The 288,358-nt window shown below is 46.7% G+C and overlaps 3 protein-coding genes, 1 long non-coding RNA gene and 1 pseudogene across 10 annotated transcripts; 2 read left to right on the top strand and 3 right to left on the bottom strand.

Annotated features, from left to right (window-relative positions):
* Positions 1–25,570: 25,570 nt before the first annotated feature.
* Positions 25,571–27,631, bottom strand: LOC118570083. Its single transcript, XR_004943119.1, has 3 exons — positions 27,460–27,631; positions 26,638–26,752; positions 25,571–26,148 (listed from the first exon to the last, which is right to left on the bottom strand). It is a non-coding gene; the product is annotated as an uncharacterized LOC118570083 (long non-coding RNA).
* A 257-nt stretch (positions 27,632–27,888) lies between these two features.
* Ddit4 (DNA damage inducible transcript 4) lies at positions 27,889–30,049 on the top strand. The gene is made up of 3 exons (XM_036168458.1): positions 27,889–28,023; positions 28,150–28,423; positions 28,704–30,049. Exons 2-3 carry the CDS (start codon positions 28,210–28,212, stop codon positions 29,195–29,197), a joined length of 708 nt encoding a protein of 235 aa, XP_036024351.1. The 5' UTR covers positions 27,889–28,023; positions 28,150–28,209; the 3' UTR covers positions 29,198–30,049.
* Positions 30,050–73,798: 43,749 nt separating this feature from the next.
* Positions 73,799–95,010, bottom strand: Dnajb12 (DnaJ heat shock protein family (Hsp40) member B12). Of its 3 annotated transcripts, none has more exons than XM_036168323.1 (9): positions 94,768–95,010; positions 83,566–83,752; positions 82,417–82,562; positions 80,646–80,831; positions 80,485–80,564; positions 78,770–78,879; positions 77,387–77,559; positions 76,568–76,719; positions 73,799–75,576 (listed from the first exon to the last, which is right to left on the bottom strand). In XM_036168323.1, exons 1-8 carry the CDS (start codon positions 94,898–94,900, stop codon positions 76,598–76,600), a joined length of 1,137 nt encoding a protein of 378 aa, XP_036024216.1. In that variant the 5' UTR covers positions 94,901–95,010; the 3' UTR covers positions 73,799–75,576; positions 76,568–76,597. The 3 variants fall into 3 exon arrangements, with proteins under 3 accessions (XP_036024216.1, XP_036024215.1, XP_036024213.1); XM_036168322.1 differs by having other exon boundaries at positions 76,574–76,719; XM_036168320.1 differs by having other exon boundaries at positions 76,622–76,719.
* Positions 95,011–105,816: 10,806 nt separating this feature from the next.
* On the bottom strand, positions 105,817–266,758 carry Micu1 (mitochondrial calcium uptake 1). Of its 5 annotated transcripts, XM_036167618.1 has the most exons (15): positions 266,621–266,758; positions 265,966–265,974; positions 236,205–236,366; positions 227,783–227,957; positions 221,191–221,353; positions 211,663–211,706; positions 203,599–203,610; positions 194,156–194,161; positions 192,961–193,075; positions 174,022–174,104; positions 172,803–173,000; positions 138,513–138,650; positions 126,409–126,517; positions 108,002–108,091; positions 105,817–106,765 (listed from the first exon to the last, which is right to left on the bottom strand). In XM_036167618.1, exons 3-15 carry the CDS (start codon positions 236,363–236,365, stop codon positions 106,608–106,610), a joined length of 1,452 nt encoding a protein of 483 aa, XP_036023511.1. In that variant the 5' UTR covers position 236,366; positions 265,966–265,974; positions 266,621–266,758; the 3' UTR covers positions 105,817–106,607. The 5 variants fall into 5 exon arrangements, with proteins under 5 accessions (XP_036023511.1, XP_036023510.1, XP_036023512.1 ...); XM_036167617.1 differs by lacking the exon at positions 265,966–265,974; XM_036167619.1 differs by lacking the exons at positions 194,156–194,161; positions 265,966–265,974.
* Positions 176,461–176,881, top strand: LOC118569778 (annotated as a pseudogene).
* Positions 266,759–288,358: the final 21,600 nt, after the last annotated feature.

The raw sequence follows: 288,358 nt of genomic DNA, 5'->3' as shown, positions 1-288,358 counted from the left end.
ATCGAACCAGCTGGAGCGCTGCACATCTGTCCAGCACTAAAGACTTGGAAGTAGGAGGAACAGAAGCTCAAGGTCCCTCCCTGCTGGAGAGATGACTCTGGTTAAGAGCACTGGCTACTCTTCCTAGGGGATCCAGGCTCAATCCCCAGCACCCACATGGCAGTTCACAAACATCTGCAACTCCAGTCTCAGGGGAATCTGATGCCCTCTTCTGGCTTCTTCAGACATACATGCAGACAGTGCACTCATAAATTTTCTTAAAAATTTAAGTATACGGTCATCCTCAGCTACATAGCAAGGTTTGATGATAACCTGGGCTATGTAACACCCTGCTTAAAAATAAAGTAAGGGGGTTGGGGATTTAGCTCAGTGGTAGAGCGCTTGCCTAGCAAGGACAAGGCCCTGGGTTTGGTCCTCAGCTCCTAAATAAATAACTAAATAAATAGGTCCTCAGCTCCAAAATAAAGTAAGTAAGTAAGGCCAGGTGGTGGTGGTCCCCACCTTTAATCCCAGCACTTGGGAGGCAGAGCCAGGCAGATCTCTGTGAGTTCGAGGCCGGCCTGGTCTACAGAGCGAGATCCAGGACAGGCACCAAAACTACACTGTCTCAAAAAAAAAAAAAAAAAAAAAAAAAAAAAGGGCAATAAATAATAAAGCTGGGAAGATGGCTCACTGGGTAAAGCCCTTGCCATGTAAACCTAAGGAGCTGATCCCTAGAACCCATGTAGATACAAATGTCAGGTAGGCATGGTGATCTGTTTGTAATTCCATACTCAAGACAGGGACAGGTCACTGGAGCAAGGTGGCTAGCAAGATCAGCAAGTTCTAGCTTCAGTTGAAGGATGCTGCCTCAATGAATAAAGGAAAACATCCAATGTCACTTTTGGACTTCCATGTGCATGTGCACACACATGAACATACATACATAGATGAAACACACACACACACACACACACACACACACACACACACACAAATACAAAAACTACAGCCTTCTCTCCTTTTTCCTGGTGCTCAGTAGCCTTCAGGCTCAAGTGTGACTCTTTGTGGTGAGATTTGGAAACCATTTTGAACAAAGGAGCAGCAAACCCAGAGGGTATTCAGTGTAATAGCTGTGGGCTTGGCCTAGTCCAAAAGGCTGCAGAAGTCAAGAGGACCAGGAGGTGGGAACAAGGAGGGTGGGAAAGACAGTTTCCTAGTGATGATAAGCCCAGGCTGAGAAAGATGTACCAGTTAACCCAGCAGAGGGGAAGGTGCCAAACCAGTGTTCCAAGTCCAGGGAACAGCGTGTGCAAAGACAGGGCCACATCTGTGGGACTCCCAGTCACTTGGTGTAGCTGGAACACACACCATGTAAACAGGGGAGTGGTGCGGGAGAAGGAAGCAAGCAGCACATTGCTCGGAGCCTCCTTCCCTGTGCTCTACTTTCCATCAGAAGAGCCAGGGGATGCAAGCAAGAGAGTCCACAGAAAGGCTGGGAGATCGGCTCCGGGGCTGGGGGCAGAGCCACTGGCTGGCCCAGTATGTCAGGTGTAATCTGTGCAGAACACTAGGAGCAGAGCAGGCCTTTTGCCCACACTGGAAACTACACCACAGCTTTGCAGTTATTTATTTGCTTTAGGGGAAAGGCGTATGTCCTAAGCTGGGAGAGAATTACTGAAGGACCCTCCCTTCTGGGCTCCCGGCCAAGAGTCAGGATAAGAGGCAGCCTAGAGTGATCACATTCAGAGGAGTGTGCCGACTTTGTGGGGAGTTGTTTTTCCCCCAGATTGCTTCTCCTCCTCCCTTCCTGGGGCCCTGAAAGCCTCAATCGACTCCCAGGCCATCTCTCCCTAATTCTCAGAAGTCTCTGGACATGCACCGGAAGGTAAGCCACACAAACATAAACATTGAATTTGCTCAGCAGACCCCAAGGTCACACCGGGGCTGACTGAGTCTCATAATACCCATTCAGCTCTCTACTCGGCCTTCAAAAACAGAGTCCATCTGGAACATCCCACAAAGTCAGGGTGCTCAAACAAAGAGCAGCTGAAAGGCAGCCAAGGACACTACACTCCTATCCCAGTCCTGTGTCATTGTCTAGAGAGGACTCCAGGCCACTTGACCCTGTGGCCTCGTTCTCAGGACACATCTTGACAGCATACCTGGAGATGGGAAGTCAGACCCCAGGGGAGTACCAGGGCTATGGCAGGAATTCAAGGGATATGGCCTCCAGAACCCCCACACTCAAAGGAAACAGGACAGTCTCCATGCCATCTCTCCACATTGGGGACAACTCCTAGGGGCGTTCCACCTTGCAGTCTGAAATTATAAACTGACACCCCAGGTCCCATCAAGACCCTGCCAGCGACAGGTGCTGTCACTAGACTAATAGGAACACCAGGCTGTAACCCCAGAGCTCGGCAGTTCTGACATACTCCTCTGGAAAGTCAAATCAACCACAGGCGCAAGTGTTTCTTACCCAAGGACATGGAATCATGTAAGTTTTTCTAAACCTGCTGACTCGGTGGCCAAAATGAGCTTCCATTAAAGAGTTCTGCTCTGGCAAGTGCTAACTGGGTGCTTTTAGATTTAAAAGCTGCTGAGGTGGGAAGGAAGAAAGGACCTTCTATAACAAAGATAGGAGAGGCCTGGGCTCAAGGCCATGCCTCTATTTTAGCATAGAGTATGGGGTACTAGCAATATTCGGGCTCTGAGAACACTAAGGACTCTTACCCTGGTTAATATAGAAAGGCGTGGCTGCATGTGGGGCATTGTGCCAGGGACTTCCCACACATGTCATTTACTCCCTGAGAAGGGTAAAAGACAGGCCATGTGGTTGGGAGGAAGCCACCATAGCATGGCAGGGATAGCCAGGGAGAGTTATGGCCTAGGAACTAAAGGGGACCTAGGGACATTGTTAGTTGGGGCTACTGTGAAGTGTCCCAGACTGACCCCACTCACAGCAGAAATTTACGTCTCAATTCTGGAGGCCCAAAGTTCACAACTTTGTGTGTGTGTCAGTAAGGACCCTTGTGAGGATGAGGTAAGGCTCTGTTCTAGAATGTTCCATGTGGCTTGTAGATGCCTCCATGCACCTCCAGAATCTCAAATTCAATTTGTAATTGATAATGACTTTGTGGTCTTCCTGCCACCAACCTCCTGAGCCACGCCCAGCTTATGCAATGCTCAGGACTTCGAGCATGCTAGGCTAGCACTCTACTATCTGAGCTGCATCCCAGCCTTCCCAGTGCACCTCTAGTCTTCCCTCTGGGGGTCTTTCCCCCCCACACACACACTTCTCTTTTTGTTTAGATAGTTGGATTAGGAACCTACAGGCTTTATTTGCATTTGATTACCTCTGTCAAGATCTCCCTGCCAAGTTGATCAGTCCTGAAGTACTGAGACTAGAACGTCCAAGTGTGAATTTTGGAAAGATGCAATTCAACACCTTTTAGTAGCATCCTGCCCAACTCTCTTTAACTCAAAACAATTATTCCACTTACTTGCCTATGTGTGTGTATAAGCATGTATGTGCATACATGTGACGGTCCAAAGACAACTTGGAGGAAGGAGTTAGTTTTCTCTTTCCTCCATGTGTATGCAAGGGACTGATCCCAAATCATCAGGCTTGGCCACATGCACCCTTACCTGCTAAGATACCTTGCCGGCCCTCAACTGTCCTTAAATGAGGGCATGGGAGCCTTGGATGAGAAAGTGACAGACATGAATCACCCAGCAAGGTGGAAAAAACTAAGAACCTGGGTCTGTTATTGTGCTGGGCCTTGGGTGGATTTCTCCAGGAGCGGCAGCCACTTGCCTGCTTCGTTCCTTCCCCAAGGCAAGCATCTGTTGTGCAGGACTATCCTCCGAACTGGACAGCCCTCCTCTTCAGGGGTTCAGCTGGGCCCACTGCCGATTTGTTGACCTTTGTTGACCGCTGACCTCCCCAGGAGAGGTGGGGATGATCATGGGAGCCTCACCTGAGTATCCTCCCTGTGACTTGTGTGCAATTCTGTCTTAATTGCTTGTGACTCTGGATGTCTCAGGAGGGCCTAGGGTATACAGGCTGGGAGGACTCCAGGGAGAGGGTGTCATCTGTACTGCCATGAAAAGCCATCACGCATGCTGTATGCAGACCTTCTGGTGTTGATGCTTTGGGGTCACCCAAGAACATGCCAGTAACTCCTCTCTCCCATGCTAAGTAACCCTAAGAAACACATTGGTTCACAGGGTGAACCTGAGTGAAATCGAACTCTCTGTTATTGAGACTTCATGAAGAGGGGGGAAAGACTTAGTAGTGTTCGTGTGTGTGTGTGTGTGTGTGTGTGTGTGTGTGTGTGTCCCCGTGTCCGTCTATCCCTCTTTCCCCCAGGAGGAAATTCTCACAAGAGCATCCTAAAACCTAGGCAAGGTTGGAGATGGCTTGTTAGATCTCTTTACTGGACTGGAGTGAGGCCCCACAGAGACTCACTTGCCAGCCGGTAGTTGGGTAGACTAAAAGGCCAGAGCAGGACACTATGAAGGGAGCTTCCAGGAAGAGCCACATCTTCTTTTCAATGGCTGAGCCCCTATTTAAGAAGCCAGATGATGTTTGGGAGTCTCGGAGGCTGGAGAGATGGCTCGGCAGTTAGGAGCACTTACTGTTCTTACAGAGGACCTGGTTTTGGTTCCCAGCACCCATGTGGTGGCTCACAACCATCTGTAACTCCAATCTTAGAGGATCTGATGTTGTCTTCTGACCTCCACTTGCACCAGGCCTGCACTGGATATACAAACAGACATGCAGGTAAAATAACATATGCATAAAATAAAAAAATTACGCCAGGCAGTGGTGGCGCACGCCTGTAATCCCAGCACTCAGGAGGCAGAAGCAGGTGGATCTCTGTGAGTTCGAAGCCAGCCTGGTCTACAAAGCGAGTTCCAAGACAGCCTCCAAAGCTACAGAGAAACCCTGTCTCGAAAAAACCAAAATAAAATAAAATAAAAATAAAGAAATAAAAATATTATATTTAAAAGAAGCCAAGCTGGGTGATGGAGGAGGGCACATGCCTTTAATCCCACCATTCAGGAGGCAGAGGTAGGGGGATCTCTGTGAGTTTGAGGTCAGCCTTGTCTACAGAGCAAGTTCTAGGACAGCCAAGTCTATACATCGAAAACCTGTCTCGAAAAACCAAGGAGGAGGAGGGGGAGGGGGAGAAAGCCACAAAGAGGAGGGGGGGGAGGAGGAGAAGGAGGAGAAGGAGGAGAAGGAGGAGAAGGAGGAGAAGGAGGAGGAGGAGGAGGAGGAGGAGGAGGAGGAGGAGGAGGAGGAGGAGAAGGAGAAGAAGAAGGAGAAGAAGAAGAAGAAAAGAAGCCACCATCACCAGAAGTAAGACTTTGGATGTGGCTCAGTTGGTAGCGTGTTTGCCTAACCTGCACAAGGCCTTGGGTTACAGCACTGAGTAAAACTGGGTATGGCAGCATCTACATGTAACCCCAGCACTCAGAAGGTAAAGGTAGGAAGATCAAGTTTCCAAGGTCATCTTCAGCTACATGGCAAGGTCAAGGCCAGCCACTGAGTAGCCCTGTGTTTGGAGAAGTCACTAAGAAAACACTGGAACCAGTGGCAAGGGTTTTAAAGCCATGCCTTGGTGGCCAAAACCGTACATATAGGCAGGTGTGGTGGCTCACAGCTGTAAACACAGGACTCAGGGGAAGCTGAGACAGGAGCATTACCATGGTGGGGCCAGCACATCCAGGCCCTCTAGAGATCTCAAAAAGCTGAACACACACTGACACAGAGTCAAAAATTAAAACTGAATATATTGGGTTGGGGATTTAGCTCAGTGGTAGAGTGCTTGCCTAGCAAGCATAAGGCCCTGGGTTCGGTCCTCAGCTCCAAGAAAAAAAAAAAAGAAAAGAAAAGAAAAGACTGAATATAGCACCCTCGGTGTGAGGGACACCAGACCACAAACCGAGTTAGCAGGCTGCAGGGGAGAAAAAAAAAAAAAAAAGGAAGAAGTTCACCTTGTTCTTCTCTGTACCAGGCCCGCTGGTTTTGCAGACGTTTGCTTTTTTTTTTTCATTCAATAAAAATAGCTCTATGGGACAACATATTATAGCACTGGTGGAAATAAAAACTAGGAACCACATCACAGGGTGTTCTGCTGCAAGCATGGCCCCAGCTCCCCAGGCTGACCGCCTTCACTGGTCCCAGGTGGGGCCTGGCCTTGGGGAGGAAGGGAGGAGGGGGTACCGAGGCATCAGCTGTTTCCCCTCACCAAGGCTAAAAGCGCAGCTTTGTCTGAACCTGCCTCCTGCACTATAAAAGTTTCCGCCACAAAGCGTCCATTCAGGAAACCAAGGTTAGAGACCCTGGGCTTCCTGACTTGATTGGTCTCCTGAGGGCCTGGGGCCTAGGGCCTGGGACCAGCCCAGCAGGGTGGGGTGGGTCGGCTCTGCAGGTTACAGGATGTGAAAGTGAGGACTGAGGTTAGGAGAAAGAATAAAAGGCCAAGAGGAGAACACGCCCAGCAGAGGCTGTGTGCACTTCTCTTCATGGTTTCCTGTGGGTGAGCTGAGAACATTGTGTTCTGGCTCTGAACTTACCCCGTGGGGGCTGCACCCCTCTCAGCCTCTGGGTCCTAGTGCTGTGCCTCAGTCTTGGCTGCCCTGCAGAGGTGTTTCTCCTGTCTCCCATTATGGAGTGTGGTCCCAGCCATCTCCATGACATGTTCCAGGTTATGATACTGTCACATAGGAACACTTCATGTCCCTCATAGCAAGACATTCAGGAAATGGGGAGAACTCACCAGCATCAATATGTATACCTGCCTCCTGGATGCTAGAAATTAATACTGAACCATTATTCTTTATTTATTTTGGGTTTTAGCTTTTTGTTTGGTTTGGGGTTTTTTTTGTTTTAGTTAGTTTGTTTTCTTTTTGAGATAGGATTTCTCTATGTAGCCCTAACTGTCCTGGAACTCACTCTTTAGCCCAGGCTGGCCTCAAACTCAGAGATCTGCCTGCCTCTGCCTCTGCCTCTGCTTCCCGACTGCTGGGATGAAAGGCGTGCACCACTGCCCACCTTGGCCCATTATTTTAATGAGCCTTTGCCTTCAAAGTTTTCCAAAGATACTTGAGAATACAAGCCTTTTAACTATGTTTTTGGTTTGTTTTTCCTCTCTTGGCAATGCTTACAGATAGAATGCCAGGCCTTATGCATGCTAAACACAGAGTCAACCACTGAGCTCTACCCCCTGCCTCAATAGACGTTTGATTCATTGGTGACAGTTTCATCTAGCCCAGGCTGACCTAGGACTCCAGACAACCCTCTGGTCTAAGTTTCCCAAGTGCTAGAAGCACAGATGTGAGCCACCAGGCAATCAGTGCTTTCTCTTCTCTGTTGCATTTATTGTGGATTTGTGTACACCATGATGTGGGTGTAGAGGACAACTTTTGGGACCCTCTTCTCTCTTTCCACTGGGTTCTAAGGATCAACCTCCGGTCCTCAGGCTTGTCCTAAAGTGCTTTTGCCCACAATGCCACCTTGCTGGCCCTTTTTATTTTTTAATTCTTCTGTATGGCATATTCATGTGTTATGCACTTGTGTGTGTGTGTGTGTGTGTGTGTGTGTGTGTGTGTGTAGGTATTTATGTGATATGTGTATGCATATGTGTGTACATGTCTGTGTACAGGTATGTGCAACTATGTGTGAATATGCAGAGGCCAAGGGGTCATATCAGGTTGTCCTCTCCTGTCACTCTCTATACCAGGCTTTTTCTTTGGGGCCATCAACCAGCTTCCAAATCATGACCCGGAGACCTATTATTAGTTTTGAATGCTCAGCCTAGCTTAAGCATGTTTCCAGCAAGTTCTTTTCACTTAAATTAACCTGTTTCTCTCCTCCACCTTCTGCCTTGGGGCTCATTATCCTTCCTTTCTTCTGTATCTCTTCCTTTCACTGCTTCTCCTGTCTGGCTAGCATCTCCCTCATTCTCTCCTTCTTCTCTTTTAAGCCTAGAGTTCTCCTTTTATTTATTCTGCCTGCCAGCCCTGCCTATCCTCTCTCTGCCTAGCTATTGGCCGTTCAGCTCTTTATTAGACCAATCAGGTGCCTTAGGCAGGCAAGATGAAACAGCTGCAGCATATCTTTACATAATTAAACACACACCCTTACATCCTTAAACAAATGCAGCATAAACAAAAGTAACACACCTTTACACAGTCAAAGTGATAGTCCACAGCATCAACAAGTGCAACACATCTTTGCCTAGTTAAAGTAATATTCCACAACAACTCTCCTTATTCCTTTGAGAGAGAGTCTCTCTTTGAAGCTGCTGGTGGTGTGTTCAACCCTCCACACTAGGCTGGTGGCCAGCATCTCCCAGTGATCCCCTTGTTTCTGTCCCACCCCACAAGCACTGGGGTGCACAGGGCCACACTCAGCACACACACTCTCCGTGGGTGCTGGGATCTGAACTCAGGTCCTCATACTTGCGCAGCGAGTGCTCTTATCCACTGAGCCATCTCCGCAGCCCTAGTTAGCTGTAGGGCTTCATTTGTTTATTTTATTTGTGTGAATGGTTTACTTGTGTACATATAGACACCACATCTTGTGCCCGTAGAACTCAGAAGAAGGTGGCGTATCCCCTGGAACTGTACATTTAGAGACGGCTCTAGCCCCCATGTGGGTGCTGTGAACTGAACTTGTGTCCTCTGCCAGGGTCACAAGTGCTCTTACCCACTGAGCCATCTCCGCAGCCTCTACTTCGTTATTTTTTTTTTTTTTTTTACATACAATCTCATGGATCCCTTTTTGACCATGAATTGGGTATGTAGATGAAGGTGACCTTGAACTTCTGATCTTCCTGCCTTCACTTCCCAAGTGCTGGGATTGCAGGTATGTGCCAGCACGCCTGGCTTGTGTGCTACTAGGGATTGAACCGAAGGCCTCCTACCTATAAGGCAAACACTACCAACTGAGCCCAAGGCCCTCCCCAGGCCCTTAAAGGCCTTACCACCCTACCACTTTAGGGACCAAACTTCCAGGACAGGGGATTTTAGGAGACACACCACATCCAAACCACAGCAGAGGCTCTCTGGTTCAGAGAGGATTTTTGATACTTTTACAGCCTCGGTTCTGGATTACAGATTGCTCTGTTAAGATTGCACACCTCTCTTTCAAATCATTACCTTCTGTCCGTTCACACCCTCTGCCTTCTGTGTGCAGTCATTGAATGCCTCTCACTGGAAGCCCTTTCCTCCAGCTAAGGGGCCAGCCAGCCCAGGACCAACTGCACATTGAACACCTGCTCAGCACAATAGGCATGCAACTGCCAAAGTCAAGTACACAACAAAGGAAAACAGCCCTGGACTCTGCCCTTCTGAGACAACACAGTCTGCTGGAAACACTGACATGCCATAAGGAAGAAGAGCTCCCTGGGTTCCTGTTTTTCCTAGGAGCCCAGAGGCCTGGGGGCATGCACAGAGCAGAGACCTAACTCCTCAAGGAAAGGTCTGTAAACTGAAATTTAAAGAGGAAGTGAGAACTAGTCAAAGAGGTGAAGAGGGATAGACAGAGCATGGCCAAGGGGTCCAGGGGCGCAGTTGGGTACAGGGAATGAAGCCAATGTCCTAAGATAAGTAGGGTAAGGATGGGTGGCCAAACCTAATTGCATGTTTCAAAGTAACTAATTAACATATGGGTGTGGCAGCCCGTGTCTATAATCCTAGCACTACACCTGGGAGGCTGAGGCAGGACCTCAAGTTCAAGGCAGGCCTGGTTATGTAATGAAATCCATCTCAAACGAAGAGAAGAACAACAATCTCACAGAGGGCTTCAAATGCAGCTCAGCAGGGGGAGTGCTGGCCCAGCATGCATGAGACCCCAGCACTTCAGAAACTTGAGTGTGGTGACTGGATGCCTGTAATCCCAGAACGCAGGAGGTGAAGGCAGAGGAGGGACTAAAGTTCAAAACCATCCTCAGCTACATAGCAGGTCCAAGACTAGCCTGAGCTATGTAAGAGCCTGGGATATGTAAGACCCTGTCTTTGTTTGTTTGTTTGTTTGTTTGTTTTTGAGACAGAGTCTTTTTTTTTTTTTCCCCGAGACAGGGTTTCTATGTGTAGCTTTGCACCTTTCCTAGAACTCTGTAGCTCAAGCTGGCCTTGAACTCACAGAGATCCTCCTGCCTCTGCCTCCCAAGTGCTGGGATTAAGGCATGAGCCACTGCCACCTGGTGAGACAGGGTATTTCTATACAGCTCTGGCTGTCATGGAACTCACTAGGTAGACCAGGCTGGCTCCGAAGTCACAGAAATCCACTGCCTCTGTTTCCTGGGTGCTGGGATTACTGACCCTATCTTTATTGAAGAAAAAAAAAGTCTAGTAGAAAGGATATTAACTGTTCTTGTCACAAAGAAATGGTAAATATTTAAGGAAACAGATACCCAATTACTCTGATTAAATCATCACACTGTACACAAGTATTGAAATACAACACTGTATCCATAAATTATGTACCAATTAAACTTTTTAAAGCTTAGGTTGCATACTTTGAAAATGAAGTTTACTGTGTCAATTATTTTCCCAATTAAATTGCTTAAAAATGCATTTTAGAAAAGAGAATGACGTGTCCGTCGTCTAGCACTTGAGAGGTAGCGGCAGGAAGATCTGGAGTTCAAGGTTAGCCTGGACTACAGGAGACCCTGCCAAATAAATAAAACAAGAAGAGCCAGATGGAGGAGGCCGGGAAAGAGGTCAAGCAGAGCTGGCAGTGGAGAGCCCAGAGCAGGTGAGAACTGCGCATGCCCGCGCACACCAAGTCTGCAGCCCTTCGGAACTCCAGCCAGGCCAGGAAGGCCTAACCTCATTCCAGGGGGCACCCGGGGCATTGTTACTGCCAGCAAGAAAGGAAGCCAATGCCCTTCCCCAACCCCACTCCAGTCCAGGGGAGTAAGAAACCCCTACGGGATGGCTGAGGTGCATTGAAAAGCAGGAGAGCTGGGAGCAGTAGGTTCTAGCTAGACATTGAGACCCTGCACTGAGGTAGATACTTGGCAAACTCTCCCCTCCCTCTGTTAGGCCTCAGGCTTCATACTTATGACCACTCAGAGTTTAGCCTGGCTCCTGCTTCTTGAACCCAGAAATGACGTCTCCAGCTGTAAAAGGACTCATTTTTTCTTTACTTTTGGGGGAGGTTTTGTTTGGGTTGGGGGGGGGGCATTGTTTGGTTGGTTAGTTGGTTGGCTTTGGTTTTTAAAGACAGGGTTTCTCTATGTAACCCTGGCTGTCCTGGAACTCACTCTGTCGCCCTGGCTGGCCTAGAACTTACAGAGATCCTCCTGCCTCTGCCTCTGCCTCTGCCTCTGCCTCTGCCTCTGCCTCTGCCTCTGCCTCTGCCTCTGCCTCTGCCTCTGCCTCTGCCTCTGCCTCTGCCTCTGCCTCCCGAGTGCTGGGGTTAAAGGCCTGGGTTACCGCCACTGGGCAGATTCATTCTTTCTAGGGGCTAGAGAGATGGCTCAGTGGTTAAGAATACTTGTGCTGTTCCAGAGGACCCAAGTTCCGTTCTCAGCATCCACAGAGGGCAGCTCACAACCACTCCAGCCCCAGGGGATGTGATGCTCTCTTCTGGCCTCCATGAGCACACACACACACACTCCCTCCTCGCCTCGTACTTCTAAAATTCAGAGACCTGTAATCGCTCTTGCCTAGGATTCTGTGAAGCTCCATGGAAAGAATGAGGAGAGTGGAGGATGGAGAGATGATTCTATAGTTTAGAGCACCTGTTGCTCTTACAGTCAAGTTTAATTCCCAGCACCCCACGTGGCGGCTCACAACTATCTGAAACTCCAGATCCAGGGCTCTGGTGTGCATATGTACATGCAGGCAAGATATTCACACACATAAAATAAATCTTAAAGAAGGAGGAGGAAGAGGAGAAGCTGCCGCCGCCGCCGGGCAGTGTGGCCCACACCTATAATCCCAGCACTCGGGAGGCAGAGGCAGGCAGATCTCTGTGAGTTCGAGGCCAGCCTGATCTACAGAGTGAGAATCAGGAAAGGCTCCAAAGCTACAGAGAAACCCTGTCTCAAAAAACATAAAGAAGAAGAGGAGGAGGAGGAGGAGGAGGAGGAGGAGGAGGAAGGAAGGAAGGAAGGAAGGAAGGACAGTGGCGAGCACACACCAGGCCAATGCTCACTGAACTAACAGTTGCATGAAGTCTCTCTAAAAGCGAGGCTTCTTCTTGCAGCTTCCCACCCTCACCTCTCCTAACATGCTCAGCTACTCACACCCTGCATTGCCTCCGGTTAGTGGTGGGAATGCATCCTGGATCCTGTTGGAAGATGATTGGATGCAGTGGAGAGGTAGGAGAGAGACAGGGTGGCACACACCTGTGGTCTCAGCACTAGGGAGGTAGAGGCAGGCCGGTCGGGAATTCTAGCTCATCCTTGGCTACAGAGAGTTTGAGGCCAGCCTAGACTACATGAAACTCTCTATCCAAAAAGATGAAAACAAAAGAGAGAGAGAGAGAGAGAGAGAGAGAGAGAGAGAGAGAGAGGACAAAGATTTCCTCAATGAAAACTAACACATGTTCTCATGAAGCACTCAGGAGAAACGATTAGCCCGACGGGCTACCCCCCAGACCACTAGAACCCACAGAGGTTGAAAACTGCCCTCCTGATTCCCTGCTTGCCCTGAGTCAGGCATCTCTGCTGAGGGCAAGAGTTCCCAGCCGGGCACACCCTCCAATACATTTGCACTCTCCTGTGGCTTTCCAGGCTGGCCCACAGAAGCCTGATTCATCCCCAACCGCACTGAAACATAGAATTAATTCGGCTACAGCCTGGATGAACTTGGCCACTGTGGTAGCCACACCACTCCTTACAGCCCTGTTTCCATGGGAAAAATGTGTCCTGAGCTCCAAGAAGCCAAATTATAACAGGATGAAGGCACACCCAGGTTCATATCCAAGTTTCTACACTTCCTAACAGGCAATCATGGGCAAGGCACCATGTTCCCCAGCCTCAGCTTTTTTGCTTTGTAAGAACACCTCTTTACAAGGTTCTGGTGCAGACTGGACACCTGCAAGCATGCCTCGGCTGCTCCCCAGAAGCTCTGAGACCTTGGAGATAAGGCTGCAAGAACAGTCCTTATCCAGCTCCTCCTAGGCAGTGTCAGCCCTGGGCTCTGAGCAAGTGTTTATAAGATAAATGCTCTGCTGTCTTCAAAATCACAGAACATTCCCCTATCTTTGACCTTCTTCGGGCTCTTACTAGCTTATCTGAGCCAAAACCTTTCTCCACCCCCAGTCAGCCTCCCCCGCTCCCCCCCCCCCCCAGCTCTCCAGGCACTGCATTGTTCTGGCTTCCTTTGCTCCGGGTCCTGGGAAGGGGCTGAACCTCCAGAAGCGGTGGCCTTTCGCCCCGGGCCTGGATGAGAGCCGAGCTTGCCCTAGCGGGCAAGAGGCGGGCTGCACCACCAAGGGTAAAAGAAGGTAGACCTCCACTCCAGGCTTGGCTTCTGGCCCTTCCTAGATGTTTGTTTCCCCGGAACAGTGGGAACGCTCTGTACCCAAGGACGTGCTGACAGCCAGGGAATCCGTAGGGTCCTAAAGGTCGACCTGCTTCCTTTCCTTGCCTGTCTTCCCCAAATGTCAAAGTTGCCTAACTTTGGCCACGAGCATGAAGGCTTCAGCCCAGGGTAACTAGCTCCGTGGAGGTCAAACACCTCAAATGAGCCTCCTCTACATCCCCCAAAATGCCACTGTCCCCACAGTCTATCTGTCTTCAGTGTCCCCGTCTCTGCAATACGTCTTACTGGGCCTCTGTTTCACCAACTTCTGCCCACCTCTCAGCCCCTTGCCCTCAATTCTGCAATAGTAGGAATGTTCTGGTAAGGTGGATATGCAGCTCAGTGGTAAGAGCACTTCCCCAAGGAGCTGAAGACCCCAGCACAAAAAAAGGAGAGAGAGAGAGAGAGAGAGAGAGAGAGAGAACTGTAAGGTAATATGGGTTTGATCCATGCCTGTGGTCTCAACTTTCAGGAGGCTGAGATAGGAGAATCATGGTGAATCCAAGGACATCCTAGGCTACAGAGTGAAATCCCATCTCAAACAAAGAAGAATAAAACAAGAGAGATGGGTTGGTGGGTAGGAGAGATGGGTAGGTGGGTAGGAGAGATGGGTCAATGGTTAAGAGCATGCTCTTCTAGAAGACCTGAGTTTGGTTCCCAGCCTGTACATTGGGTGGCTCTCCATTGCCTATAACTCCAGCTTCAGGAGATCCAACACCTTCTTCTGGTCCTTAAGGTGCCTACATACACATATGGTCTATACTCACATACGTACACATAAGTGAAAATAAACATAAACCTTTAAAAATAAGCAGAAGGAAGGAGGAAAGGGGAGGGAAAGAAAGGAAGAAAAAAGTACGTGCTCCTGGTTGAAAATCCAGCACTGAAAAGGATAAGCCAGGATCAGTAGAAGCCCCTCCCTCGGAGATAACTGTGAACAGTTTCTCCTACATCCTTCATGTTTGCTCTATGTGTGTAAGAGTATGTGGGTAGCCAGGCAGTGGTGGCACACGCCTTTAATCCCAGCACTTGGGAGGCAGAGGCAGGTGGATCTCTGTGAGTTCAGGGCTAGCTTGGTCTACAAAACAAGATCCAGGAGAGCCAGGAATGTTACACAGAGAAACTCTGTCTCCAAAAAAAAAAAAAAGAAAGAAAGAAAGAAAGAAAGAAAAGAAATGTGTGTGGTTATGAGTTTCAGGCCAACCTAAGCTGCATACAGTGTACCAGGCTAGCCTGGGCTATGAGACCCATTTTTTTTAAGTGTGTGTGTGTGTGTGTGTGTGTGTGTGTGTGTGTGTGTGTGTGTAAGGGAGTGTTCTCTCTCTTCCCTCTGGGAGGGCATTATAGTATCTGTTTGTCTTGCAACTTGTCCTTTTCCTCTGTATGCCATGGACATCTTTCCTAAGCAGACCTCCCCTTCTTGTTAGGAGTGTGGTGCTGAGGATGCACCCTTGACCATGTTAGGTCGGCCCTCTAGCGCTGAGCTGCATCCTTGCTACCTCCCCTTTTTCAACATCCTCTAGGGTTTCCATCATTTGGACACACTGTACTTTATTGAACAGCTTCTCTGCAACAGACACTGAAGTGAATTTTCCTTTCTGTAACCACTGTCCGATTAGAACTACCTGGGTCTCAAATACCCGGTCCGCCATTCACACCAAACTAAAGCCCGTCTTTAGTTTGTCGGGTGTGTCCTTCCAAGAGGAAACATCTTCCCTGCTTCAAGGTCTTCTCTCCCCTTGTACCTTAAGCTCCTCTGGCCAGGGTGTGGCCTTGGAGCTCCTGGCAAGTTGTCCTGCAGGCTTGTCAACTCAGCAGGTTTGGTTTGGTTTTGTTTGGAACCAGCCTTCGTGTGCCTTAGAGAACTGCTCTCAGGCCAGCAGCGGATGCTCATGTATTCTTTTCTTTTCCTGCTTAGTGCTTGGGAACTCTGGGCACTGGGCGATCCAGAACAAAACAGACGCAGATCCTAGCCTCCTGGAGACTGCAGTTTGACCAGAAAAGTATGCATCAGGCACTGACCAAGAAATGCATTTGTGATTAAGATGGGAGCGAGTGTTTTGAGAAAAAAAACAACCAAAGAGGTTGAGGGCCACCAGGGAAGGTCTGTCTGAAGAGGGGGCAGCTGCAACAGAGAGACCATGGGATCTGGTTCCCTGTTCTGTGTTCTTGGGACACTTCCCCTTTAGTGTCTAGAGTGTAGAAGGAAAAGCCCCCTTCCAGTTTGAACTTTCTGGGACTGTAACCAATGCTATCCAAGTTCAGAGGAGGCAAGATTTCCAACCACTGGGGAGAGGCCAGGGAAGATTTCTTGCTGATCCCACATTGACCTTGATCCAGTTCTGGTTCAAATACTGACTGCATGAATGAATATATACTGCATATATCTAACCCGGAGACTGGGTATTGAAGAGAACTGTGGAGCTGTGGAGGTGTTCAATATTTCAAATCTGTGAGTCCAGGCTGGAGACATAGCTCAGGAGAGTCCTTGATAACATTCCAGCTCCTGTGCCACAAATATAAATAAATAAAACGCATGAGATCTGGGGGGACTGGAGAGATGGCTAAGTGGTTAAGAGCACTTGTTGCTCTTCCAGGGGACCCAGGTTTGGTCCCCCACACTCATGTCAGGCAGCTCATAACCACCCATAATTCCAGCTTCAGGGAATCTAACGCCCTCTTCTGGCCTTCACAGGCACCTGCACACATGCGCACATACACAAACACACGCACGCACGTAAGTTTTATATATATTTGCTCTGAAGAAGTTAAAACTGGCTCAGACCTAGGACAGGGCCATTTCAATGTAAGCTGTGGACTAAGCTCTGGCTTCCAAGGCAAATAGGCCTGCCCCAGACTGTCTGCCCTGTACTCCCCAGTGCTGGAGTATGAAGGAACGTGAATCTGTCTAAGAAAGCCTTCCTGCAAGTCCCCCTGGTTCAAGACAAGCTGGGTAGCAGTTATTCCATAGAAAGGACCTCTGGAAAGAACAAAATCATTCCTTGATACCCATGGGGGAAAGGTTGTAGGTTCCTCACTTCCCTTACACCAAAATCCCCTGATGCTCAACTCTCCTACATAAAATTATTCTTGCATGTATCATGCCGGTCCTCCAACACACTTCATCTCTCGATTACATCTTCAAATGCATGGCTGCTAGATCCGGTTGACTCTAACTGATGGGGAAGGAAGAGCAGGCTGGGAAGAATTGAGATCAAGAGGAATGAACACTAATCCCCAAGGCACGGGTCCTGACCAAGTCAATTATAACACTATTGAACAACAACAAAAAAAATCCAACTGGAGGAAGGGCCAGCAGGATGGCCCAATGGGTAAAGGTGCAGGCTGTGCAAACCCGAAGACCTGAGTTTGATCCCCAGAATTCACATAAAGGTGGACAGGAGAGAATCAGCTCCACAAGTTGTCACCCGACCTCCACAAGATGTACTGTGTATGTAACACACACACACACACACACACACACACACACACACACACACTTTAAAAGAGAGAGAAAGAGAACTCCGATTGAAAAAAAGAACAATGCTTGCAAAATCATCCCCCTTCCCCCCCCCCACTCTTCTCAGGGACCAAAGATTTTGGGGGGAGGAGGAGCAACAGATTCCTAGAGAGGCAGCAGATGACAGCTGACAGGAGCCTGTTTTGTCTCTGCCCACCTCAGCCTCAGGTCTGTTTAGTGCAATTAAAAACACTGGAAATTATATCCTTACCCTTTATGATCCACCTTAGTGGCTGTACATATTTTGAGCATCTATGTTACTGTGCAAAGCTGAGTGCACGAAGCCTACCGTACTGTACTTTATGGAAAATTTAAGAGCTTTTCAGAGGTAATTGGAACCATATGTGCCTTCCCCCCTCCTGGGCTGTGGGAGGGAGATGAATCTCAAGATAGGCAAGGGTTTGCCCTGGAGGTTTGCTAGGCTGAGGTAAGGAGCCAGACTTGCTCTCAAGACCAGCAGGAACTATTAAAAGGCTTGGAGAGGGAGGCTTTAGTGAGGCCTGAACAAAGGTAAAATAAACAGTGGGGTGGGTGGGTGGGGTCCATCTACTCTTAAAGCAGTAAATCCTAAACCAGTTCTACCCACAACTCATCTCTGGGCCTCCTCGCTTCCTCATCTGTAAAGGAAAGCCACAGTTCAGGGCTGCAGAACCATAGGGTCACCCAGGCAAGGAACCTGACCCACCACTTTAGGCTGGCAGAGGGAATACTACTGTCCAGTCTGAGTCTGGTTCTCTGCCTGCAGGGCTGGTACACCAAGGTCGGGGAAGAGCTTGGGGAAGCTTCTTCAGGCCTACTGATGCCCTTCTTTCCAGCCCCAGACACTCTTAAAACTTCCTGGGCCAGTGAGACAGTGCCTCATTGCCTCATTGTGCAGCCGCACGGTGTCCTACAGAAAAGCGCCCATAATAACTGTGCAATAATAAAAAAGATAAAGAGGCAAATAGGTATGTAGGTCAGCTCAAAAATAGCCACCCACCCACTTAGCCTGGTAGCCATTGGTGCCAGGTGGGGACAAAGAGTTGGCTTACTGGTTCTGCCCAGCTGATATGCCCTGCCCTCCTCAAGGTCGCCTGTAAATTTTTAAAGTCCCTGTCTGCGCTACTGGGGGTGTAAGTGGATGGTAGACTGCAGGCCCAGCTCCCTCCGTGCGCCCCATCCCCCACCACCACCCCAGCGCCAAGTAAATTCTGGGTCAGAGAACACAGAGGTTGGCCTCTCTGACTTAGTAGGTTACTGGGGCTAAGTGAGGGCTTAAGGTGATGACTCACACAAACCCCCACCCTACCCCCACCATGTTTTAGGTTGTGTGTGCATGCAAGGCACCCCCCAACCCCAACCCTAACCCCCCCTGCCCTCCACCCCTACAGAATCCGCTTTGTTAGCACGACCCCACCCTCACAGCCTCAGGGCTGTGAGGGCCTCCTTGGCTTGTCCCTCCTTGGCGATCTTTCCCAGACCCTCTCCAGAGAAGAGCCCGCCGTGGCGGCCCGCCCCCACCCCCTGCCGCAGCCAAAGTGCTGAGCTCAGCACCTTAGCAGCCGGCCGCCTGGGCGGTGGGCGGAGCCTGGCAAGCCCCTCCCTTCTTCCCCTCTCCATCCACTCGCCCCCTCTCCGGTTCCCCCAGAGGCACGTTCTCTGAGTCACGTCCTCGCTTTCCCCTCTGCAGGGGGTCCGTGGGAAGGAGCCCCCACTCCCAGTCAGCTGCTTGGCATCTGTCACCTCGATAGCCCTCTAGAGCACCTCAGCTGTGGGAGGAGGGGAAAGGGACTGAGCAGCCCTGTGTCGTGTGTGTGTGTGTGTGTGTGTGTGTGTGTGTGTGTGTGTGTGTGTGTGTGTACACCAATTTACAGAGCAAAGTCTGTAAGTTTTTGTGTCTCTCTGCGTTTGTTACTTATTTTTTTACTTTTTGAGACAGGGTCTCCAGTAGCTCACGCTAGCCTTGAACTCACTCCGTAGCACTCTGCAAGCGGAGATGATCTGTCATCTGCCAGTTGCTGAGATTATAGACATGTGCCACCTTGCCTGATTTATATAATGTTGAGTCTTGAACCCAGGGCTTCCTACATGCCGGGCGAGCACTCTATTAAGTGAGCTACAGCCCCAGCCTTGAGATGGCTTGAGATTGAGATCAAAATTCAACCGTGGTTCCTGGAGGTCTGTTCCAAAGTCTGTCCCTTTGTGGGTTACAGGTAGGATAACTGGAGCTGGGAAGGCACACCCCCCACCTTCTCACACACCACCCTGCTGAATTCTGAAGAAGGAAGAACCTGGTCGGAGGGCACTAAGGCCAACACCAGAGGTGTCTTATGTCAACAGCTCCCTGGGATTACAAGTGCTCACTCCAGCTGTTCTGGGCCCAGTGATGCCCCCCTCCCCCAGTCTTTACATTGTCTCATGGCTCACAGCTAAGAGTATTTAGGGTCCAGCATCCAGGATGTGCCTAGAATCATGGTTCCAGTCTGCTACTGTGCAACCTTAGACAAGTCACCCATTGCTGCACTCCCATTTTCTTACCTGTAAAGTGGCAGTGATAAACCCAAACCCTGCTTACATATGGTACACAAATATTGGTGTGTGTGTGTGTGTGTGTGTGTGTGTGTGTGTGTGTGTGTTTTGTTTTCAACCTATGGTGTCATTCCTCAGAATCTGTCCACCTTGTCTTTTTGGGAAGGAGTCTCCTGCTAATCTGGAGCTTGCCAGTTAGTCTAGACTCGCTGGTCAGAGCCCTAGGGGTCTACCTGCCTCTACCTCCCCAGCACTGGGATTACAAGCCCATGCCACTGTGCCTGGCTTTTTATGTAGGTCTGGAGGTTGAACTCAGGTTGTCTTGCTTGTGGGCCAAGAACTCTCTTGACCAAGGCATCTTCCCAGCCACATATTAATTATTTTAATTGACAGATATATAAACACCTACTGCTGGCTGCTAAAGCCAATGGAGATAAAGACAGACTTTTGAGCTGGGCCTGGTGTCACACGCTGTAACTCAGCCCTTGGGAAGCAGAGGCAGGAGGATTGTCTAGAGTTTGAGGCCAGCCTGATCTATATGGATAGCAAATTCCAGACTAGCCAAGCATACAATAATAGCAAGATCTGTCTCAAAAATAATAATAAAAGAAGGAGGTGCTGGAGAGATGGATCAGAAGTTAGGAAGACTTGCTCTTCCTCTGGGGATTTGAGTTCAGTTCCTGGCACCCATGAGGTAGAATCCAACATTTCAGGCAATCCAACACCAATGTTGGCTTCCAAGACTTCTCAAGTATCTGCGCTGACATGTATGCAAATATATGTACACACATGATGTTTTTCCCTCTTTTGTTTTTGTTTTTGTTTTTGTTTTTTTCCCAAGACAGGGGTTCTCTGTGTAGCCCTAGCTGTCCTGAAACTCATTCTGTAGACCAGGCTGGCCTAGAACTCAGAGATCCACCTGTCTCTGCCTCCCGAGTGCTGGGATTAAAGGCGTGCGCCACCACTGCCTGGCCAAGAAACTTTTTTTTTGGTTTTTCGAGACAGGGTTTCTCTGTGTAGCTTTGCACTATGTTGTCTGGGCTGGTGATGATTTTAATTCTGGCTGCCAGTATAGTCCCATCTCTGAGGACTTGGTATTTCCCACTCACATCTCCAGTGTGAGGAACAAAGCCCACCCAGTCCCTGCTCCTCGCTTTGAGTTCAAGGCCAGCCTGAGCTATATGAGAAAAATAAGTTAAAAAAAAAAAAGGGGTGAGGGGGGGCCAGCGAGATGGCTTAGCAGGTAAAGTTGCTTACCAACAAATCTGCTGACCTGAGTTTAATTCTAGGGGTGTACATGGTGGAAAAAGAGAACCAACTCCAGAAAGCTGTCCTTTGACCTGTACATGCACACACACACACACACACACACACACGATTTAAACAGAGCTTAAATAACGTAGTCACTTGATTTTTATATTAACATAGACCAACTATATACCAGAGTGCAATGTTGTATCATTTATAACAAAGTCATATTATGCCTCCTGGGATCTGTACCAGGGATATACCCAAAACAACTCCCATCATCCTTAGCAGCCAAACAGCCTTGAAATCAGGGTAGCTGCACTCCTGGTCCATTACTCCATCGGCCCTCCACTGACTGCAGGAAATGGAGAGCTATTTAGCCTGTCTTTTGGGACTAACTAGGGAAGGGGCTGCCTAGCCCTCCCAACTCCATCGTTTTCTTTCTTTGTAAGTGTTTCAGACGCAGGATGGCAGAGGAGTCCTTCAAAGCCAGCAGAAAGTTGGATAATGAGAGCCACTGGGGGGGATGGGTGCAGGAGAAAAGAGACACTGTCCTGAAGTTGCAAGCCTCGCTGGGTCCCTAGGGTGGGAGACGAAAAGATGGGCGGGCGGTCAGGCTGTCTGGGTCTTTGCTTTTGTTGGAATAAATAGTCTGGCAGAATCCTGCATCTACCCTCCCAGCTCTCAGGATCTCTCTGGCCCTCAACAGGGGCAGTTTATCAAGCCAGCCCTTTGTGGGGTTCGCCTCGCCTCTGCCCTGTCCCCAGAGGAAATGACATCTTGTGAAACTCAGGACCCTAGCAGAATTGGCCATCTGTGAGCTCACTGCTGTCACGTGTAGGCCTTGTCTTTGCAGCTGTATGCCCTCACCCACCCCTGGCACAGTACCCTGCCCCCACAGACAGGCTTGGATTGGCTGAGGAGCCAGCCTAGCCTCCATCCCAGGCCTTCCCTGCCCCTTCTTCCCCAGAGGTCAGCAGAGATGTAGAGATGAGCATAAAATGGCCTGGAGTCACTTGTACAAAAGGACCCCAACTGGACCCACCCCATCTAAATAGAGTTTGGAGGGAGGAGCAACTATATGTTACAAGCTCCCCCCCACACCCGAAAAAAAAATCCCTTTTGTTATTGTTCTTGTGTGTGGTGCTGGGATTGAGCCCAGAACTTCATGCATGCTAAGCACATGCTGTATTTCTGAGCTGCACCCCCAGCCCCTAATTCCAATATTTAATCAGATTCAAAAGCCCCTTGGGGATGGAAGGATTAATGGGCTCTCTGGGCATGGGGTGTAGAAGGGCACTGTGTCTTTTCCTTGGGGTGTCCTTTCTAGATAAGATTTTAAAAGCTGCTTTCAAAAGCTGTACTATATTGTATTGTCAGTATTTCCATTTCAAAAAGCAGCTTCATTTGCAAAAAAAGCCTCCCACTGGGTTTTTAACACTCCCTTAGAACAATCAAAATCCCACTTCAAGGCTTGTGTTGAGAGCTGTCAACAGCTTTTCCCAACTCTCCAGTGGGCCAGGTGCATCTACAGTCTTGCTATTCTGACCAAGCTGTTTGTTGTTGTTTTAAGTAAACGAGCCAGAGAAGTCTTTGGGTACACATTTGCAGGCTTATTGTCTCCACCTCCTGTTAACCACCCCACCCTCTCCCTCACCACCGGGATACGTTCTGTTCTCTAGCCAGCTCCATTTAGATTATCCCCGAAGTTTCCAGAGAGCCAAGGAAGCCATGACCAGCGCCGGAGCAGAAACAACCCTATGGGTCTTCAGGATTTTCATCTTGAATTCTAGGGTTCCCAGACTCACACTCCCACCCCCAAGATCTGGTTTAACTTCCCAAACCCTACCGGGGCAGCTTGCCAGACTGAGGCTCTGGGAACTGGTGTTCAGGACAGGCACCGCCTACAGAGGGAGGGGCAGATGACCAGGAGTGAGCGCTCGCGGACTTTAAATTGCAGGCTCTGGTGGGTCCCACGGGAACAGGGCACAGGCGAGGGTGAGGCATCTGTTCTACGTGGTCATGATTCTGGCCACAGAGACTGGGGTGTGGGGCCTGATTGCCAACTCCGGAGGTGCAAGTCACCAAAATGTGACACTAACCACCTCCCGGTTGGAAGTCAGCCACCTCTCCACTAGGGCCATCTCCCAGCAGGGTGCAGGGTGCACATTGTGTGCATATGAGAATTGTCTCCTGGAGCAGGACTCCTTAAAGACACACGCAAATGGGAGACTCTGATGGGAATGACATTTCTGGGGCTGAACAAAGAGGTCCCCCTGTTTGCCCTCACCTGACAGGGATCATAAGCTTCGGAGGTGTTTTGAAGATAGTGATGGATTGATACCTGTCTTCTTTGGAGCCATAGAGATGTTTGAAAACAAGTGGAGGAGGTAGTTGCACAACATTTTGAATGTACTACTTGTTCACCTTGAAACAATTAATTTTAGATAAGACTCTCGCCTCAATTTTTAAAAAAGCGCTCCACTTTGGAGGTGTATGTTAGTGGTAAGAGCGCCTGCCTAGCATATGTGAGGCCGTGGGATCCATTCCCAGCTCCAACATAAAGAAATAAAATACTGTCAAGTATTTTGAGGCACTTAAAGGGAAAACACTGCTTTTCCAGAGTCCCTAGATCGGCTCTGTGAATTTGGGTGATTGGTTGCCTGTTGCCTAGGGATGCTGCACTCCAGCGGGGAGAGCTGACTGCGCTGTCCTCGAGTGGCGCTCCCATCCCCCACCCGAAGAAGGGAAATGTTCTGCTTTGGGCCCAGCTTGAGTTGCAAAGGGGCTAGAGAGGTAGCGTGGAAGTCCTCTGAAGAGTCCCTCTGCACGCCCAGCCTGATCCTGGGACTCCAGTTACACATCTGTGTAATTCTGGGAGTGCTGTCTTTATGTTTCATAAGCTGTCCACTGGTCCATACCAACATTTGTTCAGGTGGGGGACGTCCTGGGACTCTCCTGTGGACCCAGCACAGTGCTGGCTAAAGGGTATTAAAATGGGTAGAACACAGTTCGCAAGCTTTTAGGTGGGAAGATGATAGGAAGGGAGAAACCTATGAGTTGGGCTGGGGGTGCAGGGGAGGCATGCCCGGGCAAGCCCATCTTGTCGCAGTCAGGACACTGGGGGAGGGAGGGGTGGATATTGAATGATGGGTCCTGAGTCAGAAGCTAGCAGATAAAGCTGTCCCTTCACATGGGGGGAAGAGGTCACCCCAGTTCCCCAGGATCCCCCCCCCCATTCTAGGTTCAAACGTTCTCTTAGCAGTGATAGGTCTTGTCCCCGGTCATATCAAGTAGGTGTCCAGTCCAGGCCTCTGTCAGGCCCTCCTTGTAGAGGAGTCTGTTTATCCATCCTCTCCTAGTCTGAAAAACATCACCAGGCTAGGTTCCTAGTTCTTTTCTTCATCACTTTCTAAAAAATGAGACTTATGATTGGTATTATGGTTCAATGCAAGAGCACTTTTCCAACATGTGCCCTGGGTTCAACCCCTGGAGTAAAACAAAAACCAAATGCTGAACAAAATCCCCAATAAAAACCAAGGGTGGATTTCTTGGGGCTGTTGAGATGGCTGGGTGGGCAAAAATGCTTGTTGCCAAGCCGGCAAACTGGAACACACAGAGTGGAGGAAGAAGAGAACCGATTCCCATATGACCTCCATACACAGGCTCGCATGCGCGCGCTCTCTCTCTCTCTCTCTCTCTCACACACACACACACACACACACACACACACACACACTCACATCATTAATAAATACGTGTAAAAAGACATGTACTTTTATTATTTTAGAATATGTTTATAAATTATCAGATTTCCTTGGAGCTGGAGTTACGGGTAGTTGTGAGCCACCCAACATGGGTACTGGGGACAGAACTGGGGTCCTCTGTAAGCCAGTTAAGTACTCTTCACAGCTGAGTTATCGCTCCAGCCCAAATTCTTTATTATTATTAGTGTTGTTGTTGTTTTTCAAGACAGGGTTGCTCTGTAGCTTTGGAACCTATTCTGGACTAGCTATGTAGACCAGGACCAGGCTGGCCTCGAACTCAGAGATCCACCTGCCTCTGCCTTCTGTGCTGGGATTACAGGCGTGTGCCACCACTGCCCGGCTACTATTTCTTTTTAAGACAAGGATTTTATGGGGCTGTGGTGGTACACACCTTTAATTTAACCTCAGCACCCTAGAAGCAAAGGCAGGTGGATTTCTGTGAGTTCAAGTCCAGTCCAGTTTACAGAGCTAGTTCCAGGACAGCCAAGGCTACACAAAGAAACTCTGTCTTGAAAAACAAAACAAAACAAAAAAGACAAGCTCTTGAATTCTCTGTGTAACCTAGTATGAGCTTGAATTTCTGATACTCTGGCTTCTACCTCCTGAGGTACATCACACACCTGACTTGTGTGGGTTTTTTCCTTGTGGGGATGGAACCCAGGGCTTCCCGTGTGTGTGTTCAGCTGCCACTCTATCAACCAATATCCCAGCCCCTGGATAGAGTGCTTTTGGGAAAAACAACAACAAAAACCCACAGAATTATCCAGTGCCTCTGAATACAACCCTTTCCCATTTGAGGGAAGCTCTTTCAGGAACAGAAAGATTCACTGATGGAGGCTGGATGTGGCTTAGTCACAAAACACTGGGTTCAATCTGCCCCCCAGTGTTGCTCAGACCAGGCTTCATGTGCATGCCTGAAATCCCGGCACTTGGGGAAACCCAAGGGGTCAAGTTCTAGGCCAGCCTGGGGTACATGAGACCCTGCTTCAAAAAATAATCACCAAAGGCGGGGGGGGGGGGGGGGGGGGGGAGGCTTACATAGCCCTTGATGGTTTTCTGTTGGATGAATGATTGAATTCTAATAAACCCCTTCCCAAACTGGCCAGGGATTCTTTTGTTTATTAATATTCACTTCAAAGGAAAACTGTTTTTCCTGGGCCAATGCGTCATATTTTTCTGAAGTATTTTTTTTTCCTACAAAAAAAAAAAAAATGTAAAAAGAGGAGAGGGAAGAGTGGGGAGGGGAGGCTGGAGATGCAGCCTAGAGCCAGGGCTGTGCCTAGCATGCCTGAAGCACCGGATTCATCCCCAGCACAGACAAAAAAACAAAATGGTGAAGAAAAAAGCGTCCATAGTCTATCTCCAATGGGCTCAGCCTCGTAGGAGGAATGGGTGCCCTGCTGGTCAATTGATTTCTTTCTCCTTTCTTCCTGGCAGCGGGAAGATTCACTCACACAGGCCCTCAACTCTCTCCCACTCCGTGAAAGACACCACACGATGATGTCACCTTCTCCTGCAGAAGCATTTCATCTCACCGCCCCATCCGATGTCTCCTCGCAAGCGGCAGATCTAAATGTCAGGAAAGAAAGCCATCGGTTAGGCCTGGGAGTCCTAGGGGCAAACACAGTACTTTTTCCTGCAGCTGTCTTTCAAACTGTGACTCCTAATCTGAGTATATCCCACCCCCTGGGGGGGGTGTCCATAAATGTGTTCTAAAGCAGGGGTTCTCCCACCTGGAAAATGAGAGTGAGTGTGGGAGACTCTGGATTCCCTTCCTTTTGCAGTTATAAGACCCGGCTGTTCTAAAAGTCAGTCTTTTTTAATTTTTAAAATATCGGCGGTAAGGCGCTATGGGACGTGGTTCATGCCTTTAATTCCAGCACTTGGGAGGCAAAGGCAGATCAATCTCTGTGACTTCAAGGCCAGCCTGGTCAATATAGTGAGTTCCAGGCTGGCCAGCTGTGAGACTGTCAAAAGATAAAACTGGGGAGTGGGAGGTGGGGCTGGAAAGAACTGTGGCCTGACTTCCCGGGCAAGTGTCATGTGTCACAAACAAACCTGCCCTGCAGCGATCTGATACTCGCCAGTCTGATCTGGTTTGGTTCCTGCCCTCCGGGCCAAAGTGTCTGATGTAAGTTTGGTTTTTCTTCCATCAGGGTCCAGGTGTTCTACTCTGAAAAAAATTAAAAAAAAAAAAAAAAAGTCTAGTCGGTCTGAATCTCCTCCCGCCCTGAGCAATCACTATTAGCCCTCAGGCATCACTGCCAGGCCAGATTTCCTGTTGCCTCTCCTGAATGATGAAACCCCAGATGGCTGTTGCACTCGGGCTTTCCCGAAGATCTGCGTCCTGGGTTCCATTGAACTGAGTCTTTTTTTTTTTTTTTTTTAACATTAAGCGCGAGAGGGATTCTAGGACCCGGCGGACGCCAGGGGCTCTGCCGCAGCGGGCTAGGGAGGCACAGGCCCCGCAGTGGTCTGTCCCTAAGGCCTGCGGGTGGGTCAGTGTGTCGGTTTGACGGGAGTCCTTGTCCCCTGGCCGTGGATCAGGCGCTATGAATCCGAGTCCGTGAACTCTAACCCCCACCCAGACCCTCTGCTTGGGGGACAACCTCGCACGGGGTGGGGGGGGATGGGGAGCACTGATGTCCTCATGAGCACATCCCCGGGGGGCTGTGCAGGAACAGGAAGACTGATGGGGTACGTGGAGGCCGCCAGGCCCTGAGCTGCCCTGTCTTTGGACCTATCACCAAAATGTACACCGCGTTGTTGATGCTCGCGGGACAGCGGGGTGACGTCTGTCGCCGCGCCACGGTCCCACGGGCATCCACTTGTGTGCCCGGTACTGCCCTTGGCCCTCGGGCTCCTAGACAGTGGGGGTACCTGTCTCCCCTTGTTCATCGCCGCTCCGGGTCCCCTAACTCTTCGTCCCAGGGCAGCCAAGGGCTGTCCCCTCCCCCCAGCAACGCGACCCTATAATAAACAAGCCTTTCCTTGATCCTCCCCTGCCGCGAGCGCCCTCAGGGACCTTGGCAGCTGCTGAAAGCCGCCTCCATTCCCTTCCAGAAAGGGGGTGTGGCCGCGGCTAAGGGGGTGGGGGGAGGTTCGGCCGGGAGCGTTCCGGGGCTCCGCGGGGGCGGGGCCAGGCCGCTGTCACCAGGCAGGAGAGAACGTTGCGAACGTGCGCCCGGAGCCCATTGGCTGAGGTGGGCCACACTCCCGGGTCCCGATTGGGCGGCGCCCCGGAGGGGGCGTGGCCTCTCCGCGAGAGCCCTTATAGGCTGCTGCGCGCTGGTGCTAGGGGATCGCAGCGGGCAGGGGGAGGTGCGAGAGGGTTCGAAGGGACAGGCCCGGGCAGTGATCGGGGAGGTTGGCACCAGTTCGTTCACCCTTCGAGAGGCAGGGCAGGGCGCGTTTGTCCACAGCCCTCACTGACCGCGCTAGCAGGTGAGTGTCCCTCCCGGGTGTGCACACCTCGTCGCGGGGGCGACCTCGGCTGTGGCGGCCCCAGCGCCCTGGGTCCTGTGCAACGCCGACACTGACGCGGGGTCCTTGTCCCTCTTGTCTTTTCAGAGTCTTCTGCGCTCCCTCACCCGAAGCTCAGCAGCCAGCGTCCTGGTGTCTGACCTCGCCATGCCTAGCCTTTGGGATCGTTTCTCCTCGTCCTCGTCCTCCTCCTCCTCCTCCTCTTCGTCCTCGTCCGGAACTCCTGCCGCTGATCGGCCGCCGCGCTCCGCCTGGGGGTCTGCGGCCCGAGAAGAGGGCCTTGACCGCTGCGCGAGCCTGGAGAGCTCGGACTGTGAGTCCCTGGACAGCAGCAGCAACAGTGGCTTCGGGCCGGAGGAAGGTGAGCAGCGAGCGGGTGCGGTACACGACTCCAGGGGCCCGGGAGGTGGGAACGAACCGAGCTGTACCCCCGATCAAAGCCACCCTGGCTTCCCATCCATCCCCCCACGAGAACCAGATTACTCCGGGGTTAGAAGGCACGAGTGTGGGGCGGAGAAACTGAGGCACGGAGTGGGAAGGAACGCTGTTTTCTTAGCAAAACTACACCTCCCTCCCCGCCCCCCCGCCCCCCGCGCCGGTGGAAGCCGCTCTAAAACCGTTCCCTGTGTTCTCTCTTCCAGACTCCTCATACCTGGATGGGGTGTCTCTGCCCGACTTTGAGCTCCTCAGCGACCCCGAGGATGAGCATCTGTGTGCCAACCTGATGCAGCTGCTGCAGGAGAGCCTGTCCCAGGCGCGATTGGGCTCGCGGCGCCCTGCACGCCTGCTGATGCCAGGCCAGCTGGTGAGCCAGGTGGGCAAGGAACTCCTGCGCCTGGCTTACAGCGAGCCGTGCGGCCTGCGGGGGGCACTGCTGGACGTCTGTGTGGAGCAAGGCAAGAGCTGCCACAGCGTGGCTCAGCTGGCCCTCGACCCCAGCCTAGTGCCCACCTTCCAGTTGACCCTGGTGCTGCGCCTGGACTCTCGCCTCTGGCCCAAGATTCAGGGGCTGTTGAGTTCTGCCAACTCTTCCTTGGTCCCTGGCTACAGCCAGTCGCTGACGCTCAGCACCGGCTTCAGAGTCATCAAGAAGAAGCTTTACAGCTCCGAGCAGCTGCTCATTGAAGAGTGTTGAGCTTCGTCCTGGGGGGCCCGCACTGCCCCCATAGCGGAGACAGGAAACTTGTGGTGAGGACTTCAGGCAAGGACTGATGCCCGCGTTAGAAAACGGAGAAGAGCCACCTGATGAGGGGCGCGGGGCCAAGGTGGGAGAAGGAAGTGTGAAGGAAGGTCGCTAGGTTGTGTGCAGGTGGCTCCTTGTTGTTGGGGCACATGCCCCTTAGTACTGTAGCATGAAACAAAGGCTTAGGGGCCGCACAGGCGTCTGGCTGGATGTGTATGTAGCATGTACCTTTTTTTTTTTTAATTGTTATTATTATTACTGACAGTTACAACAACAGTAGTAAGACAGAGCCGGGAGGGCAGCTGGTCTGCACTGGCCTCTGCCGGGGGTGTGTGCTGAGGGAGGGGGGGAGGTCTCGGAGATACGGAGGAGATAGTTCGCGTATCTCACCGGTCTGTTCAGATCGAGTGTTTGTCGTTGGTTTTTTATCTTTTGTTGGGGGGGGGGGGAGGGGAGCTTCACTACTGACCTGTTGGAGGCAGCTATCTTACAGACGCATGAATGTAAGAGTAGGAAAGGGTGGGTGTTAGGATCATCCGGGATCTTTGACACTTGAAAAAATAACACCCGGGAGCTTCTTCGTCCAGCCTGTCCCCTGCCACGGACTGGAGGATGGAACTGTGAGGGGATGGGGGGGGGGGGTGGGGGCTGGAACCCCTCCCCCAGAGGAATGCCGCCTGGGTCTTCCATCTAGAACTGTTTACATGAAGATACTCACGGTTCATGAATACACTTGATGTTCAAGTATTAAGACCTATGCAATATTTTTACTTTTCTAATAAACATGTTTGTTAAAACACTTGAGTCTCATCAGTGCCATGAATGAAGTATTAGAGGGCTGGGTGGGTGTGGGTGGTGCTGGTGAAGACAAGTTCCATCAGATTCTAGGGGCCCCTTGTGAGGTCCCTGACCCCTTCCTGGACGACCTGGCAACCTGGTAACAGGTATGTGGACTACCCGGTGAGGGCCGAGAACCCGGGGTCCCTCAGCTCTGCTGGCTGGAGCTGCTAGTGGAGTGTGCTGGAATGTACCTGAAAGTGCAGGGTGAGTCAGGCCTCCCTGGAAGACAGAGTCTCCATCAGGAGGGTTACCTGGCTCTCCCGATGAGAAGCCGGTCACAGCCTGCTGAGCCTCAGGCCCTTACCTACGCGGCAAGTCTAGGTTGATCTGGTGCACAGTATACGACTATCTAGGGGTAGAAAAAGGTTGAGAGAAGTTAGTTAAGGACAGACAGTTCAGCTCAAAGCTCTCACTAGACAAGAAACCTAAGCTCAGGGGATGTGGCTTGGGCAGGAGCAGAGTCTCCCAACACTACAATGACAGAGGGGTGACCGGGGTGACCCCTGATTTTCTTACCAGAGAAAGGGCCCAATCAGACAATGGGCTGGATTGGAGTTCCTTATCAGAAATGCTGGACTGCAGCCAGGGAGGCCAAGGCCTTTCCCACCTCTCCTGACTCCAGGGTCCACCCACTCCAACTGCTTTTGGAGAACTATTGCTTCCTTTGTTCCTCTTCCCTCAGACAGGCTTTGTGGGCCCAAGACTGGAAAGTGGTTCTTTACTTAGCAACCTTTTGGAGGGCTTAGTTAAAACAGATCTCTCAGGTTGGCCATGGAGCTCAGTGTGGAGTACTTGCCTAGCTTGTAAAAGGCCCTAGATTTGATCTCTACCTCTCCCACAAACCACAAAGGAAAACCAGATCTCTCCAGTGAGTTGAAGGAAGAGACTAAAAAAAAAAAAAAAATCTGTGTTTTCCTCTGGGATTCCATCCAGGGCCTGACCTTTGGGGTAGCCAAGGAGAACCACATCTCTTTCATAGAGCCTGCAGGGCTTATTTTCCGAAATGAATGAACCTGGTTAGAAGCCATTTGTGACAGTCAGTGTACACCTGGAATCCCAGCACTTAGGGAAGCAAAGGCAAGAGGATTGCCTTGAATCCAAGGCTGATCTGATCTACATAGTGAGTTTGAGGCTAGCCTGGGCTATATGGTGAGAACTAGACTTGCCTGGACTACGTAATGAGTTTGAGACCAGCTAAAGCAACATAGATTCTACTGAAATAAAGCAAAGGGAAGAGAGAGAGAGAATGGTACACAGCTTCAGGAAAGTCATTACCTATCTTACTGGGAGGGGTGGGTAGGGCAGGGGTTCTCTGGAATATCTTACACATGAAGAATGGCCATCTGCTTGGGCAAAGGCTGACCCATGCTCAGCCTGAGGGTACAGCCCAGCACTCCCTCTTAGGGGACAGGCACTGTTCAAGAAACAGACTGGGCCATGACTTGCTCTTCTGTGTTCCTGGTCCCCAAGCAGGAGCAAGGAAAACTATGGCCAGCCCCTGCCCTGCCTTGGTATCTCCAGGCCTGAGTGGGATGGTTCAGTAGGCCCTTCCTTTCTGAAGCTGGTCCAATGGAGGCAAGAGGAAGGACTGGTTCTTTAGAACCAATGCGACCAAGATGCCTTATTCTAAACCTTGGCTAAGCCCCCAGGCTCTGATCTTCCTAGTGGCCTTTGCTAGGGATGTGGCCCCTCTGCCTTTCCTTTAAAGCCCAGAGAAAAGTACAGCCCTTTCAAGGTTCTCCTCTGCCTCCCCCACCTCCATCTTTCACAATGACCATGTTGAAATCTTGGCAGTCCTAGATGTCATTTATCAGCTTGTTCTGTATCCCTCCGGCCCTGATGGGGGTTCTTAGGTTCCTCTGGTGTATAGTGTCAGAGTCAGCTACCCACTCTCCTTAAGCCTGAGGAACACTATATCCTCCCAGCCTCAGCCTTGTGAGGAGAAAGAGGAGAAACATAGGTTGTTCAGTATGCCTACTACCTAGTGTAGGGAAACTCTACAGACTTTTGGGCAGGTGATTGACCCAGGGCCTTACAGTGTTAGACAACTGCTCTACTAGCTGAGCCTAATTCCAGCCCCTTAAAGGCTTGAGGTCTTGGAGGAAGTCTTGTCCTTTGTGGCCAGGGCCACATGATTTAGAATTGATGAGATCTGGGTTCAGACTCTGACTCAGTCATTTTGTAGCAGATAACCTAGAACAAGTCACTAGATCTTTGCGATTTGTAAAGTGGTGATGCTCTTGGGAAACGACTCTAAAGAGGATGTCACTGGGGTCCACCATGGGCAGAGGAAAAGCCGGTCCTGGGTTTGAGCAGTGGGGGGGGGGGGGGGGCTAGCTGTAGAACAAGTATCCTTTCACAGGGACTCCTTGGCTCTCTTTGCTCTTGTCTTCTTCCGACATCTTTCCAAATGTCAAGGTTTCAAAACAGTCTTAAATAATACTGTGTTTGAAGCTGGGTGGTAGTGGCCCAGGCCTTTAATGGGAGGCAGAGGTGAGCCATCCTGGTCTACAGAGTGAATTCCAGGACAGCCAGGGCTACACAGAGAAACCCTGTCTTGAGAAACTAAAAGTATAATTAATAATAATTAGGAATGGTGATAATGTGTTGGCTTTTGTGGTCTTTTGGTGTTGGGTATCTTATTTACTTGTTTATTCCTGTGATAAGACACCATGACCAAGGCAAGTTAGAAAACATTTAATTTGAGACTCACAGTTGCTGTGGGATGTCTTTCTGCATGCTGTGAATATGTGTTGTTCCCCTTGGTTAATAAATAAAGCTGCATTGGCCTATGGCAGGGCAGGATAAAGCCAGGAGGGAAAACCCAAGGGAGACAGAGAGGGAAGAAAGGAAGAGTGGGGTAGACACCTTGAGCCACTGCCAGGGGAAGCAAGATTCGAGAGAACAGGTAACGCCACGAAGCCACGTGGCAATGCACAGATTAATAGAAATGGGTTGACTTGAGTTGTAAGAGCCAGCGAGCAAGAAGTGAGTTCTAGGCCTGCCGGGGCTACACAGTGAGACCCTGTTTTAAAATAACAATATCAGCAACAAAAGGGCAGCTATTAAGAAGGCTGAGGCAGGAGTATCGCTTGAGCCCAGGGGATTGAGGTCAGCCTGGGCAGCACATGTTTCAAAACAATTCCTCCGACAAGAGGTGTGTTAAGGACACAGTCTACAGTGAGCAGGGGGGACAGGTCCCGTGGAGAACAGAGATTGGGAACTGGGCATTCTGCCAACTGTGGGGTGACGAAGCAAGCTGAGGCTGCAGAGGCTAGATCACTCATATTTACCAGCCCCTTTATAGTCAAATTAAATCATCAGCCCTCCAAGGCCGTGGCTGCAACTGTTATCTCTGCCTTACAGGTGAGGAAAACCAAGCAACACAAGAGCCTGGACCCTGCAGAGGAATGACCTGCCGTTTGTATGATTTCATCACTGTCCTCTGTTTCATCATCTCTGACCGCGGAGGATGGATGGCATCTCAAAGTGACTCTGAAACAGGGCTGGACTACTGGCTGCTCCTTTTCCCCCACCTCCCTTCAGTCACCTTCCCTGGATCCCAGTGACCTGTGAGGTGGAGAGGAAGAGCCATGGCCACCTCACAGGTCACTGGGCAAATGCTTGACTGATTTCTGGGGGGGGAAGGGGGGAGAGTCCAAGTCGGAAAAGAGTTCCCAAAGAAGAAATTTCCATGACCCTTCTTCCCCCAAAGAAGGGATTTTCCACTCTGCCTCGGCAGACTTGCCTCTCAGAGTCCCCAGAGCCTGGCTATGGCAAGCCTTAGGTCTTTTTGAATAGCTTAGTCCCCAGCACTGGAGGGGGTGGAGGAAAGAGGGGGGGTGATTGTTGCAGAGGCAGGACTGACCTAGAAAGAAAACAGAACAGAGGGAAGGGTGGGCGTCTTGGATGATGTAGAGCAAAAAATTCACTCTTCTAGAAGAATCCCAGCCAGAGATCAACAGGGTTAGCAAGCATCAGGGGAGAATTCCTCGAGGAGGGCAGAAGAAAAGGAGGGGAGAGAACAGGAGGCGGCGGGAAGTATGGATGAGATGGGGGGGGGGGATGACAGCATGGAGCTCTGTTTGACAAGGTTTCCGTGAATGTGGGGACCTGGCAGTGGCCAGCAGTACTGGATGCAAAGAAGATTATGATGAAGTGGACGGTGGGCTGTGGAGGACTCGCAGCCAGGACAGGGGCTGACTCTGTAGCCTCTACACCAGCTCTGCCTGCACACTTCTCCCTCAGAGCTGCACCTGGCTGGCTCCTGAACCATCAGGTGGAGCTCTGTCCCCAGGGGAGCATCCCCCCCACCCTCTCTCCACCCCTGCCATCCCAGCTAAAGCCACTATGTTTTTGTTTCTTGCCACCTGACTTAGCCTGGGTCTTTTTTTAGCAATGGCTGGCCTTCCCACTGGAGAGTGGGAGTATCCTGAGAATGGAGACATTATTAAGCTTGTTCTCCGCCAAATCCCCAGGGGCCCCCTCCCTGGGCAGGCTGGAGAGATGCTGCTGACATCCACTGAACCGCACTTTAGAGTGTCCTGGTAAAATCACGACTATAATCATTTTTGTCCTGAGCTCTTACTGCATGCCGGGTGCCAGGACGGACACTCTACAGACATCTCACTTGTTCCTCTGAGCAGCCCCACTAGGGAGGACCACCTGTCCTTTCAATATTCTCCCAGAGGCTGGCGACAGAACTCAAGGGCACACAGAGCCAGGATCCAAGCCTAATTGCTCACTGTTTAGGCAAGTGCCGTCCAGTGGAAATATAATGCCAGCCGTCTATGTAATTAAACGTCTTTCCAGTGGCCACATTAATGTGTAGAGTCAAGTGAAATCAGTTTGTTCGCTTGATACAGCGTCTCACTCTGTCGCCCAAATTTATGACAATCCTCCTTCCTCTGCCTCCAAGGTGCTGCAATTAGAGGTATGAGCCACCAATACCTGCCTCGGGTAAAATTAACTTTAATGGTGTGGAATATTTGTTGAACTATGCAAAGATGTGTTGAATTTGTTTAACTATGTAAGGATGTGTTGTATTTGCATTTGTTTAACTATGTAAAGATGTGTTGCATTTGTTTTTAACTATGTAAAAAGATGTGTTGCATTTGTTTAACTATGTAAAGATGTGTTGTTGTTTTAATCTTGCCTGCCTAAGGCACCTGATTTGGTTTAGTAAAAAGCTAATTTTGAGAGAGGAGGTATAGGTGGAATTTCTGGGCAGGAAGAGTAAGTAGAAGGAATTTAGGTTCAGGAAGAAAGAAAAAAGACTACAGGAACACTGGGGTGGGGGTACAGCCAGCAAGCCACTGGGAAAGCAGGAACGCAGGACATACAGAAAGAAAAACAGGTAAAAAGCCCCAAGGCAAAACATAGATGAATAAAAACAGGTTAAGTTAAAAGAGCTAGTGAGACAAGCCTAGGCTAAGGCTGAGCAGTCATAATTAATAATGAGTCTCCATGTCTTTATTTGGGAGTAGGCTGGCAGCCCCCCCCCCAAATCTAACTACACTTTAATAATATATTTTACTTAATATGACATATAAACTAGTATCATGTCACCATGGGTCAATAAAAAAAAAAGTATTAAAGAAGCCAGGCTGTGGAAATGTATGCCTTTAATCCCAGCACTTAGGAAGCAGAGGCAGATAGATCTCTGTGAGTTCAAGGCCAGCCTGGTGTACAGAGTGAGTTCCAGGACAGCCAAGGCTACACAGAGAAACCCTGTCTCAAAAAACCAGAAAAAAATAAAAAACAAAACAAAAAATGGTTTAAAAAAATAGATTCAAATGGTCCCTCCCCTCACTATAAGCATGCACCTCACCTGGGAAGCACACTAGAGCTGACCCTGGGATTGGGGAAACAGGTGAGCAGACCCTGAGGACATGAGAACAGTAGATCTGATCGGCCCCTGCCTCCCCTCCTCCTCCACCCCGTCTGCTATATGGTGGCATGGGTGAAGGAAAGATGCCCTCCTCCCTCCACCCTTTGCTACCTGTGGCAGGAGAGAGAGAGGTAAAGAGTGAGAAAACTAGCCTTGCCCCACACCAGCTCCAGCACACAGGAGATCAGGCCCTGCACCCTAAGGGGACCTTGTTGTTAGGATCTCAGGTAAGCTAGCCCTGAGGGTGTGAGAGCAGGAGAGCTGACCACCCCCCTTCACATTCCCCTACAGCAATTGGAAGAGAGGGCCTTGCACCTTGCCTGGGCTGAACAGTAGAGCTGACCCTGGCAATATGAGTGACGGGGACCCAGATCTGAGGGTCTGAGAACAGAACTGGCCCAGCTCCTTACTGGGTGAGCTAGCTGAGGCAATGCTGGAGAGCTCATCTGGGCAATGAACTATGAGGGAACTCTAGAAAGCTGACCAACCCAGGCCCAGAACCACGGCTATGAATTGGCCCACCCCAACATCCACCCTGTAGCTGGAGAGTTTCTCTCCAGCTCCCGCCAAGCTCTGGCAGTCCGGCAGCCCACTTATAAAATAAACACACAGACTCTTATATTATTTAAACTGTTTGGCCTAATGGCTCAGGCTTCTAGCTATCTAGTTCTTATATCTTAAATTAACCCATTTCTATGAATCTACACCTTGCCACATGGCTCATGGCTTACCAGTATCTTACATATTGGTACTCATGGTGGTGACTGGCAGTGTCTCCTGACTCAGCCTTCCTGTTCCTAGAATTCTCTTCTCTGCTTGTCCCTCCTAGCCCATACTTCCTGCCTGGCTACTGGCCAATCAGCATTTTATTTATACAGAGCGATATCCAGGATAACAGGAGAACTGGCCCAGCTCCTTGCTGTAGGCTGCACGGGGTGAGCTAGCTGAGGCAGTGCTGGAGAGCTCACATGGGTAGTGAACTTTGAGGGAACTCTAGAGAGTTGACCAACCCAGGCCCAGAACCAGGGCTATGAACTGGCCCACCCCAACATCCACCCCATCTATGAACTGTTGGAGCCTGTGAAGGGGATAAACCTACAGATCCAAAACAGCAGGATCCATGACAACTACATGATGTGTGGGAGGAGCCGCAGTGAGAACCCATTGCCAGTGGTGTGGCCGAAACCAGATCAAAGGCAATGAATGCTTGCATGTGAAGACAAATGGACTAAAGAGTAAACTGGGTGTCTCAACGGGCCACACTTCAGCTTCCACAAGATTCTTTTCTTGGGCTGGAGAGATGGCTCGTGGGTTAAGAGAATTGACTGCTCTTCCAGAGGTCCTGAGTTCAAGTCCCAGCACCCACATGGTGGCTCACAACCATCCGTAATGAGATCTGGTGCCCTCTTCTAGCCTTCAGGCAGAACACTGCATATATAATAAATATATATATATATATATATATATATATATATATATATATATATATATATATATATATATATATATTTTTTGAGCTGAGGATCGAACCCAGAGCCTTGTGCTTGCTAGGCAAGCACTCTACCACTGAGCTAAATCCCCAACCCTAGATAAAATATTTCTAAAAATTCTTTTCCTTTTCTTTCTTGTTGTTGTTTGTTTGTTTGTTTGTTTTAAACTTGGTTTTGTTTTGGGGGAGTATACAAGGGCAGAGGGTCGAAGCAAGGGGACAGGGAGATAATTGGGACTGGTATGCATGATGTAAAATCCACAAGGAATCCATAAAAGTAAAAGAAAATAGATTCAAGAGCTGGGCATGGTGGCATACACCTGTCATCCTAGCACTCAGGAGGTAGAGACAAGAGGAACGTGAGTTTGAGGCCAGCCTGGGCTATATGAGACTTTGTCTCAAACAAACAAAAACAGAAAAATGAGGGGTTTGGAGAGGTGGCTCAGCAGTTAAGAGCATTTGCTGCTCTTCCAGAGTTCAGATCCTAGCACCCACATTGGGGGTTTCATAACCATAACCACTGGTAACTAGCACCAAGGGATCCAATGCCCTCTTCTGGCCTCCAAGGGCACTGCACTCACATGGCAGACACACAGACATACATGTACACATAAATAAAAGTAAGTCAAAAACGGAAGGAAGGAGAAAAAAAGTTAAGTATGCCGGAATGGGTCTAAATATAATAAACATTTTCCAACAATCAAATTGTACGTCACTTTTTTGTTTGTTCATTTTTTGAGGACTCTGGTGATGTAGCCCTGGTTGGCTTGGAACTCATGAGGCAGACCAAAGAAATTGCACCAACCCTTTCACCTCAACCTCCTGAGTCCTGAGACTGAAGGCATGTGCCGCTATGCCTGGCTGCATAGCATTTTTACAACTTACATGTAAATTAATTTAAACTAAAGTCAATGTAAAATTCAGAGTCTCAGCTGACTCTCCTATCAAGTGCAACTGTGGGTGTGTGTGGCCAGCATAGAACTGTATAGTCTTACCCAGAGAAGGGGCTGATGAGTGGGAGATAGAGGCTGGCATGCAGGAAGAGGGAAGGAATCCTGGTGTGTGTGGGGGGGTGTGTGTGGGGGGGTGTATGTGTGGGTGTGTGTCTGTCTGTGTCTGTGTCTGTCTGTGTGTCTGTGTGTGTGTCTATGTGTGTCTGTGTCTGTCTGTGTGTATGTGTCTATCTGTCTGTGTGTGTGTGTGTCTGTGTGTGTGTGTGTCTGTGTGTGTGTGTCTGTGTGTGTCTGTGTGTGTGTGTGTGTGTGTGTGTGTGTGTGTGTGTGTGTGTGTGTGTGTGTGTGTGTGGTGGGGATCCTGACAGAACAGGGACCAGTTGTGGAAGGAGGGGTTTTTGAAGAGACAGACAGAATCCCACAATCCCATGGCACAGCACAGGTCTGGTTCTCATCAGGGGAAGCCTGCTGGCCTCCCCCACAACTTAAGGTCCTGCCTACGAAGGAAATGACAATCCTCTTGTGTAGAACAGAGAGTGGCTGCTCTGAGATGTGGGTCCCATCCGAGGCCAGCCCAAAGCAAAGGAGCAGGGGTACAGACAGGCTGGACCTAAATGGGCTTGGGCTCTGTGGGCAGGGAGTCCTCCCTCTCCACTTCCTGACCCAGGAGGTTAGGTGTGCAGTACTTACTAAATAGTTTCAAAGTTAGGTCCCTGGGTTCCAGTTCCACCTCTGCCAACTTCTTGCCGTATGTCCTTGCAGAAGCCAAGTTTGAGTGGTGGGTCCAACTCAGTAGTGGGGACTTGCTTTTCGTGCATGAGATCTTAGGTTGGATTTTCAGCACTTAAAAAAAAAAACCATGGGTTGGGGATTTAGCTCAATGGTAGAGCGCTTGCCTACCAAGCACAAGGCCCTGGGTTCGATCCTCAGCTCAAAAAAGAAAAAAAAAATCATTTCTTTGAGGTCAGTTTTGTCCTATGGAAAGTGAAGAAAAAGAAGGGTGTGTCATGAAGTCTGTGGAATGATGGGTGGGGACCTGCTGTCCTCCCCAGGTCAGGCCCCTTTTCTACTAGAAATGGGGAGTGGCAGGATCATTACTGAGCTGTCAGAGTGAATTCATCCGAGTAGCTAGGGGTTCCCTTCCAGGTCTCCACCATTTCCCCTGCCTGACATAGAGCCGGTTCAACAGAGGAAGTCATGATGGGGGCCTGCCACTCCCCCAGATGCCAGAGCAGGAAATAAAGTGACTAAAGCTGAATCAAGAGCTGTGAGGTCACTCTGGTCCCTGGGGTTACTCAGAGTGACACTGGGACACGCCTGGCAGGAGTCATGGGTGAACTGGGCTCCAGGAAAGTGGGTGGGGCTGGAAACCACCTAGGACAAGGAAACCCCAGACGGGTTGGCATCCCTGACTGAGAGCATCAGGCAGGGACAGTCACCTGGGTAGATGGAGCAGTTTGGAAGGTCAGCAGCTCTGGTTTCTCCTTTGAATCAGCAGTACTCTAAAGCCAGGTACACTGAGCTCAGAGGCCCAGGCTTCCTCATTTCTATTCCGTACCCAGCCCTTTGCTACACTGGGTCCTCCACTGTGGGAGCCAAGGCAACCCCCTGCCCGGCTGCTGGCTCTAAGTCATTCTGCTGGGACTATGTTCCTAGTGTAGGACAGAGCTCCCATGTTCACTGCCCTAGGTCCTAGACTCAGCTCATGGCATACAAGGCTGGCTCGGTCGATGCTGTGTGGGATGGCGGACTTCTCAGGACCTGGATGAGTCAGTCCCAGCTACTCATTGGCTGAGGCAGGATGATTACTTGAGTCTAGAAGTTTGAGAGTCGCAAAGACAACAAAGCAAGACTCCATCTCAAAAATAAAATAAAATAAGGCACAGGGGCAGAAGGATCCTGGGTTTGAGGTTAGCTTGGATCTCACAGACAGACCTGATCTCAAAGCGTGTGGAGAGTGTTTTGGTGGGGATGTCTCAGTGGGTATTACCTGAGCTTGGTCCCTGGAACCAAAGGAGAGAACCAGCTTCCCAAAAGTTGGCCTCAGCCATGGCACAGGAGGTGTGAGACGCCCCCCACACTAATAATTAATACAATTTAATAAAAAAAAAATCAAAATTGGACTTGGTGGGTGTTGGCTCCTGCCTGTAAATACAGCATCTGAGAGGTGAAAGCAGGAAGATCAGAAGTTCAAGGTCACCCTCACCTTCATAGTGAATTCAACACCAGTTTGGGATACATGAGACCTCACCTCAGATAGAAGGAAATAATAATAAAAATATCTAGTTAGGCACCCCCTCCTCATGGGTGTATGTGGTATGCATGCATGCATATATATGTGTGTGGGTGCACATGTGTGTGGAGGTCCAAAGTGGATGTCAGGTATTTTCACTGGTCACTTTCCACTTTATAGAGACAGTCTCTCCATGAACCCAGAGCTCACCAGCTCCAGCTAGTTTAGCTAGCTGGCTTGCCCCAGACTAGCTAGATCCTCGGTTTTTGCCTACTGAGTGCTGGGTGGCCACACACCCGCCCAGTTTTTGTGGGTTCGAGGGATCTGAACTCTGATCCTCATGCTTTATCATGGAGCCATGCCACCAGCTCCTGAGTGGGTCCCCGGTGCATTTCTAACCTTTGGCTGCAGGCAAGCTCTCAAGAGAGCCTTGTCTCTGCTTCTGCAGCGAAGATCTGGGAAGAACTTCACAAGGAAGCAGGGTGGGTAGGCATTTAACTGACCCGAGGAAGTTTCCCACGAGCTTCAGGTACAGCTAGGGGACAGGTCGACTCACAGAATAGGAAACTGAGGCCCAACAAAGTCATTCTGAGACATCCTAGGAGACTTTCCAAGCCTTCTCAGTCTGCACGACTATCTGTTGCCTGAGGAGCTTCCATGCACAGGTCCTGAAGTTGTCGGGCCTGTCTTTGTCCCTGCCCTCAGGATGACCTTCCCCACCCGCTTCCCTGCCTGGTTCCTGGTGGGGAAGAGAGCTGAGAGGCTGCAAGCGTGGCTGCCTCTTGTAACTGGGACTTGAGTCAAGGAGCTAGAGGCAGTGTGTGTGTGTGTGTGTGTGTGTGTGTGTGTGTGTGTGTGTGTCTGTGTCTGTGTCTGTGTCTGTGTCTGTGTGTGTGTGTGTTTATGTGACCGTGCAGCACTTGTGTCTCTGTGTATGCACACACATCAGTCCGAAAGGACCTACTGGGCTCTCCCTGCATCTCTGGCTAGAGGTCATCCAGCTCGGTGACGAGAGGCTCAGCTCTGAAGTGAGGTTAGAGTTAGCCTTGGGTTGACCTTGGGTCAGTCTCTCCCAGACTCCTAAGGAAGAAATGAAAGGCTTTAACTGCTGTAGGCCATTAAAACATGCAACACAGCTCCCACCCTACACACTCAAGAATAGAAACAGGGCCTGGGGTGGCGTTGGGGGTGGAATCCAGAGCCTTACATAGTCTAGACAATTGCTCTACCACTGAGCTGTACTCCCAGCTTGTTTGTTTAGAGACTGTCAGCTCTTTTTTTTTTGGGGGGGGGGCTGTTGTTATTTGTTCTGGTCTTCCTGGGTTTTACTTTTGTGGGTTCCCAATGGCTTAATTAATGAGTGGAAGGAAGGAGAGAGAAGGTCAGAAGATGAGACAAAAGGAAGGAAAGGTCAAAGTTTGTTCCCAGGAGCTCCCAGTTTCCGCTCCACCATGCTGTCCCTGCCTCCAGGACCCACTGAGCCGACTCTAGGCTCTGGCTAGGCTGAGATGGGAATGCTGGAGTGGAATCCTGAAGCTGTCACTCACAGACATCTGAATGTAGCTACCTCCACATTCCCCTCTGTACAATGGGGTGGTCAAGCAGTCACCTGCATGAGCGGAAGGGGCTGCCGGTGTCCCTATTTACATCGGTACACTAAACACTAATCAGTGCTGTGTTAGTCGTACACTAAACAGTGACAAACTGTGTAGGGTCTGGAACCAGACTTCCTGCCCTCTTGTCTCTGCTCTGTGGCTTGGAGACTTTTGGCAAGCCCCCTAATCTCCTCAGGCCTCAGTTTCCTGCTCTGTAAGACAAGGAAAAAGAAAGCATCTGTCTCAGGAGTTGTGAGAATTAAATGAAATGATACATGAGGAACTTTTGAGGGCTAGTGACAGCGAGCACACACACACTCACTCTCATTGGGGGGATTTGAATAAATTCAGGACACATATCTAAACAATAAATGGTTTAATCCCAGCTCTCGGGAGGCAGAGGCAGGTGGATCTCTGAGTTCAAGGCTAGCCTGGTCTGCAAAACAAGCTCCAGGACAGCCAGGGCTACATGAAGAAACCCTGTCTCAAAAAAAAACAAACAAAAAAAACCCAAACCAAAACAATAAATGGTGTTTGTGATAACAGAGCTTGCTCTTGCAGATTCTGTAATCTGTTTCACACTAATGTCAAAGAATGATGTTCACTATTCTAGTTCGGCATGTAGGCAACTAAGGCAGGGAATCACTTTAGGTTCAAGACCAGCCTAGGCTACATAGTTTGTTTAGAGGCCGGCCTGGACTATATAGCAAGAATAAATCTGCTATATTATCTTAGGGACTATTTAATCTTACCTGCCTAATGACAGGGTTTTCAGAAATACAGGCAGACATGGATATATATATTTCTTAAGGGACCTGGAAAATCCCAGTAGCAGGCTGCTGTAGAAATTCCACTTGCTGCAGAGAGCAGTCTGAGACACTGAATATTCACCCTTCTGCTTGAAAGCTAGGAAGCAGCTGGCTCCCAGGATAGTTCTAACGGTAACCAACTATGGGAGAGCCTTCCAAGGCCTGTAGGCAATAGTTTTAGGCTCAGCTCCGGAAGGCTTTGATGCTCTCCAGGCAAGAAGAGGAGGCTCAATGGAGGTGTGGACTGTAGTGGGATCAGAGAGAAGAGCTGGGGACTGGAGGTAGGGATGACTAGCTTGACTTGGTGCCAGGCCAGCCCCCATTAAGAACAAGTTGAACTAGGGTATGGTGCTGAAGCTAGCCCAGCACACCACCGGGACTCCAGCTCGCCAAATGAGTCTGTTTGGGAGTTAAGAGCAAGCCTGGCTGCATTTTTGTGTTTCTCCCAGCTGAGAAGGTTCCAGAGTTCTCTGCTGTGCTGAGTCAGCTGAGTCAGTCTTTTTGACATTTACATCCCATCTTGCCACGCGATCCAGCCCGTGACCTGTCTTAACTTCTCTGAACCGCAGCCTCCAAGTCTGCAAAATGGGCAGGGAGTGTCCAGGGTCTTTTTTTTTTTTCTTTTTTAATCTTTAAAAAAATATTTCCTGGAGAAAGGAAAGGATGTTTGGGACTGTGAAAAAGGTTGATCAGAACCCAGCACTAAACCTTCCATCCTGACACATGCTGGGGCCTCCCTGTTTAGCAAGGAGAACTGTCTCCAGGAAGTGAAGCCCAAAGACCTCTGGGTAGAAGCTTCTTCTCTGGCTCTGGTGGGGTCCAGCTGAGCATCCTGCCTGACCATCAAACATTATAGGCCACTCCAAGAAACCTGTGAGTATAGTTGGGCAGAGGTGGCACATTAATCCCAGAACTCTGGAGGCAGAAGCAGGTGGCCCTCTGTGAGTTCAAGGCCAGCCTTGGTTACAGAGCTAGTTCCATAACAGCCAGGGCGGTTACACAGAGGAACCCTGTCTTGAAAATAAAAATAAAAATCAACAAAATAAAATTATTTCATGTACTGTTACATTGTGTGTGTTGTGATGATAATGTGGATGATATCAATGATTGAGACAGGGTCTGTTATTTGTTTTTGTTCTTTCAAGAAGGGTTTCACCAGGCGGTGGTGGTACATGCCTTTAATCCCAGCACTCGGGAAGCAGAGGCAGGAGGATCTCTGTGAGTTCGAGGCCAGCCTGGGCTACTGAGTGAGATCCAGGAAAGGTGCAAAGCTACATACACAGAGAACCCCTGTCTCGAAAATAACCAAAAAAAAAAAAAAAAAAAAAAAAAAAAAGACAGTGTTTCTCCATGTAACAGCCCTAGTTGTCCTGGAACTGGCTATGTAGACGAGGCTGGCCTTGAGCTCGGAGATCTGCTTGCCTCTGCCTCCCAAGTGCTGGTATTAAAGGTGTGTGCCACCACCACCTGGCAAGAGCGTCTTATGTAGCCCTAGCTGACTGCAAACTCTATGTAGCTGAGGATGTCCTTGAGCTCCTGTGCTGAGGTTACAGGCATGCATTACTGTGAGAGACCATTTTCAGGTTTCCTAGTGGCTTTACCCAGCAGGTCTGCATAGAGAGGATGATTGGACCACGGGCCTGAGTATAGGTGTCTGAGATGGTCGGCACTTGGCTGTGCTGGGAGGAGGTGTTTTGCTCCAACCCTTGACATTCCTATAAATACCCTGGGGCAGAGACAGTTGGGGCCCATTTGGAAAAGGTTCCAGGCCCTTCTGACACTATCTTGTATTTTCTATCTTTTTATCTCCTCTCTCTACTTCTAATATTTCCTGCTGCTTCTACTCAAGAGTACTCTGGGGAAATGTGGGGGTGGTTGGTAGCCCCTCCACTTATTACCACAACTAGTTTTACGTAGTGCTGGGGTTTGAATCAGGGCACTGGATTCAAATTCATGCATGCGAGGCAAGCACACTCTACCAACTGAACTACATCCCCGGCTGATTTAATTAATTGACCAACTTATTTAGTTACAGTGCTGGGGATGGGGATCCAGGGTCTTGAATGTTCTAGGCAAGCACTCCACCAACAAGCTATCCCTCTGGCCCTCAGGATTAATCTTCACACTCCTCACCTTTTTTCCTTTGATTTGTGAGACTTGCTCTGTATCCCTAACTGTCCTGAAACTTGCTGTGTAGATCAGGCTGGACTTGAACTTGTGGCAATCTCCCTTCCTCTGCCTCCCAAGTGCTGGGACTACAGACATGAACCACACATGCCCCACAAGTAATCAAATTCATTTTACAGGTGAGGAAAGCGAGGTCCTGTCCAATGTCGAGTCCAGGGTTCACCCCAAGCGGAGGTGTATGGTTTAACCTCTCCCCTGGGGCACATGTGTGAGCTCAAGGATGTAGGGAAGTTACGCTCTCCCTTCTCGAAAGAACGGCTTTATCTTTTCCATCTGTCTGACAAAGGAACTTTGCCCAGAAAGCTGGCGTGCCCTTTTTGATCTTTCACATAGCCAAGGCTGGGTCACCAGTTCCTGTCGGTTAACCCCCTAGAGAGAGTCTGACGCAGTTTGACTAAAGGAAACCACCAGTCTTGGCACGAACCATCCTTCCGGTCAGGCCGCCTGTGGTCAGGGTGGGGTGGGGTCAATGCTGGGAATGGCATTGCTTGCCTCCCCCCAGATACCCACCAACTACCGCCTGGACACAGGGCTCATCTTGAGCCTCAGTGTCTTCATGTATAATGTGGGTGAAGGGAGCGCCCCTCCGCTGCCGGATCGTGTTGCGGGGAGTTAAAAACATTCTTAGGATGTTCAGCCCGAGGATTAACACGAGGTGACAGGTGTTGACGCCTCCTTCGCCCCTGGGTGACACAGAGAGAAAAGCAGGCTGTAAAAGGTCACACAAGAGGCGAGGGCATAAAGATTCGAACCAGTCACCGGGGTTAGTGAGACCCTCACCACATTCCTTTACACTCTTCCTCCTCGCCTAACCCGTGGCTCTCCAACCTTGGGGCTGCTCAGCCTCATTTACCCATTTCGGTTGCTGGGAAGAAACCCAGACTCCTACCCATTCCCTGCACCCCGCTCAGCATGGGGAATATCCCGCGAGATGCCACCCCCGAGCTCCAGGACCCCACTGAAAGCCGCATTATAGTTAGCTCGCAGGAGCAGACCCGCACCCAGCTGGGTCTTACGTAGTCTGTTTTTTGATTGGTTCCTCCCAATGGCAGAGACGGGGGTGTCAACTTCAGTGACCAATGAGAAAGCTCTCAGGGAGATGTGGTTGCTACAGCAACAGAGAGCTGAATCTGGTTTCCCTCACTGGGCATAGAGCCTGCTCTTCCCAGGACCCACCACACAGTGGTCACATGCTCTACCGTACGATGGATGGGGAAATGGAAGTTGGGGGATTACTAAAACGCAAGCCCTTGAGAAATGCCAACCGCGGATGAGCCTCCATGCCTAAGGCTGATCAGAGCAGGCTGCCTGGAGGAGGCACTCAGCTTTCCAGGTCTTCCTCCTGGAACAACTGAGGAAGATGTTGTACTCCTGGCACCCAGGACCTGCATGGACAGGGTTTTCTGCCCTGATGACCTTGGAGCTCGGTGGTCCCGGCATCCTCAGCGGAGCCGTCTAAAAACAAGATAAATAAAGATGCTTGCTGTCAAACCTGACAAACTGAGTTCCATTTCGGGAAGAGCAGACTCCCACAAGTTGTCCTCTGACCTCCATAAGCATGCTTGGCAGCCTGCTTCCCGCAATTAATAAACAGTACAAAAAATTATTTTATTTATTTATTTTAAATTCAGAGAATGAACCAGGGCTGGAGCTGCTTGACAATTCTTTCTGGGTGTAGTGGTTCACATTTTTAATCCCAGCACCCGGGAGGTAGAAGTAGGTGGATGTTTGTGAGTTCAAGGCCAGCCTGGTCTGCATAGTGAGCTCCAGAGCAGCCAGGACTACACAGAGAGACCCTGTTAAAAATGGGGATGGGGTGGGGGTGGAGGACACTTGTTCTTTCAGGGACTCTGGTTTGGTTTCCTGCACCCACGTAGGTGGTTCCATCACCTATAACTCCAGTTCCAGGGTATCCAACTCTGTCTTTTGATCTTTGGGCACCAGGCATGGTGCATGCGGTACACATAAATACACGCAGGCAAAACACTGACGTGCATTAAAACAAAATAACAATATCTTTAAGATACCCTAAGAAGCCTGGTGTGGAGCAACAGAGCAGACACAGGACACAGCCACCCAGGCAGACACAAGTGGCCATCTCACTGGAGCAGTTGCTTACCAGGCAGATCAGGATGTGCCAGCCAAGACCCACCCAGGGCAGGGAGGGGACAAGATTGTGGGTCTTATGCTGCCCTCGGTCCTGGGCCAGGAAGAGAGAACCAGGGGTCAGCAAGGCCATTGCCTAAAGGCATCTTACATAGAGTCACATCCGGTGCTGGGCATTCATTAACCTGACCCTCTTCCCAGGATGCAGGAAGGTGACCAGGTTCATTGTCTTTAGCTCACAGATGAGGAAGGGTGACTGGCGATGTAGCTCACCCTTGGGCCCTGGGGCCTGGCATTTGGCCCTGGCAGGGTTGTGGATGCCTGTAATTCCTTGTTGGAGTTTCTTGTCAAGGGGAGTTCTGTACCTGTCCTCGCTGAGGATGCTGGGATACTGACCCCCATGGTCAGTGAGGTAGAGAATCCTGCCTCTGTTGGTCTGGGGCCCTAGAAGTTCATCCTCTTCTGCTGTTCCAGTGGAAGGGCCTGGTTGGTCCTGGGAGGCTAGGAACAGATGTAGCCATTTTCCTCAAGCCCTCTCTGGTCTTGGGCTGGCACTGTTAAAACAGGGATGGCTGTGACCGGTGGACTGTGTGCCTGTAGGTGTCCCTGGAGGGCATGGCTTCTTTCACTCTTATGTGTCCTTGCCTCCTGTCTAGGGCCCTAGCACATAAGGGACTCAGGGACCTTTCTCTCTGCAGGGCCTCTTCAACTCCCATACTGAGAGGAGCAGAGGCAATCTGCTTGAGAAGTTGTAGGTTTCTGTCATTGTCTAAGAGGTGATTCCTGAGTGACACTCCAGGTGGATCCAAGGGGGTGGGGTTCTCTACTTGCCTCTAGTGTGGGGGAGGAGGCTTCAGGCCTCCCAGGCCATAAATAGGACACATGGCCCTGCATGTTCAATGCTTTGATGGAACTCCAGACTGCCAAGCTTGAGGGTAGAGGTGGGGAGGGATGGAGATAGATTGTTCTAGAAGCCAGAAAGGATTGCATTTGCAGGCTGGATGCAATCTGTTCAGTGCCCCACATTGTCCTGATGCTCCCCTCCTCTGAGACTTGACCTCTCATTCTCCAACTGGGCTGTTCTCCTACATTTTCTCAGACACCTTCCTGATTTTTGCCCTAGCTGGGTGCTGCCTGAAGCCTTAGTTACTCTGTGATTGGTTGATTTCACCTTGGTCTCATATAGGCTAGTCTCAAACTATCTAGTCAAAGGATGACCTTGAGCTCTAGACCCTCCCACCTCCATCCCCGCAACCCAGTGCTATGATACCATGCCTGGTTTATATGGTGCAGGAAGGGCATAAACCTAGGGCTTCAGGCATGTGGGGCTCTACCAACTGAGCTACTTAAAATTAATGCCGCCAGTGTGTGTGTGTGTGTGTGTGTGTGTGTGTGTGTGTGTGTGTGTGTGTGTATGTGTGTGTGAGAGATGGTGCACGCCTTTAATCCCAGCATTTGGGAGGCAGAGCCAGGAGGATCTCTGAGTTTGAGGCCAGCCTGGTCTACAGATCTAGGACAGGCACCAAAACTACACAGAGAAACCCTGTCTCTGAAAAACCAAACCAAACAAACAACAACAACAACAACAACAACAACAACAACAAAAAAAAAAAAAACCAGAAACCCTGCCTCAAAAAACAAAACAAAGCAAAAACAAACGAACAAACAAAAACAATGCTAGGTTTTGTTGTAAGTTGACCTGGCTATAAGCAATTAGACAGATGGATGGATGGGTGGATGGATGGGTGGATGGATGGATGGATGGGTGGATGGATGGATGGATGGATGGGTGGATGGATGGATGGATGGATGGATGGATGGATGGGTGGGTGGATGGATGGATGGATGGGTGGATGGGTGGATGGATGGATGGATGGATGGATGGATGGATGGATGGATGGATGGGTGAGTGGATGGGTGGGTAGGTAGATATTTGGTTTTTCAAGACAGGGTCTCTCTGTATAGCCTTGGCTGTCCTGGAACTCACTTTGTAGACCAAGCTGGCATTGAACTCACAGAGATCTGCCTGCCTCTGCCTCGGAGTGCTGGGATTAAAGGTGTTTATCATCACCACCCAGGTATGATGTTTTTGAAACCTAGAATTGATGTTTGGTTTTATTTTTTCCTAAATGCACTAAATTTTAATTTGAGGGCTGGAGAGATGTCTCAGAGGTTAAGAGCCCTGACTGTTCTTCCAGAGAACCTGAATTTGACTTCCAGCACCCACATAGCAGATTACAACTCTCTATAAGTTCCAGGGAGTCCAATGTCTTCTCTGGCCTCTACAGGCACCAGGCAGACACATGGGACACACACATACATGCCAGTCACACACACACACACACACACACACACACACACACACACACACACACACAGTGTTCATGTGGAGGTCAGAGGACACCCTTTGGGAGTTGGTTCTCTCCTTCCACCTTGTAAATCCTCAGGATAGAACTCCGGTCATCAGGCTTGGTGGCATCCACTGTCACCTCTCTAAGCCATCTTACAGCCCAGCTCTTGTTTGGCAAAGGTAGGCAGATCCTTGTGTGTTCGAGGCTAGCCTGGTCTACAGAGGTAGTTCCAGGACAGTTAGGGCTTCACAGAGAAATGCTGTCTTGAAAAAGACAAAAATCAATAAAATAAAATTATTTCATATACTGTTACATTGAAAATGGTCATATATAATGGCACACCCAAGAGACTTGGTTAACATTTATTAATAATGACAGGAGGGCTGGCAAGATGGCTCAGTGGTTAAGAGCACTGGCTGCTCTTGCAGAGGACCTGAGTTTGGTTCCCAGCAACCACATGGAGGTCCCCAACCATTTGTAACCCCAGTTCCAAGGGCTTAAATTCCTCTCTGACTTCTGTGGACTCCTACATACATGTGGAGCACATACATACACACACTCAGACTCGCACTTACATATAAAATTAAATAAATACTCAGGCATAATGATAACAGGGTCAGGGGAAGGCTGGAGTGTTACTCAGTGGCAGAGGGCTTGCCTGGCATGTGCAGAGCCCTGGGTTCCAACCCCAGCATTGTAAACTGATAAAAAGGACAACCTTCCCACAGGAGTGTGTTTTATGCCTTTTTACACATACGACCCTGTTTCTTACCTTTTGAACATGGCTAGCCTTGTTTTACAGAGGAAGAAACTGAGGCTGAAGGGTGACTGAGACACGTACATATGAGGATTTTGACCAAGTCACTGGTGGTTCCTGAGCACCACAGGGTAGACGCTCATCCCATGGGGACTTTGGATTAGACATGAGGAAGGACTTCCTGGCAAGAGATGTTTAGACATCAGAATGAGTGTCTAGGGAAGGGTGTGGAGGGCCTGCCTTTCGGAAGTCCTCAAAACAAGATAAAGGCTTGCCCAGCTGGGCTCATTCCATACTGCCCGAAGGCAAGGGAATGGACTAAATGACCTTGGAGGTCCCTTCAACTCCAAAATTAGTGTACCCTGCCATCAAGGTAGCCACCCTTGACACTTCCCCCAAAGCAGCTATTAAGCAAGGAAGGCATGTAAAGACTTTAACTTAAGGGACCCAGAAAACATTGTCATGGCCCCGGGCCCCAGGAGGGAGTGGCTAAAGACAGCCTCATAAGCAGAGGGTTGGGGGAGAGGGTGGGGGCTGGAATGGTCCCTCTTCTGCCGGCTCCTCCCCTCCCTCAGTCATCCGTCCTCATCCAAGGCAGGGCGTCCAGGATGCAGCTAGCTCATCACTTAGGGCTGCTCTGCCCATGGGACTGTGGTGCTCTGCTCTCCTTATATATTCTCCAGGGTCTCCCATGACTGTCTGAGCCAGCACGGTGGATACAAGCTACCTTCAGTTGCTGTCTCTCTGGGTCCAAAATGTATGGATTTTCAAGTCAAAGTGTTTTATTTATGGGAAAAAAAATCCAAATGTTGTCTTTATTTTTGATAACACAAAATTACACTTCAGTATTTTTTTTTTTTAGAGAATCACTTTTTTTTTAAGCTGAGGATCGAAACCAGGGCCTTGTGCTTGCTAGGCAAGCGCTCTGCCACAGAGCTAAATCCTCAACAACCCCAGGTTTTTTTGTTTTTTGTTTTTTTTGAAAGTCAAAATAGGGTGCGATGGGGCATGCCTGTAATCTCAGCATTGGAGAGGAGAGACAGGAGGACTCCTGTGAGTTCGAGGTTACCTTGAGCAACAGAGTAAGACACCCCTCCCTGTCTCAAAAAATAAAAATAAAAAATAGAGGTAAATAAGAAAACCACAAAAGTCAGAGGCCTTGTCTAGCGCTGTGAGGCAGAGTTCCCCTGCATCACGATAAACAAACATTGCATGATACTGTAGGCCCAGCCCTTGGCAAGAAGACTGAGGCAGGAGGATTTAGAGTTTGATCCCAGTCTAAGCTATAAACTATGATCCTATCTTAAAAAACAAACAACCCCCACAAATAGACTAGGTATCGGGGTGATGTTTGGGATGTAGCACTTGGCTGGTGGATGAAGGGGCATTAGGTGCTTAAGGAGTTCAGGTACATGATGAGTCAGGGACCAGCCTGAAATACTAAAATACTGTCTCAAAAACAACCCCAAATCCCTCAAACAAATATGCACCCCACTGCCCCCCAAAAACCCGACCAACCAACTTCACAGAGGCGGCAAGCACTGTGTGGGGTGGGAGGGTGAGCTTGTTGAAACAATGATGGCAATTTCAAGGTGCGTGAAGGAACAGGCCTGGCCCTTGACGGGCTCTCACAGAGAGAGGCAAGGCTATCTCTTATCAGTCTGTTAGGAAAGGACATCCATTGAGACTGATCCTCCAGGGGACACACCTGTCATTTTCTGGTGGCAGCCTCTGAGTGCCGCTTCCTTCCTCAGCCTCCAGCTACCAAACAAGAATCTCCTTTTGGTTTTTGTTCCTTTGTGCCTTGCTGAGGATACAACCAGGGCCTCAGGCCCACAGGGCAGCCAGCTGTACGGCTACACTACCCCTCAGTCACCAAACGGGATTCTCAGACGGAAGCAGACTTCAGCCATGCATCCTCAGACCTCCTCTTGGTGGAGGTTGACACTGGTTTCAAAAGGACCCTGAGTTAACTGGAACAGGGTGGCTTCTTTGCTTCTGTGTGTTGATGTTCCTTCCTTTCCAAACCATGCCTGACCACTCTTGTCGATACGATACGCCACCACATTTATGTAGCCCCTGATTGGGCCTTATCACATACTAATCCAGGCCTCTCCAGAATGGGAAAATATTTAATTTATTGTAATGAGGTGTGTGTGTGTGTGTGTGTGTGTGTGTATCTGCATGCATGTTCATTAGGCAACCTCTGCATGGTGAGGTTTGTGCATGGAGTCTAACAGTAAGCTCTGGGGGATCACTCTGAAGTCCTCCTAGGACAGCCTGGAGGGCTTCCAGGAGGAGGTGAGAAATGGGGAGAGGGGCTTGGAATTGGGGCGGAGTTCATCTAATGGAGGGGAAGCTCCTGGAGGAGTTGCTGGGCAATAATGAGGTGAGGTAGAACCGCACAAGTCTCTCAGAGTGCAGATGTCCTTTCAGGCTGTCCCCATGCCAGACGCAGGGCTCAGTTACAATCAGGAGCCTCGCTGGGCTCCGGGGCTTCTGCCTCTTCCAAGGAGTTGACTTTTGAGGAACCCTCCGGCTTGGGAGGCATTGACGCGTTTGCACTGGCTCTGGCTGTTGACAAACGTGCAGCTGACACCCCAGGAAGAACACTGTCTTCCTGACAGAGTGTCCTCACTCCTGTTTTCGTGTTTACAGGCATCAGGTGCTTGGCACAGGCAGCCACACCCAGCTGAGAAAACAACCTGCCCGGACTTCCAGTCCCTGGTCCCTCCTAGCCGGCACTGCCACCCTGATCCGCCCCCACGGGGGCCGGAGCACCGCCCCGCTTCGCTTTGGTCCCTGCTCCCGCCACTTGCTTGCTCAAACTGTTGTTTATCAACACAGACCCGAGCGTTTGGCTGCCAGCAGAAGCACACACACATGGCACACATGGTGCCACCGTCCCACGCCCGGCCGTCAACACACTCCCACGTGCTGTTTGCCGCTGTCTAAGCCGGGCGCACACACATTTGCACCGACTCCTGCCAACACCGCTGGGCCTCCAGCTCGCCCGCGCGATCACAAGTCCCCTGGTTTTACCTGGTGTACTGCTGAGTCCGTGGGTCTGAGGACACCACATGCTCTTCCCTCTGACCTGGGCAGGCCACCCATTGCTCCCTGCTGTGTGATCTCAGCCAATCAACTTAACCTCTCTAGGCACCAGATGCTTCACTGTAGACTAGGAATAATAATTACTTCCAGGAGGTGAACATATGTGGCTTTCATGAGGGCATTATGGACTCTGGGAAGGCTTTTCCCATAGGCTCTGAGGCTTAGGAGGGAACAGTCACCCAGCGGGGGCGGTGAGGACTGGAGCATCCTCCCTGGAATCTGGTCATGGGTTTCCTGTCTCACCCTCCTGCCGTTAGCCCTGTGTGCGGACCATATTGACTGCGGGGCCTTGAGCCAGACACATCACCTGTCCACAACCCTTCTTGGGAGAAAGGACAAAAAGACCGTGTGGCCTGCTGTGACACGAGACCAGGGACTTGGAAATTCTGTCCACAGCTACAGGGGGCTTGTGGGGGGCGGGGAGAAACAGAAGTAGAATTTGAACACTGGCCACTTCCTGTCCCCCTTTCCTTGGCTGCTGTGAGTCCAAGACCATGTTTCCATTCTGTCTGCTGGAGAATGGCACTTTGACTCAGGGGCCACCCTGCTCATCGCTGCCCCATCTGTGGCCCTCAGGCAAGCTGTCCACCTGCCATGGGGCCATCTCCTGCTCTTGACTGCCCCTTCTCTGTCTCAGTCCTCAGGACCCTTCCTGGCGATAGCTGCTTTTCGGGTTGTTTTTGTTTGTTTGCTGGTCTTGTTGGTATTGTTTTTGGTAAAGGCAGGATCTCCTGTATGGAAGCCCGGCTAGAATTCATTGTGGAACCAAGGATGTCCTTGAACGTCTGATCCTCCGGTTTCTAGTGCCTGAGTGCTCTGACTATAGACATGTGCTACCATACTCAGTTCATGAGGTGCCAAAGATCAAACCCAGGGCTTCGTGCATGCTAAACAGCATTGCTCTACCAACTGCGCCACACTCCTAACCCTGTTAGCCCTTCATTTTTTGTTTTTTTGTTTTTTTCGAGACAGGGTTTTTCTGTGTAGCTTTGCACCTTTCCTGGAACTCACTTGGTAGCCCAGGCTGGCCTTGAACTCACAGAAATCCACCTGCCTCTGCCTCCCGAGTGCTGGGATTACAGGCGTATGTCACTACTGCCCGGCTTTTTTTTTTTTTTTTTAAACCTTTCTAGAGCTTTATTGAGAGGGGGGAGGGAGAGGGAGAGAGAGAGAGAGAGAGAGAGAGAGAGAGACCGACCCTCGGAGGGAAGAGAGCAGAAAGAGAAAAGGGAGCCTTCACTCTGAACTATAATCTTCCCTCTTCTGTGGGCCTTTCTACTCAAGGAAAGAGAGGTTGCTGCAGGAGGGAGGGGACCCGAACGTGATGTGAGGACTGAGAAAAGCCTGGAAAGCCTGGCTCCAGCAAGCTGGAGAGCTTCTGGTGGTCAGAGGCAAAGCTGGGGACTGGCACTGACTCAGGCCCTTCTATCCAACAGGATGTCACCTCCCTCAGACCTATGTAGTGACGTACTCTAATTCCTGCACACTGGATGGAATGATGGGAAATGGGTGGTGGGCAGATCTCGACCTGACCCCTGCTGAGGTTGTTAAAAAAACAGACCCCCTCATTCCTACATGGAGGGATTCCCGAGCCCTCGCCACCACAGAGACACCATCAGACAACTCTGTCGGCCCAGTAGAACCATGGCAAATTGACCATCCTTCATCTTTAGAAACGCAGCAGAAGTACAGAGGGGGAGACTCACTTGCCACCTGTCTAAATAGTCAAGATTCAGCCAGGCACGGTAGCACAGGCCTGCCATCACAGAGCTTAGGAGACAGAAGCAACAGACTCCCAAGTTCAAGGCCATCCTGAGCAACTTAATGGATCTTTCTCTAAAAATACAAAGTAGAAAGGAAAGGCCGTGAGATGGCTTCACCAGTAAAGGTGCTTGCTGTATAAGGCAAGCTTTAGGACCTGAATTCCAGCCTGAAGGGGGAGAGTGAACCCCTTAAAGTTGACTTCTGACATCCATATGTGCATTGTGGCACGCACCCCCCCCCCCAAACACACGAATCACTAAACTTATAAATGCAGCTAACATCTCTACAAGGTTAAAACAGTATATTTAATATCATTTTCCTTGGGATTTGTTTTGTTAGGGTTGCCCTAAATCAGTTTGAAGCCGGAGCCTCAGATTGTGCTGGAGATGTGGCTTGGTTGGGAGAGTGTTTGCTTACCATACAGGAAGTCCCGTGTTCAATCTCTAGCACCACGTAAACCTGGCCTGGTGGTATACACCTGTAATTCCAGCACTCAGGAAGTAGATACCGGAGGATCTGAAGTTCAAGGTCACCCTTGGCTATATTAGTGGTTTGTGGTCAGCCTGGGCTACTTAAGTCTCTGCAACAATGTAAAAATGAAACTTAGCAGCATATTAATGAGGCCTGGTTCCTTCCAAGGGCTGTGGGGTATGCATCTTTAGCCTCAGTCTGATAGTTTGCTGGCCATCTGTCTCATGAAAAGTGAAGTTTCTGCTGGGCGGTGGCGGCACACGTCTTTAATTCCAGCACTGGAGAGACAGAGGCAGGCGGATCTCTGTGAGTTCAAGGCCAGCCTGGTCTACAGAGCGAGATCCAGGAAAGGCACAAAGCTACACAAAGAACCCTGTCTCGAAAAAACAAAAAAGAAAGAAAGAAAGAAAGAAAGAAAGAAAGAAAGAAAGAAAGAAAGAAAAAGTGAAGTTTCTATGGCTTCGTAGGACTCTATCTCTTCAGGTGGTGTTTCCCTGCTTCCCTCGTGTGCACATACATACACATGAATGTCCATATGAGATCTGGACATTTAACTCATGATGACCACAGTGCGAACTGTGGCTACCCTGAAAGCCAAGGTGACACACAGTTTGTGACTTTCGGGGGTTTTCTCCTAGGCAGTCTTCAAAATGTATGGTGTCCCCCATGTCCCCTCCACGTCCTCCTTCCTTTTGTGCCAAGGGTGGAACTCAGGGCCTTGCCAGTTCCAGGCAAACTCTCTACTATTTAGTTATATCCTCAGTCCTTATCCTTTGGAGGCAAGAGCTCACTATGTAGCCCAGGCTGGCCTTGAACTCACCATCCCCATCTCAGCCTCCCAAGTAATGTGACCACAAGTATGTGCCACCATGGCATGTCCTACAGATCAGGCTGACTTGTGTATTTATTTTAATTCCAAGCCCATGAATTCTAAATATTCAGAACTTTTAATCTTATGGGAGCTCTTAAGAATAACTAGCCTAGGTAGGACCGGAGGGGAACACACTTGCAATCCCAGGGCTGAGGAGACTGGTTTTTTTTTCTCCCGTTTCCCTCCATCCACAAGCTCTTTCTTGTTTAACTCATTTCTCTGTTTACTCTTATTGATTATTTATTATTGTGGTGCTGGAATCAACACACACACACACACACACACACACACACACACACACACACACACACACACACACACACACACACACACGGCAGTTGCTTTCCCATGCAGCTCGGTTCCCAGATCTGTTGTTTTTCTGATCTGAAACCCAGGACAAGGTTTTTTGGGTTGTGTTTTGTTTTGCCTGTACTGGGGGTGGGGCGCTCCTGGGACTTCTCTTCTGGGACAATGTCTTTTTTTCTAGAAGTGCTGGGCAGGAAGACTTGTTACGACTGGCTGGCCTAGGACCTCCCTGCAGCAGATGCTCGAGGCTGCAGCAGGGTGGGGGAGGGAGGAGGCTCTTGACTGCGAACCGCCCCCTTCAAAGCTGGTCCCAGCCCACCCTGGTGTGGCAGTCTGCTGCCCTGGCCATGGGCCCCTTTCTTGGAGAGTCCTAGCATGCACAAACCAGCGAGTCCATGAAACAGGGCAGGAGGAAAGAAGTGTCGGGTGCGCTAACTGGGGGTGGGGGTGGAGGACTGCGGAAGGGGTGGGGGGAGAGCGGCGTGGGGGGGGGGGGAGCGGTGTGGGGGCGCCCGCGCGTTTGCGCGGGGAGACGGGTCTCTTTTGCTCCCTTCTCCGCAAAGCCTGCCTGGTCTTGGTGTGAAGCCTTAGGTTTTAAAAACCACTTCCAAACAAGAAACGACAGCATTAACTAGTAAAACTGGGGAAATATGGGCAGCGGGTGACCCAGTCTGCTTTTCTCCTCCAGTCCGGGCTTGCTGCAGCTCGCCAGCGAATTTCAGCCAATGTATTTCCGGTTGGGATGGAAGCCAGGGGTCAGATAAAGTCCCAACAGATTCTGCAGCACTGTTGACATTCTGCCCAGTGCCTTTGCTGGTGACAGCTGCCAGGAGAGTGTGTTGGGAAAGACTGTCTAGAAGTTGACCTGGATGGGTTAGAGGGGCCGGAGAACTCAGTATCCTGAAAGCCCATAAAGTCATAGTTGTGGGGAACCAGGACATCTATGAATTGTCCTAGTACCTCAGAGTCTCTAGGGTCAAGGTCCAGCTGTACTCCCACCTTATCTTCTGCAAGACAACTAACCGGAACACAAAGCCACGCGTTTCCACAGGTGAACCCCATCAGAGATGGAGCAGGGGTTGTTATCCCAGCCACAGGGATGGTAGCTAGCACTTACAGATATCAGGCAATTAGTAACCAGCACATACACATGACAGGCGATGTGCGTCAGAGGACTCTAACCACTTCCCATGTCCTCTTTCTTGTACTAAGGAAACTGAGGCACAGAGGGGGCAGGGTCACACGCAACCACTGGCAACTGGGTGACTTTGGAACAGAGTGTCACCTGTCATCTCCTAGATGGGCTAAACAGGTTCTGAGATGGGCTGGGTGGGTGGAGCTGCTAGCAGCAGGCTCCAGGATGAGGATGCACGATGAAGTTGGCCTCTGTGTGCCTTAACTTCCCTCCTGTTTGTTGGAAACAGGGTCCCTGTCGCCCAAGCTGGCTTCTGAACTCAGTAGGCAGCCAAGGATGCCCCCCGGAACTTCTGATCCTCCTGCATCCACCTCCCAAGTGCTAGGATTACAGGCATGCCCCACCATGCCCGGTTCACTCAGTGCTGGGGATCAAACCCAGGGCCTTGGGCGTGCTAGGTGAACACTCTACCAACTGCTGCCTCCCCAGCCCTCCAATGCTCAGCTGAACAGCAGTAGCCCGGGGCTTGCACGCTTCTGCCTCCAGACAAACAAGCATTGCCCCCGAGGGGACAGAAGCCCAGACAGCTGACCCTGAGCCCTGGCAGCCTCTCTTTCCTGGCTCAGCTGGTTTAAGCCAGTTGTTCTCGGTCTCATGGGAGCCCTGTAGGCCAGACAGCTGGGGAGTGTGCAAGCTGGCGGCATGGCCATCCTGTATGCCTCCCTGCAGCCCAGACTGTGTTCCACAGCCCCAGTGAGCCAGTTGGGCCAACCCTTGTACTAGGCTAGCCACACAGGAGCTCAGGTGACAGCCCGCAGGTGAAGATGGCTGCCTAGTATCAGCCTGTCACCTCTCGGTTGGCGGCGTGCTTTCACCCACACTGGGTAGAGACTCTGGTGCCACAGAAGCGGCTCCTGGGACAGAGGAGACTCAGGAGGGGACAGTCCTTCAGGGAGGTTTCCTGCGCACAACAGATTGTGACAGCATCTACACTGTCCTCTTGGGGGTAACCAAGCTTGGCGTGTGTTGCTAAAATTCCTTCCTAGAGGGAGACAGGCAACGTCTCCTCCTAAGGTCCCGAGACACGATTCCACCAAAGCTCACCCAGGGGAACCAGTGAGTTTATTCTGCTTCCTTACAAAGCTTAGGTGAGGGGTTACTTACTGGGGTGTGGGTGCTCCTCCCATAAGGCCACACCCAGAAAGCCTTACCCAGAAGACATAGGGGTTTCTATACCCACCCCCCCCCCCCCCCCCGCCTCAGTCTTCCTCTAGCCCTTCCCCCGGGGCATGCAACGAAGAAAGAGTTGCATACAACAGGTGATAGAGAGCATGGATACTCAGGGGAGGGTCCACTGGTCCTCTCCATCAACGAAGTCCAGCTGGGATGATCTTTTGCAAGGAGATGCAGCTGAATGCCCCAAGACGTCAATTTTTTGGCTTGGAGGACAGTCACTTATGATACCGTCCTCTCTCTGTTTCCTTATCTCGCTCTGTAGTCCATGCTGGTCTGGAACTCCCAGAGGTCTGCCAGCCTTGCCTCTGGAGTGCTGAGGTTATGGGCATGCCCTGCTATGCCAGCCTTTCTTCTTCTTCTGGTACTAGGGTCAGCATCTAGAGTCTGGGCCATGTTTGGCAAGTGTTCTACCACAGTGGGGTGATTAGGTTAATGTGGACTGTCTAACTTCAAAGCCCATTTCTTTAATTTATTAGTTATTAGAGCTTGGCGTACTGGCGCATGCCTTTAATCCCAACACTCGGGAGGCAGAGGCAGGTGGATCTCTGTGAGTTCGAGACCAGCCTGGTCTACAACGTAAGTTCCAGGACAGCCAGGGTATTATACAGAGAAACCCTGCCTTGAAAAAACAAAAACAAAACAATCGACTTTTATTATATGTTGTATTTCACAAGAAGGCAAATGCTCTAACTCCTGAGCTCAAGCCCTTTGGCTTACGTTTGAGATACATACAAACTAGGCATGGAGGCACATACCCCTGCAATCCTAGCTCTTGGGAGGCAGAAGGCCAGAGGAGCAAGAGGAACTCAGGGCTAGCTCTGGCTATGTGAGCTCTGGCTAGCTCTAGGCTACATGAGACCTTGTCAGGAAAAAGAACAAGCAAAAAGTTAGGAAAATGGCTCAGTTGGAAACTGTGCTTTAAAGATCAGAGTTGAAGAACTCACATGAAAAGCCAGGTGCTGAGCGTCTGTAGCCCCCATTGCTGAGGAGGCTGAGACAGCTGGGTCCCTGGAACTCACAGGCCAGCCAGATCAGCCTGATTGCTGAGCCTCAGGTCCTAGTGAGTGACCTTGTCTCAAAACAGAAGGTGAAGGGTGACTGAGGAAGGTACTTGTCAACCTCTGGCCTCCATACATGCACACTCACATGCACACATGGACACACACATGGACACGGACACACACACATATACACTCCTCCCCACATGTACACATAGGCACACACATACACACACAAATAAATATAAGCAGAGAAAGTGGGGTTTTTTGTTTTTTGTTTTTGTTTTTCAAGACAGGGTTTCTCTGTGTAGCTTTGCACCTTTTCCTGGATCTCACTCGGTAGCCCAGGCTGGCCTCGAACTCACAGAGATCTGCCTGGCTCTGCCTCCCGAGTGCTGGGATTAAAGGCGTGCGCCACCACCGCCCGGAGTGTTTTTTTGTCATTTTTGTTTTTGTTTTGGAGGTGCATTCAACACCCCTGATTGATTGGTTGCTTGCTTTGCAGGGCATGCTGGCCATACAGAGCTGCATCTCAGACCCCTTCACATCATCTATGACAGTCACTAACAGTGGTCAGCTGGGACTGATTTTCATCAGTTGTCACATATCTCCGTACCCCTCACTCCATGGTGTTCACTGAGCTCTGATTGTATCCCAGGCACCTGAGGAAGGGCCAGGTGGACAGAGAGAAGGAAAATGCAGTGTCTCCTTTACTGACTTTCCAGCGCCAAGATGGGAGTTCTGGAGGAAAGAACAGGATACTTTGAGCAGGAACCAGGACCCCAACTTGGACCCAGTTTTGTGAAAAGTCCTCTCTGCAAAAGTGACATTAAAATGGTAATCTCCCATTGCCCAATCTCCTTACATTGCCTGAGGCATGTAAGGAAAACATTCTGTGCAGAGGGAACAGCATGGGGAAAGGCATAAGGAAGCTGGAGACTTCTTGTGCTGCAAGAATCAAGGAGGTGGTGAGGCTAGGCAGGCAAGGGGAGGTGAATACCCAGGACTTTGGACTGGATTCTGTAGGTGTCTGGAGCATAGTCCTGTCACAGGGTTTTAAAACAGAGCTCTAGGATGAGGGCATAGATGATAGAGGTCTTTCCTAGCATGCATGAGATCCTGGGGGCATGGTTCCATGTTTCAAATGGACCTTCAAAGCCTGACCCATGCCTCTAAACCTAACTGTGGACTTACAGACATGCAGCCCAGAGGGGTCAAGAGATTTGCCCAAGTGGAAAACAACAAAGCCCCTGCCAACGCCAGATGGATCCCAAACCAAATGTCAGCAGCCTTCGAGCCCTAAACCTAGCCTAGACTCCGGAAGCCACTAAAGGAGGAGTCTGAGGCCACCCACTCAAGAGTCTGTGGAGCGCCTCAGCTCGCCCCCTACCCCACCCCACCCCAATCCCGTGCCTGCCCCTGGCGCTGGGAGACAGGAAGACCTAGCAGGAGGATTGCAGGCCGTCCTGGGGTGCTTCATCTCTTCAGCTTTAGAAATCCCTGCAGCAGTCACGTCCCCTCGCACCCCGCCCCCCAAAGTTGCTGAAGAACACAAAGGGCCCTTGTTTCCTGCCTGGCCGCCGGCTTACTCCATTTCCCTCGTTTGTCTGCTCGGAGCAAAGGGCAGCAGCCACCAGAGGCGTCTGGGAGAAGGCGCTGGCCGCCCGGTTAATGGGCCGCCGGGGACTCGGGCTGAGAAGGAGGATGGGGGACCCTGGACCCGGGACAACCCCGGCGGCCACGCCCTGCGCTGTGTGCAACGTGCCAGGAGTCCGAGAAGACGCGGCTGATGGAGCAATCACGGGCAAACGTGCTGCCCGGCCCGTCTGCGGGCTCCCCGGGTGGGGGGTGGGTGCAGGGCCCGGGTGGCAGCGGAGGGCCCCTCCCCCACCCGGGGTTTCCAGGGTCGGCTGGGGGAGTACCCAGAACCTTGAGCACACGGGGTGGGGGTGAGGGGTACGGGAGCACACAGGCCTGAAGGCTCCCCTTGCAGTTCGAGCCTTCTGACATTATCCCCCAGGCAACAGTTGTTCTGTTCCGCTCCAGCCCCTCCACCCCCAGAAGCACTGACAGACACACCCGGGGACTGGGTGCCAACCCGCAGACACACCTGGGCAGCCCTGCGTGGGCGCGCACGCGCTAGGGCGCTTGTTTGGAGAACAGTTCTAAGCCCTTTGACTCTCCTGTTGTCCCCAGCCTGTTGGAGCAAGGACCAGGCTGCGTGTCCTTACATAAGTTGCTTAACCTCTCTGAGTCTCAGAAAACTAAATCTGCTGAGATAGGGAGAATGGAAATAGTATTAGGTTGTTATGGGGATTAGACTATAATCCTATAGTTTAATACAAGGGGGCTAGAGAGATGGCTCAGTGGTTAAGAGCACTGACTACTGACTGCTCTTCCAGAGCCGCCCCCCCCCCCCCCGCCCCATTCAGAGGATCCCAGCACCTACATGGCAGCTCACAACTGTCTATAATTCCAGTTTCAGGGGACCCGATACCTTGGCAAAGCACCAGGCATGTATGTGGTGCACAGATATCCACACAGACAAAAACATACACATAGCCGGGCGGTGGTGGCGCACACCTGTAATCCCAGCACTCGGGAGGCAGAGGCAGGTGGATCTCTGTGAGTTCGAGGCCAGCCTGGTCTACAGAGCTAGTCCAGGACAGGCTCCAAAGCTACAGAGAAACTGTCTCGAAAAACAAACAAAAATACACATAAATTAATACATTGAAAAGAGTGGCTAACGAGTCAAGCCCCATTATTCACAAAGACTCACCCAATACATGATGATAGCTTCCGGGAACTAGAAGGGTGCCCACGGCCCATTTTGTCACTGGGGCAAAGGCTGTTTCCCATTTCCCCCCTTTATATTTATACCCATGCCTTCTGAATGGCAATGAGGACAGGACTGCTCCCAGGTATGGTTGGGGAGACTGGTTTTATTGTAGGTGTGAGGGAGAGCAGAGTCTGGAAGGACTCACTGAACCGGGCTGTGAGAGGAGAGAGGTGGGGGGGGGCGGGGGGGGGTAAGAGAGAGGAGAGAGGGCGCAACTGGACCAACCAACGGAGGAGCCGTGGACGAAGAGGCCCAGAGAGAATGGGTGGCCCAAATGGATGAATGATACAGGAATCAGAAGCTGGGGGAAGGGAAGCCCAGCCCCAGAGGTTTAGGGTAGGGGGTGAGAAGTGTGGGGGAGCCACAGGTACTGAATGAGACTTGGGTGGGGGGAGTCTTTGGGACCTGACATTGTCTGCATTGGAAATGTCATCTGTTGATCCAGGGCTTGAAGCTAACTAAGCCTGGCTCCCTCCCTCCTTCCTTTCCTCCCTCCCTCCTTCCTCCCCTTCCTCCCCTCCTTCCCCCCCTCCTTCCCTCTCCCTCCCTCCCTCCCTCCCTCCCTCCCTCCATCCCTCCCTCCATCCCTCCTTCCCTCCCACACAGATCCCTGAGAGGCATTGAAGATTGTTCATTTGCAGTGGCAGCCTAGGCTCATTCCCCAGCACCCCTAGCTGTACCAGAGGTCTGCCAGCTTGGGCAGCTGCCAGCTCTGGTCCCTGACTCAGTGCAGAAAGTGCCTTCCTGTGCATCTCTCCATCCATGCAACAGGGACTGGAAGCCTGCTCTCCTGTCTCCAGGGACTGTTGGGGATGAGTCAGGTGCCCGTCGGGGGAAAGCCAGAGAATCTGAAAGAGGCTCTTACCAGAGCCGAATGGCTAGCTGATGCAAGGTTTGGGTTTTTCCATGAAACTTCGTGCATGCAAACAGGCACGGTTCCCAGCAAATGCCAGAATTCCTATTCCCAACAGACTTCCTGGGGTAAGGGCTGGGATGCCAGGGCTCAGTCCAGGCTGCTGCCCCTAGCTCTATGACAGGAAGTATGCCTGTGACCGCTTAGCTCTGCCTGCCTCTGATCTGTGGGGACGGGGCGTGGCTTTCCAGGCTGGGATATTGTCTGAAGCAATTGGGGTGGTGGGTCTTGGTTCTCTGTGCTTCCCAATGGGGGTCCTGAGGGTCAGGGACTCTGAAGGAGGGAGGCAGGATAGGACGGGAGGACTGCAGCCGGTAATCAGAGGCATGGCCTGTTCCACATTCCTCAGGCATAATGTCCATGGGACAAATGCAGAAAGAGTCAGAGATTAGTGTTCCCTCAGACGACCTTGGACATGACTGACCCCTTCCTGAACCCAGTAATGCACAAGGGGCTGTCCTCAGATGTGCTCCGAGGCTGAATCCTCTTACCAGTTCATGTCTCAGGCCTCTGATCCCCGTGTAGGGTGGAGACAGCAATGGTAACTCAGAAAGTGGGAGACAGGGAGAGAGGGCGCACCTGCAATCCCAGTGCTGGGGAAGCTGAGGCAGGAAGGTCATAAGTTCGAGGCCATCCCAAGCCACACAGCCGTTGCTATTGTAAAACATCTCCTTCCAAACCCCTCACTCTGTCCCCATCACTGGGGAGCCCTGACAGGCTCTTGTCATAGGTCCAGGAGGTGGCAGTGAGCCCTGACATCTTCAGGACTGTATAAGGTTTCCAGTTTCATCACATGGGCTTTCTGGGAAGAGCTGTTCCAAGTCGGTGTATGTGACCTGCACACTCTGTGACCCGATGTAGATGGGCTAACAGGGCCAGGGAGAGAAGGAACCACTTGTCCTCAGGTGACATGGGCAGGATTTGAACCTAGATCCACTGAGTCAAATGGCCTACCCCACAGGGTCTGGAACCTCTTCTGTTTCTCTCCGGTGAAAAACGGTCCTAGGTATAACTTCCTAGCAAGGTAGGGGGAGTCCACAGGGGGATCTCTGTTCTGACAGGTGTGTGTGTGGGGGGGGGGGGGTGGTGTAGGAGGCCCACTTAGAGGGGGTTGAATGTCAGGAGGAGGGAAAACAGTTCAAGCCAGTGGTAAGTATGAGGACTGCGTTTGTGTGTGTCCATATGGGTGGGTGGGAGAGGTAAGGCAGAGGGGCTTCGGGATGGGAGTCCATCTCTGTCAGCCTCAGCGGGGCGGAGCACTCTAAAGCACAGCCCCTGGGCCTCCCAGCCCTGCTTGCTGTCAGGCTCCTCTCTTCTCCGCCCTGCGCCTCAGTTTTCTCAAGGCCTTACACTTGGCCTACGCCGCCGCCGCCGAGCCAGAAGGCCAGGGGTCTGGGTGCGGGTCCTAGCAGGTATTATTGTCACCAGAAACTGGATCCTTGCCCAAGCAGCTCTCTAGCCATCTTCCTTAGTCTGGGGCCTGGCTATTTTTAGATGTCTTCCCTCTCACCCCTCCTCTCCCCGCCAGAGGCCGATGAGGGAGGAAATGACTCACCTCAAACCCAGACAGGTAACTGCAACCCCCATGGGCCCCCAGCAGGCTCTGGCTGCTGCAGCCCCAGGGTGGCCCTGCCACCCGCCCTCCTGGAGGCCCAGGGCCCAACCAGGCCCCTTCCTGGTTCCTTTTACCAGTCACCTCCCAGGGCTTAAGGGACAGCGCTGGCTTAAGCCAGTGAAGGGCAGGCAGGGTGGGCTCCTGCCACCAGGGCTCGGTGGGAGGATTCCAGACGCTGTGGCTGGGGGTCTGGAGGGCAGTCGGTGGGGGGAGGGGCGGGGAGTAGCACGACCTGATGGCATGCTTGTGTCCCAGGGTGGCCACTTCCTGGTGCCTCAGTGCTGTGCTATGAATTGGGGAGAGGGGTATCCAGGATCGAGTGGGTTTCTTTGGACCCCACACAGAGGTCTGTTCTCTGGAATCCCTCCCCAGGGGACTTGTGGCCTTGGACTCCCCTCATGGGGATAACTCACCTCTTTGTTTCTGTCACCCACAAGATGACAAAGCTCTTTCTGCTGGGTGACCCAGGTAGCTGCTATGACACACCTGAGCCAGGTGACCCTGGCAACTCACTTCTCAGGGCCTGTTTCCTCACTGTGGGGCGAGGTCAGGTCTTTGCTATTTATTTCTTTGTGAACTAGGGCCCCACTATATATCCATGGCTGGCCTGAGACTTTTTTGTTCTTGTTTGTTTTGTTTTCCCAGACAGGGTTTCTCTGTGTAGCTTTGCACCTTTCCTGGAACTCACTTGGCAGCCCAGGCTGGCCTCGAACTCACAGAGATCCACCTGGCTCGGCCTCCTGAGTGCCGGGATTAAAGGCGTGGGCCACCACCGCCCGGCTGGGACTTTTTTTATAGGTAGAGCAGGCTGGCCTTGAACCTGTGTCGATTCTCTCTCAGCCTCTCAAGCCCTCGGGTTATAAGAATGAGCCACCACAGCTGAAGGTCTGTTTTCTGAAATACATTTATTATTTACTTTTATGGGCCTGGAGAGATGGCTCAGTGGTTAAGAGCACTACTGCTCTGGCAAAGGACCTGAGTTTGGTTCCCAGCACCGATGGAAGGAGGCTCACAACTACCTGTAACACCAGCTCCAGGGGATCTAACATCTCTGACATACAGTCTCAACTGTATGGCCCTGGAATTTTCTATGTAGACTAGGCTGGCCTCGAACTCATAAAACAGCTGCCTGCCTCTGCCTCCCAAGTGCTGGGATTAAAGTTGTGTGCCACCAAGTCTGGCTTAGAAATAAAATCTTAAATTTTTTAAAAACTTATTTTTAAGAGCTATTTATTTCATGTGTATGAGTGTTTGCCTTCATGTATATATGTGTACCACGTTCCTCAAGAGACCAGAGGAAGGTGTCATCAGATGCCCTGGAACTGGAACTACAGATGATTGAGGGGGGTGGGAATTGAACCCAGGTCCTCAGTGAAAGCAGTAAGTGCTGTTAACCGATGCTCATCTCTCCAGCTCCTCTACATTTATGTGTGTTATTGTGTGCAAGTGTGTACATATGTGTATGAGTGTGTGAGACTGTGTGTATGTATGAGTGTGTATATGAGTGTGTATGTGTGAGTGTGTATGAGTGTGTCTATGACTGTGTGTATGTATGAGTGTGTATATGAGTGTATGTGTGTATATGTATGTATATGAGTGTATGAGTGTGTGTATGAGTGTGTGAGTGTATATATGAGTGTGTGTGTGAGTGTGTATGAGTATGTGTGTATTCCATTGGGTACTGTGGAGATCAGAAAACAACATACAGTAGCTGTACCCCTCCTACCCTGCTGGGGAGCCAGGGATGGGATCAGGGCATCAGGACTGAAAACAAGCGCTTTTACCCACTGAACCATCTCACAGGCTCCAAGGTCTGGTTTTTAAGCATGTATCTTAAATTGGGCCAGGGGAAACACACCCATAAGCCCAACACTTGGGAGGTGAAGGGAGGAAGATCAGAAGTAGGAGATCAAACCTAGTGAGTTTAGGACCAATGAGATGATTCAGAAGGTAAAGGCGCTTGCTGCCCAGCCAGATGATCCGAATTCGATCTCTGGGACCCACCCAGCAGGAGAGAAGTTACTCCCACTGGCTGTCCGCCGATCTCCACATGTACAGGTGGCACCTGCGCATGAAATAATAAATAAAAACGTGATTAAAGACATCAGTGAACACAGGGACTAGAGACCTGGCTCCGTGGTTAAGAGCACTTGCTCCTGCAGAGGACCCGGGTTCTGTTCTCAGCCCTCAAAAGTGGCTCACAATCCTCTGCAATTCCAGGTCCCTGGGCACCAGACACACATGTGATGCATTTATATCGATGCAAGCCCAACACAAAAAGGTAAGTCCATTTAAATAAATAAAAAAAAAAATCAGTGAATTCCAAGACAACCTGGGCCACATGAGATTCTGCCCGAAAATTTTTTTTAGATATTTATTTATTTTATTTTTAAAAAAGATTTATTTATTCATTTATTGTTTATTTATCCATTCATTCACTCATTTATCTATCTATCTATCTATCTATCTATCTATCTATCTATCTATCTATTGTGTATACAGTGTTCTGTCTGCATGTATGCCTTCAGGCCAGGAGAGGGCGCCAGACCTCATTACAGATGGTAGTGAGCCACCATGTGGTTGCTGGGAATTGAACTCAGGACCTCTGGAAGAACAGCCAGTGCTCTTAACCACTGAACCATCTCTCCAGCCCTAGATATTTATTTTTAGTCAGTGGACTCTCTTCAACAAAACTCCAACTGCAGCCGGGACAGGCAGGGGAGGGGAGTGTCACCGAGGCTGACGCTCCAGGCTGTCCACTCCCACAAACCCCTCTCTACAGAATCCGCTGCTCTTAGCACTCAGTTGCTTATGCCTGAAAGGTACCGATGCTGTCCTTGTCCTTGCAGGGTTTCTGGAACCTTCCACCTAGGGATGAAATCTTCTATAACCTCAAACCTTACTCAGCAGCTGGCCCACCAGTCCCTTGAGTCCCTCGGGGAAGTTCCAGGACCAAATCTATCAGTAAGGCAACAAGAGTCTGTGGCATCTTCAAGAGCCTCATTTGGCAGCTCAAGAGAAGGGCTCCAGGTTCTGTCCCTGGGTGTCTAGCTGGGCAACTTGTCCTTGGTTCTCTGCTGGAGGCATAGTCTGGCCACTTGGCCCAGCTCAGGCTTCCCCCCTTTGGTTCCTCCCTGGGGTAATGGTACCTGCAGGTAGTTGTCATGCAAAGTCAGGGTAAGAAAGGATGGAGGAGGCAGGAAGGAGGGGAGCTGCCCTACTGATAAGGCTGCCGTCATGGTCATGTGGGCTTTGGTCAGCCTGGGCCAGCTATGGAAGGAGAGGAGGCCTGGTCTCAGATCAGATCCAGTATAACCCAGTGCACAGGTCAGCCAGGGTCCCAGAGGCCTGGGTACACGCACTGACATCAACACTACCTTGGAGTGACATTTGGTCTTCAGGCCATCCTGGGTTCTCATGACACACAGAATGAGAAGCTGGGAGAGGCCAGAGGCTCTCTTCCCTCACCTATTTCCCCTCCCTCCCCAATCCCAATGGGTCCCAAGCACCTCCCAGCTGCCTAGCTGGGAACAAACCCAAGTCAACAGTTCCTCGAATTGTGTTTCAACCTAGACTGTTCCAGCCCAGGTTGCCAGGCTCTAGAAGCTATTAATATTGGCAGATGTAGGTCAGGCCATTTGATCGCCTGGTTGTGAGCCTACCCTACTTCAGCGGTGAGCTGGTGCAGGCTGGGCTCGGGGTTCTGAAGACTGACTCCTGGCCTTTGAACTAAGGACCCTGAGGGCCTGAGTCAGACTAGGGCCCAGGAACTTGAACACCTGTGAGCTTGGTGGCTGACAGAGGGTGGCAGCTGAGATGATAAATGGGGAGGCCTGTGGGAAGATGATGGTATTACCATGATGAAATTTTACAAACAGTACCAAGTGACGAATGCTTTCTGTTCCCTGCTGGGACCAGACCTTGACATCCATCCGGACTTTTTTGTTTTTCTTTCCTTTGGTTTTTTGAGACAGGGTTTCTCTGTGTAGCTTTGCCCCTGTCCTGGATCTCACTTTGTAGAACAGGCTGGCCTTGAACTCACAGAGATCCGCCTGCCTCTGCCTCCCAAGTGCTGGGATTAAAGGCGTGCGCCACCACCTCCCGGCTCATCGGGACTTTTAGACTTTGCTTCAGGTCTAAAAAGGTGCTGGACAGAGACGGGCCCACAGCCTTCCAGGAGGGCCCTGTGTCTTGGAGGCTGACCCCCTTCCAGGACGCAACTGCTCTCTGCATGGTGCTGGCAGTGTTGGTGGCAGCTCTCTGTGATGGCTGGTGACAAGAGTTTGGGGTTCAGAAGGTCAATATTAGAACACAGGGCCATGGGCTGGTAGCCAGCAGGTGGTAATGCATGCCGGAGGTGACCATGAGGCTGGTGGCCAGGACAACACTTGGGGAAGGCCAAGAACAGAATTGTTTCTGATTGCAGACATGGGTGGTGCCACCTGGCACAGGCTGAATGCCGGAGTCAGTGGCCATTCCCTGGCCATTGCCCTTCTCCAGTTGGCTCCTGGTCCTGACTTCTGTTAGGGAGAGGAATTGTGGGACATTTTCAGTAGGACCCTGCTTCCCTCAGCAGGTAGGGCAGAGGAGAAAGATCCCTCCAAGGACCCCCCCCCCCCCCCCCCCACACACACTTATCATGAGGTCTACCATCCAGTGGGCCCTTTGCCTTAGATGGACACAGCTTGGTATGAGTTTGTGGCTGCAGAGTGGCCCACAGGTGGCCCTGGCAGAGGGGGTGGCGAGGCACAAGTACTGTGCAGACAGCTGTCTCTGTGCCCAGGGGTCCCTTCTGCCCTGCAGCCTTGTTCCTTCCTTAGCTTTCTTCCCAGGACCCCCACTATGTTGTCACATAGCTGATGGGGTCTAGTCACAGAAGGGATGGTGCACGAGGCAAATGTCTGTCCTTCCAGGGGAAGAAGGACAGACTGGGAATCTGCTGGGAACTCTGCAGATACCTCTGGAGTCAGCCTCTGTGAGTTGCTGGCTGGAGGCTGAGCACTGAAGGCTGGGAGACTTCATCTGTGCATCTCAGCAGCTGGGTACCCAACGTGAGCTTTTTGGTTTTTTGAGACAGGGTTTCTCTGTGTAGCTTTGCACCTTTCCTGGAACTCACTCAGTAGCCCAGGCTGGCCTCGAACTCACAGAGATCTGCCTGCCTCTGCCTCCCAAGTGCTGGGATTACAGGCGTGCACCACCACCACCCGGCTGTCTTGTGTTTTCTTATCCAGGGCCATCAGAAAGATGAGAACAATTAGAAGCTGCCAGCCCGAGTACCCAGAAGCCCCAAGCCTGATCCTTGCCCTTCTCAGTGCCAACTCCACTGGGCACCTCACCCAAGGAAAGCTCACCCAGTGTTTGAGCTACCGCAGCCAATCCTGTCCTTTGTAAGGGACTTTGTTTAGACCAACTCAGATGGGAGGGAAGGGCAACGGGGGTGAGGTGTGGCACCAGATGCTCCTTTCCATAAACAAAACCTTAACTTCAGGCTTTTGGCAGGGTTGCCTGGATGAGTAAGCCTCCTGCCCCTGCCTGGCCTGTGTCCTGGGCCTTTAGGAAGGGACAGGAGGTCTGAGCCCTGTCCCTCAGGAACATCCTATTGCTGGAGTTTGGGAAAATGGTATCCCAGCCTCCTCACTCCCCATGTGGTTTCTCTTTTGTCTTACAGCATCACCCCCAGACCCTGGCCAGGAAGGGCACCATGGAGGGCGAAGATGCTTCTGGGAGACACGTGGGGCGGGCAGGAGAAGGAATACTCAAGGGCTTTTATTCTTGGTGATGTTTTTTTTCCTAGCCCAAGATGACTGTATATGGCCAGTGTGATAATTACAGACGGGGATCTGGCCTACATATTCTTCCCTGGATGTGCCTGCTTGTCCCTCCTCACCTTCAGGCCTCTGTCAACACTGCTCCCCCTGGCTGGCATCTCCCCACCATGAAAGTATCAACCCTCTTATCCCAGAGGCCCCAGTCGGGAAGACTTGTCCCCACTGGCCACACGCCTGCCTTCCCCGTTTCCTCAAGAGCAGTGTCCTGTCATCTCTGTGGTTTCAGGGTCTAGAATAGGACTTGACATCACCATCAGGGAATCTTTGTTGACAGGACAAATAACGCCTGGACGGAGCTTGCTGTGACTAGACACCGTGTGAAGGGCTTCCCGTGAGCCAACTCTTGCGCTCCACACAACTGCCCCATGAGCCCGGTGTCTGCACCCTTCTCACTGTGTAGAAGAGGACGCCAAAGCACAGGGATGTTAAGTGATATGCCTAAGGTTACCCAGCCAGTTCGTATGAAGCCAGGCTTGAGTGTGAGGCAGCTGAGTCCACACCGACACTAATAACTAGTTTTCTTTTTGGTTTTTCGAGACAGGGCTTCTCTGTGTAGTTTTGGTGCCTGTCCTGGATCTCGCTCTGTAGACCAGGCTGGCCTCAAACTCACAGAGTTCTGCCTGGCTCTGGCGTGTGCCACTGCTGCCCCGCAGAACTGGTTTTCTGTGCTTCTTCTGGGGCTGATCCCAACTGAGGGGCACAGTCCTTTCAACAGGTGGATACCCAAGCCATTTTGAGGAGAGACACCTGCTTGGCTGGGCAGTTCATCCCAGCTGATGTCAGTTCTCCAAGCGTGGCTTCTCACCCTTGTCCATGTTCCTGAACTCACACCACACTTGAAGACTGGGTTTGGCCTGGAGTAGTGGTTCATGCCTAATCTAGCACTCTGGAGGTGGAGGCAGGGGGATCAGGAGGCCAAGGCCAGCCTTTGGTACATAGTAAGTTTGAGGCCAGCCTGGGCTACATGAAAACCTGTCTCAAATAGAAAGAAGAAAGTCAAAATCCTAAGAGGCCCCAGATACATTACCTGTAATTCCCAGCACCAGGGGAGCGTGGACAGGAGGCTCACCATTACAAATGGAAAGCCAGTCTGATTTACATTCTGAGTTTCATGGCAGCCAGGGCTATATACGAGGCTACCTCATAAAACCCAACCCAATCCAACTCAACCCAACCGCACATGGTCATGTCAAACAGTAAACTTGGTTTCAGTGACTGCCTGCAGAGCATTCACTGATTAGGATAGGCTCCAAACAGGCAAACACACAATGTCCAGAAGGCCCTCGGATCACCTGCCTCCTGGCGAGAGTCTGTTTCCAGCTCTGGGAAATGGGCTGACTCCCTCTGCCATATGGTGTGAGGCCTGATAGGGAATTCTGAGCTGGTCCTGAACCAGTGCCAAATGTTGGCACTATGCACACCTGCCCTACCTAGACAGTCAGGTGATGTGACCGTCTGGAAAAATCAGGCCAGGTGCCTGTCCCTTGTCCCATGGAGCCCCTCCTGTCCCGGACCTGAGCAGGCAGGTCTAGGAGATAGCGGGCAGGTCCCTGGGGGCCCAGAAGGGCTTTTCTTGCCACCTGACAGTGGGTGGGGCATACTGCTCAAAGCCTCCTTTTGCTGCAGATGGATGGCGTCCCACCCCTTCTGGCTCACCGAGATGTTTAGTTAGTCAGGGAGGGTGGGGGTTAGGAAGCTGGCTATCCTTCTGCCAAGTGCAGCTAACAAGTGGTAGCTTGCAGGCCGGGGCAGGCTGCGGTGACCCTGCTCGGGGACAGCCAATGAGCTCCCCGGCTGCGGTGGCACCACCAGGCAGCCTGCCTGCCTTTGGCTGACGCGCCGGCGGGAGGGGCCTGGGCCCGCCACTCACGGCTGGCGGCCCTGTCTCCGGGAGGCCGGGCAGATCTCACTCACCCGGAGCCCGAGGCTGTCTCAGTGTTCGATTTTCCCACCTCCCAGGGAGAGGGAGTCCTGGGAAAGACTGTGGACCAGAGATGGCAAGACCCACTTGGGGATTTCCCGCAGGTCCCAGGTCATGAGTGGGCTCCGGCCTAGCCCGGGGACAGGAAAAACAATGTGTCAAGGGATGGTGAGCAGGTCCCATCTAGGACTGATGCCTGGGGCACCACATTCTACAGCCCCATGGCCATCTGAGCCACCTTTGTCCTGAGGCACAGGCTGGATGGTGTCAATGGCAATTGGGGGGTGCACCCTGCCCCATTCCCCTGCTCAATGCAGACCCACCACTGCCAATCACATAATAAACATATATTTATAGATGTACAATTTCAGAATTCTAATTCAAGAAATACAACTTCTTGGGGGATCCTTTTAGGATCTATGTTCTTATTGCACATGGCTCAGCCCCTCTAGGGACAGGTACCAAGACCAGACAGTTGGGGTGGTGGAGGCAGAGCACCAGGGCCACTGTGGGTGGGGTCCTCTGGCCTGGGTCCAGTTCTCATTATCTCTCTAGGCCAGGGTGGCCACTTCATTGCAGGGTGGGACCTTGTCTTAAAAAACCAGATTTGACATTCCTAACCAAACTTCCTTTACCAGCAAGAATCCTATTTGTTAGGGTGTTGAGAGAGAGAGAGAGAGAGAGAGAGAGACACCCTGGGGGGACAGATGCCACCTCTGGGCTGGCAGCTTGGGGAAGTAAGGCTTTGGAAGACGGCAGGTACCACGCCACATCCACCGCCACAGGAAAACTGGGGAAATGGCAGTTCCCAAAGGGCCATAATAGTCGTGGGAGTAGATGAAAGCTCCCCCTTCCCCTGGCAGCAATGGCTGTTGTGAGAAAACTCCTGAAGGGGAGTTTCCTGAAGGGGAGAGCCATTCTGGTTGTCGTGGATTCTTCATGCCATGAGCAGAGGCCTGGTGGAGTCCACTGTGGAGATAAAGACAGGTGCCCACGGGCACGGGCTCTTCTTCACAAGCTGGGCTGCACTCAGGTCCACTCCCAGATGAAGAGCCTTCTGGAGTCCTTGGTGCACAACTTACAGAAAACCTGTTGGCAATGGTGGAGCTGTGCCCTGTGGCACCCGTAAGGCAAACCCACCTGGGGACCTGGGTGGGGAAGAGGTACGGGTAGGGGACTGGCTGGAGGGCTCCTGGGCACTACAGCAGAGAGCCCACCTGAAGCTGGCCAAGGAGGAGGCAGTGTGAGGAACTGGCCTCACCCTAGTAGACCATCTGGGGTCTCTACCGTGGCCCAACACTGACCAGCTAGCTATCTCCAGGGGTACCTTTCTCGCCTGCTCCCCGTACCTTAACCATAAGCCTGGAGACCTTTGGAAGTTTTCTATGCATTTATACCACCATGATTACTGTTGCCATCAAAGCCAGGCTGGGGCTAAGGATGACGTGAAGAGCATCCTCCGACCTGACGTTCCGTATACTGTCAGCTACAGCTACTGTCTAGCTTGTGAAAACCAGGCTGTCGTCCCAAACAGGCCTCGTTTTCTAAAATATGGAAGAAATCAGCTGAACAGCTTAACCCAATCCCTGCACAGTTAAAAAAAGACTTTATATATATATATATCTTTATATATGTCTATTTACATATAAATAGATATATATATACATACATATGCATTCCTGTTACATTCTCTGGGAATTCTCTCCTCTCTGCTCCTTGGCTTATGCCTGTGCCTGGCTTCTCCTGTGAGGTGACCGGTGCTGGCTCCTGGGAGGGGGGGGAGGAGAGACAGTGGGGTGTCCCCTCCCCCAGTCCTTCCCCACAGACATTTGCTGCAAGTTTTAGATTCTACTTTCGTTGCCATGGTTTCTGTATCCTAGGAGCTGGTGATATGGAGCTTCTTGCCAGCCCTGAGGGGAGGAAGCAGGCCTGCAGCAGGCTTTCTGTCAGTCCTAAGAGCTTTCTCCAGTCGCTGGCTGAGAGGGGAGTTGTGCGGTGTTCGGCCTCCAGTTCCACTTAAATTGTTTCCTGTGTCTGTCTTTCCTTAAATATACAGTCCATCACCTTGGCTCAGTGTGTGTCACCAAAAGTTCTCCAGGGATTTCATAGTCTGGAGAGGAGAGGGAGACAGTTAGGTGAGCAGCTGTGGCAGGCACCATCCAGCTCAGCCCCACACCGAGGAGCTGGCTCTGCCCAAGTCCTCCGCGGTGTGATGAGCTGCCCCCAGCTGACATGAGCTAGCAAGTGGCCTTGGAGCAGTCTGCAGCTGGCCCTGTGTCAGGGGACACAGGCGAAGGAAGGGGTAGGCAGGGTACCTGTGCCAAAAACTCCTGGCTCTGCCCACACTCCGCTGGGCTTGGGCCAGGCTACCCGCTCCGGGCACTGGGAACTGAGCCCATTACCCACATGCAGGGGAAGGGGTGGAGGGGGTGGGGTGCCTGGTAATAGCAACTTTCACTTTTCCCCACCCCTTCTGTGCTCAGTGACTGCTTTTGACCCTGAACTTGTGACCCTTTGTTCCCTTCTTCAAGACCACAGGGGAGATGCCTGGGTGGGGCCGGATGCTCGTGGCTCCCAGGCTCCCAGGTGCAGAGCACTGCAGTGAGGGCCTCAGATCCCACCCGAGAAGGAGTGGTCAGGGGCCCACAGACCTCTCCTGTCTGCTGATGGGCTGGTTCAACCTACTCCATTTCCTCTTGCTCTTGCCCACTTAACTCCCCATGGACTTGCCTGTCTTTGGTGGGGGTACCGTATGTGAGGGGCCGTTTGAGACCCAGTAACATGCGACGGCACAGGCAAAAACGTAGTATGTGATGGGCTCAGGCTTGGGAAATGGGAGGTGGCTTGATTATAAAGGTCCCCACTCTGTCTGCCTTTTTTGGTACCTCCTGTCCTGGTACCCTGAAGAGGGTACGGGAGAACAGGGTCAATAGGGCAGGGTGACTGGCGGGCTGCCACAGGCTTGTTTTCCAAAGTGCCCAGAGCAGCCTCATGTCAGGATGTGAAGAGAGTCTCTGCCATCATCACCGGGCTCCCTCCCTCCCCCCACTCTGCTCATGACCAAGGCCAAGGCTGCCAGGAGTTGCAGTCCTGGCTCATACTTGGACCTGGGTGGTGTGGCTGGCCCAGAACTATCCATGCAGGGAGGCCTGCACCTCTGACAGCCGACTGCAGCTCGGGGTGCCCATCTTCTGTGCTCTGTGGTACATGTCTGTGTCACCAAAGTAGCGGGCTCGGTAGAGCAAGCCTTCCTCTGCAAAGAAACAGGACATGGTGAGGGCTCCAGGACCGCCTGCCTGGGGTTCACCTGCCTGAGCCCACTTCGAGAAACAGGAAGAAGGAGCAGGAGCTGGGGCAAGACTGGCCTCCCAGTGGGGGAGAACTCAGAGAAGCAGAGACTGAGCTCCCCCTTAGGAAGGGAGGTGACTTTCCCACAGAACACGGGGGAGGCCTGCCCAGCGGAGAGCCCACTATCCTTGTCCTACAGCCTTATCGTCTCACAGACAGAGCAGGTACATGAGCAGTGGGTGGGCAAGGGTTCCAATCTGTCTTTTACACATTCCCCTCTAGTAACTACACCAGGCTCCAGTAACTCATGAGGCCCTCAATGAAATCATCCAATGGCTTTGGGTTTGCAGCCTGAGGGGGACCCAGGATTGGAGTTCAAGTCTTGGCAGGGAGGTAGCTGGCACAGGGCAGTGCCAGGTGTTGGGTTTTTCTATTCTCAAGCATGGTTCCTGGCCACCCTCTCCAACTACCTCCACCATGACTACCTCCACCCTCCCATGCTTGAGAACGCACATGTGTATCCGCAGTTACACACACACACATACATACACACACAGTGCACGTATATGCATGCATATGCATAAGCATGCACATGCATGAGCATGAGGGCATGCATACACACTCTCACTCACTCTGTTGCTTTTCCTTCCAACAATTGTTTCGGAGGTTGGCGATATAATCATCTTCCACGTTCCGTTCCACCGTTTTGAGGCTGGAGCCCGTGTATTCTTCAGAGAAGGTGTCTGCCACATAGTACACGACGCTCAGGTGGTCAGTGACTCGCTTGTGGACATGGCCCACCGACCTGACCAGAAACACACCAGGCACAAAGTGGGCAGCTCGAAGGGGATGGCCCAGTGGCAGAAGGTGCCACACCGGCCACAGGAACAACTGGTTCCTCAAAATGAAAGTCTGCAGCCAAGGCGGAGTGACTACCCCCCTCCCCCAATAGTTCAGCCTATGGCAAACTCCACCTTTAGGTGCTCTGCTGAGAACTGGAGCATGTGGGGAGAAGCCCTTTCTGAGGAGAGGCGCTGGTCTGGGAAGCTGGTCTTGACAAGGGTGTGGGCTCTAAGCTCATGGATGCCTAGGGCCTACCTAGGGTTCTGAGCCTCTGAGAGGATAGAACTGTGTCTCTAAATGGTGTGTTAACATGAATTAGTTCATTCTCAACTCCAAAAGACAAAGCAAAAAGAAATGAATGGGTTGGGGATTTAGCTCAGTGGTAGAGTGCTTGCCACGACACCCAAGAGGAGCCACTGTCCCCAGCAAACTGTCTCTAGCTGCCGGAGGGGTTGCATCAGGCTCCAGGCAAGCAGGGTTGGTGCAGGAGGAGCAGAGGCCAACTCTGCCCCCTGCTGGCTGAGGGAGGCTGGTAGGGCCTCAGGCAGTGGGCAGGCCAAGGGATTGGAGCTATGGGCTTGCAGCAGCAGAAGCTGAGAACCTTGGAGGAGGGTCAACTAACTCACCCAAGTTAACCGTTGAGATTGAGTATCCACTCAACAAACAATGCCAAGCACGTCCAATGAGCTAGACATCTCAAATACGTTACTCATTAATTCTTACAAGTAGGTGGACACTATTGTTTCCATTTTACAGATGAGGGAACCAAGGCTACCTGACTCATCCTCCGGGGCCACAGCTCTCCATGTAGAAGCTAGGATGTAAGCCACCCTCCTCTGACTCACTAAACCCCATTCTTTCTTAGGGCTTTAAGCAGACTGTAAGAGCAGAGGACCAATCAGGGTCAGCAAAGGTGGAGAGTCACGTTTCTGAAATCTCACAGGACAGTGTACGTGTGTTGCCTCAAGGAGAGGCCTGGAACTTCTTTGATGTTTTCTGAGGAGCCACGATCCTCCAAAGTCCAAGGGGCCTGGCTCAGAGACAGGGTCCTTCTTGACCTAAGCCAGCTTTCCACTCTGCCTGGGCACCCCACAGATCAGGTTGGGAAGGCAGAGCTGTGATGGGGACTGAGGTTCCCTACTGTGCTGGGCTGACCTGGGGCCTGTACTCACGGTCTCGGGCTCAGGCTGTAGGGTGGGCTGGACACCATGAGCTGACTGAGCGCAGACACCAGGATGAGGATGAGGATGGGCATCAGCTGGACGAATACTCCTAGCCCGCCCTGAAGGGAAGACAGCCAATAGTCAGAGCTTCCTAACAATGGCACCTGGTGGCTGGGATATCCTCCCTTTCCTCCCAAAGGTCTCCCCCAGGGAAGAAGCTCCTCTGCTTGACAGCTTTTCCAGAAACAGACAAAGCACTGGTGAGCACACAGTGGACGAAGATACTCAAGAAGGAAGCACCACCAATCAGTGGGGGTGGCGCCCCAGGAGAAGGGAGGCAGGCCTGGGGAGCCAGACTTTCACAGTCCACAGCTTTTTGAACTGTGAGCCACACAAATATTCTGCTGATAGAAAGCAGCTAATGAAAGGGCTGGGGTGTAGTCTGGGGTATGCCTTTTCCAGCACGAACAAGGCCTTGTGTTTGATTCTTAGGAAAAAAAAAAAAAACAAAAAACAAGGGCTGGAGAGATGGCTCAGTGGTTAAGAGCACTGACTGTTCTTCCAGAGGTCCTGAGTTCAATTCCCAGCAACCACATGGTGGCTCACAACCATCTGTAATGAGATCTGGTACCTCTTCTGTATACATAATAAATAAATAAATCTTAAAAAAAACAAAACAAAACAAGACAACTAGAAATAAATTCATTACACAATAATTTTGATTTTAAACCCTCTTCTGTATGTCAGCTATAAAGATATGCCTATAATCCTAGCACTGTGGGGGCAGAGACGGGAGAGTGGTCCAAAGTTGGATCCCCAGAGCGGTCATGGTTACATAGCAAAATTCTGTCTCAACCAAAAACAGTGCCGGACATGGTGGCACAGGCCTTTAATCCCGGCACTCAGGATGCAGAGGCGGGCGGATCTCTGAGTTCCAGACGAACAGTCTACATAGCAAGTTCTAGGCCAGTCAGAATGACACAGCGAGACTCTGTCTCAAAAAACAAAACAATCAAGCCCAAAACAAGCCTCCCCCCACAAACATGCATGCTAGGCATGGCGCCTCAAGCTTAATCCCAGTATTTGGAAGGTGGAGGCAAGGTCCTTTTCTCCAAGGAGAGAGGGGGAAAGAGAGAAGGAAGGAGGAAGAGAGAGAGATGTGAGGAGGAGGGAGGGGGAGAAAAATGTGAGGGAGAAAGGTGGAGGGGGAGTGGAGGGAGGGAGGTGGAGGGGGTGTGTGGGGAGCACGGACAAGCATGTGTCCCTCTGCTGAAAGCTCTTCACTAGCTGCCGGCAGTGCCTGGGTCTCGGCCAGCTGGCTGTGTTGATCCGTGGCATCCCCAGTGTATCTGAAACACTGCCTAGTTATAAAGCTTTTACTCACTGTCTAGGAGGCTGAGTACCCACGCAGGCCTTTTTATTCTCTCATGGTGTTTTAACTTTCCATTGCTCAGAAAACGTTACCTCAGCCTTAAGAACAAATGGACTCCACAAAAAATTCTTCCCATTAGAAGCGGCCTGGAGGTGGGGCAAGTTTCCGCCTTACACTCCCTAATAGAAGCCCGAGTATTAGGCAACGTGGAGTGTGGCTCCCTCTGGTGTCCCTTAGCAGAATGGCACCGGGAGGGAGCAAAGATGGCTCCTTGGCTTCAGAGTGTCTGAAGTGCATCAAGACCCCCTTCTTCTCTAGGGCTTTCCCGCAGGGGGCCTGGGGGGCCACTCACATCACCCTGGTTCTCCCTGCGGTCCTGCCTCTGCTGGTAGGTGTATCGCATCCGGCCATTGCTGTAGACGTGGACGTTACCTGAAATGCGGAAGTACCGAGTCAGGGGTACCGCTTTCAGAGCCCATCGCCACCCCCAGGGGGAGCTGCCTGTGGACTTACTGGAGGGGAAGCCGCCACCAAAGAACATGTTAAAGAGGTCTTCAGGGGAGATGTCGGCTTCGAAGCCGCGGTGGAAGTCCCCGTGGCTGTGGCCGTGTCGGGCAGCCTGGCTCTTGTCGTCACCAAACTGGTCATACTGTTTCCTTTTCTCTGGGTTGCTGAGTACGGCGTATGCTGTGCCGATGGCTGGAAGGGGTGAAAAGATCAGGCCTCAGAAGGCTGGGTGCAGGTGGGGCCCCAATATAGCCCAGAGCTTGCTTCCTTCAGGTCTCAGGGGAATGGGGGACTTAGGGGACAGAGACAATTTGCTTGTTGATCAAGCGTTGGGGAGCAGGTGATCAGGAGCACCCCTAAACAAGTCTGCAGTCTGGGCTGTGAGGAGCATTAACACTCAGGCTCACTTTTTTTTTTTTTTTTTTTTTTTTTTTGTGAGTCAGGGTTCCCGCTACATCATCTAGACCGCCAGATTGGTCCAGGAACTTGCTAAGTAGCCCAGGGTGTCTCCAATTCTTTATCCTTTTGCCTCTACGCTGGGGTTGTAGGCATGAGCCTAACACCTGCTTCAGGTGTGTCCTGTTCAAGTTCTTTTACATCGAACATTCTCATCTGTGGGGTGCCCGAGACAGGGCAGTGCAATCCTGCAGTCACAGTGTGACTCAAAACAACGGACGCATGAGGCCCTCTGTTGTAAATGGGGAGCAGCAGACAGACACTGCTGGCAAGGGCCAACCCCCTGGTTTCTGGTGGAGACTCCTGTGCGTCTGGTTGTGTGGCCAGGATGAGTCTGCTCTCCCCAGGGCCCAGGGCCCAGCTGCTGTTTTCTGCTTGGCACTGGGACCTCCTCACCAGAGCTCCCAGCGCAGGCCAGCGCCTCCCAGGGCCTGCTCCCCCCACCCCACCCCAGTGGGTTACAGGCTTGTTTCAGAGCGGGTAGCCCTGGGAGGGAGGATAGAATCATCCTTTCCCATCTGACAAGACCTCATCACTGCCACGGGCTTCCCACTCGACTGCCGCTCTGATCCAGTACCGCACAACAAGGCTTACAGTCACCACACTATCCCCAAAGGGAATGGTACCCAGGGACCAAAGACAATGCAAGGCCCCACAACACAGGGCTGGTATGGAGGCGGTGCACATGAGTGCCAGAGAGGAGGGAAATCTAAATGCATAAAGGATGCCTTATGGTTTGGGCCAGAGGTGACACACCCATTCCCAAAATCACTAACAGGCCTGGAGTCAGAAGACACTCTATCACCAGTGCAGGCCCGGCGGGACAGGTGGTGGAAGGCTGACCCTGACAAGTGTCCTGAGGAAGCCCTCCATTACGGGGCTCTCAGTACAAGGACGCTGCTGCCAGATGTGTGAGTCAGGAGTCTGCTCCTGCCCCAGGTGCTGTGTGACACTGGAGAAGCCATCCAATCTCTTCCTGGAACCCAGAAAATGAAGGGGAGGTACTGTGTGGGACTCTGCAGTCTACACAGCTGGAGGTAGCTACTGGAACCTTCTCGGGGAGTGGTTCTGGGCTTGTACAATTACACCCGAGATTACCTTCTCCTGCCCCCACATCTGGGGAAAGCAGCTTTGGCCTTCCCTGTATTCTAAGGCAGGACATAAAACACCAGAATGCCTGGACATGGTGGTGCACACCTATAATCCCAGCACTGCAGAGGCAGAGGCAGAGGCATCTCTGTGAGTTCCAGGTCAGCCTGGTCTATGTAGGAAGAGAAGCAAGCAAACTAACCAAAGCCCCCACACCTCAGGGCTGGCTTACCTTTGAAAGCTTCGGTGGCACCAGGGGCATGGTTCTTGTCTGGATGGAACTTGAGGGCTAGTTTGCGGTAGGCCTTCTTCAGGTCCTCCTCTGAGGCACCCCTGCTCACCCCTAGGATCTCGTAGTAATCTTTACACTGCTTGACCCTGGAACAGGGACAAGAGCGTGACAGGGTGTGCCTGAGGTGAGGTGTGGGAACAAGCAGTGTGTGACACGCAGCTCAGGGCAGGTTCTGGGACCAGAGCTGGGTCAGCTGTTTGCCTGGAGGGCAAGGGAACCGCAGGAAGCTCCCTGGATGGGGGACCGGGCAGGGCCTGCTGGAAACACCATGAACACACTTGGGTTTGACCGGGGCAGCTGCCGTCCTTGGCCAGGCCGGCATCCATTTCCTCTATTGGCTCCCTTGCTGGAAGCTGCCTTGGAAGGAAGGGCCTTGAGTGTCTGTGAGCCAGGGACAGGGGCATCCTGCTGACGGCGATGGCAGGCATCTGCTCACCCCAAGCCCAGGACCCTGAAGAAATACCCTCCTGTTACGACATGCCTCCCTTTCTGCGCCCTTGGAGGGCCCACACTGGTTGGCGCTCTCGAGGATGTCCCAGGCCCCGGAGTCTGATTCTGTCAGCTACAGCTAGTGGACGCGTGTGGCTGAAACTGTGCCTGGTTTTGACAAACCACTTGGTCACACTTACTCATACTCAGCTTGCCTGCCAGGAGGTGTGAACTTGACCTCAGAAGGATTCTGAGGCTAGCTGGTGGGAGAAAGGAGGGTTGGGAGGGCCTAGTCCTGAGTGGTCCTGGCTGGTGGTGTCAGGCCTGAGAGAGCTTCACTCTGCCCGCCTTAGCGACATAACTGTGCCTCTCTGCCTCCTGCCCACCGGCTCTGGTCTAAAAGGGCCTTTGTTAGGGGAAGGGCTGGGGGTAGAATCTGGAGGGCAAGATGGCGGTGTCTTTGTGTGGCAAACAGACTGTGGGAGGCTCAGGGCTGGTGGCCAGGAAGGCATTGACCGGCAATGTCTCCAGTCTGGACTGTCAGCAGTTGTGGTGGTGGCTGGGCAGTGAGGCCCTGGCTCCCACCTCTTCCAGGCCACAGGATGAAGTGAGGAAGGCTTCCCTGGCCCTCCCCGGTCCCCACCACCCCATGGCCTCTACCTTTTCACAGCCGCCACTTGCTCTGAGGTGTAGCCCTTGGCGCTCTCTCCTCCTCCTCCTGCCTCTCCATTGGCTGAGGGAGTTTCGGTCCCGCCTGCCTTCCTGTGGCTGGTGCGAGATGTGTCTGTGGGTTGAGGTTGATCACCGGCGGCAGACTGTGGTTTCTGGTTGATGGACTCGATCAGAGCTGTGGAGGAAAATGAGGCCACTGAGGGTCACTTGACAGGTCTGTCTGTAGAGGCCGACCCCTGCGTCCCACTCACCACCCTTCCAGCATGGCCACTGCTCTCCTGACTTGGGCCCGTTCTTTTAGGAGCCTCAGTTCTCAGGATTAGGAATATTACAGATTTTAAAATATTAGCAATATTAATTTTATTAACAGATGCATGTGATTCATGTAACTAGAGTAATTTCCTTCCTTATTTTCAGATACCCTGTTTACATATGCATTCATTTTCTTTCTTAATAAGTTATACAGAGAAACACTTGGTTGGTACAGTGTTTGCTAATATACCCAAAGCCCCAGCACTACTACATAAACTATCATGGCGGCACACACTTGAACCCCAGTTCTTAAAACCTGGATCTCAGGACCCTCAACTACACTGGGAGTCTGAGGCCAGTCTGGGTGTGTGAGAGATCCTGCCTCAAAAAACAAACAACCAAAAGCAACGACAAAGAGGAGCTGGGTGTGGTGGTGTACACCTTTAATTCCAGCATTCTGAGGCAAGGGGGGTCTCTGAGTTCAAGGCTAGCCAGGTGAATATGGTGAGGTCCAGGCCAGCCAGGCCCCCACAGTGAGACTCCATTAAAACAAACAAACAAACAACAATCCAAAGAAAACCCCACATCCACACCCTCAAACAACAAGAGGCCGGCTCAGCAGGAAAGTGAGCCTGCTGCAGCCAAGGACCCGAGCGGACCCCACAGCCCAACTCCTCCAGACTGCTTCTCCCGTCCTCAGGCAAACCACATACACCACAGAGAAAGAGACAGACAGACAGACAGAAGAGGAGGAGGAGAGCAAGTGTACTGTAGGGCATGGGAGCACACGCTTTTAATCAATCCCAGTACTCGATGACTCCAGGCCAGGCGGAGAGACACAGTCAGACCCTGTCTTACATGAAGAAATACAATCCAAGGAAGAGCACATTGTGTTTACTGATGAACCCAGCAGTATTTGAGCTACAATTCAGTTACTTTTCCTTTTGCTGTCATTGGGACAGGATCTCGCTAGGCAGTCCAGGCTGGTCTCAAATCCACTGCCCTCCTGCCTCAGCTTCCCAAGTGCTGGGCTACAGGTGAGCACCACCATGCCAAGCTTGACGCTACCTTGGCATTTCTTCCAAGGTGCTTGTTTGCCTTACTGCGCTTTTCTGAATCATTCTTCTACTGACCGAACTCAGATCTGCACGGCCCTCTCTCAGCACTGCACCACACTCTCTAGGACTCTCTGTCCTCAGCACCACTTCCTGCTGTGTTTCTATTTTTATACGGGCTCTTGAAAATGCTTCAATATTAAATGGATATTATTAATGCAAAGCTAATACTAAGTCCAAGTTCATGTTAATTTTAGTGTTTCCTAGTTTAAATATTTGCTTATTAACACAGTGCATCAGAATTATAAACTGTTTAATATTCCTAGTTTAGATTTAATAGTATTATTTCCTTCTAGCTGAAAACAGTAGTTTTTCCCTCATCGTGGTAAAAACAGAAAATCCACCATCTTAAACCTTTTGTGTGTGTAGGCCCAGGTCGCCGGGGGACGTCTTCTTCCTCAGTTCCTCTCCACACTGTTTTTTGAGACAGGGTTTCTCACTGAACCTGGGGCTTGCTGACTGGCTGGCCAGAGGACCCCCACCTCCCATCCTCCTGTCTCCACCCCAGTGCTGGGGTCACAGGTGTGTACAGCACCTGGGCTTTGTTAGTTGCTGGGGGGTCTGGACTCAGGGCCTCTCCTTGTTCTTTTTGCTTTTCGTTTTCTCTCCCCTCCCCACCAGGGTTTCTCCGTGCAGCCTGTCCTGGAACTCACTCTGTAGCCCAGGCTGGCCTCGAACTCACAGAGATCCGCCTGCCTCTGCCTCCCTAGTGCTGGGATTAAAGGCGTGCGCCACCACACCCATCGTAAGTCCTCACTCTTATGTGGTCAGCATCACAGACTTAGTACTTATCTACCAGTTCTCAATCTTAACCCCTTTTAAGTGCAGATTCTAGGGCATAGGTGATTTTATGTTTTGGAAATTTTGTAGTCCAGGCTGGCCTTGAACTCCCTATATCACTAAGGATAACCTTGACCATCCTGATCCTCCGTTCCTGCCTACCAAGAGACTGAAGGCACGGGCTACCTCCCTTGGATCCATTTCAAATTAACTTTATTATTTGCAGCACTGGGGACCAAACATGGGCCTCACACATGCTGAGCAAGCGCTCTGCCAAAGAGCAACACCCCAGGCCACTCCTTCCTTTTTTAATTCGAATTTTTTGTGTGTATTGATGCTTTACTGGCACAGAAGCCTGTGCACCACATGCATGCCTGGAGTCTAGAGAGGACAGACGAGGGGGGTCAGAACCCCCGAAACTGGAGCTGCCATGTGGGTGCTGGCGATCAAACTTGGGTCCTTGCTTTGTAGAGCAGGCCGGCCTTGAACTCACAGAGATCTGCTTGCCTCTGCCTCCTGCGTGCTAGGATTAAAGGTTTTCTCAGCCAGTGCTCTTAACTGCTGAACCTGTTCTCCAGTCTGACCCTTCAGATTCTTTAAGTCCAAAGCAGACATCCTCCGCTAGGTAGAGAGGGCAGTCTTCTGCTGGGGTAGGGGGTGTTAGCAGCCTATTCAGTGGGGCTGGTTGGGAAGGCCAATTCTTGGAGCCTTTGCTTAGCAGTGATGAGGAATGGGGGAAGTGAGTCTGTCCCAAGAGACCAGAGCTGGGGACTCAGGAAAATTCCTGTGCTGGTTTCTTCTGTTGGGTTTCTTTGTGGTCCTAGGGACTGAAACTGGGATAGTGACCACGCCAGGCAAATGTTCACCATGTAGCGATTCCCTCAGCCCTACGTTATATTTTATTTATTTGTTTAGGCAGGATCTAATGTAGGCCAGGCTAGCATCCAGTTTTCTATGTAGTTGAGGATAAACTTCCTGCTTCCACTTCCTGAGTGCTGGGATTACAGGTGTATGCCACCAAACCCCAATTATTGCCTATACATACTTATTTCATGTGTAAAGGTGTTTTGCCTGCACATATGTCTGTGCACCATGTGTACTCTGGTGCCCACAGATCCCCTGGGACTGAAGTTACAGAGAGTTGTGAGCCACCATATGGTGCTGGGTCCTTCCAAGAGCAGCCAATGCTCTTACCTGCTACATCATCTCTCCAACCCTATTGGTATACTTTTTAAAAAGCTGGCCATGTCAAATCATCTACTTCATTGGGGCCTCCATGAAATGTCACCCTAAAACGGTATCACGGTGATTCAAATCCAAGCTTTTGGTTCCTTCTGACTCAGCATCCCCAAACCCTAGCAAATGCCGAGTCATAAGAGGCTGCAGTGTCCAGGTTGGAATTCCAAAGCCCTTGAGAGGCCCCTGGAACCACTCAGACCTGAGTTCTTCCTGGTCTCAGGAGTCACAGCTCCGCGCTGGGTGCCAGCCACCTTCCACTGCTGTACACTTCGCTTATACCCGAGGTTCGCTGGGAAATAAGCACTGGGTTCTGGCGGACCACGGCACCCCAGCCATGGCTGGCTCAGTGCAGAAAACTTGCTTCATCTCCCTAGGATTAGGCAATTCAAACAGGGAAGCTGCCAGCAGAGTTTATGGCACATAGGGAGTGAGCAGAGGCTTTGACTGAGCTCCAGGGAATACTTGGAGAAGCGTTAGTAGCTGGGTATCGTGGTGCACACCTGTAATCCTAGCCCTTCCCCCTCGAGAGACTCTCTCTCTCTCTCTCTCTCTCTCCCCCTCTCTCCCTCCCTCCCTCCCTCGGTTTTTGACATAGGGTTTCCTCTGTGTAGCCCTTGGAACTTGCTCTGTAGACCAGACTGGCCTTGAACTAAGAGATCTGCCTGCCTGCCTTTGCCTCCCAAGTGCTGGGATTAAAGGCGTGTACCACCCACCACCACCTGGCCATACTCCTAGCTCCTGGATGCCGAGGTAGGAGGATTTTGAACTGGAGGCCAGCCTGGGCTATACAGAAAGTTTAGGCCACAGTTTCAAACAAACAAGATTAGTAGCAAACATTTTTTTTTCTTCCTGTTTTGGAGGCAGTACCTTGCTATATAGTCGAGGCTGGCCCCCAGACTGTGAGCCTCCCAAATCAGTAACGGTCGTTTCTGTTACTGAGAGTTCAGCGTGTGTGAGGCAGGCACCAGCACGTGGTCTATAAAAATTAGTTCACTTAATCATCACAACAGCCTCAGAAGGGAGGGGGCATCACCCGCTGCCACTCCCCTAGGGAGAAGGGGCTGCGGCAGAGGTGCACCGGTCCCGGTCCCCGCTCTTTAACTCGGTGGCCATCCCCGGCTGTGTCCGTGAAGGGAGGAACTCCAGATGTTAGGTCCACAGAGGCCAGATTCAGTCGGCAGCTCTGTCCCTTACCAGCACAGCAGCATGACCCTGGCTGTCAGTGACATTTACTGGCACCCCGGTTTCCTCAGAGTGACGGCGTCAGGAAGAAATAAGGTAACGTGCCCGTGGTTTGGAGACCGGCAAGGCAGCAAATGATCACAACCTGGGTGACCAGCTGGCCAGAGGAGCAGCTGCCTGGGGACGGCTGGAGTGACTCAGGCCAAGGGCAGTGCCACGAGACACCAGGCAGCCATGGAGGCAAAGCAAGGAAGCGACAGACAAGTGGGGCCGGTCCCGAAGGCAAGAGGAGGAGCTGGTTCCCTGGGGGTCTGAACCACGCTGCCTGTTTTCATCTCTTTGGAAGCTGTCTGGGGTCCAGGCTCAGCCTGCCATGCACGTCCCGGGGATGGGGTGGGGGCAACCTCACTGTTGATCCAGTCAACACAGCTGCATAAGTACTCCTCAGCAAAGACTCTGGAAGCTTTCTAGGCGGTTCCATTGGTCAGTCACTCTCCTTTCCCTACGCTGCAGGGGTGGCTAGATATACTCGGCATCATCCAGAAGGCTCCAGATAGAGTTGAAAACACAAGACTTCTGGCTGCTGGCCTCTCCATCGGTCTGAATGCCTCCAACAGGCCTGCCGCACGTGACAGTCTCATCCCGACTCATCAATACAGCCCCTGTGACTCAGTGGCTGATAGACAGTGTGCAAGACACTAGGTACCAAGAGTTAGGTACCAGGCCAGCTTAATGTTAACCTTGGCTTTGCGTGAGTCTCCATCAGTAAACCACGGAGGTGTGAACCATGGTCTGCTACTTGGGATATGAGGCATGGAGGCTACTAACGTCCAGGGGTTTGAAACCAGCCTGGGCACCACCGTGAGAAGCTACTGTTTCAACATTAGTTTCTTGAAAGAAAAGGGGGCTAAAAACCAATCAAACAAAGAGCCTAGTACGGTGGCTCACACCTTTAATTGTAGCACTGGGGAGGCAGAGGCAGGCAGATCTTCATTAGCGTTTGAGTCTAGCCTGGCTTACAAAGCAAGTTCCAGGACAGCCAGAGCTACATAGAAAGACCCTGTCTCAAAAACAAAACCCGAAACAAACAATAAGGTGAGAAATCACTAAGAAAAGGCCACAGGGCAACTGAGGTACTAACGGAAGATTTACAGCTACCAAGACCTCTTGCCCTTCCTCACGCCAGGGTCTGGCTCCACACTGGCAGAGACCCAGCCAAGGCCACTTGCTAGCAGGGTCCTCCTGGATAAATTAACCCAGCTGCTCTATGCATTTCCCTCCTAAGAGCTGTGTGAGAAGGAGGACAGGGCTTAGCATGCGGTTAGCAATTGTGACGAGTGGCTTGTTCCTGCCACTTTCACTGATAGGCAAGTAGCTGAGTGCCGGGGCTCTCAAAGTGAGTCAAGGAAAGAGCTCAGGTTGGGGACAGAGACAGAGAAAGAGAAGACTGTGGCCTTTGGCATTCTGTGGCTAATTCCTCAGTGTAGACTTGACCCCTGTCCCTGGATGCTTGGAGGAGCAAATACAATTCAATAAAATACAGAGAGCGGAAGGGCTGGGGAATCAATCACAAAGGTGGACTGACCCAAATGGACAACTCCACTCTGCAGCCTACTGGTATTAAAATTCTTTCTCCCACTGATCCCGAAGGCTCTAATCCCTTGGGAACCAAGGGTCCCCTCTTCTTCCATGGCCTTGCCAGGGTGACCTTTCTGACTCTGCCCAGACCCCACGGTGAGCCACTTCACAGAAGCATGGGTAACATGAGCTGTAGGTACCTCACCCAGCCAACTCTCTCTTTGCTAGGGAAACTGAGGCCCAATTACATTCCCATGCCCTTGCTGCAAAACCTGCTATCTTCAATTTTCTCTGAGACAGAATCTCACTATGTAGTCCAAGCTGACCTGGAATGTAGGATCCTCTTGGTTCCTGTCTGCTGCCCAAGCGCTGTATTTACAGATGTCTGCCACCATGTCCCCACCATGCCCAGTTCTTTCAGCCACTTCACTAGGTATCAGGTGAAGCCAGTGACCACCAGGTTGACAGACACTCGACAGAGCATCCAAAAAAGAAAAAAAAAAAAAAAAGTTGGACACAGCGGCGCACACGCCTGTAATCCCAACACTCTTGGGAGGCAGAGGCAGAGGCAGGCGGATCTCTGTGAGTTTCAGGTCAGCCTGGTCTACAGAGAGTTCCAGGCCAGGCTTTGGAATGAGACCCTTTAAAAAAAAAAAAAAAAAGCCCAGAAAAAGACAATGACTGCATCAGTTCTGCTGTGGCCTCCCAGCAGTCCTGTTCCTGACCCAGTGTGGCCGTCTGGTCGGTCGGTTGGTTGGTCGTGGTGTCTCCCTGCCCCAGGAGCTGCAAGCCCCCTCTTCTCCTCTCCATGGTGAAAGCTAACACTGGAGGGTCTTCAACTCTTGTCTGAGCCCCTTAGCTGACCCCTCCCTTCACCCGCCCTTAACCTCTTGCAGACCAGCGCCTCTACTCTGGCCCCCCATCCTTTCCCGTCTGATCTTCAACTCGTCCCTTTCTCCCATGGCCTCTGCAGTACCAGACAACTCCATGGCTCCATGGCGAAAGCCTCTGTCCCACTCCCACTGGCTAAGGGCAGGTGTGATACACGGCTGTCTACCAGGCAACGGCTTCTCCATGTTACCCGCTTTCCCACAGTGACCTCAGCTGTGCCCATTTCCAAAGAGGGTCAACAAACTGTTGACAATAGCCTTTCGGCTGGAATCTGGGGCTTTCTCCTGGGCTCTAGGCTGGTGGCTCCCCAAGAATGTCCCATGGGCCCTTCCCATTCTGCCCACCTCTTCCCATGTAGTTTCTTCTGGCTTGGGACTTTTCAGGTCACAAAAGTGGACCCTAGTTCCCCAGCATCCACCCATCTTGTCCAGCATCATCACACGATGGCTCTCCATTTCTGCACCCCTCTTGATGTCATCCTGTCCTAACCTATTCGGGGCCACTGTCCCTCTCAATCTTTTGGGCCATTCTCCCTCTCTTTCCCCTTTTTTGGCTCACTGTTTTCTTTGGAGACAGAGTCTCACTGTGATATAGTCCAGGCTAGCCTCAGTCTACTGCCTCAACCTCCTCCTCATAGGCGTGTACTGCCATACCTGGCCTCATGCTGCTTTCTTTAAGAAAATTATTCCTCCACCTTTTTATGTCTTCTAGCCCAGGCTAACTGTGAACCCCAACTGGCTGCATAGCCTATGCTAGCTTTGTTACGCCTGGTATTCTACCTTCCAAGTGTCTGTGGAGGGCACAACGGTCTCAGCCGCCTCTCCCAACAGACCAACCCTCTCTAGTTCCCTCTATACAGAAGAGAGGGAACACCTCAGTCTAACGGGAAAGCGGGGGGGGGGGGGGGGTTCCAGAGTCTGGCCCCTTCCACTTTCTAACTTGACTCCTCTATATAAATTCCCACTTCACTTGCCTCTAAATCTCCCTATACACAATCCCTGCCCAAATCTTTTCAAACTTCTGGCCTCCAGGTCTTCTCCCAGAATGCCTTTCCTGTCCCTTCCAACAAAATGAAGTTTGAATGTTACCTAATTTCTCTCTCTCTCTCTCTTTCTCGCTCTCTTTTTTTTTTTTTTGAGGCAGGGTTTCTCTGTGTAGCTTTGGAAACCAGGCTGGCCTCGAACTCATAGAGATCCGCCTGCCTCTGCCTCCCCAGTGCTGGGATTAAAGGCGTGTGCCACCACCATCTGGCTTCCTAATTTCTTTCTTTCTTTCCTTTCTTTCTTTCCTTTCTTTCCTTCCTTCCTTTCTTTCTTTCTTTCTTTCTTTCTTTCTTTCTTTCTTTCTTTCCTTTCTTCCTTCCTTCCTTCCTTCCTTCCTTCCTTCCTTTCTTTCTTTCTTTCTTTCTTTTTTCCTTCAAGACAGGGTTTCTCTTTGCAGCCCTGGCTATCCTGGAACTCACTCTGTAGACCAGGCTGGCCTTGACTAGAACTCAGATCCACTGGCCTCTGCTTCTCAAGTGCTGGGATTCAAGGCTTGCGCCACCACCGCCACCACCACCACCACCCGGCTATGATTGTTGCTTCATTTCTTACAGCCTGTAGCCCTTCCCTCTGTGAGATAACATTATTTGTGTGCCCTCATTACAGTGTTCCCAAAAGCTTATAATATAGTGGTCGGGAGATTATCCTCCACACCTCCTTTCCCTCGGTCCCCCAAGACTGCGAACTCACAGGTGGCAGGGACTGGAATTTTCATAACTACCCTTAAGTCCTCAGCATCTAAACAAGCGTGCCTATTTTTCTGTTAAATCACGGTTATCACCTGCCTTGCAGTCTTTTTTTTTCTCTGGAAGTTTGCTTCCTTTCGGATCTTGCCAATCCTGCTGAACCACTTGGCATCAAGGAGTGAACTTTGTAGGCCAAACAAAATAGGTTCTCAACACCAGCTACCTTTTTTTTTTTTTTAAAGGCAAGGTCTTGCTATGTAACTTCAAACTTGAGGCAATTCTCTGCCTCAGCCTCCTGAGCTCAGGGATCACAGGCATGGGCCACCACACCTGTAACAACCTGTGGCACTGGATAAACACCCAGAATGAAATCCTATCCAAAACATGCAGTGTAGACAGCCACCTAATATTTTTTACTCAACATTTCCCTAGCCTGGGTCTAAATTCGCCTTACATTCTTGTCAGCTCAGTGAAAGCTGCTGTTAGGTTATGCACCCGAGGCATATATTCTATCCAGCAAAGACATACCAAATATTCAACAGGTGGGCCTGTGAGATGGAGATGGCTTAGACAGTGAAGTACTTACTGCCAAGCTCAACTACCCAAGTTTGATCCCTGGGACCCACAGATGGAAGGTCACCACTGACTCTGACTTCAACAAGTTATTTCCAACCTCCACAGAGTGAATGAAAACACCACACACACACACACCCACACACACACACACACACACACACACACCTTGTCCAAGTTCCTGAACTAGCCCAGGTGGCTTCTGCCATGCCCCACAGGCCCTATTTAACCAGCTTTCTTAACTGCTCCTTAGCTCCCAGCAGCAATCAGATGGAATTCTGACAGTTTGCACCCCACTGTGCTCCCCATTTATAGAGACAGAAGTATCCCAAAGGGGAGCACCCTGAGCAAGTTGCTGGAACAGTCCTGGTAAATTCAACCGAAACCCTCTCCTAGAGGAGGCATACAGGCCAAAGATCAACTGCAGAGTCAGGAGGGAGGAAAGTTCAGGAATCCGGCCGCCTGGTCGGCCAGCACTCCTTTCTCCATTTCCCTACGTGGGCAAGGGAAGGTGAGGAGCAGGCTCTTCATGTCATTTTAATAAACATGTGTGGCGTCTCAGGGCTTTCCAATTTCTAGCTGTGTCATATCCTTATTGGTGAGACAGTTCTCATCTACAGAAGATATAAGGATGGCCCTGTCTTCATGACAAACAGGTAGGCAGGAACTTTCTACACTGTAAAGCTCTTTGGGTATTCCTGTCATACACATTTTCTGTTCCAACTCCCTCGCAGATGAGGAAACCCGAGTTCAGAAATGTCACATGGCAGCAATCTTGATGCAACTGGGTCTCTTAACTCTGAACACTTTGAGTTTACTAAGTTCACGGGCACAAACCCTGTGTTTTTCTCCTTTCCAGATGGTGTTAAATTTTTATTTAGGAATTTAGATTACAGACACAAAAAAGGAGAGGAAAGCCGGGCGGTGGTGACCCACGTCTTTAAATCCCAGCACTCGGGAAGCAGAGGGAAGCGGATCTCTGTGAGTTCGAGGCCAGCCCGGTCTACAAAGCGCGTTCCAGGACAGCCTGAGCTATTACACAGAGAAACCCTGTCTCAGGGGGGAAAAAAAAAAACCAGAATAATAATAATAGAGACTACCAAATAAAGTGAGGTGATGGGTAGCAGAGACAAGCCCACTATTCCCTCCTTGGTTTGGGAGATCTCAGCCCTAGGCTACTGAGCTGTCTGGTACTCAGCAGCCATAGCGGTCCATACGACCCGCCACCCAGGCCTGTTGGGGACGAAGGTGGGATGGGGAGGCCGAGCCTGGAACCTTCAACAATCCATCCACCCCGAAATTCGGCGTTCAAGAGACTGCAGCAGGACTCCGAGGTGGAGTGGCTTATTTCGCGAAGGGTCCTCTGATTCGAACGAACGGAGATCCGGAGCTGTCTTTCTAGGAATCCCTTCCCTCTAGAACCCATTCGCCCTTAGAATTAGTTATGTTTATTTCCCTGAACTATAATATTTCCCAGGCCGGCCACTGGCCCTGGGCCATCCAACAGCCCCCTGGGAAAAGTAGTTCGCTTTCGCTTTCACGCGAGTTCCCTTCGCCTGGTCTCCCAGCGCCGTCTCCTTCCCAGAAACCTCATATACCGGAGGGTTCCACAAACGCTGCAAAGGCCTGAGAGCCAGGCCCCCGGGGGTCCCCAGGGGTCCAGCATCCCACCGAGGCGCGAGACCGCGGGACTACGAATCCCAGCAGCGCCCGCGCGCACCAGTGCGCAGGCGTAGCCGCGCCTCGCCACCCCTCCCCCCTCCGCCAACTGCTCCCGTCGGTCCGTTCCCGTGTTCCCCCCATCGGTGCTTAATGTCCCCCCTCTCGGTCCCTGCGGCGCCTCCCACTCACCGCTGACTCGTGGCGTCGGGTACAGCCGCTGCGCCTTCTCCAGGAAGCGCAGCGCCCGCTCGGGCTGGTTGCTTTGGATGGCCTTGAGGGCGATGCTGATACAGCGCTCGGCTTCATCCTTGTTGGATTCCATGGCGGAACCCGAGCGCGGAACCAGGGAGGGGGAGGCCGGGCGAGCGAAGGGCTGCGCCAGCCGCCGGCGCGTCGCGGGGCAGGCCGGCGCGGAAGGATGACATAACCCTCCGCCCCTCCTTCCCGGGATTGGAGTGAGGGTTGAACCCGGGCGGAAGCCCTACCGTATGTCTCCTAAGAAAGGGGCGTTCGGACGGCGAGGAGGCGCTGGAACGCGCGCGAGCTCCAGAGCGCAAGTCCTGAAGTTGAGTGTGCGCTCCCGTTCTTGGTGGTAGCCTTGGGGCGTTCCAGCCCCGGGCTGTTGATCGAATAAGCTAAGTGGTCACCGAATGCCACGGCTTTGTTGGATGTGGCAAGTGGTGTCAAAACAAAGCCCTGTCCTCATAGAGCTTTTCGTGAGAAGTCCGGTAAACGGATACATTCAGATAGTGACACAGTGAAGGGAAACAGCGAAAAAGAGGGAGATCGAGGGGAGGGGGGGCTACTATTGAAAACAGCTTAATTACATCAGAAGCTCATTTTACAGAATTCTGGAGAAACAGGGACGTGTGACTGTCTGAAGGAAGGGTCGTTCAAGAAAAAGAAACGACAAAAAATGTAAAGGCTCGGAATGGGGATTTTCGTGGCGGAGTAATTGGGGGACTGAGGAGGAGGAGTTTACAGGAGCCCCTACGGAGTGGAGCCAGTCAGGACGCGGCTCAGCCGGACCTTCCACTCCAGGGACAGCAACTTCCAAGACTGCCACTTGGCCAGATCCACCGGTTATGTCTTAGCCCTTACATTATGGTTTGACAAGAAACTACAACAATAAGCCCAATCAAAGTTAAAGGTGTCTCCCCCCACTTCCTGCCCCCCAGACAAGGTTTCTCTATTTAACAGTCCTGGAACTCGATGCCTGTGCCTCCTGAGTGCTGGGATTAAAGGCGTGCACCACCACCTGCCTGGCTAAAGATTTTATACATACATACATACATATATATATATGAAGCCGAGGTCTCACTGTAGCCTTGGCTGGACTGGAACTCGCTCTGCAGATAGACCAGGCTGGCCTCAGACTTGCAGGGATCCTTCTGCTTTCCACATCTGACTAAATTCTGGATATATTTTGAAAACAGTTTTGTTTGTTTGTTTTGCTTCTGCAGTGAATGTGTGTTCAGTGTGAGAGAAACAGACAACTTCTGGCCAATCACAATTTCCTTGGCCTGAATAATTAGAATTTCTGTTGTTACACCTAGCCCGCTACACGCCACGAGGAAGGAGAGAGACAACACTTATGAATTCCAAAGATTTTAATAATTCGGCGCATAAGCAGGTCACTGATCGAACAGGGCTGCAGGACAGGAACTCGGGAGCCTTGTTCCTCCAGACAGCCCCAAGCAGGGGCAGAAGCGGGGGTTTATAAGCACAAACATCACATTTGTTGCCAAGTTACAGTTACAGTTTTCACCAACCAGGGACTTGTGTGTTCCATCATCATCAACCGACATACAATACAAGCTTTTCAGTCCAGGCAATCAGATTCACTTGTTCTTTTTGTTGATAGGAACAACCATGTTTCTAGAGAACTGAAGATGTATAACGACTGTTTCTATGGTTTAGGGAGGAGGTTGGTCAGTCATTGGAAAGTTCTCAGCTACCCTAGGGCTTGGGAACCTGATCTTTATTTCCCCCTGTAGGTAAAATGGAGTCTGAAGTCAAAATGGCAGTTCTCAGGCCAAGGTGATTTTGCCTGCTCTCTTCACTGTGTACTTGAACTGGAGAAACAGGGAAGTCCATGAAAGGAAGTTTGTTAGGAAGAATATTATTATTATTTATGGTTTTTTGAGACAGGGTTTCTCTCTGTATCCCTGGCTGTCCTGGAATTCACTGTCGACCAGGCTGGCCTTGAACTCACAGAGATCCGCCTGCCTCTGCCTCTCCAGTGCTGGGATTAAAGGCGTGTGCCAACAACGCCTGGCTAGGAAGAATATTAAATGTTTGGTTTTAGGGCAGATGTTTTGGTGACATGAATGGCAGTTGGGAGGCTGTGCAAGTGAGGAGCTTGGGGGCTGAGGGTTGAATTCAGTGGTGACCAGGCTTAGCATGACCCCAGTATGACCCCGGCAATGCTGCCCCCCCCTAAAAAAAAAAAAGTCAAGAAACTGCAAAAACCTAATTTTGGAAATGGATGTGAATGCTTTTTGCTTTTTGGTTTAGTTTTGGTTTGAATTTTTGAGACAGGGTTTCTCTGTGTAGCTTTGGCTGTCCTGGAACTCAGTTTATAGACCAGACTGGGCCCAAACTCACAGAGATCAGTCTGCCTGGGATTAAAGGCATGCACCACCACCGCTGCCTGGCTTGGACACAGATGCTTTTTAAAGCAAGCTATGGGACCAACTACAGCAAGATGTGAGCTCCGAGGAGAGGGCAGTTGGATTACGGAGCCCTCCATCCCCCGGGATTTAGAGAGTTGGAGGGAGAGGGGCTGAAGTGTGTTGTAACGGAAGGAAATGTGTTACTCAGAGGCCAAGTGATGTGGATGTTTGCAGGGGAGGAAGGAAGGGTCCAAACTATCAAACTCTGTTGAGGCCAAGCAATATAAGGACTGAGAAGTGATGGCATTATGTGGCGGGATTGTGTCAAGTGCGTTCCTGAGGGGTTCTGTGTTGTTTTAACATGGAATATATAGTAGCATTTTGTAATAGATGTAAATAAGAGAGGAAACAATTGGACATAAGATGTGGGCTCTGGGGGCACAGGGACACTTTATAATTTACCACATAAGGGGGTCACTGATGGATCGGGGCTGCAGGACAAGCACTCGGGACACATTATTTTTAGGAGAGGCTGCCCAGCAGGTATGGAGGTTGAGACATTGGGAACCTTCTCTTCACTTTCTCAGTCCTCTACGGAGCAAGGCTGTGTGTCCCAGTGATCTCTATGCCGAGCACTCGTGACTCTCTCTATTGAAGAAATCAAGGTCCCTCTCACAGGACAGCCCTGCGTTTGAATGGATTGATGGGTTCCTAGTGTGTTAATGGTTAAATCCTGGACAGGGGAGCTTTGAAATGGCCCTTCCTGAGGTTTGGTGACTGAGGACTATAATGTCCACCTTATATCTCTGAGAGAAAGCCTGAAAACTTCTTTCCTGGCCAGCTGGACTGCTGGGGCTTAAGCCCAGATCTCTCAGATGGCCTCCACTGTGAATACCAGAGGTCACTGTGAAAACTTCACATCCCTTTGCCGCTGACCCCGAACCCACCCTGTGATAGGCTGCCATTAGCGCAGAGTCCGTCTCCAGCACGCCTGGTGCAAGGTCCTTTTGTTCTTCTGTCTCCCTCCCTCCCTCCCCACATCTAAAATTCCCCCTCCCCGTCTATCTGCTTATCCTCAATTATCTTTTCCATCCGCCCAATTCTCACCCATTCTTCAGGGCGCAGCGGCAAGCTCGTCACTTCTGTGAAGTGACAAATTTAATTTAGTAGTCACACGTCTGCTCTGGAGGCCAGAGCTTTAGGGATCCCGAGATGCACCATGAAGAAGGGGAAGCCGCTGACCGCAGGGGGCCCAGACAAGAGAATGACTATGTGTAGGGGCTATGTGTACACTCCAGAGACTGACATCTCAGCCTGAGAATGTGCCTTCTTCCTCCCAGACCACAGCCCTCCCTGCTTCGAATTCTATCATTTAAGCTGGGTCCCATCTAGAAGTTACTTCCCCTGCCTTGCACAGTTGCTGTTCTTTATACCCTACTTTCAGCCAAACCAAGATGGAGGAGACCTTAACCCCATTTCCCTCCTGGTCCGAGCACAGGGCCTCCCTGATGCCTGTGTGGCTTGCTCCGTGGCTGTGGGCCTGTGTCATCAAGACAGTGGTATAGTGAACACTTCACTTTATGATATCCAGGAAGGAGAGGGAGGGCCAGAGGGAAGGAAAGACAGACTGACTTGTCACAGTCCTGACCTCAGTGATCTTTTTCCCAAACAGGCCTCCAGTGGTGGTGCATGCCTTTATCCCAGCACTCAGGAGGCAGAAGCAGGTGTATCTTTGTGAGTTCAAAGTCAGTGTGGGTCCCCCCCACCACCACCACCACCACCAGACAGAGCTTCTCTGTGTAGCTCTGTAGCCCAGGCTGGCCCCGAACTCACAGATCTGCCTGCCTCTGCCTCCTGAGTGCTGGGATTAAAGGCGTGCGCCACCACTGCCCAGCTGACAAACCCTGTTTTGAAAAAACAAACAAACAAACAAACAAACAAACAAACAAAGCCCAAACAGGCTCATTCACACCAGTGCTGACAGACACCCATTGGTAAGTTATTCTCTCATAATCCTCAGTAACACAATAGGGTGGAGACCAAGCAGGTGTTGGGACAACTTGTATCCAAGAATTTCCTTTCATAATCTTGTGGGACTCAAAATCTCACCTTCAACACTGTTTAAACGACAGTGTACATTAGCAGACAGGCAGACAGGGCCGGGAAGGAGACTGTGGCAATGGGGACATAGGTCTGTGCTCCGAATCCACCAGGGCTCAGTCTAACCCTGCCCTGCAACACTGGTTCCTGCTGCAGAGAGGCAGTGTGGGTCTGAGGAGGACCCATTGCCTAGCATTCATGAGAGCCCCAGGTCAAGCCTCACACCCCTACAGAGAAAAGAAAAGCAAACAAGAACTTCACATTGCAGGTGATGAACGGAACTGGCTTTTCTCTTCAGGCTTCAACCCTTTTTCTTTTTTCCTCTCTAACTCACTCTTTAGACCAGACTGGCCTTGAATTCAGAGACCCGCCTGCCTCTGCCTTCCAAGTGCTGGGATTAAAGGCGTGCACCACCACCTTTGCCCCGCCCCACCCCCAAGACAGGTTCTCTCTATGTACTTACTGGTACTCACTATGTATATGGAGACAACTCGGCCTCAAACTCAGAGATCTGCTTACTCTACCTCCAGAGTGCTGGGATTAAGTTTTTTACTTCCTTATTTTGTATGTGTGTGCGCACACATGGAGGCGGGGTGGCACTCACGTCATGAAGCAGTGTGATAGCCAGAAGATAATTTTTGAAATTCAGTTCTTTTTCCACTACATGGGTCCCAGGGATCAAACTGAGGTCAGCAGGCTTGGCATTAAATGCCTTTACCTGCTGAGCTGTGTCTATGGCCCCAATAAAAAGTAAGTGTAATGGGTCTGGGGACATGGCTGGAGAGGGCGCTTAGTTGGGAACATGCTTTGCAATGAGGTCTGAAGTCTGGGCTCCCGTGTCCACATGAGCTGCTTGGCACAGTGGCATGCACCTGTCCTTTTAGCAATAGAGAAGTGGAGTCAGGGGCCCCCTGTGCTTTGCTGACCAGCCAGCCTAGCTGAATGATAAGCTCCAAATTCGGTGAGAGACTCTGTCTCAAAAAATAAGGTGGAGCTAGGTGGTGGTGGTGCACGCCTTTAATCCCAGCACTCAGGAGGCAGAGGCAGGTGGATCTCTGTGAGTTCGAGGCCAGCCTGGCCTACAGAGCTAGTCCAGGACAGTCAGAGCTACACAGAGAAAAACTCTCATTAAAAAAAAATAAAAATAAAAATAAAAATAAATAAAGGTGGAATGTGGGGCTGGAGAGATGGCTCAGCAGATAGGTGTGCACGCTGCTCTTTCGGAGGACCAGGGTTCATCCACAGCACCCATGTTGCGTGACTTACAACCACCTGTAACTTTAGCTCCAGGAGATCCAGTGACCTCTTCTGGCCTCTGTGGGCACCTGTAGCCACATGCACATCTCCCCACACAGGGACACATGCAAACACACTTCTAAAAAATGGTGGAATGCCAAAGAAGACAGCTGCTGTTGTCCTCTGGCCCCCAAGAACACATACAGGCATGCACACTCGCAAAAATAAAAATACTGTATTTTTGGAGGCTATCAAGTCTAGGCTGGCCTCGAACTTGTGATACTCCTGCTCTACCCTCCCAGGGGGCTGGGACTATAGGCAGGGGCCACCTCACTTGGCAAATCAGCTATTTGTAGAGTAGACTCATGACTATATCCCCGTGGCACCTCTAAAGCTGCACACTGGCCCTCGTTCTCTGGATGCTGGTGAGAGACAGGCAGGTGTCATTCTATTCTTCTATCAAACTTGGCCTCTCCTGGCTGGCCTGTCCTGTGCAATTATTTTTAAATTCCAAGTCCTTTTGTTTCAACCTCTATCCAGGCTTCCCTTGAGGGAGACATGGAGCAGCTGTCAGCATTTCAGTTGGAAACTGACCCTGGAGAGTTCATGTGTTAATGGGTGGGTGAGTTGGGAGTGTATCATTTTTGGGGGGAGACTCCTAAGCCAATGCTCCGTTCTTGATACCTTTCCTGGAGACGGACCCTCATAAATGGCATACCCACAAGACGCTTCCCTGTTGATGTCTTGCAGGTACCTCCACATTCTGGTTTTTAAAAATGTGTGGTGTACCACATGCATCCCTGGTGTCCTTGGACCTTAAGAGGGTTTAAGATCCCCTGGAACTACAGTTCCAGACAGCTGCCCTATAGCTGCTGGGAACAGAACCTAGGTCCTCCTCGAGAGCAAATGCTCTGAACCGCTGGGCCACCTATCCAGCCCCACCCTCCACATTGAAAATGTGAAAATGCCTCATCTTCTGCCTAATCCTGACTCCTCTCTCAGCTTTGCAGGGCCACGGAGAGCAACCACAACACTGTGTTACCCAATCACAAGTCTGGTTTCATCCTAAGTGACTGACAGCCTAGCTGGCCTCCAAGTTACATGCTCCAGGAGGTTTTCTGAGGGGCATTTACCCACCAACCCCACAGCTCCCCAGAGTTTTCTTGAGTGTGAGCAGCAGGAAATATTAGAAGGATTTATAGTGCAGAGCTAAACAGATAGAAAATACAGGAGAGCCTCGGGAGGGCCTGGAACCTTTTCCAATGGGCCCCCACTAGCTCTGCCTCAGGGTATTTAGAGAGACGCCAAGGGGGTGGAGCAAAAGACCTCCTCCCCCAGCACAGCCAAGTGCAGACCATCTCAGACACCTGCACTCAGGCCCGTGGCCCTAATCATCCTCTATGTGGGCTTGATGGGTAAAGCCATGAGGAACCTGAAAACGGGCTCCCACATTTTTCCCTTCTCTAGTCAAATGACTCTGTGATCTCACCTTCTCCTAAACCTGCTAATTGCCTTCTAGCTCTGCAGCCTGGTTCAGGTTTCTAGGGGGACCGAAGACTCACTGTGGGTCCCTCTGAAGCCCACTCATGCATCTCAAGAAAGCTGGCCGTTCAAAAATGCAGGGCTGGGCTCTGGGAGTGCAGGCCACTGTACAGTGCTTGGCTGGTGTGTGCATAAGGTGATGGGTTCCAACCTTAGCACTGAAGAAGTATAATTAATGTAGAGTTTATTACAGTATTTTCCCACTTAAAGCCCTCAGTGCCCCCTGATTATTATTAATATTGCTGTCCTAACATCTTTTTTTCATTCAATAACTATATTTATGATATTCATTAATTACATTAATTGTATTGATTTATTACATTCATGATATTATGTCCTGATACTACTGTCTGTTTGTGGGGCTTTTCCATCACACAAACCAGAAATTCTGTACTTAGAAAAGCATTGCTCTATGTTCCTTTCCGCCCTTACTTCTTACTGGGGATTAGAATGTTCTATTTCTCCTCCTATGAGGCCGCCTGTGTTTGCCACTTAAAAAAAAAAAAGAATTATGTATGTACTTTATGCATATGAATGTTTTATCTGCATGTATGTTTGCACACCAGAAGAGGGCATCAGATTCCAGATTCGACAATTACAGATGGTGTGAGCCACCATGTGGGTGCTGGGAATTGAACTCAGGACCTCTGGAAGAGCAGTCAGTGCTCTTAACCTCTGAGCCATCTCTGCAGCTCCAATGTTTGGCACTTTCTGTTGTAATTTTTGGGGATTAAATTTATTGTGGCTAGGCCACTTAGATTTCCCCCTTATGTTCATCTGGTAAGATATCTTCTGGGAAACAGTAATTTCAAATTTATTGGCACAGAGTTAGTTGCCCATGGTACTTATTTTTTAAGCTGCTGATTACTGGAATTTAAAAATTCCTAATATCGGGGATGGGATATTATATCCTAATATAATAATATCCTAATATGTAGCTCAATTGGTAGAGTGCTTGTCTAGCATGCATGAAGCTATGGATTCAGTCCCTAGCACTATATAAAACTAGGTATGGGGTTAGGGATTTAGCTCAGTGGTAGAGTGCTTGCCTAGCAAGCTCAAGGCCCTGGGTTCGATCCTCAGCTCCCAAAACAAAACAAAACAAAACAAAACAAAAACCTACTAGGTATGATGGCACATGCCTATGACCCCAAGTTTCTTTAGATCTGTGTTACTGTCTGTGGGTCTGTGTGCTCAGGCACACACTCTGGTACCTGTCTGTGGATGTCAAAAATCTTGGGTGTGAGCCCTTGCTCACCACCTTGAGAGAGAGTCTCTCCTGTTCATTGTTGCATGTGTCAAGAGAACTGGTCCCTGAGCTTCTTCGCAGGATTCTTCTGTCTCCACCCCACAACCCCCTGGAGAGACTCGTCTGGAATTAGTTTCTTCTGCTGTTGTGCTCGGAGGACCCAAACTCTAACTCGGGTTGTCAGGCCTGTGTGGCAAGCACTCTATCCACTAAGCCACCTCCCTAGTCCTGTGAATTTTCTCCCCATCTCTTTCTAATCTGTTGAGGCGGGGGCTTAGCCTGTCTTCTGTGTGTAAGAACAGACCTTTCTGTTCATTATTTATTTGAGGTCTCTCTAAATAACCCTGATGGTTCTAGAACCCATGTCCAGCCTAAGAACGGAAGTTTCTTAATTTCCCTTTAGTTGCGTCCTTTTTCATGGAGCTGGGAACCAAAGTCAGGACACTATGCATATCAATACTGTCAGTGAGCTTCCCATTGCCTCCATATGTGGCACATCCAACATTAGATTCAGTTCTGAGCACTGGGGTATGCTGGTGGCAGCTGAACCCGGGCCTCAGGAATGCTGACCTAAGTTCTACCACGGAGCCATACTCCCAATCTCAAATGTTCATCATGATTGTTTCTAAGTTACTTTCTGTGACCACTGTCTTCATGCCCTCTCTTTTGCTGGAGACAAAGTTTCATTATCTAGGCCAGGTTGACTTTGAACTCAAAGAGGTCCTCTTGCCCCAAGCCACCTCCCAGCCCCACCCCCAGTTCTGGGATCACAGGCATGTTGGCTCCCTACTGTAATTCAAAATCACTCCCTAATCCATGCTAGGAACGCTAGACTCCAGTTTCCAGGATGGACCTGCCTTGTGGAGCTCTATATGCTCCATTTCTGCTCGCCCCTCCTGCATCTCAATCTTTGGAACTTCTAGGCTTGTTTAAAACAGTCTATTTAAATACACTCACGGGTCTATTTAAAACAACAAACAAACAAACCCAAATCACACTCCTTCTGCAGGCCTGCGGTGAATGCACAGGTTGGGTGTGAGCATTGGGTGTGAGATGGCCAGCCTGCTTCTCTGGACTTCGGAACCTGCTGCTGCTTCCTGTTTTTCTCTCTAGGACGCATGCTCCTCCAAGACCCCACTCAACGCCTGGTCCACAGCGGCTGATCAGTGAAGATGACACAGAACAGCTCGAACAACACATTTACTCATTGCTGTTCTTGTTCTCAAGCCAGAGACCAGTACGGCGGCTGATTTTTCCCTCTCTCAACTCGGATCCTCTCTTCACGGTTCCTTCTGCCCTGCCTTGTGCCTTCCAATCCCCTGCTGGCAAACTAGAGACTGCCTGCACTGAGCCACTCTGCCAGCAGGTGGCACTGGAAGCCCGCAGCTGAGCTGGCCGCTGCCTGACTTTCTGAGGCGTCTCACGGCTGCCACTGGGCTTTGGTCTGGGCAAGGCTTGCAGAGGGTGCGGAGCCATAGCACCAGCTTCTGGGCCCATGAGGTCCCTTCTTCCCTGTGTGGCAGCAGCCGATGTCCACGTCTCTCCTTTTTCTAGAGTAGGTGCTTCAGCCGTAGCTGAAGGTAGGTGGGGCACCAGAAGCAATTCAAATGACTTAAGAAAACACAGCGGCGCCTTCTCAAGTCCCCTCTGCTTAGCAACAGTCTCTAGGATCTCTCATCTCCTTGGATCACACTGAATCCCAGGTTAAGGAAGCCCAGCCGCCCCCCTGAAGAGCTCTCTCCTTGTGGGGAGACGGAAAGGCCCCGCTGAGGTTGAGGATGGACTTCTCTTGGAGAATGGACCACGGGAAAGGGCCAGCACGGATTCTGGGACAAACTTGAGACATGCTTGGACTGCGCTGATGCCTCGGGCTTAGGGTGACAGCCCCGCAAGGCCTGCGCTTAGACACCAGGCAGGATGCTGGTGGACAGGGCGCCTGAAAGGCAGGAAGCAGCTGGCTCAGTGGAGGGCGGAGGAGCTGGCCTCCTGGAAGGGGCCCCCCGGGGGAAAATGCCCACTTCTGCTTCCCTGTGCAGGTCAAGACAGAGGCTCCTCTCTCACTGCCCAGTAACCCCCGGTCCTGTTCTGAGGTAGGGTGGAGTGCCACACGGAGGCAGACCTGGAGGTTCTGGAGGGCTGAAACAGAGGCTCATGGGAAGGAACTTCAACAGCTGAGAGAACAGATAGGGAATGACTGGTTTGATGCCACCCCGAGTGAGTGGTAGAGCTGAGTCTACCAGAGGACAGTGTTGCTTTGGATATGAAAATGCAGGTCCATCATGCAGGTTGCTCACAGTCTATCCCCAAGGAAATTTCTTGTCTGGGACTGTGTACTCCAGCCCCAAACCAAACATTACTCCCACTTAATGTTGGAGCACCCTCCCTTTTTGTCCCCCGTCTCAAGTTGCTTGTGATGAGGAAGCTGTGGCCTCTGGTGGGGACAAGACCAAGGGCCCAGAGGAAAGGCCTAGAAGAAAGGACACAAGCGCTCTCGGGATATTTACTGCAAACTGTTATAATTAAAGTGATATTTTATGAGTGTTTTAGGCAGAGGGCAAACGGGCTCTGAGCGGGCTCTGGGCTCCGTAGGCCCACAGAGACGGGAGGAGACCCTAACAGGAACTCAGCCATTGCTGCTAGGGAAGCAGAGTCCCAGAGGAGGCGTCACAGGGAGCCCGGAGGACCATGAGGGAGCCGGGAGGACCGTGAGGCAGCCTGGAGGACTGTGAGGCAGCCCCTTTGAATCTGGAATTCTGCTGGGAGCACAGGCCTTCCTGGAGCTGCTTGTGTCTGCCCCGATCCTCCGACAGGCCTGCTGCCAGCTCAGGGTGCCCGGGTCGCCTTCATTATCATTCATCACAGACTTCCTCTTGCCTGCCAGAGTATTTCCAAACTTGCAGCTTAGAAACTGCAGGAGGAGAGAGAGTAGGGGATGTTCTTAATATAAATCCTGGAGGGGGACGCGGGGAGTGGGGGTCGGGGGGGTGCTTCCCAGTCTGCCAGGTGTCGGGAGGGCTCCCTGCATTCCTTACCAACAGGGCACTTGTTAAAGGAGCTAAGGTCTCCACTTTTAAGACTTGGCCATGTTGTTTTTTAGAACCTTTGATCTGACTGCAGACTTGGAACCTAGCAGAACACTGGTCCCGGGAAGGGCGGAGAGGGAAGCCCGTCTAGCCCAGAGGTCACTCCCAGAAAGATGGGGGGGGGGTACTACTCCCAGAAGCAGCAGCAGCAGCATGAAGGGCCACTCCAGGGGATCTGGGGTGCTAGGGTGTAGAAGTGGGGTACTATTTGGGCAGAGCAAAGTCCCATGCGGTTTCTTGTGCACATTTCCACATAGCCTGCATGAGACGGGTGAAGCCCATGTCCTTGGGCTTCTCCAGACCTCTCATCAGCCGCTGTTTCATGATGGAAACAAACTCCTTATTGCTCAGCTCCCCATTGCCTGGAGGGTGAGGAGAAACAGAGGTGGTTAGTAGGAACTCCGGGGGAAAACGCCACCCCTCACACCCTGTGGGTTCTGCGGCCTGGCACACACTCTGCCAAGTTCAACTCTCTTGGCTTAGGGTGAACTGCTCTGTTCTCCCTTGGTGTTGCCAACCGCAGCCCACTGAGACCAGAGCAGAAGGCGGGTGCGGCACGAGAACAGCTCAGCTCTGTGTGTTGGTCCCTGGACCACACTCCCAGGTGGCGGGAGAGACATGTGACATCAATGGTGAAGTAACTGTTAGCATGGGCAAACAGGGTGCTGTGGTGCAGGGGAGCAGGGTGGTTGCCGGAGAACTTGGAGCAGCAGGGTATGTGGACTCCTCTGGAAGGTGTCCCTGCTGCCCTTTACCTGTCCATCCTACCCTTCCTTAGCCTTGGCCCTGGGACCTTTACTGGTCTGGGTTTATACAGCCTCCCCAAGCTGTATCAGACTCTATCCATTCCTTTAATTTTTAATTCTATGTGCATGAGTATCTGCCTGCATGGACGCGCACCACGTGCATGCCGGGGTGCCCGAGGTGGTCAGGTGACTGTGAGCTGCTCTGTGGGTGCTGGGAACTGAACCCTGGCCCTCTGCAAGAGCAGCCAGCATGCTTCCCTGCTGAGCCCAGCCCCCCCTTTCTCTGTTTTCAGCACAAGCCCTGGCATCCACTACGCATGCCATCTTGTTTCTGGAGACACTGAAACACGTGTGCCCTCATCTACTTGCCACAAATTGTGAATGTGTGTGTCTAATATTTTTGTTTATTTTCCAGGGAAAATTACGTTTCTTTGGGGATCATCAGGATTGCAATTTGGGAAAACACGGCTTCAAGCCATCTTACGAATGTGGCTCCTGTTGTCATTTTGAGAGCCCTGTGGTCACGTTTAAGCCACAGGCAAGATGGAACTGGAGGAAATGGAGAATGTCCTGGGTGTAGTGGTGCTCTCCTTTAACGCCAGCACTTGGGAGGGAGGCAGAGGCAGGCGGATCACTGAGTTTGAGACCAGCCTGGGCTACAGAGTGAGTCCCAGGCCAGCCAGGGTCACACAGTGACACCCCATCTCAACAAAACAACAAGAACAAAACCCCACACCAAACCCACAGAAGTAGAAAACACAAACTGGGGTCCAGGGTGGCATCTTTCGAGCTCACAGTGCCAAGGGCCCCTGGCGGGGTCCCACCCTCTACCCTTCACGGGACCCCACTCACCATCACAGTCGAAGAGCGCAAACACCACGTCACACACATGGTCTGAGAGCTCCACCTTCGCCACTGTCCTGGCCACTTGCTGCATGGTCACTGAGAGGAGAAAGATGGCCGGTTAGGGCTGCACAGATGCCTCCGTTTTTGCCTTTCTCCAGGTGGGGGCTCCACCACCCAGAACTCTGCAACTGTATTTGGGTCATAGTTGAGAAAATGAGGTCAGCTGTGGGGGTGCACAGCTGTAATTTCAGCTAGTGAGGAAGGAGGTTCAAGCCCTCAAAAGGGCAGCAGGGCTACACACCGTGAGAGCCTGTGCCAAAACCCAAACCCAAGTTCAAGGCCATGTCGGGGCACTGAGACAGTCTCAAACTGTCCGAATGGGCTGCGTGTGCCCAGAGATGGAGCACTTGGGCAGCATGTACCAGGCCTGGGTTTAAGTCTCACTGTCCAGCAATGAAAAATTAAAAAAAAAAAAAAAAAAAAAAAAGCCGGGCGGTGGTGGCACACGCCTTTAATCCCAGCACTCAGGAGGCAGAGGCAGGAGGATCTTTGTGAGTTTGAGGCCAGCCTGGTCTACAAAGTGAGTTCCAGGACAGCCTCCAAAGCTACAGAGAAACCCTGTCTTAAAAAACAAAAACCAAAACCAAAAAAAAAAAAAGAAAGAAAGAAAGAAAGAAAAAGGAGGATTGAATTTTTTGTTCTTTTGCTTTTTCAAGACATGGTTTCTCTGTGTAGCTTTGTGCCTGTCCTAGAATTCACTCTGTAGACCAGGCTGGCTTCAAACTCACAGAGATCCACCTGCCTCTGCCTCCCGAGTGCTGGGATTACAGGCGTGCGCCACCACCGCCTGGCCTTCAGGGTCTGTTCTTTTGTACTGCTGCCACATGTTAAAAGGCATGAACTAAAGGAAAGACCTGATACTGAGCAGAGCGTGAGGGCACATAATCCCAGCACTCAGGAGCTGAGGCAGGAGACACAAGAGTTCAAGGCTAACTGAGCGACCCAAAAAGACAGTTTGAGCTGTACACTTCTTTCAGCTATACCCCTGGAGAAGCAGGAAACTCCGTCTCACTAGACCAGCACACACTTTATTTATTTTCACTTTTTTGGCCTCAGTAGAGAAGCTCTCTTCTCTTGCTGTTTTCCTTCCCTGACATTTACTACGAAATACTAGCAGTCATGCCGAATTGGTTTTCCATGAGAGACAAGCTAGGAAGAAGTAGGCGATCTCCGCCGTCTTTCCTCTCGTTCATCCTCGCGTCTGTCTTACCTATGGCTACAAATTATGTTAGTGCCTACAGATCAACCCCAAAGCGAAGTAAAACCTGCAGGAAGGAAAAGGGGCTGGAGAGACGGTCGGCGGTTAAGAGCACTCACTGCTCTTGTAGACGACCCAGGTTTGATTCCCAGCACCCACATGGTGGTTCACAAGCATCCGAAACTCTAGTCCCAGGAGATCTGAAGCCCTCTTCTTTCCTTGGGCACCAGGCACATACAAGGTGCACATACATACTTGCAGGCAAAACATCCATATGCATAAAATAAATAAAAAAGAAAAGAAAAGAAAAAAGAGAAGGACTGAGTTCCATTTATGGACTGACTTGAGCAACCATTGGCTTAGACTCTGCAGAAGCACTATGGATCAGCAAAGGCATCAGGGTGCCTCTGCTACTTCAATCTTTAACATCAGCTCCTCTTGCCAGTTTGCTTCCTCATCTGGCATCTGTCATCTCCATATATATTCAGCACACTGCCGCCAAGGTCAGCAGACACGGAATCCACAGCGTGACAGAACTACGCTAGGTGTCACGAGACCCGGCTCTGTGTGTGGCTCCACCCAGACAGAGCCGCTTGACAGCTTAGGGTTAACTTTTCTCCTACTCAAATCAGAGGCTGCCACCAAGGAGGAGAAAGAAGGAGGAGGAGGCCAAAGGCAATTCGAAGGAGACTAGGAACTACCAGTGGAGCTGCGTTTTACACTTCGTGATGGGGAGCTCGCCTAAGGAAACTCAGATGACTTTGGGATATCACTCAGGGAGAACAGGATGAGGGTGGGTGTCCTCAAACGCTGCTACCCACTGAACCTCCCTCCATGGCCACAGGAGTCCTGCGAAGGGCCTGAGAACCTCATGTATGCTACAGTGTGCCTTCTGCTGGCCATACCATTTTCTGCAGTTCACATTAATCTCGAGTTTTAACTGCTCTGACAACTGCCTTCCTGCTGCGCTCCTAAGTCTTCCGTTCCTCAGGGTAGAATGCCTTGCCAATCTTGCTGTTCCAAGACTCCTCTTTCTCCCATGCAGACAGCACTCTGCTCCAATAAACCAGTAAGCAGTATCTCAGGATGTCAGTGAGAGCTCTTGACAATTTCCAGCGAGCAGCTCATTAGGCTGGTATTAAGTGCTTGTAGAACAGGGACTCTGGGGAGCTGCAGCCAGAACCTTTCATGACAAGTGCCAGCCCTCACAGGGCAGTTATAGATTATGCCCCATCCCACCTGGAGGGGGCGCTAGTGGTTTGCATACTACCAGGGCTAAGTCACTGTGACTCTTGGGGATGGGAACAGTCTTGCTGGGGTGCCCTTTTCACAGCACAAGATCCTTGGAGAGGCCCCCAGGGGATGAATCAGAACAGGACAGAACAAACCAACTAGCTGTGAGCTGTCAAGTTGGGAACTCTTGGGACAAATGGGATGACAGCAGATGACATCAAGTGCTTGTCAGCTGCTGTAGAGAGTAGGCTCATTCACACGTTTTCAACCTCTGAGTCACGCTAATTAAGCCACAGTGAAAAGAACTTCCTACCCCCACACCCCCGGACCTTAACTTTGCTGTGCCGACCTGTTGTCGGTACTGCGATTCTGAAACACATACTTGGTCTCTTGTGATGGCTAATTTCCACTGGCAACCTGCTGGTACTTAGAACCACCATGAAAACAAACCCCTGTGCATGTCTGTGAGGATGTTACCAGGTTGAGATGAAAAGGCCCACCCCAAATGTGGTCAGTAGAATTCCCTGGGCTGGGGTCCTGGACTGAATAAGAAGGAGAAAGTGAACTGAGCATGAACGTTCATCCTCTGCTTCCTGACGGTGGAGCCAATGCTGCCCCAAGCTCCTGCCGCCATGCCTTCCCTGCCATGACAGACCAGACCTTCAAGCTGAGCCAAAGTGAACCCTCCCTCCCTTAAATGTCTTCCCTCTCCTGCTTTCACTTCATGTATCTTCATGTATGTGTATGACTGTGGTCCATGCCTGGAGGGCAGAGGGTGAAGTTATGATGTCCGATGTTCCACTCTATTACTCCTTACTCTCTAGAGGCAAGGTCTCTCACTCTACCTCGAGCCAGGCTGGTGGCCAGCAAAGCGCAGCCATCTCTCCAGCCTCTGGCCCCCATAGTTCTATGGTTGCAGATGTATGCTTGGCCATGCCCAGCCACATTATAATACAGGTCCCCGGGCCTGCACAGCAGGTGTTATTACCCACCGGCCATCTCTCCAGCCTCTGGCCCCCATAGTTCTATGGTTGCAGATGTATGCTTGGCCATGCCCAGCCACATTATAATACAGGTCCCCGGGGCTGCACAGCAGGTGTTACTACCCACTGGCCATCTCTCCAGCCTCTGGCCCCCATAGTTCTATGGTTGCAGATGTATGCTTGGCCATGCCCAGCCACATTATAATACAGGTCCCCGGGGCTGCACAGCAGGTGTTACTACCCACTGGCCATCTCTCCAGCCCCTCAAGTTCCTTTCAACATTTTTTTTTTGTCCGACAGATCAGACAGGTAACCGCTACAGTCTTGCAAGTTTTTTTGACAGAAGTCCTAATATCCTTGCAGTTGCCAAACTGGTCTATCGTTTTGTGTGTTCATGAGCTGACTGATGCCAAGAGCACATAGGTGGGTTCAAGATGGACTCTGGTCACAGGAGAGACCAAGTCTTGTTGGGATTTTCTAGCTACGTCCTCTAACCCACTGAGTTGGTCCCCAAAGGCTAATCGATCATGCCTGTGTACCGAAGCCCCCTAAGAGCCCCAGAGTAGAGAGTTTAGAGAGCTTCTAGTCTGCTGGCACATGGAGGTTCCTGGAGGATGATGGGAAGGTGCAGAAGCCCTGTGCTCCTCCCCGATCTCTCCCCATGCCTCTGGAGCCTCAGTGCTTGCCCAAGTCCTTTGAGTCACTCTCACAAGTCAACTGAGTCCTGCCACGTTAGGAGCTGACTGGGCAGAAACATAGGTAAGGCTGTGACTAGCGTCTGAAGGCCTGGGGTCAGTCTCTGAAGAGGGAGGCTTCAACCAGTATGATCTGACATTAGTAGGTAGACACATCTAAATGAAATGGAAGAATATGCTGGGTGCCCAGGTAGAACTCCCTGCGTGTGCACTGCTGGAGAAATCCCTACACCTTTTGATTTTTATTTTTCCAAATGGAGTTTCACTGTCAGCCCCAGATAGCCTGAAACCTGCTTTGTAGTCCAGGCTGGCCCAAATTCACAGGTGTCTTTCTGCCTGTGCCTCCTGAGTGCTGGGATTAAAGGCCTATGCCACTATGCCTGGCCCCTGAATCTTTTGAGGTCACAGAAGTCTTCTGTGCTGGTTATTTTGGCCTAAGAACAGAGGAAACAGCACCCCCCCAATGGAATAATGCCGAGGTGTTGGGATCCCAGTTTCTCATCTGCCTATAAGAAATGAAGGCCCCAGAAGAAAGAGACAGCTTCGGTTTCCAAGGATCACCTATGACGCTTCTAATAATCTTCCCAGGGGCCTATGTCCACTTAAGATTGGGATGGGGGAGAATCAGTAGAATTCTGACACTCAAAATCTGCTACCACCACCATCCCAGCACTCGGGAAGTAGAGGCAGGAGGATCTCTGTGAGTTTGAGGCCAGCTTGGTCTACAGATCGAGTTCTAGGACAGCCAGAACTACATAGAGAACCCCTGTCTCAAAAAAAAAAAAAAAAAAAAAAAAAAAAAAAAAAAAGAAGAGGAAGAAGAAGAAGAAAAGGAAGGAGGAGGAAGGAGAAGAAGGAGAAGAAAGGAGGAGGAGGAGGAATCATCATCATCATCATCATCATCATCATCTGGTACCATTTGTTTCGACAACCCCAGGAAGAACCTGAGCTGTTCCTGGTGTGGTCCACAATGGGATAATCCCACATTAAGCCGTGTGCTACAACAATGTGTCAGAAACTAGGTTACATACAATTAACCACACAATGGCCTCTCAGGAGAGCTCTGGAGTGATGAAACTCACAGGTCCACACGGAACCAGAAGAGGCTGCAGAGGTGAGGAGAGGCCAGGGGACCAACCTGACTTTCCAGTGTCACAGAGCTCGTGGCCGCTGGTCTACAGCATCCCACCGCTCCTTCCCCGTGCACATTTGACCTCCTACCCGGACGGCACCAGCTCCTTCCCAGCTCTGTCACCCGAAAGGGACAGAGTCCAGAAAACAGAAAAGCCAAGTCCTCTTCCTCAGTGCCTTTTGTCAGGGATGAGCGTTAGCCAGGGCTGGGAGGAGAGGGTCTTTCGGCTAGACCTCGTCTGTTCTCTGCAGTGAGGGTCACTAACCATGCCCTTGGGACGCCTGTTGACAGTGAAGGACAACTGAAAAGGGGGTGAACCAACAACCTCATGAGAAGTCCAAGTCACAAAGGTGGCCGGACAGGCTGCTTGTCCCCCCCCCCCCCCCCCCCCGCAGGTTTCCTGAGCTGCTCTGTCACGTGATCAGTCATGCCCTACTGGACCACAGGGGACGAAATGAAAAGCTGGCTTGTGGTTGCCAACGTCAAGTGGGGGAGGGGTGCTGCTCCAGCCCTGGGAAGGCTCGCTTCTGCACAGGGAGGGTCCTTTCCTTTGTAACTTCTTCCAGGACACTCTGGCAGCTGTAATACACACTTTTCAATACAATTTGGGGGGGGGGGGGGGGGGGGGGGAAAGGACAGGTTAGGAGGGCTAACAATAAAGGCGAAGAGAGCAATGTGGCATTTCAGCAGTAAGAGGCCAAGTCCTCGCTCCACATGGTGCTAAAGTGCAGGCTGCTGGCACCTCTGTGTGACCAGGCTGCCTGTCAGAAGCCACACAGTTGGTCCTGCCCTTAACTAACAGTACGTGCAGTTCAGTTCGGCTTTTCTGAACCTCAGGTGCCGTCATCTCAGATGGCTGCCTCAGTGGGCACCTTGCTCAAACCGGTTCAGCCTAGCTAAGTTATGCGGCGTTGTCCAGTATTGTGTTTAGCGTCACTGAAAATCCCATCACTAGGGGACAGACAGACTAGAGGAGAGTCCCCATTTAGAAGAGGACAGCACACGCACTTTTAAGATGGAGAACTATGTTGTGTGCACACTCACACCAATCACAATGACGCATTGTGTATCTGGGAGGAGGTGTATTTTGTATGTGAACTTGAAATGAGCGCCAAGGCAGACTGCTTTCAATTTGTGCACATGGGATATCGAGTGACGTAGGGTGCGGTGGAGACGCTAGTGTGAATGAAGAAAGCAGGAAGGATGCCAAGGCCCAACTCAAGATCTGGCACATATGGTGGGGGCAGGGCGAGGGGGGGGGACAGGACAACCACATACTGGGAGGGATCTCATTAGCTCCATCAAGCGCTCCTCGTAAGGAAACCTATCAAGCCAGGTCTTGTCTCAAGGCCAGCATACTCCCCAAATCCCCAACACACACCGAGACAGGGTCTTGACAGCCTAACCTCAAATTCCTGCATCCTCCTGCTTCAGCTTTATGAGCCACCCTGCCTGGTTAGAAAATGATTTCTGGGGGCTGGGGATTTAGCTCAGTGGTAGAGCACTTGCCTAGCAAGCGCAAGGCCCTGGGTTCGGTCCTCAGCTCTGGCAAAAAAAAAAAAAAAGAAGAAGAAAGAAAATGATTTCTGGTTAGGTAATACATTCAAATGGTGTAAAGTCAGAGTCTTGCTCTCAGCTGTGTGCAGTACCTAGGACTTAGTGTCCTCACTGTGGAGAGACAGCCAGTAGCACCCGCTTCTCAGACATATGCACAGAAAAGACTTATCCTTCCTCTTTCCTCTTTTTCATGAAACGGCAACACAGCAAACAGTGCTGTGCTTGTTCATGGAGCACCCTGACTGAGAAGAAATTCACCCCAGAATGCCAACAGCACCCTGTACCAGCTGTAGAGCGAGCATTTGATGGGCAGACAGCTGTGATGGGCTGAGCATGTTCCTCCTTGATTTATCCTCAATCTGCAGAAGGCTCCTTCTTTATAAAATCTCATCCTGGATGGTCTGTCACTCTTGCTACACTGACATCTAACTCTGAAGGCTGAACTGGGGTGCAGATACAGTAATCTTCAGGGGGTTGAAACGGTCTGAGAGACTCTGCTTACCTTCCCAGGCTGCTAAAGATAGTAAACCTTGAAGTCACCAAGAAGCAGTGTGATAGGGTCTAATCTTTGTGTGTGTGCGTGCACGTGCACATGTGTGTTGAAGGGCAACTTGTGGGAATTCTTCTCTCTTTCCACCACATGTGGGTCCTGGGGACTGGATTCACGTATGTCGTCAGGCTTAGCAGCTGAGCCATATTGTTGGCCCTTACTTCTTGTCCCCATTCTCTACTGGTCTGCTCCTCAGTGGGAGGTAATGCTGGCTGACTTTGTCCACATCTTCTTACTTTTTTTTTTTTTTTTAAAGATTTATTTATTATGTATACAGAAGAGGGCGCCAGATCTCATTACAGATGGTTGTGAACCACCATGTGGTTGCTGGGAATTGAACTCAGGACCTCTGGAAGAGCAGAGCAGTCGGTGCTCTTAACCGCTGAGCCATCTCTCCAGCCCCCTGTCCTCATCTTCTTGATGTTGGCAGTTCACCTCCCCCCAGCCCCCTCTCCTATCAGCAGTCACAAATCCCTAAGGCATCCCTCCTCTCCAGGGAGCTTATATCATTTCACAAAACCATCATACATGCCCAGTGATGTGGTTAAGGCGGAATCAATCTTTAGAGTGCTAAGTGACTTTAAATTTGGAAAATTAACCAGGTCTTTGTATGGGAAATGCCTCATAAAGCAAACATTTATTTCGGATTTGGGCTTCCTTGTCTACACTGTGAATAATTTTACTTTAAGAATTGATGGCTTTGCCTTAGATGAATGGAATCCTGGCCAGCACTCCTCCTCACATAACAATGTTTTTACAAGATGCAAAGATGAACTGGAGAGCAGGGGCTGCCTTCCATGCGCTGCAAGAATACATCAGTGGAAGCTCTTTGAAGTGCATAATCCTTTCCCTATGCATGTCTGTGACATTCCTACCTCCATGGTCTGCCTAGGCTGTCTGGGAGATCCTTGCTTTGAATTTTCTTCTCTTTCTGTTGTCACGTAAGTGTTGAGCCTCTTTTCTTTTTTTAAAAAATTGAAACCACATTATTATTATTATTATTATTATTATTATTATTATTATTATTATTATATGTGTATGAGTGTTTTGCCTGCATATGCTTACACCATGTGCTTGCCTGGTGCCTAAGGAGGCCAGAAGAGGGCGTCAGATCCCCTGGACTGGGAGTTATACATGGTTGTGCTGGGAATCCAGGTCCTCTGGCACAGGAGCCGGTGCTCTTAACTGCTGAACCACCTCTCCACTGGCAGCTCCACTGGCAGCTCTTCTCCAACATTCCAGGTGCTTCTGGGTACCATGCACTAATGGGAACACTTCCGTGAGGTTCCGAACCAACCTCAGTTTCTGCTCTGTTTTATACCACATCAGCTGGGATTTGGGCAAGTCATTTTCCTCCATAGTTAATGATTTTATCGTAGGTCAAGAGCAGTAAAGTGGGAGTTTAAACAGAACTATTCCTAAACTCCCTTCCAGTAATAAAACTTTATGACTTCCATGTTGTCTTCTTTTTCTTGTTTTAAATGATGAAATAGCCTCAGTCAGTTACAACGTCCAGGTCTTTAGAAGCCTTCACAGAAAAAACTGGGGGCTGCAGAGATGACTCGGCAGTTAGGAGTGTGCACTGCTCTTCCAGAGGACCCGGGTTCAGTTCTAAGGGGTCCGATGCCCTCTGCTGACCTCTGTGGGCTCTTGCTCACATCTATGAATGTTGCCCGCCCACCCCCACATAATTTTTCAAAAGTCTTAAGAAAAGAATAAAGCTAAAAGCAGAGATTTATGGAATTACTGGCTGATGTGTCTCACAGAATGCTGCGGGGGCCCAAACAGTCCCATCTTGTTTAGTGCGGGCAGGCCTCTGACTACGATACACCACTCCTGCAGGTAGGTTACTTGACATGGCAATGGTGATGGCTTAGCCAGTCTCATGACCCCTCTGTGGGAATCTACCCCAGCAACAGTAGAGGAAGGGAATGCTGTCCGAGGGTGCGTGGTTAGAAGCGCAGAGGCACACACCTTTAATCCCAGCACTTGGGAGGCAGAGGCAGGCGAGTTCAAGGCCAGTCTGGTCTACAGAGTGAGTTCCAGGAAAGGCACCAAAACTACAGAGAAACCCTGTCTCAAAAAAAAAAAAAATCAATCTAAACCAAACCAAAACAACACAAAGAAGATCTGAGCAGAGACTCCAAAAGGCTGTAGCCTATCTCGGTCTCTGGCTTCTAATGTGTTGTCTCTCAGCTGCAGAACGGCCCCTCCTTTATTACTCAGCAGGAGGAGGCAGGCAGAGCTGGCCTGTGGGAATGGTATATTTACAACTGGGACCGTCCCAGGCTCCTCAGATCCCACTTTATATATAGCTGCCCTCAATCCTTAGGTGTGCTTTATACCTCTACGCAACTACAGCACTAAGCTGCACAAATGAGATTTGGAAGAGTCACTAGCCAAGGTCTAATTAAGTTTTAAATTTTCTAACAAGGAAATAAAAGCTGCCATGTTTTCTTCTGGGGATCCAACAGCTTTTCTCTGACTTCAAATGTATCTGATAATTATAAATGAGTCCGTTTTCACATGGATTTGGATATAACTCTGGGCTATGACGTGATGGCTAGTCTTCACTGTAATTCTCATTGGATTTACACTCGCCTAGCAAACGCAACTCTGGGTGAGTCTGTAAGAAGTTTCTAGAGAGGTTTAGCAGAGGATGGAAGACCTATTCTGAATGTGGAGGCACTATCCAACAGGCGGGGACAGAATAAAAAGTCAAAAAGGAGAAAGCCAGTTGAGCACCACTGTTAATTTCCACCTGTTTCCTGACTGTGGACGCGATGTGGCCTCTCCACTGCCACAGCTAGAGCCTCCCTGCCCACATGGTGCTGGACTGCTTACTCTCAAACTGTGAGTTACAAACAAAAGGACATCCACAATGTGCCTCCTGTGGGATGGTCTTTCTGTGTGCTGTGAACATGGGCTGCTACCATTGGTTAATAAACAAGCTGCTCTGGCCTATGGCAAGACAGGTCTCAGCTAGACGGGAAATCCAAGAGAGACATACAGAGAGGAGAAGGGCAGAGTCAGGGCAGATGCCATCCAGCCACCCAAGGAGCAAGATGACCGGTAATGCAATGGCCATGTGGCAATGCACAGATGAATAGACATGGGTTAATTTAAGATGTAATAGCTAGCTAGCAATAAGCCTGAGCCACAGACCAAACAGTTTAATATTAACCTTCTGAGCGACTCTTTTTTAAAAGTGATTGCAGGACGGTGCCACCAGGGCTGGACAGGGATAAGTGTCTGGATACACGCGCTCCTCTTTCTTGGAGTTGCTTCTGTCAGGGAGGTTGTCAGAGCAAAGAAAAAGTAGCCCATTTCCCCACACCACATTCAGGACTCTGCTCTCTCCTCCCTAACGGCGGACAGAAGTGGAACAGCTATTTTATGATGCTGTCACCTGGACGCCCTGCCATGATGAACCGCACCTTTAGACTGTGAGTTGAAATAACCCTTCCTTCCAGCTGCTTCTGTCAGAGCGCTCTGTCACAGCAGGGCCAGCAGGGATATATCTTAGAACATTCTACCATCTCTTCCAGGGTCTGCCCACGTTGAGAATAAACCCTCTCATTTGTTACATCTGTTGTAACTGAACATCTAGTGTGTGCGAGGAATTGTCTAGGCCTTGAGCAGGACATAAAGAGGCAGAAAACATGGTTCGTGTTTAGATAATGATGAAGCTGAGAAAAAGCTTCAGTTCCTAATAATTAAGAATGTAGAGCATCTAAGTTAGTAAGAATGTAAAAAGTTAACTATGGCGGCCTGGAGAGATGGCCCAGTGGTTACGGGCACTCACTGCTCTTCTAGAGTAGCTGGGTTTGCTTCCCAGCACCCACACGGTAGCTCACAATCATCTGTAATGCCAGTTCTAGAGGATCAGATACTCCCTTCTTCTGGCCTCCAAGGGCACTGAATGCAGGTGGTGCACAGACATACATGCAAGCAAGGCACTCATACAAACAAACAAACAAACAAACAAACAAAAATACATTAAGAAAGTAATTATAGTCAGAGGTGGTGGCACACACCTTTAATGCCAGCATTTGGGAGGCAGAGGCAGGCAGATCTCTGTGAGTTCGAGGCCAGCCTGGTCTACAGGGAGAGATCCAGGACAGCCACAGCCATTACAGAGAAACCCTGTCTCAAAAAACAAAACAAAGTAACTATAGATCTCTCTCCTCAAAGAACAAAAGCAGGCTACAACTGCTCCTAAGATGTTCTGTGAAGATTTTTAAACATTATTTTCATTTTTGTGCTGTTCAGGACCAAACCCAGGGTTTAGTGGTGTCTCAGTAAATTACATCCCTGTCATTTCTTTGAAGACTAATATGTTAATGGAGCTGTCACAGCAGGGCCGGTTGTTTCTGGTCACTGGCCCTTTGGTAAGTGTGAAGACAAGCACAGGGACCGGATGAAGTTACCATGAGCCTAGCATGCCCATGTCTCTTTCCATTCACCAGAGTCCTAGAACAAGCTTGTAATATCTACAACCAGATATTACAAAGACATTACACTCTAGAACCAGACACCCAAGGTTTCAGCATTACTTGAAGGTCCCCTATTCCCAACAATGATGCAGACCAGACCCAGAGACGGGTGAAACTCTAATTACTGAGCTAAGTCCCCATCTCTACTAACGAGGAACAAGAACTCAACCTCAGGGTTGAGCAGGAAAGCAGAATTTGTGCTTAGCGTGATTTCTTGCATAGTTATCTTTCAGCACGTTGGATATCAAAGCAGCACCCACAAACGCAACAAGTCACTGGCACCCCAGTGAGCAGAGGTGGTGACCAGCACTCAGATCACAGGAGACTGGGGACTCTGCCTGTGGACAGGGGATATGGCACAGTTGATGGAGCACTTGCCTAGCATGCAGAGAAACCTGAGTTCTATCCCAGCACCACATAAAACTTGGTGTGGGGGCACACACCTGTACCCCCAGCGCTTGGCAGGTCCAGGGAAGGTCAGAAGCACAAGGTCATTCTTAGCTATTTAATGTGTTTGGGGTCAGCCTGGGCTATGTGAGACTTTGGACTAAAAGAAGTGCTGCTCCTGTGTCCTGCACTGGATCCTGTATTGCATGCTGACAGCGTCAGTTTAGCATGTATATGCTTTTGGCTATCATTTACCAACTCTCCCGTGTGAGAAGTGAGAAGGTTAGAAAGACGAGGAACACAGATGTGTGGACTACGGTATTCCTCCATGATATGAAGTTAGATTAGACCACTCCAGGACTCCTCCACTGTGAGGTGAGTGCTAAAGATGCCAGACAATGTCTGAGTAGGAAAGCCAGCTCCTGAACAGGATGACTACAGGGAGTAAGTAATGTCAACAGCCCTGGGAGAAGGATGTCACTTCCAAAAGGCCACAGCAGGTTTATTACTTTAGTTTAATTCTTTTTTGTTTTGTTTTGTTTTTGTTTTTTTTGAGACAGGGTTTCTCTGTGTAGTTTTGGTGCCTGTCCTTGGACTCGTTCTGTAGACTAGACTGGTCTTGGATTCACAGAGATCCACTTGGCTCTGCCTCCCTGGTGCTGGGATTAAAGGCATGTGCCACCACTGCCCGGCACTTTAGTTTAATCCCTTACACAAGGTGGCTCACTTATTTGGAAGGCCGGGGCACAAGGTCTGCCATGAATATGAGGCTGGTCTGGATTAGAGAATAAGACCTAGTTTTTACCATTGCCTCTGATATGTTTGCTCTGCCGAGGCAACTGGGGAGAAGTAGCAGAGAGCTTGTCTTCTAGAGGCTACCAGGAAGCACAGCTCCAAACGGTACACCTGAACGGTATTCTGGACTGTGTGCATCAGCAAAGCGTCTCAGACTTCAACTCAATTTTGAAATATACAGAGAGGCCAGATGGTGGTAAGGAAAATACAGAGACTTGGGTTGAGGAGATATCAATTTAAGTCCTGACTCTACCAGCTGGGCAGCCGTGAGCAAGACACTTCCTTTTCTGTTCCTGTACCCATCCAATGGGGATAAGCCCATCTCCAGTCTAGGTTTTAAGGATTAGAGAGAGAAGGTATACGAAGCCCCCCAATATTACGGCTGTCGTGGAAGCTATGAGGTGGCGGCTGCTCTTGGAGTTCCTGATGGGCAGCGGCGTCAGAGGCCGTGGAAGGATGACACAACAGAATGCTAAGGCGTCAGGAGAGGCACCAGCGTGTCTGTCCCGTATGTCTGTTCGGAATGTGAGGGCTGGCTGTGAGCTAGAAACTGTCTACTCCACCAGTGATTTCTGACTCCCCATCAAGTCAGGAGGGATCTAAATGGCAAAAGATTGAGGCGTTTGCTCTAAAGATTAAAGTCAGAGAATCTGAAGCCACAGGGCTTCTCAGAGGCTATCCTTGTGATCCAAGTCACTTCAGAGACAAAAGAAACTGGACTCATTTGGTGACGAGAATGGGGCTTCAAAGGTCACCTGGGGGCTGCCAAGGGCATCGGGCCTGAGTTATGCCACAGACTGAATATTTAATCTCTTTTCCTACAGAGTGATGGAGAAAAGCTTGGTTGGGGCGGTGGTGGCGCACACCTTCAATCCCAGCACTCGGGAGGCAGTGGCAGGTGGATCTCTGTGAGTTCCAGGCCAACCTGGTCTGCACTGAGTTCTAGGCCAGCCAGGGTTATGTGGTGAGACCCTGTCCCAAAACAGAAAGCTGAAAAAAAAGTTATTAAGGATAACTGTTTTAAATGAGAATCTTCAATCTAAGTAGCTCTGTGCTAGAGTCTGAGTAATAAAGGCAGCAGACATTATTTGTGATTATTCTCACGTATTACAGTTCGGAGTCCACGAGGGACACACCGGACCCACACAATTACCAAATCTAATATCCTGAGGTGCCTTCCACCAGGGCCCCTGTACCTACATCTTCTACTCTCCTGGCAGAAACAGACAAGCTTTGAGATTTAGAGGCCATAGCTCATTCTTGAGCTCCAGCTCGAATTGAACTATTTCATCACGGGAAGGCACTGGGGAAGGGGTTGTGTTCAATTTCCCATTACCTTCCTCAGCAGATTACTTACATAATTCAGACAGCCAGTCAGAGGCAATGCATTTGATTTTCTGTGTATGAATGGGCAACAGAGCTGGAAATCCAGTCTTTCCTGGAGACTGTATCATCAGGTGGTCAGAACTCACCAGGCACACACTTCATTCTTATCATCTGAGTTGTTACCACATGGCCCACACAAACCAAAAAAAGAAAAAAAGAAAAAAGAAAAAAAGAAACAAAAAAACCCCACCAATGAAACTTCCAATATTACGAACGGGCTATGTTCTTTGATGGCGCATGCCCCATCTGTACTTGCTGCCTGCCTGTCTGGACCTCTTGAACTGTTCAGAGGAGCATTACTCTCTAAGGCACTAAAGGGATTCTGGAGCAATCAAGTCTGGCAACTGCATCCCTCCTCTGGGGATTAGGAACGGACATTAGCATATTAAAAGCCAGCAAGAACAGAGCTTTGGGGGGGGGGAATTCTGTGCCACGCTGGCATTTTCCAAACTTATTTAGACTATGGAGCACTTTTCTCCGCAAACCTAGGGAGGACGCATTACCATATCGATCACAACGCTGCTTAGGGGGACTGCTCGGTTCTGTTTCAGTTTGTGAGCTCTAAACCAGCCAAGGAAGAAACGGTGCCAGGGCCTTGGAATGATGCCAGCTTCTGGAAGAGACGAAGACAGCTGAGCCTGAGAGCAACTGAAAGTGAGAAGAGGCTGGACAGGGAGCCGGCCTGCTTTGGCCCTCTCCTTCCACACCCACAGCATGTGTCAGGTCCCACTCTTCAGTCTCCGCATCTCACGGCTCACTAGCACTTGCCACACTAACTAGAACTCCTGTACCCTCATCTTGCCCCCACTCCTGAGAGCTTCTAGAGGGCAGAACCCATGCCTAGCACGGTACCTGTGCTGCTGCCTGAACAGACACATGAGCGGCATCACACTGTGTCCATGTTATCAACTTTGGGAGAGGCCCTTTAGTAAGTGCACACACAAGGTGACAGTGTTCTGTGTGGATTCTTCCTTATGACACCCTGTGAGTTAGGTATCTTAATCCTTACTTTAAAAACAGAAGGAGCCAGCTAGGCGGCAGTGGCGCACACCTTTAATCTCAGCACTGGGGAGACAGAACCAAGGCGGATCTCTGTGAGTTCGAGGCCAGCCTGGTCTACAGAGCAAGATCCAGGACAGCCAGGGCTACACAGAGAAACCCTGTCTGGAAAAAATGAAAATAGGGTGGCGTGACCCAGGTGCTGGAGCTAGCTGAGGATGGGCATGGTCTTTGCAGTTAGAATTGAGGCTTTTTGAGATAACGTTATCCTGGATTACTAGCTGGGCTCTGAGACCTCATAAGACCGAGCAGGTGAAGACACTCAGGGATACAGAGGGGAAGGCCACATAGAGATAGGACAGGGATGGGAGCTATGCGCCCACGGGCCAAGGAGCATCTATAGCACCAGATGCTGAAGAGGCAGGGAAGGATGTTCCTCTAGAGCCCTTGGAGGGAGCGCGGCCCTGTCAACATCTTAATTTCATGCACCATGACTTTAAAACTCAACTGCAAGAGAACAAATTTCTGCCGCTTTAAATCAAGTTTGTGGCAATTTTTGTATCAGTCCCGGGAGACAAATGCATGTGGTTCTTTCTGTTACTTGGCATGAAGTTAGGCCCTACGCCCTTGATATCTATCAAGAGACACTCAGGGGAGCCGATGTAAAACACAGAAAATAAACCAAGACGTCCAAGTAAATGACACAGCACCACGGGCCTCAAACCTAAATGTACTTCTGTGGGTCAGGCATGGTTGTGCAGTTCGTACCCTGCCTCCAGATGTAAGCGTGTGAGCACACGGAGGCCCGCCATCTTACTCAGGAAGTGGCCCAAAGTCATTTGAAAGAAACTCCTCTACCACCTTTTTAATTACAAGGGTGCATTTCTCTTCGTTACCACGACCCTGAATCATTTTATTGTGTACACCCTATAATTTTAACACAGATAGTGATTCATCCCATACCGTTTCCTCTAAGTGGTTCTGTTGGCTTTAGCTGAGGAGGAAAGAAAACCCAGAGGCACTTATTAATTCTATTTTTGTAACTTCTGACTTTCAGTCTTATGTTTTTGGATTTGCACATGCTATCTAATCCTGCCTTGTGGGACGGTGACACAGTCAAAGCTATTCTGGAAGAAGGACTTGGCAATACCTCCCCATGACATCCATATCATGTTTCCCCAAAAAGAGTCTACAAAGATGAGAGGAGGCATTATTTCAGGCAAACAAATGCTATTAAAAACAAAAAAACAAAAAAAAAAACCCACAACTGTATGGATAGGTTAAAATAAAAGGCATCCAGATTGGAAAGGGAAAAAGTGAAGGGAATTCTGGATGTAAGAAGTTGAGTCAATTGATTTGTTTTTCTAGCTTTACTGACATACAGCTGACAAAGGATTCTATAGGAAAGGGGTTCACCATGATGTGCAGATACATAATACACTGTGAAGTATCACAACAATTAGCCCAGCTGGTGTCTCTTTATTTTTCTCCTTTTTTACAGGGCCTTGCTATATATAGCTCAGACTGGTGGTAAGTTCATGACCTCCTGCCTCAGTCTTCTAAGTATTGAGTAGAGGTGTGCGTGCTAACCTTCCAAATCAACATTTCTACTTCTTAACATAGTTACAACTGTGTGCATCTGTGCACGCGCACACGTGTGTCATCAGCATTTAGCATCTCTCTTAGCAATCCAAGCATGTGATGCAGCATTGGTAACTGCATTCGCCATGCAGCAATCAGCTCCCTAGGATGAATGCATCCTGCACAACCCAAACTTTGGATCCTCTGACCAACCTCCCCATTTACCCCACTCCTGGACCCTGTAGCAGGTGACACTGTCCTGCATTTCTATGAGTTTGGATAGTTCTCAGATTCCACATGTAAGCTAGAGCTGTGATGTCACATAACAAATATGACAGAATCTACTGACACGTGCTGACAAGGAAGACTGTGTCTAAAACCGCAGTTGGTGCTTTGGACAGCGTGAGAGGATGCATCATCACAGCCGTGAGGGGATGAATCCCAGTGTGAGAGAATGCACAAAGCCTCCAGGAGCACATTTTCCAACAGCCCCAAAGTGAAGAGAGTTTATCACACTTCAAACAGTGACAAAAGAATCCTGAGCCTGGATGAGTATCTGGATATTCAAGAATAGATGAAAAGCACCCAAAATGGTAAATACATGGGTAAATTTCAAAGACTTTTTTTGTCTCATTTCTTTATTATGATTATTGATTATTATTATTATTATTATTAATTTATTTAATTTATTTATTTATTTTTGAGACAGGGTTTCTCTGTGTATTTCTGGCTATCCTGGAATTCAATCTGTAGACCAGGTTGGCTATCAACTCAGAGATCCACCTGCCTCTGCCTCTTGAGTGCTGGGATTAAAGGCGTGTGCCACTACACCTGGCTCTTCTTATTTCTAAAAATAATTGAAAGCAAGGACACTAAGCAGACCACTCCTTCATCAAAGACCAACTGCCAAGATTTCAGCTTCTTTTTACACATGCCCTGGCTCTGCCTCAGAGGAGAGAGGTTCTGAAGCACCGCCTTTCCTCATGCCTGTTTCCAGACTAGTCACAGTGCCCGTCTGTCCTGTCTGTGCAGAGCAGGGTGCCACTGGGTGAAGTGCAAAGCTCATTTAAGACCAATACAAGAGAATCAACCACTGGGCAGTAGTGGCACACGCCTTTAATCCCAGCACTCAAGAGGCAGAGGCAGGTGGATCTCTGAGTTTAAGGCCAGCCTGGTCTACAAAGCGAGATCCAGGACAGTCATGGCTACACAGAGAAACCCTGTCTCAAAAAACAAAAAAACAAAACAAAACAAAACAAACCAACCAACCAAAGGACAATGTCAAGAAAACCCGACATTTCAAGGCAAGGCATTCATTAATGCTTCTAGCTTCAGGAAAGAAACTTCCCGGGTTTTATTACCTTTATCAAGAGATGCTCCAGCCATGTGGTAAAAGCTCAATGCAGTGTCCACGTCATTGATATTCTTCAGGAAAGTGAAGAAGTTCTCTACCTCCTGGAAAGTCAGGCCCTGGAAGTGGAGTGGCAGCAAGGTGAGGCAGAGCCTGGGGAGAGCAAAGCCAGAGAAACCGGCAGGAAACACTCTCCTACCTTCCAGATGCTGAACCAATCAGTCAAGGGACAGCAACTGTGTGCACCGCAGGGCAAAACTCTAGAGCAGCGGTTCTCAACCTTCCAAATGCTGCTGGCTGCGGCCCTTTCCTACAGCTCCTCATGTTGTGCTGACCCCAACCCTAAAATTACTCATTGCCATTTCACAACTGGAATTTTGCTACTGTTATGAATCGTAATGTAAATATCTGATATGCGGGTTATCTGATACGTGACCCCTGTGAAAGGGTCGGTCCTTCAGCTCTCCCAAAGAGGTCACCACCCACAGGTTGAGAACTACTGCTTTAGAGTATTACCCTAAGGACAGCAAGCTGGCTAACCAACTCCCCCTCCCATGTAGACTCTGACATGAAGCTGCTTGTGGTGACAGCTGGGCATCCTTGATGAAAATGCTTCACTGGCTTTCCAGCTGGGAACACTGTTATATTTCCTCAGCGGGTTGTGGCTACTTCACCTGCTGCACATCTTAAGAAGTAAGAGCCGAGTCAGGACTTCCACTGAACAGTCCACTCACAGGCCTTTTAGGCTTAAGGTAATAAGAGAATCACTAAAGTCGGGGACATACAAGCGATAGGTGTCAGTACTTAGCGAAACCCCATCACCGATCATGATCTCTGTTTAAAAAGCTCCAGGTGGGGGTTGGGGATTTAGCTCAAGGCCCTGGGTTCGATCCTCAGCTCAAAAAAAAAAAAAAGCTCCAGGTGAAATGACCTCGATGCCATTCTGGGGATGAAGAAATTCTTTCCAGAAGCTGGTCTATGCCGACTCGAACAAAGCAGTTATTTGCATCGGGGCCGCCTGGAGCTCCTTCCCAGGAGAAGAGTGGCCTGTCCCCCCCCTTCCTCCCCCCCCCCCCCCCCCCCCCCCCCCCCGCTCCTCACAAATCACACTGTGACCACAATGAAGGCGGAAGTGAGACACTGGGGAATGTCCTAGGCATTGTAAATGTGGTCCCTGGCCCCAGTGGACTCTAGATTTTAGCTCGCGTCTATGGAGTGCGGATGCTTCAGGTTTCTGTCCCTGAACTACAGAGCCTGGGAGCACAGTCATGAGGACGCTGAGTACAGATCATCTAAGCCTCTTCCCTAGCACTCTCCAGGTGGGGCCAACTACGTCTTTCTTATCACATCAAACAGAGAGCTAGACCTCTGGGTGTCTGATTATGTCATGTTGTGTGACTCCTTGTCCTTTGGAGAATCAGAGAAATGAAAAGATGTTTTACTGCACAATATGATGACTCTAAGGTTGCATAAAACACAAACACCCACACTTAAGGAGCTGTTATTAAATTAGTACCCAGGATCTCCATTTGGGTCAAGGAACAGCATCCTAGAAGATTCCTCCCCCACTGCGAGCCATTTTTCAGTCATGTGCTTCCACCACCCATATTCCCAGTAACAACCACTATGTGGACTTTTATGGGATTCCTTTTCATTAAAAAATAAAACCTGGGGCTGGAGAGATGGCTCAGAGGTTAAGAGCACCGGCTGCTCTTCCAGAGGTTCTGAGTTCAATTCCCAGCACCCACATGGTGGCTCACAACCATCTGTACTGAGATCTGGCGCCCTCTTCTGGCGGGCAGTCATACATGCTGTATACTTAATAAATAAATTTAAAAAAAAAATCTTAAAAAAAACAACAGAAAAAAACAGATCAAAACCTAAAACTTCCCCTTAGGCCAGTGGTTCTTAACCTGTGGGTCATGACCCCTAGAGGGGTCACATATCAGATATTCTGCATATCATATATTTACATTATGATTCATAAAAGTAGCAAAATTACAGTTATAAAATATCAACAAAATAGTTTTATGGTTGCGGGTCACCACAACACGAGGAACTGCATTAAAAGGCTGCAGCATTAGGAAGACTGAGAACCACTACCTTAGTCTACTTTTGAACTTTATAAGTGGAATTAAGTAGTATGGCTTCTCCTTAAGGTCTGCTCCATGCTTTTGTTTATTACAGTTTATTTTTATTGTATAAAGTGTTATATCCTGTAAATATGTCACATCCGTTTTTCTTTTTAAAAGGACTCCCTATGCATTTATAATTCATTAGTGTGCGTATGTCTTTGAGAGGGGGCTGTCTGGAGGTCAGAGGACAACCCTGAGGAGTCAGTTCTTCCCTTCTACTTTTGCATGGGCGCCTGGGATCAAACTTAGGTCACCAGGGTGCTTTACCCTCTAAGCTATCTCTCTGGCCCTCACAAATTGTTTTCCTGTTTCAATAATGGGTGATTTTCAGTTTTGGAGAGTTATAAACAAAAGTGCACCTGTATTCAAGCATTCAGTCAGATACTCATGGAGTCCCTACGTACCAAGTAGCATAATTTTTGCAGCCCCTAAGTTCAGGTCATTTTCTTGGGCTTGATGTGAGCTGCCCAGAGCTGGGGCTGATACCTAATATGGACGCTACAGTATGCTGGCTGATAGAAGCATGTGCCAGCATCCACCTTGTAGTGTATCATTGGAGTAGATGCACAGGTTCTTCAGTACTGCTGTATCTGCACTAGACGTACACTGAGGGATGAGCCAGTAAACAAAACAAAGAAACCAGGTTGGCCTCACCTTCTTTCTCCAGGCCATGGTGGTGCATGTCTGCAGTCCCTAGACTCTGGAGGCTGAGGCAGGAGAGTTTTGAGTTTGATGCTTGCCTGGGCTACATGATGAGATCTTATTTTGAAAACAAAACAAAACAAAACAACAACAACAGCAGCAAAATAAAAGGCATGGGGAAGGACTTTTGGTTTAACTGTATTTCCATGAGATACTTGGGTTAGTCAGATTTATAGAGACAGAATGTAGGATAGTGGTTCCCAGAGGGAATGGGGAGTTCCTGCTTAATGAGTAAGGAGTTTCAATTTGGGAAGGTGAACAAACTTCTGGAGAAAGTGTTGACGGTTGCCCAGTAATGGGAATGCACTTAAAACCACCAAATCACACAATTAAAAGTGTTGAGAATGGCAACTTCTGTGTATACTGGGACACATACACAAAGTGCACCAAAGCTTTACAGCTTCACAAGAATTAAGACATGGATTCCATGGGGGTGGGGAACAGCAGACAACATTCATTTTTTTTTCCCCTCGAGACAGGGTTTCCCTCTGTGTAGCTTTGCGCCTTCCTGGAACTTACTCTGTAGCCCAGGCTGGCCTCGAACTCACAGAGATCCAACCTGCCTCTGCTTCCCGAGTGCTGGGATTAGAGGCCTGTGCCACCACCTCCTGGCTGAGACAACATTCTTACTCTTCTTCATTTTCAAAAAAGCTATATAGGGCTGGAGAGACAACTCAGTAGTTAAAAGCACTGGCTGCTCTTGCAGAGGACCCAGGTTCAGTTCTTAGCACCTACACAGTGGCTTACAACGGTCTGTAACTCCAGGTCCAGGAGATCTGATACCCCATCTGGCCCCCTCATACAATGGGCACTCACATGTGCATGAACTTAACATACTGATTCATATAATACTCAACATAAAAATACTAATTCCTGCATGCCTTTAATCCCAGCACTGGGGAGGCAGAGGCAGATGGATCTCTGAGTTTGAGGCCAGCCTGGGCTACCAAGTGAGTTCCAGGAAAAGCACAAAGCTACACAGAGAAACTCTGTCTTGAAAAACAAAAACAACAACAACAAAACCCCAAAACAGCAACCCCCCAAAAAAAAAACCTCATTCCCATAAAATGAAAATAAATAAAATCTTAAAATACAAGTTTAAGCAGGGCGTGGTGGCATATGCCTTTAATCTCAGCACTTGGGAGGCTCTGAGGCAAGCAGTTCTTTGTGAGTTCCAGGCCAGCCAGGGCTACAGAGTGAGACCTAGTCTCAGAAAAACAGACAAACAAGCATGAAAACAACAACAAAATCTCCAAAGTTCGCTCATTAATTATTGTGAGTGTGTGCACATGGGCATGCACCGTGGCATGTGCGGAGGCCAGGAGAGAGCTTCCAGGGGTTGGTTGGCGCTCTCCTGTCTTACTGGAGCTTGCTCACTTTCCTCTCTTGCTGCTGCTGCTCTGTGCATTTCAGCACAGCTCCTGAGAGCCTCTGAGCCATTCTGTGTCTCCCTCCCACCACCACATCCGAGTGCTGGGATTGCTGGGTTCCCTATCACACCTGGCTCTGGGATTGAACTCAGGCCGTGATGCTTGTGTGGCAAGCACCTTTGGCTGCTGAGCCATTTTGCCAGCCCTGAATTCCTACTGTTTTTTTGGTCAGGCTGAGGAGAGAGAACATGGGGACTTGTGCATGCTAGACGAGTGATCTGCCACTGAGCTGCTCCCTCAGCCTCAGCCTGGAAAGGGTTCTGAGGACTGAAGGCTGACTTAAAACTCCTAAAAACAGACAGGACATTGTAGAGAAAATATTTTCTAGTCTGATAAAGAATCTCTAATGTTTGCTCATTAATTTTTTTTTTTTTTTTTTTTTTTTGGTGAAACTTCAAATGCTACAGACCAAGACCAGACTTCTCATGCTGAGTTTACTGGAGGACAGAGAGGGGCAGGGAGGACAGACAGAGGGAGGGAGGGAGGACATACAGAAGGAGGGAGGGAGGGCAGCCTGCATCAAGTGCTTATTCATCATGATCTAGACAAACAGTGGGACACAAACCATCTGATGGCACCGTTAATCTAATATATGATGCCCTGTCTTTATTATACAGATGCAATCAAGGATATTTATCGAGTGCTTCCTTGCTACCCAGCACTCTGCCAAGAACAGCAAGAGAAATAAAACTGCACTGGACATAGGCCTTGATGTGATGGAGCTCACGATTTCCATAGGCTTCCTTCAAGAAAAAGATGATAGCAACCTCAAAATTCTTATGTGATGGAGCTCATGATTTCCATAGGCTTCCTTCAAGAAAAAGATGATAGCTACCTCAAAATTCTTATTTACCAGTAACTGCTGCTCTCTCTGTCTCTGTCTCTGTCTCTGTCTCTCTCTCTCTCTCTCTCTCTCTCACACACACACACACACACACACACACACACACACACACACACACACACGGCCATGAGCTCTGGGATATACAATAGAAGCTGAGGGCTCTGCTCACTGTGAGCCGAGCTGTTCAAATAGGAAGACTAAAGCCCATGTAAGATCTATTGTTGTGAAAGGAACCGATGTCAACAGCAGCCAGGAGGGAGTGTCCTCCACTTGGCCTAATGTCAGTAGAGCTTTCTTGACAGTCTGTGGGGAGGTAGAAAAGCCAAGATTGAAAACTGTGCTGTAAACTAGTTAATTAGTGACCTTAGGGAAGACGGGCTTACATAAAAGCCAGACTACTCAGAAAAGAAGGTAAGACTAGCAGTAGCTTGTGGAAGCAGAGGCAATTTGCAGGCACTGTAACAATGCATTTAACACCAGGGGGTTGTTAACAAGGCCAACTGTCTTTTGAAAGTAAAAGCAATCAACAAAAAGTTTAGAAGAAAACAGCGGATATTTTTATGGCTGAGTGAGACAAGAGTCTTTACATAACACTGCGATGCACAATCTAAACCAAAACCCTCTGAATCAGACCTCATCAAAACCAAGAAAAAACTGTAAATGAGAAGATAAGAGGAAATATTTAAAAATCACTGTTTTGATAAAGGACTTATAGCCAGATTGTATAAAGAACACTTACAACTCAATAGTCTGGCTGTCCTGGAAATCATACTGTACACCAAGCTGGCCTCAAATTCAGAGAGATTCTCCTTCCTCTCCCTCCCAAGCGCCAGGATTAAAGCTGTGCACCACCATGATTGGCCTAGTTTGGGTATCTCTTAAAAAGTTAAAAAATATGTGACCCAGCAATCTCCCTACTGAGAGTCTTCTAAAAAATAAAAACAAAAACCATAGGTCCAGGTACTAAGGAGAAAGCTCAGTGGTTAGGAGCACTGGCTGCTCCTCTGGAGGACCCAGGTTCAGTTCCCAGCACCCACGTGACAGTTTACAGCCATCTGTAACTCCAGTCCCAGGGGGATCTGATAACCTCTTCTGGCCCCTGCAGGCACCAGGCACACTCGTGTTTTGCAAACATATATGCAAGTGAAACACCCATGCACATAAAATAATAATAAAAAAATTAAAGGACGTCTACAACAACAGAACAGATCCATTTAAAAACTTGCACGTAAACTCTGTGAACAGCAGAATTCCTAACAGCTACAAATGGAAGCAATTTGGTTGTGCATTTGATGGTGAATGGGTGAAGAAAACATGGATGATGGAATGCTCTTTACTACTCAGCAATAAAAAGCAAAAGATGATTAATATGTGCATCAGCACAGATAAATCTTCAAAGCAGTATGCTAAGTAGGAGAAGCCAGAGGAGAAAGAGTACACTATGGTGTTGTATTTATTATGAAATGCTCAGAAAAGGCAAACTATCTAGAGGGTTGATTTGTGGGAGTAGGGCAGAGATGTGCACTGAGTGAAAACTAGCACGAGGGATCTTTTGGGGTGATGGAGAAGTTTTCTTTCATACAGGATGGCAGCGATGTTGCATAACTGTACATTTACTAAGAACCACTGAACTGTACACTTAAAAAATTATGACTTTTATGGCTTATAAATTATAGCTCAGTAAAAGTTGTTTAAAAAGTTAAGATGCAGGTGAGATGACTCAGTGGATCATGGGCCTTACTGGCAAGTCTGATGACCTAAGTTCAATCCTTGGACGCTACATGATGGAAGGAGAGAACAGGCTTCTTCCAGTGGTCCTCCAACTTCCACACATGCTGTAGAATATGTGCTCTCTCCTCCCCCAATAAATAAATTAAAAAAAAAAAAAAGTTTTGCCGAGCATGGTAGAGCACACAGGGCAGAGGCACGCAGATCTCTGTGAATCTGAGGCCAGCCTACTCTACAGAATGAGTTCCAGGACAGCTAAGGCTACACAGAAAAACCCTGTCTTGAAAAACCAAACAAATGCAGCTGGAGTGGATAAGAACTATGGGAAGGAGGACCTGGCTTCCTCCAGAGTCAGCTGTAGAACCAGACATCCAGCACCGATGGCCAGGGGCCAGGGATGAGCCTAAGCACCCTCACAGACAAATCCTTTGCCCTGACTTAAACCAGACAGAGCGAATCCATCTGCAGGGAGTGAGTGCGTTTGCTCCAGTTTCTTCTGTGGCTCACTGAGAAGAATCGTTTTCTTCCTTATAACATGGCTGTCATCCATCCTGTCATCTAGTCTCGCCTGTCTCCTGTTTCATACAGAACCCTCCTTTCTTAAACTCTAGACTTATCTTCAACTGCAGCTTGGCAGCAGGGGAAATCACATATTTCTGTTACTTTCCACAAGTATCTAATTTTCTTGAAACATCACTTTCTCCATATCTCCATCTTTCCCTGCTCACAAAACACCAGTGATTTCCAGTTGTCAAGAGGATAGGCTCCCAGGCTTCTTCTCAGCTATGGACTTATGGTCCTTCACCATCTGCTCCAGTAAATGGGCCTTTCTATTTCCCTGAGAACCTTAGGCTGGAACCTGGTGACATGGGTTGTTGTGTCTTCCAAACCTTATGCTTATTCAAATCATAGGGAATAAATGGTGACAATAAACTGTAAGTGGTGGTACATGCCTGAAAGCCCAGCACTTGGAAGCTGAGGCAGGAGGATTGAGAGGTCAAGGCCAGTACAGGCTACATAGTTAATTCCTGGTCAAAACCTAAAAAACAAAACAATGACAATAAACAGGTCATGAGTAGAAAGGTTGTGGAATCTTCTTGGCTTTGGATATTGGTGCTGCCTCATAAGACAGTGCATGACTTCTGGTCAATTGCTAAGGCTCTTAAGAATACTTTTTTTTTTTTTTTTTTAAATCTGAACAATGGTTCTGTCTACCAAGTAAGACTGATGATCGGGCACAAAAGTGGTAAATGTCTAGCACATTGAAAGTGGTCAGTACCACACCTGGCTGTTGCTGTCTTCTCTCCACTGGGACCAGCTTTCCTGCCTCAGAGCACCCTGAAAATGTAGGTCTGTCTCAGGTTCATCTCTACTTGATCAGGAGTACCTTGCAGCTACTGCATCATTTGCAGTGGTGTTGAACTGACCAGAAACACTGACAGACGAGAGCCTCAGCAGCCTGGCAGGCCCACGTCCTTCATCTCATCTATACCAAGATGCAGCTTCTGAACCTGCATCCTTTCAAGGGACATTTACAACACAGCCAAGCTCATCGGGGCTGGGGTATCACAGGGTGGCTAGCTCTGGGACTGGGACCATCTGGGACATCTGGTGATTCCAGAAACCCTCTCTGAAGAACAGCCTAATGCAATTCCTGGTTTTGCCCCCTCAGACACCATGGGGCTCTCTTGTCCAGTGGTAGCCATTCTCATCCTCTTCACATGTGAACAAGCTGTCTTGTATACCCCTCAGCAGTTCTTTCTCCTGGGTCTCATCTGTTTCTTATGTTCCTTTTCCTGGACCTTCCCAAGAAGTCTCGGAAAGTGGTTGGCTCAGAGTTTGACAGAGAGAAGATGAATTAATACTGTATTAATATTAAAATCAGAGAAAGCAGTAACTGCTGGGTAGTCATTTGTAAACTACTAAGCTCATCACTATACAACTAGTAGTAATGAGCTTATTAAACTCTACAAGGGATTCTTTCTTCTTTGGGTAGGATCTTCATGGGGAGAAAATGGGATAAAGGCTGGGATAAGAGAAACCAGGGAGTTTAAGAAACATGCTTGGATCTACCACTCAACTTCTGACTTAACTGGCTTGAAGAAGTTCTTGCCATTTTATCTTCTTTAAGATTTATTTATTTTTATTTTATGGGCATGAGTGTTGGTGTATATGTGTGTGTACCATGTGCATGTGTAGTGCCTGTGGAGACCAGAAGAGGGCGTCAGATCCCCTGGAGCTGGAGCTGCCCATGGCTGGGAGCCACCATGTGGGTGCTGAGCCTCTCTCTAGCCCTTACATTTTCATGTTAACAAATCCAAAATGGAATAAAGGAAGTGCTTAGAAACAGATGGAGAGTTCTTCTTAATGGGAAATGGTTCTGGAGGGATGGACTGGTAATATTAGGAGCAAAGGCCCTTTATTAACTCTCATTTTGGCTAATTGCTATGTTCACGACTATTTAATCAACACAAGAGGGCAATCAATTTTAATCTCCTAGCTAAAGCAGGCTAGAAATTCGGGCCAAAAGTAAGTTTGCACCCAGATTTCCAATTTCAGTTTGTCCTTTCACATCAGCTCTTTTTTTGCAAGGTCTTTGGTCTTAAATTAACTCCTGGACAAGCTAAAACACTGTAGGCCTTCAAGGGAGATGTCTCCAACACCTAATTTGTTACTTTCAAATAGAAATTCATGATAAAATATGAATTAGCCTATCATGATTGATAGCTAACTTAAGTTCAAGCCAATGTCTGTAGCTACTTTTAAAAACAATTCTGGGGGTTGGGGATTTAGCTCAGTGGTAGAGTGCTTGCCTAACAAGCGCAAGGCCCTGGGTTCGATCGTCAGCTCCACAAAACAAAAAACAAACAAACAAACAAAAAACCAAACAAACAATTCTGCCCGGGCTGGGTACATGGCTCAGTGGGACATATCTAGCATACACAAGGCCCCAGGCTAGAGCCTCAGCACCCCTAAAATCTAGCAAACAACAAATATGTAAAGCTCTTACCAAACAAAGATGAAAAGTCTATCTACAGAAAACAGTGCTTGCATTCTACAAACATCATGTGTCCAGCAAAGGGCTAAAAATCCACCAGAGCACCTGCAATCAATATAATATAATTTCCACAGACACAAGCTGGGTACTCAGAAGTGCTCTCCAGGGGAAGAAATATTCTCTTAATAGCCATTGATGACAAGTCTACCCCTCAGCTAAGAGAACACCTGCTGTGGAAACAGGCTGGATCGAGTTCAGAAGAAGATAGGCTGGCTCAGAATCCTTTCGGCTTTTCAACATCCAAGGCAAGGAGGAAAAATGTCCAGCTGAGAAGTGGTTAGAAAGCAGTGGCGCTCATGAAAGATTTCTGACATAATAAGAAAACTGGGACAAACACGGACTCTCTTACTCTTCTCTAGTTACTGGCTCTTAAAGCTAGACTGGTCCTATGGCAAGCAGACAGGAAAAGGTCACTTCCCAAAGCCAATGAGGATAGGGACTTTGCCTACAGCAACCATGGAAACCACTGGGAAACCACTTGCCTTGAGCGCACCACACCACTTTGGCAATCACTCACAGAACATATTCAGTGCGGGGCTGGCATTCTGACCATGGCCACATGACTACTGCTGTCCAGCCGGAAAGGTTTGGGGCTTGCAGTGAGAACCTCTGAGTTCTCTGCTCTCCTACTGTGTGTCTGTGTGCCCCAGCAGTTAGCAGTCAAGTCTCTTGTTCAGTCCCCTCCTCCCCTCCCCCGGTGCTGTCTGCACTTTGTGACCCATCCTTTCCTGCACCAGGGGCAGCCAGTGCAAAAGAAGACCCCGAGCAGGACTGAGTAGAGCTCCCGTGGACCCAAGGTTTCTGATTCCAATGCTGCTCAGACTCCTCATCTTCCTAAACTCTCTAACAACCTTACTATCAATCACCTTTCGGATCCTACTCTTGCTCGTTTCCCCCACTCTCTTCCACCTCCGGCCACGACTCTCCTTACGGATATAACCAACCATGTCACTTCTGCCTCAAGCCTTCAGCATCCTCTCCTCGTTCTGAGCAATGCCTAGGCTTCTTCTGTGCCTCTCTGACCTCAGCTGTCCTTGGTCTGGGATGCTCCAGTCACATGAGCTCCTGATCATGCTCCTTGTAGGTTCTGGGTTTGTCTTTACTGCTGATTGTGGACTCAAAGTTTGTGGCCCTGTGTGTTAATCCTCTGCCAACTTGGCCTAAGCTAGAGTCATCTGAGAAGAAGGAACCTCTCCTGAGAAAACCACCTCACTGGATTGGCCGTAGGGGCATCTGTGGGGAGTTTTCTTGATTAAGAATTGATAGGAGATGGCCACTGTGGGTGGTGCCATCATTGGGCCAGTGGGCCTGGGTTGTATAAGAAAGCAGACTGAGCAAACCATGGAGTAGCCAGTAAGCAGCGTCCCTCCATGGTCTCTGCATCAGTTCCTGCCTATAAGTTTCTTGTTGGCTTTCTCTGATGATGAATTACAACCTGCAAGCCCACTAGACCCTTTTCTCTCCAAGCTGCTTTTGGTCATGGTGTTATAGTGACTTTTTTAAAATTTCAGACTGAGTGAGTCCTTAACCTGACTTCTCAAAATCATGATTCACTGGATTCTGACCTTGGCCCACCATTTTCATTCTGTGTAAGACCCTCCTCATGAAATCTCTCCAGTTCTCATGGGTGTAAATCTAACCGTGTCTGTGATCACCAAACCTGGCTCAAAGCTCTGAGGCAGACCTGGATACTGAACTACCTATGAGCATCTCCATGTGGATAGCCTACAGTTATTTTAAATTCAAGACATTATAGCTGGGTGATGATGGCACACGCCTTTAATCCCAACACTCTGGAGGCACAAGTGGGTGGATCTCTGTGAGTTCGAGGCCAATCTGGTGTACAGAGCAAATTCCAGGACAGCCAAGACTACACAGAAATCCTGTCTTGAAAACCAACCAACCAATCAACAAAAACAGTTAAATTGAAGACATCTACAACAGAACTCTATCTTCCTATCCAAATTAGCTTCTTTTATACCTCTTGATCCCAGTGCATGTTACTACCTGTGTGTGAACAGGAAACCTGGGCTTACTCTCGTGTTCTTTGTCCACTGTTCATTATTTCTCTCTCTGCACCTCAGGTATGAGAGATGCATTCACTGTAACCCTGAGTTACAATGACCAGTTCACGACACATTCTCGTTATTGTTGATGTCTTTGCAACTGCCAGACGTTCCCATGGTTTCATTTCTCCCTGCACCCAAGGCAACCAACCTTGCCATCTTTGAAGTGCTTCTTCAGCTGCCTCTGCATGGCTGTCAGCTTCTTGGACTGTACTCCACTGTAGGCCAGCAGCATGCCACCAAACTGCCTCTCAGTGATTCGGCCATCCACCGGGTCATGGCGTTCAAACTGGGGGGGAAGGGGGGAAGCAGACAGTATTTCTGGAGTTAAATGGAAGGTGTTTTGACATGGACTGCAGAATGATTAACTGTGTTTGATGAAAGCAATGAATTTGGGCCTCAGTGTCTCCCAGATAAACCAGAACTGCTTATATGAAATTATCATGAAAAAAATCATTACTGAGTTATTAATGTGTGTCAATACTAATAAAAATAAACAATAAAATGCAGAATAGCCAAAGCTCCTCACCCCTCACAGGTCAGGAGCATCCTTGAGAGGATAGGGCCGATTATAAAATCCTACAAAAATTCACATTTCTTTCCTTCCTTCCTTCCTTCCTTCCTTCCTTCCTTCCTTCCTTCTTTCCTTTCCTTCCTTCCTTCCTTTCTTTCGATAGGCTTTCATTATGTAGCTCTGGCTGGCCTAGAACTCAGTATGTAGACCAGGCTGGCTTTGAACTCACAGAGATCTGCCTGTCTCTACCTTTAAAAAGAGTTCTGCCTGGGCTATTACTACATTAATAGTAATAAACACTTCCTAAAATTTCTCATGCCCTTGTTTCTCAGGGTAGACTTATAAATGATGACAAATTTGATCAATTATGCAGGTGCAAAATCAAGTTTTTGTTTGCACTTAGATCTTTAAGAACCTCAAACAAGAATAGTGTATTTACAAGTTCTCTGGAAAATAGTAACTGAATATTAGGCTACCAATAAAGCTTAAGAAAAATATGCTTTTAAAAAAGATGAATACAGCATAAAATGCCTTCAGTAGACATGCTAACTACAAAGCTACTGAAAAAATCATTAAAGATATTTAAATATGCAGATGAAAAGGCTAAGCATTAAGAACTGCTAGCTAATCTAAGGGTTATCAGAAAATTAAGATTTCATTTAAAACTGGGTGGTGGCAGCACGTGCCTTTAATCCCAGCAACCTTCAGGACAGCACCCTATCATTTTGAATAAGTTAGAACAGTCGGGGGTGGGTGTGGGGGGACTGAGAGCCACATTTAAATGAAAGCAAAGCTATTTGCAAAGGAATCACCATCATCAATACTGAGTCTCCTTCCCCACTTGGGCACTCGAGACTTTACATCTGTCACTCTGTCACTTCTACAGGACTAATTCATTTCTGACAAAACCCAAAGTTTTGGGGATTTCGATTTAAGTTTGATTTATGGCTCAATTTACCATCCCGAAACAAAACGGAGGAACTGATAAAAATTCTGCAAGTAGGCAACTTTCTGCACTGTTTAAAGTGGGTGGGTCTCTGTTTCCAGCAGGCTTAAAGGCCTGAGTCAAAGTTAGCGGTTCAGAATTCATTTAGAAGTGGATCCTGGGCCAAAGCTATGGCCCCTGTTCTCCAGGCTGGCCTTTAAGGATCTGGACATTCACTCCCCTTTCTGGAATTCCCCATGTCATGGGCAATCTCACACCTTAGCATTTCAGTCCTCTCTGACCAGGCAGACTTGAGGTCAGAATGCTTCATGTTTGTAAACCTCACAGAAGCTGGCTTGCTTAAGGCTCATGAAAGACCTTCCGTTTTCACCCTCTAGAGGTGCAACCCCACCTCTGCTGTGTTTCTAGGGCAGTCTCCAGGGGAGATCCTCAAGTAGAAATTTCAATGATCAAATTAGCATTTTTACTTGTATTTGAAGACCCAGACTTGGCTTTTAGTAATATGTTCCATTATTATTAAGCAATTAGAACTGAAAAGGCTTGTCCTTTCTGCATAGTCTGGCCCACTTCACAACTCAGGGCTTTGGCTCTATGATTTGTCTTTGGGCAGCACTTCTTTGTTTAACCTACTGGCTCTTCAGAGGCAAAACTACCTAACTAATGAGTTTTCTCAGGTTGCAGGGCATCATGTGTGCCAGGCAAGTGCTCTACCACTGAGCTACAGCCCCAGCCTGTTTGTTTCTGAGGTCTTAAATATGGCAGCGGCCGGGTTGTGTATGTAGGTATTTCACACACATACAACTATCAAACAGACACAAACATTTTATTGATTCAACATTTTAAAGCTGAAGACCTACTAAGTGAAGGTTTGGGAGTTTTGAAGATTGTATCTCACTAGCTTAAAATGTCAAGGGCTGTGGATAGATGGTTCATGGCTGTAGAGATCATTTGTACAATCATTTTTTGACACAGGGTCTCACGATGCAGCCCAAATTGTCCTCAAACTCATGCTTCTGCTACCTCGGCCCTCCAAGTGAGCCATGCTTGGCTCTCATCTTGCATCTTTTTTTTTTTTTTGAGCTGAGGATCAAACCCAGGGCCTTGTGCTTACTAGGCAAGCACTTTACCACTGAGCTAAATCTCCAAACCCTCATCTTGCATCTTAAGTCTCGACAATCCTGCACATGTGCCCTTGGAGCGCTGCAGGCATGTAATCAATCCTCAAGTTACGGAAGGGCCTCAAGGAGAGTCACGGGTTATTAAAAAATTACCACAATGCAGGAAACGTCTGTGTATCTGGAAGTGGTCTCAATCACTGGCTTGCACTGACGTAGCAAACACAGATTGCATCCCCTTAAGGTGCACTTAGGTGACACTTAACGAGTTCCAGTCTAGTTAGTCCTATGGCAAAGGACCTGTGTGGTCTAGCATACCACTTATTGTCTGTGCTGCTGCTTTTCTGTCTCCAAGGCAGCTGGACAGCCAGCCTAGCACTTTCCCTCAGCAGCCACAGCCACATTCTCTACTGCACACAAGCCTCCTGCTGATCCCCAGGAAGGCACAGGGCAGGCAAGGAAGGAGAGAAGGGAAGGCAGGCAACGCTAGGATTTTTCTTGGCTTTCTAAATGCACAGTACATCATTGTTCCCACCCCTGCTCCTTGCTGAGAGAAGGAACAGCCTTTCGGAAGGACAGATGGTCTACATATCTGTATGAAATGATCTGAGGAAGATGAAAAGCTGGGGGGAGAAGAAACGATGTTTTATTACAAGGGCCAAAAACAAACAAACAAACAAACAAAAAATTGAAAAAAGAAAGAAGAAATCAGGATCTGAATGTGGGGCATCATTTAACAAAGACTGTGGGTGTTATAACACTCTGGAAGTGTAAAGCCGGATCATGCTCCTTCATACAGTGGCAGCCTGAGGAGACTTGTCTAGCCCCCAGGCAAATCCTTCCCTTACACAAGCATTTCAGAATGACAAACTTCTGGAGAGGCCTGTTCTGGCTTCTGAACCGCACAGTGCAAGACTGCGGTGAGCTCAGGCCACTGGGCTGCACACATCTGTGCTTTTCAGTGGGACAGCGTGGGGCTTCTGTACCACTATTATCACTGTCAGGGGTTTCATGCTATCAGGTTCCTGAATAAGAAAATGGTCAGTTGTGGTGGCTCATGCCGGTAGGATTTGCTGAAGGAGGCAGAGGCAGGAGGATCACGAGTTCGAGGCCAGCCTGGGCTATACATTTGGGCTGGAGAGATGGCTCAGCGGTTAAAAGCATTGGCTGCTCTTCCAGAGGACCTGGGTTCAATTCCCAGCACCCACATGGCAGCTCACAACTGTCTGTATCTACAAGATCTGACACTCTCACATAGACATATGTGCAGGTAATGCACCAATGCAAATAAAATTAAATTATTAAAAAAAAAAAAGAAAACAGATTACAGGCTCCATTCTCTATGGGAACCCTCCTCTTCTAGTAAGCATGGCATATTTTCAAGTTTGAGTTGAAATCTGTTTCTGTAATTGGATGGCATCTCTAAACGTAAGAGGAATCTTCATGGCCTCACTCATGGTTGTCTTCTGGCAAGTCGAGGCCTACAATTTGGAACATAACTCTGTGCTCAGCAAGGGCTAACACAATCCTTTAGGCTCAGATCATAAGAGTACAGAATATTAACTAAACCACTAGACTGCTTGTCTTTGTGGTGCTGGGTCCTTGTGCATGCTGGGCAATTATTCTATCTCTGAGTGACATGCCCAGCCTAAATGACTATACTTTTCAATTCCAAACCTGAAGACTTCTTACAGTTAAAACTGCTTTAGCTGGAGCCAGAAATGGTGGTGAATACATTTAATTCCAGCACTCAAGATGTGGGCTGGGCATGGTGGTGTACGGCTTTCATCTCAGCACTGGGAAGGAAGAGGAAGGCAGATTTCGAGGCAAGTCTCATCCACATAGTGTTCCAGGGCAAGACCTTGTCTTTGTTGTTTTTTTTTTTTTTTTTTGATCCTTGTTTTTGTTTTCCTCCCCAGGAAAGGTGGTTTGTACCTATAATCCTAGCTACTTGGGAGGCTGAGGTGGGAAATCATTGAGCCCAGGAGTTTAAGATCCGCCTGAGGGAATCAAAAAGAAGGAAGTTTGGGCTGTGATCAAATCAGGTGACCAAATCACCAGTCCCAGTCACATAACCAGACCAGGAACGGGGCTAACCTTTTGGTCAGACAGCACCATTCCTGTGGTGCACAGACATACATGCAGGCAAAACACCCATGCATATACAAAAATAGGAACAGTAATATTTAATATAAAATGTTTGCCCTTTGCTGGGCAGTGGTGGCGCACGCCTGTGATCCCAGCACTCGGGAGGCAGAGGCAGGTGGATCTCTGTGAGTTCGAGGCCAGCCTGGTCTACAAAGCGAGTTCCAGGACAGCCTCCAAAGCTACAGAGAAACCCTGTCTCGAAAAACAAAACAAAACAAAACAAAAGTTTGCCCTTTGTTAATGTAGGGTAATTTTTCCCAGTTTGCCCATCTTTTAACTTTGTTTAGCTCTATTTGATGTATGAAAATCTTCATTACAGCTATATATATATATAGTTTTCTTTTTTTAACTAGTTTTCCTAAGAACTCTTTCCTAGTAAGGAAAGAAATGAAAGATTCACCAGTAGTTTCTATATTTTCCTTTGTTTGAGACAAATTGTGACTATATTGCCCAAGCTTTCCTTGAACCCTGTGTAGACCATGCCTTGACCTTTTAACCTCCTGCTTTATACCTGGAATGCAGGAATTATAGGTGTGACCCACATGGCCTGACTCAAGATTTCTGTATTTTAAACAAGGAAACATCACCTAAAATATTAAAAGATACTTAGCAGCGATCTTAATGACAGTGATTAACTCCTCAGAAATAAAGAACACATCACATCCCATGGTTCTGACGTCACATGGCTAGCTAGCATTTGGAACTTGAGGCAAGAGGAGCCAGACTTCCAGGCTAACTTTGGCTACACTGTGAGTTCCAGGGCAGCCTAGGCTACATAAAAAGACCCTGCCCCAAACAAAAAGCAGATTACCAGCTGCATTTGTTTAAAAGTTTGCAGTCTGCTACTAAGTTTTAGTTGGAATGTCTGGGGATTTGCTTGTTTTGAGACAAGATCTCACTGTGTAGCTCTGGCTGTCCTGGAACTCACTTATGGAGACCAGGCTGGCCTCCAACTCACAGAGATCCACCTGTGTGGCCACCATGCCTGGCTAACTGTCTGGGAATTTAAACTATGATTTACATATTGCATGAGCCTAATTAATCAGGCTGCATCTCCTGAAGAAGTCTTGGGCAACTTTCAGCCAGTTAACCTGTCTTCTGTTCAAATGTGTATCAAGTGTGGCATTAGGGAAGATCTGTTTTCAAAGAAAAGGATGCATGGAAGGGATATGACCTTCAGAGGGAAATTCTGAGAGTGCCAGGTCCCAGTCTGCACACTGTCATAGCCTATGCTGTCACCATAGGCTTAGCACTCAGACCTTCCTTGGCAGATCTGGCGATTTCCATACACCAACCCACAAAACATTCACATTCTGCAACAGTTCTGGTTACCCTGAACAATAAACCGAGGACAGTAACTGCTGTTCGATGTTCCAACCCATCAGTGAAGTGAACGTTTCCATAGGAACTGCTGAAGAATTTTAGGGGCTTTTCCCTTTAAGGTAACTTTGAGCAAGTAATAGATGCTATATGCCATTTCTGCTTCCAGTAACATGAAAAATCCCTAGCTTTGCATTAAATATTCCTGTGAGATCTGTGTCCCAGTGTTATTCAGAGTTCAAGGACACTTCTCCTTTTCATGTGAGATCACAAGAGTTTTGGAAATAGAAATACTGCTGGGGGAAAAAACCCAGAAATGCTCCAATTTCAGGAGATAAGAACCAAGGACTAACAGATTATCTGCTGCAAAGAGGTTCTAGACTGATGCTCAGGTGCTTTCCCCTGATTCCACCTCTCTGTAGAGAAAGCTTTGGGATCTACTATCTAGGCAAAAATACAGCAGGTTCATCCTAGCATTGCTGACAGCTTGTCAGTTTCATGAGAGAGCTGGGGATATGGCTTGTCCCTTACTGGAACCAAAGAACCAATACCAGGCACGGTGTACTTAAAGGTGAGGCAAACTGGAAAACGAAACGGTAATTAAGATAAAGAATTCCCATTGGGCTTGGCGATTCATAATTGACCGTCTTTTCATCCGGGCGAGTAACTCAGACAAAAGCAATGCTGGGTGTGTTGGTGCATGCCTGTCAACCAGGCACTCAGGAGGCTGAGGAAGGAGAACGGAGAGTTGGAGACATGCTCAGTCCACACAGTGAGACCATGTCCCACCACAGGTGAAAAAGAAAAGTGAAAAAGGAAAAGACAGAAGAAAAATACAATTATTAACCCACCTCCATGCCCCTAAAAACAAATACTGTTAAGGCGCAACCTTGGGAAAGATAGAAGACTTCTTACTGATAAAGGGAGAAAGCCTGTGTAAGTCAGAGTACACAGGCTTGCCCAGTGGGAATGCTCACATTTTCAGTGAGCTCCAGCGTGATGCAGATTAGCCCCATCTCACTGACACATAGAGCAAACTCCCCCAGCTATGCTGCCCACATGCCTGGTGATTTCTTACAGCAATGAAACAGAAACATGAAAGCTGCCCGGTCGAAGCAGGGAGAACCCAATCATCTTTAGACACTGTGTTCCAAAGGAGGCGTCCATCAGTCGTGACAGGACTTGCAATAACTTGCAACTCTGGAGGAAGGCTTGTTTTATGCTAAGGACCTGGGTAATTTTTCTTCCTGTCATTTTTTTTCCTGTCTGGGGTTGTCCCTGCTTCATCTACTTGTACAAACCCTGTTCCTCCCTGAACTCTATGGCCCTATTAATGATCCCAAGTGCACCCAGCTTCCCAGAATCTCCTGAGCTCTGACAACAGGTAAGGCCTATCAGCAGCGCCCAAACTGTAGCCTTACAGGCTGTTAGTGGCCTGGGATAGTTAGGAATGCTGTCCAACACAAAACTGTCAACCTACAGAAAACATTGAGATAATTTTGCACTTTTCTTAAAACTTGATTGTGTGTGGTTCCTGAGTGTAAATTCTATAGATAACAATGTTACGTCACAATGTCAAGGCATTGGAAATGTCTGCTGATATAACAGAAGAGTATATTCTGCACTGCATTAGGCTTTATTTGTTCATGGTGACTGTATCTCTTATAATATTATATACTGCTTAAAAATTTTTTGTGTTAATAGTGTGTGTGCGCGCGCGCGCGTGTGTGCCTGTGCACGCGCACATGCCACAGTGCACATGTGGGGAGGTCAGAGGAGAAGCTTGGGTGTCGGTCCTTGTCTTACTGTCCACAGGGTCTCTTGTTCTCTGCTGCATATTCCAGGCTGGCTGGCCCCAGGGCTTGTCTCCACCTTCCATCTGCCTACAGGAGTGTTCCTTACATCGGCATGCTATGGCTGGCTGTATGCGGGCTCCTGGGACCTGAACTCTGGCCCTTGTGCTGGCAGAGCAAGTATTTTACCCACCCAGTCACCTCCCAGCCCAGTATTATGTACTTCTTGAAGGAAGAGCCTGTGATTTATATTATTTGCTATGTCACACACACAGTGCTGGGTCACATAGCATGAGCTCATTAAATAGTTTTGGTTGAATGTCTCCACCTTATTTATAAACTTTACCTACCAATTTATCATCGAATGGGCACCTAAGGCACACTTTGCAGTAGAGACTATGGTAGGCCTAATGGGTGATGGTATGGCTTCTTTAGAATTGGTACTTATTCCCAAGGATGAGGGGCAGGTCTTGAAGTTGTCCCTAAAGCTTCAAGGAGATGACAAGGCGTGGGCTCTGCTGGTTAGAAAGGATGACTTGCCTTTGCTGGGTCAGCTCACATACAACAAGACAGGAAGGAACAGTACAAACAGCCAAGAACAGCAACAAGCGTAATGGAGGCTGTGGGCAGGACACAGTGCCAGACTTCACAAGCCAAAACAATTTGTACTCAGCGTCTGAAGGCAGGCTGCAGTGATAAATTAGGTGAGACTGGCAGGTGCATTTACTCATTAAAGTGAGAGCCCGAAGAATCCATCAGCGAAGTTCTGTTTTGTTCTTTCACTTGCTGTCACAAAACTCTGCCATGTCATCAATTTTTATAAAATTCAAGCAAGGACAGATGTCTGAAAATCATTAGCGTAACACTGTAGCCCATTAGGAAAGTAAGAATATTTTGATCAGAACACACTCATCTGAGTTAGAAAACTGAATCTCGGGGCTGGAGAGATGGCTCAGTAGTTAAGAGTGCTGGCTGCTCTTTCAAAGGTCCTGAGTTCCACTCCCGGCAAGCACATGGTAGCTCACAACCATCTGTAATGGCGGGATCTAAAGCTCTCTCTGGTGTGCATGCAGACACTCATACATAAAGAAATACATAAATAAGTAAAAGAGAAGAAAAAAGTGAATTGCAGGATCTATACTCAACTGAAGACATTTGTGGGTGTCCTTTCATTTAGCTGCTGAAACTGGTAACCTCTGGAAAACACTTATGCAGCCCCGTCTTCTCGTTTAGTATGTGAAAAAACCAGGATATCCCCACCCCACCCACTCACCTGCATCCACATAAAAAATACTGCTTGTCTGGGGGCTGGAAATGAATCCAATATAACATGGATGCAAGAAAATAGCATTGGCAGTCAGACAGACTTGGTTTTTTTTCTCCTTTGGACAAATACCAACTGTATATCTCTAGGCAACCTGTTTAACCCTTCCAAGCCTCAGCTACCTCATCTACAACATGGGTAAGATGACAGTATCTTTCTCTTGGGATTACTGTGAGTGAGGTTAAGTTAGATAACAGATGTAAAGTTACCTTGACTGATATTTTCTCAGATATATTTACTTAAATTTTTTTCAGTTTTTGAGATAGCATCTCACTAGATGGCTCAGGATGGTCTGGAACTTCTTATTCTATATTGCTGGGAATTAAACCCAGGACCTTATAGCTTCTATGGCAAGTATTCTATCACTGGCCTGCGTCTGCAGATGCCTTTACATAGTTCTTCACATTTTAAGAATTATTATTGTTTTAAAATTGTGTGTGTGTGTGTGTGTCCATCCCCAGATACACTTGATACCCTGGAGTTGGAGTTATAAGTGGTTGTATGTCATCTGATACAGGTGCTGCGACCTGAACTCAGGACCTCTGCAAGAGCAGTACATGCTCTTAACAGCTGAGCCACTGTCGGGACACAGACCAGGAATGGAGTAGTGTGAGGATTCTGAGGGCTGTGAGAAAACTCCAGGAATAAAAGAGTCTTGAGACCTCAGTTTCTTAAAAACACATAGCTGTTCTTGGAATGTGATTTCACGCTCCGCCAGGTGGAGCAGAAAAGAGTTAAGTTAACTTCAGCTGCTGTTATTCATGTGCCTCTATGGAAAAACATGTTTTTGCCACATGTGGCTTGTCCTTGTGACTGTACACTTTACTCAGGATTCAACCTTCAGAGTATAAATTGTCTGATGCTCTGAATAAAGTTGGCTGTTGCATGAGACTCTAGTCCACCTCATTTTTAGGCCCTTTTCTCCTAAGTTCATGATGCAACTAGAGTGGTCCATTATTATTATTATTATTATTATTATTATTATTATTATTATTATTTTAAACTCTGTGTGTGTGTGTGTGTGTGTGTGTGTGTGTGTGTGTGTATACACACATCTGAGTGCTGGTGCCTGAACAGGCCACAAGAGGGCAGCAGATCCCCTAGGGCTGGTGTTCCAGGTGACTGTGGGATGCCTGACATGGGGGCTGAGAAGATCAGGCCATGCTCTTAACTCCTGGGCCACTCCCCAGCCCTATATGCTAGTATCCCTGAAATCAGTGGATGTCTAAGCTTGCTATTGGCCAGACGGCAACATTGCCATTGTTGCCACAGCCTGTAGAAACAAGTCAAAGTTGGTAGAATAGGTGTCAACAGCTTAGAAGAAACTCAGGTAGCAGAGGGATTTTCTTTTCAAAATGTTAGACCAATGATGCTGTGACGGCTCAAAGGGCAACAGTATGGGGGAAAGCAGACAGGCTCCATACAGACTAAGTCATTCAGAGGTGCGCTGGCTCCTGAGTGGAGTGTAAGTTTAGACCAATTTAATAATTTATTTACTTGCATTTCCCTTTTGTGTCTGCATAAGAGTGCCACATACAAAAAGTCTAAGCCTAGAGGAATACTGTAAGCTTGATAGTGACAGGGAAAAAATCTTGGTGTGGCTTGTAACTAAACATTTTTACTGCACAAAAAGTAAAAAAGTATTTTTGTCATGGTAAGCTCAACAGCATTTCCTTTTCTTTCTCTGTGATAAGATAACGGTGCATCTGTGCTTTGCTTTTTGATAGAGTGTGGTAGTAATCAGCCGGGTACATATTGAGAGCTCAGTAAACAACTGCTGTGTGTATTAGCAAAAGGTTTGGGGTTACACTTGTTTCTGATACCTTCAGCTACATTTAAAAAATAAGGTCTTATTCTTATCTTTGCTTATGTGTATCTTGAATGTATGCTGTGTGTGTTTATATGTGCCCATGGAGGACAGAAGAGGGTACTGGATACGCTGGAGTTACAGATGGTGAGTCATCTAGTGTGGGTGCTGTGAATTGAACTCAGGTCCTCTATAAGACAGCATTCTTAACCACTGACCCATCTCTCTAGCCTCCCTTCAGCTACAATAAATATGTCATTGTCTATGAAGATAACACATCATGGAGGAGGGGCTCATGAGCTATAGGCAGTTAAAGACTGATGGCTGCTAGTGGAGGGTGAACCATTTTTCTTCAGAAGCCAATAGGAAGTTGCCATGCGTCAGTAAAAACAAAACAAAACAAAACAAAACAAAAACCCCTCATCCTCATGCTCATATAGGCTACCCTAATCAGACTCAGTTGGTCATAGGAAAGTAAAAAGGCATGCATGTAAGAGGGGCTGTGCTGGGAAGGAGGGTCCAGAGGGAATGGCAGAGCCATGAAGGATGGAAAGGGTGTGCATGAAAACCATCAAAATAAGGGCTGGAGAGATGGCTCAGAGGTTAAGAGCACAGACTGCTCTTCTGGAGGTCCTGAGTTCAATTCCCAGCAACCGCATGGTGGCTCACAACCATCTGTAATGAGATCTGGCGCCCTCTTCTGTATATATAATAAATAAATAAATCTTAAAAAAAAAATGACCAAAATAATTATACAAATGTGTGAAATTATCAAACAATACATTTTAAAACGTAACATAGAAAAGCTGGTTGAGAAAGGAAAGAAAAACTAAGAAGTAATGCTTTTAATAACCCCCGGCACCCCGCACCTCCATGGCTAGCATGAATTCCTTGCATGGAGGAGACAGAGGGAGAAGAGACGGGGGAAGAGTGAGCTGTGCTCTGGATTAAAGGCTGAATCATAAACTCACCTTCTAAAAACCAGGCTTTGGGAAGTTTATGGAAACCAGAGCTGTAAGAATAAACCATAAGCCTTCCACTTACTCCAAGCAGGGCCCAAATTAATGGGGTGTGGGACAGTGATTATAAATTCTTCCCATTTGCTCCTTCATTTATGCCTCACAGTACTCTGACAGAGGAGTAATAGGCGGTGCGTCCACTTACCCAGGGGGCCCTGCACGCTTACTAAGACACAGCTTACACCGCATTCCTGGGGCTCTTCTAAATTCCCTGACAAGGATGTGTATTACTGGCTTGGTTAGAGCCATGAGAAACATCGGCAAGATTTACCAAGCCGTCACAGAGGCTGTGAGATGATCGAGTATGCGCACTCTAATGTATAAGGGGGAAGAGAAAGAAGGGAAATTCTCAGGTAATGATGAGTTAGGCTGGCTGTTGGTACCCAGGAGGGGACAATGTTATGGAAAACAGCTCTTGAAGGAAGCTTTCTACAGTAATGTCACAGAACCAAGACATGAAGAACAACAATTATCATGGAGTTAGGGAAATGATGGTATTCAAGGAATTCACCATGGTAGCTCCCGAGGCTCCACAAAAGGACCGCCAGCTGCGCCACGCCGAGAAGTCTGCTACACTAGAACCATGCAGCGGTTCAGGCCGGCGGATTTCACACATGCAAGTGGTGCTAAATGCTAATTTGTGTGCTCTGACATCTCTCCCTACCTTAGAGACAGTGTCTCATTTTGAAGACGCTGGTTTAGAAACTCCTAATTCGTCCTCAGTTTTCGGAGCACAGATGTCAGTTGGTCTCACTTCTTGGAACGACGGCCCCACTCCCCTTTCTTTTCACAAAGCCATTTATTTTTAATTATGTGCGAGTGTCTGTGTGTGCAGTGCCCATGGAGGCCAGAGGAGACAGATCTCTTTGTAGCTGGAGTTACAGGTAGTTTTGAGCTGCCCAACAAGGGGGTTGGGAATTGAACTCGGGTACTCTGTAACATCAATAGGCAGTAAGCAACCATGAGCCATTGCTCCAACCCCGCCCCCTCATCCCTTCTTTAACTGGCCTGATCTGTTTCTTGTTTAGGTGGTAGTGGTAACTGAACCTAGGACTCTGCACATAGTTACATGCTCTACTACTGAGCTATGCTCGAAGCCTAGATTGCTTGGCTTAATACTACCATTCTCTACCCCCTCCATGCCCCCCACAGGTTCTCACTTTGCAGTCCCAGCTGTCTTGGAACTCACTCTGTAGACCAGGCTGACTTCAAATTCACAGAGGTCGTCTGCCTCCAGAGTGCAGGGAGCAAAGGTGCATACCACGATGATAGACTAATCCTGCCATTCTTGACTCCGATCATTCGGAAAGCCATTCCTAAGCAGTGAGCTCATTATCATTAGCTATTATGGAAACAGCTAATATTCTTCAGTATAGTCAATGTTCTACTGGAGAGCGCCAACGGTATAGAACAGGAAATATTCAATTAGAAAGTAAAGCACAAATCAGAGAAACTAGAATTCAGATTAAGTTGACTGAGGAATAGACAGGCAAGTGTAAGAAAGATAGAGTTTGAGACTCGGAAACATGTATTCACTGACATCCAAACTGAGAAAGCAGAGTGAACACGGGGGGCGAAAGGCACAGTATCTAGTGGGCCAGAGAACCGACAGTATCATTTGGTTTTCAGTAAGAAAGATGTGCTGGGCCGGGCGGTGGTGGCACACGCCTGTAATCCCAGCACTCGGGAGGCAGAGCCAGGCGGATCTCTGTGAGTTCGAGGCCAGCCTGGTCTATGGAGCAAGATCCAGGACAGGCACCAAAGCTACAGAGAGAAACCCTGTCTTGAAAACCAAAAAAGAAAAGAAAAAGAAAGATGTGGCGATACAGACCTCAAACCCCAGTACAAAAGAAGCTGAGGCAGGAGAATCCTGAGTTTGAGCAGCCTGGGCTGCATAGTGAGACCCTGTCTCACCAAGCATAACCACTCCCCACCCCCCCCCCCCCCCCCCAAAAAAGAAGAACAGTATTTCTGAGAATAGGAAAAGAATTCAATCTCTTATTTCCCTTTATTTTGGAGACAGGGTCTTCTGAGGCCCAGGGGAGCTCTAAATTGCTCCTGCCTCACTTTTTGTTTACTCGTTGCTGGGCAACTGAAACCAGGACTGCCTGCATAGCAGACAGGTGCTCTACCCACTGAGCTACCCACAGTTCCCATTGAGTCTTTTATGATGACAACTGGGAAAAACAGAAAACAAAAAACAAAACGGAAAAAAAAAAATGTCCTCTAGTTCACGCCAGTTCAACTATCCACTGATTGGCCAATCAAGCTCTTCCGATGACCAAGGAAAATCGGATAAGGCAGGTCACGTGGGAAGTCACTGGCTAATTAAGAGTCTCTTAACTATTGTTTTTGTTTGCTGGGTACTTGAAAGTCTTTGAAGTTTGTGTATGGTCCACAGAGGTTTGTGATCACAGGGGCCTCATTCCGTAAACCTGCGCGTGCTGTGAGGTCATTATTTTTAGCTTTTCTAGTTGCTTTCAAGCTCCTTTTTGGGTGTATGTGGTACAAAAACAAAACAAGCTTTCCTCAGCAAAAGAGGATTTCAGAACCCCAGGAGATGAAGGTGGCCCAGAGATGGGGAAGGGCAGGTGGGAAGAAGGAGAGAGGCTGGGCTCCCATTTCTTTTCTTTTTTCTTTTTCTTTCTTTTTAAATTTTTTTCCTTAAGATTTATTTATTTATTATGTATACAGTGTTCTGTCTGCATGTATGCCTGCAGGCCAGAAGAGGGCACCAGATCTCATTACAGATGGTTGTGAGCCACCATGTGGGTGCTGGGAATTGAACTCAGGACCTCTGGAAGAGCAGTCAGTGCTCTTAACCACTGAACCATCTCTCCAGCCCCCTTCTTTTTCTTTTTTCTTTTTTTCAAGACAGGGTTTCTCTGTGTAACCCCGGTTGTCCTAGAACTCACTTTGTAGACAGGCTTGCCTCGAACTCCCAGAGATCCAGTTGCCTCTGCCTCCCAATAGCTGGGATTAAAGGCGTGCACCTCCACCTCCCATTTCTATGCAGCCACCCAGCCCTGGTTTTCTGTCAGCCTCCTCCTGTGTGCTTCTTGGGTGTGCACAGCAGACAGAGTTCCCTGGAGCGGGCATAATCCTGTGGAGTTTATGTGTCACAACACAATTACCAGAAAGGGCCAGCTGACCCTCCTCCCAATGTCAAGTTTCCTGTGGAAAAAGTCTGATTGGTCCACACTGGGGTTCACCATGATGAAGGCAAGGAGAAGCCTCACCAAGTACAACCAGGGCTTCCCACAGGTCCACACCTGCACACAAATCCTTGCTGAAAGCTGAGCTGATCCCCCTAAGATGCCTCATGGGTCACTGAGCAGCTAGGAAGGGAGTGTGCCTGTAGGGGTGGGTCCATCTGTATCAGGCTTTCATCCACATCTGACAGATGCTCCTTCACACTATCCCTGATGATATTTCATACGGCTCATGTCGGCTGTGCCACACACCTAGGCAAGGATGGGGGGTCGAACACGTTCTCAGAGGTTCCCACAGAGCATCTGCAGACAGGCTTTTAACAATCAGATGGTTAGACAGCTGAATGATGGGAAGTAAATGGACACGGTGGTTTGGAAATGTGTAAGGAACGTGCGATCCTCTTGCAGGGAGGGTGGTGAATAAGGGCAGGCCTCTGTGAGGAAGTGAAGTTGAACTTCCGCTGCAGGAAGGAAAGGGGGGGGGTAGGAAGACAAGAGGAAGGCGAGGGAAGGAGGAAGGGCGCGCACCCCAGGCAATCGCAGTACAAAGGCCTTCGGGTGGAGACTGACTGGTATGAGGTGAATCAGGGAGGCAGAGGCAGAGGTGAAATCACACAGGTCCTGTCGGCCTGGGACACAGTCAGGAGGCTGCTGAAGAGGTCCACGTGGAGGAGCTGAGCTGAGATCCGATGGAGCTGGGGGTGGCGCTCCTGACAGTGACTATGGGAACGGGTGGACTGAGCGTATCAGTTCCTTCCTGCTTCCTGCACATTTCTCATCGTGACTAATCACTTGAAAGACTATGATGACTGCTTCATAGTCTTGCTACTAATGCCTTTCCTGAAGGAAAGCTGGGCACTTCTGCATTTTTTTTTCCCTCAAAGGCTTTTCTTTTGCTGGTTCTAGGAGAACGCTTTCATGTCCGAAATACTTCTTCGCTCCTTAGGTCCTTTCAACGTCTCCTTTGGGTCTCACGAGATTGGCAGCTCTGATATGTCAACGTGAATGACTGGGACGAAGTAACTGGGGCAGGCATGACAACTGAGCCACTTCGGCTATCTTCTAGAGCTCTCTGCCCTCTAGAACTCCCCATGGGTCTGACCTGAACAGCTAGCTGAGACAGACACAAAAGAAGAAGTGAATAGTCGGGTCCTTCCCTGTCTTTACTCCAATTCAAATTCCTGCCTTTCCGCTCTGGCTGTCACACAGCAGGGAGGCAGTAATGGGCCTTGTCACCTCCATGGCCAGCGTTACCTGAGGAGACTGGCACTGCTTTTTAGTTTGGAGGCAGAAAGGATGTTAATGAGTACATTCCATCAGGACCCACCAATTAGATACACTAAAATTATGTCACCGTGGCAACAAGCCGCTTGGTCTTCTGTCCCGTATTGACCAGCTAATGATGGCACACAGAGGCAGGCAGTTCAAGTGTTTAGAGCTATCAGTACTAGGGGTGGACACAGTTATCACAGCTCAGTAGCAACCGAGTAACTTGCACTCTGCTTTCAGCATCTGCCCCCCCTCCCCCTGTCCTCTATCAGACGGGCCGGGGACCACTGAAAAGCCAGGGGTGGAAGGGGAGCCTTTTTGGATGGCCTCGAAAGTCTGGTTGAGCAAGGACCGGAAGGCTAGGTCCCCTTATTCCAGAGTGAACTTAGGTTTCACCATGCAGAGCGGGCTTCTGGGCACGGCTGATGGTGCATATGTAAAATCTGGTTAGCTCTAGCCAGTCAACGATTGCATGTGCAGTAAAGGGACTTAACTCATCTAACAGTTCCATGGTTTATTAATTTCTCTGGCAGAAACTGAATGCAAAACCACACTCACATCGCACCTGTGGTTACACACAGAAGTGAGGTAAATCAAAGCTATTGCTCCCTCAGGTATCCTAACTGTCAGACTGTAAAGCTATTTATTAAAGGTGAACTACAGAGCTGAATTCAGATCCATGTATATGTCCCAGGATTCGCGAAGACAAACTTGGAGATAATCTAGGAGAGACTTCACTACCTTTCCTGGTAGGGAAGAGAAAGAAGCTGTGTGCAGGAGCTCTTTGAAGTACAAGATGGGATTAGTGACTGACAAGAAAAGCCGCAGTATTACTCCAGACTCAAAGTTCAAAATCTGGCCTTGATGCTAGGCACTCCGTGACAAAGTATAGATATACGTCAGTATACTTTGTTCCTGTTTCTCGGGCTAGTGTCCTGGAAGGGGAAGGGTTTCCATTAGATGAATAACTGGAACTTATACAAGTGTATACCCAAAGAGGTAACGTGTAACTTCAGAACTGATATTCACTAGGCCAAAGGAATAAAATAATTCAGACATCTGGGGCTGTCACTAAATGATACACTAATGTTTTTGTAACTTTTTACATCATGTTCCACATTTTATGAGAGTATAATTCCTCAAACACGGAATTAAAAAGGGATCTATTGGGTTTTAAATGCATTACCAAGGTGTCACAGTAGGAATTTCCCAAACTGGCTACAAAATATTGCAGGGGGCGGGGGAGAAACCCTTACAATTGCAAAGCAATCTTGATATATTCCTCAAATTGAGGGAACAAATTACAAGCATGAAAACATTTGCATACTACATACTGCTTTGACTGTGCAATGACATTTGTTTGCAATGCCTAGAATGTGTGCTGTAAATGGCAACCACAAATCACGGTGCATAGTGTAACAGGGGTTTGCCTAGCCTAAGGCTCTACTCCTAGGACTGTGGGGGAGACTCAGTACCCAGGTTTCGAGACAGTTTCCTCGTGGATGCAGGAGCTGCTGAGGGAGACCTTGTTCTTGGAGAAGGAAGGACAGGAGGCTGGGCTTTTCAGGATATAGAGAGCAGCGAGTGATGTAGCGTGCTTAACAAAGTAGCATCTGTCTTCTAGGAGTGAAGGAACACATTTCCCTATTCACTAGAGTCAAAAGTTAATGAGACCTGGGGAGGACTCCGGGGAGTTTGAGCAGTGCCAGCTACCACAGAGAGGCCATGAACCATCTAAAATAAAATCACCACTGGGAAGAGAAACCCTGGGAGAAGGAGGGATGGGGCCCAGTGCGTGAGACAGGAGCACTGGAAGCAGCATGCCACTGGAACTGACTGGTCTGGGCTCCGCCTTCCTAAAGCCAACACTGTACTCTGGGGAAGGTGGTAAAAATCAGAAAGATGGCCTCCGGTGTCCCCTTCTCCTAACACTCACAGGCCTGTGTAGGCAATGCCAGCAGTGGACCAGGATCGTTCTGAGCCCCAGGAGGGGCCGTTGCCATATCCTGAGAATCTATGAAGAGGTTCACAGAGTGGGGTGGCGGGGGAGGAACCGAAGCCTTCTGCCTACAGCTGTGTGAACCAGCTTGCAGGAGGAGCCTGCAGCTCAGTCAAGCTCTCTGGCTAGACTGCCTCTGGGTTCCTGTCCCTTGGAAACTCTTGTGATATATTTGCTGTTTTAGGCTGGCAAAACAATCGATTCCTATCTTCCGGCACAATGAACTCAATATACCTCATTAATTTTCTAGCTGATATATGCTACAAGTCACCGACTTCGGATTAATTAGGGCAATTTCTCATACGATAATGGTTAACTAATACAGAGCTGCAGCGCTCTGCCTTTGGAGGTGAGGTGGTAGAAGCCCTCTCATCTCCTGAGTGGGAAATGAGTCTAAGCAGGAGCGTCTACTAGTGAGGATACCAGAGGCAGAGCCGAGTCCTGGCATCGCGGACACTGCCTTAGACAGTAACAACTGTTAAATTAAGTCAATGTATCCACTTTTCGTGTGTGTGTGTGTGTGTGTGTGTGTGCGCGCGCGCGCGCGCGCGCGCAGGTATACATGTACATATATGTACATGGCATCCAGGGGTCAACCTTGGGTGCCTTTCCTTAGGAGGCACCATTTACCTTGCTTTTGGAGACATGGTCTCTTATTGGCCTGGGGCTTGCCAAGTAGACTATGCTGGCTGGCCAGCGTGCTCCAAGGGTCTGCCTATGTTCATCACCCCCCCCCACACACACACCCCGTGCTGGAATTACAAGCATGTGCTCACAATGCCTGACTTCCTTCCTTGGATTCGAGGGTCAAACTTAGGTCCTCAGGCTTATAAAGCAGGCGCTTTATTGACTGACCCACCTTCCCTGCCCTTACCAACTAATTCACCCTCAATAGCATTAAGAATGTTAGAGAAAATGAGACCACAAAAACCACTGTCACCTCCCAGGTGGTTATGGCAATTTTACTATACAAGTGGGACACTTCAAGAATTGCTCTTTTTCCCCTCGGTGACGGGAATTCTCATACATGCTAGGCAAGTGCTCTGCCACTGAGCTACATTCTCAGCCTTCTCTTTGCCAATGGTAACAGCACAGAAAATCCATTAAAACAATTTTAACTTCTGCACTGAAGGATCTATTAGTATCCTGAGTAATGATAACAGCAATTTCGTATTGATAATTCTATACAATGTCCAGTAAAGAGGAAGTGGTCATCCTAATCTATTTAAGAAGACTATTATTACATTTATTTTATTTAATAATTATACACACACACACACACACACACACACACACACACACACACACACACACATATATATATATATATACATGGGTGTTGTGTCTGCATGTATGTCTGTGCATCAGTGCATATCCATGGAGCCCAGAAAGGGTATCAAAACCCCTGGCATTGGAGTTACAGATGGTTGTGAGCTATCATGTGGGTGCTGGGATTGAACCTTGGTCCTCTGGAAGAGCAGCCATTTCTTGTAATCAAAGAGTCATCGTTCCAGATCCTATTTCTTCATTTTAGAGATAGGGTCTCATTGTGTTGCTCAGGCTGCCTTGAACTCCCGAGCTCACCATTCTGACTCAACCTCCTGAGCAGCTAGACTACAGGAGCTCACACTACTTCTTAATTTCCAACATTATTCATTGCAAGATATCTGCATGGAAAATTGAAAATATTATCAAAATAGTTCACTGGTATCTTCCAGAGCAATGACTTCAATATACTTCACTTACTTATTTAGTTGAATATACTGAAAATTACTGACATCCTATTATGTTGTGTTTTGTTTCCAACTGTAGCAAGTGTGAAGAGGTATAAGAGCCTTCACAAACTGGAGAAATTAAAAGAAGGAAAAAAGAGGCTCAAGATTTTGGTTCTAAGCTGGGCAGTGGTGGTGTATACCTTTAATTACAGCACTCAGGAGGCAGAGGCAGGTGGATCTCTGAGTTCGAGGTCAGCCTGGTCTACAGAGCGAGTTCCAGGACAGCCAAGGCTACACAGAGAAACCCTGTCTCAAAAAACCAAAAACCAAATAGCAAAACAAACAAAAATAGATTTTTGACTCTATATCCCATGCCAAAGGCTCCATTTCTATTCAGAACCATAGAATTCTGGAGTAAAAAAAAAAAAATCTTAGAAATCATTTAGAGCGTGGTTCTCAACCTTCCTAATGCTGTGACCCTTCAATACAGTTAGTTCTTCATGTTGTGGGGACCTCCAACCATACTTTTTTTTTTTTTTTCCGAGACAGGGTTACTCTGTGTAGCTTTGTGCCTTTCCTGGAACTCACTCTGTAGCCAAGGCTGGCCTCAAACTCACAGAGATCCATCGACGTCTCATAAAATTATTTTGTTGCCACTTTTTTTTTTTTTTTTTTAAAGATTTATTTATTGGGTTGGGGATTTAGCTCAGTGGTAGAGCGCTTGTCTAGCAAGCGCAAGGCCCTGGGTTCGATCCTCAGCTCAAAAAAAAAAAAAAAAAAAGATTTATTTATTTATTATGTACACAGAAGAGGGCGCCAGATCTCATTACAGATGGTTGTGAGCCACCATGTGGTTGCTGGGAATTGAACTCAGGACCTCTGGAAGAACAGTCAGTGCTCTTAACCACTGAGCCACCTCTCCAGCCCTTGTTGCCACTTCTTATCTGTAATTTTGCTACTGTTATGAATCGTAATGTAAATATCTGATATATGGCCCCTGTCAAAGGGTCACTTGACACCCCCCCCCCAGGGGTTGCACCACTGGTCTAGGCCATTAAAATATATATCAACATAATGGCTGTAAAGTGAGCGATTTTCTGGTCATCTTCCAAATTTTGAAGGCTGCAAAGTTGCACAGACTAAGAATGGACAGGAAGTCCAGGTCACTGCTTTTTCCCTCATTTCCTCTTTGAACAATGAAAGATGTGCAGGAGACACTGGTGGGCTGTGGCAGGGCATTCTGTGGAGCAAGGAGCAGTCAGAAGAGGGATGACAAGTCAATGGCTGCGTGAGGATGAAGAATGGGCAGAACGGAGTCTGCACACCTGCCCGAGGGCCAGCCTCACCTCCACTCTGTACACCAAATTAGGCTCCTGTCTTAGTCAGGGCTTCTGGTGCCGGGATAAAACACCATGTCTAAAAGCACTTTGGGGAGGAAAGGGTTATTGCAGTTTACAGTTTGATATCAGAGTCCTTCTGGTGAAATCAGGGCAGGAACCTGGAGGCAGGTGCTGGTGCAGAGGCCATGGAGGGGAGCTGCTTACTGGCTTGCTCAGCCTGCTTTCTAATAGCTCCCAGGACCACCAGCCCACGGCTGGCAACACCCACAGTGAGCTGGGCCCTCCCCCATCAATCACTAATCAAGGTCAATATGGTGGGGACATTTTTTTCCTCAATTAAGGTTTCCTCTTCCCAAATGAGTCTAGCCTGTGTCAAGTTGACATAAAACTAGCCGGCACAGCTTCCAAGGTCACAGAAGGAAAATTAAAATTTAAACCCATTAAAAATACAATCATTATTATTGTATACCAGTTATTCTAGTGGGTTATTCCATTTATAGTGAAATGCTTATATTCATGGTCTAGGGGGTAAAAAGTGAACAAGTTAGATAATCCATTGCCTCATGAATCAGTGGACAAGGATTGGGGGGAAGACCAGTTTTAAGGAGGTGGCATGTGCCTGTCTTAGCCTCTTGCACCACCACAAATGTAAGACAAGCTTGGGCTACATAGTGATACTTTGTCTCAAAAACCACTAATACTGCGGCTACTGAGTTGGCTTAGTGGTTAAGAGCACTGGTTGTTCTTCCTGAAGATCTATGTTCAATTCTCAGCAAGCACAGGGTAGCTTGCAAATGTCTGTAACTCCAGATCCAGGGGAAGGATCTAATGTCTTCTTCTGGCTTTCAAAGGCACTAGGCATGTATGTTAACATACATAGACATATACGCAGGCCAAACACCCATACACAAGATAAGATAAACTACAATGACCCCCACAGATATTCATGGGACCCTACCCTGTACCTCTGAGCTATTGGCTATTGCTAGGTTCTGGGAGGGGAGAAAAATCCCTGTTTTTAGTTGTGGGTCCTGGCTGAGTTCACCAAGCTCCAAACCCACGGTCACACAGATGGCCCCTGGTTCATCTTGGTGGGTCACAAAATGACGTCAGGAAAGGTGAATGGTCAACAAAGATTTGTGGGAGGGTGGACAGGGGTGGCTGGGAGGTGGGAGGTGAGAGTGGTCGGCCTCAAGAGTGTACATATGTGAACTTGAAAAAGCAATCGATTAACAACCCGCCCCTCCACACACACAAATGAGGGGAGGAATGGATGAACAGAGAGGCCAAGGAAAGCTGTTCGAAGCACATCACACGACACGGAACACATTTCCCACCGTGGCCTCTCTCCAGCTGCCCGCCCACTCTGCCAGGTGTCCAGCACCTTCACCCTTGCACTGTACCTCTCTGTGGACACAAGGGTGCTCTCTTGGAGGCCCATCCTTCCCAGGCTCCTCTTCCTCATTCTGCACAACAGCAATTCTCTCCCTGGCTTCTTTTGGTTCTTTAGGGAAATCTACCATCCTTCTTTGGGCTCTTAGACCCACAGAAGCCATACACTGGGGATCCTCTACATCTCTCACTCTGAATGAAGCCCATGTACCCAACCATTTCCTGACAAATCTCCCAAGGTGTCTATCAGAACTTCAGCCTGAGCCCAGCACTCTGGCACAGACCTATAACCTCAGCCCTCAAGAGGCTATCGTGAGCTGGAGGCCAGCTTGGCCTTGTTTAGGGAGATCCTGTCTCATGCCCACCCTAAAAGCCCATCAACCTGAAGATGTCCAAACAGAACTAACTCAGCACTTTCCTAAGAACCCAGGTGGCCCTCTCCTCTTCTTTCCTCTTCCAGATGCCGAATCCAGAAATACCTTTCACTTAGGATTTCTCAAACTAACCCCTTTCTTTCTCCTCTCTTTCCTAAGATTACCCTATTGATTTCTCCTTGGATAACACTATAACCATTTAATAGGCTTTTCCCTCTTTGCTAATCTACACAGTACCAGTAGATCTTTCTAGAGGCTCAGGTCTAATCCTGAACCACACGGTGCCCACGCCCCCACTCAGCACACAGAGCACATCGTGGTCTGCTGCTGTCTTCTGCTGCCTTCTATAGGACGTTCATCTTCACTTCCTCCCATCTCCCAACTGCAGCTGCTCCAGTCCCTCATGATGCATCTTTGCTACCTCTACTTCCACAAGCCTCTTTCTCTCTAAGAAATGACTGCAGTAGTTTATATTTCATCAGCCTAACTTTAATAAGAAAAGACATTCATGCCCCTGTGGGGCAGACTGGCAGAAAGCAGACAGGAGAGCGTCGGTGTGGAGGCAGAGAAGACATTCGTACGAATAGTCATGAGAAATGATAGACTTGAGGGACATCCATTTCTCCGCCATTAGCTGAACTCAGGAGATGATAGGACCCTCTAACGTGGCATTTGCTCAGAACATCAAGTCAACAGGGTGTGTGTAATGTATTATTTATTCATGAGTTACCGCAAGGCTGGCTCTGGCTCCTAAGACACCGTCTAGACTCTAGAGACTCCAACATACTAGAGGTTAAAGACTGCCATTTTTCTTAAGGGTTTCCTCTTGAAATCTAAAGACATTACTTCTAAAAGGTGTCTGCAGTTAAAGATTGCTGTGTGTGTGTGTGTGTGTGTGTGTGTGTGTGTGTGAGAGAGAGAGAGAGAGAGAGAGAGAGAGAGAGAGAGAGAGAGAGAGAGAGAGAGAGAAACTCAGATACACTAGACATTACTTTAAGCTTGCTCATGCTTTGCTATTTTGTTTTACTTTAGGAAAGGATGTATAGCTGGCTCATACTGGCCTCAAACTAGTGGCTGCCCTGCCTTTGCGTCCTGTCTGCTGGTATTCCAGGACTCTGTCACCATGCCTAGCAAGCTTCCCAGTGAAGGCTGACCAGCAGGCCAAGTTTAGTCTGTCTCTAGGCCCAGCTAGATCTTGGGGAAACCTACAGGTTTCTCTTCAGTGATCTTGCCCACTAATTTTGCTCTCTGTCTGTCTGTCTGTCTGCACACCCCTCTTGCATTTCTGCAGAACCAGCTTTGAGGGTGCAGAAGAACACCCAGGAGAGTCATCAGTTCAAGTCCGGCCTGGGACAAACTTGGTGAGAAAGGTCATTCTCTCCGTCACTCTTTCCTGGCTGCAGTCCCAGAGTTACTCGTACTGCCTGCCTCTTCTCATCCTTTCCACGCCAGGAAAAGGAACAAATGACAACAGCCCAGTGTGTTCTTCAGACAGAATGCATCTCAGAGTCAAGGGTGACATATACAATGTCCCCGAGCAGACTCCTGTCCTCTGACCTCACAGACGGAATTACACATCCCGGTTCATACTTGTACCAGACACTTATCTCCGCCACTAGGGAGTACATGGAACATTGTGAGAAAGTGTCTGGAGCTGGGTGTGGTGGTGCATGCTGATAGATGGCCTCAGCACATGGGAGCTGAGGCTAGGAGAATTATCAAATTTAGACCAACCAGGGCTACAGCAAAATAAACAAAATGCTGGTCCATTCATCTCACTTTCGGAAGCTTAGGGCAATGTTTTACTTGCTTTTTTATTATCAACACTGAGTGCAGATCCTGACAGGCTAGACAGTTGGAAGATCCGGACTCTTGGGAATCAAATCTCTGGCCCACCCTCTGTGTGTGTGAATTTGGGGCAAATTATTTAACTTCTTTGTGCCTCAGTTTCCATACTTCTTCCTCCCTCCCCCTAGACAGGGCTTCTCTGTGTAGTCCTGGCTGTCCTGGATCTCGCTCTGTAGACCAGGCTGGCCTCAAACTCAGAGATCCTTGTGCCTCTGCCTCTCGAGTGCTGGGATTAAAGATGTGCACCCCCATGGCCTGATATAGGCAGATGTTTCTAACAATAGGTTATCAAGTGAGCTGGGTGTTGTGGTGCACACCTATGGCGGTTTCCACACATCTTAAATGTGGGGGATTACACTATCATCCTCACAGCACTGTGGAGATCAAATGAGACAAGGAACAGGAAGAACTTACAACAGGGCCTTGCTCAAGGTAAAGGGCCAAGGAATGCTGGCTGGTACATTCATCACATAGTTTACGTCCAGTCTGCTGTAAATAGGCAGGGCACTGCTACAGATTGACAGCCAAGGACCACTACATCTAGGAACATGTAGAGGTTTAACAATGGACCGTGAATCTGTAATCATCCTTCCCCATACTGCTCTCCATTTCACACATGCATTTCAACTCTATTATATGAAAATTCATTTGTAACTGGAAGCAAAACCCTAATTGCACCCAAGTTCCAAAATGAATGACCTATGAATTTTGAAAACACTGGCACCGAGCTCCTAAGTTGAGAAGGACTTGGGTTCTACTGAGAAAGGGCTGCAGAGCCTCTGAGTGACGGTTAAGAGAAGTTTCCCAGGAGGAAGATCAAATCTTCATGATTTATTTATGAGTTCGACTTTTTTTTTCATGTGGTCAGTTTAAAATGAATTTAGAATGTAACATTAAGGGTACTGAATGATAGAAAAATCCTGGAAACTGCCAAATATTCTAAAAGTATCACTGCCGTACCATTGACTTCAGAATTGCAAAGTTACCTGAAAATCAGCAGAAGACAGGCCTTTAAGAGTCCTTGGTAGTTAAATGATTAATCTGACTGAGAAGGGCTAAGGCCTTTTAGGAACTGTGTCTACTGCCAGGCATGGTAGCTCATGCCTGTGGCTCTCCCTTCTCAGAAGGCCAAGGCAGGAAGATGACTAAGCCTAGAAGTTTACGTTGGCCTGGACAACAAAGAGACCCTGCTACCCTGAGATGCTTTTACCCCTACAAAACAACTCAAAGATAAATAAAAACCATTAGATTAGGGGAAATTATTATTCTATTATCTATCTTTAACTTTTTTTTTCTTCTTTCAGACAGGCTCTCATGTAGCCCAGGCTGGCCTCAAATTCAGTACATAGCTGAGGGACGAACCTGAGCTCCTCACCTTCTGCCCTTGCCTCCTGAGTGCTGGGATTAAAGGCATGTGCCACCATGTCCTGAGATGGTCTATTTTTTCCAAGCAGTGATCAGTTCTTGAAAATCCTAGGTTCTAGAGCTGGGTGTAATGGTGCACACCTTTAATTCCAGCAGTGGGGAGCCAGAGGTTGGCAGGTCTCTATGAGTTCCAGGACGGTCTGGTGTACATACTGACTACCAGGATAACGAAAGCTACAAAGTAAGACCCTGTATCAAAAATCAAAAACCGACCAAACAAAAAAAAACCCCAAACAATAATAACAAAAATGACACAGGCCCCTTTTTTACATTTCAGGAAATGCTTGCTCTGGTCTTCTCTCAACACTTTGACAAGAACAAAGCAGTTCACGTTGAGTAAGGGCTTTTTACAAAAGGAAAACATTGTTAGTAAAATGCCTTTAGTTTTAGAACTAAATATAAAAGTTGCATTTTACAAGAAAGGAGATTGTTACTATTATTATCTTAATTGGTCTTTTTTTCTTAAAACAAAACAAAACAAAAACCCCAAACCTTTAAATATATACTTTGCTTGTTAAAGTTATAAATACTTAAAGGAGGAAAGTGCCCTTTATTGAATAATTCAAGTTAAAACCAAGGATGGAATAAGAAACTATAAATTTATTATTGCCTATGTTTTGCTTTGTAGAAGCAAAGGAGTAAAAGAGAAAGCAATCCCAATGAAAACTCCACTTTGTTTTCTTGCATGTAATGAAGAGGCAACTCTAGGGGGCTGGAGAGATGGCTCAGAGGTTAGGAGCACTGGTTGCTCTTCCAGAGGTCCTGAGTTCAATTCCCCGCACCCACATGGTTGCCCACAACTGTCTGTAACTCCAGTTCCAGGGGATCTGAGGGTCTCCCACAGACATACATGCAGGTAAAACACCAATGCACATTAAATAAATAAAACATTAAAAGAAGTGTCCACTCTGGACCTGGTGCCATGCATGGTGCAGGCCTGGTGGCACATGCTACTAAACCAGTACTTGGAAGGCAGAGCTAGGAGGATCGACACAAGTTTGAGGCCAGCTTGGTCTACATAATGTGTATCAGGCCAGTCAGGGCTACACTGAGAAATCCTGTCTCCAAATGCCAAAGTAAAAACAAGTACAAAGGGGTCAACTCTTATCATAGATTTCACATCTGGAGTCATTTCTACCAGGAAACATAGGGACAAAACCCAAAAAGCAACATAAATCTAGACTGTGAGGACCACCCAGGGAGGACCACCCAGAACATTCTGGTTCCAGGAAGCACGTGGTGGAAAGCCCTCCTGCTGTGGTCTCTGCCTCTGTGTAAGTCTGTCTCTTGTAGGCAATGGTATCATTAGAGCAGGAGATGAGCACACAGAAGTATGCTTTGTAGATTTAAACACGATTCTAGGGTCTCCTTAGGCACTTTGATGTTTTAAAAATGCTTCAATCCAGTTGTGGTGGCGCACGCCTCTAATCCCAGCACTTGGGAGGCAGAGGCAGGCGGATCTCTGTGAGTTCGAGACCAGCCTGGTCTGCAGAGGGAGATCCAGGACAGTTAGAGCTATTACAGAGAAACCCAAGTGCCCTGCTCCCCCACCAAAGCTCCTCACCTGAAATTAACACGTCTGGGCTAGGATATAGCACAGTGGCAGAGCACTGGCAGGGCTTGGGCCAAACTTAGGGTTAGGTCCCAGAACTGAAAACGGTAACAACAGGAACAGGCCAGCAGACAGCCGGGTACGCAAACACACTTTCCACCAAGCCTGAGAACCTGGGTTTAGTGTGCAGATTTCTTAGGGTAGGAGGAGAGAAAATATATAATGACAATAAATTCATATTAACTCTCATTTTTTCCAGTCTCCCTTTTAACAATTTATTTATTATGACTGTGTGTGGGTGATGTATGCATATGACGGGTGTGTGGAGGTCCGTCTGCCATGGTGCCCACGTGGTGGTCAGAGGACAACACTGTAGGGCCAGTTATCTCCTTCTAGCTTTATGTGGTGCTGGGAGTTGAACTCGGATCAAAAGCATCTTTACTCCCCCAGCCATTTTGCTGGTCCTCTGTTCTTTGTTTTTTTGTTTTTTTGTTTTGATAGCTGTGAATAATTAGCATAGTTTTATGCCCCACTTTTATTCTTTTCCTTATTGAATACTTTTTGAAGACCAGAAACAGAAGACAGTCCTTGTTCTTTGACCTGTACCTAATTTATTTGCAGGTCACTGATGCTCATGCTCCCTTAGGCACCACAGTGTGACTGGTTGTCTACACAATATCCATATGGACCCCCCACCATATTTCCCAGTTTCTTTGTTGCAGATTCTAGTTACAGTCTTTATTCTTGAATAAATTAGTTTTTACTTCTCTTTGACATGACAGGTCCTTTCCCCCACCTTCCCCCCAAATTAAAATTAACCATAATCTTTCAAAGAATTTTCTACCTTTCATTTTGATTGACACCTTTCTTGCTATATAGTCTTCAAGAAATCAATGAATATATTAACTTGAATTAGACTTGGCACCTGTCTCCAAGGAACTCAGCTCACTATAATTTCTGGTAGCCTTAGATGGAATTCTTAACCTAAAAAGAATTTTAAAAAAGTAACTTTGTATCCTTACATCACTACTTTAAAAACCGTGTTTTTGGTGCTGGTGTGTTCTCCCCCCCCCCCCCTTTTTAAATTACACGTTATGTGATGGGTGTTGGCTTGCCGGTGTATCAGTGCACCATGTTTGGTTGCTGCCCTTAGAGGCTGGAAGAAGGTATCGGAGTCCCTGGAACTAGAGCTATGATATGGGCAGCTGTGAGCTGCCACGTGGGTGCTGGGAACTGAGCCCAGGTCCTCTGGAAGAGCAGCCAGTGCTCTTAACCACTGAGCCCTCTCTCCAGCCCATTGGTGTTCTCAAATGGAGAAAGGGGGCGGGGCAGAATGAGACAAAGGCCATCAGCATTTAAGAGCATTCAAACATTATAGAGTTTACCCGGCTATTATTTGTCACGACTATATAGCTGAGAGGACCCAGCAGAGGCCATAACAGGCTGCTCAGTCTTCTCTCAGAGATCAGGTCTCAATTTCAGTTTCCTGAGACTGAGCAAGCAGTTTCTGAAAGAGCCACCAACAAAGGGCAATTAATCACTAATGCCCCCGACCACAGAGGACAGATAGGAAGGGAGATAGGAAGTACCACGCCTGGGCCATTGAGCCATGCCTCACAGTCAGTGCATACTAGGCTAGCCAGCCTCCACAGCAGCTCAAGGACAGGGCCTGGGACTTGTCCAGGCCTACCCCCCTGCAATGGAAAAGCTACAGTCTTAACCAGCCCCTGATTAGCCCTAGCCAGTTAGGATGTACTAATATGATGGCCACTTGCTTGAGCCAATCATATCTAACTGCCCCAGGACCTCCCCTTGGCGTGCTTATCCTCTCAGGACCCTCGCCATTTCCCCTTGTGTGGGATGGCGGGCCCCAGCACGCTGGGATGAACACGCTTCTGCTGACTGCGCATGTGGATGGTGGTCATTGGTGGGACTCCTCCAGGACCTTAACAAGAGCTATTTTAGGTAATAGCTTATAAACAGTAGACAACGGAGTATTTCTTCTCAGTCCTAAGAGTGGTACCAGGTAGCAAGGAGCCAGGAAAATGGACTGGTGGAGAAGACAGAATAACAGAACTTTGGTCTTTTTCTGACCCTAAAATCCAACCTGTTTTAAGTTCCACAGAAACCTTAGCATAGGCTAAGAGAAAAAATAAGTAAAAATCAAGTCATAAGCAGAAATAGCTTAGTCTGATACTACCACAAAACAGCTGTGACTTCCATCCCTTTGAATTTCAGTTTCTACACCTATGATATGGTTATAGCTCCCAACTCTAATGGAATTGGTGAGAATTAAAAATGGTCAGCTGGGCATGGTGGTGCATGGTTTTAATCCCAGCACTCAGCAGGCAGCAGCATGCTGATCTCTGAGAGTTCCAGGCTAGCCAAGGATACACAAAGAGAAACCTGTCTCAAAACAAGCTAATATACGCACAGTGCCTCGACCAGAGCAGGCATTTAGTATCGCACTCACAGACTTCTCCTTGCCTCAACTCTTCTGGAAAAGCAGAGTAATGGATCAAACTTTCTTTACTTCCAACACTGCTGTTCTGAGGAAAAGGCAGAAAAGACCAGCTAAATGGAACTATAAATCTCCTTGATCTCAAGTTTTAAAGGAGATAAGCCATGAAATAAGCTAGTTAAGAGACAGAAAGAATAATGGAATTATGGAACCTACACCAAAGGTATTGAGATTTATTAATCACTTCCACTTGCCTCTTAGTGTGGATGATGAGATTTTATTTCATGCTCAGTGAAGGGAGAAATCACCCAAACTTTGAAAAGGGAAATTAAAAGTGTTTTATAAACACAAAAGTTGCTGCCATTTCTAGACGTCTTCTCAGAAAATGATTTCCAAATCAAAGAAAAGCCTCTTGGTCTTTCTGCTGGGATGACTTGTACCACTGCCTATGGCCTGTCAAAGGCCATAGGCAAACGGAGCACACGAACCAAACAGTACAGTGGTAGACACCATGGCCGGGACACTAAAGACAAGGCTTGTTGCCGTCACTGGTGTGGCAGGGCTGCCCTGACAAAATTCTGTAACTGGGTGGCTTAAATATCGGAGATTCACTTTCTCACAGTTCTGGAAGGTCTAAATGGCACTGTCTCCTCTGCGGCACTGCTCTTGGTCTACAGGTGGCTGTCCAGAGTGCTTCTCCTCTTTGTGCATGTGTGCCCTGGTGTCTCTTGGTGCGTCCACATTTTCTTTTCCCAGAAAGGCACAAGTTGGATGGATCTGGACCATCAAATGGTCTTCTTTGAACTTAATTACTTGTCCTGCCCTGACTCTGAATACAGCCGTATTCTGAGACGCTGGTGTTAAGGTTGTGTGTTGCTTTTCCATCATGGCGACTAAACCATGATGGAACCAACTTGAGGGAGAAAAGCTTTTGGTGTCTGCTTCAGCTCCTCATGGTTGGGAGGCACAGTGTGGGGAACAGCTGGGCCAGTGTTGGCAGAAGCCTGAGGTGAGGGCTGTTCCCACGGGCCAGGCCCGGAACCAGAGGAGGGGATAACCTTTGAAGGCTTGCTTTGGGGGACCTGCATCCACCAGCAAGGCCCTGTCTCCAAAGGCTCCATGGCCCTCAGAATAGTGTCACAAGCTGGGGACCCTGCATCTCAAACATTAACCTACAGAGACATTTCAAATCCAAACTGTAACAGGCTACAGCTCATGAATTCTGGAGGGACATGATTCAGCCCACAACCAAACACTGACTCATTTGAACATTTTATGAATGAGTAGCGAGACTTGGAGAGAATACCGAATTCACCACATACCACAGTCAGGAAGGTCTGGAAATGAAGCTTTACCAGAGGTCTCACTGGGGCCAGAGCCAATGGCCTGTCCGCTAGTTACACTTACTTCCTCAAAGGGAGACATATCTAGTTGGGAAGACCCTGCACTGGTGGAGGAAAGCTTGAAAAGAGAGCTGGGGAAACAGAGGCCTTTAGTCACTAGGCTGTGTCATTATGTGGAAAGAACGGATTCAGGGTGAATAACTGTTCACAGAACACTTACTCAATATTAATCTGGGATTCCCCCAATAAAAACCATCTATTGGCTCCCTCATATGAAGACCTTCTAACTAGAAAATAGGAACTGTCTTTGGATTTTCCTGATCCAAAGCCTACAAATAATCCTAAATCAATGACAAAGGCAATAGAGTGTTTGAGATGAGTATCAGAGGTAGGATTTCCATTATGGCTCTATATAGGAGCCACATCCCTTCTGAGAAGTTCCACTTTAAACTCCATTATCTGAAAGTTTGCTGTGGTAAGGTAAGTGGCAGAAACCAGAGTCCTGAGTTTTGTTTTTGGAAGACAGTCCTCTATGTATGACGAAAGAAAGCAACATGGTGCTGGGCATGGTGGTGCAACATCTTTAGTCCCAGCACTGGGGAGGCAGAGGCAGGCGGATCTCTGTGATTGAGATCAGCCTGGTCTACAGAGTGAGATCCAGCACAGTCAGACTTATATGGTGAGACCTTGTTTAAAAAAATGAATAAATAAATAAATAAAGCAAAATGGCACCTAACTATTAGGGGCTGGAGAAAAGGCTCGGAGGGTAAGGGCTCTTGCCACCAAGCCCGATGACCCAAGCTAGAGCCCCAGGATACACATGGTGTTTTCAGAGAAAACCATTGACTCCCAGATGCTGTCCTCCGGTCCTCACCTCCACAAATAAAAACTAAAAGCTATAACAGAAAAATTTAAAAACAGAGGAATTATGATTAATTTTCTGGTTAAATGAGAGCTGAGCATGTCATGCTTCGCTTCAGTTGTTAGGATCTTCTCAGTGACTTACTGGACTGGCGTGTTCCTCTGCACGTAGCGGGGAAGAGCCTCTGAAATCTAACGCTCGGCTGCTTCTAATGCCTTCTCACCTGTGCATGCTTCGGCAGTGGGAGGGAGTGGGAGGGAGTTAGAACAGCTCTGTGGACCCTGGACGCAGGTGCAGTGTGTGTAGTTATTGCAGGCCTCCACGAGAAGTCCCGGGCAACTGCAGAAACCTATTCCAGGGTCCCGTGCAGCTCGGGATGACCTTCAACTGTCTATGTAGCTGAAGATGGCCTTGAATTTCTGATCCTCCTGTCTCTACCTCCTGAAGGCTAGAATTACAGGTGCACCTTCCTTAACAAATCTGTTTCATTTTGTTTTTGAGGTAGGGTCTCACAATGCAGCCCAAGCAGGTCTGGGACTCATTACGTAGCCCACGTTGGGCTCAGACTCATGGCAATCCTCCTGCTTCAGTTCCCTAAGTGCTAGGATTATTGATGCGCATCATGGCCAGCAATGACTGTTCATTAGATCACTTAAAAACTAACACAACAGCAAATTTTAAAGCTTGATCTGATGTTTTATTCACCCTTCTATTCCTTCCTCCCAGATCATGAGTATCAGACAGCACTCCTTCAGATAACTGGAATTAGCCTGCCATTTTCCAAACTGTCATAACTGGGTCAGGTGGGTTTGGGAAATCAGAAAATTGGGAAAATCAGAGTGCAGAGAAGAAACAGACAGGGTTTAAAATGAAGCAGTACCTTTCTTTTCATGTGCTTTTAATGACTTTATTTAATGTTTTGAAATTTCAAGTAATATTGAAGTAGGACTTATGTTGGAAAAGGGAGGTTGTAAAGGAGTTTTTAGGAATCTCTAAAAATCAGAACTTTTTGGTTGCTAGACAAAAGCACATAGAGAAGATGTTTAATGAATGCCCTGAAGAGAATCAATAGTCCCAAGCCCCGAACCCACTTGGTCAAGACACACTGTGAAAACATCAACACTCTCTGGTGGGGTGTCTGGGCCCTGAACAGCATGACTGGCTACATTTTGAATGGAAAACTGAGCTATAAATCTCAAACACAGTGAGACGCTTCTGTACCTCTGAGCACAGAGATCTTCCTTCTGACATTCTGAGTTTCCAGCTGTTACTGCCTCTGCAAACTTTCACAGAAAGGGCTATTTATTACCCCCTCTCCTCTCTACATTCTGGTCTCTTCCATGCAATAAACATAAAACTTGGAAACATGTTGAGGTAGGACTGCCCTGACCCTCAAATTTCTTCCTCTTTAAATAGGGAATCCAAAGACAGCTAAGATTTATAATGTTTTCATTTTGTTTTAGTCCTAGAACCACACTACTCCATGACAATTCCTGCAGAAATGTCATTTCCCATCGGCTCCTGGCTCACAGATCAACCCTAAGGCTTAGACCCATCAGTTTCTAAGGCTGGAAAGAGAGACTGTAAGGAAGCCTTGAGTACAGGCCCCTGACTCCGAGGCTCTATGTGCACACGGGGGATCACCGGGTCAGGCCACACCTACCTCCAACTTCAGAACATCATGCTGAAGTTTACGCTGAAATTCCAGGAAGTTTTTGATGGTGAGTTTCCCTTTGAGATCAGCTCCAAAAAAGTAGGTTGTGAGGGCTGAACATAACCCAGACTTGAGGGTGTTCCCAGTAGTGGGACGATCTCTGTGACGCATGCCCATGCTGGTTTGGGAGCGAATGATGCTCTGAACCTATGACAGAATCATATCACCACCCTGAGACTCATTATGACAGTGAAACACAAAAAAGGTTGCAACTGCACAACACAGACATCTTAGGAGCTACCTCCTATTATCCCCATTTCATAGGTGAAGAGACTGAGGCACATATATTTGAGTAGGGGCAGCAAAGAGGAGAACCAGGATTCTGACTCAGGAAGCCTCCTGGAGAATTTGTCTTCAGAAAACAAGGATTTGTTTAGGGGTGGGGATGGGGTACAGGACCTCTCATACAAGCAGGGCAGTCATCCTCACAACAACATTGTCTGTATCTCAGGAAGTTTCAACCTCACACTTTTTCTTTCTTTCTTTCTTTCTTTCTTTCTTTCTTTCTTTCTTTCTTTCTTTCTTTCTTTCTTCCTTTCTTCCTTCCTTCCTTCCTTCCTTCCTTCCTTCCTTCCTTCCTTCCTTCCTTTCCTTCCTTCCTTTCAGAGCTGAGGACCAAACCCAGGGCCTAGCAAGTGCTCTACCACTGAGCTAAATCCCCAACCCCACCCCACACTTCTCAATCCACTCTCTAGATGGGCTGTACAAAAATTCTTCTGTTTTAAATTTCTTTATATTGTATGGGTGCTTGGTCTGCATATATACTGGTGTATCACATGTATGATGGTGCCCAAGGAGGCCAGAAGAGGGTCTTGGGATTCCCAAGGACCAGAGTTATAGACAGTGGTGAGCCACCATGTGGGTGCTGGTACTGAATCCAGATCCTCTGGAAGATCATCCAGTGCTCTTAACCACTGAGCCACCTCTCCAGCCCTATCTGCAAATTCTTGACATTTGAGTGTTTCAGAATGACTTGTGATATCCACAGTTGGTATAAAGTAAGAAGATGCAGGGAGTCTGTTCATTTTGAGGACTAGCAAGGGCAGCCTCCACATGCACGTCAGCTTTCTTAGGGAAGACTGGTTGCCACAGTTCTCACTAGGGCCCACACTTACTGCTCACTCCCCACTGGCTAGGAATGCTAAAAAAGCAAGTTAGCATGACTTACCTGCTCAAACTCCTCCATGTCTACTTCTCCATCTCCATTCAAGTCAAACATCTTGAAAGCAATTTCAAAATTTCTCTGAGGAGCTGCAAGTAGAAAAGGAACAAAGGAGGCAATGGAAAGAATACGTCGGTCAAAAGTAAACCACTTCAGAAAGATGGCTTAACACTAAAACAATACCCAAACCATAAAGTGACAATGTCGAGATCAAGGCTTAACTCCTTAAAACCCCAAGAGGGTTTTGTGGCCAGTGAAGACAGCAGTTGTCCGTTTTCGTATTTCAACCCTCTTCACATTAAAAAAAAAATGATCATTTTATATGTCTGGGTGTTTTGCCTGTATGTATGTATGCATGTATGTCTGTACACAACATTGTGTGCAGTGCTCCTGGACGCCAGAAGAGGGCATTGGATTCCTTGAGACTGGAGTTAACAGCCAGTTGTGAGCCACCATGTGGGTGCTGGGAATCTAACCTGGGTCCTCTTCCAGAGCAGCCAGTGATCTTAACCACTGAGCCATCTTTCCTGCCCCTGAGCCCCATTTCTTAAATACTTCAGCCTTGACTTTTTAAATGTCACACTTGCAGCTGTAGGATGCTCTTTTTTCACTTTTTGGTTGTTGCTGGTTAGACATGCTGAGCACGTACACCATGTTGTTTTGAATACACTATTATTAACTGTGTGGAGAACGTCTGTCTACCACAAGACACACTGCTGTAACGCAAGAATGTCAGAGTCTAGACCTTTGCTCTGGCCTTTAAACAGGCTAGCTTTCCACTCTGCTTTTCTAAGTGTCTGCCCTGTTCTATGTACGTAGTCTGCTGTGAGGGTTTCAAGCTGTTCCCGTCCACGAGTTTTCTTATTATCACTGTTCTCTGGTAGGACAGAAAGGCATTCTGTACGCCATGCAGCCCCCACTCCAACATGCCAGCTGCATACACAAATTACTAAGTGGAGCATCCTTAAACGTTAAAGCTTAAAAAAAAAGATAAAGACACACAAAGCTTGAGAAGCTCATTCCCTTAAGTGATGATTAAAGCTCCTCCATCAGTCTTCAGTGTTCCAGAAGCAATCAAAATGCTTCATGTGTCGTAATGAAACACAAATTAATGGCTGTTCTCCTTCATGCTATCAAGTGTTCTGGTAAAGAAAACCAAGATATTTACCACTGCCTTCCTTTTGTGCTCCCAACTCACAGAGCTTTATAGGCAAAACCAAAATAGTGTCCTATCTGTCCTAATATCACTAAATACGTTTTCAGTTATCATCATCTTTACCAAGAAACCAAACCCATAAAACGTAAGGATTATACACAGACAGAGAAGCACGTCTGATGAGCTCTGTACATGCTGCATAACCAGAGTCCAAATCCCCAGTGTGAGTCCGTCCACAGCAGTATTTCCTGGGTGCCAATTCTTCTTTCAGCTAGTCAGTGGCTACAAAGTTCCTGGCTTCAGTTGCTGTGGGGAATCCTGGGCCCCTCAGCTTCCAATTGTCTGTTTCACTTGATGCTGGCACCCAAGAGATCTGTTCCTTCTCCATTTCTTGGTCCTCTTGCCTCAGCCTCCCTAGTGCGCCACCCCTGGTACATACCCACTCTTCTTTAGACCACAGCTACAATCGATGGGAAGGACACTGCTTGGAGAATTTGATTTTTACGTGTTTACTTTTCTCTTTCTCCCTTCTCTTTTCTTTCTGTTTGTTTTTCTTTCTTTTTTCATGACAGAGTTCCTCTGTGTATCCTTGGCTGTCTTGGAACTTGCTCTGCAGACCAGGCTGACCTCGAACTCACAGAGGTCTGCTTGCTTCTGCCTCACAGGTGCTGGGATTACTGGCTACTGGCACTTTTCAGAATTTTTCGTCTAATCTTCTACTAAGATATTAGTATATGTCAATCTTCTTTCTTTCTTTCTATCTATCTATCTATCTATCTATCTATCTATCTATCTATCCATCTATCCATCTATCTATTTAGAGACATTTTGAGACATGGTTTCATCTTGGAGTCCTGGCTGGCCTGTAACTCAGTATGTAGACTAGGCTGGCCTCAAACTTACATAGATCCACCTGCCTCTGCTGGGATTAACAGCAGAAGCCACCATTCCCGGCTTGAGTCAAGCCTTAAGATGGATAACCTTATCTATTTATTGGTGGATTTTGTATCTACAATCTTGAAGGTTTAAAGAACAAAACAAAAAGCAGAGGGGACAGGAGAGATGGCTCAGTGGGTAAGAGCACTGGCTGCCCTTATGGTAGACCTGAATTTCCTGTACCCACATGATGGCTCATAACTGTCTGTAACTCCAGTTCCAGGGGGTCTAAATTCTTCTTTGACCCTCTGCCAGCACCTGGCTTGTAAAAATGGTGTATGGACATACAAACAGACAAAACACACATACACATGAAATAAACAAACAAAAAAAACTCCCTGAAAAACCAAAAAATGATTGTCAGGGTATGTAGGGTGCTGGGGGCGGATGCAGATTTGCTCTGCTGTGTATTGTGAAAGACGCAGAAGGTGGTTTTGATCACCAGGGCAAGCAGTGGCACTGGGCTAGCCCTCTGCAAGTGGCTACTGGGGAAGACCATGAGCTTCACCTGGGTTTGGTGAAACTGAGTAAAACCTGAGCAAAGAGGGGCTGTTCCTGATGCCCTGCTGGCCCCTGACCCCTCTGCCAAGGTCAGCAACCTGCAGCCTGTGGTGGGGGTACACAGGAAGGGAGGCAAGGTTTCCAGTTAGATCACTTCTATCTGAACGCTGGGATCATGCCTAACCCCAGATAAACATCAAAGCACTTTTCTCTGGCTTCTTTTCAAGGAATGTGACTGATATGTTCTCACTCCAGCAGCTGAAGGACTGTTGACCCAGAATGACAAAGTTGCTCCTGATGGTTCCAGGAGACGTCAAAAGCAGTCTTTGGCCAAGTTAATCCTGATTTGTGACCTGGAACCTCTTCTTTGTCACAGGGTGAATCCCTCTCAGCTCTTCTGGAACTTCCTCTCACAATGCAAAGGATGTGATTTCAGTCTTGAGGACCAGCCAGCACTGCAGAGGCCAGGCAGTAATTAAGTAGCACAGGCTTTGGAAGTAACTGTGTCAAGGGCTGAGAGATGGATGTAGATGAAAAGACGCTGCTGGAAACTTTTACCAAACTGCACTGGAACTGGAAAAGCCTGTTAGGATTACCACTCAAAAATTAGCTCACTTGAGCTGACGATGGCATTCTCCAAAGCATCCTGTACCTTCTGTACATTTCAGGGTACATGGCTTTTGTATGATGATATGCATTTGTAGTAAACTGTAAGGCACAATCATCTCTCTTCCCACCTTTTGGAATGATCTCTAAGACTCTGTGTGTAACGTGGGCTTATGTATGACGCACTCATGAGAAAGGATTGGCGAAGTGAAAGTACCAACTCAATACCCCCCAGAGCCGCGCCCCGTCATGGTCACCAGAGGCTTCCTGAAGAGTATGTGCTTACAGTGGTCTGTTACCTGGACTTGAGTAACAGGTACAACCTGAACTTCCTCTTAGCCCCAGCAAGAATGGGCACCACCACTCTGAGTGCATAGAAAGTTTCTCTCCTTTACAATCATTTTCCTAGACCTCTTACTTTATTTCCTGGCAGATTCCGAGCAGTCCCCATGGGGCCGCCCATGCGATCAATTCCGGGAGCAAAGTTTGCACGTGTTTGGGTCACGCACGTTATTTCTTCTTCTTAAAGGCATTTTGTTTTTATCAGTATCAGGTGGTGGGGCCAACAGTGAGCCTCCTTTGGCATTGAAACAAAATGATAAAAATGGCTGGATATTCATTATAAATATTGCCTCTTTCCTGAATATTATGGTCAAAAAATGTTGAGTTCACACACACACACACACACACACACACACATACACACACACACACACACACACAGGAATAAACTGAGACTCAAAGCAGTTAAACATCCAGGTGAAAGCCCTACAGTTGGCACATGGCAGGCCTGGCGTGGGCTTAGACCACTGCTGACCCGGGGCCTCCGAGCCTCACACTGATCCAGTGTGAACACAGAGCCACTCATCAGGAACCACACATTCTTTTTATGCTGAGATGTTCTGACCTAAAAACAAACCACAGAACACAGCTAGTGCTGTGTCAGTCCCTACAAAGCTAAGAGTTCAAGGTGCTCACCTCTGAGATAATCTCACAGAAACCCTGTAGACATGCTGCTTGGCAGGTTAGGCTTGGCTGTGTGAACACAGACCTACATGCAATGTGAGACTCTCGGAGAGGTGTGTCACGTCTTTCAAAATTCTGAGTCTGAGCTCCACTGTCCCGTCCTCCCCTGCTGTCCCACACTCGGCCCACTTTGCTCACCTATGTTATCTGCCTAGTTTCTGTGAGGGCTTAAGGACAGTGGACCACACAGAGAGCCCGGACAGTGGCATGATCGGGCATTTACAGAGGATTTGTCTGTTGAAGGACGAGTTGCAAAGCAGTCGCCTTCAGAGCAGGTCACAGCAGCGCCTGTAGACGCTGAAGATGTGACCTGAGGTGACGGCAGTGCCAATGGAGAGGAGCCGATGAACCTGAAATGCCTGAGGAAGGCAGAAATTCTAGAACTTGATCATCAGGCAGCTGTGACGGGGTGAGCGTGAGAAGAGATGGCAGCGTGGCTGGCTTAGATGACCGAGGAACTTAGGTGTCACTTAAATGAAGAAATAGAACACACGGAAAAGGGGTGAGGAGATGGATCTGCTGCCATTGGGATCTGCCCGATTCAGGGGCTCCACAGCACATTCTGACGGAGATGCGGAGGGACAGTGGGAATGTGGACTGCAGGTTAGAAGGTCAGAGCTGCGAGTTGCTGGTGTGTCATGTGGTTAGCTGCAAAGAGTCTGAAATGAAGCCCCCCCCCCCCCCAAAGAACTGAGGGGTAAAGAGAAGGGTGTGGAAGGGCAGAACGTGGGAAGGAGCGGGTGTTTAAGGAGCATGGAAACGGGAAAGCAGCAGCAGAGGAGAAACACCTCGTCGGGAGGAGTACAGGCCAATGAGGAGAAACTGGCCAGAGCCAGCTCAGTGTTCCCACGCATGCACCCTACCCACCTCCTCTGATTGCACAGTAACAGATGCTTGTAATTTTAGCTTTATCATGGTCTTTGATTCTTCTGTTTCATTACATTTATTTATTTTATATGGTGTGTGTGTGTGTGTAGGTTAGAGGTCAGCTTTCAGGAGGGGGTTCTTTCCTTCTATCATGTGGGTTCTGGGGACTGAATGCAGTTGTCAGGCTTGACCCAAGCACCTTCACCAGCTGAGCTAGCCTGTCAGCCCCATTTGTTTTATTTTATATTTATTTAGAATGTGTGCACGTGTTTGTGCACTAAAATACACATGTGGAATCAGGGGACATCTTTGTAGGAGTCAGTTCTCCCCCTGCACCATGAGGGTCGCAGGGACACAACTCAGTTTATGAGGCTTGGTGGCAAGCGCCCTGTGTCTGAGCCACCTTGCTGGTCCCATGGTCTTTTATTCTCACTGTCCTCTTAGTTTCATAAGGCAGGTGCACAATTATTCCAATGACTAAATGAGTTGTCTATCAAATCATAGTTAATATTTCCTCCTACAATGAAGGTTAAATTCATTTTACTAACAAGAGAACACCCTATACGTACAAGTTCCTGTGATGTTCTGTCATGCTTGGGTCCTCTGAACCAAGCATGGGCTGTCTGTGGGGCTACTCCAAGGGCTTATAAGGAACATGTGAGGACATACCAAGGCTGCACCGCTGTCCCCTGGGCACTGCAGAGGTAAGCTGGACAGCGCTGTCTTGTCTCGTCTCATTTGGGCCTCTGGCCCATCAGGGTAGGTCTTCCCATCAGGAATTCCCCCAGTCTGTTCAGTTATCCACCGACCATACCGAAACATGCAAGATAAACAAGCCCCAACCCAGTGTGCCTTCGATATTGTTGTTGGGGAATTGTCTGGAGAGCCTCCTGCTTCCCTTTGTGAAGACTTCACAGGGATTTTAAGATCTAGCTGTTCTGGCAGGCTACAGGGGGCCTTCAGGGTTTATGGTCACTCATAACCTGCTTCCACAGGAAGGCTCTGACAAGCATCCTTTTAAACTTGAGGCCATTCACAGAGTAAACATTGCAGCTTTCCTCTTCCAAAAGAGCAGAAGCTACTTCCTATGTGATTTCTGAGGTCCATATGTTGGAAAGGATGAAAGCGGACATGACAATCTTTCGCTGCTTGGCTGTGGGGCTCAATCAGGTCTACTCTAGTTATGACTCCATTTTCGTAATCATTTTATACCGTAACACAAATGATAGCATCGACGACAGCCCTATACTAACCCAGAGCACATCGTAAACATTTTGATGCTTTTGTCTGCATGCACCAAGTCAAACAAACAATCAGAAGGCAGCAACCGTAGCCACACCTCTGGGGCCACTTCCGCTTAGTGCACATTTATAGGAAATGTGCAAGGCGGGACCTCTAATGCCAACTCTTCCACAGCGGAGTCTGGGGCTGCCTCAGGATGCTGTTTGGTTACTGATGGAAAGGTGAGGAAAGGAACAGGCTGCAGTCGAAGCAATTCATTTTCAGTTGCTTTGGTTCTCCACTCAAAGCGCTATTACCCACATACATCTTTACTGTTTGTTCCGATGCTCTAGGATGTAGTGAGGTAACTGATGTGCAGAAGCTGAGAATTCTGAGTCATGGAAACCTTAAGACCACCAACCTCCCAGTCAGTGGTCTGCCTCACTGCTTTATTTCAACAGCTGAGCTGACAGCCTCTGATTATTTAAATTGGAAGTCACCGCTTTGGAGACCCAAGCTCTGTTTACTATATTAATTAAATGTCTTACGTAGAGCCCGAATCTACTGTGTAGCTCTTACAACCTAACACAGTTTTGTTTGCGAGAGAAATAAAAAACACACCTGCTTCCTCATCTGGAAAAACCAGAATTCTCAGACTTGCTTCTAGATCTTCAGCATCCCAGGGGTCTACTGTGAAGAACCTTAAATGGCCAGTGCCTCTCAGAAATGCAACATTCTAAATATAGTTACTTCTGAACTTGATACAAAATAATGGGCTAGATTATTACACCATGTCCTGGTGTCTTCTTTCTGTAGGGTTGCAGGGAGGAGGAAAACTCTGTAAGAGGGACTGGAGGGCCTAAGTTTGGTTCCCAGCACCCATATCAGGCAGTTTACAAACACCTGTAACTCCAGGGCAGCTGACATCTTCTAGCTTCTACAGGTACTTACATACATGTGGCATTTAAGTACACAGACACAGACACATGCATACACACACACAGACACATAGAAATAAAGAGTTGGTGTATGGTACACATTTAGAATCCCAGCACCTTGGGATGTGGAGGCAAGCAGATCACTGTGAGTTCAAGGCTGGTGTGATCTAGCAGAACAGACCAGCCAGGGCTATATATAGCACAAAACCTGGTCTCAAAAGTAAATAAATTTTATAAGCTCTGTTAGGATTAGATTTTCTTTTTGTTCATTTCCACATCTTTTTATTTTCTAAAGTAAGTTGGCTCAGAACTTGCTATCATGCCAGACTGGCCCTGAACTTCAGTATCCTCTGGCCCTGCCTCTGGAGTGCTGGGATTCTGAACAAGCACCAACACTTCTTTAAGACTAGATTTTCTGGATGCTTCAGGTACTGGCTGGAGGGTGCCTGGAGGAACTCTTTCTGTCCTTTACTGAGTAGGGAGCATTCCTCCATTAAGTGAGCCACAGCTGTGGTTCAGCATTGCCTTGGGATAGCATGGCTTCTGAAGAATGCTTTCCAAAATGTAAATATCCTCAGAATCATTTTAAAAGCAATTAAGCAGCAGCAGATGGATTTTCTTTTCATTGACCTTGGCTGGCTTGTTGTAGTTTGATTTTATTTCTGGCAGTGAATGCTTCATAGGTACTCTGAAAACCCTTTGGCCTTTTTTTTCCTCAAAAGCAGCCACTCTGTGGGAAGGGGCCTGTGGGAAGGCTCTGCTGCTGCTGCTGGGGGATCAGCAGGGTGGCTGCTGTCTTGCTGCAAATGCCTAAAGGCTTCAAAGTAAGTCCCTGAATAACACCTCGGCTTCTCTCTATCCAGGACGAGGTGGGGTGGGGGGGGGGGGGGGGCAAGGAAAGTGAGCTTGTAGAGAACTCAGCCGGGTTCTGCTAAAGCCTCAGCAACCTGTGGAAGAGCCAGGGGCTGGCTCGGATCTTGGGTTGGTTCCTACTCATCTAACAGGAAGGACCAAGGGCTCTATTACTAGTGGTGCTGGGAGGGCACCTGGCTTCCAGTGTCACAGTATCTAAGAGTGCCTCGTCCCAGTGGCCACCAGCCCTCCAAGCACACCATCCAGATGATTACCTGGGCTGTGCGATCCTAGCATCACTTAGAGAGTAAGGAAGCAGGCTAAAGGAGAGATGGAAGTGCCCGTGGGAAGGATGGCCCGAGAGCTTCAGAGGCGAATGGACACAGCAGACAGCCACACTCTTATCCCCAAGGTTCCATGTCTAGGGTTGTCACCTGCAGGGTCACAGTCAGGCAAAGGTGGCAGTGTAGGGAAACTAAGTATGCAGCTGAGCTGTCCCAGTCCTGGAGGCTAACTTCTGCACTAAGCCAGAGATGAGGTCACCTACTGTATACACACTGTTGTAAGGGCTAGTGTAGGGATGAGGTCACCTACTGTATTACACACTGCTGTAAGGGCTAGTGTAAGGGATGAGGTCAACCTACTGTATTACACACTGCTGTAAGGGTAGTGTAGGGATGAGGTCACTACCTGTATACACACTGTTGTAAAGGGCTAGTGTAGGGATGAGGTCACCTTACTGTATAACACACTGTTGTAAGGGCTAGTAGTAGAGGTGAGGTCACCATACTGTATACACACTGTTGTAAGGGCTAGTGTAGGGATGAGGTCACCTACTGTATACACACTGTTGTAAGGGCTAGTGTAGTGATGAGGTCACCTACTGTATACACACTGTTGTAAGGGCTAGTGTAGGGATGAGGTCACCTACTGTATACACACTGTTGTAAGGGCTAGTGTAGGGATGAGGTCACCTACTGTATACACACTGCTGTAAGGGCTAGTGTAGGGATGAGGTCACCTACTGTAAACACACTGTTGTAAGGGCTAGTGTAGGGATGAGGTCACCTACTGTATACACACTGCTGTAAGGGCTAGTGTAGGGATGAGGTCACCTACTGTATACACACTGTTGTAAGGGCTAGTGCAGGGATGAGTTGACCTACCGTGGATGCTTTGTGGTAAGGGCTAGTGCCCTACTTGGAAACTGGGACTGCATTCCACATACTCATTAACTTGCAATGCAATCTCCCCACAGGTCAGTCGGCTGTCAGATTCACATAGGACCCACCTTTTACTCATGGGCATCTTTCCCAACCACCAGACACACACAAACATAAAGTCTCCTCTCTGCTCTGCCACTGGTGCTGAGTCAGGGTCTGCCAGAAGGCAGCATCCTTCTCCAGAAACAACTTCAGTTTCTCCTCAATGACAGTGAGCCAAGCTGTGCCTGGAAGCTGAAGAGGGCCTTCTAGCTGAAGAGCAAAAGAAACAACTTCTGCTCTCTCTCTCTCTCTCTCTCTCTCTCTCTCTCTCTCTCTTTCTTTCTTTCTTTCTTTCTTTTTAGTGGTCAGATATCTGCACAGTCCCTTGTTCTTAGGTGAAGGTGCAGTCTTGAGGCAGGGTCCTGCTGTGTATCCCAGACTGGACTCAAACTTGCAATCCTCCTGTCTCAGCCTCCTAGTACTGAGATTACAGGCATGTTTTCTCACACTTGGCCCCACCATCCGAACTACACAGAAGGCTCATCATGCTCAGGAACCCAGACCTGGAATGTCCTGTCTATCCTGGGCCTTTCAAGGCTCTGGAACAGAGGCTGAGAAAGTGAAGAAAGAGACCAGGCCTGGTCTCCACGAGCACACAGCTGGAAGAAGGGCAGATGAAGCTTCCTGAGAGTCTGGAGAGGACTGCCCAGTGCCTGCTTGGAGAGAGGGCTTTCATCAGTGACGTAGGCTCCCGTCAGCCTTGGCGGCCACGGCTTCTGCATCTTGCTGGTCTTCCCAGCTCAGCTACCTTCACCCCAGGATCGAACAGTCCAGATGGTTCTGCATATGGTCACTCAGCACCATTACTGCCCAAGAAGACAGGAGCACTAGACTCCCTACGTATTTAGCAGACGAGGCAGCCTCAGCAGCGTGAACAGCGGTGGCCTTCGGGAGGTGGCCAATGGCACTGTGACCTGCGGCCTCTGGGAGGAGGCACTCATGGCGCTGCAGACCCATCTGGAGGAGAACCCAGTGTGTGACTCAGGGGTTGCCCTAGCTCCAGCTTGTCTGCCAGCCTTTCCGCTCACCCTGATCTGAGAGCTTCGGGCCTGTGGGTCTGTGCACAAGGATGGAGGAGAAGACATACCACGGAGCTTTCATGGCCCCAAGCCTAAGGCAGGGTTTGGATTGTGATACTTTCCAGAACTCATTCCTTCTGGGCAGTCCTTTGCCATCAAGTACTTTCCTCTAGAGTAGTGGTTCTCAACCTGTGGGTTGTGACCCCTCTGGGTCACATTTACATTACAATTCATACCAGTAACAAAATTACAGTTATGAAGGAGCAATGAAATAACTTTATGGTTGGGGGGGCCGTCACAACACAACCCGAGGAACTGTGTTAAGGGTCGCAGCAATAGGAAGGTTGAGAACCAATGCACTAGGACCTTACTCAGTTGAAGTTTAAAAAGAAACTTGCGGCCGGGCGGTGGTGGCGCACGCCTTTAATCCCAGCACTGGGGAGGTAGAGCCAGGCGGATCTCTGTGAGTTCGAGGCCAGCCTGGGTTACCAAGTGAGATCCAGGAAAGGAACAAAGCTACACAGACAAACCCTGTCTCGGAAAACAAAAAGCAAAAAGCAAAAACCAAACAAACAAAAGAAACTTGCAAACTTTCACTTAAGCCCGTAAGGTAGCGTGAGGAACTAGGCGGACTTTTCTCAGTCAAAGCTCGGTCATGCCTAGTGTCATATGTTACCTAGACGTCACCGCCACCTTCACCCCTTGGCAAGCAGCCTTTGTATCTGACAGACACCTCTGAGAGACAAGGCAGCAAGAGCGAATAAAGACCAGTAAGAATAGAGCGGGATAAAACGCAAACCCGTCTTACAGAAAAATAATGTTATGAGATAAAATTTAAATCCAAGCTCTTCCTTTGGGTTGTGCTAGAATTAGAATTAAAAACGCTCCCCCAACTTTTTGACTAGACCACATGCTTTAGGTTTTGGTAATTTAATTACTAAAATTAATTTAGCATTTAGTAATTTAATATGCCCAACAAAAGTTAATAAGGTGATTTTTGAATAGTTTGTTGTGGCTGTACAGCTGTATTTTCTCATTAACCACACTTAAGGGAAATCAGATTGTACAATGTGAAATGGCATCATGTCATTAAAAACATCTCATTTCTGGGCTGGGAGATGGTTTAGTCAGTAAAGTGCCTGTGCGCGCACACACTCTCACACACTCTCACACACACACACACACACACACACACACACACACACACACACATCGCTTCTCCATATTATATAATTTGAAACAATAAAATAAGATTTTTTTTTTTTCAAGACAGGGTTTCTCTGTGTAGTCCTTGCTGCCCTGGAACTCACTCTGTAGACCAGGCTGGCCAAAATTTTTGTTTCTAACTTTGAGAATATAGTAGTTAGAAATTTCCTTGGTGGAGAAACAAGGCTAAAAATCTACCTGAAATACCTAAAGTTCACACCATGTGAAAGTATGTTTGTTTTCCCAATAAAGAGTCAACACATTATGAACATTTTCATTGCTGGTAACATCTCTGTATTACATACATTATATTAAGAATGGTAGGAACCTCATTGCATAGTAACTGGTTCAGTCCACTCTTTCATGGGTCAGCCACCAAACTCAGCCAGCCTCAGTTCTTTCCCAATTATTTTTTAGGTCAACATCATTATATATGTAATTATAAATTATAATTTCCATCTGAACTCATGGAAAAGGATCACTGGGCTAAGGGCAGGCACTTTATGAAAGTGCTTGACAAAACTTTCCAGACTCTAAACAAGGTCATCATCAATCAGATGTAAAAGTCGATTCAAGCAGTTGATCTGCTGGACACATGCCTGGGGAACACTGAGGATTTGGTAGTCAATGAGAAGACCAGTAACAAATGGCCTCTCACAGAGGTAATCAATACTAGGTGGTTTTATGTGTATGCTGGGGATGCGACCCATGGCCAAGTGTGCTAGTTCATCTCCACCTCCTGCAGTCCTTTAGATTTCTGGAAGTTACAAAAGACTTTCCCTTATATGGCTTGGAGGATGGAGCCCAACTCTAGACCGTTAAACCTTTTCACAGATCTGAAGGCACAAGGTGTGGTCATGATGCCTACACTCTGCATACTGCCGAGACAAACCCACACTCTGGGATTTACAGACACACTTGAATCCACACTATCCAAGACACACTTAAAATAAGAGGGTGGCAAGCTGTTATTGCTGGCAGTGCTGATTGGGAGGTCCCACTCAGGAGAACCGTGTTTCTGCTCTATTATATTCTAAACATGAAATTGCAAGTTTAATGCATTCTCAGGACAGACTTTAAATTGATATTGATCCAGTTTTGCTGGTATTTGGAAATCCTAAGAGGAAGAGACCTTTATTCCTCATTGAAATTCTGTGCGGTTAATTGATTAACTGCTGAAGTTTTCTGAACATTCATAGTATGAAGCTCAACATGTTAAGAGGTTCTGGGCTTAAAGATTATGATGTTCTTTGCATTTCTCCAGCTTCCAGTTATATAGACATTCAGTCCACCTACAATTTCTATTGCCATTTTCTGTGGAAAATACATTGCAGCCCTGATCCCGATCAATAACAAAAACATAATTTTATGTGAAGAAAAACACAGTGACTGATGTTTCTGGTTGACAGCCCACAGCCTATCTTTGGGCTTTATCCCAGGGAGCTGCTGTCTTTCATTTGCATACCTTGACCTTCCTGACACTGACGCTGTCCAGAGTGTTCAATGCATGAGATGTCAGAGGGCTTAGATTTCTCCAGAGTACCAGAAGGGGAACTCTACAAGGCAACCCTGTGTTGTACCCGCATTAAAGTCATGTTCTACAGTATTAGTATACTCTCTTCAACTTCATTACTGCTTTATGGCCAAAGTACATCTGCCTATGAGACAGATCCCATCCCTGTATTCAGAGCATTACAAGAAAAATGTTCACCTACTTGACCTTCTTTTCATTTTGGGTGGCTTCCTATCAAAAGCAGAAGTTTAATAACCAAGGCAACAGCTTATGCCAAGATGGACTTTGTCATCTAGCTGCTTAGAGCTAGCTGCATTAATAAAGAACTGGAGTTTGTTACTTAACCTGTGTCAATCTGAAGGACCCTCTTTACATGTAACTCATTTTGGTATGCATTCAAAAGCTATTTGCTTTTCAATTAAGTGTCCCAGTAGAAAAAAAAATTGGCTGCTACAATTAATTTTCTGGCTTTGTTTATATATTATAGAGACTATTAATGCAATAGAATTTTAAATATTAATCAGGAAGCTGAAGGTATATGTAGCAATATAAAATACATATATATAAAGTAATCATTCATAGAGTTTTATTTATTTAGCAACAAATATACGTGGAGTACTTTATGTGCCACAAACTGTTGAACAGCTTCTCTAGACTTAGATGATAACTGGGGAAACATTCAATGACAGTATTTTTGTCTCGATCTTTTGAGGCAAGATTTTGCTATGTATTCCAAGTTGGCCTTCACTAAGTATCCTGTCTGATCTCAAACTTGCAGCAATCCTCCTGCCTCAGATTCCCAAGTGCTGAGGCTATGGCATGTGCCACCATACTTAGTTTGCAAAAGCACTTAAAAAACTTGCAAGCTGGGTGGTGGTGGTGCATGCCTTTAATCCCAGCACTCGGGAGGCAGAGGCAGGCGGATCTCTGTGAGTTCGAGGCCAGCCTGGTCTACAGAGTGAGTTCCAGGAAAGGTGCAAAGCTACATGGAGAAACCCTGTCTCAAAAGCAAAACAAAACAAAAAAGATAGAAACATTATTTGGGTTGGGGATTTAGCTCAGTGGTAGAGTGCTCGCCTAGCAAGCGCAAGGCCCTGGGTTCAGTCCTCAGCTCAAAACAACAACAACAACAACAACAACAACAACAACAACAACGAATTAGCTTCAGGAGCATGGAGGCAGCAAATGATGAAGCCTGAGCATTCACAAACACTGTAAGCATTGAGTTTATGGTGAAGGGCTAGGTACTGACAGGCATGCAGATAGGTATATAATAAGATAGGCACAGACATTAGATTCCAGTCTAGCTTCTGACAGGCAAACATGGTGAAAAGTGGGGCTTATAGGCCATAAGCAAATGCCCTTAAACATCAGTAGCCACTGAGAATTAAGTTCCTACAGAACCAGCCCAGCTATCAGTGGAAGGCAAATGGGATAGGGGAGGGCCTGAGGGAAAGGGGACAGCAGGCAGAGAGTTATCCAGGGCTAGTGGCGGCTTCAACAGTCTGCTCCAGGGTAACAAAAGAGAGACAGGGAGTTACACTGAAGTCCACGTGATGCTGTCATCAAAGACACGGAGTCAGATGTCCTACAAGAACTCAATCTTGTTCATCTGAGCTAAGCACCTCGGGTGGTGGTTGTTACAGAGATGTAAATATGTCAACTTTCCAGAGAAACTGGGGCTACTGGAATGACATAGACCTCCCCAAATAACCTAAAATACTGCATATTTAAAAGTGTTTTTAAAATTGCTGACAGAAGTGACATTATTGTAATTTTCCAGGAGGTGGATGTATTTGTGAGAAATATGCAAAACAACGAAGACATGGCTTAATTTTCGCTCAGTCAAATTATGCTACCGTGAAAACACAATTCAATTTCTTCACTAATTGCTTGGAATCTAAAAGAGTCAAAATCAGAACACACTGAATTCTGCCTGACATTTCTCAGCTCTACACGAGCTTTAAAGCCCTCAGTTCTGGGCACGCCATAGCATTTCTCTGGTGGGAAGCTGCTTAGTCATGAGCTTTTACAAATGACTTACGACTCCTGCCGCCCTAGCTAAGATTACTCCATGTTATTAGCTCACAGAATTAATAATTCTAACTGGACACATATGGAGGTAAGAATACAAAATAGTCATGTCAAAATACAATCAACTGACAATAGGCACAAGTCAGGCTTTCCATTTCATTGTTACAATGTAGTCAATCTCAACATTAGTAAAAATGACCCAAATCAGTAATATTGAGCATTCTAGATAAACCCTGACAGCATTTCTCTGTACTCAGATATGAAGAAAAATCCCTGCTTCTATTTCAAGGCCACGAGCAAATGCTGCAGTTGGATAGTGCAGATAATGAGCCATAAATAACCATGCTTGTGTATTCTCACTTGATTTTTATTAACCTACTTTAAGGATCAGAGGCTCTTTGGAAATTATTTAATAATAATTATTAATCATCTTGCCTAGTAAGAACATGAACTTATTTTATTGATGAATAGCTACCCAGTAAGTATTTAATATTCTACTTAATATAGATGCTCATGCTAAAAAAAATTTCAAGTGAATCCATCAAAGCAGATCAGAGAAATGAAATATAAACAGCAGAATTTGTGTACCCGGCCCAGGGCAGGAAACAATGCATGGATTCTGAATTAGCATAAGGAATCACGCGTGTTTTGAAATACATTAGTTTGAAAACTGCGTTCCCTCATTCTGCCCGCGCACAGCTGCAGGCTGAAGACATTAACACTTGACTACAAGGACTCTTCCTGGCCTAGGATCCCAACAGCAAGGCTGGTTTGGGAGGAAACAAACACACCAACCTCGATAGATCTTATCCTCTTGTTTTGCGTCTCTGCTGTAACTCTTTAGTGCAGCAAGTATCTGTAGTGACTGTCATAAACTTGTGACTGCTGTTCTGTAAGCAACAGTTTAGGTTGGCGAATGGACAATGAGAGAGATAAACAATAAATCACACAGACTCTGAAGTGGTGGTGGAGGCCAAGGAGGAAAAAAAAAAAGAAGAGAGAGGTTTCTGAGAATGTGTGTGTGAGTATGTGTATGAGATGGGAGAACAGGGGTTCAGTGGTTAGCTGGCCAAGAAGGCCCTTACATACGGAGAAGAGTAAGAAATCAATGCCACTTACTTTATGCACAAGACATTTCTCATCAAACTGCTTTAAAGTTTCAATGAGAACAAAAACCATTTAATGAGAAATCACGCTGCACAACACAATTTCTTCAGGAAAGTGGCATCCCTGGTTTTATTTTGAGACATGGTAAATTGGAAAAGAACAATTTGCTACCTGTAGTTCTTAGATTTTATTTTTGACAAAGAGTGGAGCTTCTCAAGCATGCTGGGGTCCCATGCTTCAGCCCGCTAGGGCAGAGTGTTGGTGGCACTCAAATGATGATGTCACGAGTGTACTCACTGAGTGCAAACAACTCATCAGAAGGTCGGTCCTGACTCAACTGTCCTATTGTTTTCTACAGCCCCTGCTACCTGCTGTGCATCAGAACAATAATACACTAATGCATGTTCTAGTCCTACACCAATTCACTAGCAATGCTTATTTATTTACTCTGTGTGTGTGTGTGTGTGTGTGTGTGTGTGTGTGTGTGTGTGTATACAACTTAAGAGTTGGTTCTCTCTTTCCTCTCTGTGGGGTCAGGAGATTGAACTCGGGTAGTGAGTCTTTACCCGCGGGGCCATCTCGAGGGTCCAATACCAGCACGTTTGAGGCTTAGGGAGCTGTCTGCCCTTGCCCAGGATGACTTGGGGATCATTTACCATAGTTAGACTGCAATGGGCCTTGTTACTCCACCAGCCCTGAGTGTGGGAAAGCCCTGACCTGACCCCAGGGTAACGTCTGTGGCGGATTTTCCCTGGCAGCTTGTTCGATAAAGTGAAAATGCCATATGGGGCATGAAGAGACTGCCACCATAGCCTCTCCACAGCTCAGCCTTAGAGAAACTGAGGCAGCGAGTGAGTTCCAACTGTCACTGCTGACACCGAGAGCAGGGCAGGAAAGCCACAGGAGCCCAGAGGCTGCTCAGTTTAGGCCCCTATCTGAAAATAGCTACTCATTCACAGTGGGGCTAGGGGTAAGCTCTGGAACATTCTGTATGCCAGAGTGTCTTCATCTGTAAAATGGAGACAACAGCAGCCAATGGCACAGGCTGAAGTGTGGGGGAAAGGTATGACTTCAGTGCATCTGAAGAAGGTCACAATATCTGAGCAGCTGCAGGACTTCCAAATTTGATTAAAAAGAAAAAGCTCAACAAGGGTTTGGAAAGATGCTCAGTGGCTGAGAGACCTTGCTGCTCTGCAGAGGACCAGGGTTCAGTTCTCAGCACCGACACTGAGTGGCTCTGTAGCATCTACACACACAGTGCACACACATACACTCAGGTATAAACATACACAGAGAAAATGATTTCTGTTTTTTAAAAAAAGAGTCAAAGTCTGGGCTGGAGAGATGGTTCAGCCATTAAAGGCTAGCCTCACCAGTAAAAAAGAGTCAAGGTGTGGGCTGGGTGTGGTGGAAGGTGGAGGTAAGCAGATCTCTGAGTTTGAGGCCAACCTGGTCTACACACACAGTAAGTTCCAGGACAGCCAGGGCTATGTAGAGAGACTCTGTCTCAAAACAAACAAACAAAAAAACAACCAAAACAAAAAACAACCAAACCAAACCAAAACCCAGAGCCAAGATAAGCTTTAATGTGGCTAGGCTGCCGCGTACACTCGTTCTGACACAGTGGCACCCCAAGGCCAGCTATGGTAAGTGACACAGTGGCACCCCTCGGACAGCTGTGATAAGGTATACATCTCCTTCTTCTTTTCCCTGTCAGCAGTTACATGGAAGGAAGAAGGCTGAAACTGGTTGGTCATGGCGAGAGCCATGTCTTCCATCTCTTAAAACCCATAAACTGGGCATAGTGGTGCACACCGATCCTAGTACTTGGCAGGTTGAGACAGGAGGATTGTCAAGTTTGATGGCAACCTAGGCTCCATAGAAAGACCCTGTCTCAAAACCACCCTCACCACCTGACTCAGTGTTTTATCTTTTAGAAACTCATCCATGGATGGATGGGGGGGGGGGGATGATGGCCGCCTCTTTCCTAGCTGGAAGAACACTCAGAATCACTGTCGACAGAATGTCGAGTCTGAGCCCTGGTTCACTTTGGCACTTTGCTTTTGCAGTGCTGGGGGCTCAACCCAGGACCTCACACAGACTAGGCAAGTACTTAACCACCAAGCTGTATCGTCAGCTCTCACCTGAGTTATATTTTAACAGACTGCACACCACAGAGAGCTATGAACATCTTGTTTAGTTTTTATGAATGATCAAAATTCACATGAAGAAAAAGTCCCAGTGTTGCACACCCTAAATTGTTTTACTTTAAAAACCAGACACACGCCCATGTTTTACATAAGTAGCTACTGCGTTCTGAGTCCCCAGAAACAGTCCTCCGAGATTAAAAAGTGGGTGGTCAACACAAGCAGGAGAATGGGGCCACTTTTCCTTGGTGGACGAAGCCACACGACAGAGCCGCAGCGGTCGTGGTATGTGATTGGTCCTCAGAACACAGAGCCGGTTCCAGCAGGTGTAATGTGGCAGGCTGTGTGCTTTAAAAATTCTACCTGACACCTTAGGTTTCTTTTCCTTTTAAGTGACTTCACACACAAATCACAGAAAAAACAAACACAATCTCGTGAGAGTTTTAATCCACTAACTGTACATAGGGATTGGTTGCCAGCCGATCAGCTTAGCGGTTTCTCTATTTCTGTGTGTTCCTTACAAACAAATAAAATCGGACGTTCATACTTACTGGAAAGAACAGTCGTAAGGAAAATGTAGTCGGAGAAGGAGATGAGCCCACATTCTCCAAGGGTGTAGAATATACTGCCTTCGTCAGCAAATTTTTCTCGTTCCTGGGCAATTTTCTAGGATACGCAGGTCCCACCAAGAAATAAAGAAGACAGAGCTGGATTAGAACACAGAGCAGGAGGGACTGGGCAGTCACCTCACAGTTCACTACCTATGCATTTCGAGGACGGCCATTCAAAACCAATGGATCCTTTACAGTTTTTAAGCTAATGAAAATTCCAAGGCAAAATGATTAGTTTTTTTTTTTTTTTTTTTTCGGAAACACTGGGTTAATAGGAAATTAGAAAATGATTTCAATTATTTCCTGTCATTGAATACACAGCCCTACCTCAGAACTGTTCTAATTTTAAACCGACTGACCTCACTCTGAAACACAAAGGAAAAAAAAATTCAAACACATGGAAAAGCTAAAGGTCACACTGGTTCTAAGTGACCGAAAAGCACACTGTTAGTGACCTGAACTGGAGGGAGGCCGCGGCTTTCAAGGCCACACAGATGCTTCTGAAATGCTCCTTTTAATCTTTCCTTTTGGACTCTTAATCTTAGTCTGAAATATGGAAGAGTATGTGAGATAAAGAATATTCTGAAATACGATGCCAAATCTGACATTCACCACAAGATTTAGACACAACAACCTATTTATTATTCCATTAGAGTGGACGCTACTGAACTTCAGCTCTTTGACGAAAACAAATGGTTTCCTGTCTCAGCTCTTACTTAAATGTACCTTCCCTTTCTCTAGGATCATGAAGGCCAGTTTCAGTAGCAGCCTGCCGGACACATGGTCCCTTTCCACTTGTCCAGCTAAACTTTTCCTGTCCTCTGAATTCCTCTTTTGAAGCACAAAAATCAGTGGTGACGCTGAAGATACTTTCAAAAACTGCAAAGGATCCACCAGAGAGTTGCACTTGAAACAAAGTCCGTAAGTTCTGGACCAACCACAGGTATTTAAGAAACTATTCTGTGCACCAAGGGGGAAGGGGAGAAAGAAAGAGGTTTTAAGAATTCCAACTAAGGAAGCGCAGTCAAAGCAACAATCTCATGCAAGCAGAAACGGGCAGGCAGCACTTGGGGAGTCTCATGAAAACCGACAGGCACCAGCACACCAGCATCCAGGCGCAGGCGACCACGGTTACCTCTGTCTAGTGGAGATCCCATCAACATCACAAAGGAAAGAGAAGTGGTTAGGCAATGGAGAGCACAAGCATCATGGGAGTCAGCATGGCATCACCCCCGAGTGACCTTAACCAACTCAGGTGATCCACCAACAGGTGTGGACCCACAGGCACGGGCGGGGCCAACCAAATGGTCCCAGACTCTAGAGTTGGACTGCAGATGCCATTGGAGAAAGAACTTGGGGCTGGGCTGCTGCTCGGTGGTAGAGGTCCTGCCTCACGTGCCCAAGACCCCGAGTTCCATCCCCAGCAATGCGAATCCAAACAGAAGACAGGAAGCAAGTGCTTCTCTGACTTCCGTGGCTGATACAGTATCCCCTGTGACAGTATTTAGTGATTATATCTTTGACTTAACCACTAAAATGAGCACGTAGTTCAAGGTGCTCTCAGTATGGCTGGATCTTAAGCCAACACTTGGTTCTCTACCCAGAAATTAAACATAATTTCCAGGAGGAGAATCTACTGGAGGAGAGCCAGGGCAGCAAGGCCACTCTCTGGAAAGTTAATATGTAAATTCCTCAAAAAATATGTATGTATATACAATTGATAGAAATTGTTATTTATATATAATGATCTGATATGTTGCAAAACATTGTGAACAGAAAGACTTACATGAAAAGAAAATGTTTCCAAAGGCATATGATTGCTATCCAAAGTAGTAAGTATATATGGAAGCCAAAGAATTAACATTATAATAATCTCATGGAGATGCTGCTCTGTGCATTAAAATAAAGATGGCATTGGGAGCCAAAAGTTGAGGAGCAGGTGAGAGTTTACCAAGTGAGAGGAGGCAGCTTAGCCAGAGCTATGAGTAGTATCACTCCACGGTGCTGCTCGGAAGAATAAAGACAGACACCAAAGACAGACACTTGGCCACTAATTTTAGATTTTCACTCAATTTCAAACTGACAGAAGAATTGACAGACTGGTATAAGGAGCCAGAATATACTTTTTCTGCAAGTGTACTAACACATGACTCCACCGGCTTTATATTTTATACGGAGACAGCCTTCACATCACTCTGAGTCAGCTGGAGACGTGTGCTTTTTTACATTACTTTAAATATATCAGCATATATTTCCTATGAACAAAGACATTCTCTCAAGCATGTAGAATAAACTCAATAAAACCAGGAAGTTTAATATTAATACACATAGTATATTACTTAATATCATCCATTAATAAAGAACCTTAGTACATTATTTTGTGTGCATGCCACTGTGAGAGTGTGGCAGTCAGATGACATCCTGAGGTCAGTTCTTTCCTTCTGTGATGTGAGCTCCAAGGCTCAAACTCAAGTCATCTTGTCAACCTGCATCCTGTCCACTTTCCCACTTAGACAGCTATCCCAACCATTTCCTCTACACCCATGCCCCTTCTTCCCAGTCCAGACGTCAGAATAAAAATGCATCATTTTGCCAAGTTTCTTTAGGTTCCTTTATCTGGAACAGTTTTCCCTTGAAGGTTTAGTACATATTATTGTGATGGCATTTCCATAAAGTTACCATTTCAACTATTTAACCATACATCATATGAATATTGTTGTGCCTGACTTCTACCATTAAATGTTCGCTAGGTTCATCCAAATAGCGTGGATCAGTAATTACTTTCTATTACCCAAATCGTTGTACTGTGTGTATATAGCAGGATTGGTGTACACATCCACAGGCAGGGCGCTCAGATGATGTCTGCCTTTTGGCTGCTGTATGCAATCACCAACAACTGTCAGAGAGAGTAGTTGGGCTTTTCTCAACACACACCTAAGAGTAGAACTCTCCTATTACTTAGTAATTGTCTTTAAGTCTTGAGGGACAGCCAAACCATTTCCTTCAGTGATTCAGCACACACCCCACCCCCAGGAACAGAGGATCCATTTCTACACACCTTGCTGCTGTCCTCATGGACGTACAATGGTACCTCACTGTAATGTTTTCTTTTTCTCTTCCAGACAGGGTTTCGCTGTTTAGCCCTGGATGCTTTGGGACTCAAGCTTGAAGTGGTTCTATCTCTGTCTCCCAAGTGCTCAGATTACAAGTCCTGACACTTGGCTTCATTAAATTTTGATGTGCATCTTTCTTTGTGCCTAGCTTGCTGCCACATGCCTCATGACCTGAGATGGCACAGGCCATCTGAATGTCTATCCAAGGCCTGTGCCATTTTTCGGCTGGCTTTGCTCTGATGATTTTTAAGAACAGTTTGACACCTCTTGGATGCTATGACCTTACCATTTATATACTCTGAAAATATTTTCACTCCTTCTTCATGCTCGTTTTCACTGTCCTGATAACATTCTGTGAGTCACCTAAGGTTCTGCGGTGAACTTCAGTTCACCTATTTTTTTCCCTCTTTTATCTCATGTTGTAGTTAATACTCCATCACTGAAGCCAAGGTCACGGAGCTACTTCTACTTTCTAGTTTGAAAGCATTAACTCCTTTTTAAAACTTTCTGATTCATTTTGAGTTTTTAACCTGTAAAGTGAGATAGGCAGTCCAGCTTCATTGTACATTTGTTTACTTAATGTGTATGTGTGTAGGGATGTGCATGTGCCATGGTGTATATTTTACATTTACGTAGTTAATGTGTATGTGTGTAGGGATGTGCACGTGCTGTTGTGTACATCCGGAGTCAGAAGGGAACTTGTGGGAGCAAGTTCTCTTCATCCACTCCCAGGACTCTGGAGATCTTAGCTGGCTTTTTAAAAATATCCAATTCTAATATAGATGATATCCTCAAATCATTTGTCCGTGACATATATATATACATATATATATATATATATATATATATATATATATATACACATATAAGGAAGCTATGAAGAACAGAGATACGAGTTTGCAATTGGAAGTGTAAAAGCCTGAAGTACAGTAAAAATGGAAATGAACAATTGAAGGAACTGAAAGGCTGACAGTACAGAGAGGGTGCTGGTTGGTGTCTCTGACTCCAAAGGTCCCATTAATGTTCAATCCTGCAACTGGAAAATGCAGGTACAATGTTCCCTTGCTTCATCTTTTAGGTAATGTTTAATGCTGGACTAAATTTTAAGCCATTTTTTTTGCCCTAAGCAAACATCCTCTGTTTGCTCACAGAGCTAAAGGGAGGCACATTTTTTTTTTTTAAAGGAAAACACAATGTTCCTTATCATTTTCTCTTCAAAATGTAATTTTTCTAACAAAATCCAAAGAACACGCATTAATTCAATGTAAGAAATCAATATAAATAGCAAAGATAATACACAAACGGTAAGAAATAAATCAAAGCTGTGCTTAAAAGTGCAAAGAAATATTTCAAAGTTGCTTCAACTATCTTCCCAGAGCATATGCTATAAGATTAGGTTTATTACAGTTTCAACGCAGTGAGCATCTGGAAGAAATGCCATTCATCTTAAGGTCCCCAAGGGAGGGTTTCAGCTACTTCAGCGTATGGTGAAAATTACTAAGTGTATTTTAAAAAGAGAATTGCAATCACAGGCACCTTATGAAGTATCAGGCCACATTATATAGCTCAGGTGTTACCTACCAATTTCTTCTCTAACCACTTCAACTTATGAAATTAAAGTGTGAGGCAGAATGCAGGTCAACTTAGAGCATCCTTCCCTTCAACTTAGTGATCAATGTCCCCTTTTGGATGACAAAATTTTGCAGCATACTTCAAAGCTCACTGTCATATATGAACAAAATATAACTTTTAGTATTCTCTTAGAACCTAGCCTTACTTCAACACATAGAACAGAGCTACAGGTGTGATATCACTAAGACACTGAAGTTATCGACCTTAAATAACGAAGAACCCTACCCTCCATGAAGGGGCTGGTGTGGTTTCACTTGTACTATGGTATCACGCTCTGACTTTTTTTTTTAAAATAGAAAACCAGGGCTTCAGGCTTACCAGGCAAGATTTCTACACCTGTGCTACATCCTTAGATCCCCGATTTACATGTCTGAGTGTGGTTACTGGGGGCTTGAACTCAGCTTTGTATGTATGGAGCAAGTACTCTAACTGAGTGGAGCTCCCAGACCTTTTACTTTTGATTTTGAGATAGAGTTGAGTACCCTGGAACTGGAGTTACAGACAGTTGTGAGCTGCCATGTGGGTGCTGGGAATTGAACCTGGGCCCCCTAGAAGCGCAGCCAGTGCTCTTACGAGTAACTGTTTCCATACATGTGATTACCACACTTCACAGTGAATTAAAAAGCCCCCCAAATTTTACTGGGTTGAATGGCTGTGTGTTCAAGTGCCTGCCTGCCCTTTGGCTTCCAACTAGTCTCACGGACTCACCAGTCTATGGCTAACGGTGCACGGACCATCAAGGGCCCTGAGGCTGGGTTTCCAGCCAGGATTCTAACGTGTTAGCATTCAGTGTGTGGTGACTCCCAACCAGTTAGTTACAGGGTTGATCAAAATAGAGGAGGTGATTTTCCCTTTCACGACTCAATTAGATGGAGCCTATTTAATCTCATCATTCTTCCTACTCCACATCCACTTTTCAAGTTCTAGAGTTCAAAACAAAAGGAGCTCCTGGAAATCAACAGACCCACAAACTAAATGCTCATGTAGCAACCTATAAACTAAACATATCTGTGGTATACAGGAAAAAGGGGGGGCATAGCACTGCTACTTAGATTAAGATGCCAACTTTCATGAACCTCAAGTTTTTGGATTACTTTAATATTGACACTTATTAAGGATTATTTTATTATCAGTGTTTCTCGCCAGCTGTGATGGTACGAGCCTGTAATCTCAGCTACTGAGGTTGAGACAGGCAGATTATGAGTTGACCAACTGAACAACTTAGTAAGACCCTACCTCAAAATAACATTTAAAAAGTGTCACACATCTTTAATCCCAGCACTTGGGAGGCAGAGGCAGGTGGATAGATCTCTGTGAGTTCCAGGCCAATATGGGCTAGACATAGTGAGTCTTGGGACAGCCAGAGCTACATAGTGAGACCCAGTCTTGAAAAAAACATTTTTTTTAAAGGCAAAATTTGTTGCTTAGTGGCCAAGCATCTGGTCTGCATGTGCAAAGCCCTGGGCACAATCACCAGTACTGTGAAAAAGAAACAAAGGAGAATCAGTATTTCTCCATACTGCTGAAAAAAGATTTCAAATCCCTCTAGTAATATTTGTGGTTGTACTTTAAAAAATTAATGACAGTGATATACTGCTTCCAGAAAACTTGATTTTGGCTTATTGTTTCCAAATGGCAAACAGCATCACTCCCTGGAGTTACGGTGGGGAGAGGGGGTGTTAGAGAAGATTCAGCGATTTTCTCATGCAGCGAATCTCACACTTCATTATCTCCTTGGTGCACAGACAGCTAGCTGCCAAAGCCTTGGAAAAACGTTAGTCTTAAACAGTCTCATTATTCTCAATCAAACAGAAGTTGTTGCACAGCTAAAATATGCCCTCTTGATTTGGTCCATAAGCAATTGTGCAGAAATGTCGGATTTGGTACATGCCAAATAAAAATTAAGTTGAAATGTTTTCAACTCAGTGCAGTTTACGATTTCCCCCTTCTCTGACTCAGATTTTCTTCCAAGCTTCTCAAAGGTCTTTTGCATTGCAGGCAACATAAATTAGTGTGCAACGAACTGAGGCAGGGGTGCTTGAGATGATGTACATGCCATCTGCAGAAAGCAATTCTCTTTTCAGTCCCAATTCTGACCACCTGAGCTCTGAGAGCAACCCAACTACCCAGAATGAAATGTTCTCCTTATTTCATTAGCCTCAAAGAAAATGTCATCATGAAGATGCTTAAAATACAGCAGCGGCAGATGATATGATTAAAAGCAGTAGTAACAAGTCAAATAAATCTGCTGGAATGGAATTAACTTCAAGTGAAGGACAGAACTTTATTGAAGTGATTTATTTGAATCCTCAGTATCTGCTGAAGTATCATCAAAACTCTAAGGGGAAGAAAATCATATATTTTGACGCTGTATGACTGTATACTCCTTTACATCAGCTTTAGTGGGGCAAATTATATTTGATTGTTATTGATATTCTGCTACCCAAATCTAAGAATTTAAACCTGAACTTTGGTCACACAAATAAATTAGTGCTAAACACAAACTCCCTAGAAAACAATCCCTGCCCCCAACAGTCCTGAGCTCAGCATCTTGGTTGTCGTCACTTTGTGTAAAACAACCTCATGCATACACATAATGTAAAATTAAAAGTCAACATAGTAATTTCATCCTTTCTCATTTGGAAAAATACAGCAAGGAAAATATGTATCATGAGGAAAAATAAAAGGTCCATTACAAGAATCACTGCTCACACTCTTGACTGTGACAGCTACTATCTCTCAGGAAGCCCTGTGCGAAAGAATTTCAGTAACAAATTTGATACCAAACATTAAAAGATATCCATGGAACACCACTGACCCTTAAAGGTGTGCCAAGAGTTTATAAGAATTATGGGGCTGGGAACCTAGCTCAGATGGGAGTGCTCACAATCCAAAGCAGTGCAGAAGCTGCATACCTGGGGCATGCTGGGTCACACCCGTAATCTCAGCTTGGGATAGCTTCTAAGACGACTCAGGTTTAGACAAGTTAACTAAGGGCCCAAGTTGACTGGACCGACTGGACTCTAACTCCACAGCCCACGCTAGGAACTACTGCACTTCATATGCTGTGAACAGCACAGGGGCACACAGGTGTTTACAATTTCTGAAAATGTTCCTGAGGACTGGGCCCTTCTGAAGGAAGGAAAACCTCACTCACTGCTGTGGAGCATTAACTTTGGGGCTTAGCTTGTCCCAGCTAATCTGAGGGGAATCTGAGCCAGTGATTAAGTATGCCTTTACTTAGTCAGGTGTGTACTTCATTCATCATCAAAATGTGCATCACTTCAAAAATAAAAGGCTCTTCTATATGCTTACAGCTTTCTATTGTCAAAGAACTAGCTTCTCTATGACCACAGGGCATCAGCAGAGGTTCAGAACAAGGTGAGAACCGTGTCTATAAATAGCAGAGGCTTGTTTTGAGTAGCTCTCCTAGAATCGTGTAACTGTGGTCTTCAAACATGGTAGGACTTAAGTAATATGGAAAAGGACAGGCTAGGACCAAGTCCTTCATGCCAGAGTGAACTACAAACATTGTTCTAGGATGAAAAAGCCAAATGAGGTGTCGTCAGAAATGTAATGGCCAGTTATGTTTATGCTTCAAATAAACAATGGAACATCAAATGGGTTCGGTTGATCTCAAATTCAAACACAACATAACCTAAAATAAAAATGCATCTAAAAATGTATTAATAGGAATCTGAATATTTGAGGCAAGCAAATAAATGACCTCTTTTTGGGGGGCACTTAATGATTACATTATCTTTCTTTTGTCAACCTGAATAACCAAAATGTGTTAAATCCCCAGAGTTTCGCAGTGGTGGAACTCGAGAGACTGGAAAGAGACCAGGTTACTCCACGTCAATACAGTGAGTGAGTGTCTGACGTCATTAAGAAGTTGGCCTGAAGAATAGTGCACTATGCTAGCAGGCCTCTGGGGCCAGCCTCTCCATAGGCAGTAGGAACAGCATGCAAAGAACAGATCCTGCAAAGAGATAAGCAAGGGTCCACCTTCTCTAATGAAGTGACTGCTGCTTGCTTGGGGAGCTTAAAAGACACGGAATGGTATCATCAAAACAAGCGTTGTTTCTAGAAACTAATATGAACAATTCCCTCACCATCTATAAAAGAAAACTTATGTTTAATATAAATTAACAAGGTATTCTGAAGGATGCAGTAAAAGCTGATTTAAAAATATTTAACATCTCAAATTTTAATTTTAAACAAAACAGTTTCTATTTACTGATTCCAGAAACCCATAAAAGGTTCGGGAAAATATGGATGATAGAAAAATGCAGACAGCTTCAAAATGTGTGTGCCTTCCTTGCAGAGGCCATGGTGTTAATCTCTGCATCATTCCGATTTCAGTATATGTCCTCCTGAAGCAAGGGGATAATGGTTTATTTCCACTCTCCACTCAACCAGAACAGTACTTGGAGTACTGAAAGCCGAAATGACTGGTGCTCACTACCTACAGTGGGTGAGTGCTCGGGGCTGTACATTCCAGGGCTGCCTAGCACTTAGTAATTCTCATCTTTTCTCCTTACTCCTCGATGTAAGGATCTCTCTGGAAGACAAGTCTTTTTAAAAACACGTGGTTATACATGAAGAGTGAGGGACTCTGAGCTGTCCCCAACCATTTGTCCTGCCACAGTGAGAGTCATGGGCAAGACATTCTCATGTGATTGACCATCAATCAACCCTCTTTTCTTTCTAAAAGGTTTGGAGTGCTAAGGCCCAAATCCAGGGCTTGTTCATGGGAGGCAGGCACTCTACCATGAAGAAGCTTAGCCCTGTTTTCCTTTGGCTAGCACTTGTTTGTACCCTAGTTATTCTGAAACAAACCCCCCAGGATCTGAAGCATTGAAATGGGCTTATCAATTAATTATTTTGATGAAATTTGAAGTATTTGTTTGGTTCAGAATACTGTGAATGCCACAGTTATCTATGAAAGATAGTGTATTCCACCAATAACAGGGTGAATGGTTTGGAGAACTACTGAAATACACCCCATTTTAACATAGGAGCAGAGGGGAAAAGGCACTGTAAAGAGTGCCCTGTGGTCTTCACTAATTATAGCACCAGTTATTCCAAATCAAGTGATGCTACTACTTAAGTTGAATTTATATGTTTACTACAACTAATTATCAAAAAATGCAAGAGTAGTTTTAAGTGAATAAAATTTAAAAATGTATACCCTATAGCTAAAGAGTGAAAGCATCTGGAGGTCAGTTTAAAAAGTACTTGTTCTGAGTGTCCTTGGAATCTCTACACCTGTATATTCTTCCCATGTGTTCGATTATTTTCCCAAGTTACAGACAGTCATTGCCTCATTCAAAAGGGCAAGATAACAAATCTAAATATGCCACCAATGTCCTCTTAAGCCGTTTACTTTATTGAGCAAGGAACAACAAGCAACTGCTTGTTTGCATTTATTAGGAAATGTAAAAGAAAAAGTAAATCTATTCCTTTAAACTGCCCTTCATTTCTATGCTAGATTAGGAACAAAAGAACCCAAGCAACCCTAACATTTAAATGATCAGTTATTACAATCAGCTGTAGTACAAAGACTACAGCTAGGCTTCTCGTCCTTCTGTGTCAACAGCTACTGAGAAAACTTCCTTTTGAATTATGCCGGGTCCTCCATTCTCAAGGACTGTGCAGTGTTCGAATTGTCATATTAGAGATGAAGCAGGAAATTTAAAGTGACAGGGACGAACCGTTCTGGGAAGGGGAGGGGGAAGGACAGGGGCATGCACTGAACCTTTGCCTTTGAAGCATTAATATGGATTCCAGAGCAGTGATTAATTGAAAGCACATGCTGCTGAGTCAGTACCTGCCAGAAATCCTGATCAGAAGATGAGAAAAAGAGAAAACAAATTGACATTGATTACAGGAACAAACCCCCCAAAATCAAACATATATAGATCACAAAACACAACGTATGAAGGAACAACCTGCAGAAATGATCACCGACAACCTGGAAATAGAAGGCTGAAGCACATAGGCAAATGTCTAGACGTTATCCATTAGGCACATTAAACAAGGATCTACAACATGACCTCCCAGCACCACACCACCCAGCTCCAGGATGGCGTCACACTCTACAGAGAGAAAACATGAATCATCACGTTTTTAAAGGCGTGCAAAGGCTCCATGTCTTCCCTGGATCAGTCAAGGCATTTCTGGATTGAAGGTTTCCTATTACCATGCCTCACAGTATTAGAGATACGTGTTTTTCAACCTCATGGCAAATTGCTTGCTTTGCCATTCATACTCACACACAGACAACCAGATCTGGATGAGTTCAGAGGATCAGGAACTGTTCACTGGAGTGGTTCAGAATGGAATGTGGACCCTCTGTTATGTTCCACTGAATCAGGGCTGTCCTTGTGTAATGAAGACCCATCATGTCGGCTGCCATGTTGGGGAGTAGTGCAGGTTAGTTAATTTAGCTGAGTTCCACTCCAAACATCAAGTGGTTTAAAAAAAGCTTTTTTACGTAAGTAAACTTCATTGGCTGTGAAATAAAATTTGACCCAAACTTACTATCACTTTCAAACCAAGCTCAGTATCATTGCAAAAGTTCTTGGGTGAAAAACAGGGGCTACAAGTGATTGACAAACTTGCAGTAGGGACTGATGAGGCTGAGGCCCAAAGGATTCTTCAGCAGAGGGGAAGGAATTCCTGCGAACACAGAGCACAGGTCCCCCTTGGGTAAATGGAGGACCTATATAAAACAACCCAGGCAAAGACGGCACAGAAGACTTTTCCAGACGACTGAACTGAGAACAATTATGTACAGGGTATGGTGCTGCTAAAACCCAGAAAGATAATGCACACATTAGCAGGTAGCCCTTCCATAAAGGAAACGTGCTCATAGCCTTGCGAAACAGCTACAAGCATGCAAGCCGCTTCACTTACTGTCCCAACTCTCTGATAAGGTAAGAGACAAAAAGCTAACAGTGTTTTTACCCATCAGCTGTGCTGCAGAGCCCATATCTGAAGGATGGCGTCATCATTTGAAGTTGACACTCTTGCTCGGCTACACACCATGTTACACTGTGACGTACAATTAATGGACTGCATTTTTCACCCCAGTTCAGCATGCTTTATAACATCTACTGACCACTTCCACATGGCTAGCCAATGCAGGCACAGAGGTCATGGAAATAAACCCCTTAGAAAATGAAGAGTTCACATGGCAAAGCTAGATTTATTATTATTATTTCTATTATTATTATTATTATTATTATTATTATTATTTTAGTGATACTGTGTGGAAAAATAACTGAAGTTAATTTGTAAGAAAAAAATGAAAAGGGATTTTGAAAGTGATTTTAAAACCTGTGAGTAGGAAAGATGGGGAAATAAAACAGAAAATTTTAGTGAGGGTCAAAGAATTAACTTTTTCCCCCTTTTGTGTGAGGGACTGAACTCAGAGCCACACCTATGCTGAAGCACATGTTCTACCACAGAGCTGTGCTGCCAGCCCAAAGGATTTTGGAAATGTTGATGCAGCACCTGAGTTTCCTATAACAGTTTAATTACACTCTGAACTTCTGGTTCATAAAAAAGGTTATCATAACCAGCGCTTTCCAAATGGTGCTCCATCTGACACAGAGTGAATCATTACTGGGAAGAAAAAAACTCCTGGTTTTGTTCATAACAGAAACAACATTTTACTCAAATGGCCTGACCCCAGTCAGCAGAGAGCCAGTGTCTCAAATACACACTACACTGATCACTTCAAGAGGGACAGGATCAATAAAAAGACAGTACTTTCCAAAATGCCAACTGATCATACGATAACATGAGGGACACAGAACAGTAAACTTGATTCAAGTTTCTAAGTCCAGCTATTAAATTTGTATACCTCATATTTTCTTTCTTCAAATGAAATGTTTTTTGTTTTTTTTTTTTCATTTATTATTGGTTTCCAACTGTACTTTATCTGGGAGGTAGAGGCAGAGTAGCTTAAACACATAGATTCAAGATCAGACTGGGCAATCCTTTGAGACTCTGTCTCAAAACTCAACACACCCAAACCTCAAATCCAAACCCACCAAACCAAAACCCATCATCACCAACAAAAGGGCAGAACACCACCCACCCAACAGAGGGTGAAAGAAACATGGGCCAGGGGTGGGGTATGAAGGGGTGCGGGTGGGAAGGGGTGGGGTGGGAAGCAGGGTAGAGGGTGGGGGTGTTGGTGGCTGTTGCTCCTTTTTACAAACAGTAGTAGGGCAAGAACATTCAATGAGAAAAAAATCCTCTTGATGAGCCAGCCTCCCTCCATCTTAGGCTTGACAGCCATCGTATAGCAAAGACAAACTGGGCTCTCTCCTGTTTATGATTAAATCTGTTTCTCAAGGACTGGGCTGTGCCCCACCTGTAACATTAACTACAAATGGCTCACGGTACTGCCTGCTGCGGGACACGGCAACCGACAACCGTGCCTTTGTTTTAAGAGATCGTTTAGGCCACTTGTTGTGAGAGCTTGTTAGGACTACTTCAGGGCCACCTTGCAACACCTTCGTCTCAAAAGGTTGCTGTGGTCACTTCTGCCTCTGTAACACGCCCCCCCTCCCCACCTATTCTGCCCACCGAATCCTGCTTCGGGAAACCCCTATGCCGAGTTATAAAAACCTTGTCTTCCTCATGTCCAAGGCTGACCTCTTGAACCACGCTTCAGGAGGAGGCAGTCCATGTACATGAATAAGAAAGTTTGTTTTAATTAATTGCTTGCTTTAATTAATTTTGTCACGGTGATTTGAGTTGGTCTTTCTCCTCACGTCTTTGGGATTCACACTATTTACGAATGGGTTACATCCTACAATACCTTAGGTACATGGAAAGTGGGATAATGCACTCAGGTTGGCTTGACTGCACCCTGCTGTGTGACTTGTCCAGTGATCTAGCTTGTCTATCCTCTTTTCTTAACTTATAAAGTGTAAAATGCACTGCCTAAGCAAGCGATGGCCCAGATGAAATGAGTACTTATGTATCAGCACTTTTAGTGCCCGACATACAAAAACCAGGCAGAGATCCGACCACGACCTTTTCTTTTTCCTTCTTCCTTTCTTTTTCCTTCTGCTTTTTCCGTTTTTTGAGACAGAGTCTCATTATGTAGTCTTTGCTGGCCTGGAACTCACTACGTAGACCAGGGTGGCCTGGAACTCCGAACGAACCACCTGCCTCTGCCTCCTGCATCTTGGGATTAAAGACATATATAAGGCTACTCTTGACCCAAAGATTTTTATTTAGAGATTTCATTTTCAACTAGAAAAATACACCACTGACAACCAGTCAGTGATTATGTTAATGGGGTTTTTATAAAGCACCAGGTCATCACACTCTTAGGTCTCAAAGAAACTCAGGACAAATGGCTAACTGAGGTGCCTGCTTGATGTATCAAAGCGGCCACTGGCCACCAGTGTCCCCCAGGCCCTACTCACAAGTACCTGTCACAGAGTCATCCAGCTGGCATACCTCACCCCTACCCTAAACTCTGCAGCCCTGAGCTTTGCTTCCTTCCCCAGCTTCTCTTTTCCTGGAAAGCCCCGCCGTTGGGCTAGACCTCCTCACGGTCTCCTGGCTCCCTCGTGGCTCTTCTCTTGACCTCTTGGTTCTCCTGGTTCCCAGGTCCTCTCTTTGCTCCTTCGCTCCTGTTTCACTTTCTCTCAGCCTCCTCTACCCCATGGCCCGGTTCAGCTGGAACCTTCCAGCTGCCTCTGTCTATGCTCTCCCTCATATCTGCAATAGGCCTCCTCCATCACACCATGGAGCAGCCACGTCCTCACTTTTTATTTCTACTCCGATAACATCTAACTGAAGTATCCGTGGGAGCTTCTGCCTTCAAGAAGCTGGCCATTCAATCTCAGTCACTGTTTGGAATCTGGCTTTTCTTTTTTTCCTAAAGTTTCCCTATTGTAAAAGAAAAATATAAGTAATACATCCTATTATTAAAGACAGCATTGGTGGGTAAACAAAAATACAAATCAGAAGCAAAACATTAAAATTCTGCCTATTTTATCTGTATTCAGCATCACTAAGACCTGAACACATATATCAACAAAATTTGGGCTTGATTGATTTTAAATTTCCAAAGGTAGGAGGGTGAGAATATCAAGGTCAACAACTGACAAGTGGAACCTCCTAAGACTCTTCTGTACAGCTGAGGAAATAATCAAAGAGTGAAGAGGAAGCCCACAGAGTGGGAGAGAATCCATTGACATATTGTAGTAGTTTGAAAGAAAATGGCCCCCATAGGCTCATAGGCAGTGGCACTATTAGGAGGTGTGGCTTTGCTGGAGTGGGTGTGGCTTTGTGGGAGGAAGTGTGTCACTAGGGAGTGGGCTTTGAGGTCAGTGTGTCACTGCCACTTCCTGTTGCCTTCAGATCCAGATGTAGAACTCTCATCTGCTTTTCCAGCGCCATGTCTGCCTGCACGCCACCATGCTTTCTGCCATGTTGATAATGGACTAACCCTCTGAACTGGAAGCCAGCTCCAATAGAATGTTTTCCTTTATAAGAGTTGCCGTGGTCATGGCGTCTCTTCACAGCAACAGAAAACCTAACTATAGCAAATATAATAATTTTAAAGAACTTTTGGGGCTGAGGTCGCTGTTTAGTGGTAGAGCATATGGAGGAGGCTCTGGGTTCAATCCCCATCATAAACAAGAAAGACGGACTGACTGACAGGTAGGAAAGGAGATGAGGGAGAGAGGGAGGGCTGGAAAGACAGGGAGGGGAGAGGAATGAGACATGGGATGGTGATGTACAGTCTGGTTCAATGGGAACCTGTGTGGTGGTGCTTGAAAACAGGGTAAAAACTTAATCATGTTTGGAAGAGAAGTCCAGGGTGACACCAAAGCTCGGAGTCAGCATCCCTGCATCCCTGCTCAGGAAATAGTCACATCTACACCACGCAGTTCTCCACTTTGATGTCTGGAGAAAATGTGGAGGTGTCTGATTCCAAGAGAGCTGCTTACCACATGTCACAGGAATAGAAAATACAGAGTACAACTTCTATATTTACATTGCTAAGAAAAAGGAGTAAGATAAAATGGGAAAAAAATATAAACCACGTGAAATAAGCAAAGACAAGACAGCAACTAAAATTAGATACCTGACACCACTGTAAAACAAGGCTCCACGTGGAGATACATGCTTTGTTTTATAGGCCAATTACTAGATGCTAAAAACACCAAATGAAAATTAAGTATTTTTTATTAAAAAATAATGTATGGGACATGAAATGACTACATTAGCAAATCTTAGGGGACTATATGCATATCAGAAGGGGCACATTTAGCCGGGCGGTGGTAGCACACGCCTTTAATCCCAGCACTCCAGAGGCAGAGGTGGGTGGATCTCTGTGAGTTCGAGGCCAGCCTGGTCTATAGAGTGAGTTCCAGGACAGGCACCAAAGCTATACAGAGAAACCTTGTCTTGAAAAAAACCAAAAAACCAAACCAAAACCAAAAACAACCAAGGGATGCATTTAAAAAAAAATCTATGACATATTTCTATATGCTATTTTATCATATTTCTAATCGTACTGATAAATGATTAGTTATTTAATTAGCACTCTTAGCCACTGAGACAAGCTACTTATAAAAAGACTTGAAAGGGCTGAGTATATCTCAGCTGTTGGTGAACTTGTGTTAGATATCCAACACTGTGATAGGTTTTTTCGATTTTTGAAATATTTCATCAGAGAAAATCTGAAGTCATCCAAGATTTGAAACTTTCAAAACTTTTCATCTCAGTCTGGATACTGAAAATATCCCTTGTCTATAAAACATGCTCCTCCGTGCATCAGCTATGGATGTCAGCATTCTTTACTCAAGTCCTCTAGTAGACAGCTTTGAAAGTAACAGGGATAAAAGTGAGGCTGATGCGCTCTGTGATTTTCCTCCCAAGACAAAAGCTGGTGTTCTTAAAGAGCTAGTTCTCACTAACAAGGGAGGAAAGGACTCTGGAAAAAGACTCCCACCAAAATGCAAAGTCTGCTTAATCAAATTCAGTTTCACTGCCGATCAACTGAAGTAGGAACATCTCATTCCCTTCTTATCAGAGCTGTCCAGTTAATTAAACATAACAGTAAAACTACCCAGCTATTTTGTCAGTATCAAATGGACCATTCTTTTCTGATCCACATGGAAAGGGGTCTATAAAATTTATATAAAAATTAAAAGGCACCCCAAGGAAATTACTGTTTCATATTTGTCCTGGTTTTTATGACATACAATTCAATAAGAAAGCAATCAAATAAGCTAATGTTTGTTAGTGGTCAAATGATGGACTTTGTTAAATGCTACAGTTTTTTTGTTTGTTTTTTGTTTGTTTTGTTTCTTTAAAGAAGCTAAGATGGCATTCTCTAAATACTTCATACAAGATATCTTCCAAGTTGAAACAGACACAGGCAGACACAGACACACACAGACACTGACAGACAGACACAGACAATGACAGACATACACAGACACACACAGACAGGGACATATACACACACAGACACAGACAGACACACACACTGACACAGAGACAGAGAGAGAGTGTCTATTTAAAGAGCAAAGCAAATTCCTCCAGAATATTTCCTCTTTCAGAACCTGTTCCCTGGAACCATAAACTCAACTCCCATACTCATCTTTGCACGCACAGGTAAGTGTGGCTCGCACCCCGGGTCAGACCCTTACAGAAGACAACTGATGGGATGCAGGGACAACTGGCTGTGGAGGATCTGGACCCAGGGGATCTGGGCCCGGGGGTGCATCTGCCACTCCTGCAAAAGGCTCAGGGGACAGTACGGAAGAGGGGCAGAGAGACTGCTGAGAGTCAGGAGAACAGGAAGTCCACCGTGAGGCTGTGTCTCCTGGAAACAACAGGGAAGTTGCTACACCCACGGCACCTCCACTCTATGGCTGCATAAACAAGACCTCAACATTGACCACGCCAACGGACATGAAGAACTCTCACGGTTTCTACCCCTAGACAAAGAACTAGAGAGGAAGATTCAGTTGTCCTACAAGGGTGAGCCCCTTAATTGGTTATCCATTTCCAAGTGTCAGCCCTGAAATCATCTACATACAAGCAATTCTAAACAGATTCTGCAGGTTGTATTTATATATCTATGCATTCACACATACATGTAACAATAACAAAGGAAGAGGCCTGGTACATGGGAGGGTCTGGAGGGAGGAAAGGAAGAAGGAAAATGATATCATTATATTTTAATTAAAAAATACTTTAAAAACTGACCCTTTACTTTCATTCCGACCCTGTGTAAACTTTTCTTTTCTCCTTTTGAAGAATTTATCCTGAAAGGGAAAATCATGTTTAGCTGGCCGCTTTATGAGATAATAAAATTGAAGGTTTCCCTTTCAATGCCTAAGAATGATGTGGTATAATGTGATTTCTCCATCAGGTACAAAGTAAAGAATTGAAAGTACAATGTAAACACACGCATATCAGGAGACTTCTTTATAACTGTTACAATAAAGCACCATAGAGATTTTTATGGTTTTACAGTTAGGATTAGTGCTATAAACTGTCAGAAGGTTCAATCAGGTAGATGATCGTATGAAATGTGAATGTAATACTGGGAAGCTCATTCATCTTCGTGATGACTTTTGTGCTACTATTCAAAAGTCAGCAAACACTGAATTCAGCCTTAATATATGGAGTAGACAAACCATGAGTTACCTTACATGGAAAGGCATTAAAACAACAAACAAACCTAGCAAAAAAACCCAGCTTGATTCTCTGTGTAGGCGCTCCTGGAGACGCAGGCCCTGGAACCTAAACACGCTCTTCTCAGCAGCTGAAGAGCTATTCGCGGATCTGCCACACATGATTTGATGAAAATAGGACACCTGAGTGCCAGGATGCTCACCTTTCCGTCAAATCGCTTTATTATATACTGATCCAGGCCCAAGTCTGAAAAAGAGAGGAAAAAATAATTAGCCTCTGCTCATAGCTCACCAGAAACACACGACAGCTCTCGGTTTTGTCTGCTTGTTTGTTTTGAGACAGGCTTCCTCTGTATAGCCCTGGCTGTCCTAGAACTCGCTATACAGACCAGCCTGGCCTCGAACTCACAGAGATCCGCCTGCGTCTGCCTCCCGAGCGCTCGGATTAAAGGTGTGCATGACCACCGTCCTGCTCGGTTTTTTTAAAATTATTCAATTAAATATACTGGATGGCTTAGCTACAATATCTATCCAAAGCCACCCAGGAATGATTATTCTGCCCCATTTTCAGACAGTGCTGGCAGACAAATATCAACTCTTGACTTGCGTGAAAGGTGCTGGTCTACCTACACGTCCTCACACTAGCTCCCGAACATGGGGCCAGCACCAGAAGCTTTGTTTTGCATCTCTGCTTCTAATAATGATTACCTTGTGAGTGAGTGTCCTGCAAGCCTCACAACTACCCCCCTGGGAGTTCCGTTGCACTCCCAGCAACGGGATCATCCCAGGTGGGCTTGCTGACTGTCTATGTCCCCTCATGGAGTGGCAGGCGGTGGAGGCATTCACCTGAGTCTCTAGCTTTGCCCTACCACCTGCCTTATGCACCTCTGCCTTATGGCCTCCTGGAGGGACTAGAGAATACAGGCCAGGGGAGACTGGAAAGAGGGGCTCCATCTATGCAGCTGTGAGAAAGCCCTCATCCCTACTGGGAAAGGTTTTCCAGTGTGGCCTGTTAGGTGGGGAGGAGCACCCATACCTCTGTAGGTAATCCCTCAATTACACTCTAAGGAAGCCCCGTAAACTCAAACTCTGAGTGAATTCCAGCAGAATTGTGCCTTGGTTTGTTACCAGGACCTAAGGAGGAGAGGAAGATGCTGCTTACATCTCCCTCTGAGACGGAATCTTAGCAACAATTACATTTTCTCCTGAAATCGTAATTCGGCTTCTAGAACCCTGTCCTGAACAAATAAGGCCACTGACTACAACAAACAAACAAAAAGCAAACAGACAGTCAGAAAAGATAGGAAAATTTGACAATTCTAATTTGAACCATCACAGTATTAAAAATGGCATTATTCAAAAAGACAGAACAAACTTCTATAATAAAAGCACTGAAGTCAAGCATGGTGGTACACACCTGTAATGGGCACTGCTTCCATTCCCAGAGCTTATGGCCCTCCCCAGCTACCCACCTGTTCAAGCCAGGATGGGACACATGAGATAATCTACACACACACACACACACACACACACACACACACACACACACACACACACGCACGCACGCACGCACACGAGTGGAGACTACAGAAAAACAGACATAACCCGAGGGTATTAATATTATCGCAGGACCATTTCCTATTCACAAGCGGGGAGGGAATAGTGCAGAAAATCTTAAGCTACCCCTTTTCCAGAATGGGAATGAGACTACTAAAAAAAAAAAAGAACCTTGACAAAGAGTTCTCAGCAGGATGAATCTGAACCTATCTACATTCAGTGTCTGTCTTTCTGTTTGTGAACGTCACAGCACCGACACCTCACAGGCTCCCAGGAAGTAAAAGCTCCTGGTCTCTTAGGAAGGAAGGATCATTATGTCTTAACTTATAAACTAAGAAGATACATGCTTACTAACTGCAGCAGCAGTGACACAGAGAAAGGCCATGAGAGCAGTGTGCAGTTTACAGACTGCCAAAGGCCCTTTACAAAGAAGGACAAGTGGGATGCACTTCTGTAGTATACGTCACGCATTATAACTAAAATAGCAGCATTTGTGTAGTAATTAGAGGAAAATGCCTGTTTTAAATGACACAATGCAGACATGTTTGCATATCTACTTCATGTATCTATTGATGAACATTAACTTTCTACTGATCTATAAATTAGTTATCATTTCAGTTTCACAGATGAGGGAATTAGGACCTGGAAGTTCTGAGTCATTTGTGTAAGGTCAATGTCCTTGTACTCATCTTACATACTTTATCACTTAACGTCCTTAGATGGCGAGTCTAACCTGTGCCTAAAATATCCGTATTTCTCAGAAATGGACCTTAACTCTTGTGACTCACGCTATCTGCCTCAGCAACTTTGTTATAGATTTAAGATAGTCAGAAGCCCCCCCCCCCCATATACATTAAATTAAAAAAAAGATTAAAAACATCTACTAAAAAATGACAAAGAAAAAACTTTGAGGCAGCTGATTCAAGGGCTGACAGGAAAGGACTCCAACCCTGTGTGTCCTTTTTAGTGAAAATACCCTTAAAGAATAAAAACAATGGGAGCTGGAGAGATGCCTCAGCAGTTAAGAGCACCGGCCGCTCTTCCAGAGGACCTGGGTTCAATTCCCAGGCAGCTAATATCTATATGAAACTTCAGTTCTAGGGGGTCTGACACTCTCACACAGACATGCATGCAGGTAAATACCAGTGCACATAAAGTAAAAGAAACCTTTCAAAAAATAAAAAAAAGAATAAAGACAGTACTCAGGAGACAGAGACAGGCAGATCTCTCTGGGTTCAAGGCCAGTCTAATCTACAGACTGAGTTCCAGGACAGCCAGGGCTACATAGAGAAACCCTGACTTGAAAAAATAAACAACAACAAACGAACAAGAAGAATAAAGACAAAACAAACATTGCAAGATGAAGGAAAAGCACAACTCCAAGTACAGGAGACCTGCTGGAAAAGTCATGCTAGTCTTCAGAGACAGGGCACGGCAGCCAGCGGAGGAAAGTGGGCACTAGAGGATAAAAGAGCAGCAAAAAACGGTTCCCCAGCCAATCGATATCTCTGAGAGCTACAGCACTGTCTTCTCCCAAGTTCGTACCGCAGTACAGAGTGGGAGGGGCTTGCAGTGGTAAGGAGGGTAAAATCACATTCTCTCGGTACACGGTGAGAAGTGTGCAATCCCCATGACAATCACTAAATATAGTCAAGACACAGAAAGATCACTTAAAATAAAAGACAGTAAAAATATCAAACAACCCACAAAGCAGTCAGGAAAACCTGAGGAGAATATAAGAATGGGGGGTGGTAGCTCAAAATGTAAGCTAATGAATGACAAGCTCTTGAAGAGGACACAAGCAACGGCCCACGTGATGGTCCACGCCCTCTTCCAAAGCATTACATCTTCCCCAGTTCAAATCTTTCCTTCTACCACCTGCTTGGACAACAAACTTTCAGAGGCCAAGCCATGCTAGCATGGAAACTGCCAGTTCATGAGAACACAGAGCGGCTGTCAGTGACCACAGCACCTCTACTGAGATGTGCATTCTGGAGAGCAACGGGGCAGCGCGCTTACACACAAGCTCAGCAGTTTACCCATTTCGGCGTACTCAAAGGCCAGACTATTTAAGTGGATTACCACAAGCAGGCACGTAATAAATTCAGAACATGTAAACTGTGACAAACTTCAAGGTCTTTTCTGAGTTCACATAAGATACCTTCATTGTAAAATAGAAAATTTCAAGATTTCCAATTTTTATAAAACATCTGGAATACTAGAGGTTTTAGCATAATCTTAAACGTTACAGTGTGTCTGTCCTTAGAGTTTGAATGATAATCTATCTTATCTTCTAGGAGCCTTCACGTTCTCTAGTCATGTACTTCTTGGCCTTTACTAAGTGTTTATCTTTTTATAATCAGAGTTTCAGATTTCAGCATATCTCTTGGCTATTTCGCCTTGGGTGTGGGTCTGATACTTCTGAACTGGCATTCAAAGTTCATGAGAAACATGATGATAAAGTTAGATGTGGTGGCCCAGGCTTGCAATCTCAGAGCTGGCAGGGAGAAACAGCAAGCCTAACTCTTCCAGCTCCAGGATAGTGTGGGACTCTGTAAAACGCAAGGTGGATGGAGCAAAGTTGACTATATGCACACACACACACATGTGCACACAAATATGCTCACACACTTATGTGTACACAAATATGCTCTCATATGTGCACATACACACATAAATACACACAAAGGAAAAAATGATGATGTTTAATAAATCTAGGCCACATGGCTAAACAATATTGTATCTAAACAATACTTGTAAAAATTAAAAAATCTTTTTGAGATTATAATTTTTGTTTTGTTGTTTTTTTAAAGATTTATTTATTTATCATGTATACAGTGTTATTTGCATGTATACCTGTAAGCCAGAAGAGGGAGCCAGATTTTATTACAGATGGTTTTGAGCCACCATGTGGTTGCTGGGAATTGAACTCAGGACCTCTGGGAGAACAGCCAGTGTTCTTAACCTCTGAGCCACCTCTCCAGCCCTGTTTTTTGTTTTTTTGAGACAGGGTTTCTCTGTGGTGTTTTGGTGCCTATCCTGGATCTTGCTCTGTAGACCAGGCTGACCTGCCTCTGCCTCCTGAGTGCTGGGATTAAAGGCGTTTGCCACCACCACCTGGCGAGATTATAATTTAATTACCCCATTTTTCCCTTCCTTTCCTCCCTCCAAACCCTCATATACCCCTCCTCATTCTCCTTCAAATTCATGGCTGATTTTTTCACTAACTGTTATTGTATGCAAATATGTATATGATGTATATACATATACATTCCTCAAGATAATCTGTTCAGTCTGTATAATGGTACCTGTATGTATGTCTTCAGGGCTGACCTTTTGGCACTGGACAACAGTTGGTGCTCTTCCCTGGGGAGGACCTCCTCTCCTGCTCCCAGCACTCCTCAGCTGCTCATAGTTCTTCGTGTAGGCTGGAGGCCATGTGGGCTTTTCCCCATCCAGGTTGCCATGTCCACTGTGTCAACTTTTAAACTCAACACTTTTATCTGAGTAATTATGACTCATCAGTTATGTCTATAAGCCTAACAGACCTTGCAAACTGACTTCAACTCACACTCCCTTTTCTCCTTAAATCATGTTCACCAAGGCTTTGAGGTCCTTCCTATCAGCAGGCAAATCTAATCTCAATAGGAACTCCTCCTGCATGTCCTCACATCATTCAATCCTAACAAGTTCACGGAAGGGGCAGTTTGGCGAGTGACAGCCTTCAGGCCACATCCAGCCAACTCACTGTGTTTTGTTTTGTCTTTTTTTCTTTTTCCTTCGAGCCCCAGAGGTGAGAGTAGCATTTACTGCTCGGCCTTTTCGCCTGCGAAGCCTTAAATGTTTACTTTTTTGGTCTTTAAAACAAAACAAACTTTGCTCTAAATCAAATCTAGGCTACAGAGTGAGACCTGATCTTTATAGCAAATTTAAAAAAATATTGGCTATTCTCTATATAACAGCATATCGGGCTCTAAGTATCTCCAAAAGTTAGCATTGTTTTGAAAGTGCTTAGATTTCTGAATATGTCAGTAATTTTGTGAAAACACACACACTCAGGAAACCCATGTTTAACTCCCACACAACGCGCTATACTAAAGGCTAGCACGCTTTCCTTTCTGAGAGAACATAAAATCAATACTTCAGGTTTATAGGCCAAATGCTTATGGTCTGTCACAACTACTCCACTGTGCTCTTACAGCTCCCAAACTGTCATACAGGAATGAGTGTGCTATGCTCATAAAACTTCTTATGAACACTGAAGTCTGAATTGCATAAAGGTCTTAAATGTCATAAAATAGTCATGTGTTCCTTTCAGTCTTGAGGTCCTTTTAAAAATGGATCGACTGTTCTCTGTTCGCGGGCCATAAAGAACTGGGGGGTCGGCTGCAGTTGGCCCGCACTATAGGAGACACTGCAGGAGATTAAACGTAAAAGCAGACACAGTGAAACCCTGTAAGTAAGTAAATAAGTGCAGAATGCAGTTGGTATATGAAGGAAAGAAGTACCACACAAATATATTTACAATACCTGATCAAGTATAAAAATTATGTGTCACTAGCTAAAAGTGCTCTTTATAGGCAAGACTATCCTTAAAATGGTGAAGAGTCATCCTAGAGGAATGTGGACTCCAGGACACCTGCGTCACACAGTGAGACCTGCTTTTCCATTCACACTGTATTCTCCTGTGTAGACGAAAAGCGAACCAGGCTGATACAGTGGAAAGGAAACAGAGGTCCTCTTTGCCGTAGGGTGTGCTGTGCTGTGCTCTGCCCCAAACTCCTTCATTTCATGGAACTTTCATCCCCACTCCACGCTTTTGATTACCTGTATCATCAAATGGCTGTGAGAAACGTTTTTGTTTGGTTTGTGTTTTTGGTTTTTCGAGACAGGATTTCTCTGTTTAGCCTTGGCTGTCTTGGAACTCACTTTGTAGACCAGGCTGACCGTAAATTCACAGAGATCTGCCTGCCTCTGCCTCTTGAGTGCGGGGATTAAAGGCGTGGCCACCACACCCAGAGAGAAACGGTTTTACTCCAACAGCGAGAACCACTCCACACCCCCAGTCTGAAGCGGCCCCCAGAGTCACGCACTTATATCCAGGGACGGTGTGGCACATCAGCTTCACAGAGGGGGTGAGGTTGTTCAAGGAGCATGTGATGTTGTTTTCCTTTTCATGCTCTTCACATTTAACTCTGGCTACTCTGTATACACGCGGTTTTGATATTTAGTGTGGAAGCATTCTTATTCACCTTTTGCTCTGAAATTCATCAGCTCATTTCATAACTGTTTAATTTAATTTGAGGGCTTTATGTAGTTGGTGCTTTGTGATTATTTTAAAAGCTCTAAAACTAAACCTCACAGATTTAGATCTGCTGGGTATATAGAATGTGTGAAGTCATGACAAGACAAAGCTGTGACAGGAATGGCTGGCTGGAGTCTAACCACTGAAGATAGAGATTTTAAACTCTAGAAACCTACGCCTCACTCTTCACCATCTCGCCTCACACAGGAGAAGCCGACTTTATTTTGGCTGTATCAACATTCTTGCTAATGAGCAAATGAAAATGAAGCCAGTTTCCCAGTAGATCTCATTTGGATGTATCAGAAATTTCCCTCATGATTCTCAAAAGAAAAGCGTTTATTCATTACTCTAGCTTCCCAGGTAAATGAGAAGGGTGCTTGTGTACTGCACTCTCAGTAACTATTCGGTGGATGGAGTACATTTCCCAGTAATTAAAAAGTCGGGGGGAGGGTGTGGCCCAGTGATAGAATGCTAACACAGCATGCAGAAAGCCTTGCATTCACTCCCCACCGTCATAAACACAAAGAAGTAAACAGCACAGTGCTGCAGAGTTCAATGCTAGAGTATATGGAGACCACCGGAAAATGTAATTGTTTTCAAAGGAATAAAGATAATATTACTTAAGGGAGGAGACGGTCTTTAGTGGCCCATCTTAAAGTATTGGTTCATTTTCATTGTCACACTAGAGGCAAAGTACATTCTTTGAAGTTACTGATGGAAACGAGATTGTTATCTGGACAGTTAACTGTTTTGCAGGCATAAATGTTATGCTATCATAAAAATAAACAGGAAAATCTTTCCAAGAATCTTTCTTGTGAGTACAACTTGCTCTGTCCCGTCCCCCCTCCCCCATCACAAAACAAGGGGCTGAAGTAAGTTTAAAAGGATCTAACTCTTGGGTTGGATGGCCCAGTGGTTAAAGGTGCCGGTCATTAAACCTGGCCACATGAGTTTGATACCCAAGGCCCACATGGTGGAAGGAGAGAACTAACTCCCTGAAGTTACTCTTTGATATGTATAACCCCATTAAATATATATTTAAAAAGGATCTACATTGAAAGTTCAGTGCAATCAATGAAAAGGTTGATATATCTTATTATACAACTCTCTGAGAACAGAAAGCAACTCAATCCTTCTTGAATGAATATACGACAAGTCTACTAGAACATAAAGGGACATTTGAGAAGAATAAAACGGGTCCTGACTTCAACATTCACAGTGTTATGGTAGTGCCCTTTCCTAGAACCTTCTGTGTATTTTCTACATGGATGAAACACAGAGGACCGAGAAACACATCAAACATCAGAGGGCTCTAACCAGTAAAATGTAGAGAATAGGAATTCTGCAATACAAGTGACCTGCATTCTTCCACAGTAAATGTCTTGTTCGGCCTTCCTAAAAGGTATGCGATCAGTGTGGAAGAATTGAGGAGAAACAGAGGGAAAAGAAAACCCAAATGAAGCCATGTCACTCAGCCGCTCTCCACTCTAGACAGCCAGGGCTCTCTTAGTCTGTCCAAGAAACCATGACTGTGTAGCAGAACTGGCCACTCAACAGAGCGGAGGAGGCACGACCTGAGCATCAAATACATTTATGCTTCATATGCATCCTATACACATAGCCCCTCTGAGAATTTTGTATGATATTTTTTTGTGCACTGGTGTCTTGACTGCAATTCACAGGTGGTCACATAAGGAATTATCCACTCACAATGTCACACTGACATTCCAAACATCTCAGATTTTGAAATATTTTGGATTACAGATCACAGATTCACAGTGTTCAGCCTGTACTGGTTTATATATCTGCCTGGTGTTTAATGCTTTTGACTTCTTTGAGTTGCTGCCTTATATGTCTTTTCACCTCAATATAAAGTGCACCCTTCGTGTGTGTGTGTGTGTGTGTGTGTGTGTGTGTAGGACAGGTATATTAGCAACAAGCTACGGAAACTTTGGTTGTCTGAACTACTCCTTTGGGATAGGCATTGCCCACGAGCTGTCCACCGCAGGTGTCCTACCTGGGCACACCAGGGATGATTACTGCCCAGGTCTTTTGCTCCTGTTGATGGGTTACGCTTCCTGGATTGTTAGAATGGCTGTGTAATTTCTTGTTAAACTTGGGTATGTTTATACTGTGGAAGAAAGAAATCAGCTTCTCCTCTCCCTGGGGTTCAGCTGCTGTTAAAGACCACAGTCCTCAGTCCTTCAGTGACTTTCCCAGAGTGTCTGTATGACAATGACATGCTTTGTCAATTCCTCCCGCAGTTCCTGTCCCATTTCCTTAAACGCTGGAGCCAGGAGGCCTAAGAAACTGCTGAGGAAGTCAAAATGCACAACGCAAACTTTTGGAGAACAAGGTCTGCACTGGCTAGCTCTTTCCTCCTTCTCAAGCAGTGAGCCACACACCAGGCTCAGGGCTGCTGTCCCATGGCTGCCACTGAACGGAAAATCAGCACGGTGCTGTCAAAGAATCTAGCGGACTCACTGTGTGGTAAGCATGCCCCTGCTTGTATGCTGATGACACTGTGGATCACAACATTGAGTCTGGTCTTTTTTTTTTAGTGGCTGTTCCAAGAGAACATCTAAAGCTTGGAGGACCCTACTCAATAATTCTCTCACAGTGTTTCCTAAAGCATCCTTAATTGTTTACCTTGATGCTGCTTCTTCCCACACACCGGTTATCTCAGCTAGTTCCCCTAAACAAGACAGCCACATTGGACTGTAGAAGCTGAGCACAATTCCAAGCATCTAACAGTCAAATGGTGATTTTATTATTGCCTGCACCCACAAACGTTAGGAAGTCCAGAGAAGGAAGCAAAGCAGCCGTAAGAAACGAGTGCCCCACGCCTACCCCCATGCTAGAACCTTACGTTCGGGTTGCTTTTCATTTGGGGTTATGGATCGCACGAAGTCCTGGGGAGTCATGAACACCTCCGTCTCTCCAGGTTCATTGATTACTTTCAAGGTGGCGAAATATCGGAAGATTTTGTCTGGTGTGGAGTAGGCTCGGATTCTATTCTCATATTCCATCACCTAAAATGAGAAAGTCAGAGCTTGTCACTATGGTAAGCTTTGCTCAGTCCGCCGACTCTCATAAATGCTCATCTTATTTTGGGGAGAAGCTGATCATCTCTCTGCAGTTGGATTTTTTATATGAATATATAATAAATAAGCTCAATTTCAAAATTTTAAATTTCGTTCTTGCAAGATATCGTTCACACTCTATTTGAAACAAGGTTCATAGAATTTTGTTTAGATCTCTCTCTCTCTTTCTTAATTTCTTGTTATTGAAAGCTGGTAAAATTTAAAAATGCCACTAAAAGAATTCAAAAGGCCTTAGTAATGGCATTGCTGCACACAGTAGCCTGCAGGCTCTTAAATATTAACTTTTAAAGAGGGGTCACTTTCTGTGGCTTTTCCTGAGTACAAAGAGAAAAGAGACTTGAAATTCACAGGTGTGGACAGTTAGAGGCCCTGTAAGGCTAAATACATGAAATGATACCATAGAAAAACAAGATATGTATCACGCAAGCTCAATTATTTACCGGTCCGAAGTATTTTAGACTACATTATTATTAGGCAAATTTGCGGAAAACCTTCCTAGGCAGCAAATCTAGAAAGAAACAGAGGGCAGTGCACAGACCTTTGAGTAAAAGTTACAGTAAGCACTGCTACGCTTTAGTGAAAGTCTGCCGTGTTACTATGACAGCTCACGTGTCTGACATGTGAGTCTTCTGAGTACACAACACACTATCCCAATCACACGTGTTTTAGTAAAAAAGGTCTCTAATACTTGAATTGTATTTTACATTATTATTATTATTATTGTAAGTCAGGGTCTCAAGTCTGTCAGCTGGCCTCAAACTTGCTCTGTAGATAAGGAAGACCTTGAACTTGGGATCCTCTGGCCTCTGACTCCCAAATGCAGGCATTACAGTGCACAGTACTACACCTCGCACTTTATAAAGCTCAGGGATCAAACCCACAGCTGCGTGAATGCCAGGCAAGTACCGCACCAAGTGTATTCCATCCCCAGCCCCCCATCCTTAGTTTCATATGCTGAGGTAGACACTACTAAATAGTATCTTATAAAAATGTGTCGATGCAATAAAACCTAAAAACTCATTAGTTCCGTGTCTATAAAGCAGGCAATGCTTTCAAAATTACCCTCATGTTAAATGTGTCCAATTAACACAGCCATTATTCTATCCGTTATCCCTGAAGAGGCAGCAACAGTTTAGCAAAGGTCTTAGTTCCACCACCACATGTGGTTCTAGTGACCGGGAATGAATTCAACGAGAACTTGCGTTAAAATCTGAGATTTTAGGGTGCTGGAGAGATGGCTCTGAGGTTAAGAGCACTGGGTACTCTTCCAGACGACCAGGCTTCAATTCCTAGTACCCACAAGGTGGCTTCCACTCTCCGTAACTCCAGTTCCAGGGGATCTGATGCCTTCTTTTGGCCTCTGAGGTTAGTGCATGAACATGGTGCTCGGACACACAATTCAGGCAAACACTCACATACATACACAAATTTTTAAAAAATCTCAAATCTGAGATTTCACAGAAGACTAAGAGACCGAGCATGTGGCAAACACAGCAAGAACTACTTAATCCCCGCACAGCCTTGAGGCTCGGCTACATGTCTTAGACCAAAGGCATTGCACTTAGACCACGCCTATTTGCTGGCAAGAGTGGCTACAGAAGAAATAACCTTTCTGTGGCCCATTGGTATTTCTTGTACCCTCTCTAAAGACAGGAGTAGGGGGGGTGGGGAGAACGAGAGAGAGTGGTTCAGAATGTCTAGGGCAGGGGCTTTTGTGAACTAAAAGGTAAAATCAACCATATTCAAGGCAGAAAGATAAGGTCATAAAACATTGAGATCAGGAGTTTCAAGTCTGAGAATCAGGTTTCTGGACTGTTGCAAGATTTAGTAAATTATGTTACAGAACACTATTAATGTGACCACAAGCTGAGCATATACATTCTGCTATAGTGTTTTTGTTCATTTTTTCTTTGAGGCAGTGTCGCAGTATGTATCCCTGGTCGGCTTGAACTCACAGATCTGCCTGCCTCTGCCTCGAGTGCCCACATTTCCACTCACTAATGTAGTGTTAATATAAACTAATGGTTCTGCGTGGTTAGGAAGCTTTTCCTGAAACAACAGGTTCAGAAAAGTAATAGATTTAGTAAATCCTCATATCGGCAGCATTTAGTATGTATGTATTGGCAGCATTTAGTATGCACACATGGTAGCATTTAGAATGCACACATTGGTAGTATCTAGTATGTACACATTGGTAGCATCTAGTATGTACACACTGGTATCACTTAGTGTGTATATATATATGTAGCATTCAATATATACATATTGGTAGCATTTAGTATATTTATATTGCCTTTTCTAACTTAGCATCATATCCTGGAGATTATTCCATATCAACTCTACTTCCTTTTAGGGACTCAGTGATTTCACCAAATCACTATAGGAGGAATTTAGGACACAGAGTCCAAAAGAACAAAGTTTGGAAGCAGTGACAGGCTACTACTGAGGGGTTGGGGGATGCTCAGAGATTCACTAAGGAAATGATAATGATTCATTCCATCATTTATCAGTCTTTCTTAATCATCATTATGTTAAGACGTATCTTCCATAAAATTGCTGAGTATAACTGAATCCAATTCAGGGATTATTTTTATGTGTGAACTACACTAATGAGTAGCCAGAAAGGACTGATAACCATGGCTGCTAAGTGGAAAAATAAGGAGCTGGACAGATGGCTCCATGGTCAAGAGCACTTGCTGCTCTCTCAGAGAACCTGGGTTTGATTCACACCAGCTACATGCTAGCTCACAACTGTATGTAACTCAAGTTCCAGGGGACCTGGAGCTCTCTTGTGGCCTCCACACACATGTGCTGCACATACATACATGCAAACAAACACTCATACACATAAAAATAGATATATCTAAATACACATAAAAACACATAATCTAAAAAGAGAAGAGGAAGAGGAGGAGGAGGCAGACGTTACAAGTTTACTGGTAACAGGAAACAACATTGCCACCACTTGTGTGGCTACAGGGACCAAAGACAAGTCTAATCAAGCCTCAGAGTCCGACTGCCAATATTCAAGTACTACAGAGACTGGAGGAACTGAATGGCACTTAAAATAAGTGGCAACAAGGCCCAGCCATAGGAACTTTAAAGGTTAAATGGCCCGGAGCCTGTCCCCTGTATATCAGGAGAATTAAAACACATCATTAGCTTGGGGAGAAATAGTTTGATTACAGAGTTCAGGCTTGGTCCTATCCTCAGCATCAAAGGGGGAAAAAGCTGACATTAAAACAGCAGGATGAAACGACAGACATCCGGGGAAGAACACTTGATTCAGGTGACAACGTGACCGAGCTCACGCTCCCACTGCCCCAGCGGTGAAAGAAGGTCTGGGGAAGTTAGGTAGCCCTCCTCCCCACCTGCTGGTGCAGGACCGAGAGGCCAAGAAATGACAGATCCCGAACACCCTGTCTCCACTCCACCACCTGCAGCCCACGAACTCCTACTGAAGCGGCTCCAAGTGCTTCCTGCGTTAGAAAGTCCCTCTAGGCCCTGCCCTGCCCAACAGACAAGTTCAGGACAGAACACAGCAAGGGAGGCGGATCAACGGTCGGCCTAGACTGAGAAGGTGGCTGCCGAGGAAGGGATGTCCCCACTAAGAGGCTGCTGTCCTCAGTGGGGTTCAAACTGTCCCTGCCTCAGGGGGACAACACCACTCAGCTGCACACGACCCAGATGCCACTGAGCTGGTTGGCTTCTGCCTGCCTTGTGACGTAAGACGGGGTTTCTCTAGGGCTTCATCAGGGGAAGGCCAGGCTGGGACATCTGGTCCACGGCAGGATGTATGCCACCATCACCTTCACAGAGGTTAACTCTGAAGACAACTGGGTCGACTATCACAGAACAACAAGTAAACAGATAGCTATCAGGACCGGTTACAGTGATGGAAAATGATAAGCTACGCTGTCCCTGGGCAGGCAATGTCCTGGGTCCAAAATTCATGGCTTGTGGTGCCAAACTGAAAAAATGCAAGTCTAAATAGTTTTCTGCTAAACTAGATTAAAAGTACACTGCTGAGTTTCCTATATATTCCAAATATGAGAGGAAGTAATTATTATAAACATCTACTTGTACTGGGGACATGGTGACATATATACAATCCCAGCACTCAGGAGGTGAAGTTGAATTTGAGGATCACTGAAAAAAAAAAAAGACAAAAATAAAATACACACAAAGAAGCTAATCCATTTGTGGCACCCCACATATATATTTTGCTTTGTAGGAAAACAATTTAAACAAAATCCAGACATCATATGTGAATAGCAGAATTAAAGTCATGGATAAAAGCTATCTATGAGATTTTGACCAAGTAAGAAAGAACTTCATTATAGTAAAATAGCAACTGCTTAAGAAATGAGGATGTGCTAAGCGGTGGTGGCACACAGCTTTAATCCCAGCACTCGGGAGGCGGAGGCAGGCGGATCTCTGTGAGTTCAAGGCCAGCCTGGGTTACACAGTGAGTTCCAGGAAAGTCACCAAAGCTACAGAGAAACCCTGTCTGGAAAAATAAAAATAAAAAAATAAAATAAAATAAAAAAAAAAAGAGAAAGAAAAATGATACAAACTCCTGACTCTTAAGAGTAGATTTTTGTTGTTGTTATTTTGGTTTTTCAAGACAGGACTCTCTGTGTAACAGCCCTGATTATTCTGGAACTCACTCTGTAGCCCAGGCTGGCCTCGAACTCACAGATCCACCTGCCTCTGCCTCCTGAGTGCTGGGATTAAAGGTAAGTACCACCACTGCCCAGCCTGAGATGGTTTTCAATAAGCTCGCAATAAAAAGATATAGTTTATCACACAATATTTCTTCAAGGTCTCTATTTTTATGTTTGTGTGTCTGTGTGTGTCTATCTGCAGATACACATGCCACTGCGCACATGTGGGGGGCTGACAATGACATCCAGCATTGGGGTTTGGGTTCCAGGGATCAAACTCCCAGGTGTGGCAGTAAGGGCCTTTACCCATTGACCATCTCGACTACTCGAGTCTTCTTCTTTTTTTTTTAAGATTTATTTATTTACTATCTATACACAGTGTTCTGCTTGCTTGCATGTACCTGAACACCAGAAGAGGGCACCAGATCTCATTACAGATGGCTGTGAGCCACCCTGTGGTTGCTGGGAATTGAACTCAGGACCTCTGGAAGAGCAGCCAGTGCTCTTAACTGCTGAGCCATCTCTCCAGCCCCCGAGTCTTCTTTTTAAGAACTGTTCCGGGGTTGGGAATTTCGCTCAGTGGTAGAGTGATTGCCTAGCAAGCGCAAGGCCCTGGGTTCAAACTGTTCCAGTAATGTTCTTGGTTTTATTGAAAAGATCTCATTTGTCTTAGTAGATGCATTTTATATACTTTGTAATTTTTGCTTTTATAAACAGTATGTATTTTGTTTTGTAAAAAAATAAAATACTAAAACACTGAACTCCGAAGTCTGATGTCACAGGCATTACTAGAGCAGAACGGAAACTTCGCTGAGGTAAAGCTGCAGAACCTGAGACTGTGGTCACAGTTTACGATGTCCACAACTCTTTGGCTTTCTGGGAACACATACTCTCCCTTTACAATGTGACAGAGCAAACTAGAAATGTCACAAACAGTGTATCCATGATAATGTTAAACATAGGAAGACACAGAAGGCAAACATCGGCTTACTATTTGAATAGAAAGAACCAAGAGTGTGAGCCTCCTGGAGACCAACCACAGACACCGCTCTGCTCGATTTTACCTCACCTCCTGGAGGAGTTGAGGTGAAAACACATAGCTCCTGAAGGCAGAAGGTAAGCAAATCAAAACAGCTCTAGGAAGTTCCTGAAACTGACCAGATTCACTAGGCCCCCTCCCTCTCAAGAGTAACTAGTAGAGACTGCTGAGAGTCACTCTCAGACCAGCCACTGAAGCCACAAAGAAGCAGAGACCAGCCAAGTAGCCTGGGGGTGGGGGTGGGGGAGATCAGCTGATCTACCTGGAAGAGGCTTAGACTATCTGAGCCACCTGGAAAGGAAATTCTCTAATCTGTGGAGCTGCCTGCAGGCGGTGCAGTATACTCCGGGTTCCCAGCTCTGTGAGCTGTCCCCCATGCTGGAGTTGGCTTTCGTCAGGAGCCTTCACCAAGTTAACCTTTGCTGGTATCTTTACTTTGGTCTACTGTGGGCTCGCTATCTGGAGTGAGTAGATGTGTGCAGGTGTGCGCTGCGACTCTGTCTCACATAACGCTCCACACTCCTAGGAAACCTTCTGCTTACAACAGTAAAGAGGTGAAGAACTCAGGAGTGCCTGTGGCCAGAGGAGATGGACAGCACGGCTCCCCTTTAGAACACAGTTCTGATTCGCTAGCACAACTCTGCTCCATACTTTTCTGTCTCTGAATCCAGAACGCTTCTTCTTCTTCTCTTCTGGATAAGGCTCGGTCCCAGCATCCATGGCCCTTCCTTCATGACTGGAGACTTCCCCTTCCTCTTTAGTCTTCCCTGTATCACCAGCGTCAGGCTTTTTGTTGTTGACACATGGCGGAGCCTCTGCGTGAGCCCTGGTGATGCAAAAGAGAAGCCTAGGTTAACCATGGAGGTCCATCACATTAACAAGTACTCATACACAGCTCAGCAGAGCAGCAACCGCATTTGTCCAAAGTCCTACAAGAACAACTTCCTAAAACCCTGAAGTACTCAGCAACCCCCTCCCTCCACCTTGTTCCCTACGCACAGGAAGCAAGAGCAGCAGCTTGCTAAGTGAGATAAGCGAGGCACAAAAAGGGCAAATACTATACAACTGCATTTCCACGAGTTACCACGATTAGTGAAACCACAGAGCAGAATGAAGATTGTGGCATTATTATTTAATGGGTAGGAGTTTCAGATTGTAAAGGTGAAAAAAGTTCTGAAGACGGAGAGTTGAGGGAATGGGAAGTGGCTTTTCAATGGGTATATCATTTCATTTTTACTTTTCAGTGGGAATATCATGCTTTCAGTTTTTTTCTTTGAGATTTTATTTTTCTGTGTATGAATATGTGCCTGAGTGCATGTCTGTGCATCATGTGTGCATTACCAGCAGAGGTCAGAAGAGGTCTTTGGATCCCCTGGGACTGAAGTTTTAAAGAGCTGTTAGCTGCTGTGGGGGTGCTGAGAACTGAACCTGGGCTCCGGCCCTCTGGAAAGCAGTCAGTGCTCTTAACTTCCGTCTCTCCAGCTCCAGGTATAGCATTTTGTCCTTACTTTTCAGTGGGTATATCATTTCATTTGTTATTCTTTAACGAGTATACCGTTTCATTCTTACTCTTCAATGAGTTTAATGCTTCATTTTTATTTTCAGTGGTATACCATTCCATTCTTTTTAATAAGTGTACCACTTCATTCTTACAAGACGAAGTTCTGGAGTCCTATCTCACAATGAGAATATATTTAATATGACTAAAATATGTTTTTAAATGGTTAAGATGAAAAACGTTACATGCTGTTTACTGCAATAAAAAAGATATAGAATAAAAAACATATAGAATAAAATCTGTGTGTGTGTGTGTGTGTGTGTGTGTGTGTGTGTGTGTGTGTGTGTATTGCGCGCGCGCTCATGTGCATGCATATTAGGCAGATGAACGTTGTGTGCAGGCTACTCTGATGCCAACTTGACACAAGCTAGAGTCATCTGAAAGAAGGGAGCCTCAACTGAGAGGCTCAACTTATGTCTCCATAAGTTCCACTGTAGAGCATTTTCTCAATTAGTGATTGATGTGGGTGGTGCCATCCCTGGGCGGGTCGTCCTGGGTTCTGGAAGAAAGCAGGCTGAGCGATCCATGAGGAGCAAGCCAGTGAGCAGCACCCCTCCATGACCTCTGCATCAGCTGCTTCCAGGTTCCTGCCCTGTTTGAGTTTCTGTCCTGATTTCCTTTGATGATGAACAGTGATGTGGAACTGTGAGCCAAATAAACCCTTTCCGCCTCAAGCTGCTTTGGTCATGGTGTTCCATCACAGCAATAGTAACCCTAACTACAACATATTAAATTATCAACAGGAGACAAACACTGAGTGTTTAGTAAATGTTCCTTCAGCTGCTCAAGTTTACCAAGGTATCCTTTGAAGATTTCCCAAGCATGGAGCCAAGGCAATGCCCTTATTCACACTCCTATGCCATTTACTGTTCGAAACATTACATATAGTTTAGTGTTATAAGTGATAACTTACATATTCCTAGAAGCTATCTGGCCTCAACTATTAGAATCAAATTGTGTGTGTGTGTGTGTGTGTGTGTAAGTGCAAGCATGTGTGTACCACAGCTAGTGTGTGCTGGTCAGAGGACAACCTCAGACGCTGATCATCTCCCACCTGTTGGAAACAGTCTCTGCTGTTGCGGCTGTGACCACACTCCAGGCTAACTGGTCCACATGCTTCCAGGGAGTCTCCTGTCTCTGTTTCTCACTTTGCCAGGGAAGCACTGGGATCGTAGCTGCCCTTCCGCATTTGGCTTTCTGTGGGTTCTGGGATTCAAACCTAGGTCTTCACACGTGCGACACTGACTATATCCTCAGGCCCACTGTCACTTTTATAAACCCTCAACTGTCACATATGCCAGGTGTGGTGGCATAGGTTTATGATCTCAGCACTTACAAAGGAATAAGAGGCAGAAGATCACAGCAAATCCAAGATCAGCCTGATCTGTATAGCAATTTCCAGGCCAGTCAGGGCTACATAGTGAGATCCTGTTTCAAATACCCCAAACACCTCAAAGGTGCTTCACCCCAACACTGTATCCTTATTCTTTTAAGTTTGCCAATACCTTATACAAAGAAAACATGGATGTGTGTGACTGATGAAGGAATACCAACAGAAGTCCTGTGCTGGGGGGGGGGGGGGGGGGAGGGAGAGGAGGGGAGAAAGAGGGGAAGTATGCTGGAATAATGGAAGAGTCTTTGATTTTTTAGATTTTTTCATGAAATTTTCAAACACTATATACTCTTATTTTATCTATCTATCTATCTATCTATCTATATATCTATTTTGAGACAAGGTCTCTCTACATAGCCCTGCTATCCTGGAACTCACTATGTAGACCAGGCTGGCCTCCAACTCATAGATCCGCCTATCCAAGTGCTGGAACTAAAGGTGTGCTCCACCACGCCCAGCTCAATAGAAAATGTTCTGATTTTGGTTTCCCTCCCTCTCTCTTCTTATGTCCTCCCCACCCTTCCGACTCCACGCCTTCTTTATTTCTCTCTCTCTTTAGAAAACAAACAGGCAAATAGAAAAGCAAACAAGAATACAACAAAACACACAACAAGAAAAAGCAGAGAAACATGCACCATAAAAACAAAGAATTAGAAATCATAATATACAAGCAAAAGACCAGTATGGCAAAAATGCCCAAACAAAGCAATATGAGACAAAAACCAAAAACAATAAGAAAATAAAACAACATAAAAAACCAACCAGCTAACCAAACAAACAAAAACTCCAAAAAATAGCTTAAAGTTCATGTGTTGGCTATCTACTGCTGGGCATGGGGCCTGCCCTTAGGTGTGGTTTGTATACCCAGTAAGACTCTCTTGGAGAAATGAATTTTTCCTTTGTGAGCAGTTGTTAATTGGAGATAGCTCCTGGGTTAGTTTTTGGAGACAAGGACTCTACTCAAGAGTAGACCCGCAGGCAGAAGGGAAGTGTGATTTGTTTCAATTAGTCTCCTACAAGCACATTTTGAAACATTATTATGTTTAACTATATTGTAGAATTTGATTCACTGTGACTCTGTGTTTTCTCTTGATTTAGAGCACAAAGCAGAGAATTTCTCACCATCCGGCAGAGGGAATCCCGGCATGCCAATTCCAAGCTTGTTTTTTTCTTTTTCAGTAAAGTCATGCTCAAGGAAAGACAGAAAAGCACCAGCCACCACATTCACATGGTTGGCATTGCACAAAAGAATTAAGTTACCAATAAAGGCAAATTTAAGGGGGAAAAAAAAGGAAAACGAAAAAGAAATGTGGACCAACGCAGAGGAAAGAAGAACACGAGAAATGGAAACTGTGTAGATAAATGCAAAATCTTTCTCCTTTTTAGAATTTCTCAGGCTGGCAACATGGCTCAGCACATGCCACCAATCCTGAAGACTTGAGCTCAATCCCTGGAGCCCATGTAGAGGGAGGAAGAGAGCCAGCTCCAGCAAGCTATCCTCTGACCAAGACAGACACACACAGACACACACACACACACACACACACACACACACACACACACACACACACACACACACACACACACACACACACACACACACACACATGGCTCTGGCAATTTCATACATTGCAGATAGTAGAGTCTACCTACACTTACGTCTGTTCTTATGCACCCCCCCACTACTGTCAACCCCCACCACCCCACCAGAAGTTCCTTTCCTACATTCACGTCTTTTTGTTTTGTTTTGGGATCTACTGAGTTTGACAAGGGCCATCTGTGTGGTCTTGAGCTTAGAGCCATCCATCAGAGGCTGGTGCCTCTGAGTATACAACTGAAGACAATGGCTGCCACTTTGTTTGTTTGTTTGTTTTCAAGACAGGGTTTCTCTACGTAGTCCAGGAATGTGAGCTGTAGACCAGGCTGGCCTCAAACTCAGAGAGATCCACCTGTCTCTGTCTCCCAAGTGCTGGGATTAAAGCATGTGTCACCATGCCTGGCCCTGCCCCTTTCTTTAAAATTTAACTTAAAGCAAAGATAACCAGTAATAACAAAATTCTCTGGGGTGTGTGTATACATACAGGCATGGAATGTATAACACCAAGTTAGTGAAAGGAAATTAAAATACGTCATTGCAGACTTCTCACACATATGGTGAGTAATACCTAAATGTAGGCTATGACAAACACAAGATGTACGACATACGGTCCAGAGCAGAGACTGGCAAACCACGATCCATAGGTCAAACCTAGTCTCCCACATGCTTTCCACATTTTTAAATGGTTGAGAGGAATCCAAACAACAATCTTCTGTGATACATGAAAAGTACATGACACTCCAATTCTCACAGCCATCGGGGTCTACTGCAGCTCCGCTTTGGTCCACTAGTGCCGCTTGTGCGTAACAGCAGCAGCAACAGAGGCTTGCTACACCCTGCTACACAACTAGCTAGCCCTGCGGAAACGCTGGTCAGCCCTGCTTTTAGAGCAAGTACAAAGGGGAGGGAGGAGGAGAAAGGAGAAACCGAGGAAGAGCAGAGCAGGGCATGTGCCTAGCAGGCAGGTGGATTTGGGCTTGATGTCTGGAACCGTCCCCCAAAGGAAGACCAATCCACAGTGTATGCACATAGGGAAATAGCACACTGGACACCATTAATACTTACAGTTAACACACGTCAATTAAAAAAAAAAAAAGAAAGAAAACGGAACAGAGAGCTGTGTCTAGTAAGTTGCTGCCAGAGACAAAATCAACCATAAAACAAGCGAATGGGGGAGGGGGCATGGAGGTGTATGCCTATAATCGGAGCACCAAGGGGAAGCTAAGGTAGGTGGATCTGAGCCAGAGGGCAGTCTGGGTCACAAGTTCTAAGGCAGCCAGGGCACTATAGAGACACTGTTTAAAAAAAACAAAACTCTCTTAATTATTTCTTGAAGCACAGTGGATTAAGCTATAGACAAACCCAAAACAAACAAACAAAAAGCATGGAAAAAAAAATCACCAAATACTTTTAAGCGTTAGCAACAGACTTCCAAATAACTAATTAGAAAAAAATAAAGATTAAATAATAAGTAGGAAACAGTATGAACTGGGTGAAAACAACATATTAAAAATGTGAGACACAGCTCAGAAGTGCTGCTCGGAAGATGGTATTAAATTCCTGTATGGAAAAACATAGAAATACCAGGTTCATGATATAAAACTCTGCTCTTAAGTAAGTACTAGAAAAGGAATAAAACCCACTGTTATCAGGAGGGAGATCGTCAAGAACATAAATACACAAATCAAGAAGGAAGGACGGCTGTGAGAGCTGGCTCACCCGCGTCATGATGGAAGGGGCCGAAAGGACAGGTTTAAATGACTAACACCGTTACTCTCTGTAGTACTGAAACCTTCGTCTGGGGGCCAGAAAGACGCGTCAGAGGTTAGGAGCAGGGGCTGCTCTTACAGAGGACTGGGATTAAGTTCCCAGCACCCATATGGTGGCTCTCGGCTCTCTGTCACTCCAGTTCTCTCTTCTGGAGTCCAGGGGCATTGCACACATGTGGTGCACACATACATGTAAGCAAACACTCGTACACACGGAATAAAAATAAACAGACAAATAAGTAAGTCTAAAAACCAAAGGCACAGACTCCTGGAAGCAAACACACAGCTGGGGAAATGAAGGCGTCTGTGGACCTGACAACTCCACGGCTGAAGAATAAAACAACAAGCTTCTTCAGATGCTGCTGGAATAACCACGTGCAGGGCTGGGAGGGTGATCCCGCACTTGCCTGGCACAAACGACGACGTCCCAGGTTCTTGGCCTAGCATCACAATAAAACAAAACGAACCTCCTACCTCAGCCCAACCACAAACATTAACCGACAGGCCGCCCTAAAGCCAGGACTCTAGAACCTAGAGCACAGAGAACATACGTTAGGGGCTAAACAACAATTTCCTCAATAGACAATACCGACAAACCAGACCTCTCAAAGTCAAGTTTCATAGAGACACTATGAAAAAGGTGAAGATGTGCACCGTTCACCCAGAGATAATATTTACACTAAGTACATGTCTGCCCAAGTCTTGTGTCCAGAAAAACCTTTTAGCACTCAAAAAAAAAAAAATAAATAAATAAATAAAATACACTTTGGAGTTGGAGAGATGGCTTGGGGGTTAACAGTATGTATGCACTGTTCCTACAGAGCACCTGAATTCAGGTCCCAGCACTCATGTCCGGGGCTCAGGAGTACCGGTAACTCCAGCTCCAGAGGATCCAACGCCCTCTTCTGGCCTCTGCAGGTACCTTCACACATGTGCATATACCCACACACAGACATACACATGTACACATAAATAAAAATCTTTCAAAAGTAATGCAATTTTTAGTGGTGATTTGAACAGACAATCCACAAAGGAGGCCAGAAAGATGACAATAATTTTGAGAAGAGCATTGGCTGTTAGGGAAATAGAAAGCAGAACACAATGAAACGCTGGACTAGAAATGTTCTGACTAGAATAGGAAAAAATGTGTGGGAACAGGACCACTGTACAGCCAGCCCACAGTGGTGCACTGCACAGAACCCAGTGAAAAACTGTTCGGTGTTTTACTGTGCTTCAAATACATTTTTTTATTTTATTACTGTTGTTTCTGTGTGGGGGGTGCACACCTCACTGACTGTGTGGAGGTCAGGGGACGGTTGTTGGGAGTCAGTTCTCTCCTCCCACCACCTGGGTCCCAGGGATCAGAGTCAGGTCTGTCACCTTGTTTGGTGACAGGAGCCTTCACCCTCTGAGCCACAGGCAATGAAGACTTGTTTATGGACTTCAAGGTGGTTTTATCAATGAGAATAAACAAGGAAGAAGCAACTCATAAATGGAAACATATTGGTGAAATTATTTAGGCCACTCCACGTAGTTAAAAGGGAGGTTTATTTTGTGGGGTAACTTACAAATGAAGGGATAGGAAGGTTGTAGCAAAGGTATGGCACAGTCCTGCAGTGTTCTCTGGAGAACTCTGCTCGGTCTACCTCTAGCATCCTTAGTCTGGGTACCAAGAGATCCCTCTCATTTGGATCCTGGGTCTTCAGTGTCCTCTCTCAGCCCCGCCTTGTAGGCGTGACTGTTACTGAAGCCTCAATGGGGGTTGGAGGCCAAGGCTGGAATGGCTACCCACTCCAGTAACACGTTTTCATATGACGTCCATATGACAGAGAACTACTTGACTGCAAAAGGACTCCAACTTCTGATGCATATGTATATAAGTTCAAACACACTGTGCTGTGTTAAAGACGACACATCCACACAGGCATGGCTATAACTCTGCCACTATTTGTTTCAAAGGCAGGCTGCCCTCCAATTCTCAGGGCTCTTGTCTCTGTGTCCCTGAGGGCTGTGATTCGAGGGTATGCCACCACACCTGCCTCCAAGAAATAAATTCTTTATGATCCCACTTAGACTAAATTTCAGAAATACAAAGTGATGGAGATAGAAATAAGCTCAGCAGCTGCTTGGAATTGTGGGTAATAAAGAGACTGCCGTGGAAGATGCATGGGAAGACATTATGGGTTGGTAGAAATGTTCTATTTCTTGATTTGGGGGTGGTTACACAACTATATACATTTGTTAATAATCATGGGACTATATGTTTAAAATGGGCAGGCTTTATTATTATACACTTATTCAATGGAATCCACTTTTAAAGTGTACTGTTTCTGAAAGCCAAGCATACCAACAGCAACTTGAAGACAGGGTGACGAGGTGGAAGGTACACACGCAGTATGGGAGAGACAGAAAAATGGAGGCCTGTGGCTCACTGCATTTTCTTCTCCCTCCAGGGAAGGCTCAGTGACTAGTGAGAAAATGATGAGGTGCCACAAGAGTACCAAGGATTATTAGCTTCACGAGGGCACCAAATCCTCACGTGTCAGGAAACATCCTTTTCGAAAGCCATCCCTACACCCCCATACAAATATTCAAGGGGGAGGGGGAGAGGCAGAGCTCGGAGCACTGTCTTCTCCCTGCTGCTCCGGCAAGATAGCACAACTGTTTGAAAAACCCTATTTCACAGGTCAACGTCGCCAATACCAAATGATTCAGCAAAGAGCCTGCGGTAAAATCAAGCCGGAGAGAACACTCACTTCTTCCATAAGAGACCAGTACTGGCCGTCACCGCAGACGCTCCCAGGACCGCCGCTACCATCAGTCTTCGCTTGCTCTGTGTGGGCTGAGATGCCCCATGGTACCATCGCGAGCCCACGGCTAGTTCTGCCAGCGCGGAAAGGGCGTTCAGACGAAACATCCTGTGGAGCAAGGACAGAATATCACTTAGACGCTGCTGGTGGCGATGACGGTGAGGATGATGATGATGAAGACGGCGGCGGCGGCATCACCGAACGCTGATGAAATACTCGCTCTGTCAGACACAGTCCTAAGTGTTTGCGTGTGTTAGCCTCAGAAGGACTTAGGAAAACAGAGCCACTCCTTACAAGCCAAATGTATCAGTCTCGGTAAAATTGGAAGACGGAAACCACACGCTGGCCTAAGCTGAGAGATCCTGATAGAAAATACCATTAACTGTAACAGAAGAATAACTACTCAGATGTAAAGAGTGGCAGATCTAGGAAGCAGCCACGAATTCCAGGGCTGACAGAGAGTATCAAAAGGTCCAGTCCAACGAGGGACGACTTCTAGATTTTAGGAAAAGGACAAAGCCATGGAAGTTCTGGAACGTTACTAAGATATCGTATCAGCAACATTTATTAGAAAGCATTTTTGGGGATGCCAGAGAAAGCCACAGAGGACTCACGGCAGCAGAATCTGCTGGTCAGGTGCCCTTCGTGGGTCAGGGGAAGCTACTGAACATCCCACTAATGTGTGCATGCCACAGAAGTGTCCAGCGAAGAGCACACAGAGTCAGAGGAGGCGGGCCTTCCTCCTGCAGCGCCTCTCTCCTGACAAGAAACAGAACTTTGAGGGAGAAAGTTCCAGGCGCACAAACACGACAATGCAAACAGATCTGGAGCTGATCAGCAACAGGCAGCCAAACTGCTCATCTCACAGGTCTAAGTGTGACTCGCCAGGAAATCCACGCTACAAAGCATGGCACCAGAGCTTAAAGCTATGCGGCACCAAGTTTTAGCTGGAAGATGTTGCTATTTCCTGTGTTGATGCTGAGAGATGCTTCCATTAGAGTAATTGAAGTTTTAATTAAATCTTTCGCATTCCCAGCCCTTGGAAACCTTCCTCCCTACCAGATTCTTTTTATTTCATATTTAAAGTATCTCTAAAGAAAAAAAAAATCATTTAATGCAGGGGTTCTCAACCTTCCTGCTGCTGTGACCCTTTAACACAGGTCCTCGTGTTGCGGTGACCCCCAATCACAGACTGTTTTTGTTGCTACTTCATAACTCTAATTTTGCTGCTGTTATGAATCGTAATGTAAATCTGATATACGAACCCTGGGAAATAGTCATTTGACCCTCCAGGGGATTCGCGACCCCAGGTTGAGAAACGCTGCTTTAATGTCTTGTTTTATACCAGACACATCAGGGACTTCACTAAGATAGTACCAAAAGTGAAGCCCCTCCCTTCCCAATGCTATCGCCAGAATGAAGGTTTTGAAGGCAGAGAAAGCTGTGCTGAATGAAGACCACAGAAGAGTCTTTTGGAAGAGCACCCTCAGAGAAATAAGACCGGGCCTATGTGCCATCGAGTTCCCCTGAGAAGGGACACAGAAGACAACACACGTGTTATAACACACGTGTTCCGTACAGATGTCAAGGTCCCCAGCAAGGCAGAGGGAACTGGAGAGAAGGGCAAGGCCCACTAGAGCCACACGCTTGAATGGACCAGTGTCCCGTCACGGGGTAATTTAAATTATGAAGCAGTGTTCTGTGCTTTGGGAAACATGAACCAGCTGAGCATAGCTTCAGAATGCAGCTGAGAAATGATGTTTGAAAGTGAGAGGCACTGTAAGAGCTAATTCAACATCCCGAGAACTACTGAGGCATTTTCACTCAAAATGAACTTATTAAATTCATACTGCATGCCCACCCATGTGTGCAAATCTAACAAATCACCAGTATTTTAGATTCTAAGGAAGCAAGACACACTTGAACTATTCTTTAAAATTTTTATTACGTATTTATGTAATGTGTGTGCGCAAGCGTGTGCTGTGCACCTGTATATGTACAAATGCCACGGCATGTGTGTGGAGGTCAGAGGGCAATTGGCAGATACCAGTTCTCCCCTATCTCCAGATGCATCCCAGAAATATGTGCATCCCAGAAATTGAACTCAGGTTGTCAGGCTGGGTGGCAAGGAACTTTACCAGCTAAGCCATCTTGCCGGCATCTTGAAACGTATTTAAAATGATATTTCTAAAATGGTATCTAAAGAGATATTATGAGAGAGGGGGTGATAGCTCCATGGTACTCTACAAACACAAGGATCGCATCAATTCCCAGAGCCCATGTTTAAAAAAAAAATGTTTTTAAAGCCCTAACATAGGGGGTGCAACGCCTTTAATCCTAGGCACTCTGGAGGCAAAGGCTAGCCTGGTCTACAGAGTGAGTTCCAGGCTAGCCAGGGCTACACAGTGAAACCCTGTCTCAAAACAACAACTAAAAACTAACAAAACAGAAACAGATCAGGACCTGTCCAAGGCCCCTAGGGTCCTATGGAGACCAGGACAGGCAGATCACTGGGCAGCTTTGGCAAACTCCAGGCCAGGGAGCCTGTCTTGATATAACAACAACAAGAGATCCACAGCCAGAAAGCAGAGGGTGCTTGAAGAACATGATCAAGGTTCCATATGCATAAACATCAATGCACCAACAAAACAATTATAAACGAGAGAAGCTGGGTTGGTCAGCTTTGATTTTATTTCCTTCTCAGCCTGAGATCGGTGCAAAATTTTGATGAAAGGACGGAAACGCCAGGGGCATTCCAAAAATCTTAGAGTCATTTTAGACAGACACTTCCACTGAGAGAATTAATGGAAATGATTCTTTTCCCTCTCTCAACAATGACACCGAGGTCACAGGTGGTCTTTCATTCTTCTATTTCTCCAGGCAGAGGTGGAAGAAGACAGATCTCCTTAACTTTTTTGTGGGGTACCTCATTTGAGTTACTCAACTACCCATCTATGGCCTCACCCCACCCTGCACAGCCGTGTTTCCCAAAGCACAGAACACTGCTTCATAATTTAAATTACCCCGTGACAGGACACTGGCCCATTCAAGCGTGTGGATTCGGTGGGCCTTGCCCTTCTCTCCAATTCCCTCTGCCTTGCTGGGAACCATTGTATTGCATTCCTGGAGGCTGGCCACCAAGGTCTGTTCCCGTTTGGCTACTTCTTCTTCCTGGGGTTGACCACCAAGGTCCAGCTATCAGAGTATCCAACTGAGTCTGGTGGTCAGGGGCCCCCTTTGGCTCACCTAATTGACATGCCCACTTAAAATTAAACACCTCATCCTAACACAGGGTTTTCCCATTTTACCATTATAAACCACCATTTGCCTATGGGCCAAGTCTGTCTCCTCTCTATCCAAAGACAGCCCTTTGCCCCTTGGGACGAATACCCCTGCCCCTTTTCCCTCATCCCTATCTCCGTTACCACCACATCCTAGCCCATTCTAACACAAGCCTCCCTTTCTTTTAAAAATGACACCTGCAGGGTCACTCGATGCTGTTTTTCTGCCTGAGTCAGAAAGCGGCCACTTTAAATTTTCTTCCCTGCTTAATAAAGGAGCTCTCTGTGAAAACAGGTGCTGGGTGTGGTTTGCGTCTAATGAGGAAGGAGTGGGGGGGGGGCGGTGCAGAGCCTCTCTGTGAGGGGTGCCCTTCACCCTGTACTTGGTGTGCACGTACCCAGGGCAGTATATTTACCCAAACACCTGCTTCTCCCCTCGGCTCTGAATTTCCTTCAAATGTTTTTTTTTTCTTCTTCTTCTTCCCCTTTGTAGACACAGTCAGCCAGAGACAGGGCTTGTATTACTTAACTATTTTATTTTCACATGAAAAACATCTGCATAGTATAAATTATACAGGCCCTTGCTCCTAATATTTATGTCTATTAACAACCTCTAATTGACTAAAAGAACTGCATTTGGTGGTTGGGGCTCACCAGATTCTATCACTGGTCTATTACTGACTCTTCCCTGGGACTGAGATAAATCTTGCCCCTGCCACCTGTGTCCAGGCCAGGTGCAATCTCAATACTAGAACTTAAGACAAAGTGGGACAACACTGATTTCCTGTGACTTAAGCTGCACAATTCCAGCATCACTCTTGAACCCCAGAAGGCATCTCCATTACTGCGATATGCTAATAAAATCCAACATGGAGAGGCTGTCCCTTATATTTTCTTCCTAGCCAACAACTTCTGAATCATTTTTTTTTCTGATTCATTTTTAAATTAACATTTTCCAAATGTACACATGTGTAGCTATAAATAGCATTGCTTTTGGCAACAGCAAAAATGTGCACAAATAACCCAGATGGAGAGACTGTGGTCCTCACTGACAACCAGAAGCAAAGAGCCCTGGGGGAGTTTTGATGCGACAAACAAGGAATACAGTCAACACACAAGCTGGAGCAAGCTGGGAGTGCTCATCTGGTAAGACTGGGGGAGGAACTAGGTAAGGCACATTCAACAGAGAAGACCTTGGAGGGTCAAGCTGAGAATTTTTATCACAAACACACACACACACACACACACACACACACACACACACACACACTCACACACACACTCACACACACACACTCTCTCTCTCACACACACACTCTCTCACACACACACTCTCTCTCTCTCACACACACACACACTCTCTCACACACACACACACACACACACACACACACACACACACACACACACTAGGAAGACCCTTGAGATCTTAAATAGGAAAAAATCATGTCAAAAATGACATTTCAAGGCTAGAGAGGGTGAGTGGTTAAAAGCAGTTGCTGCTCTTCCGGGGTAGGAGTTTGGTTTCCAACATCCACACAGGGTGGCGTCTAACTGCCTGTCATCCAACCCTCTCCTGGCCACTGTGGGCTCACACACAGAGAGTACCAATGTATTGGCTAGCTCTGCAGGGAGCAAACTGACAAGAACCAAAGGCAGAGAGCTAACCAGGGAGCTTTAGCGGTCCTGAGGTTTATTTAAAACACTGGTTAGGCCCACACGTTATGGCTATGTCTCCTGTTACTGCTGGGTTACATCAAACAATGTATGCTACTATCTCTAGTGGGATTTCCATGGATGCTAACTAATATCATCTCTAGTGGGATTTCCATGGATGCTAACTAATATCATCTCTAGTGGGATTTCCATGGATGCTAACTAATATCATCTCTAGGAGGATTTCCATGGATGCTAACTAATATAATCTCTAGTGGGATTTCCATGGATGCTAACTAATATCATCTCTACTGGGATTTCCATGGATGTTAACTAATATCATCTCTACTGGGATTTCCATGGATGTTAACTAATATCATCTCTACTGGGATTTCCATGGATGTTAACTAATATCATCTCTAGGAGGATTTCCATGGATGCTAATTAATATCATCTCTACTGGGATTTCCATGGATGCGAACTAATATCATCTCTAGGAGGATTTCCACAGATGCCAAGTAGTGAAGCCCCACTAAGAACAGCCCCACTGTAATTAGTCCTTAGCTCTCTAGTGGAGGGGTACGGAACTCATGTGCTGAGTTCTGAGGGGAAACAGGCTTATTGAGATCAGCGTCCCCCTGGGGTCCGGAAAGTTCAACAGGCCAACAGAGACATTCAGCAGCAATGAAGATGGATGCAGATTTGCTGACCAGTGTTAAACCAATTAAAGCAAGAACATTTTCTTTCTCAATACCCAGCTCCCTCCAACTCTCCACTATCACTCAAGTCAGCTTCTTAGAGAATATTTCTGATGTAAATGAAACAAAACATCAAGTACATTTCTAACTGAAAAGTGTCCAGGAAGGCAAGTGAAAAGCAAATCTGTAACCAAATGAAGTCTCATCTCTCCAACAAGAAACTGCTAGAACAAGATGGCGGAAACTAGGACCAGTGTGTCACTGCTGTGCTCCAGAACCCAGGCTGTGGGGACTGTGAAGCTTGACGCACTCTGCTTTGGGGAAATGCTAAAAGGTCACAGAACAGGAAATCAGTTAGCGCAATCCTCTCAGTTTACAAGTGAAGGACTAAGACCCAGGTGAGGCAAGGCTTGTTCAGAGCTAGCTGTGATAGATGTTGGGGTCTGTTTTTACTCTCAAATAAACATTCCCAAATAAGCAGGAAAGTGCTTTGTAATAACTGTTCTCAGCAGAATAAAGAGGCACATTCTAAATGTAAATCAGCGGGTGCAGACAGAGCTCTGAGACTGCGCTCGCCTAGCACCCAAGAGGGTCTCAATTCAGTCCTTGGCACCTGGGTAAATATGCACAGGCATAAGTAAACAAACAAAATTTCCAACTCCAGAAGGATAAACAATGATGCAATATATGTAAATATTAAAATGACAATCATAAAACATCGGTAAGTATCATCCTGAAAGCTAACAGACAGCTGGGCTGGAGACAAGGCGGTCAGAAAGGTAAAGACGTTTCTAGAAACTAGGAAAAGAAACTTAAGCTCACTTTTACTAGGAGAATGCAAATTTAAGCTATAGCGAGCGAGATGGATGGTGTAACTAGCTCTGTGGTCAAGTGCTAGCCCTCAGCACCTCGGTAAATGTGCACACAAAGGAGTCTGAGGTCCAGCTACAGAAAGGCAGTTATATAAAAAGTAGGTACAAGCCCGTTGATGGTGGCACATGCCTTTAATCCCAGCACTCCGGAGGTAGAGGCAGGCGGATCTACAGAGCAAGTTCCAGGACAGCCAGGGCTACACAGAGAAACCCTGTGAAAATAAAACAAAAAGTAGGTACAGTCTTTGGAGGGCCACTGGTAACTCTCCTGATAATATCTCCATGATGCACTTAGACACCTGCGAAATCTCTGCACACGTGACTCTGTATCACAGTTTGTAACAAAAGACTAAGACCTCCTCAAGAATTCCCAAGGAGGACTAATTAAATAGACACATCAGCCTAGGCAATACCATGTAGCAGTGGCTGGAAAAGGAAGAAATTCTATGTATAGATACAAGAGGAGGTTCTAAGAATAGGTTATCTGAAAGAGCAAGGGCATTCTCAGCCACACGGCAAGTTCCAGAGCTACAAGACCAAAGCATACCTTGAAGACGGAATGCATGGCTATGTTCAAAAAAGTAAAAAGAGGATGGGCACTGATGGCAGTGCTGTTTCCGGGTTCCTCTTCAACCCCTACTCCACACCAGGGCTGTGCAGTGTGGGGCAGAGACGGCTCAGTGGTTAAGAGCTTGCTGCACGACCATGGGGATCCTGGAGACAAGCGGATCATCCCACACGTGTCTGTAACTCCAGCTCTGGTCAGGGGCTGGAGAAGACAGGAAGATCACCGAGGTTCACTGGGTTCCAGCCTAGCTGAGAAAATGACAGCTGAAGGTTGGGGTTGGGGGGTTCTGCCTTCGATGGACTAGGTAGAGAGTGACAGATGGGACAGTAGATGCTTTCTTCCAGCCTCCATGCACATGTGCTCCCCTCCTCCCCCACCCCCCACATGAGCAAATTTAAAGATTATTTTTCTTTAAAACAAAGCTCTGTGATTAGAAAGCACAGCCTAAGAAAAACAGCCATGAATAACGAAGAAGGGGCAGAGACGCAGCGCTCAGAGTATAGAATCCTACAACGCAAGCCCAACAGAACCCACATGAAAAAGGCAGATACAGTGGCATGCACGGCATGCCATCCCAGCACTCATTTCAAGACGGGAGGTGCAGACAGAGGAATGTTTGGTTTTGGCACAGGATCACATTTAACCCGAAATTCTCACTTACTTCTTTGAAACATACTCATTTTTCCCCCATGGGTAAAACCCACATATATATGACATATACATGTAAATAAGCTTCCATTTGATTTTTTTCCTTCATTAATCTACTTTTTGTTCCAATGAATCCAATATACGAACTCTGAGAAAGTAAAGGAGTAACAGTTTTCCTTCCCCATACTTTTTAAAAAGTAGTCAACTGAAGACATTAAGTCGCATGTATAACTCACTAAACTTTTATTAGTATTAAGCACCTGCCCCCACCTAGCAAAATCTGGATTCAGGTACACAAGTCTACCAAGAGAGTTGAAATACCTTTGACAAAATGCCTGTCATTGTTGAGATGGGATTTCACTACGTTGCCCAGGCTGGTCTCAAACTCCTGGACTAAAGCAATGCTCCTGCCTCAGGCTCTGAGTAGCTAGAGCATTGGTCACTATCTCAGCAGACTAACAGAGCATCCCAAAGGCAAATCTGCGTCATAGGAAGACAGTCCCCAGGAAAAGCCAACTGTAAAGGAATGAATTACAGGCGAGGGAGAATAAACCCTTTTTTAAGACCATTTTCCTTTTATTGGATCTCTAAAAATATTACTATATAGACACAGTCTGTTACATTTCTATCTCTAAAAAATCCTCCCCTGGTCCGGCAAGACGGCCCGGCCAGTAGAGTGTGTGTGCTGTGCAAACCTGATGACCATGACCTAAGTCTGACTCCAGGTCCCCCGCAGTGGACAGAGAACCAACTCCCCAGACTGTCACCTGACTTCCACGTGCACAATGTAGCATTACCCTGCACACATAACTAATTTAATAAATAAAATAAAGGTATTTAAGTCCTCACCTGACCCCATCTCCCCTTCGGCTAGCCTCAGGCTTACCCAAGTGTTTTACAGCACTGGCTCGCCTCAGATGTCGTCTTCTATCTGATGTGCACCAATGAGGTTTTCAGGCTTGCTGATCTAGCCAGACCGCTCTTGCTGTTACCACAGTGATTTTAACACTCGGATATCTATCAGCGCAATTGTCAACTTGCCAAATCCTAATTGGCTAATTTGTGTCCTGATTCTGCTTGATTTTTAGGTAGCACTTGAAAAGATAATTACTCCTTCACCCTCAAAAAACAGTCACACACTGGGTCATGATCTGACTGCATGTACGGATGGTTCCACAGATTATATCACCTACAGCTGGGCTTGGTACACACACATTTAATCCCAGCACCTGGGAGACAGAGGCAAGCAGATCTCTGAGTTCAAGGTCAGCCTGGTCTACAGAGTTCCAGACCAGAGTGGTCACTGGTGGACACCAATGAGCGTGGAAGCGAAGAGATGTCACTGGTGGACACCAGTGAGCGTGGAAGAGCAATGTCGCCCATGGACCAAAGCCAGGACAGCTCTGGAAAGGCTTAGCTCAGGTCCAGCTGCATTCTCACTTTCTATTCAAAAACCACAGGGGGGTGAGAAAGCAAAGGATGGTTTACAGGAGCCGACGTGGCAGTCAGCTTCTGTTTTGTAGAGGCACGTTATGGTTGACAGTGTAAGATCTTGTGGCCAGGTTGTTATGGGCAGTGACCCACTGTTTCAGCTATTTCTGCAGGTTATCTTTCCAGGCAGCAAGTGAAGTCATGCTTGGCAATAGCTTGCATAAGCAGTGCTCTAAGTAAAGCTAACACGTGGTCTTTTCTACCTTATCTCACTTCGTTATATCTGGTTTTCTTTCCCAGTACAGTTAATACCCACTGTACTTGTAGCTGGTGGTTTCTCTCTCCAGGGCCCGCCAAGTCCCAGCAGTCCGGCAGCCCACTTATAAAATAAACACCCAGACGCTTATACTATTTAAACTGCTTGGCCATTAGCTCAGGCCTACTTTTGTCTAGCTCTTACATGTATACTCAGCCCATTTCTGTTCATCTATTTGTCGCCACGTGTTCTGTGGCTTTACCTGTTGCCTTTACATGCAGTTCCCTGGACGGCAGGCTGGGGTCTCTCCCTTCTCTGCCTTCCTGTTCCCCCAATTCTACTCTCTGTTAGTCCCACCTATACTTCCTGCCTGGCTACTGGCCAATCAGCGTTTTATTGATCAGTCAATCATAGCAACATATTTTTTTACAGTATACAGGACATCCCACAGCAGTACTGGCTAGTTTTTTAATGTTAACTCAAGTTTGAGAGGAGGGAGCCTCAATTGAGAAAATACCACCATAAGATCCAGCTGTTAGGCATTTTTTTGTTTTGTTTTGTTTTGTTTTTTGTTTTTCAAGACAGAGTTTCTCTGTGTAGCTTTATGCCTTTCCTGGAACTCACTTGGTAGCCCAGGTTGGCCTTGAACTCACAGAGATCCGCCTGACTCTGCCTCCTGAGTGCTGGGATTAAGGCATGCACCACCAATGCCCGGCCAGGCATTTTCTTAATTAGTGACTGATGGAAGGGTGGTGACACTCCTGGGCTGGTGGTTCTGAGTTCTATAAGAAAGCAGGCTGAGCAAGCTGTGGGGAACAAACCAGTAAGCAACACCCCTCCATGACCTCTACATCAGCTCCTGCCTCCGGGTTCCTGTCCTGTACGACTTCCTTCAGTGATGAACAGTGATGTGGAAGTGTAAGCCGAATAAACCCTTTCCTCCCCAACTTGTTCTTTGGTCCTGGTGTTTCAGCACAGCAACAGAACCCTCAGACACCTACTTATCAAAACTCTCCAAGACTGTTGTAGGAATAACTGTCCTTCTCTACCCTCTCCTCCTAGACAATGTACCATCTACCCTCCTCAAATCCTACAGCTTTAAGTGGCATTTATATGAAAATTTTTCTCAAAAGGTCATGTCTAGCCTACGCTTTCCATAAGGACACAGCTAGATTTAAGCTCCTACTTGACAGGCATCTCTAATTTAATCTAAAACAGAAATCCTGATTTTATCAACTTATTCTGTTCATCTCTAAAAGTCAAATGTCTAGTTGTTCAAGCCCAGAAGCAAGAGTGAGTTGTCTTTAGTTTCTTCCTTCTTAAACTATCAGAGAGACTCCATCAGGAAATGCTTTGGACCCTCTTTCTTAAAAAAAAAAAGAAAAAAGTAAAGTCATAAAAATGTATTCCCATGTCAAGTATTAGATTGACACGTCTTAAAAGGTAAAGCAAAGTTTGCAGCCTGACCTAATTAGGTCAGCTGCTTGCTAAGAGCATGTGCTTAGGTCAGCTGCTTGCTAAAGGTGTGCATGCGCGCGCGCACGCGTGTGCGCGCACACACACACACACGCATGCACACACAGAAATAAAATCAACATTTTTGCTATTATTACCCAAGTGACAGTTGTAATAGCTATGGTATTTTAGAATCATCTATCCACGGCCATGCTTTAGAAGCAAAACAAAACACACAAACTGCTAAAAGTTCTTCAGATGGAAGAACCACAGAAGAGGAAAACTGGGAAGTTCAGGAATAAAAGAGCAACAGAAACAGATTTTCACCACGTCTCACTGCATCAAGGGCCCCAGGTATGATACTTGCAGGAAATATCATGCTGAGAAAGAAACTGGCCCATCCCAAGAGCCCTGGCTCATCTCCCAGGAGAAGGACTATCCAGTTCTGGTAACTGGGGCACACAGTTAAATCTGCCCAAGTATATAGCCTGGCTTTTGCTTTATCTTTTCTATAAGTTGTAATTCTGCTGTGGGCAAGATGACAGATTGAGAATTTCTCTCTAGTTTTGGCCAAAGCTGTAAACAAATTCACTTTTCTATGTGTGTATACATTATGTTGTTTTCTTTTAATGTGGGTGAGTGAGTAGACCGGAGCTGGGCCCTATGGCTGGGAACTCCAGTAACATGTCCGGATTGCTGTAACTCTTCTCTTTATCACCTCCACCCTTCATGAGTTCTTGGCTGGGACAAAGGAAAACATAAAAGCACATATGCCCTGTACACATAGGAGATAATGCAGGGACGAGCAGATTCCTACCACAGATCTCCAACGTCTGTTGCAGACTGCAGACAAAAATCCCACTGGTTTCTGGAACAAAGCTGTCCCTTTAAGGAGAGGATCAGAACTGTAGCTACAGCCCAACAGTCAAATCATGTGTCGCATAAGCAAGACCCCATGCTTGCAACCTAGGTGTCCAAGTGCAGAAGAATGGATGAAGAAAATGTGGTCGATAAATACAATGGGATTTTCTCTGCCATAAGGAAGAACAAACTTATGTTATTTTCAGGACGATGGATACAACTGGAGACAATCCTATTAAGTGAATTAAGCCAGTCTCAGAAAGACAGATATTGCATGCTTTCTGTAATTTGTAAGTCTTATGTCTTATATAGATGCAAAAATTATACAGGTATATATGATAAAAAAGCAAAAGCACCCCCACCATCCCCGCAGCCCCTTGGAGACAGGGTCTCACTGTGTAGCCCTGCCTGGCCTGGAACTCACCATGCAGATAGACCAGGCTGGCCTCAAACTCACAGAGATCTGCCTGTCTCAGTCTCATGAGTGCTGGTGCTGGAATTAAAGGCACATACTACCAAAACTGGCCCCAATCTGCCCCTGTTGATATTGCAAAATGACATCTACAAAAAGTTTGTGCTCAAAAACAGTGCAAATTACAAGAACAAATCACACACAAAAAAAATCATAGAATGCTTTAAAGTTTATGAGTTGGTGTTGGGCTGCATTCCCAGCTGTCCTGAAGTATGCAAAGGCCATAGACCGCACATGCCTGGTAGAGGGATACAGAAGACAACAGGAAGGGGTAGAGAGGGGAAGGAAAGACAGAACTATGCAGAGGAGTGGGATATAATATATATTTTTTTACAAAAGCTTAAAATATTTTCAGTCCAAACCCCACTACCAAACAAAGCATTAGGAGTAACATTATGAATGCAGACTTAAGGAGGTGCGTTCTCCACTGCTAAGTCCCGCCCCAGAGACACCCCATTAAATGGGGTTCCTTTGTAAATATAAATGCCTTACAAAATTCAGTTTTTAGACCTTCTTTTGTATTGTAGCTTCTCAAAATAATCAGCTTGAAATAATGTGGTGATGTTGTATTCCCCAATATATTGTGAACACTAATAAACTTATCTGGGGTCAGAAAACAGGACAGACTTAGAGGCCAGAAAATGGTGGCACACACACCTTTAATCCTAGCATTCGGAAGGCAGAGATCCACCTGGATCTCTGTGAGTTCAAAGCCACACTGGAAACAGCCAGGCATGGTGACACACGCCTTTAATTCTAGGAAGTGATGACAGGAAGCAGAAAGGTATATAAGACATGAGGACCAGAAACTAGAAGCTTTTGGCTGATTAAGCTATTAGGCTTTTGAGCAGCAGTTCAGCTAAGATCCATCTGGATAAGGACTCAGAGGCTTCCATCTGAGGAAACATGTTCAGCTGAGGAACTGTCGAGGTGAGGAAGCTGTGGCTTGTTCTGCTTCTCTGATCTTCCAGCATTCACCCCAATACCTGGCTTCAGGTTTGATTTTATTAATAAGACCTTTTTAAGATTCATGCTACAAAATAATCCATGCTAGAGGATGCATTTGACGTGACATATTCTGACCCCTACAGTCCTATTTTGGAATACTATGTCCTGAAGCCTGTCACTTTTCCATATAGACTGTGTCATTTTCCTCTGCGTGCTTGTGATTTAGTGTGCACTAGTCTAGAAGTGAAAGGGTGTGGCTGACTCCTGGGGACCTGGCGCAGCTGCAGTTTTCAATAGGAACAGCGTTCTTGGTCTCCAACTGTTCCTTTGATGCTGTACAACATGTCATTCTGGCATGCTTACAGTGTGCAGGGATATCCCAATCTTGCTGGTGAGCACCTGGGCTGAGGTCACTGAGAAGAGTCTATTGGTGTAAACTCTCCTGGTATTTAAGGTTCCTAAAGGTTCTCTACTCTACTACTACCTAAAATTATTTTCACAATTTATGAAAAGATTAACATAAATTTTAGGTATTTATCCTAGAAAAACATGTTCTTGGGAAAACTTTAGAAATGAACGTTGACAGCTCCAGTCATACATACACCTAAAAAAAGTATTCAGACTCATTGGTCACTAGTGAAAAATAAAAAATACAATGAGACACCTCAGTACAGCTATTTGAATGCCCAAGAGAAAAAGCAACTCAGAGTATAGAGACGATGCAAAGCAGAGGGAACTCTTGTATGTTCATCCCTGCTGGGATGCACAGCGGTCGGCCATGCTGGAGGGCATGTGATGTTTCCTGAAGTTAAACATGCCCCCACCCCAAAGTTCAGCAATCCGGGTGAAGGCATTTACCCTTGAGAAACAAAACCTTATGTTAAAGAGAAGCAGCCATACACGAATGTTTATAAAAGCCCTCTTTATAAGTTGCCCAAAACTACAGCTTCAAATGTCTTTCAACAGCTGGATGGATAAACTGTGGTACAGCTATAGAATCAAACTCAACTACAATCAAGAGTAGACTCGTCAGGGCTGGAAAGGTGGCTCGGTGGATAAGCGCTTGTGTTGTTCTTCTGGAGGCCCTGAGTTCGATTCCCAGCACCCACATGACAGTTCCCAACCATCTGCAACTCCAGTTCCAGGGCATCAAATGTCTTCTTCCAGCCTCCATGGGCACCAGGTGTGCATTTAGTGCACGGGTGTACACGCAGGTAAAAACACCCCCGCACATAAAATGACAACATTTAAAAAACTGCAAAAAAGAATGGATTTGTGATACATGTAACAACTTAGATAAATTTCAGAAGTATTACACGGAATGAAAACAGCCAGTCTCAAACGGTGCGTGCGGAACATTCACATGTGCACAAGGGAACTATGGTGGCAGAGAACATATAGATGGATGACAAGGAACAGGGGCATGGGAAGCTCTGAGTAGACAAGGACGGCATGAGAGAGCTGCTTGCAAAGTCTTTTTCGTCCTGTGGTAATGGTAAAATGAGTCTGGACTATTAAAAAATCATGTATCAAATTTCATAGAATTATACATGAGGAAAAAAGAAGTCCATTTTGCTGTATAATAATTTTGAAGGCTTTTGAAAGCCACACTGTATACTGTGTGATCTCACTGATATTACATTCTAGAAAAGGTAACAGAAAACAGATCAATGAGTGTCAAGGGTCAGAGGGTGAGGGAACAGGGTGACCTCAAAGGGGCACAAGGGACTCTCTGGAGGTAAGGGAGCTATTCTGTTTTTGATTACCGTGGTGATTCCATGACTGCAGTGGTCAATACCTAAGTGTATACGAGATAGAACAAGGAAACTATACTTCTGGAGTGAAGGAAATAGTCGTTTAAATTCTTTTAAAGAGATATTTATTTATGTGTGTGTGTGTGTGTGTGTGTGTGTGTGTGTATGTGTTTGCCTGCATAAATAAGTGTGTACCTTGTATGTGCCTGGTGCCCACGGAAGCCAGAAGAGAGCTCTGGATCCTCTGGAACTGAGTTACAGGTAGTTGTGAGCCAACATGTGGGTACTGGGAGCCCAGCCTGGGTACTCTGGAAGAGCAGCAAGTAGTCTTAACCATTTTCCCAGCCCCAAAGGGGTGTGGTTTTTTTGAGCCCGAACCCGACGACAGTTGCACAAGGGGTTCACTTGTACAATTGTTTTGTAATGAGTCTGTGGCTGAGGATGAGTCTGAGGACAGCCTGGGCTACAGAGTGAGATCCTTTTTCTAAAAGAGAGAATGAAGAAGTTTTATCCAGCCTACCCTCAATCATCTGAACTCAAAATATCTTTCTGTTCCTGCCTCCCAAGTAGCTGGACTACAGGCCAAAAAAACCACGCCTGGCTAAAGGATTTCTATATGGTGTGTGTGTGTGTGTGTGTGTATGTGAAGAAAATTACCTCTCTTTCATGCTAAGTTCATGGTTAATGCCTCTACAACAAAGGACAGATTTATTAAAGTAGCACACAAATGCACTTAAATTGGAAAAATATTATAACTTCATTATCTGTATAATATTATGTGGGTATGCGTGCATGGAAGTCAGAGGACAGCTTTGTGGAGTTGGTTTTTTCCTTCCACCTTTACTTGGGTTCCAAGGATCGAACTCAGGTCACCAGGTTTACATGGCAAGTGCTTTTATCCACTGAGCTGGCTTGAGACATGACGTAACTTCCATGTGCACAGGAACCAACCACTACAAGGCAGTGAAAACCTGAAGACAGAGATAAGCCTGTCTGTGTTTCTTCTTAAGTCTGATGAAAGGCAGACAGTCAAGTCAACAATGACTGCACATGATATAGGTAAGATTAAAAATGCTTTAGCCAGGCATGGTGGCACCTGCCTTTAATTCCAGCACTAGAGAGGCAGAGGCAGGAGGATCTTGTGTGAGTTTGAGGGTTACAAAATAACAGTTTCAAAAGACACACACACACTCATATGTGCACACAAACACACACACACACACACACACACACACACACACACACACACACGCACACGCACCTCAATGACATCTAACCGCACAAAAGTGATTAGGTAGAGCTAATTAGGATAAAACAAGTAAATGGCTCCCATAAGCCTATAGCTATATAGCTATTTGTGATTCATCAACACACTCATTCACTGTAGGAGACAATGAGTCTTGTGAGTAGTTTTAACATGGCAACAGCACTGGGTGGGTGGCTGAAGCTAAACCCTTCAGAACATAGGAGCCTGACCCGGGAGGAGGGGGTTTTTAGTGAAAGGAAAACAACAGAGCACTGCTCAGCAGTGATGCACCACATGCAGCACTGGACGGTCACAACACTGCAGGAGCTTCCTCCGAGGTAAGAGCTCGGACTCTGTCTCTGGTGTAGAAATGGCACAAGAGGGCAGAAGGAAGGGACCAGTACTAGGATGCCGCCTTTCGTGTGCTGATGGCTCTGCTTCTCAAGGGCTCCTCTGAATATGTGCTCAACGGCCATGTGTACGAGGCTCGATTTCCAGAAGGTGAAAAGGGTACACACACAGAAAACGCAGTAACAATTTTGTGTCGGAATAAATATGAGTCAATGACATATCACTGACAGTCACATTCAGCAGCAAAGAATTATTTGTAGTACAGGCCAATCTGTAAGGATAATGTGTTTATAGACAGTCACACACGTATACCAGGTATATATGTCTGCCAAATGAAGTCTTTTCCTACATAAATAACCATTCCAGTGTCTTTCCCCTAGTATTCACAGAAGCAAGCATCGTTAAACATACTCCCTTGCAACAATTGCCTGTATTTATGGTCTCTCTCTAAAACTGAACATGCCAGGTTGACAAATAATCTAACTTCTAGTTACCCAGGTACATTTTCTTTAAAAAGAAAAAGGGGGGGTAGGGAGTCTTGCTATGTTACAAAACCTCGTCTTAAAATCTTGTGCTCAGATGATCCACTTCTGCCTCCTCCGTCACTGGGACCACAGCTCCAGCCACACAGCATTCCTGGCCACACCACACCCTTGACCAGGCCTTTCTTTCTCTCTCTCTCTCTTTTTTTTTTTTTTTTTTGAGACAGGGTTTGGAGGCTGTCCTGGATCTTGCTTTGTAGACCAGGCTGGCCTTCAACTCACAGAGATCCACCTGCCTCTGCCTTCTGAGTGCTGGGATTACAGGCGTGTGCCACCACCACCCGGCTAGACCAGGCCTTTCTTAACAAGCATTTCTCCTGCTCATTTAAAGGGTGCTCTAAAATTTGGGACTTAACTGAACTCCAATAAGATAATGGAAAACTGAACATGGAAAAGTATGAGCTGCTGCCCTGTGCTTTGCTTCACTCCGCTTTGCTTTGATAAGCAGAGGCCCATAAATATCTCACTCTACATAATTCATTAGTTCTAGATCTCAGACTTAACCATCTTGACCTCTCAGTGGACAACAATTTTTCAGTAAGTCAGGACCATGTTTCATTACTGATGGCAATTGTGTGCTTACAAAGGAAAATATGGATAATAGACTACCACAAATGGCCAGGATGAGAGCTACGGAGATGATGCAGCGGGTAAGAATGCTTCCTAAACAAGCCTGAGGACCTGAGTTCGAATCCTCATCACTCACATAAAAACCTGGGCATGGCTGCTAATGCGTGTGCCTGTAACAACCTCCCCCAAACACAAGGAGACAGAGTAGAAACAAAGGCAGGAGGTGCACAAAGGCCTGATGACTGCCAGCCTGGCTCGGGCTCAGCCGCATATCCTGTCTCAGGGGAACAGCACCGAGAGTGGTCCAGCAGGGACAAGGATGCCTTCTCCTCTGGTCTCTTCATACACATGTGCACATGGCACTACCCACAGGTACACACACACATTCCCGAGCACAATGTGTAACATGAAGCAAATTTTATAAATAAATGTTTGTTTGGAGAGCAACCTAAGACAATGCTGCTAGCCAGGCATGGTATGCACACCTGCAACCCAGTGCTCAGAAGGCTAGGGCAAGAAGATGGAGACTATGAAATTAGCCTTCGCTACATAGTGAATCCCAGCCCCCATCTGGGTTACATATCAAGGCTCTGTCTCAAGCAAATAAGCAAGCAAACAAAATAAAAAGGGGAAAAACCTGCTGATGGTGATAATAAAAGATCTGTATTTTATGCAAAGTAATTTTCAATGAAATATTACATAAATATATAAGCATAAATAGGTATCATTTTTAATCCAAATAATTCAATCAGAATGCAAAGTAAGACAGGATTTTTAAAAAGCATGTATTATCTATCCTTGCTATGAACGATGATTATTTGGTCTCTTTACTGACTCCTGGCTCCTGGCTCCCTAAAACCGTTGGGTCCTCAGAGTGTGTTTTTCTATGACAAATATATAAACACAGGACATTACTACGGGGGTGCGGGGGGGGGGGGGGGGTGGGCGGTAGAGGTGCTCCTGGAAAGCTTCAGGAAGGGAGCTGGGTGCCAGAAGGTTGGTATTTTCCGCCCTACTTCCTATCCCCAGGGAGGGGAAATGTGCTCAAGGATCACCGCCAGTTATTTGATCAGCCAAGCCTCTATGAAACCCCCAAAGCCAGGACTGACCAGCATGAGCTGCTGAACTCCTGAGAGGTACCGACAGCATGGGAGCCCTGCACCTTAAGCAGCTTCTCCACCTTGCCTGATCCCAAGTTGTATCCTTTATATAACAGGGTAAGGGCCAGCGAGATGGCTCAGTGGGTGTAAAGGCACTTGCCACCAAGCCTGATAACCTGAGTTCAATCCCTGGGACCCACATAGTGGAAGGAGAAAACCAGTTCTTGCAAGTTGTCTCCACAATGTGTGTGTGCACTCGGGTGTGCACACGTCAGCGCGCACGCGCGCACACACACACACACACACACACACACTCTCATAATAAAATAGTAAGTAGAACATTCTGGAACTCTGAAAGTTCCTGTAGCAAATGATCAAATCCAAGACCCCCACAGCCACATCACACAAAAGCTGTGGAGAACATGGGTGTTTCCTGCTTGCGATGGGAGTGAAGGGCAGGGACCAGTCTAGAGGGACTAACGCCTTAACTTTGGGGACTGTCTGCATCTATTCCAGTTAGTGTCAGACTTGAACTAAATCATGAGACACCCAGCCGGTGTCGGAGAATTGTCAGTGTGGGGGAAGAAATCCACACATTGGTATCTGATGTGAACTGCCGAGTCCTATGAGACACAGAAGAGGGAAACAGTTCTTGTTATAGCTTTATACTGTTGAATCCAGGAAATCAGACATTTTCTGTTGTTGTTGTTGTTGATTTTCTTCTAATGTAAATTCCACTTTAAACGCTTGGAATTGCTTCCCTCTCTGAGAAACTGCACATTTTGACTAAGAATTGTTGTCTTCCTGTGAGTGGTGGTATTCATCTGCGATCTCTGCACTTGGAGGTAGAGGCGGGAGATCCAGAGTTTCAGGTCATTCTCATTTACATGCAGAGTTTAAGGTTAGCCCAGGCTACAATGGGATTGTGTCTTTTTTTTGGGGGGGGGGGTGTCTGGTCTAACAACAAACAATCCAGTTAAAAATGGGCAAAAGACTTGACTAGACAAATGTTCATCATGAGTCAGGAGGAAAATGTATATCAAAACCACAGTGAGACATGATACCCACCGGACTATCAGAAAATAACAAAATAAATGTAGAAAAAACTGGAACCCAGATGTACTGCTGATAAGAATGCAAAATTTTGGGAGTTTCCAATTTGAAAATTCCTCAAAAATGGAACATTACAGTACCTTCCTTTTTATGCCTCCTTTATGAAAAGTATACTATTTCCATAGCTCCTTTACCTATTTATGTATTTATTTAATGTAGATGGGTGTTTGGTCTTCAGGTCTGTCTGTGCAGCGTGTGCATACAGTGCCTACAGAGTCCAGATCCCTTGGGACTGTTGTTAATTGCCATGTGGGTGCTGGGAACTGAACCTGGGTCCTCTGGAGGAGCACCAGTGCTCTTCACCACTGAGTCATCTCTCAAGCCCCTTGCACGACCTTCTAAATCTCCCATTCTACTCCTAGGTATACACACAAAAGAACTGAAAGGAAGGATTCAAATAAATACTTGTACTTCAACAACATTACCCCCAATAACCAAAGTTTTAACACCCCAAGTAGCTATTGATGGAAGATGGGCAAACAGAATGGGGCCTATACCTGCAATGGAATAGTATTCCACTCTTCAAAGGGAAGAGAGTTGTGGAATATGCCATCACATGGATGAACCTCGGCAAATTATACCAAATAAAATGGCCAGATACAAAAGGACTAAACTGCATGACTTGGTATACATGAGGTGCCTAAACTATAACCAGGCTCAGGAGACAGTAGGTACACCAGTTGTTGTCAAGGATTAGAAGAAAGGGGACAGGAAGTTATCATTTCACAGTTCAGAGTTCGTGTTGGGAAGATGAAAAAGGATGAGGCAAGGGTAATACAAAATGGTGAATGTGCAAAGGGATATAGTTCAGTGGCAGAGATGATGCCTAGAATGTTGGAGGCTCTGGATTAACTCTCAGTACCAGGGGATGGGAGTAGGGTGCGGGGGAAGAGGTCAACGTGTAAATTTTATACCATGTATATTTATTGTAATTAAAGAAGAAAGAAACCAATCTAATCCAAAAAATTTATTGTAAAGAATATACAGCAACTGATTCACTTACCTGAGACTCAAAATTATAAAAGGATAGAAATTGCTCAGGTAGTGTAACTAAAAAGGGCTAACAAGAATTGTTTTACAAGGAATTAATAGAAATGAGTAAAACACAGTGAAGTGCCTTGGACTTAATAACAGAGAGAAGCCACTCTGCCTGAGTCAGGAAGCTAGAAGTTTACCACAACCAGGTCAACTGTGCACAGCACCAGGAGACAGCTGCCTGACCAGAGTTCTTGTAGATGTGAGTACAGAAACACACCTATTACCAACCATCAAGAAGCCAGCATAAAAATCGTATGGTGGGGGCAGGAGAAGAGATGGATAGATAGGGCATGACTACAGAAGGGAGCAAGACCTGTCTCGTAAACACGATGTGTTCCTGTGCTTCAAACTTCTAGTTTACTAGTCAAGGGCAGAGATCATCCATGGTGGTTTAACTAGAGAGAATCTCATCAAAAAATGGTTGATAATAAATGTATATTCTGTTAAGAAACAACAACAAAAACCCAGGAGGCTGGAGAGATGGCTCAGTGGTTAAAAGCAGGTACTGCACTTGCAGAGGACCCAGGTTTGGTTATAAGAACCAACATGGCGGCTGACAGCCATCTATAACTCCCGTTTCCAAAGTCCAATACCCTCTTCTGGTCTCTGTGGACACTGTGTGCATATGCTACACATACATACATACATGTAGGCAAATTCTCATAAACATAAAACAAAAATAAATAAATCTTTTTAAAAAAAGAAACCCAAACAATTTTGACAAGATGATTTAGTATATGGTGGGTCCCGATACTCTCAAACATTGATTGACATGGGGAGGTATACTTGAATATAGAGATGAAATGACCTCAGAAATTTTTAAGATTTCAATGTGAAAGGCAGTAAGCCAGAGAGGAGACCTCATCAATTTCAAGAACAGAAAGCCAGCAAGCAGCAAAGTGGGAGACAAAGCCAGATCTAGTAGCTCCCTGTCTGACTGTCTTCCTACCCTATGTTACAGAAATAAATGTGAATATGCTTAACATTGAGCAAAGCAGGTGTGGTGGTGCACATCTGTAGTCCCAGGCAAAGAGGATCAGGAGCAGAGGCAGGAGGATCACTGTTAAGGCCAAGGCCTGCCAGGGGTACAGAGTGAGACCCTGGCTTAAGTGAAAACATAAGCAGAGTAATATACATAGATTATATACATATTCATATATATGGAAAAGAAACTAACACAGACTTAATCAACTAAAACGAAATCTAGGTTCATGAGGTTGGAATATTTAGCTAATTTCTCACAGAAGAATCTGAGATTTTTCCACAATAACATTCAAGATGCTACAATCCATCCTCATAACCAATAAATAAATAAATAACACCTCATCTCAATAAGAAATACACAGTACTGAAGAGTTTTCCATCGACTTTAATCTGAGCCCAAAGAAAACACAGAGCCAGGAAGGACATTATTGATGGTCAGAGTGTTTTCCTATAGAGCAAGAAATGAAAACCTCTAGGCTAACAGCAGTGGGAGCCATTGCCAAAGGAGACATCCAAATTCCTTCTTCAAATGCTGGGTACAAATAAGAATGCACACTTCACAAAGCCCATGCAATTAATTGTAAAGAAATAAGCAGCGTTGACAAAACTGCTAAACAGAAGATCAAGGAATGCTCTTATGAACAGCATCAAACACATCCCCTAGATTGAACATGTCTTCCTATTTGACTCTAGATTGAGCATGTCTTCCTATTCACCTCTAGATTGAACATGTCTTCCTATTCGCCTCTAGATTGAGCATGTCTTCCTATTCACCTCTAGATTGAACATGTCTTCCTATTCGCCTCTAGATTGAACATGTCTTCCTATTCACCTCTAGATTGAACATGTCTTCCTATTCACCTCTAGATTGAACATGTCTTCCTATTCACCTCTAGATTGAACATGTCTTCCTATTCACCTCTAGATTGAGCATATCTTCCTATTCACCTCAACTATTTCTCTATCACGATGAGTCTTTGCTGTTCTGTTTTTGAGACATGCTAGCCCTCGCCTCGTATTTCCTACGGATAACGTTAACTTCTGAGCTTCACACCTCCACTTTTATTGCTGGAATTGCACCTCCAGTTGTACAGTTGCTATTTTATGCTGAACTTTTCTTTTCTTTTCTTTTTCTTTTTTCTTTTTTCTTTTTTTTTTTTTTTTTTGGTTTTTCGAGACAGGGTTTCCCTGTGTAGCTTTGCGCCTTTCCTGGAACTCACTTGGTAGCCCAGGCTGGCCTCGAACTCACAGAGATCCGCCTGCCTCTGCCTCCCAAGTGCTGGGATTAAAGGCGTGTGCCACCACCGCCCGGCTTATTCTGAACTTTTCAAAGGAAGTTACAGTTAACACTTCACCCCAAGATATCTTCATAATATTGTCCTTTATAACTGTAAGGCAATTATCACAAATTCAAATTAGTAATACGCTCTGAATATATTCTAATGTACGAGCCACTGTTTCCATGGGCCTGGTTCTCTCTCTCCAAATCATTCTGGTTTTGACCCGTTTTCCACCAGGAGTCGCTCTGTGGTTTCTATTTTATGGACATGAGCATACTTCTCGCCCAAGCAGAATTCTGTTTCATCTTGGGCATGAGTATCTCCAGTTTTAAGGACAGCTGTGTGCTTTCTTTGGCTCCAGAGATACTGCTTAGAGTTAGCAAAGAGCCTTTCCCAGCAGCCATCCAGATCGTCCCTGTAGAAGTCCCGTTTCCAGCAGATGCCCACAGACTCCAAGACGGAGAGAGCCACAGCACTTTACTCATAGCCCTCGACAGTTCCACATGAAATTGGAGTCTCAGTTAAGCTCACAAACGTCCCCTTTCTACAGTCCTTTCTTCTAACGAGACAACTGGTAGCCGGAAGTGCTTGATGCCAGCATTTAATGAGCGCTACCGCGAGGGCACTGAGCACTAAGTGCCTGGCATCCGTTCTCCTACTTATTCCTCAGTAGCCACAGGGCTGGTTCTTCAACTTCGTCAGTAAATGGCAGCAGTGGCTTCCTTTCATCCAGGAGATGCTGCACTATTTTTCTTAAGTTTTTGTTTCAGTATAAGTGTGTGCGTGTGTGAGAGAGAGTGTGAGTATGTGTGAAAGTGTGAGTGTGTGTCTGAGTGTGTGTGTGAGAGAGTGAGTGTGAGTGTGTGAACGTGTGTATCTGTGTGTGAATGTGTGTGTGTGTGTGTGTGTGTGTGTGTATGTGTTGCACTCTCAGGATTTGGTTCTCTTTCTCTACCATGGGACACAACTCAGGACATCAGCAATCTTGCACAGGAAGTGCTTTTTACCTGGTAAGCCATCTCATCAATCCATTGTTCCTAATCACGAGGCTTCAAATAGATCACTAGGCTTCAAATACCCTAAAGCCTCCATTCCATCCCCACATCTGGGCCCACACCTGTAATCTTAGCACTTAGGAGGCTGGGACATAGGGACTGCTTGGAGTTTGAGGCCACTCAAGGCTACAGAGGCCTTGTCTTTAAAAAAAAGTTTAAATTTTATTTTATTTTACTAAAAACATATTTTTATTGGTATGAGTATGGATGTCTTTCCTGCATGTCTGTCTGTTGTGCATGCCTGGTACCCAGGAAAGTCAGAAGATGCTGGATCCCCTGGAAATAAGAGATGCAGACAGTTGTGAGCTTCTGTGTGCTTTTGAACTATGGTTTCCTCTATGGAAATGAACTCAGGACCTCTGGAAACAGCCAGAGCGATATCGAACAGTAAAACTCACTTTGAACTTGCTAGTTTTAGCTCAGGAAATATAACTGAGTTAACACACCTCTATATGTGGCAATATTTAACTTCCCAATGCCAGATCACTAATTATATTTAAAGTTAATCACTTCTCACAGTTCTCCAATTCCACTGTTATCTTTTATTTTTAAAGTTACGTTTTACGCTGGTGGTATCCCTCCTACCTGCCCGTATCTAGCACATCTTGTTCCGAAAGCATCACTTCTTCTTTACAGGTGTGTGGGTGGGCATGCTGGCAAACACACACACATACAAATAAATATAAATTAGAAAACTTAAAGCCCTCTTTAAACTGGCCCACCAGCAACCACTTTTGGATTAGGTATTCTTCAAACACCTTAATAAGTATAGTTTAGCAAAGTCTCCCACTTTACTGACATGTATGTAAGATAAAACTCAAGCACCTTAAAATCAAGACAATTTGAAGGGCAATCTAATTAATTCATTGCTTAGGCATCTGTATATTTTAAACATTCTCTCTCTCTCTCTCTCTCTCTCTCTCTCTCTCTCTCTTTCTCTCTCTGTCTCTCCCCCGCCCTCAACTTGAGGCAAAAATTAGAAAAATAAAATCACTTAAGACATTATTTCTGCTGTTATTAAAATTACATGTGATCAGAACTTTACACATCCCATGTACCTGCTATGTACTAATTAACCTTGTCCACACAAGAGACAGACATGACCACTCCCACGAGCAATAGGACAAACTCAAGTTCAGAGGGATTATCCACTCACCATCAAGAAGTGATGGAGGTGGAGTTAGAACAGACCTCATCGAAACCTCTGCCCCCAGTATCAGCAGCTCGTTCAGCAGCTAGCAGCCACTGAACATTTCTTTCCATTGAAAACAAGACATTAAAAGTAGGCTGTTTTAATTATTGTTCCTCTTAAAATATAATGAATCATTACAAAGAGAGAAAACAAGACACTAATGTTAACTAGTTTTAGAGTTAATATCCAGTTGACAGCAAATAGTGAGTTATAGTGTTTATTTTCCATGCAACACTCAACATAAAGTAGTCTCTACACCAAGACACTTTTAAGCAAAATAATGAAGAGAACCTAGAATTTAATCTTATTGATCACCGATTTTCAATCACTTAAAACATTTTTATTCTCTATTCATAAGCTGTAGATACTTAGTCAAGTTAACCTATAATACAAAAAGTACCAATAATGATTGGGTTTGGCACATAAATTGTACCTCAGCAATAGAGTATGTGCTAAGATAAAAGAAATTTTGACAAAGTGGCCAATTTTACAATATATTATAGGTTATGAAACCAAATAATTGGAGCTGGAAAGATGGCTCACTAGTTAAGAGCACTTGTTGCTTTTATAAAGGACCTGGGTTCAGTACCCAGCACTCACATGGTGGCTCACAACTACTTAAAACTCCAGTTCCAGGGGATCTAATGCCCTCTTCTGGCCTCTGCAGACATGGTGCACAGACATACATGTAGGCAAAATACCCATACTCACAAAATAAAAATGAATACATGTAAAAAAGCCAAACAAGGGTTGGGGATTTAGCTCAGTGGTAGAGCACTTGCCTAGCAAGCGCAAGGCCCTGGATTCGATCCTCAGCTAAAAAAAAAAAAAAAAAGCCAACACACAAATACTCCAGAGCAAAGACACTGTATGAGCAACAACAAAACACATATATGCAAAGGAGCAGCACAAATTTCAAATCCTGTAAGTTAATAATAGATGTTTTAAAAAGCAAAAATCAAGGCAAAAAACCGGCAAACCCAAGTAATTTATATTGCAAGGGAAAACCAGACCCCTTCAGTTAAACTACACACACTTGTGACGATCTATTGCTTCCACCTTCATACAACCCTCCTCCCTGCAGTGGGACACAGTACCTCAGAAACTTAATTCCCCACATTCATTTGTGTGGTTTGAGACCATGTTCTCCCTTGCCCTAATTCATGGTAAGAAAGAAACACAAGCCTGGCCACCAACAGCATTCTTAGGGAGAGCCTCTGGGGCAAGCTGGCTTTGCTGACCAATGAGATGCTGATACAGAAAAGGGCTAGATGTGTAGTGGACAAGAGGGTGTCTTCTGGGGTTTCTACACTTGTGTGACAGGTGTAAACCTACTGTTAAGCTTTTCAAAGGAGTATGAGGCCAGGTTTCAGTTATTTTTCAATTAGTATTCGCAATTACATCCCCCCAAAAGGGAAATGATTCCCTGCTGGCAGGAGAACGGGTTAATTATAATTATGACTCTCTCTCTCTGTGTGTGTGTGTGTGTGTGTGTGTGTGTGTGTGAGAGAGAGAGAGAGAGGGGGGGGGGAACTTTTCTCTTTTCTTTTCTTTGTTGAGACACAGTGTCACTTTGTAGAACTTTTCTCTTTTCTTTTCTTTGTTGAGACACAGTGTCACTTTGTAGCCCTGGTTGGCCTGGAACTCACTATGTGGATAAAGATGGTGTGGAACTCAAAAGAGATTTGCCTGCCTCTGCTCTGGAGGGCTCAGATTAAAGGCCTGCAAAACTACACTCAGCCCAATGTTATAGTTTTGGTAACATTTCCTTTTTTTTTTTTTTTTAAACAGAACACACTGTTTTTATAATAAGAAACAGAAACATATAAAGATAATGTTCTGGCTTCTCAAACATGCCCAGATAGTAACATTTCATATTTTTAAAGCATTAACATTATTTTCTCTTGATTTTACTAAAGTAGACAAAACATCTGAAAAGAATTGCCTCTTCTTTTTGACACTAAAAAAAGCTATTTCTGCCGTGTGGTAGTGGCACACGCCTTTAATCCTAGCATTGGGAGGCAGAGCCAGGCAGATCTTTGTGAGTTCGAGGCCAGCCTGGTCTACAGAGCGAGATCCAGGACAGGCACCAAAACTACACAGAGAAACCCTGTCTAGAAAACAACAACAACAAAAACAAACAAACAAAAAGCAGCAGCTATTTCTATTCTGAGTTGGGGGAATGCTGAGGTAAACTTTTAAAAAGGGATTTTTATATAAAAGGAGGAATACCAAATAACTCTTTCAGGGGAAAATGGATAATATTTATCATGTGCTTTCAACATTATAAAAACTGTTCAGGAGCTAAAACTAACTTCAAAGTTTCAAAGTTAAAAAAGTTACACTAAAAAAGGCGTTATTGGCCAGCCTGATGGTATATGCCTGCAATGCCAGTGCTCTGGAGGCTGAGGCAGAAGAATGCCATTAAATATTAGTCCAACTGTGGGGGTGGAGAGTGGAGCTTCTTAGTTACTTTAGTCTAATAAATTATTTAAAAAAAAGGGGGGGGCTGGAGAGATGGCTCAGAGGTTAAGAGCACTGACTGCTCTTTCAGAGGTCCTGAGTTCAATTCCCAGCAACCACATGGTGGCTCACAACCATCTGTAATGAGATCTGGTCCCCTCTTATGGCCTGCAGCCATACATGCAGGCAGAATACTGTGTACATAATAAATAAATAAATCTTTTAAAAAATGATTTTAAAAAAGGTCTGAAGTAGTTGTTTGTGGTGATATTATATTTCCCAAAATATTGTGCACCCTAATAAACTTATCTTGGGTCAGAGAACAGAACAGCCACTAGATATAGAGGCCAGAAAATAGTGGCACACAAGCCTTTAATCCTAGCATTCCAGTGGCAGAAATCCGCCCAGATCTCTGTGGGTTCAAGGCGACACTGAAAACAGCCAGGCATGGTAACTAGAGCCTTTAATCCCAGGGAGTGATGGCAGAAAGCAGAAAGGTATATAAGGCATGAAAACAAGGAACTAGAGCAGGTTAAGCTTTTAGGCTTTTAGCAGCAGTTCAGCTGAGATTCATTCAGATGAGGACACAGAGGATCCAGTCTGAGGAAACAGGATCAGCTGAGGAATTGGCAGTGAGCTGGCTGTGGCTTGTTCTGCTTCTCTGATCTTCCAGTGTTCATCCCAATATCTGGCCTCCAGGTTTGTTTTTATTAAGACCTTCTAAGATTTGTGTAACAGTTGTTGGGTTAAATATAGGTTATAATTATTTCATGTGATATTCAATTATGGGAGAAATTATACATCATTAGGTTTTTTTTCTTAAGTATAAGAAAGCAAGTCTTAGGACGGACTTTTTGAGACTATAAAAGCCTAAAAAGGGTAATGAATGAAGCTGAATACAGTGGCACATGCCTGCTGTTTCAATTATTAAGGAGGTTGAGACTTCAGGGCCAGCTTGGACAACACAGTGAAACACTGTCTCAACAGATAAATCAATTTACTGAATACAGTAACTACTCTGTGAGACTCTAGGACAACAACACTGAAGGCAGTGATTCACCTGCTTTTACCGGCCTTTCTTAGTCTCTGTCACTCTCCCCAGGCACACAAGCCATTCCTAAACCTTCACTTTTTGTAATATTATTTCAAATTTTATGACCCTCTCTAAGGATACTTAGGTGTTGATGACGCTTTCTTGGCATGCAGGTAGCCAGGTTAATGTCTTTAAGTGGAACAGACAATCAAGAGATTTATGAGAAATGGGGACAGGCCCTATTAAGGCCTTCGAGGTGGGGCAGGCCTGTAATCCCACCCACCCGTCAGTAGGTTGAGGCAGAAGGGATGCAGACTTTAAGGCCAAACTGATGGGCAACAAACAAACAAACAAACAAACCAATCCTGTTTCAGAAAAGAGAACAGAAACAAAAGTAAACCAAACCAAACAAAGTAGCCGCAAGCCAGAATACCTTCCCAGAGAAGTGGCATTCTAAACTCTTTAAGATCAGTAAATAATCGACCCGAGCATCACGTTGTCCACATCAGAAAGCAATCAGGAGGGTCACTCTGGCCTGGCCAACTTTTTTGTTTGGTGACAATCAGTGAGACCTGAATTCCCCAACAGCTGTCAACTCTGGACTTGTTTCATCTCATGCACAAATTCCTTTCTAATGGTGCTTACATCACCTTCGCACCTGACCCTACTGGCTGCTTTACCGTAAACAGAGGTCTATCAAAGAAGCCACCCCAAAAGTGGAATCTATTTAAAAACAAACGGAAGGGGGATGGGTCTTTCTTAAGCGTCGCAGGAAGAAAATGTTTTATTCTTAGTTATAAAATGTTTATTCTATTTACATGTAGAGATATTTGCACTTACTTCAAGCACCTGAAAAGGCCAGCAAGAAAAAGAGAAAGAAAAAAAAAGTAAACCCTAAGATTTATAAAAAGTGACAACTTATTATAAAACACAGTCCGATTAAACTCTTCTTCCAACATTCACGTATAATCAGTAATACCTGGCTCATTCCTGAAACATCAGGGTAGCCCCGAATGGGACCGGACACAGACAGAGAAAGAGCGAGACTGAGAACGCAAAGTCGCCAGCGAGAATGAAAACGGAACAGTCCGAGAAGTCTGCAGTTAAGGAGCCAACGATTTCCCTCTTCTCTCTAGCCCATAAAAAATAAAATAAAATAAAAATCTATCTTTCTGTCGCAGCTGTAAACTCCTCCATCCACTTCCCACCACATCCACGAATTCCAGGAGAACCAGTCACCGGTGGAGAGGATGCACTCTGAGGCTGGAAGCCGGGCACCACAAGTTCTCCCCGGACAGGGGTAAAGAGTGAAGGAAGCGGAGGACCGACAGTCAGCTCAGCGTATCCCCGACAGCATCACCAAGACAGCTGTCCCGGCGGACCTGAGAAGTGGCCGGATCTCAGAGCCAGACGAAAGGCTCGTCCCTAAAAACGAACCCGCTTCCCCTCCCCTCAACCGCGGTCTCCGCGCAGAGACCGGAGTCCTCGCACTCACCCGTCCGAGCTCCAGCTTTAGCAGCAACTCAAGGAAAGCCGCCCACCTCCGACGACCATAGAGACGCAGCCGCCGCGGAACCCAGCCCTGCGTCCGCCGCCCACTCTCACGTGACTCCCCTTAGCCGCTGGGCCTGCCGGGATGTCGGCGAACCGCAGCAGGGAGGGAACCAAGGAAAAAAAAAAAAAAATGGGGAGGGACGGAGAGGCAACCCCGCCCTTCCTTAGGGCCCGCCCACTCTTCGAGTCCCGCCTGGGCCCTCCCTGACCTCCGGCCCCGCCCATAGATCGGCCCCGCCCCCTTCCTGTTTAGGCGGGAAAGCCGGCGGGTTTGCAGAATCCCGAGCGCATTTCTTTGCCGATTTTGTTTCTCTGCTGTCAAAATGAATCTCTTCTGTGTCTCTTTCTATTTAAACTCCGCTCTGTGGTAAGTGAGAAAGTGCTAATGAGATTCTTCCCACCAGCCATGAGGCTCACACTGTTTTTTTTTTTAAACATCTTTTCTTTATTCTTTGACAATTCCATACATGTATACAATGTATCTTAATCCTATCCACCTCCAATTCTCCACTTCACGCCTTCCAGACACTCCCCAACATGTCTCCCAGCAGTTAGGCCAGTGTGGATTACTTAAAGAGAGCCTGTTTCAAACTATGAAAAAGACTTGCTGCCAAGTCTGAGTGGAAGGAGAAAACTGACTGGTTGAAGTTGTCCCCTCCTCACCTTCAGATTTATGTTGTGGCACATACTTACAATATGAAGAACTGAATGAAAAGAGAGAGGAGATAAGGAGGAAGTAAAAAGCCTTCCCTATATATTAATAGTTGTTTAGTATACATTGCCCTTGAGAAGCAGGTCTGTTAGCTCTGAAAATTGTACATTTCAATTTGCATCCTAAATGCGATAGAACACTTTGGAGGCTCATGGGACCTTAGTTGTAGCTAAATTAACTCTTTATTTGAACAAGGAAAAGAGAAAAAATTATCACTATATGTGTTGATTTAAAAAATTTAGCCAGATGTGGTACAACTGTAATTTCAGCATATGAGAGATAGAGGCAGTAAGTTCAGGAATTCAAAGTCATACTTAGTTACATAGTAAGTTTGAGGCCAGTCTGAGCTATATAAGACCCTGTCTCAAAAATCAAACCAACAAAAATCTATCAAGATCAAGAAAGGCATTGATTAAGTTGGGCATGGTGGGGTGTGACTAGAACCCCTGGAGAGATAGAGGCAAAAGGATCAGGAGTTTAAGGCTATCCTCAGCTACATACACAGCAAGCTGTTCTCTAACCTCCATCCTCATGTCTGCTACCACCACTGTCCCCCTGCCACATAATACTCATATGCATAATAATACATAAATAAATGTTAAAAGAAATTGACTTCCACCCAGCCTTCCCCCCCAACCCACAAGCTACTCTGGTGATAAAATGTCTTACACTTACCTGGGAACAGTTTTGTTTTAGTTTTTGGGGGGCAAGTTCTTTCCATATGGACCAGGGTGTCCATGCTGTTCTCACTCATGGTAATCCTCCTGCCTCGGCCTCCAAAGTGCAGGGATTATAGGCATACACCACTAAGTCTGGCTCAGGTTAAAGTAACACAGATTCTTGGATCATAAGGTATGCTCATTGGACTAGAATGCTGCTCAGAAATCCGAATTTTTGAACTCCCACATGATTTCCATGCAAATGTTGTATGGGAAAATAAATGGATTCTGTTTTTTCTTCCATGCCATAGCACAAATATCTCTATTTTGCCTTCAGTATATCAAAAGTACATTATGTTGAGAGTTCTGTATTATCAAGAGAGAGAATGTTTTATTTCATTTGGCTAACATATAAATTGACATACTTTCGAGCATTTCCTAGTTATCTATTTTTATCACATACATAAAAGTAACAATTCCAAATGTTACCACAGCAGGCTCAACTTATTACACGACTGTGAAAAGTAAAATGTCTCCTGCAACAGGCATCTCAGCAAATAAAATGCAATTTCATAAAGCTTTCATTCCATTTCTTTCAAACGAATTCAAAAGAGATGCCCATCTTTAGTTATCTTTATCTTCAGGGTTTTATAAATTATAGGCTTTTCAAATCTATGCAGACTTCCAAAGCTTTCCTGTCTCTTGTCGTGCTGGGGACTGAACTTCAAACCCGGTGCATTCTAGGAAGCGTTCTACATCCTGGCACTCAGTTCTAGCATGGAGCTACATCCCAACCCATTCTTTTTGAGGAACTCTTATAGCCCAGTATCATCTAGAAATTAAATTCCTGGTTGCTGTTGTAGTGTGTGTGTGTGTGTGTGTGTGTGTGTGTGTGTGTGTGTGTTCTTTCCCAGTAAGTATGGAAATAATTACATTCAAATAAATGAGAAAATATTTTTTAAAACTTTTAATTTCCCTCCTTTTTTTTTTTTTTTTTTTTAACAAGGGAGCAAGGAAGACCAGCTAAATCAAATACAAATAAAATTTTAAATGCATTCCTCTTCATTTTGTGGTTAAAAATAACTTCAAAATAAAAAAAAAAATCACTTCTCCTATTTTGATTTCCAAATACATTTTTTTTTTTTTCCACAACAAGGAAGCAGGACTTCATGGAGAAGCGGCTGAATTCAGAGTAAGGGGAGAAAGGTGCAAGATCTGGAACATCTTGTGCTAGAAAGTAAGACTGTGCCCAGGAAATCAAAAGGCACATGCCAAAAGCTTGAAGGGTGTCAAAGTGGCCGACTGTGGGATAATTGGGGTATTAAAGAGGACTAATGGGTCATATATAACCCATGGAATAAAACAAGAGTCTTTAGTAATAAAGAGCAGGAGATGCACAAATGGATGAGAGCTGACAGCTGTTCCCTTAACATACAGTTACTACCGCTGATAAATCCAAAGAGGGCAGATTGGAAAAAAACCCACCAGTGTGCCGTTACCATGGTAAAGATTGAGCACACATCATCGATGGAGACTGAAAGGGGTAAGCAAAAAGTTTATGAGAAGCTAGATTTTTTTGTGTGTGTGTGAAAAGAAGACAAAAAGGCAGAAGGACCTAGCTTTATGTATGAAAAAGGACTAAGGAGTCTCAGCCACTGGAGTTAGGACAGGACCCTAACTGGAAACTTGTACCAAAAGGGAACATCTTATAAAAGATTTATTGGAACAATTGAAGGAATGGGAATATTGATATTTGATAACTGTGTGGTTATGTAAAGAATATTTGTCTTAGTAATTTAACACGGCATGCAGGGAAGTAAAGAGCATAATGTATGCTACGTATTCTCAAAAGGGTTAGAAGAAATAAAATTGTAAGATGGGGGTTGGGGATTTAGCTCAATGGTAGAGCACTTGCCTAGCAAGTGCAAGGCCCTGGGTTCGATCCTCAGCTTTAAAAAAAAATTGTGAGATGAATTGCTAAACGGTCTTATTAATAAAAACCCAGAGCCAGATATTGGGGTAAGTTCTGAAAGATCAGAGATATAGGACAAGTCAAAGCCAACCTCATCTTACCAACCCTCAGCTTCCAAAGAGACCTACTTCCTGTATACCCACACCTATATTCCTTTCTGTTCTGCTATCTCATTTCCTCTCTCTGCCCAGCTACATCACTTCCTTTTCCTGTCCAGCTCTGTCACTTCCTGTCTATCTGTACAGACCTCCAGACCTTTATGGTTAACTAGTATTGGAATTTAAGGAATGTGCCAACACACCTGGCTCTGTTCCCAGTGTGGCCTTGAACTCCCAGAGATCCAAATGGATCTCGGTCTCCCGAGTAATAGGATTAAAGGCGTGTTCTACCATTGCCTGACCCCTATGTCTAATATAGTGGCTGGCTTTTCCTCTGATCCTCAGATAAACTTTATTGGGGGACACAGGTAAAATATCACCACATAAAATAACTAGACAGAAAGTGATAAAGCCAATACACTGAAATGTTCAAAATTGATAAATTTGAGTAAATGATATTCAGATGTTCCCTGTACTTAGATTTTTTTTCCATCAAGCATTTAAATGTTTATACTTAAAAAAGGTTTTCTAGCTGCTCTTAAGGGTAGGCTGCATGCTCACTCTCCTCTCTTCCCTCTTCTCTTCTTCTTTGTGTACACCCCAATGGCTTGGTTCAGTCTGAACCCTTCCATATGCCTCTGGCTGTACTGTTCCTCATAGCTACAATAAACCCTTCTCCTCAACAATACCTAGGAGCGGTCATGTCCTCATTTCTATTCAAGGTTAATGCTAGGCTGTAAATATCCTTATTTTCATTTAGTGCTAGGAAATTCAGCAGTTGAGCCTGGTACCCCTGGAATCAAGTTTAAACAAGACAGCAAAGATGGTCAGTATGCTGCACCCTCGTGATAATGCTATACCCCCTGTGATTAGATTTTCAACCTTCTCATAAGAACTCTATTTTTTTTCTATAAAATAATTACTACTATTTGTTTTCTCCTGTTTTAAATTTTTATCTTCTCAGGGCCCAGACATTAAGAATCCTGGCTGCTCTTCCAGAGGTCCTTAGTTCAATTCCCAGCAGTCACATGGTGGCTCACAATCATCTCTAGGGAGATCTGATGCCTTCTAGATAGAGCACTCATACATAAATAAATAAATCTTTATTTTTAAAAGAAAAAACCTTTGCCTTCTCATACTTTTTAAACATTTTAGTTGTAAGAGCATACTTACCTTTAAATTCAAATAATTAAGAATTGTTTGGAGGGGAGGTAGTGGCACATGCCTTTAATCCCAACACTTGGGAGGCAGAGGCAGGCGGATCTCTGTGAGTTTGAGGCCAGTCTTGGCTACAGAGTGAGTTTCAGGAAAGGCGCAAAGCTACACAGAAAAACAATGTCTCAAAAAAACAAACAAACAAAATAATTGTTTGGAACTGAGTGTAGTGGTGCCTGGCCTTTAACCTCAGCATTTGAGAGGCAGAACAGTCAAGCAGATTGCTGTGAGTTCAAGGCCAGCTTAGTCTGGAGAGTTCCAGGTCAGCTAAGACTACATAGTGAGACCCTGTCTCAAAAAAAAAAAAAAAAAGAAGAGAAAAGAAAGAAAGAAAGAAAAAAGAAAAGAAAAGAAAAGAAAAAAGAAAAGAAAAATCCTCTTCATTATAAAGCCTCCCATAATGATGACATTACTCAATATTTATACCCTTCAAAACTTTCCTATGCTTATGTCCATATGTACAGCTGTATACATGTATAGATTTTTAAAGTACAATCACATTGTTTTTGTATCTTATTTAACAAGTATGTCTTTATTCATCTTTATTGTGTCAAGGCTGTGCATATGTAGTTTTTATACATATTTTCAAAGGCCACATTTCTTTCTAATAGTTATTAACACATTTATATATTAGTCTTTTTTAATTTTATAAACTTTATTATTAAAAAAAGCTTACAATTACATAAAAATATCATGTACCAAAATCAAACAAACCCAAAGTCTGCAACTCAGTGAACTTCTACATGGCCAGAGGAGGCATTCGGAATGGAAGCTGTGGTATTTAACGTTCAATTGACCATTTCAATATTGAATACATTTCCAGAACCCATAGTGAGTTATTGGTTTTTTTTTTCTTTTAGGAGGTTGGTTTTACAGTTTATTTGTGCATATGTTCATGTGTATGTGTCTGAGGAGGTCTAGTATCTCCCGGAACTGGAGTTTAAGGTGGTTGTGAGCCTACCTAATATGAGTGCTGAGAACTGAACTCCAGACTTCTGCAAGAACAGCAAGTGCTCTTAACCACTGGGCCACCTCTCCAGCCCCACCGACACATAGATTTCAATGGAAAAGAATGCATTTACATGATTTCACTTTTAAATTTTTAGTTTTATGTGTCTATATGCATGCCTGTGCATCATGGATGTGTTTGGTGTCAGGTTCCCTGGAACTGGAGTTAGTGATGGCTGTGAGCCTCCGTGTGAGTACTGAGTATCAAACCCAGGTCATCTGGAAGGACAGACATTGCTTTTAATTTGTGAAACATTTCTCTATCCCCATACATGACTTAAACATTTATTTAATTAATTTATGTATTTACTTATGTATTTATTTGTTTTTTTATTTATTTGTTGAGACAGGGACTCACTGTATAGTCCTGGATGGCCTGCAACTGCTCTTGTAGACCAGGATAGCCTCGAATAGAGATCACATAGATCCACCTGTGTCTGCCCCGGAGTGATGGAATTGAAGGTGTGTGCCACCATGCCTGGCTAGGATTTAAATTTTTAAAATATACAAAGGTGTATAAAAATCTCCCTGTATCTTTGTTCCTGAGACATTTAAATTTACTTGTAGACAACCAGTGGCATTAGCTTTCTACAGTTTTATTCTGCATACAAAATAACAGGTTTCCTTATGACATTTTCGTATACGTAGATCATTTTATTTGCTCATATGTACTCGAATGTTCCCTTTCTGCCTCCTACCCCTGCATCTTTCATTCCTATAAAATTACACGGAGGAGCCAGATATGGCTCATATTTCCAGTATACAGCTCAGAATTCCAGCTTTTGGGAAATGGAGGCAGGAGGATCAAAATTTCAAGGTCATCCTTGACTACATAGTTAGTTCAAAGCTAGCCTGGGCTATATGAAACCCTGTCTCAAAAAAAAAAAAAAAAGAGCAAAATCTAAAACAAAAAACAACAAAGGCCCTCATCAAGTCTGGCAACCTGAGCTCAATCCTTGGAACCTCTGTGAAGTGGAAGGAGGGAACCAGCTCCACAAAGGTATACTCAGACTTCTACATTTGTACCATGGCGTGCATACGAGCACACACACACACACACACACACACATACACACATGCAATAATTGTAACAAACATTCAACAAACCAAAAATGCTGTAAACTAATGTCCTGCTTGTATTTTGTCAACTTGACACAGCTGAAGTCATCTAGAAGTCATCTGGAAAGAGGGAACCTCAGTGGAGACAATACCTTTGTAACATTGGCCTGTAAGGCAAGTCTGTGGTGCGTTTTCCACTGTGGGTGGTGTAAGAAAACAAACCATGAGGAACAAGCCAGTAAGCAGCACTCCTCCATGGCCTCTACGTCAGTCCTTGCCTCCAGGTTCCTGCCTGTGTTCCTGTCCTGACTTCCCCTCATGACGGTCCCCATGATTGGGGACATGTAAGCCAAATAAACCCCTTCCTTCCAAATTGCCTGTTGTTATGGTGTCTTATCATGGCAATAGAGAACAAAGTAGAACAAGCATTGAAAACAAAAAATTAAAAATATAGGCACTTAGATACTTTGAAGACCTTCATATCAGGAACAGACTTCCTCTTCCTTCCTTCCTTCCTTCCCTCCTTCCTTCCTTCCTTCCTTCTTTCCTTCCTTCCTTCCTTCCTTCCTTCCTTCCTTCCTTCCCTCCTTCCTTCCTTCCTTCCTTTCTTTCTTTCTTCCTTTCTTCTTTTTTGATTGTTTTTTGAGACAGGGTTTCTCGTGTAGTCCTGGCTATCCTGGAACTCACTCTGTAGACCAGGCTGACTGGAATTCTGGGATCCCCCTGCTTGTACTTCCCACCTTCATTTAATTAGTCACCTAATTTGTGTAGTCAGATGCTTAAGGTATTATCAATTTTTGCTTTTACAAATAATCTGCCATAAATAATTGTGAGAATGTTATACTTCATTTTACCTCTGAGTCAACGGAATAAACTCCTAGAAGTGTAATTGTGGGGTCAAAATGTACACAATGCTGGTTTCTCTGGGAAGGAGATTTGGGATGTGTTTTTAGAAGTGCCCTTAATCTAACAGCTACGGAAGAGAGAAGAAGGAAGTGAAATTATGCAGAAGGAGAAGTTGACTGACCCCTGCTCCACCCTTGTACCTTAGCTAACCCCACGGGGAAGCTGTGAGGTTTAAATGACTCATCAGTCTTCCAGCATTGGTTGGAAATAACAAGTCCTTCTTGTCAATCAAAGTCTGTGGGCTGCCCCAGAAAAGCTTGTCCTTGAGTGGGGTGGTGCTCTGCAGCTGAGGCAAAACTTGAAAGGGCTGACAGTTGGAGGTTTCTTGCTAACAGGACTCCTTAAAAGGTGGGGCAATGAGAACTTTCGGAAAGAAAAATCCGAGTTTTTGTTTTGATAGATTTTTACCAAATCGCCATGCCAATGTATACTCTACAAATAAATATGTGTTTGCCTGTATTTCTCCCCAACACACTGTGTTATCGGACTTTTGTATTTGCCAGACTCTTAATGCGGTTTTCCTTTAATTATTTTTTAAAACTTTGAAGGAAATTGAGCTTCTTTTATATTGTAAAGACTTGCTTGTCTTTCCACTGAATGGTTGCTTATGTCGTTTGTACATCCTCGTCGTGTGTTGAATCTTTTAAAAGTGATGTGGTAGGAGCTCTTAGTGTTAGGTAAATTAGCTGTGCTTTTACCACACAGCCTTTCCAATACAGCACAGGAGATAATACTTCATTAACATTTTCTGTCTATGTTGCTCACATCTGAGGCATGTAGACTGCTATAGTTACTTCACACTATTTTCTATTTTCTTTTCTGTTTTCTTTCTTTCTTCCTTTTTTTTTTGAGACAGAGTTTCTCTGTGTAGTTTTGGTGGCCGTTCTGGATCTTGCTCTGTAGACCAGGCTGGCCTCGAACTCCCAGAGATCTGCCTGTCTCTGTTTCCCGAGTGCTGGGATTAAATGCATGAGCTGCCGCCGCTGCCACCACCACCACCACCACCTGGCCTGTTTTCATTTATTAATAATTAGTTCTTGGCTCATTATTTTACTTGGATATTTTTCTCTTTGTCTTCCTTTAACTCTTTGACAGGCAAATTTCTTTCTTTCTTTTTTTTATTATTATTTCTTTGGTAATTTTTTGGTCTCCCCTCTGTTCTCTTTGTAGAATTTCTTCAATGTAGCAGCTCTTCAAAAAGCATTCAGCAGCATGGTATCTACACTGACTGGTTTTACATCAACTTGACGCAAGGTAGAGTCACCAGAGGGGAGGGCGCCTCGGCTGAGAAAATACCTCTATAAATAGGCAAGCCTGTGGGACATTTTCTTAATTAGTGATCGATAGGGATGGCCTAGCCCATTGTGGGTGGTGACATTCTTGCGCTGGTGGTCTTGGGTTCTATAAGAAAGGAGGCTGAGCAAGCCAGTGAGCGGCACTCCACCACGGCTTCTGCCTTAGCTTCTGCCTTGAGATCCCTGCCCTACTTAAGGTCCTGGTTGGGCTTCCTTTGATGATGAACGGTAATGTGGATGTGTAAGTGAAATAAACCTTTTCCTCCCAAGTCTCTTTGGTCATGGTGTTTCATTGCAGCAATAGAAACCCTAACTAAGACAGTGTCTCAAGAATGATACTAGCAAACGGGAGGCACATGAGAATGGTTCAATGTCTGGTACCAGAGAGAGAGAGAGAGAGAGAGAGAGAGGAGAGGAGAGAGATAACACAACACATTTATCAAGAGATTGTTTATTGTTGTTCTTGTTGGGTCTCAAAGGAACTGGGACCATTCTGATGCTACCAATAATAGTTGGGTTTTTTTTTTTTTTTTTATTTTGAGGTAGAATCTCACTATGTAGGCTGCCCTTGAGCTCACAACCCTCCTGTCTCAGCGTCCAGGGATCACAGGTGTACTTCCTCACACACGGCACCAACAATGTAGTCTAAGTGTTGTTTTTCTTTTATGGGGTAACTTGATTGCTCACGGCAGACCCTTACTTCTCTCAAGATAATAGCTCTAAATGTAAATGGAATTTATCGGGGGTTTTTTTTTGTCAGCATGATTAGATAAGGTTGAACCAATCAGCTACAGCCTAATAAGCTTATATAGTTCTACTTACTCTAAAATAGGAGCATGCATTTATAATGAACTGATCACAGTAAAGATCAATATAATTCTGCACTTATGTTTTAGAAACAGCACAGTGACTCCTGTGCGCCAAGGTCATAGCACAGTTTGAACTCTCCCAGTTCACAAACTGTTGTTTTAATGCAGAATGGCATTTAATTCTTTAAAATACGATCTGATTTGTTGACAGTTATGGTATCAGAATCTGGGAACTGCCAAAAGACTCTTCCTGAGCCCTGAGACCAGTGAATAACCAGAGGCTGCTACTGATTAAGCCTATTAGGCTAATTGCTTTGTCCTGAACCAGAATTATAGGTGTGCCTTTCTTGGACCCACACCCCAGTGTATTTGATTTAAGCTTCCTGACTTTATTGTGAATGCCTGTATCTTGTTCCCGTTCCCATAAGTCACCTATCTATATAAAGAGGAAATCTGACCACCCTGGGCTGTTAGTGGAGCAACTGGCCTTCTACAAATAGATTAGCTTTAGGGAACCTAATGCAAAGATGGGTTCTCCGTGCTCTGAGATCTTTTCTCCACTCCCCTCAAAACTCATGTTTCTGGGGCTGGAGAGATAGCTCAGTGCTCAGTGGGTGAGATAGCTCACCCACAGGCAGCTGATAACCATCTGTAACTACAGTTCCAGGGACTCAATGTCCTTTTCTGGTTCTGTGGGTGCCAAGCAGCCACATGGTACACAGACATGCATTTAGGCAACACACACACACACACACACACACACACACACACACACACACACAAAATAAAAATAAATATACTTTAAAAAAAACCACAATAAAAACAAACCCATGCTTCTCACATGCATGCTCACTAGGAAAGGTCTCGTGCCATTTTGGAAACCTGGGTAGTTTTTTACATTTTAATGGACTAATGCCAGATGTCTTTATGTTTGTTGTAATTCATCCCTCTCTTTCTTCCACTTTTTTTTTCTACGCTGAAGATCAAAATCCCCAGCTTCACAAATACAGTAGACAAGTACATTCCCCATCAATCTCCAGCCCCAGGCCCAGGGCAAACATTTCAAATGATAACCTGTAGTTGCAGTGACCAGGGTGAGCAATACTCCAATTAGAATATCTTGAAAGTCTCAAAAACGATTTGAAATATTCTCTGGGATGTGGGAACCTCCACAAGACTGAAACACTCAAACTCTCTTAAGGAATCTTTGCAGCACGTTCTTGAAAAATGAAAGGTTAGAACCCTGATTCTACCAGCCTTCTGCTAACCCCTCTTCCTCCTCCCTGGGCTCTGATAGCCCAGGCTTCCTAGGCTTCTCATCTCTTACCCCTCCTGCCTAGAACTTCTCAGTAACTGTTTACCCTCAAAAGCAGGCCTTCAAGGGGCTGGAGAGATGGCTCAGAGGTTAAGAACACCGACTATTCTTCCACAGGTCCTGAGTTCAATTCCCAGCAACCACACGGTGGCTCACAACCATCTGTAATGAGATCTGGTGTCCTCTTCTGTATATGTAATAAATAAATAAATATTTTTTTAAAAAGTAGGCCTTCAATCGTGGCATCTTTACATCTGTGTCTTATTCAGGACTCCGAGTTATGGCAAAGACTTCCGTGGTCATCCTACAAAGGACTAAACAGGTGGCAGGAAACGTTGGAAAACCATAAGGACCTAGAACTTACAGCTCTCTGCTTTATACCATTTTCCCCCACTGATGATAGTGAGAACAAGGGGGAAATGGCTGGAAAAAAATCTACTAGGACAATCCAAGACCTTGAGGTTCATACTTACCATGCCTCGGAAAAGGGACTGGAAAGCACTAGACAGATGGGTCAGCCCTCAAAGCTGACCTCTTAAGTATTCCCCATAAACAAACTGGGCAGTGATCTCATCTTGAAACCACAAAAGGGAGAGTCTGCTATGGACCCTCCAGACTGCCTGGAAGATGTCAGACCACACTCTTAAGGATGAAAATGATGAAGTGGATTTATTGGCCCATTTTATTAAAGGTCTGCATACAGAAAGAAATGACTTCCTAAAGAAAGGGTGGGTGATGATTCTCCTAGGAGAGTCATGGCATCTAGCAAAATGTTTTGAAAGGACATTAGACCAAAATGAGCATCAAGCATCAAGCATCAAGCAAATTAATTGCTTTTTAATTACAATAGTTGCAGGGACCTCAGCTTAATTTAAGAAATCTGGGGACCAGGGATTATAGCTTAGGGGTATAGATAGAATTTACAAGGTTAAGTTCAATCCCAAGGACATGCCATATGCCACACACACACACACACCACACCATACATACCACACACACATACACCATACACACACACATCACACCATACATACCACACACACATACACCATACACACACATATCACACCATACATACCACACACACACCCCACACCATACATACCACACACACACATACACCATACACACACACACACACCACACATCATACCACATACACCATACACACACATATCACACCATACATACCACACACACACATACACCATACACACACACACCACACCATACATACCACACACACACATACACCATACACACACATATCACACCATACATACCACACACACACATACACCATACACACACACACACACCACACCATACATACCACACACACACATACACCATACACACACACACACACCACACCATACATACCACACACACACATACACCATACACACACATATCACACCATACATACCACACACACACAACCCACACATACACACACCACACAACACCATACACACCATACACCACATAATACCACACCACATACCATACCACACACCATACACCCATACATACCACACACACACATACACCACACATACACACACACACACACACACCACACCATACATACCACACACACACATACACCATACACACACATATCACACCATACATACCACACACACATACATACACCACACACACACACACACACACACACACACACACACACACACATACACTTCCAATTTTGCCAGTTGATAGAGTTGACTCCCCCCCCCCCAAAAGACAGGGTTTCTTCATGTAGTTTTGGTGCCAGTCCTGGAACTCGCTCTGTAGACCAGGTTGGCCTCGAACTCACAGAGACCTGCCTGGCTCTGCCTCCTGAGTGCTGGGATTAAAGGCATGCAGCACAGCCACCTGGCAGAGTTGCCCATTTTTACTATAAAAGAGCCAGTGAGATGCCTCAGTGGGTAACAGTACCTGCTGCCACGCCTGGCAACCCAAGTTGAATCATTGGACTCACATAGTGGGAGAGGATAGCCAACTCCCACAAGCTGTGCTCTGACTTACATATATGCACCATGTAAATAAAGTTTTCCTGGAGATCAGAGGACACAGCCAGCCATAAACAAAAGTCAGGCAGTGGTAGCACACGCCCTTAATCTGATCACATGGCAGGCAGAGTCTCTGTGTGTTCAAGGACACAGCCCAGTGATGTGACACAAGCCTTTAATCCCAGTACCAACCATAGAGACCTGGAGGTCTATACAGACAGGCAGTGACAAGTGAAGTAGCTGGGTTAAGAACCAATGAGAGGGCAGAACAGCAAGGCAATAAAGGCGCAGGTTAGACAGGAAGAAGCTCTGGCTTGGGAAGCTACTGCGGCATGGTGAGCTAAGGTTAGCTCATGGCTCTCACTGTTTCCCTGATCTCAACGGCTTTCACCCCTGTATTTGGTTCTGTGTTTCTTATTTAATAAGACTGTTTAGAAATTCATCTATGCCCCTCCAATAAAAATGTAATTTTAAAGCCAGGCCGGTGGTGGCGCATGCCTTTAATCCCAGCACTCGCGAGGCAGAGCCAGGCGGATCTCTGTGAGTTCGAGGCCAGCCTGGGCTACCAAGTGAGTTCCAGGAAAGGCACAAAGCTACACAGAAAAAATAGAAGACTGTCCCTTTATAATATGAGGAAATTGGAACATGCTTGAGATCTGCAGCTGCCAGTGTTGACAGGGCTTCAAGGAACTGCCTGCTAAGTTACTTCCTCATTTCCTTTAAATCCACAGTTCTCAATATGTGGGTTACAACCTCTTTGCAGGGGAGGGTGGTCAAATGACCCTTTTACAGGAGTCACACATCAGATATTTACATTATGGTTCATAATGGTAGCAAAATTACAGTTACAAAGTAGCAATGGAAATAATTTTATGGTTGGAGTCACCACGACATGAGGAACTAAATTAAAGGGGTGCAGCATTAGGAAGGTTGAGAACCACTGCTTTAAACCAACTTAAAAGTCATAAGAATAGCAACTTCTGATGGTGACAATTTCAAGACAAGTTAAAAGAATTCCTTTTTTTTTTTTTTTTTTTTTTTTTTGGAGCCAATAGGTGTCACTCAAAATCATCATCAATTCCTGTCATGCAATTCTGCCCCTATAAAGCTACTAGGTAAGGACTGGCTGTCCACAACTGAGATCCACATAAAATTCTCTTCTGAAGAAATAGCTTTAGATAGATTGCAGATCTGTGTCTTCCATGTCCAAATTGTTTGCTATAAAATTCTGAAATCTTAGGGGAATCTTCTTCCACGCATGTAAGAAAAATTTAAAACACAGAGCTTTGTTTAACTTAAATTTGATCCTTCCATTTCCTAAATTTCCTCATCATTCTCAAGAACGCAAAGTAAACAATGGGTCACTCCAATAGCAGAAGACCCAAGAGACTGAGGACTAACGCCCCACACATCAGTTCTTCTTATGTTCTCTTCCCTGTCAAAACCAATGTCCAGAAATAAGCATTTGTGGAGAACCTGATACCTAGAAATCCCAAGTATATTAAATCCAGACTATTTGACAGCAAGGGCACCAGCTGAATCTGAAGGATTGACACTCATAGGTTCATGTTCTATCATGTTTAGAATTCTGTAGTTAAGAGTGTCAGCATCTGTTTCCTTTTACTTCAAAAAATTCAACAGTGTTAAGATGGTAACACCACAGGGAACCCTTCTCATACTCTTGTGCAAGTTATACAGAGATTTAATAACCAGTTCCACATGAGTTCTACCTGGATCGGTTTCTACGCAATTTATTTCTTTGTTCTTCATCTACAAAAAGATTCAGGAGTCAATTTGAAATATCTGTTGCAAGAACTAGTTTATGAAGAACACATGGTCTCTCAAGATAATCTCTGGCCTATTTACAAGATGTGGTGTGTTACTTATATCATGCATTGTCTAAAAAAGGAACCCTGTCTTTGGAATGATTAAATATTATCTAAGATTACTGTAGAGTTATAACTAAGACAATTCTGAAGATTCCCTGGACTACCAGGATATTGTAGATACTAGGTCCTAAATCAATCTTTCTTCCTTCCTTCCTTCCTTCCTTCCTTCCTTCCTTCCTTCCTTCCTTCCTCCCTCCCTCCCTCCCTCCCTCCCTCCCTCCCTCCCTCTCTCCCTCCCTCCCTCCCTCCCCTGCCTCTTTCTCCCCACCTGTCCGTCTCTTTTCCCTTTTTCGGCTTCTCCTCTCTAAGCAGAATGAATATATCAGCACTCAGAAAACACTTTTTTAGAAAACATGAGGAGGCTCTGACTTCAATGAGTTTTCAAATCTGCACACATTAGGATAGCCCGTTTTGATACTGTCTCACTGTTTGTGAGTAGAACAACCATGTTTTGGGCACAGTGATGGTTGAATGAAAACAAGAAATAAAGAAAGGAAGGACATGACTGATCCTAGGTATGGTGAAAGAGAAAGTTTATTGTAGATAAAAGGGAGAGCATAGCCAGAGGCAGAACATCTGGGAGAGTCCAGAGTGGAGGGGGTTGAGGGTAAAGGGGTGGCAGGTAACCAAAATGGCTGGATTGTATAAATATAGGGAAGAGCCTCTGGGCGAAGTTTAAGGTAGGTGCAGAGTATGCCAGCCATACTGTAACTGACAGGGACTGAGGGATGCTGGGAAAATCGGGAGGCTAGCACTTCGATAGGTTAGCCATTTGTCCTGGGTTTGAGACCTAACAATGGTGAGTGTTACATTTGAACCTGACAGATCTAGACTTACCAAGGAGACAAGCTCTGGCACACATGCAAGGCTTATTTAGGTCAGTCTCTGGGCATGCCTATGGATGATAGCTTGATTAGGTTAGTTGAGGTGGAAAGACCTGTCCATTCCTTGGGTTGGGATCCTGGACTGTATAAAAAGGGAAAAGTGAGTTGAGTATGTATTCATCACTTTCTGCTGTTTGATTTTGGATGCAATATGGTAGGAACAATGGTCATGATATAACTGAATGATCTTTTTTTATGTTATGACTTTAACTAGTGAAGTATGTCCCTCAATCATTTTAACTGTAACTGGAAATTCTCCAGTGCATAAAAATACCCTCTAGGGCTTTTGAGATGGCTCAGCAGGTGAAGGCATTTGCTTTGCAAACATGAGGACCTGAGTTCAGTGTCTAACACCCACAGTAGACGAAGAGAACCTAGTCCCAAAAGTTGTCCTCTGACCTCCACATCACTTCTAGTTGTAAACAGAATTTTTTCTGTCCTGCCCCATCCAGCAGCTGCTTCCAAATAATCACTCAGAGGCTTATATTAACTATAAATGCTTGGTCAATGGCTCAGGCTTATTATTAGCTCTTACATTTAACTTAACCCGTATTTCTTGTCTATGCTTTGCCATGTGGTTTGTGGCTTATTGCCTCATTTTCTACACATCTTGCTTCCTCAGCGGCTGGCTAGTGTCTCCCTGACTCTGCCCTTCTTCTCCCAGTATCTCTGTTTGGCTTTCCCACCCAGTCATTTTCTGCCTAGCTATAGGCCAAAACAACTTTATTATCAACCAATGAGAGAAACACATATTCACAGTGTACAGAAGGACATCCCACAGCATCTAGTCTTCCGGAAAGGCAGGAAGAACCACAGCTGTTTTAAAATTAAAATAAGAAAAACTGAGGAAACAGTACTACTCTAGCCTAAAATATTTTCCTTAGCTTTGTATCAATAGGATCTCCATCTTTTGGAAAACACAAATTGATTCTTGATGAAATTGTCAGTAGGTATTTTTAGCTACATATTCAGTTTGAGGGCCATCCTGGGATATATGAGATACTATTTTAAAATTTAAAGTAAGTCAGGTGTGGTGGCACATGCTTTTAGTCCCAGCATTCAGGAGGCAGAGACAAGCAGATATCGGTGAGTTCAAGGTCAGCTTGATCTACATAGCAAGCTCTAGGCCAGCCTCAACTACATAGTGAAGCCTTTTCTCAAAATTTTAAATAATAAAAAAGTAAGTAAATAAGAAATAGAAAAATGACTCATAATCAGCCTTTATGCGTGCTTGGGTGACCAGCTCAGAAAAAAAGGCTTTCTGAACTAATTTGGAATTCTTCCCATTTCTAATTGAATTGTTCAGCTAACACCTATGGCAAACTGGCTTGACACTGGGAATAAAACATTGGAACGTGCCATTCCCCATGTCAGTTATTTGTTGCTGTGGCAATTGTGTAACAGACCAGTTTAAAGGAGGAAGGACTTATTTGGCTCAGGGCTTGGGTGGGTTCTGTCTGTGGTCAGCTGGTTCTGGTGCTATGGGCCTAAAGCTAAGTTGAACATGTAGCAGGGAGCCTGTAGCTGTTACAGTGTAGGAGAGCAAAGGAGCTCACCTCCTGTTGCAAAGGAAAACCAGAATGGAGCAGGGAACAAAGGGTATCTTCCTAGCGTAGGCCCCCATTGACACATTTCCTCCAATTAGGCCCCATCTCCTACCTTGTGCTGCTTCCCTTCTCATCAAGGAATTAAGACACTGATGAAGGCAGATCACTCCTGGTCCACTCACCTCTGAGAGATCGACTCTGTCAGTTGTGGTGTGGACCAAAGCTCCAACATCTGAGCCTTTTGGTAGGGCGGGACACTTAGTATTGGAACCATAAGGACCCCCCAATAATTGTTCTTGGTAACTTTTCTATATGTATAGAAAATATTGATGGTCCTAGACTTAATCAGGTGAGAACCCAGAGTCATTCCTTCAGTGTGATTGAGATGGTGGGTACTAGATGTCTACAATAATGATACTAATCTAAAAACCTTAATTTCAAAAGAGCTCACAGGAGCCACATTTTCTTTTTATTTCCCAGATGCTCTTTCAATGAAACATCTTTACAATAGCTCTATATAATGTTAACAGTTGTGTAAACTGGATAGATTAGCATCCAGGATATGTCAAGAGGGTAACTAGTCTTATCTTATTGGTAGAAATACAATGGAGCGAGGAGTGTTATCTGTCAGTCAGCTGTACTGTTGGTGACAAGTTCTGAAGGATATCTGAGTGGGGGACATTCGTCACTACCATAGTTCACCTCTTGTTACACATTGATCCAGTTCTCCACGTATGTCCCGAAAGCAGATCTCTCACCGATTCCTGTGAGTATCTTCTCCTAGGAAGAAGATCAGTGAGATTATCTCCAAGCTTCCCATCACTGTGTTTGGTCTCAGGTCACAGCAAATCCTCTGTTCTCTCCCTCAGTGTGATTGTTTCTCACATTACCTTCGCAGGTCATTAGTAAGAATCAAACAAATCTAGCATGTGCAATTGAGTATATTGAGTTTTAAGAACATTATGGCAATATGTTCATGAGTGCGCAACATAATAAAGCTCCTTCCTGGGGTTGTAGCTCAGCTCAGGAGTAGAACCTATGACTGGCATGTTGGTCCCTCCATGTCTTTCTTGAGGGCAAGTTCCAATTCTTTTCTTCTATTTAGTCTTTGTTTTGTGGACCTTTGAGACAGTGTATCATCCTGTAGCCCTGGCTAGCCCCCAACTCGATGTGTAGATTAGGAAAGTGAATGGCTGGAGAGGTGACTTCAGGGAACAGCATATGTTGCTCTTGCAGAGGACGAGGGTTTAGTTCCCTGCACCCATGTCTAGCCGAGGATAACCTGTAATGCCAGCTCCTGGGGATCTGACATCCTCTTCCTTCCTCTGCAGGCACCGGCACAATGTGAGATTCACTTACACAGATACTCTCTCTGTCTCTCTGTGTCTGTCCGTCTCTCTCTCTCTCTCCCCGCGTGATATGAAGACTGCTATGCACAAATCTGGTCTTCAATGTTAAAATGTTGTTCTTATGCTGGAAAAATGGTCCAGCAGTTAAGAGCACTTGCTGATCCTCCAGAGGACCTGAGTTGCCAGCACCCATGTCAGGTGGCTCACAATTGCCTGTAGCTCCAGCTCCAGGGGACCTGACATCCTCTTCTGGTCCATGTAAGCCTCTCTCTCCCTGTACACACAAATACAAATAAAAACAAATATTTTTTTAGAATTTATTTTTCTAAGTTTTTCTGTGTATGTGTGTTTTGCCTGCATTTCTGTGCATGTGCCATGTGCATGTAGTGCCTATGGAGTCCAGAAGAGGGTGCCAGATCCCCGGAACTGGAATTAAAGACAATTGTCAGTTGCTATGTGGAGGCTGGGAATCAGACCCCGGTCCTCTAGAGGAGCAGCCAGTGCATTTAACCAGTGAGCCATCTCTTCAGTCCCCTGCAAACAAAACAAAACAAAACAAAAAAACAAATCTTTAAAAAAAATGTTGCTCATACACCAAGCACTGCATGAATATTTATTGAGGTAGCAATGAGTACATTGCTGTATACTGTCCCTTAGGTTCCGGTGCATTTCCAGACACACTGTCTCATTCTGAGTTTCAAACTTCCCCAGGGAAGTGTGCACAGAGTCCATTACCCCTAATGTGAGGTAAGGAGGCTAAGGTCAGAGTAGTCCCCTTCAGATGCCAGTCTGGTGATGTCCCCTCTGTCACACCTGCCTACCACTCTTATTGACAGGATTTAGGTGTCTGCTTTAGCCCCTGCTGGCACGAACACACAGGTCTCTGCAGGGTAACAGGCCAAACTCTATTTCTGGGAGAACTGAAACAGTTGGTGCCATTGCGCTATTTATAGTGCAGTATATGCTGTTACAGAGATGTGAACTATTCACAACACAGTATTAGTGCTTTATCTTCAAAATTTGAAATACACCTACCACGACCCTCACACTCAGCACCATTCTGGCAAAGAAAGAATTTAAACTTACTATAAACACTCCACATCGATGACAAGTCATTTCTCTCTCACGGATTGGTGCTGATTTCCCAATGTGCTAACTATTGTCTGAAGATTGCTAATCCACTTTTCCCTTTCCGGTCTTATTCATAATAGTTCAAACTCCTTGCAAATGTGTGATAATTAGCAGCATATAGTAGATCTGTTTTGTATTTTTTTCTTTCTTTTTTCTTTTTTTCTTTTCTTTTCTTTTTTTTTTTTTTGGTTTTTCAAGACATGGTTTCTCTGTGTAGCTTTGCGCCTTTCCTGGAACTCACTTGGTAGCCCAGGCTGGCCTCTAACTCACAGAGATCCGCCTGGCTCTGCCTCCCAAGTGCTGGGATTAAAGGCGTGCGCCACCACCGCCTGGCTTGTTTTGTATTTTTATGTGTGTAGAAAATCCAGGTTTTAATTTTTTATTTATAACAATTTTCCCTTCATTGATTCTCTCTGGGCAGAGAAAACAAACCACCTCCCTCCATAGATAAAAGTACAAAAATGATTGGTTATCCTTCTCAGTCATTACTGCTACTATTACTTGGTCTTAAGTTAGACATTATCTCTTAAGATCTAAGTTGGTCCTTTTTAAGACTAATAAGAAATTTGGCTTCAGGCAAAGGGCTTAGCAAATGTACCCTGATACAGGATAAGCTACACTAGGCACTCTTTGATAATTAAAGCTGTGGATCTTATTTCTATAGAAACTCTGATTTTGGAACTATAAGCAAAACTACTTATTGTAATACGAATTGCTAAATGGTCTTATTAATAAAAAACCCCGGATACTGAGGTGAAAACTGAGAGATCAGAGGAACAGGACAAACCACAGCCAACCTCACCTTACCAACTCCTCAGCCTCCAGAGAGAGCTACTTCCTGTATACTCGTGCCTATATCCTTTCTGTCCCTGCCATCTCACTTCCTTTCTCTGCCCAGCTTCATCACTTCCTCTTTCCTCTCAGCTCTATCCCTTCCTGTCTGTCTGTGAGGACCTCCAAACCTCTATGCTTAACCAGAACTGGGATTAAAAGCATGTGACACCATGCTTGGCTCTGTTCCCAGTGTGGCCTTGAACTCACAGAGATCCACACCGATCTCTGCCTCCCGAATGCTAGGATTAAAGGAGTGTGCTACCACTGCCTGACTTCTATGTTTAATATAGTGGCTGGCTTTTTCCTCTGATCCTCAGATAAGCTTGGTTGGGGTACACAAATAAAATATCACCACAACTTATTTATAAAGAACGTAAAGTAGTTGGATTATAATGGCTCCCTCCCAGTTCAATGAGAATTGTTAAAAACAGCAAAACTGGGGCTCAGTGGTAGGGTGTGTGTCTAGCATCTACATGGCCCTACATTGAATGCCCAGTACTGCAAGGTGTAAAATGAAATAACAGCTATAAAAATCCATATGGATTTTGATATTTTAATTACCTTTCATATAGATAAAATTTCATATTTTGTGCAGAGTATGACCATGTTAAGATTTGTCACATATTAGGTTTTTCTAAAAACAAACAAACAAAAATCCAGAAAGCCTGTAAAACAAATTAATTTTTGGTTAGTTTAAAAGCAAAAGCTCTATTAATTAAGTTAATAGCATTTAACTCCATAAGAATTACTAGTAGTATTTATCTATTATTTATCTATTTACTTGGCAATTCTAGTGGTTGAACCCAGGACCTTATGCTTGTTAGGCAAGCATTCCAACACTGATTGACACCCCAGCCCAGTGGTAGTATTTTTAAAGTGCAAGACAATACATACATCTTGTTCTAGAATTTGATAATGATTCTATCACACTTTAGCCCGGTGACATTTTTAACGTATTGTACTATAATTGAGACGT

Source organism: Onychomys torridus, chromosome 18 (assembly GCF_903995425.1).
Source record: "Onychomys torridus chromosome 18, mOncTor1.1, whole genome shotgun sequence".
Classification (NCBI taxonomy): Eukaryota; Metazoa; Chordata; class Mammalia; order Rodentia; family Cricetidae; genus Onychomys; species Onychomys torridus.
This window is presented reverse-complemented; position numbering and strand designations above follow the sequence as displayed.

What these genes read in the sequence shown, in the direction of transcription:
- Ddit4 (XM_036168458.1), top strand. Translation starts at nt 28,210, where the DNA reads ATGCCTAGCCTTTGGGATCGTTTCTCCTCGTCCTCGTCCTCCTCCTCC. An exon ending in TGGCTTCGGGCCGGAGGAAG is followed by an intron (nt 28,424 to 28,703) that starts GTGAGCAGCGAG and finishes TCTCTCTTCCAG; the next exon opens with ACTCCTCATACCTGGATGGG.
- Dnajb12 (XM_036168320.1), bottom strand. Translation starts at nt 94,900, where the DNA reads ATGGAATCCAACAAGGATGAAGCCGAGCGCTGTATCAGCATCGCCCTC. An exon ending in CAAGTGGCGGCTGTGAAAAG is followed by an intron (nt 82,563 to 83,565) that starts GTAGAGGCCATG and finishes TCCCTGTTCCAG; the next exon opens with GGTCAAGCAGTGTAAAGATT. An exon ending in TTGGAAGGAAAAGCAACAGA is followed by an intron (nt 76,720 to 77,386) that starts GTGAGTGAGAGT and finishes GTTTCTTTGCAG; the next exon opens with AGGAAGGCTTGCTCTACCGA.
- Micu1 (XM_036167618.1), bottom strand. Translation starts at nt 236,365, where the DNA reads ATGTTTCGTCTGAACGCCCTTTCCGCGCTGGCAGAACTAGCCGTGGGC. An exon ending in AAATGAAAAGCAACCCGAAC is followed by an intron (nt 211,707 to 221,190) that starts GTAAGGTTCTAG and finishes TCTCTTTTTCAG; the next exon opens with ACTTGGGCCTGGATCAGTAT. An exon ending in TGGAGCATCTCTTGATAAAG is followed by an intron (nt 108,092 to 126,408) that starts GTAATAAAACCC and finishes TTCTCCTCTCAG; the next exon opens with TGACCATGCAGCAAGTGGCC.